A 233,673-nucleotide genomic window follows, 5' to 3' on the forward strand; every position below is an offset into this window, starting at 1 on the left:
TGTGTGTGTGTGCTTGGAAGTATGACAAAGAGAGACAAAGAGAGACTAAGGACAAAATTACTGGAGGTACCCAATCCCAGAAAGATTCCCCACCACAAAAATGCTAGAATTTTATCAAAATATACATGATGGTGTTTTTCTCCTTTACATCACATTTCCCACTGAGAAACTGTTCATACATTTACATTCTGAGGTATTTTAGCAAACTTTACAAGATTATTTCTTATATATATTTCTAGTGGCAATTAGAATATTTCAAAAGGAAAAAACCTAACATTTATGCAGTGTCTAATAGATATATCAGTCTCCAGGCTAGGCATAAACATCTGTGTTTTCTCACAGAGAATCACATCAAGCTCTGCAATAAACTTGGACAACATTTTCTAGAAGTTATTCTTTTTCCTATCATTCACTTTATTTAGAATATGAAAAACCTTGTTAGCTGGATGTCTTATAAGCTGGGCTCACATACCTGTGCAAATATTTGTTGTCTTCTTAAATTACATTTTGACCATCAGCAGTTCCTAAATCGAGCACATACACTATAAAAGGCAAACCAACAAAGAATTATGTAAAAGATCTTCATATGTCTCTTTGCACAGCTACCAGGGGAGGTGAGCTAGCTCCATGAATGTCTGCACTTTGATATAAGAGCTGTGATAATGAGGAAAAGTTAATGGATTTTTACCTATATCAACCTCATGATCATAGACCTTGTTATTTTTATTATTCTTTAAGAAGGGGATTGGTGCTGCATGAATAAGAAGGCATATATTCACAGCATTTCTTAGATTTATCAGTACAGGGGCTACAAAGCCTTCTTTCCTTTCTAGGTAGATAAATTGAGTTCCATGCAGTTTACTATGTAGGGGTCTTTCAAATGAGACCACAAAATCTTAAATCCTACTCTCCTGCGTGGACATTAAAGATGCCATAGCACTTTCCATAAGAGTGGGGGCTTGTCACCATGCCACTAGGCAGATTCCTGGGCCTTACCTTAAAGTCCAACAGTCAGCTTCTCTCCACAGGATATTAGTGTATTAGGTACCCTGGAAAAGTTCAGTATATTTATTCAATTTATTAAAAATGTTAACCTAATGGTTCTGAAAATACCTTTTTTTCTTTCTTTTTTTTCTTTTTTTAAGTAAAAAGGAACCAAAGGTCTCCTTAGGCAGAGTTACTATAATGTTTGTTGCATGAAATCAAACTTCCTTCCAAAATATTTGATTAGTCCCTTTTGAACACAAATGCCTACAGTATTAATTTTATTTAAAAACAAAAACAACTGATATATAATAAAAAAAAATCTTGTAATCCATGATCCATGCTTTCGGATACAGGTAATGTAAAACAAATGATATAATCTACAAAACCATGACAAATGAAAGACTTGGAAAAGGTTACAGTTTGACAAGGTAACATTTTTGAAATCTGGACACCAATCAAATTGATGTAACTATTGGTGATGCAACACTCTCTGACACTAACGTCTTTACCACTGTCTAAAACATAGAGAAGAGCCCATTGTGATTGCTTAACGTCAGCTTTTGTTCATAAGCTCTTTCATAAAACTGAAACAAGGAAAATGATTTAAAGCAGTTCAATTTGTCTATTTACCTTAATCTTTAACTATTCCCATATGTCTGGCTACATGATGTATGACTCTTCATAAACCAATTTTTCAAAGATATACACGACAGAAAAAAGTCAGGCTCCTAACCTTTTATGCGTTGAACTTTTATAGAGCTCTAGAAAACAAAATGCTTTTAGGTTTCAGAAAAGGAAAAAAAAGGCAAGAGGTTATTTTCTTTCTTTCTCCTCTTAGTAAATATTTGCATCAGTGAAAGTAGAGCATGCACTAATTTCTAGGTATGTGAAGAGTCCCATCCGCAAACATTGATGATAAAGGTCTTTGTTTAAAAAAGAGCTACTTAAAAAATAATAATGCATAAATTAAGATCATTAAGCTCTTACAAGTCCAGTAATTGAGGTAGGAATATTGTGCTAGGTATAATACCATTCAGCAGGGTGAGCAGAAAATACAAAATGCAGATTAGAGATTCCTTACTATAAAGAGCCTGAATCATGATCATAGAAGATTTAGCTTCAATCTTATGGAAAACAGTAATCGGAGAAATTAATCAGTATTGAAATAGAATGTGCTAATTATTTTTAAAATATCACAAGATTGGGCTTCCCTGGTGGCACAGTGGTTGGGAGTCTGCCTGCCGATGCAGGGGACACGGGTTCGTGCCCCGATCCGGGAAGATCCCACGTGCCACAGAGCAGCTGGGACCGTGAGCCATGGCCGTTGAGTCTGCACGTCCGGAGCCTGTGCTCCGCAAAGGGAGAGGCCACAACAGTGAGAGGCCCACATACCGCAAAAAAACAAAAAACAAACCAAACAAACAAACAAAAAATCACAAGATTAGTAAACCAATTTTAATTAATTTACCTGACTTTATAAAGATAGAAATAAAGAAAAATTATAGCTTTTTGTTCATTCACGTAACCAATATTTACTAAGTACCTACTGTGTGCTTGGAGCTGGATGAACAACTATAAACAGGACAAATTCACATCCCTGCCCTCCTGGAGCCTATAATTTCATTTTAAACTAGAAAAACCAGCTTCAGGATCATTATTATCAAGTTATGATTATGACTCAAGGTAAAAGTGAAGTTTTTCTGGTACTTTTAGCCCCTAACCCTCCTGCAAATTTTGTACTATAGCTTGTGTTACTTCCAGGGGACACTATAATTTCCCAGTTGGTTTGTCCAAACTACAAAAGCTAGTCTTCTCTCACAAAAAGGCACAAAACATTAGAATTCTGGTGATGAATATAGAATGCAGAACAGGGAAAGAGAACTAGTGTTTGTTACATATCTAACCATGTGTCTAGCCCAACTCCAGGCACTTGGCATATTTTTACCACATTCACATCTTTCATAAGCAGATTAAGATCAGCAAAATCATTTTATAGGATAGTCTTTTATTTTAAAATAGAAAAAAGTCAAATAGAAAAACCAATGAATCATTAAAATTAACTCTTCCTTCAGTGTGTGGAATAATCAGCTCGTATTATACCACTATTTCTCCATCTGTAATTAGATAAATAGCACTGTTTCTTACACAGATTTTGTAAAGGGGTCTTAATGAACTACTATATCAATTGATAAGCTATAAGATTTAATGCAACTTCCTAAAGAAGTAGCTTACATGTTGAAAAAGGTAAACCTGTCATTGTGGAAAAAAAGTAACATTCAAATTATTATTATCATCAAGCATTGTTGAAATCTAACATATGAAATCTGCATGACAAAAATCAGGATGCTGTCTAAAGTTTAACAAAGAATTTTATTCTCAGCAACATCACAGGATAATTCTATGATTTGTCCATGCCATTTGGCCAAATAACCATAAATGCCAAACTAAGATTTTAGTACCAGCTTCTAAAGTACATGGAATTTATGTCTCATTTATACAGTAATTATCCCCCAAGTGAAATACTGAAGTATATGTTTATCACACATTTATGTATATACAGACATCATATGCCTATATGTAATATTTACTCATACATATAGGTATACTGTAGCTCTTAAAATCCAAATGTAGCTTTTCTTTATCATTTTGAAAATGAGAAAGAAGCATACAACTTACAAAAGAGTTGCTAGGACTTATCTAATGTGATACCATTTTAATGGGCATCCTCAATTTATTAAAACTCTGAAAAGGAACTCAGTAAGTGTATGAGGATGACAGGAAATTTTTATATACCCAAATTAAGCATATTCCAAAATAATTATTTTTTTCTATTAGTAGGAATCCTAATTTCTAATCTTATTCCAATCTCAGAATTAAAAAGTTGTCATCTTAAAGCAATTTGAAGTAACTATACAAATGAAAACCCCTAGTAATTAGAGGATGGAAAGTTGGTAAGTGTTTTAATGAAAATACACTGGCAATTCTCACAATGATGGAAAAAGTAAACACACCCATATGATATTTGGTAAATGACTAGTCTGTTTTGTTAGAAATATTGCCACTTATCTTGTTCCTAATCCACTGATAAAATAAAGAAAACAATTAATAGAAATCAGGTATCACAAGGTATGTGTTATTTTTAAAACTTTAAAATATTTTATTAAATTATTTTTAAATAAAATAATTTTAGACACATTTAACCTAAAGTAAAAATGATTACATTTTGCTATTTAGCTCATTTGAACAAATACATTTTAAATCAACTATTCACAAAAACCCAACTCACTTAAAATAGGTTCTTTTAAGTTCCAGCCTTTTTTTAATGGTTCTTTTTAAAACTTCAAGTACACTTGAGAAACTTATTGTGGATCATGTATACAATGTAGGGTCAATGCTGTATTGAATTTCCAGACCATTTTCAGACTACCTTCTGGCAATGGAAGCATTTTGACCACTGACACTCCCTTTGGGTATATCTGACTATCCTGGTACAATGCACCATTCCCCATTATTGAATCTACAACAAACTGCTGTAGGTTATTCATTGATTGTTTAAGTATATTCTTTAGGAGCAAATAGAGGACTAATCTGTAAACAATCACATAAATAAAAAATCAGCAGAATTCCTGCTTCAAAGATGCTTTGAACTTAAGCACTTAATTATGTGCATTCTTTGATTATATTGTGTCACATTCAATAAAGATATATAGGAATTCTATTTCTTTATATCACTGCAGATTCTTCTCAGTGCTTCGTTGTACCATGCAAGGAAATTAAGAAAGCACATTACAAACCAACCATACCAAGTTAAAGAGCATCTGCTCCCTTTTTATACTAATATTTTTTTCCTGGATCAATCCATATTATTCACCAGAATGTTTATTTAACTAACAAAGATGCTAGCAGTGATTCTATAATTTTTTAATATGAATCATCTACATATCAGGTAAACTGTTTTCAGCTTCAAGATATACATGCATATAGGCATAGGAGTCTACATTCATCTTAACTAGACTGCATTTTAAGAATAAGCTTGAGGACTCCTTGCACAGTGTTCTTAAACAATTCAGAACCTGAGAGTGTGTGTGGTGGCATGTGTGAGAGCAGACAGCTCTGCGTTCATTCTCACAGCCCCTCTGTCAGTGCATATTTAGGACAGTTTTCTAACACGAAATCAGCTCAGCTGCAGAGTCGATTTCAGGCGCTTCTGAGAGTGAGAGACACAGAGAGAGAGACAGAGAGACAAAGAGAGAGAATATTTCATCTCCTTAAAATGTATTTGCTGTTCCTGTCCTCTCTAACCCTGAAAGTGTTTTCTTATTTCTCAGGGAAACGACATTTTGAGGATACATTTATCACATCAAACTGATTTCTTTTTGTTCGCATTAGCTTCATAGGCTTTCAATAATTTGACAAATATTTAGAAATGTTTAAGAATAGAGTAAGATATTCAAAGTTATATGCTTTCAGAAAAATATGTATAGAAATGTGTACACTTTAACACCTGGCTTTGAAAAAAAGTGGTGAGAAGATGAAGTGGAAATATTTTTTACAGTCATATATCATGCAAAGTTTTATTTTATTCTTTTGTAAAATATACTTTTGGTTGGTTGGGTTTTATGTGTTTTGTTCTGTTCTGTCTGCAGCAAAGCTTTCATTGAAGCCACCATCTGCATAACAGAGGGAAGAGATGTACAAAGTATTGATATCAATAAACAAAAAAATCACAATTTCATCTAAATTCTTTCTCTGAAATGCAATAGCAGCACTGCTTTGATGTGGATGTTTTATTTACTCAGCTATTTTTACTTTAAGGCAGCAGAGAAGGCCTGTGGAAGAAACTCTCATTTTGCTGCCTTGCTAAAATGAGTTCGGTACATTCTTGAATCTATTCCAACTAATACTATATGTGAAAGTAGCTTATTTTAATAAAACACTTTAGTAATATTGCTTTCAGGTGAGAAATAACCATGGACTAGAAAACAATTTTAAAATACAAGCAAGCAAACAACAAAGAAAGAAAATGTCAATTTCTATGGCCAATGTCACATTACTACTCACTTCCCTGTTCAAGTTTATAGAGGTCTCCAAGTGTAACAATAAACGATCCAGTTCAGTTAATCTATGTGATTATGCTGTGGGGACCTGTATATGTGAAAGAATATGGCCCATTCACAAAGGACTTTGCACAATGAAGCAAGGGCACAGAGATGGAAGTCGGTTGCTTATAAAATAGTGGAAAAAAAATATGCTGATGATATGAGAGATTAAAAAAAAAAAAGTTCTCAGGCTTGCCTGGTGGCACAGCGGTTGAGAGTCCGCCTGCCGATGCAGGGGACACTGGTTCATGCCCCGGTCCGGGAAAATCCCACATGCCGCGGAGCGGCTGGGCCCGTGAGCCGTGGCCGCTGAGCCTGTGCGTCCGGAGCCTGTGCTCCGCAGCAGGAGAGGCCACAACAGTGAGAGGCCCGCGTACCACAAAAAAAAAAAAAAAAAAAAAAGAGTTCTCTTCTCTAGAGATATTTCCCCTAAGTTATGACCAATTTCAAAAGGCTTTTTCTTTAGGTGGCGAGGAAATGCAATGCAAATATTTTTTCCAATCTTCTTAAAACATCATGTAAAGTTTTATTTTACTCTTTTGTAAATTATACTTTTGGTGGGTCCTAGGTTTTCTAATGATAATACTTCCCAGCTTGAGGTCAAGCTATTACTTTTTTGTTTTTTTTAATTAATTAATTAATTTATTATTATTATTTTTAACATCTTTATTGGAGTATAATTGCTTTACAATGGTATGTTAGTTTCTGCTTTATAAGAAAGTGAATCAGCTATACATATACATATATCCCCATATCTCTTCCCTGGTGCATCTCCCTCCCTCCCACCCTCCCTATCCCACCCCTCTAGGTGGTCACAAAGCACCGAGCTGATCTCCCTGTGCTATGCGGCTGCTTCCCACTAGCTATCGGTTTTACATTTGGTAGTGTATATATGTCCACGCCAATCTCTCACTTTGTCCCAGCTTACCCTTCCTGCTCCCCATGTCGTCAAGTCCATTCTCTAGTAGGTCTGCTTCTTTATTCCCGTCCTGCCCCTAGGTTCTTCATGACCAATTTCTTTTCTTTTTTTTTAGATTCCATATATATGTGTTAGCATACAGTATCTGTTTTTCCCTTTCTGACTTACTGCACTCTGTATGACAGACTCTAGGTCCATCCACCTCACTACAAATAACTCAATTTCGTTTCTTTTTATGGCTGAGTAATATTCCATTGTATATACGGGCCACATCTTCTTTACCCATTCATCTGTCGATGGACACTTAGGTTGCTTCCATGTCCTGGCTATTGTAAATAGTGCTGCAATGAACATTGTGGTACATGACTCTTTTTGAATTATGGTTTTCTCAGGGTATATGCCCAGTAGTGGGATTGCTGGGTTGTATGGTAGTTCTATGGTAGTTATATTTTTAGTTTTTTAAGGACACTCCATATTGTTCTCCATAGTGGCTGTATCAATTTACATTCCCACCAACAGTGCAAGAGGGTTCCCTTTTCTCCATACTCTCTCCAGTATTTATGGTTTGCAGATTTTCTGATGATGGCCATTCTGACTGGTGTGAGATGATATCTCATTGTAGTTTTGATTTGCATTTCTCTAATGATTAATGATGCTAAGAATTCTTGCATGTGTCTGTTGGCAACATGTATATCTTCTTTGGAGAAATGTCTGTTTAGGTCTTCTGCCCATTTTTGGATTGGGTTGTTTGTTTTTCTGATATTGAGCTGCATGAGCTGCTTGTAAATTTTGGAGATTAATCCTTTGTCAGTTGCTTCATTTGCAAATATTTTCTCCCATTCTGAGGGTTGTCTTTTCGTCTTGTTTATGGTTTCCTTTGCTGTGCAAAAGCTTTTAAGTTTCATTAGATCCCATCTGTTTATTTTTGTTTTTATTTCCATTTATCTAGGAGGTGGGTCAAAAAGGATCTTGTTGTGATTTATGTCATAGAGTGTTCTGCCTATGTTTTCCTCTAAGAGTTTTATAGTGTCTGGCCTTACACTTAGGTCTTTAATCCATTTTGAGTTTATTTTTGTGTATGGTGTTAGGGAGTGTTCTAATTTCATTCTTTTACAAGTAGCTGTCCAGTTTTCCCAGCACCACTTACTGAAGAGGCTGTCTTTTCTCCATTTTATATTCTTGCCTCCTTTATCAAAGATAAGGTGACCATATGTGTGTGGGTTTATCTCTGGGCTTTCTATCCTGTTCCATTGATCTATATTTCTGTTTCTGTGCGAGTACCATACTGTCTTGATTGCTGTCTTGGTAGTATAGTCTGAAGTCAGGGAGCCTGATTCTTCCAGCTCTGTTTTTCTTTCTCAAGATTGCTTTGGCTATTCAGGGTCTTTTGTGTTTCCATACAAATTGTGAGATATTTTGTTCTAGTTCTGTGAAAATGCCAGAGGTAGTTTGATAGGGATTGCATTGAATCTGTAGATTGCTTTGGGTAGTATAGTCATTTTCACAATGTTAATTCTTCCAATCCAAGAACATGGTATATCTCTCCATCTATTTGTATCATCTTTAATTTCTTTCATCAGTGTCTTACAGTTTTCTGCAAGCTATTACTTTTACATATAATACTTTTTTTTTTTTTTTGCAGTACGCGGGCCTCTCACTGTTGTGGCCTCTCCCGTTGAGGAGCACAGGCTCCGGACGCGCAGGCTTAGCGGCCACAGCTCATGGGCCCAGCCGCTCCGCGGCATGTGGGATCTTCCCGGACCGGGGCACAAACCTGTGTCCCCTGCATCGGCAGGTGGACTCTCAACCACTGCGCCACTGGGGAAGCCCATATAATACTTTTAATGTATGGAATTTATCAGCTACATATTTTATATTCTTGAAAATGCATATACTTTACCAAGATACTCAGAAGGGCATTTGGGGAACTTTTCAATAATTTTTAATAGAATCATTTTGCTCCTTCTGGGAAAATGTCTTTTTTCAATTTAAGAAAGACTCTTGCTACTGCTAAAATTGACCGACATATAAAAGCCCATATCAAACAAATAAAAAACATATTCAAGCCACCAATGAATTCCAGGTAACATCATCCTAGTGGTATTTTTTTTATTAACACTATACTTACACATTTATCACATTATCTGTCATTATCTTTTCCATATGTATATACTCTTATTAAACTATGAAGTATTTAAAGACTTGAACCATATTTCTTTCAGAGACTAATTCACGTAGCAAATTTACAATCAGTATCTGTGGTAGAAGAAAATGGAAAGGAAGGAAGGAAGGGGAAAAGGGAAGATGGACAGGCTTGAATAAGAAAGCTAAATAATAAGAAAACCCAAAAGAAAAGGAATGGTTTAAAATATCTAACAATATTAAGTTAAACAGCCTTTGCTATCAGTCAGGGAAAAGCATTAATCTCTAAGTCATACAGATATAAATATGGTTGCTGGCCTTACTATTTATTATTTCAACATGATTTTTTTATTATGTAAGCTTACCTTATTTCATTATAATTCTCCAAGGACACATCTTGTGGAGGTGAGTTTATGGCTTTCTTTTTTCAAATAAAGAGAACACATTCCACACACTGCTGCCTAGTTTCTGAACCACGTTGTCATAATAAGCTCCCCTCTGTGAAAGCCACACAAGAACACTCAAAGGTATTCGTATGAACCATCAACAAATGGTCCCCTTAGGAACCGCTGGACAACAGCAGCAGCCAACAGCACACCTGGGCTCAGAGTCCTGCTACCTAGGAAGACTCTACTAGGAAGAGTCTCAGACTGACCTCAAGTCTGAGGGAAAGTTGCAAACATGGTCAGTTTCTGGGAGCAGAGGCTACAGCACTCACCCCAAGAACAATCTTCACATGTATACAGTAAGGAAAGGATTACTTTTGGTAGTTTAAGTGAATACGGTCTTTCTTGTGCATTCATTTTTGAACTACAAAGAATGTCAGGGGCTTCCCTGGTGGCGCACTGGTTGAGAGTCCGCCTGCCGATGCAGGGGACACGGGTTCGTGCCCTGGTCCAGGAGGATCCCACATGCCGCGGAGTGGCTGGACCCGTGAGCCATAGCCGCTGAGCCTGTGTCTGGAGCCTGTGCTCCGCAACGGGAGAGGCCACAGCAGTGAGAGGCCCGTGTACCGCAAAGAAAAAAAAAAAAAAAAAGTCAGGGTGTCCCTAAAGTACTACTGAAATTTTTAAACTCAAATGTCATTGTCAGAAACTGAAATTCTATGTGCTGCTCTTTTCTGGTAACAAGCAATGCATTTCTTTCTCACAACTAATATGGATTTCAATTCTACCAACCATAAGACAAGGTTACACTATGGTCGAGAGCAATCACCTTTCATTTGGCATAGGGTCTGAATACATTCCCTAAAATTGCACGATGTATCTGTCTTGAACTTTAAAAGCTAATAAAAATAAATTCCAGGGTCCTATTAATTAGTCAGTCTATTATTACAGTAAAAAGTGAAGATGCTACAAAAATAAAAAAAATGTTAAAGATTTGGAAAACAATTTTGGAATAATCTTAGTAACTCAGGTAAGGGAAAAAAGGATCTATAACACACTTAATGCTATAAAAGAAGAGTGGAGTAGAATTTAATTGTATGTCTGAGAAGAGAACAAGGAACATATTTAATTTCTTTTCAGTCTGCTCAGTTATAGTAATTTTTTGACAGATTGGATTATTTGTAAAATGGAATAATTTCTTAAATTCTACTATTTATGTAGGTCAATTTTATGTGACGTTGAGAACTGAGTATCTTTTCTTTTTCGGTATCAGGGCCTAATGCCATGTAGACACTATATATCTTGTTGAATTTGTTGAGTTTATTTGAACTAAATGGGGTTTTGCATAGATTTCATCTAGTTCACCGATGATGATGATGTAGGCTAAAAATAGTGAACAATATTTTGAGAATTTGTTTGTGAAGAGAGAAAGAAATTGAGAGGAAATAATTAGCTGGATAAGTTTTAAGGTTAACTGAGAGAACCTCACTAAAAGATTTCATAAAGGCTTATTCAGTATTGACATATACATGTAGTTCCCCTCTCAGCTGAAATGACTCCAAAAGGGCTGTCATGGTCGGTCGAGTAAATAATACATGCTTTAAAAACAATTATAAATATGTATTCACCTGATGGACTTTGTATTCATTCCAGTCAATTGGGCATATAATACTCGTTTAAAAAATAAGTACATATAATGCATTAAAAACTGCTTAAACGCCCATTTAACCAGAGGGGCCAAAACAGCTCTAAAATGGAGCATATGATTAACACTAATGGAAGTTATGCATATGTAATGTAAAGGAGAACCCCAAACCCTTTTAAAAAGGCCTTTGGCAAGAGAATGACAGCTGGGAAACACTAAGATTTAAGGTTTTTGAAAGCTGGCTCTGCCCACAAAGCAGGCAATAACTCCCAGGGTGGTGAATCTTGGGGTCTAATACACTGATATTTAAGTTAAAATAATGCTAAAGGGAATGGTAGTAACAGCCTGATGATGAGTAATGTAGCATTGTAACTGGGTTGCAGCTCTCTACTTAAACAGCTATTCACTGATGATGGCTCGTTCCAATCTCACTTAAAGATCCTACCCAGGACTGCTTCTTTATAATGTCAAACACAAGAAAGACCTATATTTTAAATCGTTAATGAGCATAATGTGGAAACAATCTCATAATATTTTGATTCACAATGTTTTCTTTCTGAAAAGAATGTCGGACATATGCAACAGTTGGCAGAAAACCAGAAGTGATTCTGGCTTATTTCTTGTCTGGTTGGGCTTTTAAGAGAGTATTTACCAATTAGCCAGATAGATGGTGAGATTTGGGAAGCAATTAAAGTTTGTCTGTGGTTCAAACTGCTTCCCTATTAGCCCGAAAAAAAAAGTTTTAAAATGATCCACAGAGGTGCTTTGTAGCTGGGGAGTTAAGATGAGGGAAACTCCCTGTTGACATAAGAACAATACCTGGATATAATATGCATTAATCCATGAGCACTCCCCGGGCCGTAAATTAACTTCATAGATAAGTTAACCATGACCTAGGGGAAATGAGTGGTTCTGTATAGCAATGGGATACAGGAGGGAGCAGTCTGATGGGAGAAAACATATAAGGTTTGCTTAGCATACTTAGAGGGTAATAAGACAAGAGAGAAGGCTATGAGCAATCAATGAAAGCATGGATCTGTCTGAAGGAGTCCTGAAAACAGACTCAATGTTCTCATCTGTTACTTTGCTGATCACTTTCAAAGTAATATCATATTAGTAACTACTAGAATTCTACTCCAGTCTCAGCCTCTCTTCCATTTCCAGTAGTTTGAATGTTGCTAGAATGTGTGTATCTTGAGTGCAGGGATGTTTATGTGTATAGTATCTAGGTATTATTACTACTACCAAGAAGAGTGCCAAAAATAAGGAAGGCACTCAGTGAATATCTGTTGAATGAATTAACTGAATGAATGAATAAGTAAAAACAGTAATGCTTGCAGAGGCACAAAATCAGAAATTAAGTTCAGAGTCAAATGATGAGTTGGCTTCCTATTTAGTCTTCCAAGGTGTAATGAAGATAATTTCAGCTATGAATAGATGTTTTGACTAGATTAAAGCTTTGAGACAGATAAAAGGACATACAGAGTAGAAGATGCATTAAAAAACTAGCAGCAAGAGGAGAAGGGAGAAGACAAAAAAAAACAAAACAACCCTGAGGATGTTTTGGAGGGCCATTAACAGGAGAACACAAAAATGAAAATACATAAAACAAAAGTCCCTTGGAGACTCTTGAATCTCGTTCTAGTCCCTGAAAGGCTGGCATGTTATGTTTACTGTTCTTTATTCCCATGAGACAAATGCTGCCTTCCTTACTGTCAGGAATAGTCTCACAGTAAATCCCTATAACCTGAGCCTGGCAAACTTAAGGTCCCAATCCTCTGGGAGTCACAAAATACTGGGCCCCATGCAAGAGGGCACAAAGGTTTCCTTCCAAACTCTGTGTCCACTTTATCATCTAAATACAGTGCAGCCCTGAAGAGTCTCACCCCTGCTGTCTCTCTCTATAGTTGCTGAAGCCCAGTTCCAGGGATGTGAGTTGCCAGCAGGATGGAAAAGTGATTACATTTTGTTTTCCATCCTCCTCTGTCCTTCCTACATAATGCACCAAATATCGTCTCTACCAGTGAGAAGATAAATCTCCCAAATGAAAGGAAACAAAAAAACTACAGAAGTAAATCGGAAAGGGAAGTACAAAAATATAAAATAAGAATAGCCTGTCAAGATGCCATGACACTATACATAGAAAATCCTAAAGATGCCACCAGGAAACTACTAGAGCTAATCAATGAATTTAGTAAGGTCGCAGGATACAAAATTAACACATAGAAATCTCTTGCATTCCTATACACTAACAATGAAAGATCAGAAAGAGAAATTAAGGAAATAATCCCATTTACCATTGCAACAAAAAGAATAAAATACTTAGGAATAAACCTACCTAAGGAGGCAAAAGACCTGTACTCAGAAAACTATAAGATACTGATGAAAGAAATCAAAGACGACACACACAGATGGAGAGATATACCACATGCTTGGATTGGAAGAATCAATATTGTGAAAATGACTATACTACCCAAAGCAATCTACAGATTCAATGCAATCCCTATCAAACTACCAATGGCATTTTTCACAGAACTAGAACAAAAAATCTTAAAATTTGTATGGAAACAAAAAAAAACCTCGAATAGAAAAAGCAATCTTGAGGGAAAAAACAACAACACAGAGCTGGAGGAATCAGGCTCCCTGACTTCAGACTATACTACAGGGCTACAGTAATCAAGACAGTATGGTACTGGCACAAAAACAGAAATGTAGATCAATGGAACAGGACAGAAAGCCCAGAAATAAACCCACGCACATATGGTCACCTAATCTATTTACAAAGGAGGCCAGAATATACAATGGAGCGAAGACAGCCTCTTCAATAAGTGGTGCTGGGAAAACTGGACAGCTACTTGTAAAAGAATGAAATTAGAACACTCCCTAACACCATACACAAAAATAAACTCAAAATGGATTAAAGACCTAAGTGTAAGGCCAGACACTATAAAACCCTTAAAGGAAAACACAGGCAGAACACTCTTTGACATAAATTGCAGCAAGATCTTTTTTGACCCACCTCCTAGAGAAATGGAAATAAAAACAAAAATAAACAAATAGGACCTAATGAAACTTCAAAGCTTTTGCACAGCAAAGGAAACCATAAACAAGACGAAAAGACAACCCTCAGAATGGGAGAAAATATTTGCAAATGTTTAAAAAAATTAATATTTTGTAACTCACTTTCCAGAAAGTTATTTTTTCCAGTCATCTAAGAAAAGAGGTGTGGGTTGAAAGTAAAACACTGAAGATGTGAAATTAATCAAGGAAATCTACAATATTGTCCTCGTGTGAATTTTATATTCAACCTATGATTTCAAAAGAAGTAACTATAGGGCTTCCCTGGTGGCTCAGTGGTTGAGTCCGCCTGCCGATGCAGGGGACACGGGTTCATGCCCCGGTCTGGGAAGATCCTACATGCCGTGGAGCAGCTGGGCCCGTGAGCCTGCGCGTCTAGAGCCTGTGCTCCGCAACGGGAGAGGCCACAACAGTGAGAGGCCCGCATACCACAAAAAAAAAAAAAAAAAGAAGTAACTATAAAATATTCTGCTGCATAAGAATAAAATAAGCAATTTATCTCAGTATTATTTTTCATCACTTCACTTTCTGAAAGAAAAAGGCAGTTCTTCAAAGAGATACATGACTAAAACTATAAAGTAATTTTTAACCATGTTGACAGCTATTTTTAAAATGAGGATCAGGAAAGTTCTCCTGAAAATGAAAACAAAAGTCGCTATAACATCAAAATTATCTAAATGGAAAATTCCAAAGAAGAATTTTTTTCTCTGCCTAATTTAGAAAAAAAACTATTTTTAAAAGAAATTTTCCTGGGGACATTGACAAAGTAGAGTATAAAGGTATACATTTCTTAAAGTATATGGATATTGAATCCATATTCAGTACCTATAAAATACATTGGATTAATATGATTAAAAATTTTTGTTAAACTGTAAAGCCCTGAAGTGTTAATAAGTATAGGTAACATTTACTAACAGCTTTCTATATGCCACACAAAATATATCATATGTTTTAGGTACTTTGAGATAAGTACAATTATTAGTCCCATTTTACAGATGAACAAACAAAGCGTGGAGTTAAAGTTACTCATCTGAGTTCTCCAGGCTAAGGAGTGGCAAAGTCAGCCCTTGATCTCCAATCTGTGTGCCTCCCAAACATGAGCTTAACTCCAGCATGCTCTATACTGCCCCTCCTTAACTCCAGGATGCTCTGTACTGCCTATCAAGGTGACCTGATATCCTCATATTTACTTTAGATCAGTGTATCTTTTCATTGGCAATATTTAACTAATGGGGGAGTTGGCACTAAGAGGTGAACACTGGGGGCTTTCAGTGGGAATATCCACTTATCCATCTGGGCTGATCATTGAGTTTTTACCAAGTGAGTCATTTATCTATGCAGTTTTTCCATCTGCAAAATGAGAATTAGATTAGGTTATACTAGTGCACCATTTAAAGCGGTACTTCTGATATTGTTATTAGTTATTATATAAATTCATCATATAATAAATGAGGGGCCCTTCATAAAAACTCACTTTAAAATATTTCGATATAATATTCATTAATTCATCCAACATAATACTTGTTATACATTCAAAACACCTTGGTGGGTACTTTGAGGGAAAAAAAAATGTCAAAGACATTCTATGCTTTCCATGATATATCAATCTAGTTGGAAAGATACAAAACACATGTAACAAGCACACAATTACTAAGCAATATACAGACCAGTGCAAAATAATATAGTAAAAGAAATTCACCTAAATAATGAGGAGATATGGAATAAAAGCATAATCAGTGTGCACAGGTATAGCTAGAAAAGAGAGGTAAAGGATGGGTTTTGACCCAGAATATCAAGGAAGTCATGAAGATGGACACCCAAAGGGAAAAGGTAGGAAAGCATGAGAATGTATATTTGGGGCTAATAAAGTTGTAGAAGAAATAAGAGCTGGCAAGTTGAGGTAGGGCAATTGACAGCCTCAAAGATCACACAACACAGATTAAATGAGGAAAAAAAAAAACACCTTGTTTTGACTTGCTTGTTCAAATTGCTTTTGCAATTTGGAAGACAAAAATCCTAATTCTAATATACTGTTGGCCCAAAGTGTTTGCCTAAAGAATCTATTAAATCAGTGTTCCATAAGTTAGCCCATGAGTTTCACTCTAAACAAATTGAGAGGACCAAACCCAAACATTTCCAATGCAAGTTGAAAGGTGCTTCTTCTTAGCCCAAAGTTTTTGTTTAGAAAAATACATATTTATATACTTTAGATTTTCTTCCACCTTGCTTTAATGTTGTCTTAATGACAACTGTGTCTTTTGTTTTACTTTAATCTCACTTGTGTAACTTTTAATGCTTTCTGCAAAATTCAACAGTTTAATCTGGAGTTAAAGAAATAAAACCTTGATGACTCTTAAAGATTAATGCAGGAAGAAATTACCTTCGTTAGTCATGCCTATTCTAATTAACAGCCTGAAGTTTGCTTTTGCTGCAGAAGTGCTAAGAGTTTGATGTGAAGTCAAGACTTAGTGGATCATGTTGTATGGCTTGTTTTTAATCACTAAATTCAAGAAGCTAAAACTGCATTTTGAATGATTGTATGATTGTACATGCTATCAAATAGCAGCCAAACAAGATGGGACACTAATGTGCATGACAAACAGAAATAAGTATCTTCCTTCCTCTTTAGATTATATCAATAAAACAAGTGAATATTCTGTAGTTCGAAAGCAATATAAACACATTTTTAATGGAAGCCCACATATAACTGTCATGAATGCCTTTCCAAATAAGAATATTGTGGGCAGCTACTCAATGTCAAGACATGTATTACATTGGGAAACTTGTAATTCTTCTCCCAGAATATGCTATGAATGCTGCAGTGTTTAATCAATTAATCATGCAGCTACTGTTCTGCAAACTGTCTACCAGGTAAGCTGTGACTATATCTGCATAGAGTACATGAACTAAGAATATGAACACAGAAAAAAAGCTTTTTTTTTTAACCTGCTTTCCCTTGTTCAAAGTAAAAGACAACAGGGCCAGTTGAAACTCTGGACTAAGAATATTCACACATGGCCTGAGAGTGAATGTTTCCCCTAATAACTGGTATTATTTGATATTTGATAAAAATACTGCTCACATTTTTATCAACGGGTAAAAATAATACCTAATATCTATTGGAAAATAATTACATGTCAGATACCATGGCAAGTCCTTTGCATAGAACCTCATTACTCTCAATAGTACACTATTGCAGTGTTTCTCAACTGGGACCATTTTGACCCCACGGGACATTTTGCAATGCCCAGAATCATTTTTGGTTGTCAGAATACACAGCAGAGGGGTTGTGCCATTGGCATATAAGGGGCAGAGGCCAGGGACGCTAACTAAACATCCTTCAATGCACGTGACACCTTGTGCAACAAAGAATTATCCAGTCCAACATGCCAATAGTGCAGAGGCTGAAAAACCTTCCCCTACTTTTATCTTCATTTAACAGGTGAGAAAAATTAGTCTTAAAGAGGTTAAATAAACTGCTCAAGGTAACAGAACTAGTAAGTGGTTGAGGCAGGACTCAAACTCTGCATTGTTTGACTCCAAAGCCCACACCCTCTCCACTTCACATTCTAGCTGCATTGCACCTCACTGAAAAATCATTTACCTCATTGTACACAATCTTGTAATGCACCAAACCTACCACTTTGAATCAGAGGTCCTAGGATTTGGTGTAAGTAGGGCTGCTCTCTACTTGTTTGATCTTCAGGAGTCACTCCAATTCTCATCAGTAATCTGGGAGCCTAGAGCTAGAGCTTCCTTAAACGTTTCTCCTAACTTTTTATGATTCTAGCCCCAAGCCTTCTAGCAAGGTTACCTGATTGCCTCTGCATCCCTCCACTGGGTGTTAGAGTAGACCTACCTCCCTTAGGCTTTGACCTTATTCTGTTCTCTGCTTCGCAGCAAGCAGTAGAGGATTCCCTGGAGTGGCCCCCTGCTGACTTTGCCACCTTCCCCATGGAATAGGACTCTGCCTTCGGTGATGCCATGGATGACTTTTTCCACCTCTAGAGAACAACCCAAATACCACTGGGGATGTAAGGGGTATTTGGCACTGCCCTTTCCCTCCAACTATCTATGGAGTATCAGATATTCCTTAGGGAGCCCACTAAGAGTTGACTCTCTCTCACTTTGAAGAAGTAAAGATTCCTAGGGGAGGGAATCCACAGCCTGACCTCCAAACCAAATAGCCAAGAACCCAATGTAAGTTGCTCAGTTACCTGCATGCACCCCAGAGACCAATCTAAAGCAACCCAAACTAAGTTAGCAGACAGCATGAGGCTAGATTCTCCATGCCCTGGGTCACCTTATTTTTACACCCATTACAGAAGTAACACACATGCTCCCAAAATAGCAGCTTCACTAACCCACAGCATGAGGAACTGTAATTTGTTTCTAGATATAGATTTAAAATAAAAGAAACAATACTTCCTATTATGTGCCCTTTTGAAGGATAAGATTTGTTTCCACAGAAAATGGGATATGGAAGAACACACAAAAATGCACTAAGATATCAAGCAGAACTTAGCCCACTAATGTGGATTTCATTTCACAGTATTTACAGATGTCTTTGCCAGAAGTATTTCTGGTTCTTGAAACCTGTCTATGTCATACAGTGGTGATGGGTTTTTCTGCCCCAGTTAAAAAATATACAGGCCATTTCAAAGAGGGCGCATGGGGCTACGAAACCAGGAGCTCTTAACTCTACAACCAAAGCTTGAAATTCTTCACAGGATGCTACAGTCACTCAAAAGGGCTAAGTTTTTATGAGGAGATATAAGATGTAGCCACTCATAATCATGACAGTTCACTCATAATAATCCATGATTGGTAACCTGGGAAAGTAAATAAATGTCTCAAAGTTTTAAAAATATATAATTCTCACACCCAGTTGCACACAGTAATAGTAGATAGGTAGAACATGGAATAGTCATCATAACGAGATAACTGGAATTTACATTAGAACCTGAACTTCAACAAATAGTTTCTTTTTATCCTCCTAAGTCACCTCTTAGATGTGCTAACAAAGACCAAAATTATCCAATGTGGATCATATATCCTTGTTGGAGGAGGTCATAAAGAGGACATGACCACAGGGTGACCCAAGAACTGGTCTCCAGCAACTGAAGCAACAGCTCCTTACTCCCTCCCTTATCCTTGGAATGTACATTCTGCCCACCGTTCCTGCACTCAGAGCCACTTCAAGGATGCAGCCTTGGGAAAGTAAGATGTTACTGAGACCATCTACCTGACTGAACCCCATTAAGGCCTCTCTATAACCTCTTAGGACTCTGGCAGGTGGGTGCAGAGACCTACTCATCTTGCAGCCACTCAAGACAAGACTCACATTATGTAAGTTCCCTTGCTTATTGAAACTACCACCTACCAATCTGGAGTGGTCAGCCTTTTTCTTCAATGTACTAGGACCAGTTTTCAGTTTTACGCAGGGAACTCCCTAAATTGTGAATCAACATTCCCTTGTCTCCACCAAACCAGCTTCTCTCTGGCAATGGCTCTAATGATGAGTAAAGTCCAAGTAGTAGAATGAGAGAGAAACAGGAACGCTCCAATATCCAGAAACTTAAAGTTTTCTGTGAACAAGTACAAAGGATCTACAGCTTAAGTATCAGTGTCGTGAAATCCCCGTTACCCACCCCAGCCCTACCTAGCTTGGAAGAGTTTCTGCTTTAATCCTTCTGAGGGAAGCATGAGACTGCTCCGTGGAAAGGCCAGTGCAGTTCAGAAACACGGGCACATTTCCCACCAGAAAAACAATCAAGATGACAAGAACCTCATCTCTGGCCTTGGTGCTTATGGTACTCAGGGCAGTCAAGTTCCCTTAACCCCACAGACCATGTGGTCGGGGTGGTGCCCAGTGTAGTGCCACTGGTTAGATTTAAAGTGGCCTCTTCCCATTGTCTGAAAGCTAATCAAATGCCTTAGAAATAAAGCACAGTATCTTTCTACTCTTCGAGCTTCAGATACTGCAAAAATGGAATCAACTGCTTCTAGTGGAGCCCTAGGGCTAATTTGATTCTAAATAATTCACTGTTTTCTGGTCATCTTGTTATTGTGCTCCCACCCTTATCCAGTCTCCTACCTGAAAACATTCACACACACACACACACACACACACACACACACACACACACACACACACACACCCTTTTCTTTTACTCCATGTATTTCCAAATATTTAAGCAGGATGAAAGTGAGCTGGCTAAACCAGGCTTGAGCAGGACAGCTGAAGCTGTCACAGAGCTATCTCCCCTTGACATATAAGTCGGCCAAATTGCCATAGTCAAGTAGCAATCATTTGTCTTTTCCCTCATCTCCTCAGAGCAGAATCTGATGCTCAGGGTGGTTAGAATATGGACAGGGGTCTCCACAGTCAGGAAAAGACATCTGATGCCTTCCCCTCCCCTCCCCCAAACCATGTTCAGCAGTTGTGACTCCTCTAAGGCTTGCATGCGGGTCTCCAGAGGTGAAAGGAGCATAGATTAGCCCACTGTGCTGCCTTGCCCACAGCATAGTATAATATTAATTAGTCACCTTCCTTATTATTCAGTCAAAATATGCCAGACTGAAATAAATTACATTCTTAGCACATATTTCACACCCCTGGATCAAGTCTTGCAAGGGTTTTCTTTTATTATTTATAAGATCATGTGCTGTCTTCCTGCTGAAAATGAGATGGTCTGCATGAGGAAAAAGGTAAAAGAAATGCAGAGAAATGAAACAATCAGATATTCCCTAATGATATTTAAAAATAGAAGATTTGCTACTGTTACATACAGCATGTTCCATCTTTTGAGATATAATGGCTCTCTTGTGGTTTAATGGAGAATTACTTTCAGTAATTGATTATTAAAATTTAAAATTGCTAACCGTCTTCATTATTAGATGAGCGAACATGTTATCCTTGTAATTAAAAAAGCCCGAGACTCACTTTCATCCTGTTGACAGAGCAGGCAGACTGTCTCTGCACTCAGACTTGATGGTTTCAGGCTTCTTGTTTGACAAAAATAACCAGCCAGTCATTTGATGATGAAAATGCAGAACATTCACAGAGACTGAGCAGAAAATATAATGAACAAAAAATAAAATAATAAAAGCCCTACAAGCTAATTAAAGTTTTCAGTCCCAACTCATTAAATGCTCTGCATCACTTATGTGATATTTCAGTGTGCTGTGCTCAGGTAACATGGGCGCTGTCACGTTAGTCCAGCCTCCTTCAACATGCCTTCAGAGAGTATCACAACCCTTCCTCTTCCACCTGTACCAGCGCCTGCCCTTTCACATTTCACCTCGAGATGTTACCATTATAAATCGTTGGTTTGGGCAACTTATTACACAAAGGGGTATTGGAAAAATACTGTGTGATTTCCTGCCCTCTGGATGTGTTTAGGATGTGTCCAGACTGGCATGGAGAGCTCCAAGGTTTAAGCACCCTGCTGAGTCCAAACAGCGGTACCTCAAAATCCCTTGCAAAGTCCCCCATCCCAAGAGAAAAAGCATTATCAGTCATTTATCCACATACTAGGGGTGGGGAATTTGTCTTGATGGGAGCTTGCATTTCCTTCAATGTTTTCATCATATTAGGGTGTTCCTTTTGTGAAGGCAGCACTCAGTGATCTCCGAAAGGAAATTTTATAACTGTCAATGAAAAGAGCCTATCAAAGGGGACATTTTTCACAACTCAAGTATTAGACAGATGTCAGCCTTTGGGAGAGGAAAATCCAGCAGACTTGAGAAGCACAAATGTGAGTGAAGCAAAGATTTTTGTGCCTGAAGATATATTCTGAAAATCAAGGAAAGCCATCTGAATATCAGCATTCCTATAAAGTCTCAATTGTTTAGCTCATAAAATCCCCACTCAAATGCTGATTTTTAAAAATGGACTAATCAATGACTTGCCAATATTTTCTTAAGATTCAGACCCTCAAGGATGTCCTCTCTGCTTCAACCCAGCCAACCTTGATTATTCTTTAATGCAAATTACTATCCTACCCTTTATCCACAGTCAGACTATGATATCACTGGGCAATATTAAGATGGTGCTGTAAAGCTATTCTCATTTACTTGTCCTTGTATTTATCCTCCCAGTTAGATTATATAATTCTCAAGAGTAAGAGAAATTTCTTTTACTTCTTTTGCTATTTTCACTTACCTCCGTAGCCCCTTACCTGATATCAAACTCAGCCAGACATCAGGTCTACCACCCATCTTATTTGCTTTCTGGGTTAGATATGAAAGTTTGACAAGAAGCTGAGATATTCCATACTAATTAAATATAACCTTGAATTTAGGACCCATACAGACTCGCTCAGCCTTCTTCAACCACAGAACAATTTTCTCAATTCTCCCAAGGATGGTACATGGCTAGTTGCATTCTAGATGCATATGAGATAAGTAAATTCATTACATGTAATGAACATTAGAGCATAATACTTGGAACTTCTTGAGAAAGGCTGATCTAGACTGTTCCTTCAGATTACCTTCAACAATCACACAAAGTCATTAATAAATTTTCAAAAATCCTTTCCCTCTTCCATAGCCTTTCTGGCTTTGGTGATGTAACAACTTTCCTCCTGGAATATAAAGTACCAACCAATTTATAAGGCAATCTCACATACTACCCCCTCATAATCACTCTTGTCTACCCAAACACCATGACATCTTACTTGTACTAATGACACACATTTTCACCCTCTATCAGGTACCACTATTAAATCACATGCATTCTGATAGCATAATTCACATTTGAACACTTTTCTATGTCTCACAGCACCTAGCATCTAGTTTTAAATGCGTAAGAGATTACAGTACATGTTAACTGAATGAATGAATAGATAAAATCAATAGAATGGGCTAGTGCTGGCTTTTTTTCCATTTCTCAATCTCCTTTCTTAAATTTAAATTGAAGGAAAATAGCTACCCAATACAACTGTACTGATTAACTGTTTACAAAACATTTCTTTCCCGTATGGGGATGAAAAACTTATACCCACAAATTCCTGATCTTCCCATCTCAGTTGATGAAAATTTCCCAGTTTCAGTATCTCAGGCCATGACCTCTGAGTCATCTTGGCTGTGCCTCTTTCTCTTATACCCCTTATCCTATCCACCGATTTTGTCTGCTCTCTGTCAAAATAGATCCAGACCATTTCTCACCACCTCCACTACTAACAGCTTGTTCCAAAGTACCATCATCTACCCCCTAGATTATTCTAATCACCTCCTAAGGTCCCTCTCTGTTTACTGCCAGAAATATTCCATTACAGCATCTCTTGGTTCAAGTCATTCCTCTGCCCAAATCCTCCAGTGCGTCCCGAGTTCATTACAATGGCCTATCAAGTCCTACAAGATCTGCCTGCCCCTTCTCATCTTTCACATCATCCTCTGCTACCCCATCCCTCCCTCACTGTCACCAGGCATTCTGGCCTCCTTGTTCTTCCTCCAACCAGGCATTCTCCTGCCTCAGGAAATGCCTCTTGGCCTTTGCACATGCTCTCCTCTCAGCTTGGATTGCTTTTCACCAACATAGATGGGAGGAGAGGTTTCCGCCCTACTTTCTTCAGTTCACTGTTCAAATATCACCTTACTATTAAAACCTTTGGAAATGTATACATCTGTTTATTCTACAACTAGTTTAATCCAGTTAATTTATCAAGGCAGTTTTAAAATGGAGAAATCACAAAAGTTGTAAATTGTTTACAGAATGTCACCCTATTAGAGAAAAATATGAACGTTGACATAGTTTAGGTGTATAATATGGGCAGTGTAGAAGAGCTATGGCTTCCTAGGAGGAGACTGTTTAAAATGCATTTCCCACTCTAGTTTCTTTCTGTCACATTCTTTTCAACTTCCACAAATGCTGAGAATGCCTAAAAAGGGTTCTCAGAAGGCTTCTGACAACTAATTGAAATAATATCTACCACTCCAAATTACCTTTGAACATTGATTCTATTGACCCCATTTTCCTATCAGGAATAGGGCTCCGGAAGGAAGGTAGGAAGGGAAAGGAAAAATTTAAAGAAAGAAAAAATAACTTTTATTTACTACTGCTTTATAGTCAGACAAGTCAGACTGACAACAAAAATTCACTGAGCAGCAAAAGATTTCCCTCCAAGCTTTTGTTTTTGTTTGTGTTCTTATTTTATACTGGTTCTTCCCATACATAATAATATCCTGGCAGCAATTCAACTGATAATAGCCTCTTGGCATTAAAACAGTTTCTGGAAAACATTTCAGTTTTGTTAAATTTTTACAACCTATCATATTATGGGACCTGAACCAAGGCTAATTTTTGTGGTTGAAGACTTTGTAGTAGCAATTTTCCCTGATTGGCTTCATATAGTAAAACAATAACAAAAACAAAACAAACAAAACAAAATTTTTCCAAAGATCTCTGAAAATTTGATCTGGATGGAATAGTGGCTGATCCACCCCTTCATTTTAAAGATAAGGATACAAAGACTTAGTGAGATTAAATGATTTGCCCAAGGCATGAGATCCGTTACCAGAGAGCTGGGAATAAAACTCAAGCTCTTTGGCATTCACTGTTCCCTCCTCTTCACTGTGTTTGAGCTTTTTTCATCATGGTGCCATTCTGGCACTCAGAGTGAAAACCCAACTAACACTAGCCCTAATGCCTAGGAAGCTGTAATCCAAAACTTGAGACCAAATGGATAACATGAAAATCATCATAGTTGAATTTATGATGACATATACTTTTCAGTTTATAACTTATAATCTTCAATCAAATCTATCACCTCATTTTATCCTCAAAAGAATGCTCTACAAATTATATAATAGAAAACATTGCATAAATATGAATAGATAACATTTAAATACTCCAGTGTGCTCTCTGGAAGATGGTCAGGAAAGAAAAGTCACTGTGGTTTCTTACATGTATGAATAAGAAGATGCTCCTACTACATATGCTAGATGCCACTAAACTGGTTTTATGATCAACCTATACATATATATAAAGGTTAAAATTACATATATATGTATTTGTATACATATATATGTAGAGAGGTGTGTGTGTATGTATATGTTTTTTATAAATATATACATGTAATTTCTATTTTTATTTTTGTAGTCATATTTGGAATCCACTAATGCTCTTTGCTATATTCCATGTGTCAGCACAGACGAAAGCCATCTCAGGGCTCTGGAAATGGCAGAGAGTGAATAATTAAGATCAGGCATCAAGACATTGACATGTCATTCACTGGTAACACGGAGGGACGGGATGCCAATAGTACTTTCTAAATATGCCACCAAGGGAGGGATTTCCTAGATCCTTAATAAAATTGGCCCCCATACATAATGGATACTACCAGCTAGTACCTGCTTTCCACTGCCTAGCTTATGTCAAAATTATGAAGGGAAAAAAGAAGAAAAAGGTATTGCCCATTTGCTTATGGAGTATACAACTGTCTATTTTGTGAAATTTGAATGGAGTGAGGGAGGGCCTCTGGCCAAAAGTACATCTCTCAATACCTGTCATACTGCCTGAAATCCCACCATTATCAACTCAATCCTTTGTGTCTTGAATCTTTTTCAGGCCTTAAGCAAACCCATTAAAATGCATATACTTTAAAAAGTGACACAATCTTCTCACAGATTAGGCCCTTAATTAATGGGACCCAGGATAAACCAGGGATGAGGAGAATGATAGTAGAGGGGTGTTTTAAAATAATACAACACAAATATATTTCCAGATATGAAAATCTGCCTGGGGCCATTATACATATCAGAATGTTGAGTGGGACTTTTCTATTTGGGCATTAGGGTCCACAGTTGAATATAACAAACAAAAAATGCTCAAACTGTAAAGGGAATCACCAGCAATTGGGGCCAGGCAGCCTGTTCCCAGGATTGCAGGAGTTTGGTATCTTTAACAAATCACTAGCACCTGGCTTTGGGAAGGGGACCCAGAGCAGATCCCTTATAAAATTCTAAGCCTGTTTATACTTGCCGGTGGGGGGAAGGTCCTAATTATTTTTTGAATATATCTGAGTCCCTGTCTGAGACCCTGGATACCTACCTACGAGTAGAGCTGGGTACACAATGATGTAAACCCCTTATTGTTTTTCCTCATCAAAGCCAAATGTCATGATAGGCTTACCACCAAGGAAGACCTCATTCTAATGGGCCTAATATAATTAATGCTTAGATTCCTAAAATCTACAAGGTTGAACTAACATGTGAGAGATTAGATGATAGACAATTAAATCACTTTGTATGACATGAAAAAGAAAAGGCATAAAAAGTGCTATGAAAACTCCCTGAGGAGGGACTGGCAGCAATGTGATCATGAGAACATCTGAGGCCACCAGCCATCCCACACTACCCTGCATGCCAGTAGTCTACTACGCATGTCAGGACGAGCCAAGACTGAGTGTCCCTATATTTTATTGCATCTGTTCATTTGACCAGTGGTAAATAGGGAGGAAAAAGTCATCCAGATCCTCTATAGGAAACCCTACTCATGACTGGATAAAACCTTGACTGAGTTTGAGAACACCTCACAAGAGAAAGAAGGAGAGAGTAAAGAAAACCCAAAATGCAATGGAACCTAATATATACTCTTTCTGACAAAACCCCCAGACAGACCAAACTGTGACACACCCTGGGAAACAGCAGCTCGTTTGAAGAAACGATGTTCTATGACCCCCAATGAGGCAGTACTGCCATCAGGGACAGATTCTACAAACCTAGATAGACAGAGCAGGGAAAGGCTCTATTCACTCACTGGAATTTCCTGGCGCTTCCATAAGTGTCTATAAACACAAGACTAAGGGGTATATGCTGTTCCAATATATTTTGGTATAAAAGTTGTAACCAGGAGAGTCTGAAAATAAAAGTACTGGAGGGAAAGCTCGGAGTCTGTTGAAGAAGGCGAGGCCATTCTGAAAGCCAGCATTTAACTGCAGAGGGGGGCTTGAATCCCCCGAAACCATTCAAATAGTCTGTTTCACTGATACAATTATTAAATCATTGATTAGTGTGCTGAGTTGTCTTTATTACAGGTGAAATAGCCACTGCCAGCTGTTTCTGTGGTAAGTTCCTCAGCTAGAGAAAAGCTGGCATTGTGCCCAGATGTAGCCAGGGAGCCCCACTGCTTCAAAGTGGTTTTTCTTTCCTCCAGCGAGTGCTTCCCCCTGTCATTACATGGTTTCCCTGTGCTCTCATCATTACAACAATAGAATCCATAAAACCAAACACAGAAACAAAGGGATAACTTACTGGCAACTAATGAAACACAGAAAGATTGTTCAAGCGGTGTAAATGTGAAAAGGCTTTGAACCCGTTTAAACAATCTGCTTGTATTCCATTGCCCCGCAGTAAACACAGGCGTGCAGGCAAGTGTCTCAGCTTCGTAAAAATGACAAAATCTTTGCCTTAAAGGTCTGCTCACTTGTTGCTCCACTTCTCAAACTCTTTCTGGAGTGCTGGTTTGCTTTCTGACCACTTGTCCAAATTCTACCCATTTATCAAGGCTGGCTTATCTCCCAGCTTTTCTAAGAAAATTTCCCTGAACATGCAGACTCTGCTGAGCTTTCTTTTCTTTTCTTCTCTTTTCATTCTTCAGTAATTGAGGTGTGTGCCACTCATTTGGCCAGCAGGTGCCAGGGCAAGTATGGGAAATTTCGAGAATCCACGCTACATCACAAAAGACCAAGGCACTTCCCTCTGATCCCAGATGCACACTCAGAAACTTTCTCAATCAACACTCCACTTAGTCCCATCACTTGCTTAGCATGAGCAGGTGAGATGAAACCTGTTTGCCATGCCTGGTGCTGAGGAAATAGGACAAGACTTGGCATTAGACGAACCAGGATTCAAACCCTAGATCAAAAGTTTATTAGATGTGCGACCATAGAATAGAAATATCATCTTTTTTCACAGTGTGTGCCATGCCCAGTACCTGACATAGGGTGGCATTAAGCACCTAAAGTGTGAACATTACACATTACACAAAGTCCTCTCCCCCTCCCCATCCCTGCCCCCCAAGGGCACTCATTATCATGCACCACTGATCAGGTCTTCTCTCTCCAAGAAGACTGTAGGTTCCTTGAGGACAGGGCTACAGAGGTTCTCTATGCTAAGACTAAAACTGTATACATAGACTCTAAACTTTTTGGCCTTTCTCCTAAAATAGTTCATATAGACTGGAAGAAATATAGGTATTTAATGAATGAAAATAGGGGATTAATGAGCTAACACTTTCAGGTAGCTGATTTCAGCATTATGATCATTCTCTATAGATTCTATGATATGAAAACATGATGGAATAAAATGAAGTCCTGCCCATTTTTGGCCCAGATACATAACAACCTTAATAATATGCTTGCAGATTCCTGTCTGGGAGTATTCTGATACATTCTTTTAGTGTCTTCACAGGGTCTGCTCAATTTGGGAGAGGAGCATCCTGGTTTGGTCCTGCACAGTGTGACAAATGGCAAGTAAAGAACACATCTACCTCTTAGTTCGATGCATGCAGCCAAACTGTGTTTGAGAACCATTTTGAAAGAGTAGAGTTAACACAGATATCATGCTATTCTTGAGAGAAGAACTTACCTATCGTGAATTTGAAATTGCACTTTTAACCAGGACTAGCAGGATTTTTTGATGCTTCCATGCCCTACTCCCACAATGCATCACTAAATAGGCAGGTTACTATACATGGTCCAAAATATATTAGAGACCCATTTCTTTAACTCATACATCTCCATTCCTTCTCTATGTTGAAATACAGTTTGTGATGCAAATAAAAATCAAATTTTCCAAGTTAAAAGTCCCCTTTGTTTCTACATATAGTAAATGCAGAACCTCTAGTCACTGAGAAATAGATTAAGTAATCATAGAATCACAGAATTTTCAGCGCTGGAAGGGACCTTAGAGATCATCTAGTCCAACCCCCTCATTTTAACAGATGAGGAGACTGATGTCAGTAGAGGATTATAGCCTCGGGGGTAAAACAGAGTTCATTAACTCATCTTAGAAAGGACCTGTTTTTGTTGTTAGAATAAATGATTAAATGATTCCAATTTCATGCCATCTCCTTTATTCAGAAAGTTTATCATTCGCCTTCTCCTTTTGTCCGTGTAACCATGACAATTGCTGGGAATAATATAGCTATCAGTATAAAAATAGCCTCATTAGCATCAACAAGGAGCTCACCAATCAGCTTGGACCTATTAAAGGGCTGATAACCACCTTCCCTGCCTCTCACTTAGCCACACACTCTCCTCCCTTAGAACGGCTCTTTCCTCTTTTGAGACCGTCTGTCACAGTTTGACAGCTGGGATTTACAAGTGGAATCCTACCTGAGAAAGCCCTGTTCTCAAGCAGGCTCGGTTGGATCTTGTCCTGGGATTTCTGGCCTGCCTCTGCTTTCAACAATGTCTAAAGCAAAAGTGAACATTTTCCTTCTGTGATATGGCAGAGGATGGAGAAATATTAGCTATAATTTAGGAATGGACACGTTCATTAGCAGGAATCCTTTAGAAAGGGTTTGTGTTTATTTTAGGCTCTTCCTTTGATTCTTCCACTGCCATTCCCCACCCCACCATGAGCAAATTGATGATTTGTGCCAATTTCGATAGGTTTGTATGCAACAGAAAAGTCTGTCAAGGTATTTTCATCACACACACACGGCACCCACCCCACCCAAAAAAAGCACAAACCAAATAAAAATTAAAAATAGGAAACAAAACTATCAAAGGGTAGAGAGAGGCCTAAGATCCATTTTAAATCACTAGCTAAATTCACCTTGGCTAAATTTCACTGAAAGAGAATATTAAACTGAATTGTCTACTTGAGCTACAGGGAAGGAGGAGGAGACTGATGGAATGGCGCTCAGCAAACTGCTTTGAGAATTAAAAGGTTACAAAATATAACACAGCCTTAAAAATATCAATAGATGGACAGTCCAGAAATAGATGCATGCATATATATGATCAATTGATTTTTGAAAAAGGTGCAAAGGCAATCTGGTGCAGAAAGAATAGTGTTCTCAACAAAAGTACTGAGACAACTGAATATTCATATCCAAAAAGATGAGCATTGATCCAGATCTTTCACCATATAAATATTTTACTCAAAATGGATCATGGACCTAAATGTAAAACCTAAACCCAAAAATCTTCTAGAAGGAAGCATAGGAAAAATTCTGTAGCCTTGACTTGGCAAAAATCCATGAACCACGAACGATAAAACTGATAAATTGGACTTCATCAAAATTAAGACCATCCCTTCAAGACATCACCAAGAGAATAAAAAAGCAGCCACAGCAGGGAGAAAATATTTACAAATCACATTTCTGTTACAGGATTTGTATCCAAAGTATGTATGTGTGTGTGTGTGTGTGTGTGTGTGTATATATATATCTATATCTATATATATATAAAATTCTCAAAATTCAATAATAAGAAAACAATCCAATATAAGAGGGGAGCAAAACATCTGCATAGTCACTTCACCAAAGAGGATATAAGGATGTCAAAGAAGCACATGACAGTCATTAGGTAAATTAAAATCACAATAAGATGCCACTATATCACTCGTGGCTAAAATTAAAAAGGCCAAGCTTACTCGGTGTTGGTGAAGCTATGGAGCAGCTAGAATTCTCATACACCAATAGAGAGAATATGAAATGGCACAACCACTTTGGCAAACAGTTCGACAAAAGTGAAATATACACTTATTGTATGATCTAGTCATTCCACTCCTATATATTTCCCCAAGAGAAATGAAAGCTTATGTAGATACAGAGACTTGTATTGATATTTGAATATTCACAGCAAATTTATTTGTAATATCTGAAACCTGGAAACAGTCCAAATGTTTATCAACATTTATTACTGAATGGATAAATAAATCGTGAAATATCTATAGAACGAAATACTACTCAGCAAGAAAACGGAATAAATTGTTAATACACACAATAACATGGATGCTGCTTATATAGAAAAGATGCTTTCACTGAGGTCAAAATATTTACCCTGAAAATAAAATTCGAGATAATTACGCTGAGCGAAAGAAGCCAGAACAAAACGACAGCAAAAAAGAAAGAGTACATACTGTATGAATCCATTTATATAAAATTAGAAAATGCAAACTAATCTATGGTGAAAAAAAGCGTATCAGTGGTTTTCTAGGGATGGGAAGGGGGTTTGCTGCGGGTGAGGATGGGAGGATAAAAGGAGGGACTGCAAAAATGCACAAAGAAGCTTTGGGGGGTGTTTATTATCTTTATTACTTTGTGGTGAAGGTTTCATGGGTGTAAATACAGGTCAAAACTTATCCAATTTTACAGTTGTATAAGATTGTAGGAGTAATAAAAATAAATATACCATGGACTAATTTATTGATATGATTCCTTTTGATGATTATAGAATGCTACTTTTGAGGACATGGGTCAAGGAGAAATAAAGTATGAGGTAAGCATGACTAAGGAATACAGTACTTAGCAAAAGAGCCATACAACATTGCCAGCTTAGGTATCTGAGTGCCCTTATTTCAACTTAATGTGGGAATCATTTTCTAGAGTACAGCTTCTGAAAGCAGCAATATTTCCAATTGTTTCTTTTTTTAATTTATCCTCAGCACTTCAAGCACTACCCTCTACTGAGTACTTACTCTGTGCCTAGCATCTTACCAAGCACTTTACATGCATTTCCTCATTTAATTCTCCCAGTAGGTATTATTGTACCCATTTTACAGATGAGAAAAATGGGTCTCCAAGAGTTAAATAACATGCTCAAAGTTATACAACCAGTAAATGTCAGGCAGAACTCAGATTCACAAGCAAATCTGACTGTAAAACCTCATGCCCTAAACTACTGCTACTTATTCAGAAGAGAGAAAGAATATGCTGAGTGTGAAAATAACACCACGTCCTTTTGACTTAATTAATCTATCCCCTTGAAGGGACTTCCCTGCTTAAGTACATGATCTCCTTTCATGCAGTTCAACAAAATGCATCATACTCCATAATCCTGAGTAGATTTTACTCTTCAGGGTATAGGTAGACTAGGGAAAAGCCTGTATCTCTCTGATAATATAATTTAAAGACCTTGAATCATGGATGAAGGTAAGTAAATACAAATATGTAAGATACAGAGATGAGACACAGAGCCACTAAAGGATGTCATATACTTCTGTGCAATCTGTTCACTGTACAAGTGCATGTAACCGAAGGGGCAAGTGAGGCTTTGCACCCAGACTTCATCCACCAAGCCTGGGCTTGTGCCCTCACTCAGGGCTTTACTGACAAAAGAAAGGGCACTTTAAAAAAACATTTACTCAAAGCTGTGATGTGAGCTAGCAGTGGCCTTGATGAACAGATTTCCTTTGTTTGTCTTTTGTTCTTTGACTATCTTCCAAACTCATGACATTACATTAACGCTCTTGGATTTTGCATTATTCATGTCAAATAATCTGCTAAATAATATGTCCTAGAAGGCACGACCCGAGCCAAGGTAACTCACATAAAAAAGAAAAAAATAATAGCATAAATGATAAGTGAAATAAAGATTTTTAAAGAAATTTTATGGTATTTAATTAATCTACCAGTTTTACTAAGTTGCTTTCAAGTGAAATGGCTCTTTACCAGTGCCTTTTGAAAAGGTTAAAAGTGAATTCCCTGAGCTACAATCATTAGCATATAGATGTCTCTAAGTGTTAATTTCTGTTTTCACTGAATGAATGTAATTTAAAATGAGGCCCTTTCAAATCAGTTAACTTTGGTCATTTGAGAAAGATAAGAAAAATGGACTCAAGCATGAAGCCCCAGCAGAACCTGCTTCTTCAGGATAAGTACTATATGCCACAGCCATGCACCACTTTGGGAAATTACAGCCCTGTTCAGAAAGAGAAAGAGGGTTTGAGGTGAGCAGGTTAAAAGGACCCCAAACATTTGCTTTCGATTTAGCTAATCATGGAAAGGAAATTGAAAATGAATGAAGAAATCAGTTTTGAAAAATATGGCAGTCATGTCCCTAGAGAAAAACCCAGTCATATTGTTGATGAAATCCAGCAGCACCAACTTTTTCTTCCTGCACAGTGCTTGGCACATAGAGGTTACTCAACACACATCTGCTAAACTGTATTATCATAAATGGACATACATGTCTAATAGTGATTTCAAAGATCAAGTCCTTTATTTTACTCATGCTCCCTTTACAACCTCTTCTTTTTACGGCAATAACCCTTTGAAAATATAAATCAGGTTCTGTCAATCGTGTACTTACACTTCAATAACTTCCCTTTACTCTTGCTAAGACTCAAATTCAAACTCTTATGCACAGCCCATAAGACCCTACGTGATCCATCTTTGTGACCTCCTCTCACTCTCATCCCCACTAGGCTCAACTACACTGGTTTCCCTGTCTTTCATACACACAGCCCTGTCCTACCTCAGGGGTCTTACTTTTGCCCCTCTCTGAATGGAAGGCTCTTCCTCTAAGCTCTCCTATGAGCAGCTCCTGGTCATCCCCCAAGCCTCAGGTCAAATGTCACATGTTTAAGGAGGCCTCTCCTCATCAGCCTACCTAAAGTGACCCACCCCCAGTCCCCACGGTGGTTCTGCATCTCATCACTCTCCTGTCATTATACTTTCCAAATCTGACATTATAGTTCTTATTTAACATGTGTCTTTCTCGCACAAATGTAAGGGCATTGTGAGAGCAGGGAGCTAGTCTCTCTTATTCACAGCAATATCCCTGGTGCCTAGAGCACTAGGCACAGTGCCTGTTCCTCTGCTGGAGATCAAAGAATATTTTCTGACTTAATAAGGGAATGGCAGACAGATGAATTTACCAGTCCCACTCTCGAGTTTTGTAATTGCATGTAAACCTAAAGATGCATAAAGCCCATTGCATACAGAGAACAGTTTAAATTAAAAAGCCTATAGACTCACTGCCTTCAGAGTGCTATTTTAAAAATCCAAGTATTACCTATATTCCCTCACAGCCCTTAGAACACAGTAGCACAACTGTACTTAACACATGGTGCTGACCTGCCTGCCACACTCACACTAGACTTATCTATTTAGAGGAACACTCCCATACCCTAAATTGTAACATGTGACAGGAAAGAGATCACATCTAGCTCAACTTTGCATCCCGCAGAGTGCCTTGCACATAAATATACATTAGCCATTCAATTAGTCTCCACCTTCACCAGAATTCAGACATACTGCCATTTGGAGTCCTTCTCAAAATTGGCTTCAGGCACTTGCCAGAGCAAGGAGAAAAAGGCGATCGCCTAATAGATCTCTATGAGACTAGACTAGAACTAATCATTCACTCATTCTTCACTCAGCAAATGCTACTGAACACCTACCTACGCACTGTGTTCTATACAGTAAGCTAAGTGTTGGTTATACAGCGATAAACAAGGCAGATTAAGGTCCCTCTGGGAGCTTATAGTCTAACAGAGAAGAAATACCATACACAACTATAGACAAACTAACAAAAACCCATAATTCAAATTATGAAGGGTTTTATAAAGATATGAATTGGGCTAATGATACAGAATAGGCTGTAGTCAGGGTTTAAGGTGGCTGGGGAAGGCTTCTCTGAGATACCATTTAAATGGATACCTTCAAGAGAGGAGGGAACAGCTTGTGTCGCAACCTTGACTAAGAAAAGTCGGGGTGCACTGAGTAACTTAAAGAGGACCCTGGGTCTGGGAGCATACTTAGAAGCGGAGTGAATGACATGGCAAAGGGAAGCATGGTCTGGATCACAGAAGGCCTCGTGGGTCATAGCATGACTTCTAATGCATTCATAGTGCAAGAAACAATGGAAAGCCATTGAAGAGATTCAAACAGAAGCACGATAGGCTATATACCCATTTTAAAAAGATTATTCTGGGGGATATGTGGAGAATGCAGTAGTCCCCTTTAACCACAGGGGATATATTCCAAGACCCTCAGCGGATGCCTGAAACTGCGGATAATACCGAACCCTATATATACTGGGTTTTTCTCCTGTACATACATACCTATGATAAAGCTTATTGTGTAAATTAGGCACAGTAAGAGATTAACAACAATAACTAATAATAAAATAGAATTACAACAATACACTGTAATAAAAGTTATGTGAATGTGGTCTCTCTCTCAAAATATCTTATTGTACAAATGTAATGCCTTTTTTCATCTTAACAAAGCACTCACACACTGTGGCTGTAACTTTTGCAGTTTAAGGTAAACAGTAAAACTAGCATGAATTTCTTTTTCCTTCTTCATAATTTCACAGACAAAAGATTCGTTCTTACCGTAGGTCTTAGCAACCTCAGCATACAATTTTTTTCTTTCCTTATGAAGCCGAGAACTTGCTCCTTTTCACTTAAAGGAAGCACTTTACGGCTTGTCTTCGGCATATCCGAATTACCAGCGTCACTACTCTTGTGCTTTGGGGCCATGATTAGGTAAAATAAGAGTTACTTGAAGCAAGCACTGTGACACCCCCACGGTCGATATAATAACCAGCTGCCTCACTGAGGGACTGACCTGCCGGATACGCCGGACAAAAGGAAGGCTCACGTCCGGGGCGGGACCTAGCGGGAACATCGCGAGATTTCATCACGCAAGCTCCTCAGAACGCCGCTCGTCCTGGGTAACTGAAACCGCGGACAGCAAAACCACGGATAATGGGGGACTACTGTAGTTGGGTCATGGAGACTTATAAGTGCCGGACCTCATCTAATACACTCAGAAAACCCCACTGGGGGTTCCTCACTTTTCTGGGTATCTGATCACACCATGGTGTTCATCACAGCTTCAGAGTACACTGGGACACTGATGCTGAGGATACTGGTGAGTACCTTGTGCTTTGACACTGGATCCATAATGTGTTTTCTCATTAACAGCGTCATTCTTTTTAGAGAGGGTCATTCCTTTTTGGCTTGCTTTCTCACATGTTTGTTTGTTTATATAAGTTACAGTTTTATCACTGAAAGGTCATATTTTTAAAGGCAAAAACTTCAGAACTGTGACTCTTACCTCCCACCGCAGTACTAAGCCGGCTCTCCCAAACCTTATTGACAAAGGTGATGCGTGGCCACATCTCAGCACACACAGACACACATACAGTCCCACTAGGGGCGATGGATGAAGGGAAGCAAAAGTTTTGTAGTTTTGTTTTCCTTTTTTCTAGGGCAAAAGTAGAATAATACCTTGAAGGTCATGTAGCAACTCAGTGGCTCAGATCGCCCCTCTACAATAGGTCCTTCCCCCTGCTTCAGTGAGCTATTTAAAGGACTCAGTTCTCTCTAGGTCCAGCCTCCCTTCAGTTCAGAAAACATCAGTGCATTAAAAAAACATATCCATTCCCTGTGACCTAAATAATATCCTAGGTGGCCTGAGTTGATATATCAACTAAAATGACAAGTGCATTACCAGGAGGACCCTAAGCTGAAGAAAGCATAGCTAAGGGAGGGATACTTCTCTATGTTGAAGGTTAAGCTCCACAGTTCATGAAACAAGGGTGTCACTAGTCGGTAAATTCAGAATATAATCTGGTTCATTTGTGTCCCTTATAGCCCTATTTATGCAATAAATATGCATCTACAATTATGATAAACTTAGAGGCTACAAGTAATAATTTTTATAACAGCTAATATATATTGAGCAACAATGTGCTTAATGCACTTAATCCTTCTCATATAACATTATGATGAATCAACTATTATTATCCCCAATTTATAGATGATAAAAACTGAGCTCCAATACGTTAAGGAATTTACCAAGGTCACATTTTAAGTGATAAACCTGGGATCAAATCCAGGTCTGTCCAGTGCCAGGTCCAAACTCTTAATACTATAAAATGCTGCTCATTGCCTTCAAGAAGATCACAGTAGGAGAGCCAAAACAAAATCTACTAATATGTACCATGGAAGATGCTATATATAGTGGTCTCTGTGGGAGCTCAGAAAAGAGATTTCCTGGACAGGAGAAGAGTTTAAACAGTAAGTGAAGTATGAGATGAATCTGTGGTGCCAGTGTAACATACAGATTATAATATCCTGCCCTGGAGGTATATTGCCTGAGCTTTAATCTGATAATCTGACTTTGTGTTCTTGTTCAAGTTATTTAAGTTTTCAGTGTCTCAGTTTTCCCATTTGTCAAACAGGGGTGATAATATATGCTTTGTTAGGTCAATATGAGGGTTTAATGAGTAAAGTGATGTCATGTGCTTAGAACTTTGGCATATAGTAAGCATGTCATAAATGTTACTAATTCCAATTTTTTTTTACACTTTTTTTTTTTTAATTTGGCTGTGTCAGGTCTTAGTTGTGGCACTCAGGATCTTTCATTGTGGCATGCAGGCTTCTCTAGTTGCAACACGTGGGCTTCTCTCTAGTTGTGGCATGTGGGCTTGCGGCACATGGGCTTAGTTGCCCCACGGCATGTGGGCTCTTAGTTCCCCGACCAGGGATCGAACCCACATCCCCTGCATTGGAAGGTGGATTCTTAACCATTGGACCACCTAATTCCTATTTTTATCAAACTAGAAGTAGGAGGTTATCAGCATGAATTAGGTGGAGGAGGAAAAGGCATTCTAAAGTAAAGGGATATTTGCAAAAGCCTGTAAGTGAGAGAGTGCAACAGAGTCATAGCATTTTGAGGTATTCTGTAGTTTGTTGTTTAGGGCCTCCATGTGTCCAGGAAGGAGGTCTCATTCATAACAGGAGAGGGAGTCGTGCACCATGACAGTAAAATGATCTTGCCTATAATTTTTGAATTAAAGAATAACTGGTACTTGGTGTTGTTAGTAAATTGGAAGAATTTGACAAAATGGTAATGTAGCCCCTTGCAGCTCTAATAATTACCATAGTCTACAATTTTTACAATATCTATTATAAAGTTCTGGTGGAATTTATTTCTTGGGTCTTTTTAATCTAGCTAGCCACCTGGCATTCTTGTTACAGAATCCTTAATTAGCTGATGTAAATTCTTGACTTACGCTTAACGTAAATCACATTTAATATGGTCACTATGGTTTAGTAGTGACCATATCCTTGTAAATAGACAATCTTAAAATTTTGGTGACTTTTATATTTTGGTCAAATTTTTGACAGTTAAACTTTTCTCACCCAAATATTGTTAATCTCGTCATGGTATCTTTTTTTAAACCAGTCTATGAAAAAATATAAATATTCTTCAGGTATAATAATAAAGAGAAATGCTAGGGACATAAAGTACTGACAATAGTTAACATCACACAGTAATGTTTATCTAACAAATATGTGCAGTGTGCTTGACATTTCCCCTGGTATCAATTTATTTTATTTAGTTATTTTTTTTCACTAATGTTAGCACAAGTGCATTTAAGTAGTAAATTTGCTCTGTGCCTAAAATGTTCACATTCATAAAGACATATACATCTTGTTTTAATACCTTGTCAACACATTTATTAAAGATGGATCCAGAGCCCAGTATCCATTCAAAGGCCTGCTATTAGGGAAATCATTTGTTTCCAGCCAGTCCAATTGCTGCAAAAATAGGCATTGCCATTGTGCTGTAGATCACAGCATTGTTATGTATAAAGTGCTGCTGTGGAACCAGCAGTGCTATCCATCAGTATCCAATCAGCAATGAAGCTGGCAGAGGGGAGTGGGGTATACAAGAATGCATTGGCACAGACCATTTAAACTGACAGATTCTAGAGCTTGAACTTGGCAGTGGTTTTGAAACTAATTTATTTGTTATTTGCAGGAAATGGTTACCACTTTGAAACACATTCAAAAAGCTTCCAATTTCAGGACATTGAAGAATCAAACACTGCAACTAGCATTCTTGTGATACTCCCTGCCTATATCCCCTTGGCCCCATCCACATACCTGATAAGATGTCATTTCATTCCCTGCCATGGTTATATTTTTTTGCTCATTTCCTATTTCTGTTTATAAAATTGAATCATCTCCAAATTCTTTTCCATTTTTAAAAACCACCTGCTCTTCTTTCTAAAGTACCTCCAACACAGGTTCACATCTCTTGAGAGTTAGATTTGGAAGTGATATATACATGCTATTTGTGTCTTGGCATTAAAGGCTGGAGTATGTACTGACTCTTTATTTGAATATGTTAGTATTATGTAGACAAAATCAAAATTCCATGGGCATTATAAATTCAATGCAATTTCAATTAAAAGCATAATAGGATTTTTCCTAAACCTTGATAACCTGATTCATCCATATAGAGGAAAAAAGCTCTAAAGCTAGCCAAATATGTTTGGAAAAAAAAAAAACCCACAGAAAACACAGAGGTCTTGCTCCACCAGAAATAAAGATTTTTATATAAAGCCATGGTAATGAATACAATGTGGCTTTAGAGTAGAAAAAGACAGTTTAATCAGTAGAACTGAATAGGAATCCCAGAACCAGAGGTGTGTATATAGATCAACTTGTTAAATTGTAAAATGGATATTAAAAACACATGATCAAAGAATGAACTATTCCAAAAAGAGCATTTGGACATTAGCTTCACATATTAAACAATAATAATAAAAATATAATCAGACTCGTAGCCAAACAATATACACAGATATAAATTCCAAGGGTATTAAAACTTACATATAAAAAATAAAAGTAGGAAATATTTGTGGCCTTAGGATGGCAAAGAAATAAGAGTTATAAAGGAATAGATGAATTAATTTGTCCAGATCAAAATTTAAATCTCTGTGCACTAAAGATATCACAAACAAAATATAAGGACAAGCCACACACTGGAAGAAGACACTTGAAACACATATCATAAGGAAACTGAAGCAAGAAAAATTTAAAAACTCTTATATGTGATAAAAACACAACAATATAGTAAAATATGGTAAGGATTTGAACAAATACCAGAAAAGGAAACTTGAATTGTCAATTAACACAATCCTGTGGAAAGCTATTCACATACATTAATATTTTCAAAATACTATTTCACACCAATCAGACTGGCAAAAAAAATTGTAACACTAAGTGTTGATGAGGATTAGGTAGTTTTGGTTCATTGCTGGTAGGGGTATAAATCATTAGGGCCAATTATGAAAGCATTTTCGAAGTACCTTGTAATATAGAAAATGTACAAAATCTTCAATCCAGCAATTCAATCCCTAGGTATATACTCTAACAAGAACATAAACAACACAAACAAAACTCTCATAAAAAGACATAACTTAGAATGTTTTTGCAGCATTATTTGTAATGATGAAAACTTTGAAACAATCCCCCCAAAATAGCATGTACAGAAATGGATAAATTTTGGTATAATCTTAAAAAGCAGCAAAAATGAAATACACACACAAAGCTAGATAGAATGATAGAACAATAAGTACATCAATATGAATAGATCTCAAAATATAATGTTTATTTACTTTTTAAAAGCAAGTTATGGAACAGTATGTGTAGGATGATAGCATTACATAATTTTTCAAACACATGGGAAGAAAATATATCTTGTTTATGGATAGTTACCTATGTAGTAAAAGTATAAAAAATGCACATAAAATTTGTGAATGTGATTACCTTTGAGGAGAACAAAGGGGAAAACTATAATGTTTTATTTCTTTAAAGAATAGCCTAAAGCAAATATGACAAAATGGTATTTATTAACTCCAGGGGTAGGGGCGTTGTTGTCGGCCATGGAAATTAAAGCTGCAAGGAAAGGGTATGAAATATTTCTGCTTCTTACGCACTCAAGGAGTTAATGTCAGATCTCATTTCTCACAAGCTTTACCTCCCTGAACTTGAGTTATGGTTATTCTTCACATTAATACTTGAATAAATTTTACTTTAAACAACTTAAAATATCTACCATTTCAGAAGCAACTGACTCCTGAGCTTACACAGACATAAAAACTGGTGTGGAAGATTTAGGTATCCAGGAAGCACTAGCATTTTTATTAGAACCCCAGGCAGAAATAAGGAAAAGCCCTCCCTCTGAAGTATCCTCTCCTACTAGTCAGTCTTAGAGCTCTGATGTTCTACCAACAGTTATTTCCTTGGATAACAGTATTGTTACATCTGATCACCCTTGTCTTCTTTCCTACCTGCTGTCACTCACTACCTTCTTTCTTACCATAAGTAGCAATTAATATTTTCACATACATGGAATTTTTTAACCCCTTTCTAATCTAATGAAACAGCCAGCTAAGATGAAGAAACTTTTGATAGGAAGAATAAGAGTAGGAAATAACCTGTGTCAGAGCATTTATCAATTAGGTTGCGCTGGGACTAGCTTAGTAGAGAATAACTCCAAAACAACTCCAAAACTCTAATTGGTTTAACGTAAAAATGTTTCTCTCTTTGTCATGTTATATGTGCAAAGCAGATTGATGGAGAGCTCTTTTTCACCAAGGAACTCAGGTGATAGAGGCTTTACCATCTCATAACTATGGTATCTGGAAGATGTAACCTTCTCAATACCATTTGTGGTTCAAGAGCAAGGGGGAAAGGCACACAAGCTCTTCACCACCACATACTCTTTTGGCCAGAAAAAGTTACAGGGTCCACTCACCCCAGAAATTGGCCTTCCATGTGCCTGAAAGGGAGGAGTATGGAATGTTGGTGGCTGCTAGTAACGTCTACCAAAGTGCAGGCCTGGGTTGGAGGTGGGTAGCTAGAGAGGACATCAGGAGAGGAGAGTCAGTGAAAGGTTGAAAAGAAGGCTAAGAAGGTACACAAGGAGCAGACCTCCCAACCCCTGCCTAAATATAACCCTCAGATTCAAATATTTGATTGACATACAGAAATTGGGGGAAAATAGTTTTAGTCCACTGCTTTTAGCATAGAACTTCAATGTCATGGTTACAAGACCTTCTGAATCAGAAACACAGGACAGGCATTTCCAAGAATTTTTTTTCAGACAGTTCAAGCCAGATCTCTTTTATTTTGCTGAGCACTACAATTGGAAAATAGGTGCTAGGTCTTCCAGAATTTAATGAGTTTATGGGAAAACACAAAAATCAAAGAAACGTCATTCATTCTCATTCTTTCACTTCTGTTTATGAGATCCAGTACAAGAAAATGAAAATTTGTCAAAGTCCCAGAAACACTTTGTGCAGATTGTTTAAAAAATCTTTTAAGGGGATTATACATCTTCAGTGATGTTAAGGTTTGTGCAATTATGCCTAAAATTAATCTCATTTGGATGAGTCACTTTACCAGATTCGTTTATTATACAATAGCTTCTGCAATATATTTGATTCCCTTCCGGCTGTAGCTAAATTGTAATCATCTGTGCTGGCAAGTCTCTAGGTGAAGTTGCATACTAGGTATTTTTACATCCAAGGCAATTTAATGCCAAAATGCATCCGTGTTCTGTAACAAGAGATTCTAAACAAATCTAACAGAGTTTGTATGCTTCCTTTATCTTTTGTAAAAACTATTGGTAGTTGCAAAAATAACATAATCTGTTCTCAAGCATAGTATTTAATTATTGGCTCATAATTTTATTAGATTCAGTGCAGCAACTGTAATGAGTTTGTGTTCAATTCTGCATTCAGAATCAAGATCTAGGGATTAAGTAATCTTCTTATATTCCTATTCATAACTAAACTCCAAAAGCATTATATCAATTTGATAAGATGTAAAACCTCAAGGAAATTGCTGTGGTCAGCTAGATCTGTAGTCTTAATTTTGATAGCAGAGATAATATAACTTCCTCAGGAATTTATTTTCTTACAGTTCTTTTAAACCTACTGCATTTCCTTGCAGGTGTGTCTCTGACAGCAAACCGAGAAGATTTTTTCCCCTTCATTTTTCTCTTTTTGACAAAGAAAGAAAACAAAGTCAGGGAGTAATCCTTTTCCTAGAATAAGAGCAGCAGAGCCTTTTAAAGGACCTTCATTATTTTATGTGGTAAATGTTCACAGCTCTCACATTTATTGGCATAGCTGTCAACATGTATATTCAGTTTGATAATAATGTTCCAACTTAACGAGGCCTCTTGGAATTATTTATTATTAAATTTCATTACTTTCTGCAAATGTTCATGCTGATTAAGCCCACCCTTTCAGACTCTACCACACTTAGACCAGTCACAGTGTGACGTGACAAGATGGTGAAATTTAAGCTAACTTGCTTTCCACAGGAACTGTCTTGTCAAACCTTTAAATATAATTTAATGAAATGTCTGTTGACGTAACTATGGAAAGTGGAAAAACTCATTTATAAAATCAACCAACCATACCTGAAGAACATTTGCACTTTCTGACATGACAAGAATTACTTAAACATTTTGGACTGCCTTTGTGTGGGAAGAATTGCCACATGTGGCATTTGCCAAATATTCTGCCCATTATACTCTGCTATAAATATGGCACATCTTTCCTGACGAGCATTACTCCCAAGGCTCAGACCTCCATAAAAATGCCTTGAAAAGTATCAAGTGATATAGAAATATAACATGCTATTATCTTTACAGATGTTGACAGTCAGGATAGATCTTGTCTAAATTCTTGATAATTCTGTAATGTAATAAAATAGGAATATATTATATATTAACACTATTGTCATAAGAGGAAATCTAGAGAGTAATTTCATGCATAGCATGGAGAAGTCCTGTGAATGGGATAGATAGATAAATAGATTATAGACAGATAGATAATTTCCAACATGGAATATGAAAGTATTAAGGTTTTATGGAGTCAATTCAATAGGAAAAAGCACTGTGGTAATAAGAGAAAGGGTATGGGCCTACTTAATCAAAGTCGTCATGGGCAAGCTGTGGGATAAGAATATCCCAAGAATATGCCAAAAGAATGGCAGCCAAAATCAGCTTAAACTTGTCCATTTGGGGTTCTCGAATTATACTTCAGAGTTCTAGCACTGCACCAACCATATTTTTATACTGGGTTTGTCCTCATTTTTCATGAGTTCTTTGAGGCCAGGGACCTTGTTTTATTGTTTGTTTTGTTTTCTTTTATGTTTCATTTCTTTAGCACCTAGAACAGTATCTAAGACATAGGAGGTGATCAATAAATGTTAAATAGATTAATTGGAAGTAGAGAAAATAATCATAACCAAAAAAAACTTGGAAAATTTCCTTACATGCAAATGGGCTTAAAATTATTTTCATACTCCTCAAAAGGAGAAACAAAAAGAGGTACTGGTGAAGGTGGAGGCAGAAAAAGTAGCCAAACTTTTTTCTAAAATTCTGAGGAAGGACTATTTTATACCCTTTCTTTCTGATATGGTCTGGTTGGAAATGTATCTATTATTCAAATCAGCAAATATTTGGGTGCCTCCCTTTGAATGCCTAGGCAGCGTCAAGAAGATAGACTAATATATGCAGTGCATTCCCTACTCTTGAGGACCATGTAGTCAGTTTCAAACACATGCTGATTTTACAAAGCCCACTTCAACATGCCCTCAGAAATTTAAAATTTTGAGAGAACTGCGTGCTATGTTAATCTAATATTTTTCTCTTGGAAGATCTCATCAAAAGGTACATGTCAAGTTGTGCTTTGGAGTACAGCAAGATTGTGAATAAGTGAAGGAGGCCTTGAGTGAGAAAAAAAAAAAGCCGACTTTTAGGGAAGTAGATATGAAAAGAGGGCATGAGAACCTACCAAAAACAAAAGGAGTGGTGAGCAAAAGTAGAACCCAGAAAGATTTTGGAGACAACAGGCTCACATCTAAAACAATTTGGAAGGTAGGCATTGAAAGATTATGATAAAGAATGGAAATAATCAGTGGGCTTAAAAGTTATTCATACAGTAGCAGTCATTTATCCTCTTAACCAAAATTTGTTGAATAATTATTATGTTCTCATAGAAAAAGGAGAAAGGAAAGGATTTTTAAGATAGCATTTATTGAGTTATTTTGTGCCAGGCCTGAGGCCTCCTGTTTTACCTACAGTATCTCAATCCTTGTGGTGATTCCTTTTGTAAAAGGAAAGTGAAGTACGGAGAAGTTATTTGTGCCAAAGTCACAGAGCTGTTAAGTGGACTTGAACCCCCATCTTTCTGTAACAAAAACACATGTTTTGTTTTTTCCCTGTCCCTTGCCCACCATGTACATACTGCCTCCCGAAGTTGCCTCCAACCAACACATCCAGTGACGGGTCCTCTACACAAAGACCTTTTAAATAACAAAAGAGATATATATATATAACATCTTACAGAAAAACCCAATACATAGCTAGATAGCTAGATAGTGATAGAGATTTGACCATTAAATAGCAATTGAAAAGCACCACGCAAAAGCACCTGTAAAATAGTTTTATCAAAATTTTGGACAAACAAACAAACCCAGAAGTATGAAGAAATCGAAAACAAATTATACCATCAGCATCCTTAAACATACATACACGCTTCTACAAATCCAGAACCTTAGTTTCTTAATCACTGAACCTATTTTAAATCATTTTACAATTGCTATTTTATTCACCCATAATGTTTGCCCACAGATATATTTGTATCATGCTGAGTTTGGGATAATGTTAGAGCACGTAGTTCATAATAACCTAGTGAGAACTAGAGTTACAAAAGTAATCTTCAGAAAAATATCTCCATAATCAGCCTCAAACAGGTGCTGTCCAGGGTCCAACGTGAGAAGATCTGGCCAATCCCAGAGTTCAGTCCAGACTCTTGAGACGGCCTTGAGGCTACTGTTTGTATTCACCATGGTTTTTCCATCTAAATTAAGATTGAAAATCTCTTCTTCAGTTTCCTGTCTTTTACAGTAAGGCACCAAACTTAAACAGTAAATTAGTGTTCTACAATGGCTCTGACTACATAGTCTCCAAGGAGTAAGTAACTAGATTCAATCCTATGGAAGGGCACAGACAGAGCCCCCTTCAAAGGACACTGGAAGAGGGTTGGCAGACCTTTCTGTATAGGAGGATTGTACTTTGACATCATTGGCACTCACACTGCCAGCCCCTTAGTCAACCCATGGAACATATTCAGTGCCATGGCTGGGGAATACCGGGGCCTTAGGAAACATAACAACAGCATTATCTACTGAAAAGATCTTTTGAAAGAGATCTTAGGTCTTTGAGTCAGGCACTCATGATTTGAAAACAAACTCTAATACTTTACTTTTCTGTTTTCTCTTCTGTGACATCAGGATAGCACAACTTCCCATCTGGGTTTTTTTCAATGGTTAAAGGAGATAAACCATGTCAAGAGCCTATGATAGTGTCTGAAACTTAGCAGAGCTCCAAAATAATAGTTACTCCTGGTATTGTTTGATTGGCCCTATAACACAGCTAAGAAAACAGAAGTATAAAGAGTTTAAATGTCTTTTCTTCTATCACACAATGGAAAGACCTGGACTGACTCCAAATTTGTGTTCCTAGCACAGAAGAATCTGTGATCTGGAGAAAAAAGCATTTTAAAAACATATTTGGAGGTCAGAGTTGCTAGGGCAATTTCATAATTTTATAATTAACTAAAAATAGCTTTATTGTAAGCCAAGGGATCTCAACAGCAGTCCCAGTTTGATCTGGACATCTACACTTCACTGCTTATACTTCACAACAAACCTTCAAATTGGAAAATGCACTGGAATAATTAAGATTTTTAATTGGAAGAAAAAGTATACAATTTGCAAAATGTATTTAATTAGCCCTCAGACCACTCACGGATCCAACACATAATTTCCAAAGCAGTTGTACAATTCAGTATATAGTCTTTGCTAAAAAGGAAACCATATTATTAAAAAAAAAACAGCTAGATCTGACTTAGAGGGTAAATGTGTCCAGATCAAATTATATTCTTACTTCTTGGTGTTTGACCCAATTCCCTTTAATGTCTCACTTCTTTTTTAATGCTTTCAAGCTTGTTTTTTTATTAATTATACAAATCATTAGTATTAAAAGGCAATAAAATTGTTTCAAGAAGTGGCTTCACAGACTATCTGCATATTTAATCAACTGCCTCTAAATTTTTAATCATTTGAGTCCAGGTTCTTGTCTTGAAGCTTAACGTGATAACAAACCTACCAACCGGTAGAACTAATTGGTACGAAATTAGTCAATAATTTATAAGGTAAGAAAAAAAATGTTGGCTGTTACGAAGGTATAAGACTACCAGCCATAGTTATTTCTGAGAGGTAGCAGCAAAAACAGTACTTGGTTCTACAAATCTATGGCACACTGCTGACATCCACTGGCAGTTCCTTGGCATTGTTCAGATTCTTTGAATTTTTAGTGTAAGACTTGTAAAAAAAAAAAATTCAGTGGGTCTTACATATTTATGCCTTTCTTTAATGTTAACATTAGTTGGATTAACCTATACATCCATTACATTGAGTGAATCATGTGTCCAGTTTTTAAAAGCTTGAAATTCAATAATATATGGGAATCATTCTGTGTATTCTGAGTTAGAGTGATTCCAGTGAAGCTCCTGACCACTGTGAGTTTGAGAGAAGACAAACGGAAACATAGTGAGAAGAGAAAACATCTTCACTTCAGTAGTAAAAATCAATATTGTAGTGTTATACTAATGGGAATTCGGTGAAATGCCTTGCCGCTGTCATTTTGAAAACAGTGAAGTTTTTGGCAAGGACTAGCACTGGGTAGCAATGGTCAAGTGCACTAAGGTAGTGGCTCTCAAAGTTTAGTAAACATTAGAACCATGTGGATTACTTATTACAGTTGCAGATTTTGGGGCTTCATTGCAGAGCTACATCAGAATCTTTGAGAAAATATTCTAATTCATTTGGCTCACAAGCCACACTTTGAGGAATACTGACCTAAGAATAAAATTTCTTATCCTCAGTGCTCCAAACATGGAATTACATGCAGAATGCAGAACATATACTATTTTGGATGCCCTACTGGAGGCAACATGGGGGAGAGGTTCAACTTTACCAGTGGAACAACTTATTTAAATGTATTCTTTTTGTATTATATCTATCACTTTTGTATTCTATCACTTCCAGTAATTTGATCATCATATCATTCAAAAATTATTTTAAAAAATTTTTCAAATCTTCCAGGCAGTGCATATAAGACAGAAATAATTTATGATTGTTTATAAATAGAAATCAGATCCCCAGAAAGAAAATGAAATTAAATAGGTCAAGAGTAATGAGTGTGAAACACTCAAAGGCAATATGTAATTTATACTCACTATACATATCAATGTGTTAGCAGTATTGTGTTATCTGTGGGTGGTAAAATCATGGGTGTATTTTTTTTTTGCTACTTTTGTCTGATTTTGTTGCAATGAAGATGTGCTATTTATGTTATTTCTTAAAGTTTAGCTAAACATATCCTACAGGTTCTGGGGAAACCATGGATGCAGGGAGGACTCAATGGTACATTCAGCAGTCTTGATAATACTTAACCAGTCATCCTCATCATTATTATCATCATCATTCCCACATCATTCTAAATCCCACAACTGAGCCTTCAATCAACCAGAAGATTCATGGGTTCCTTTAAGAACTGAATCACTGCACAGAGAGTTTGGGTATTTACTTGGAAACTACAATATAATAACTTTAAATTAATAATTGTGACTTGGAGTGAAGAACAATTTTGAGAAGAACCAACAAGGTAGAGGACATAGGGGGAAGAAAGCACAAAGGCTAAGCTATTTTCTATGATAAACCAAGGAAAAGGTGTTCTAGAGATGGGGTTATAAAATGGTAAAGGCAGGAGGGACAGCTTCTAGAACTTAGTGGGGGAAAAACTATGTTCAATATTTTGGAGGGACTAAAAATTAAGTAGGTAGATTGCAAGTCCAAGTAGGTTATTTCTTTTTACTGTAATAAAATGTCACAGTATTACAAAGTACATTAACAAAAAAGCAATGCCCTTTCAGAGAACATGCTCACGCCACCTCCAGGCTCCCAAGGGCCTGTGTAGGGTTGTGTGTGTCTGGGATAATGTTGCTGGAAGAGGACTGAGGAGTTTGGTGGTGAAGCAACTTTATTTTTTCTAATTTTTTATACAGCAGGTTCTTATTAGTTATCTGTTTTATACATATTAGTGTATATATGTCAGTCTCAATCTCCCAATTCATCCCACCACCACCAACCCCCCTGCCACTTTGAAGCCACTTTGTAATCTTTACTAGTCTATCAGGATAAAAGCTGGAAGCTCCCTAGCCTCAGAAAACAAAAACAGGTCTCTTAATGAAAATTCTCTAGTTCCTTTGAGTTACAAAACCACAGCCTGGGGAGAGAGCCTAAATTTAGACTTTTCTTCTTTCCTTAAGGAATTGTCAAGCAGCTGCCAAGATGTCTGTTCATTGTCCATTGAGAATTAATGGGAAATAAGGAATCCACGTGTTTTGGCAGAAGAGTAACATGCTCAGATCGAAACACTAGTTCGGATGGACAAGACACCCAGTAATCCACATGCATATTTTACTAGACAAGAATGCCAGTTCACGTTAAGAAATGACAAACATTTGAGACAGGCAAACAGAAAAGTAGAGAGTATAAAATCACTTAAATACTTTTCTCCATTGTTGATTAGTCTTTTTTTTCTCTAAAATGAAAAGAGATTGATTTTTCTGATTATACAAAATATACCCATTCATCAAAAGCAATAAAGAAAAAAATATAAAGCCAAATATAAAGTCAGCCACGAATACCACTAATTTTATATCATAGGCAGAGCAGGGTCAACTAATTCTACTCTCATTTTTGTAAACATCCTTCTACCATGTGCACACACATACTCACACATACAATTTTTCTCAAAAATTGTGATTTTTTTCCCATCAATAAATTTACATATATGAGCATCCATTATGATGATTATGACCAATCCCCTAGGTATTTTCTGTTTTTTACAATTGTAAATGATGCTGCAGTAAACATCTACTCTTGCCCACTTCCAATTTATTATCCACAAAGTTTCAAGAGTGATCTTGTCCAAATATAAATCCTATTTTATCATTTTTTGTTTCTTTGTTTAAAAGCCATCAATGGCTTTCCATTACCCTTAATGGTACAGGATAGAAAGCCCAGAGATAAACCCATGCACATATGGTAACCTAATTTATGACAAAGGAGGCAAGAACATACAATGGAAAAAAAGATAGCCTCTTCAATAAGTGGTACTGAGAAAACTGGACAGCTACATGTAAAAGAATGAAATTAGAACACTACCTAACACCATATACAGAAATAAACTACAAACGGATTAAAGACCTAAATGTAAGACCAGACACTATAAAACTCTTAGAGGAAGACATAGGAGAAACACTCTTTGACATAAACCTCAGCAAGATCTTTTTTGACCCACCTCCTAGAGTAATGAAAATATAAATAAATAAATAAACAAATGGGACCTAATTAAACTTAAAACTTTTTGCACAGCAAAGGAAACCATAAACAAGATGAAAAGACAACCCTCAGAATGAGAGAAAATATTTGCAAATGAAGCAACGGACAGAGGATTAATCTACAAAATATACAAACAGCACATGGAGCTGAATATCAAAAAAACAAACAACCCAATCAAAAAATGGGCAGAAGACCTAAATAGACATTTCACCAAAGAAAACATAAAGATCACCAAGAGGCACATGAAAAGCTGCTCAACATCACTAGTTATTAGAGAAATGCAAATCAAAACTACAATGAGGTGTCACCTCATACTGGTTAGAATGGCCATTATCCAAAAATCTACAAACAGCAAATGCTGGGGAGGGTGTGGAGAAAAGGGAACCCTTTTGCACTGTTGGTGGGAATGTAACTTGATACAGCCACTATGGAGAACAGTATGGAGGTTCCTTAAAAAACTAAAAATAGGGAGATTGATTCAAGATTGTGAACTAAAAGGACGTGCATACACTCCCTCTTGCGAGAGCACCAGAATCAGAACTAACTGCTGAACAATTATGGACAGGAATACGCTGGAATTCATCAAATAAGATACCCCACATCCAAAGACAAAGGAGAAGCCTCAGTGAGTAGGAAGGGCACAATCACAGTAAAATCAAATCCCATAACTGCTAGGTAGGTGACTCACAAACTGGAGAACACTTATACCACAGAAGTCCACCCACTGGAGTGAAGGTTCTGAGCCCCATGTCAGGCTTCCCAACCTGGAGGTCCGGCAATGGGAGGAGGAATTCCCAGACAATCAGACTTTGAAGGCTAGAGGGATTTGATCACAGGACTTCAACAGGACTGGAGAAACAGAGACTCCACTCTTGGCACACACAAATGGTGTGTGCATCAGGACCCAGGGGAAGGGCAGTCACCGCATAGGAGACTGAACCAGACCTACCTGCTAGTGTTGGAGGGTCTCCCGCAGAGGCAGGGTGGGGCTGTGGCTCACTGTGAGGAAAAGGACACTGTAGAAGATCTGGGAAGTACTCCTTGGCATGAGTCCTCCCATAGTCCGCCATTAGCCCCACCAAAGAGCTGGTAGGTTCCAGTGCTGGGTCACCTCAGGCCAAACAACCAACAGGGAGGGAACCCAGCCCCACCCATCAGCAGACACGTGGATTAAAGTTTTACTGAGCTCTGCCCACCAGAGCAACACCCAGCTCTACCCACCACCGGTCCCTCCCATCAGGAAGCTTGCGCAGGCCTCTTAGATAGCTTCATCCGCCAGAGAACAGACAACAGAAGCAAGAAGAACTACAGGCCTGCAGCCTGTGTAACAAAAAGCACATTCACAGAAAGATAGACAAGATGAAAAGGCAGAGGTCTATGTACCAGATGAAGGAACAAGATAACACCCCAGAAAAACAACTAAATGTAGAGGAGCTAGAAAACCTTACAGAAAAAGAATTCAGAAGAATGATAGTGAAGATGATCCAGGACCTCAGAAAAAGAATGGAGGCAAGATTGAGAATATGCAAGAAATGTTTAACAAAGACCTAGAAGAATTAAAGAACAAACAGAGGTGAACAATGCAACAACTGAATTGAAAAATACACTAGAAGGAATCAATAGCAGAATAACTGAGGCAGAAGAACGGATAAGTGACCTGGAAGACAGAATGGTAGAAATCACTGCAACAGAACAGAATAAAGAAAAAGTAAGGAAAAGAAATGAGGACAGACTAAGAGACCTCTGGGACAACATTAAACACACCAACATTCACATGACAGGGGTCCCAGAAGGAGAAGAGAGAGGGAGAAAGGACCCAAGAAAATATTTGAAGAGATTGTAGTTGAAAACTTCCTGAACACGGGAAAGGAAATAGCTACCCAAGACCAGGAAGCACAGAGAATCCCATACAAGATAAACCCAAGGAAAAACACGCCAAGACACATAGTAATCAACTTGGCAAAAATTAAAGGCAAAGAAAAATTATTAAAAGCAACAAGGAAAAAACGACAAATAACATACAAGGGAACTCACATAAGGTTAACAGCCGATATCTCAGCAGAAACTCTACAAGCCAGAAGGGAGTGGCACAATATATTTAAAGTGATGAAAGGGAAGAACCTACAACCAAGATTACTCTAACCAGCAAGGGTCTCATTCAGATTCGATGGAGAAATCAGAACCCTTACAACCAAGCAAAAGCTAAGAGAATTCAGCACCACCAAACCAACTCTACAGCAAATGCTAAAGGAATTTCTTTAAGTGGGAAACACAAGAGAAGAAAAGGACATACAAAAACAAACCCTAAGCAATTAAGAAAATGGTCACAGGAACATATATATCAATAATTACCTTAAACATGAATGGATTAAATGCTCCAACCAAAAGACACAGGCTGGCTGAATGGATACAAAAACAAGACCCATATATATGCTGTCTACAAGAGACCCAGTTCAGACCTAGGGACACATACAGACTGAAAGTGAGGGGATGGAAAAAAATATTCCATGAAAATGGAAATCAAATGAAAGCCAGAGTAGCAATACTCAAATCAGGTAAAATAGACTTTAAAATAAAGAATGTTACAAGAGACAAGGAAGGACACTACATAATATTCAAGGGATCAATCCAAGAAGAAGATATAACATTTATAAATATATATGCACCCAAAATAGGAGCACCTCAATATATAAGGCAACTGCTAACAGCTATAAAAGAGGAAATCAAAAGAAACACAATAATAGTGGGGGACTTTAACACCTCACTTACACCAATAGACAGATCATCCAGACAGAAAATTAATAAGGAAACACAAGCTTTAAATGACACAATAGACCATATAGATTTAATTGACATTTTTAGGACATTCCATCCCAAAACAGCAGATTACACATTATTCTCCAGTGCACACAGAACATTCTCCAGGATAGATCACATCTTGGTTCACAAATCAAGCCTCAGTAAATTTAAGAAAACTGAAATCATATCAAGCATCTTTTGCAACCACAACGCTATGAGATTACAAATCAATTACAGGGGAAAAAAAGGTAAAAACCACAAAAACATAGAGGCTAAACAATACGCTGCTAAATACCCAAGAGATCACTGAAGAAATCAAAGAGGAAATCAAAAAATACCTAGAGACAAATGACAATGAAAACACGACGATCCAAAAGCTATGGGATGCAGTAAAAGCAGTTCTAAGAAGGAAGTTTATAGCAATAGAATCCTACCTCAAGAAACAAGAAAAATCTCAAATAAACAACCTAACCTTACACCTAAAGGAACTAGAGAAAGATGAACAAACAAAATCCAAAGTTAGTAGAAGGAAAGAAATCATAAAGATCAAAGCAGAAATAAATGAAATAGAAACAAAGAAAACAATAGCAAAGATCAATGAAACTAAAAGCTGGTTCTTTGAGAAGATTAACAAAACTGATAAACCTTTAGCCTGACTTAGCAAGAAAAAGAGGGAGAGGACTCAAATCAATAAAATTAGAAATAAAAAAGGAGACGTTACAACGAACACCACAGAAGTACAAAGTATCCTAAGAGACTACTACAAGCAACTCTATGCCAATAAAATGGACAACCTGGAAGAAATGGACAAATTCTTAGAAAGGTGTAACCTTCCAAGACTGAACCAGGAAGAAATAGAAAATATGAACAGACCAATCAAAAGTAATGAAATTGAAACTGTGATTAAAAGTCTTCCAACAAACAAAGTCCTGGTCCAGATGGCTTCACAGGTAAATTCTATAAAACATTTAGAGAAAAGCTAACACCCAAACTATTCCAAAAAATTGCAGAGGAAGGAACACTCTCAAACATTCTACAAGGCCACCATTACCCTGATACCAAAACCAGACAGAGATACCTCAAAAAAAGAAAATTACAGACCAATATCAGTGATGAATATAGATGCAAAAATCCTCAACAAAATCCAACAACACATTAAAAGGATCATACACCATGATCAAGTGGGATTTATCCCAGGGATTCAAGGATTCTTCAGTATACGCTTATCAATCAGTGTGATACACCACATTAACAGTTGAAGAATAAAAACCATATGATCATCTCAATAGATGCAGAAAAAGCTTTTGACAAAATTCAACACCCATTTATGATAAAAACTCTCCAGATAGTGGGCATAGAGGGAATCTATCTCAACATAATAAAGGCCGTATGCAAGAAACCCACAGCAAACAGCATTCTCAATGGTGAAAAACTGAAAGCATTTCCTCTAAGATCAGGAACAAGACAAGGTTGCTCACTCTCACCACTGTTATTCAACATAGTTTTGGAAGTCCTAGCCATGGCAGTCAGAGAAGAAAAAGAAATGAATACAAATTGGAAAAGAAGTAAAACTGTCACTGTTTGCAGATGACATGATACTATAAGTAGATAATCCTAAAGATGCCACCAGACAACTACTAGAGCTAATCAATGAATTTGGTAAAGTTGAAGGATACAAAATCAATGCACAGAAATCTCTGGCATTCCTATACACTAATAACGAAAGATCAGAAAGGGGAATTAAGGAAACAGTCCCATACACTGCTGCAACAAAAAGAATAAAATACCTAGGAATAAACCTACCTAAGGAGGTAAAAGACCTGTACTAGGAAAGTATGAGGCACTGATGAAAGAAATCAAAGATGACACAAACAGGTGGAGACATATACCATGTTCTTGTATTGGAAGAATCAATATTGTGAAAATGACTATACTACCCAAAGCAATCTACAGATTCAATGCAATCCCTATCAAATTACCAATGACATTTTTTACAGAACTAGAACAAAAAGCCTTAAAATTTGTATGGAGACACAAAAGACCCTGAATAGCCAAAGCAATCTTGAGGGAAAAAAATGGAGCTGGAGGAATCAGACTCCCTGACTTCAGACTACACTACAAAGCTACAGTAATCCAGACAATATGGTACTGGCACAAAAACAGAAATATAGATGAATGGAACAGGATAGAAAGCCCCGAGATGAACCCACACACCTATGGTCAACTAATCTATGACAGAGGAGGCAAGAATATACAATGGAGAATAGACAGTCTCTTCAATAAGTGGTGCTGGGAAAACTGGACAGGTACATGTAAAAGAATGAAATTAGAACACTCCCTAACACCATACAAAAAAAAAACCTCAAAATGGATTAAAACCTAAATATAAGACCGGACACTATAAAATTCTTAGAGGAAAACATAGGAAGAACACTCTTTGACATAAATCGCAGAAAGATCTTTTTTGACCCACCTCCTAGAGTAATGGAAATAAAAACAAAAATAAACAAATGGGACCTCATAAAACTTAAAAGCTTTTGCACAGCAAAGGAAACCACAAACAAGACGAAAAGACAACCCTCAAAATGGGAGAAAATATTTGCAAGTGAATCAACTGACAAAGGATTAATCTCCAAAATATTATTAAACAGTTCATGCAGCTCAATATCAAAAAAACAAACAACCCAATCCAAAAATGGGCAGAAGACCTAAATAGACATCTCTGCAAAGAAGACATACAGATGGCCAAGAGGCACATGAAAAGCTGCTCAACATCACTAGTTATTAGAGAAATGCAAATCAAAACTACAATGAGGTATCACCTCACACTGGTTAGAAGGGCCATCATCCAAAAATCTACAAACAACAAATGCTGGAGAGGGTGTGGAGAAAAGGGAACCCTCTTGCACTGTTGGTGGGAATGTCAATTGATACAGTCACTATGGAGAATAGTATGGAGTTTCCTTAAAAAACTAAAAATAGGGCTTCCCTGGTGGCACAGTGGTTGAGAGTCCGCCTGCCAATGCAGGGGGCACAGGTTCGTGCCCCGGTCCGGGAAGATCCCACATGCCGCGGAGCGACTGGGCCCGTGCGCCATGGCTGCTGAGCCTGCGCGTCCAGAGCCTGTGCTCTGCAACGAGAGGGGCCACAACAGTGAGAGGCCCGCGTACCGCAAAAAAAAAACCTAAAAATAAATTACCATATGACCCAGCAATCCCACTACTGGGCATATACCCAGCGAAAACCATAATTCAAAAAAATGCACCCCAATGTTCATTGCAACACTATTTACAGTAGCCAGGTCATGGAAGCAACCTAAATGCCCATCGACAGATGAATGGATAAAGAAGATGTGGTACATATGTACAATGGAATATTACTCAGCCATAAAAAGGAGCGAAATTGCGTCGTTTGTAGAGACATGGATGGACCTAGAGACTGTCATACAGAGTGAAGTCAGAAAGAGAAAAACACGTATCGTATATGAACATGTATATTTGGAACCTAGAAAAATGGTACAGATGAACTGGTTTGCAAGGCAGAAATAGAGACACAGATGTAGAGAACAAACATATGGACATCAAGGGGGGATGTGCCAGGGGGTGGTGGGATGAACTGGGGGACTGGGATTGGTATATATACACTAATATGTATAAAATAGATAACTAGTAAGAACCTGCTGTATAAAAAAATAAAACTTAAAAAAAAAAAAACTAAAAATAGAACTACCATATGACCCAGCAATTCTACCACTGGGCATATACCCTGAGAAAACCATAGATCAAAAGGACACATGTACACCAGTGTTCATTGCAGCACTATTTACAGTAGCCATGACATGGAAACAATGTAAATGTCCAACGATAGATGAATAGATAAAGAAGATGTGGTACATATATACAATGGAATATTACTCAGCCATAAAAAAGCACGCACCTGGGTCATTTGTAGAGATATGGATGGACCTAAAGTCTGTCATACAGAGTGAAGTAAGCCAGAAAGATAAAAACAAATATCATATATTAATGCATATATGTGGAATCTAGAAAGATGGTACAGATCAGCCTATTTGTCGGGTGGGAATAGAGACAGACATAGAGAACAATCATGTGGACACCGGTGGAAGGGGAGGGTGGGATGAACTGGGAGATTAGGTTTGACATAAATACACTACCATGTGTAAAATAGATAGTGGGAACCTGCTATATAGTACATGGAGGTCAGCTTGGTCCTCTGTGACAACCTAGATGGGTGGGAGGGAGGTCCAAGAAGGAGCGGATATAGGTATACATATAGCTGATTCACTTCATTGTACAGCAGAAACTAACACAACATTGTAAAGCAGTTTCACTCCAATTAAAAGAAAAAGCCATCAAAGTCTTTCCATTCCCCTTCGAATAGAATCCAAATTCCTTTCCATGGCCTAAAAGGGCCTGTATAATCTGAATGTTACCTGTCTTTACTATCATCTGTGCTACTCGCTCCTTCCACACCACGCCCAACCATTCTGTTCCTCAAGTACATAATGTTTTGTTTTACCTTGGGCTTTTGCATGGGTTCTTTTCACTGCTTGGAAAACTCTTCAACCATAGAACAAAATATATAAACATTGTTTATATATTGTAAATATATTTAATTATTTGTCTCCCCTTAAATGACACTTCCCCAAAGAGGTCTTCTCTGGCCATCTTATCTAATGTACATTACCCATTATTCTCTTATTCTTGTTAGTAGTTCCTTACATGTCATTTTAATCTATTTTTAATTTGTTTTCTCTGTTTTGTCTGTATATTTAACCAGAACATAAGCTCCACAAGATCAGTGATTGTGTCTTTTATATACATCAGTTGTTCATAGTCAAGCATACAGTGGGCACCAACAAAATATCTGTTGCGGGAATGGATAAGTGAACAAACGAATTGATGAGTACATTTAGATGCACTATTTGACCAATTTTCTCCTTAGAATAAATTTCTGGAAATAGTGTTTCTCAATAAAGTGGAATTCACATTTTCTATTTTATGTATATATTGCCAAATATTATTCAGCCACAGAATAAGGAAATCCTGCCATTTTCAACAATATGGATGGTCCTTGAGGACATTATACTAAGCAAAATAAGTCAGACAGAAAAAGACAAATACTGAATGATGGAATCTAAAAAACACTGAATTCATAGATACAGAGAACAAATTAGTGGTTGCCAGAGGTGTGGGGTGGTTGGGTGAAAGAGGTGAAGGTGTTCAAAAGGCATAAACTATCAGTTACGAGATAAATAAGTCCTGGGGATGTAATTCATAGTATGGTGACTATAGTTAACAATACTGTATTATATATTTAAAAGTTGATAAGAGAGTAGATCTTAAAAGTTCTCTTCACAAGAAAAAAAATTGTACCTCTGGGTAGTGATGGATGAGTTTATTTTGGTAATCATTTCACAATATATACATATAACAAATTGTGTACTTGAGTATACCTAAAACGAATAAAATGTTACATGTCAGTTATATCTCAGTTTTTTAAATCGCAAACAAAATATTGCCTAACTATTCTACCAAAAGTATGGAGCACTTGAAATTCCCACCAATAACATGGTGGGGATGTTTAATTTTTCCCTCCACATCCTTGACAATACTTGATGCCAGTCTATTTGGAAAAGAAATAACTGATCAAAATTTAAATTTTAGTCCCTGAATGCTAATAAGGCTGAACTTCTTTGTATATGTAAATTGGCGATCTATTTTTTTAAATTGGCTGTTACTTATTTCTTTGCCTTTTTTCTCTTAGAATTCATGTCTTGTTTATTGATACGTAAAGGCATTTTGCACAACAGCAATGTTAATCTTATTTTTTGTTAATAATGTTATGAATATTTTATCAAATTTTTATTTTGTTATTAAGCCTTATTTATGGTGGTGGTATTCCTTTTTTGTATAGATTTTAACTTTGTATGTTTCAGTGCTTCTTTTATTTCTGGCTTTAATGATCAAATACAACCACAGTTTTACAGAAATATTCCTCTATAATTTTTCCAGTTCTTTATGACTTCATATTTTATGTTTAGGTTTTTGAACTATCTGAAATTTATTATGGCATAAAGAGTAAAGTAGGGAGTTGTGAAATACTAGTTGTCCCATCAAACCTAAAAAACTCAACTGTTTCCTCATTGATTCTAATTCCATGCATATTCTTTATTCTTTCTTTGCCTTCTTTTTTCCATTTTAAAGAAATGTGAATTTGCTCAATGACACTTGAGTGAAGCAAACTTTACCTTTATAGAAATCCAAGGCACGGTCCCAGGCACCAAAGGCTGTGGCTTGATCTTCCTCTTTGGCAGTTAGCACCATTTGATCCTTTTGCTAAAATATGCTGCTGTCACATGGATCTTCTGCCATCAGGTTACCCTTGGCGCTCTGAGCAGTCTCCTGTCTCCAGGTTCTGCCACAGAAGCCCTTGTCTCTGCTCTCTGAGATAAAATACTTAGAGTCTCATCTCCCAGGCATTCTCCAATCATCTGCCCATCCACAGAGCTGTGGATAAGAGGGACACAGATTTCTGCTCCTCAAAAGTAAAACCCAAACCACCATCTGCTTCTCAATTTCAGTTAGACTGTATTTATCTCCCCTTTGGTTAGGCCGTTTCCACTTCTTGCAACATACAAAGAAATCCCTTTTCTCCTCTTTGGATAATCTAGGTTTTACTACTCTTCAGTACTTCTAAAGGACAAGGTTTTATCACCTCATTTCAAGTGTGAGGGTAGCTCAGATGTTTACAATCACAATGTTAGTCTCTGCTTTCTGAAGTAAGGATAGGAAAAAGAGTAGCTTTCTTCTCTTGTGAGTCCTCAGCAACAACAATCAAAAACAGGTTGCCCAGTTTCAATTACACAATAATCACATTAGTTGATTTATAAATTATTTTAATCACTCTTACTTTATGTATGTTTTAATATGTTATAGCAACACCCCACCGTTTTCTGAGTACTATTGGCTATTCTTATATGTCTATTTTTCTGGACAAAGTTGGAATCATTACTACACCATGGGAAAAAATCCAGTAGGATCTTGATGAGGGTTGTATTGAATTTATAGGTTTGCTGAGTACTGAGACTCCAGCAGTTTTTTTTGTTTGTTCGTTTTTTTGCGGTACGCGGGCCTCTCACTGTTGTGGCCCCTCCCGTTGCGGAGCACAGGCTCCGGACACGTAGGCTCAGCGGCCATGGCTCACGGGCCCAGCCGCTCCGCGGCATGTGGGATCTTCCCGGACCGGGGCACAAACCCGTGTCCCCTGCATCGGCAGGCGGACTCTCAACCACTGCGCCACCAGGGAAGCCCTCCAGCAGTTTTTAAAAGCAGAATAGGAGAGGTACCATGCCACCAGCCCAGAAAAACATGATGGGAATTCTGGATGTTTTCAACTGAATTCAGTGTGAAAGCAATTTTTAATGAGTATAAATTTTCAATGAAGGAGAATAAAATAAGGATGGAGGGAAACTGAAATATCATCATGATTAGGTAGATGATCACAGGGTATACCTGAATTCTGACTTTTATAATGTCTGAAACCATTTCCTCATGGATGTTCCATAGGAACTCCAGATTTAGGAGTTCACAAACTGATCTTATATTTTGTTCCTCCTCATCATTGTATTGATTCATTCAACAAATCTCTATTGAGCACTTAATACCTGCCTTAGATACTCTGCTAAATTCTGAGGCTACCACCATGAACAAAGTCCTTTCTTGCCAGGAACTTAGACTTAATAGAGAAAACAAAAATTAATGACTAATTCAATAGAGTGTGACGAGCATTGTAACAGAAAAGTGGGAGGAACATTACTGTTGGGTAACCTAACCTAATCTATAGTCAAGAAAATTTTCCTGAAGAAATAGTATGTTATGTAAGCCCCAAAAGGGGGAAAGGGTTACCTGGGTTGGAGAGAATGGTAAAGAAATGTGTTCAAGATAAAGGGGCCAGTATGTGCAAGGGCCAAAGCCAAAGAAAACATGTCAGAATAGAGTCTATTCCAGGGAATTGGCTAGCTGGAAAATAGAATGCAAGGAAGAGTGGCTAAAGATAATGCTGGAAATACAAAGGCCAAATCATGAAAGCCTCATAGCCCTTTTAAAAAGGCTTTATCCAAAGGCAATAGGAAGCCATTGAAGTTTTTAAGTAGGGGAGTGAGTAGTATGATCAAGTATTTTTGAGAGATCACTCTGTAGAGTATAGAATGAACTTGAGGAGGGAGGGTGGGTATAGAGAAAGATCAGAAAAAGAAAGACCATCCAAGAATCTGCTATAGTAGTCTAGGAAAGAAAGTGGCCCAGATTTGTGCAATGGCAATGGAAGGGGAGAGAAATACACAGATATAATTGACATTTTACAGCACTTGATACTTTCTAGGTTGCTGTTTGGAAAGCTGGTGGTAGCACGGTTACTGAGCTATGAAGCTCTGGAGGAGATCAGGTCTTGAGGGAAGATAAAGAGATCCATAGAAATGTAGAGTTTGATGTAACTATAAGATATACAAATGGAGAGGTTGAACAAGTAGCCAAATAAATGGATCTAAAGTTCAGAAAGGAGGCACAAGTTTTAAAGCCACTTAAGACGGTGTGTGAAGCCATGAGAATAAAGGAAAGATTCTACAGGGTTGGAGTAAAATAAGGAGGGAGGGAAATTAATCCTAGGACGTAGCTGAGCATAGCAAGATGTAAGGGATGAGCAAAAAGGGCAACAAGTTTGTAAAGAAGACCAAGAAGAGGCATCCTGCAGGATAGGAAGAATGTAAGGGTTTTGTTGACATGGAAAACAAAAGAAGGGAATGGTTCAAGAAGGAGAGAGTGGCTAGCAGCACCAAAGTTGCTGAAAGAGCATGTAAGAAAGGTCTGCATTTTTTCCTTTTATGTGGCCACACAGTTTCAGGGAGGTGGGGGGAATGTCAGTGATTGAGTCACAGCAAGTGAAGAAATGGTGATGTGCAAGAAGGTACATTATAAAGGGGGAGGGCAGGGAATGAGTTAGTAACGGTTGCTGTTAAGGCAAACAAAGGGTGATTTTTTTTTAACGATTACAGAAAGTGAAAATTATAGCTGAGGGCAGACTGCTTTTTGGTTTTTGTAAAACAAACTACATCTACTTGGAAGGCCAAAGCGCAACTCAAAATTTCTGACATTTGTTCCTGTTGTTTGAATTTCCTATCTCTGCTGAAATTTTATTTGCTTGCGTTCCACCTAAACCTTGATGTGGAGCATGGTCCTTTCTCTGGACTTTCTACCACAACTCTCTTCCAAGTCATTTGTATGTGTGGAGACTTCATATCAGGTTTGGGAAAATGAAAGGTTGTTAAATTGTAGAACCACACAGCAAACATCCCAAGAAATATGTCCTCAATATCCATGTTCTTAAGAGTCTTTTTTACCACCCGGTCTCAGGACTTCTCCAACAGCCATCTTTCTCCTCAGCTTCCAGCCTCCCACCATATCATTAGGCCCCTTGATTCATTCTGTTGCTGCCTCCCCAGTCCACTTCCATGCCCAAATTATCTTCCAATGCAAAATGAAGTTCTCTGTACTTAACCTGTTTTTTTCAGCATCAAGCCTTCAGGCTTACCTTCCTATATAAAGAGGTTCTAAATAAAGAGAATTATTTCTCGAAGAATTCCAGTGACATCTGTTAAAATTGGACCTTTGTTACCATCATAATTATCACAATCTTCCTAGTTTCTTTGGCCCTAAACCTACTAATAATTTTCAACTCCTCCCTTTGCTTCTCCAATGTCTGATGATAACACTGATGATTCCCCCCTCCGTAAAATCATTTTTTCATGCCTATGGGTCTAGAGCAGGCTCTCCTGATTATTGCCCAGATTATTGCAATGGCTTCTTGATGAGCTCTTTGGTTTAAAAGAGATAAAAAGACTAATAAAGCCCATTCCTGATTTCAACCAGGTAAAAATGAAATGGGGCGCCTGGCTATGGCTTTCCTTAACTAAAATGTAAACCACTTTGCCAAGCTTGCCTTTCCAGTCCTATTAGCCATGGCCTTCCCCTCTGTCACATGCCCTGTATGCTTCAGTTACAATGAAGCTATCATTTGCTGAAAAACTCTTAAATTCAATCTGTGCACTTTCCATGCTGCCTGGCATTGCCACTCCCCCTTTGACGACACTGTCGGCTCTTTCTCCGAGGTTTTGTAAATGTAAATCCTACAGGCCTTCCAGGACCCATCTCATTCTTCCCATCATTCAGCAAGTGTAACCAATGTCTCTCTCCCATTGTATTTATAACACTTATCCAGCTTGGCTTCTAGGATACATATTTGTGTATCCAATACTCTAATATTCAATTCTGCATCTCTAAAAGTGCCTTTCACATAATAGGCACTCAGTACATGCTGAAGTGAACTTAACAAGCACACAAGGTGACAGCATCGTTTTCAGCTCCTAATCAGATTGCCAACATTACAAGAGCTTCTGAGGGGAGCAGAATCCACTCTAAGTGTACAACCAGGGACACATTCATTCAGTGAAAGTTTACTAATTTCCCAGAGATGCACCATCACCTAGGAGTCCTTTTTTCTTCCTCCACTCAGCCATGTGTTAGCTCAGTTCCTGTGTTGTCTAGGTGGGGGTCTCTGGAGCAGGTTTTCAATCTTCTATACTTCCCCATCCTATCAATGTTATTTGGGGGGAGGGAGATGGAAAGTATGAGAATCTCAAATCTCACTTTATATTTATTAATCAGCAAGTGGAAGGAAGCACGGGAGTCTGTAGGATCCGGTGCAGTTAGGGACAGCTGTCCACAGAGTCCCTACAGATGGTCTGGGTACCCCCCACTGTACTATAACCGTGGCTACGTCCACAAAAGCAGTCTTATACAAAGGACTGAAACCAGGGCAGAGGCACGATGTATGACGTATATTGTGTCGTTCTTGGCAGGAAGGGCAAACAAGTGGTGGCATAGCAAAGATACTCAGTGGTGGAATGGGCAATGTCCCAGGGAGGTGGAGGACCTAAATGTACAATCACTAATATAATAAAAAATACATTGATTAAGATTCTAGACCATGTGCTAAGCACTTTACATCAATGATTTCATTTCACACACACACACCCGCCCCCCCACTGAAGAAGTGGTGGTGATGGTGATTGTAATACCCTCTACAGAAAAGAAGAAACTGTGATTTGACCAAGGCTACATAGCTACTATGTAATGGCCTGAAATCCAAATCCGCAAAGTCTAACCTCAGAGCTATAATCTTAATTCTAGCTTCTAATGCCTTGTGTATCACGTGGGGTTGAATTAGGAACTGGTGAATTTTTTATAATTACAAAGCGAACCAGCATGGTAAAGGACTAGTCACCTGATACCCCACTGTAGAAACAAGTGTTTATGCTGGTTAAAAATTCACTCAGATCCCTTTCTCAAATTGGGGGGATCTCTGCAATGACGTTTTGGGTCAGTATAGTTATGTGCTCAGCCCAAAGGCTTGCCTTTCTCTTGTTCACATCTATAATTTGTGGTCTGAGATACATGCAGTTAGAGACATTATAAGCTGAGCCCTGGTTATGAGCATGCCTAAGTGTCACACATGATAAAACTGCAGGAGCCAGCGCTGGTAGGAGGTGATAATCCCACAAGAGGCAGGTATGAAGGTTTGGTTGAGTGTTCAGTAAGTGTTACAAGAACCCTGCATCTCAAGCAAACTACTCTGTGCCCCACTGGTGTGGGTTAACACTGACTGAGAATCGGCTCCTGTATTCCCTCCCTACAGAACGTGAGACAGAAAACTAGAGGCTTTATATGGGCAACAGTCAACACAGCCAGGAGACACAGCAGGCCACGCTACAGCAGCGTTTCCACCCGGGGTCCATCTACATATACAATTGTACAGTTATGTTTCTATAATTACTGTGCTTTGAAATTCTATTTATTTTCTGCATTTAAAGACATTCTGTGAAGAGGGTCCATAAATTTCACCAGGCTGCTAGATGGATCCAAGGCACAGAAAAGCTTAAGAATGCCTGGCAATAGAGGGAAGAGCTTTCTAAATATGGAGCCAGCTTGAAACACCAAATTGTAACCATAACCAATGATAATCTTTCCTCTTCAGAGAAATCATAATCCAGGTGATAGTCTGATATCCCTACCGTAACACAACTACCATATGAAGAGTTGGCACTGTTGGTGATCAGAATCTAGAGACCCCATGGGCCTCTGATTAACTGATGCTGACCACCCTAAAATAGAGCTAAGATAAAAATTTCCAACTAATATACTCAAATCAGTCAGGTCTTTGCACCATTATACATGTGAAACAAGTAATTATTCTGAATTGAAACACTCATAATTTTTATCTTGTTTGACCTAGTTTTCCTGAATGTTTCAAAATAAATAATTCTTCCATTTAAAAAAATGAAAAAGAACAATGTGGACCAGATCTGCTGGGTTTTTTCTTTCTAGGAGAATAAAGTATACTGACTCCAACATATGAAAAGAATAAAAGAAGAAAACATAAAGCTAATCTGACCTAATCCCACTCTAAAATGGTGCAAGATAGCAAAACTTGGCTAAACCAAAATGAAAAATAATCCAAAGGTAATTCACATTTTTCTTGGAAATCCATTTTAATACTGTACTAACTCTTGATGTGTCTGACACTCTCAGATTTAATTTCATATAAGATTTACATACAAACACACGTGTTCAAAACCCTTTATCAGAAGGAATCAGGAAGGATAATGTCAGCCTTTCCTCAATAATTTTTCTTGGCTCATGCTTTAAGACCAAAATGAGCAATTACGTACAAAATCTGAGCTCCACAATAATAAATTTAGATTGTGAATGAAGTTAGAGGCACAAATAACAAAGACAAGCACAAATTGGTCAATTTATGAGCGTCTAGCATTTAAAATATTACATTTTCTGATATTGTCAATTTGACCCTGGTGCAAAATAAGAAAATGCGTATCAGTTCAAAACACAAAATATTTTTATAAATCAGAAATAAGTCAGAAATAATCAGAGATACTCTACAAGGTTGAAAGGGTCAAGTGTGTTTACCTCTTGCTCCTCTATTTAGGGGTCCTATGTGTCATTCAAGCCTTCGTAGACACCAGATCGATATTTTATAGCATCAGATTTATGTTCTAAGTTTCAGTGTTTTAAGAATTAGGTTTGCTTTGACTAAAAGCAAATTGAGTATTTTTAAAATTCTGCCAGTAATTCTTTTTCAGTAATAATTGATTTTATTAGCATGGTATGAATGTTTTCAGATGCTCTATTACCAAAAATGAATAGCTTTTATTTAAAACTACAGTATGCATTTTTGAAATATTGTTCTTAAAAAATCTTCTTAACTTTCCCAAAATGTTGTTGGGAGGATCAGAGGAGATGAACAATATTTTGTATGATTTTAACGTTTATTTAATGTTTTATTTCTCATCCTTTTTTAGAACAATGAATACCCTTCTCACAAAAAGTAGGAAAAAGAGTTATAAATCCCAACGAAAACTTTCTACGTGGTCTGAGTGAGGTGATAAGGGAAGTGGGTGCCTCACATTTCCAAAACCTTTTCCATACCGACATTGCCAAGGTAAGATGATGAAAAGGGAGTAGGCAAAGAGAATAGCATGGATTTACCTATTCGGATCTTAATAGATTTTGCATCTTTGATTTTAACATTTAGATCAGGTTAATCATCTAGTTGTATAAGGATCTAAAGAAACTTCTGAAAGTTACAGCGTGGGGCAAATGTGAAATATTAATGTGAAAAATGTTACACTGTGACAGGTTACATGCCATGAGAAAGCATGTGTAATTATATAAATCCCCTCTATATTTTAATCATTTCCTTAAAAACAAGTAGATAGTTCCAGTCAATCCTTAAGTGAATGAAAAAAATGCAGTGAATAACGTGTCACTAATAGGTACAATATCAGTGTAAATATTATAGTATAATTAATAATTTAATATGTAATAAAAGTCATCCTGAAAAAAAATCAGTATATCAATACTTCAAAATAATTTTAAGCTGCTATTTCAAAATATGATTTGATTTTAAGGTTATAATAAACTCAGAAAATATACAATTCAAAATAGTTTTTAGTTTTATTAACAGGTTGTGAGTAGCTTCTTTTAATTGTTAACTCGGGTTTTTATCACACGTCTTAAGTTACAAAAACAGTAGTTAATTGAAATTCAGTCCACAAATAATTCATTCTGAGCCCCAACTTTTTTTCATATTTTGTGGTTGAGAATTCTAATGTTGCTATAGTAAATAAGGACAGAAAGATGTTTAAAATGTGCATATTTGAAGAAAATATTATAGTAATGGAAAATCACACAAGAACACACCAGATTATTTTTTTTCGGAGGTTTAATTTTAACTAATTAATATTTAAATGATGAAGGTAATGTCAATCCAAATCTTTACTTATTTGTAATGCACAAACTATTTTTTGTAACTTGTAAGAGAAATAGATTCTTTTCACCATGGCAATGCTTTCACCCTTATTTATGGTCTTTCTTTTTCTTGAGTCCTTTTTCTTCAGCAGTTTAACAAGTCACTTCCTGTTTGGCTAAAGTGCAATCCTAGCACAATAATGTTTCAGCTTGCAAGGAAGAACGCCCTTATTGAGTTGATAGAACTCCACCAGCTGGATTAGATCCGTAAATCTTGTGTGCCCATCATCCAGGGTGTGGAACGTTTCACCATCATCTTCCACCTGCAACAGGAAAAACAACAAACTAGTAAGAAGGGCAAAATACCCAGAAAGACAATCATATTCTATTGCATACTGCATCTTTAAATGCCAAAACTGATGTGTTTATAATACTAAAGGACAGTGAAAAGAATGTTATGGCATGTCCACTTCTCCTTTGTAACTTCACTAACATTTAAAAGAAATACCATCTGATCCTAAGGTAAGCAGTGTGGCTCTACTTTCTCTGTCTCTAAATTCTCTTAACGTTCAGTAGTTAGAATAGTAGGATTATTCTGAATCAATACAGTGCACAGTGAGAAATTGGCACTATTCAGTGTAAAAGTAAACAAAAGATTTTAATACTCCCACCTACAGAAATTAATTTCCATTTCTAGTTGTTGTCTACCTAAAGCCTTACGTGATACATTAAAAATGAATATTCACCATAATTTGTATCAGTAAACTGATTCTGGAGCAATCAAATAGTGTGTTAGTGGAATGACAGCGTTTTGGGGTTTTTCTGTTTTTTGTTTTCTGCAGTGAGATCTTCAGGCATTAAGCAATTCATACGTGCCAGGGACATTGCTCACATAATCAATGAAGTAGGGAAGATACTTCACATAGACTTTGGATAGTTCCAAAAAGAGGTCATTCAAAAAAAAGAAAACACTAGCAACTTAGCAATCTGATGTAATACTTTCTTGAAAGTAGACTGAATGTCTGTTCCACACTATCTGGTTCCAATACACAGACCACATGCATACATACATGTGCACACATACATACACACACATACACACACACAAAGCAGCAGAAGCAACAAAAAAAATCCCAAAGCAAGTTGTGCCACATGAAAGCAGAATTACAGAAAAATTTTAAATGTGCTCAGAATAGTTTAAATAATGATCTCCAGTTCCACAGCACCTGTGTACCTATCCATAATGATTAAAAACAAAACTGCAAAAAACACCAGAAAAACATTTTGGGGACAAGAGAGGAGAAGGGGCTTGAAAATAACGATTTTTAAAGAACCACTAGAGGAATTCAGGAGAAGGAATTTTCAGTGGCCTTTTAACAATAGGTGGCATGGGGTCTATACAATATTACCAAATCGTATTTCATGGGAAAAGAGAAATTTAATTTTTGCAATTCCTGTATTTCTTGTATTAATTCAGGCTCATAAAACCATTTCTGCCAAACTTAACTGTAGTCAAAGCACAAGTTCCCAAATTGTATTTAATAAAAGAACCATAAAAACCTAAAGTTTCCAAAAGCTTATGCATTAAGATCATCTCTAATATATGAATATGAAATCATAAATTACTTACTGGTATAATTTGAAAGTGCTTTATTTTTTGTCCATGACTCATTGACAGTACGAAAGTTTTGGGGTTGCTCTGACTATCCCGTACCAAGAAAACTCTAAAGACAGAGAAGGATTTCAATATTTTTCTACATTTACTCATGGATTTCATAGAAATATAGCCTGTACCAAATCCAGGAAGTATATTCATAAATGTAGCCAGAATTTTTCTTTACTATGTATTCAATGATGGGATTATCCAACATGGTAAACAATATGGTATAACATAAACCTTATACTATAAAACTATCATCAGAGCTAATTTAATTTTAATAGGATAAATACACAGCCATTTATCAGATTGCTTGCTCACAATAACCAATATAATGCTATGTTGGCATCAATAATTAGTGCTACGTCCTTTTTCCACTGGGAAAGCTGGGTATTCACATGTAACTCTTTGGTACAGAGAATAAGGCATTAGCATATTGTTATTTTAACTTCTGGGTCATGTTAGGCCCTAAAAAAAGAAAATTATTTAGAGTGAAATAATTTTTAACCCCCTCTTCTACACTGGATCCTTTCTTTTGATTCTGGTTCCTACTATTACATACACAACAGAAAGTGAGAAATTAATATATTCTAAAAAATCAATCCTGAAATCATTTATTAAATGTTTGAGCAAAATATTTTAAGTAAAAGAAACACCCAAACCACATGTACTTTAACCTTGAAGAATGCAGCAGAAAAACCTCTATAACAGGCTAGAAAAACAAGACATGGCCTAATGGCCTGAGAAGAATGCTGCCAGGCGTGGATTCTTATTAACTGGCAATTCAGTGCATAACCAGCTTTATATTAATTGTTGGCAAACAGAGTGTGCAAACAGTCCCCACTGGTGACTCCAATACTAATCTCACTGTGCCTGGGCGAAGAGACAGCCAAATCTGAGCCATCACAGATGTCTGATGAGATTATCCATTTCATCTGTGCTGTGTGAGATTCCGACATTACATCTCTAGGAGATGGGACAAAAGGGAGTTTCACTGGTCAATCAAGCTTAATTCTCTCCCCATTCCTGAGTAGATCACCACTACCACCTAGTGGATTGCCTGGCATCATCACATCTTTCCAAAAGAATACCCCAAATAACCCATTTTTAAATTAAAAATTAAAAAAAAATAAAGATACTGTCATTCTTTATGCAATTATTTCATTCAATTTACAAAAAATGGGCTCAGAAATAAGGGAAATTATAATCCTCCAAAACATTTTGACAATTCTTTGTGATTTATTTCTTTTCTTGGTCTTAGATGGTAATTCTGCTGATTGCTCAGATTTATATCTGAAAAGACTGTGTTCCATGCAGAGAAGTATATTGAAATCTTTTCTTATTTAGAGTCTACTGAAATGCCGACTTGCTATTAATAATCTTCCATGTGAAGGTGCATTTTTATCCAAATGTCAGTATTAAATCACCTTGAAATTTTGCCATCATCTTAAGCCAACCCATGAAGATATAAGATCCCATTACCACTTGCTTAAATTGATGCTGGTTTTATTTCTCATCCAAACCTCAATACAAGCTCCTTAACTTGTATTGCATTTGGGAAGAGAATTCAGCTAGTATTATAGGAAGTATTGATATCTGAAATACTGAGTAATCTGAGAAAAAGAAAATTCTTTAGATCATAAATCTTGCATAATAAATTTTCTGTTTCTCCTGTCTCTTCTGTGGTATCCCACTAAAAGATAACATGAGAAGAGTCAAAAAGTAATGTTTTCATAGGTTTATATTCCTTTAAACTGTTAAAATTTAGAGAAAAGAAAATAGGGATGTAAACAGAAAGAAAAAAATAAGACAGTCTAAATATATAAGAAACAGCTTTTTACTTTAACACACCCTGCATCAAACCTAAAAAAATGTATAACACGTAAGATAGTGCCATGACACAAATCATACTTTGCAAACATATTATTTGTTCAATTCAAAATGTTGACACGCCAAAACAAGTTCAGTTTTCCCCCCATCAATTAATATCTGAGATGCACAGAATGGGTAATATTAGTGATCACTGGTTAAGAGCAGAGCATCCTGTTCAGCTATCTTCTCCTTATGCACAAATACTAAGCACACACTGTGTAACAGGTACTGTATTGGTATTGCTAGGATTCAATGACAACCATCCTTATAGAATAAAGTCACTTCTGTTTTAATAAGCTGAAGTCAAAACTCTCTGTGCGTGTTGAATAAGTCATTACTGATTATAGGAGAAATCAAAATCAGTGCTACTCAAAATCACACTTACCCATCCACTAGACCTTGCTGAATGATCAATCGCTGAGCTTCCTCTCTAGAAATTTTGTGGTGAAACCATGGTTGGGACCGGTGGATAGCTGAAGAAATAAAGTGGAGGAATACAAAGATTTGTTTGAAATGATCACAATTTAATTATGTGTACTTTCTACCCTAACCCCTCAATGACTACATCTAAATGCACATCTCACCACCCAGTTAGTCACACTGAATATGCAGAGACATACCCATGTTTGTGGCACAGCTCTGTGAAGACGCAGTGGGGCTACCATGAGTGCCCAGGCGTAAACATCCTTTTTTCTGTGCAAGGAAGTGGGAAACAAATTTTAACTTTCGGGGAGAAACAAATTCAAATCATAAATATTTTGAAGAACATGAAGCTAATTTGTACCCTCCAAGCTAGTCCTTCTTCAACTGCAACTGAAAGGGCTTCAGTGGGATTTTCTATAACTCTGCTTTTCTGGCCTGAGAAGTCCATTGCTACCAGGGAATTCTCTGATATACTTCTCTGGAAAAAAAAGCACATTTTTTACCTTGAAAACATCTTTGAAGTTACCTTTCAGTGCTTTGCTGGCAGTACGTTTCCATTTTAGGATGTGGTTCCAAAGGTGGCTAGCAGGAAATTAAAAAGTTAACAATACATATTCAACAGAAAATGGTGCTATAAAATATTTTGGTTAAATAAGTTATACAGTTATTTGTTAAGGTCATTGAATTAAGTGTTGAATAAAGAGATTAAAAGCTTTCAAGGTAAGCATGTCTTTCTTCTAAAGCAACCCTACCTCTTCATATTTAGAAAAGAATAACCTTTCCTGTGGCTAAGAAGATCCATCACTTCCAAACTCACCTCTCTATTATGCTTTGAGATTCATCAATGATCACTGAAATGTCAAATCTATCTACTTATTAAGATTCAAGGTACACTAAAGCTGTAACAGACTTGACTTACATCACTTCTTTAGAAACAAATAGTACCCATATTTTATAATAAACCAACAATATGTATTTTAAAAGTTTATCACATCAACTTTTCTCTTAGAAAATGAAATTTAGTGAAATAATTCAGATAACCCCATAATATTAAAATTTCTATGATTTAATACGTGAATGTTTTTTCATCTTGTGAGCATGAACATGGCAAAATGAGAGCTGCAAAAATAAGTCTGAATGACAAAAGAAGAACTGATATAAAAGGAAGACATCTTTAAACAAACATAATTTTAAACAAGTAATAAAGTCATCTTTTTTGCAAATTACTTTTTGTATTCATAGTTTCTGAAGGTGAAAATAAAACATCCAAAACCTGGACCTTATTTTTATTTTTTTCTTTGTTTAGGGCTCTACTTTGTAACCATCTTTTAAAAAGTGTGCCAACCCAAGTCATGCATCCTAAAAAAAAAAAAAAAACAGTTGTCAGAATCTTCAGTTAAGAGTGTCACTCAGCATGGGGAGGGGGAAGGGTAGGCTGGGACGAAGTGAGAGAGTGGCATGGACATATATACACTACCAAATGTAAAATAGATAGCTAGTGGGAAGCAGCCGCATAGCACAGGGAGATCAGCTTGGTGCTTTGTGACCACCTAGAGGGGTGGGATAGGGTAGGAGGGAGATGCAAGAGGGAGGGGATATGGGGATACATGTAAATGTATAGCTGATTCACTCTGTTATAAAGCAGAAACTAACACACCATTGTAAAGCAATTATAATCCAATAAAGATGTTTTTTTTTTAAAGTGTCACTCAATTTATAAGAATTAAAACTCTTAAAAGACAAAACATCCAAAACCAGCATGAACAATGTTTAATAGTTTTTCCCCACTCATCATTAATAGAAGAGCAACACAAAAACCGGAGTTCTCATTGTAAAGGATCAGCCGACATACACCTGGAGTCTCCTGGCTTAAGACCATTTTCTCTCTCTCCACATGGATTCAGCCATACCCTGCTTGGTCTAACAGACTCTAGTCAAATGTCTGCTTGAGGGGCTTCCCTGGTGGCGCAGTGGTTGAGAGTCCACCTGCCGATGCAGGGGACATGGGTTCGTGCCCCGGTCCGGGAAGATCCCACATGCCGCGGAGCGGCTGGGCCCGTGAGCCATGGCCGCTGAGCCTGCGCGTCCGGAGCCTGTGCTCCGCAGCGGGAGAGGCCACAACAGTGAGAGGCCCGCGTACCGGAAAAAAAAAAAAAAGTCTGCTTGAAACAAAACCTGGTCCATACAAAAATGGGAGGGGGGATCATTTATCACTGCATTACACATCCCATTTTATTAGCATTTATTATTTCCTCTTGAAACCTTGCTGTAGTGGTCCACAATCTTATTACGGTTCATCTTTATTTCTGGAGATCCGGTGTGCAATCTTTCATTTGTTATAGGGGCCTTCATAACTGACAGCTGCTCTTTCCAAACAGATGCTGTCTCTGTAATCTCTATTTGCTGTCACACCTTACTTTGCCCTTCTCACCCCGTGATCTTCTGTGCTGGGCTGTGGACCAGATGGATATACTTTTGCTTTGCTGACATTAATGAAAAGCTTCCACCTGCCCAAGCCAGAGAGTAACTAATCTCAATCATAATGATAGCTTTATCCTTATAATATCTCTGCCTTCACATGCCAAGATGGGCTCTGTAATCACAAGGTTCTGATAACATAAAAATACCGTTAGGAAACAAAAATAAACATAACCAGTTCTTATTCTTTTTTTCATTTTTCTCCTATAATATGACCAGCTGAAATGTAAAATAAGATCCCATGTTACATAATTACTTGACCTAAGTAGGGAGTCTACGATACAAATAAGTATTTTCATTTGCTACATTAACTACACTAGGGGAAAACACAGGAATATAGAAAATGTTTTCTACTGAATGGCAGGTGGTGGATGAAAAATTAATAGTTTACCTTTGGTGGACAAAGAAATGGAAGTGAAGCAAAATCTGACTTGAACCAAAAGGTCATTTTCAGCTCAATTTCTTTCACATAGAAAAGCAATGTTGATAACATTCAGAATCAGTGTAATTCTCAAATATTTGTCCCTTTTTCTACCTCTTCCTTCTGGTGGGATAAATAGGGCAAGCCCTAAAAAAGGGTCCATGATTTTGATGGTATGCCTCTCTTTTTAAGAAAGAAGAGGCTTGGGTATATCCTGGATTATCCAGACCACACCTCGAGATCAGATCCAAACACTTTTAGTGAGGTTGGAACATGAAATGTTTTTCAGGCAGCTTAGCTAAGCAGCAACTCGTAGTCACTCACTCCCTGTCACCCCATTTGAAAGAGCTACATAAACGTGTAGCACAGGCCTTAGTAAGAAGGCACAGAATTTCCTCAGACATTGTTCTCTCATCAGAGTCATACAGAGCCACAGGACATCAGAGGTGTAATCGATTCTAGAGATCATGCAACTGTTCCCCTTATTTTATACTGTAGGACGGCAGTGACTCAATCAAGGTCACGCTTATGGTAAAGATAGTAACAGGCCCTACCTAAGGTTCTTTTATGTACCACAGAATGGGAGGTACAGGGAAGAAAGTGCAGTTTGGGATGTCTAGCTCAGAGTCAAATGTGAAAAATAATAAGAACTTCCGTTGACTTGTTTTTCCCATCCCCTTGTTCTGGCCAGGACCATATTAACAGATGCTCCTTTAAATGAATCCTTTTTATTATCCTAAAAAGGACCAAATACATTTGGCTTCTTGAAATATCTGCTGATGATTCTCATTTCAAAGGCTGATGGGATGGCTATTATGTGCTATATATAGTTATGATGTTCATTATGGTATGATAACTTTTTTCTCATTTCCCTTCTCAAAATGAATCCCTGGAGAAGAAGACAATATTGTTCCTTTAAAACTATAAAGTATGTGAACTTTTCCCTGTTGTTCCTTGAACATGGGGCCTCAATGAAAACAGCAGAGGCAGGTGAGAGACACTGGCATCCAGGATATAGGTCACTGATTCTTTCATGATAATGTAGAAATTATCCTGGGATTCTGTATAGACACCAAGATAAACACAAATACCTCCCCAACCTTCTTAGTTCCCTTCATGAAAATTGAGAAGAGTAGAGATATAATTCTTGATGCTATTCTCTCTGATCATGTCAACTGTCATACAGGACAGGTCCTTGTCCTCATCACACAGAGACTTAAACCTCTTGTCCTTCTATCCCTATTTACAGCCAATTCATTCAAGGAATGTCTTCTCTTATACAAGGTGCTGAACAAGTAAAGCTACATTAACCAAAATGCCATAGACGTATTGATCACTTTCAATGGAAAGAAGCAAGAATACCATATCTGTACACTAATGACAGTGATGAGACTAGAAAGTACTTACTTATAACACTTTTTTCTATGATTAAGAGGACACTAAATAATAACTGCCTCCAAATCATGGCTGCTATTAACATGCTCATCCTAATAACTTTAAAAGAAATTTAGAAGGATTTAGGAAAGGATTAAGATAATAAAATTCATTATTCATATATACATATATGAATTAAAAGATTACGGTAGGCTGACAAATTGTAAAAATTCTCACCTTAAAGCTATTGCTTTTATAAAAATTCATTACATTCCTTAGTTTCTTATTTTAGGGCTAAAAACTAATATGATACAAAGATGAAAAGTTACTCTTCCATAACGTAAAGCAACATAACTACAGCATTGGAGTTCTTTTTCCATATTAGTCTATCAGACTTCATAATCAACATTATTTCATGCTTCATTCCTAGAGCTGAGCATTTATATGCTACGTTACATGTGGGGAAATGCCGCTTCTTTGGTCACAGCCATGAAACGCATGTTTTAACCTAAGTGGAAATGTAGCACGTTAGCTGATTGTAACATGGGCTCATACTTGTGAATTCCTAATATACTCAATATTAAGGAGCACAAGCAAAAATAGCAGAACATAAACTTGGAGTTCAGAAATAAATTTCTTGTGTTAATGCACAGGAAATTAAAATTAGGTCCCAAAGAAGGGAAAAAATGTATCTGCCTGTAAATAGCCAAGTGGCATTTAGTATAAATCTGTGAAGCGGTGCTAGTCTTAATGCAATGCACGACCTGTATTTTGGCTTGCATCTTTTGGGTTTCCTGGAGAGCAGTATGCTTTTCAAGGGCCTGGAACTTTAAAAATTTAATTGTTAGAAAGTCAGAATGCAAAAGAGCTCACAGGCTGTGATAATCCCAGAATTAATATTTAAATAAATAAATAAACCCACAATCAAATCAATAATTAAGAAAGATCTACAATCTCAAGGACCATGTTCTATAAATTATCTTATTAAAATCTAATCCTCAAATGTAATGACAAAGAATCACTCTCATAATCCTTTCAAATATTTAAAGTTTTTCTTTAACATAAAACATTATTTTCATTGTATACTTCATGTGTGCCCGATTATTGTGATTTTATCACATAGGCTGCAATCATATAAAATCCAAAAAAAATAGTTCAATATAACATGATAGTAGGATGGTGCCAAAAAGTTACTTTACTTGACCAAAAGGAAAGAATGGAAATGTACATTTATAAGGTAATGTGATTGCAAATTAATGTAAATATAAAATGTAGGTTCAAAAACTTGGTGCTTACCATGGGTGATATACTCTGAGAACTGCAGCCACTTCTACCTTGATATGGATGCATGTAATTCTGGTACAGCTGCATGCCATACTGCAGAATAAATAAATAAAAACACATTCCCACCACTTTTACTACACAGAGTTTTACTACAACTTTTGAAAATCAACACTTTCATTAATTATACATCATTAATATAAAAACTGAAAATTATAAGCTTTCCTTAAAACAAATAAGTAAAGCAGCCATACTTTTGAATGGTAAACTTTTAGTGTCCTAAATACTACAGTTTAAAAGACAGTGTTTTTTATTTGGACCCACACAAGCTCTAGCTCACAATATAAAGATCTGGAACTGACACTCCTACTCATTATTCTTAGTGTCAATAGCACCAAAACCATTTGGAGTTTAGCAATAAGAAAGCTCACTTGGGAAGGGTGCCCGACTTTATAGTACAAAGACTCTGAGGATCTGACACACATCCTAAGCAAAACTGGGTAAAATTTACCATAATTCTTCAATGACTGATTGATGAATTACATTGTCTTTTGTAATCCATAAACTTGATCCTATTTTGAAGATTCTTGGCACTGTATCACCCTCTGGTAACAGTACTCTTAGGGCATTGTTTAATTTTTGGCTTTAAATTCAGGGAAATCAAAATGGTGAGGAATCAGGCTAATTTCAGACAAAGAGTCATGGCATACAGTGTAAAGAGCAGTAGATAAGAACTACAGAGGCTTTACTTTCAAGAGGTAGCATCATAAGAACTGGACTGCTAGGCTACAACTGGAAAGTGGGTCTAGAGTATAATTGGATTGTTAGTTTGAGAAACATTAAGAACGCCAACTGCCATGGCCCTCTATAATTCTCTCCATTTCATGGAGCCATTATGAACTTAAAAGTAGGTCTGATATAGAAGAGATTTAAGAGACACCATGGAAACCAATCTTACCCTTAGGATGAATTCCATTTAAACATTCTAACAGAGCTGTTTCTCTACTAAAAACTATTTTCTTAAAAGCAATTGCAGCAAAGTGGATATATTTGGTAATTAGGCAGAAAATCAGAGGGAGGTGAGGGGAGTCACTGTTTTCAAGATTTTGCTTTTAACATGAATACAGTCATTTAAAATCCTCTGTGTTGACTTCTTTATCCAATTATTTCCCAACTTATAAAAATTATTTTTTAATTTAAGGTTTGATTGACATTAATAGGACCTAATGAAATTTATTTTAAATCAACTCTAAGCCTACAGTAACTTTAAAAAGAAGACAGAGGGGCTTAATTCCTGGTCAAGTTCATTTGGAGAATATACAATAGCTTGCAACCACACTTTCACAAGGACATGCTGCTTGGACACCTTTTCTTTACCTGCAGTGAAAAGCCTGCTACCTACTAATAAGACTGTTTCCTTCAAAGATGTATTGTCCCTGGTACCTGTGGTGTTAGGAAGTTGCTTCTGTGCTGTTGAAAGTTAACTCTGGCTAAGGGGTAGGGCATGGGTCACCTTAACATTTCCCTGTCCTATGGAGGGGCAGATAAGGGACCAAAATGTGGTAGAGAGAAACTAGCAGAGTTCTAACTGAAGGGAAGGGGAAAAGACAACATGTAACTAGGACACTGTACATGAGCAAATCTCCCCTTTTCTAAGTCTTCTGATTTTTCTGATTCTATATGTAACTGGAATTTCTCCAAAGAGAATGGGAATATCTCTATCTGATGCTACATGAAGAGTTTACATGTGTATATGAAAAAGAAAGGAAAATAAAACAAGTGGCCAAATTCTTGGGGGAGGCTATATCTATAAATAACACATAATGAAAAGAAGAAGGACACCTCTGGTCCAGCCAACATAACATAGACTAGTCTTTCCCTGATCCTCGCTACTAGGTACAATGATAAACTCTGGAAATAACACGATAGACAACCAAAGGAGATGAGCAAAAGCTAACTCTAACACCAGGAGAGCCCAGCTGCACCAGCCAGGGGGATCAAACCAGTGCCCCACTGACAACAAGCTGCCAGTCCCCTATTAGAGAGCCTCAAATGTGTCTGTGCTGGCAGGCCCAGGTTTCCTGTAACTGATTATTTTAAAGTGTAAAACAGATCATATCACTTTCCTATTTGAAACCGTGGTGGTTTCTCATTGGCTCCACGATAAAGGACCTCACTGATGCTGGCCTCTATTTCCAGCCTCATCCGGAAACACTTTGCCATAACTGAAATAAACAGGGAACACAGATGTGGTAGCAGAATAATGGTCCCCATATATGTCCACACCCTAATCCCTAGAACCCGTGAATATATTAGGCTACCTGGCAAAGGGGAAATAATGTTGCAGATACAATTAAGGGTGCTAATCAGCTGACTTTTTTTTTTTTACATTTATTTTCATTTATTTATTTTCTGGCCACGCCGCGTGGCATGAGGGACTTAGTTCCCCCACCATGGATCAAACCTGTGCCCCCTGCAGTGGAAGTGCATTCTTAACCACTGGACCACCAGGGAAGTCCCTAATCAGCTGACTTTGAAATGACGTGATTATCTTGGATTATCCTGGTAGATCCAATGTAATCACAAGGGTCCTTATCCAGAACCAGAAGAGAGAACCAGAAAAATGGCAGCATGGAAAGGACTCAGCTGGATATTGCTGGCTTTAAGGGTGGAGGAAACTGCCATGAGCAGCCTCTAAAGGCTGGAAAGGGCAAGAAAATGGATTTCCCCCTAGAGACTGCAAAAGAGAATGGAGCCCTGTTGACACCTTGCTTTTAGGCCAATAAGACCCATTTCAGACTTCTGAATGACAGAGGTGTAGGATAATAAATTTGTGTTTTAAGCCACTAGGTTGGTGGTAATGTGTTACAGCAGCTATAGAAAACTAATACAACAGAGCATCTTTAAACTGGGCATCTGTGACTTGAAAGAGCCTTTGAGAAGAGTCAAACGAGAGAAAAAAAAAGGTAAGAAGGAGACAGTCTTCCAGAAACTGAGCATTCTGGATATAGAAAGAACAAAGAAAGCTTTTAGTACACTTCATCATTTCTTAGACACACATTTGTTTTCAAACTAACAATCTGTATTATAATCTATGGCATCTTCTATTCACTGTGGATGAAGTGACTTGCCATTGCCTGAAACTGATATGGGATTAAGAAGTCATTAGCATGAAAACCTTGCAAAAGGAATGCCCGTGGCTAGAAAGACAACCCCACGGACCATGGCAGAGCACTCATCTGAGAGATGATGCCTCCCCAAAGCTCTTGAGCCACAGAGCTGGTTAATCTGTGGAAAATATGAGTATCCATGACTCTGAGATAAAAATGATTCAGAAAAGCCAGATTGCGAATATGAAGAAGTTTTAAGAATACCTCAACTAACTTATTTCATATATATGTGTATATATATATATATATATATATATATATACACACATACATATATATCTGTGTGTATATACAAAATTGATAACATCAACAAAAATGATGAAAATCAGGACTATAGGCCTAAATAAATCTAAATATTCAAATGAAAATAAAAATTATAAGTGATATGAAACATCATATCACAATTTTATTGGCATAATTCTCATCTTTCTAATTACACAAAAAATAATGGAGCATCCTAGTAAAATCAATGGCATGTCAGAGTCACTGAAAGACTGATTAAAGGAAGTGGGTTTACCACCTGCTTCTGTGTTGGGTGTTTGAATTTGAGCCCCTTAGAAGGGAGAAAGACTTGGCTAACAAGGTTGGAAAGTATCTCTTCCACCAGCCTAGCTGGACTTACAGGGTTCTGATGGAAGGGGAGAGAAAACCTGAGACCTCAAGATATTTTCTCTACCATAACTGTGATGGAGTAAAGTATACCAAAGAGTGCCAGTTTCTTTATCTATAAAAGGACAGCACTGGATGAACTCAGTGTTTCTTAATCAGGCAGACACCTGGAACTCAACTCACTAACTTGGGATCCCTCAGGATGGGGCTGGGCACATGGAGCTTCAGAAAGCACCTCAGATGATTCCAATGCATATCCCTAGTTACCTAGTTACTACTGCTTTGACTGGTTGGTTTCCAAGACCCTCTAAAGTACTCTTCTCTTCTTCATTTTGTTTGTTTGTTTTACATTTTATGACAATGAGAGCAAACAGAAGTGACTACTTAACATGAGGGTTTCAAAGAATCAAGATTTCTAAGATTTGTTGAAACCAAAATCATGACAGCCATTTTGACAGTAGACTATTTGAGAAACAAACAAATGTCTAATAAAAAGGTAACCATAGTGACTTTCTGCCATTAACAGCAAAAGGAAGAAAATTTCACAGTTAATCCAAAAGCTTCCTTTAAATTACTTTAAAAAACTTTCTTCCTACCACTTCACACCCACTAGGATGAGTATTTTTTTAAAAAGTGGAAAATAACAAGTGTTGGTGAGGATATGGAGAAACTGGAATTCTTATACATTGCTGGTGGGAATGTAAAATGGTTTAGCCTCTGTGGAAAACATTCTGGCAATTCATCAAAAAGTTAAACATAGAATTACCATATGACCAGCAATTCCATTTTTAGGCTATATCAAAAAAACTGAAAGCTGTTACTCAGACAAATACGTGTATAGACGTATTCATAGCAGCACTATTCACAATAGTAAAAAGGTAGAAACAATCCAAATACCCATCAGTGGATAAACAAAATTGTTTATTTAACATATATATATGTTAAACAACACACATACAATGGAATATTATTCAGCCATAAAAAGGAATGAAGTACTGATACATGCTGCTACAACATGGATGAACCACAAATCATTATGCTAAGTGAAGAAGCCAGACCCCAAATGTCACATATTGTATGATTCCATTTGTATGAAATATCCAAATTGGTAAATCCATAGAGATAGAACATGGCTTAGTGGTTGCCAGGGGCTGGGAGTAACTGCCTAATGGGTATGGGGTCTCCTTTTGAGGTGAAAAAGATGTTTTGGAACTAGACAGAGGTGGAAATTGCACAACATTCTGAATGTACTCAATGCCTCTGAATTGTTCACATTAAAAATAGTTAATCTGGTTAATTTTATGTTGTGTGAATTTCACCTCAATTAAAAAAAAAGTAAAAGAATAGAAAATAAAACTTTCTTGCAAACCTGGTATGACAATGAGTAATTCTGATTCTGATTATTCTGCCCTTCTTAAAAGGAAATGGTCGATAAGTTTTATAATTATAAATTTAAAGTTGTGCTAAATTTGCTAGCATACAAGTTTTGAAAATAAATGTGTTTTCTATACATCCTGGAAGAAATCAGTTCTGTGTCTCTCTCCCCTACCTACTTTTAGAACATTCTTACTCCTTGTCAAGATGCTTACCAATAAATTTTGCTTATGGAAGCGGTAATTTTTACTTAGCACAAAGGTAAATGTTTGAATAATACAGCTATAGTAAAATTTATAAAATAGTTTGCATTAAACTAGAAAGCAATTCACACAACACTTAAATAAAACATAAAACAACCGCACTAAACATATCCAGGTGGGCACATTTTAAAATATACTTCACATCGGATAGATGGCAATGTTTTTAAAATGCAGACTAAGTCATGGACAGGAGAAATTTCAATCAGTTATACTTGCTATATATGTAATACTCTTACAAAAAAATCAAAATCAGAACATTTTTTAAAATGGAATACTCCACACACACAAGATAAATGTATTAGGTTATTGCACTCTACTCTGGAAATGTGTATCTTTCAGATAAAAAATAAAATACACGCATTTGGTGGTGGTTATTTTTCTTCTTCCTCACATACCCACATGGATTCATAGTGAGTCTTCTGAGTTTTGAAATACAGGTATTTTCAAACTTTGATGGTACTCCCAATGTTTAATAGAAATTCACACCTGCAGTGAGATTACCTTAAGCAATCTAATCGCGGTCACCCAGCACGTCCTACTCTGCTCTTCTTCTGCACAGAGCATTTTCAGGTCTCGAGGCCCTCCTGCTTTGTTAGGCTAGAAGGCCACAGCACATTGTTTATCGTTAATGCATATCTTGAAGGTAACACCTGTTGAAATAAAAGCCACTAAAATTCTCCTATATATAAGAGAAAGCTGTCTCTTTTTAAAAGAAATTAAAAGAAACTCAAGCTTACCTAAAAGGCTGAGGCTTGCTTTATTCATCTAGCAAAATATTAAGCCTGTACCTTAAAGCAGAATCCATAGTTAGTCGGTGCTCCATGTTTTTTTTTGCCTGCCAGTGACACATAAATATCACTATTGCCAAATTCGCTGAAAAACTGCAAATGCCGTGGTTCCTTAAAAAAATACATATGTATGTTGAAATGGATACATATTTTTACACTACTTTTTGTAGTTCTATTATGTTACATAACTTATACCTTGGCAAAAATTATTCCAAATAATGTCACAGAAACAAAAGGAAAGGAAAACTAAGTCACTATATCCTTAAATAACCAGGAGCTGGATATGAGATTATTTAATTTGAGAAGTAGTGATTTGTTTATAATTCCAATATACAAAAAAATATATCTTCCTATTTTAAAATTACTTGCTTTAACCACCACTTCAAGGAATCTGAGGGAGAGAAGAGAGCAAAGCATGGCTTTTGAAAATGTTTTCTTATTTGGGTTTTAAATAATGGTAGTTCCACAGAGGGAAGAAGGTTGGTTTGAGCTTCTATAGCAGCTAAAGAAAAAAAAAAAACAGACGATGATTCCTGCTTCATTGAGAAATGATCGTCCCTCATGTTTGTGTACTGCCTCACGTACCACAGCAAGCAATGAAACAGGCGGCATGACCACCTTCCTTTACAAAAGGAAGGAAGCCTGTACAGATGAATTCAGGGAAATTAGCTGGCAATGGAACATGTCTGATTTTCAAGGCAAAGTGGAATCATGAAGGGCTATTTCTTCTCTGGGAAATCCATAAGATTTAGAGCTGGTCATGGGAAATCACTGGGTCATATTATTCTGTGATAAGTTAATAACTTGGAGAAATGCTTAATTCTGGGGTTGAATGTGTAATCAAAACTGACCACAACACATTGGTTCTTTAAAACCTTGCTACTAGTCGTGTGGTCCCAGACCAGCAGTGTCAGCATCACCTGGGAGCTAATTAGAAATGCAAAATCTCAGGGCCCACCCCAGATCTGCTGATTCAAAATCAAAATCTGCATTTTAACTAGAACCCAGGTGATTCATATGCACTGAAATTTGAGAAGCAGTGCTCTTAAAACAAAAAGATGAAGCAGAACATTCAGCAATTTAAGCAACCCATTCAAATCCAAATCCAAAAAAAATTCAGTCATTGGTCAGAAGGCTGGCTATTCCATCAGTGATGATTAGTAGAGCAAGAGCTTCTGTGTATGCAACTGTTTCTCTGTGTGTCACTGTTCTTTAGGCATTTTGATCTAATGGATGACTAAAGTTCCCAACTCCATGGGAGAATGAGGCAGAAAAGAAAATTGTTAAAAGAGACCCAGCCTAGGGACCTTGGAACAAGGGAGAAGGGAGAAAAGTACTCTTGTTGGCAAGGCCTTTAAAACTTTATTCCTTGATAGAAACTGATTTGCTAGTAAAAATGTCTGATTTCTATGAAGATAGAATAAAACCATCCCTGCCCACTGATACAGTAGAAGTCAATGTAGCTGAGTCATTTGGACGTGAGAAAAAGGCAGCTTAAGAAATACTGGAAGGACATAAGAGACATGATGAGTTTCTTCTCTTGACTGATTTTTGTTCCATTACTGCAGACACATCAAGGCTTATGACAGTACAAGACTAGGCTGAGCTGGCATGGTTAGCGAAAGGTAAGCATGCAAACGTGTATATAAGGGGGAAGTTGGAGAGCAGGGTACTTAGATGTTTCTCTGTAAGTCACAGCCACACCTCCAAGGCTTGCGTAAGTGTTTATCTAACTCCCATGCAGCCTACATCTTTAGAAAGTAAAATAAATCAAGACCCTTCTCATAGAAAAAGGGCAGGAAATGGTCACTTTGCCAGGTAGAGATGTCATATTAGACATTAGATAACCTACATGATTTTTATAGAGGTCATAATCCTTGAGTTTATCTAATATCTTGAATTTCGTTTTTAAGGGGGAATGTAAAATCATTTTCATATATATAGACTATGGAACGCATGCTCATTTCAGCACAGGCTGGAGAGAACACTATTATGTACGATGCACAGCAAAGTTAGACACCATGTTGAGGAGAGCTCAGGTACAACCTGAGAACAGAGGTTTGATGCCTATAATGTTGCCCAGCCAAGGGGGGGACCACTGCAGGGATAAGAGCATGGCTTCAGTAGATGGAATGGGAGCTGTCTTGTTATGTAATACGTGGGAAAGGAAAGGAGGTGGAGGGTGAAGTAAAAAGACAATGGGCTGTGGATTTTCATGCGAAACCTGTTAAAGAATTAGGAATTCAGGAATTAAGGAGATATTGTCATATCTTCCAGTGAAGAATCACTGGGAAGACAGTCAAAGAAATGTGATTACTGGATTTAGAAGCCACTTTTCTCTGATGCTAAAAGTAAAAAGATGATCTAGCACACATTTGTTTAAAACCACCTTCGTATATTACTTCATACATGAGGAAAACTGGGAAAAGAGAAACTTCATTACAAAGGTTAAGAAAAAGTCTAAAACCTTAATTACAAAATGGGTAATTATTCATCCTAACATTATCTATAATATAAAAATTTGAAAACTAGGTTTAAATCCTCAAGAAAAATTAAATGCATCTATATGATAGAACACTAGTAGTCAAACTATATATACTTAAAAATAAAAGATTTCTGTAAAGGGATGGATTACTAAATAAGTAGAGGCCTTTTCCACGAAGTATTCCACCACTTAAGCCTAACACACACACACACACACACACACACACACACACACACACTTGCACATGTGTGTGCACACACGTGTGAATAGTAGCAAAGGAAAACTGTGTATCAGGGAAGGGAGGAAACTATGTAAGAACAGTTGGGGAAAATATGGCAAGTATCACTCCTTTGCAACTCCATATCTCCATACCACTGCCCAAATATCTAGTCTCTATCATTAGCTGTGTTCTGGGCATTTCCATTTGGATACTTCACCATCAATACAATGTATCTAGAACTAAGATCAGTATCTTTCTTCTAAGATTTGATTTCTTCAAATCTCCTATTCCTGTTTATTCTATCATTTTCTATTTCTTTATTTTCCTTATGTCTTTCTCTAAGAACATTAAGTGCTTCCTCTTCTTTCATATCAACCAGTCAACAAAATCTGACCATTTGTCATTTAATCTTACATCCATCCCCTTCTTCTCTCTCCACTGCTCATCCTAGGTTAGATCCTGTCACCTCCACGCTTGATTACTGAAATGATCATATAGTTAGCACTAATTAGCAACTGTGCCTCAACTCAATCAATCAGTCTCTCTCCCTTCCTGCCCACTTGTCCCTTCCCCCTGCCTCCCCTGCTCCCTTCCCCTCTCTGTTTCTCTGTCTCTCTAGTTGTGGGATCTTCCCAGACCGGGGCACAAACCCGTGTCCCCTGCATCGGCAGGCGGACTCTCAACCACTGCGCCACCAGGGAAGCCCTCTGTCTCTCTAGTTGATTTTTTAAGCTCCCTATGGCCATACTCATCTTCTTACAACATGACCATTTCACTCTCTCACTCAAAATTAAAAGATCTGTCCATATCCTCACCTGAAGAAACTGTGAATGTGACCTGTTTTGCAAAGGGGCCTTTGCAGATGTAATTAAGCTAAGGATCTAGAGATGACATCTTCCTAGATTATCTGGGTGGGCTCTAAATCCATGGCAAGTGTCCTTATCAGAGACACACAGAGAAAGGAGAAGGCTGTGTGAAGACAGAGGCAGAGACTGGAGTTAGGCAGCCACAAGCAAAGGGACTCCTAGGGCCATCACTAGCCAAGACAGAAAATCCTACTAAAAATTTAAAGGATCAAATATTGAGAATGAGAAATAAATAATGAACATTTTCAGCATAAAAGAAAAATATGAATTTTCAGATTGAATGTGTATGTTAAGAATCAAGCAAGGTATGTATAGCAGAATATATTTGAACATACCTAGAAATATGGCAGGAAAATGACTAAATACCAATGATGATAATAAAATTTGAAAAAGAGCCAAAGAAAAATGACAGATTACCCATAAAGAAGCAACAGTGTTGTCACTGACAAAACAGATGCATGAACATAGAATTAAACTCTCATGAAAACTCTCAAAAGTAGTTTTACTTGAAGGAAATCGATGCATTGCATAAAATGTCAAGACATAAAACACAGGCATATGGCATAGTAGGCAACAACTAGACTACATAGAAACAGATTACATAGTGCTAGTGCTAAGGGAATTACATTCATAAGTGATTATGTATGAGTGTATGAACATCTGCACAGGAATGTCTATGTAACTGTATACATAGGTATACATAAGCAAGCACACACATACATCCACCCCTGATCATAACATGATAACTTTCTCTAGGAATTCATAATCTAGGTGAGGAGACAAAACTAACACACACAAAGGAATTAATAAGCAGTTACAGACTCAGCTGAGTGTTACTAACTGCATCAACAGAAGTTCAGAGGTGGGCAAGGTCAGTAGTATGACCTGGGTAAAAAGAAAAGATGTGAACTCTGTTGGGCTTCAAAATCCCAGCCTTGATAAGAAGAATGGGGGTAGATTCAGAGTGGGGGAGAAATGGGCAAGGAATGTGGTACTGAAACAAGAGCATCCAGATGGTATCAAAGGATGTATATTGAAACTAGTGGGAAATAAAGCTGAATAATTAGTTTTTAAATGGATTATGGCAAACGTTTGGAATCTAAAAAAAATTATCAACTATTGACATCATGCAATAAGATAATGAATAAAACAAAGTAAAACCCATTTTAACTTACAACTTCCATATAATTCATAGCACATAATTGATATTCCAATTTACCTTTGATGTCCCTTTAGTAGAAAAATATAAACCGGATCTTCTTAAAAGGAAGTAAATCTTTTTCCAGGACTTCTTTCCCTGTTCTTTTGCATGTAAGAAGCCATGGATTTCAGGATATGTGCTTGAACTCAGAAACATCTGGAAGAAAAGTCAGACACTCTCATACAGTTTCTGAATCAATGATATTGTAGTTTTATATTTCAAATAGAAATGTACAAAATCAAACAGCATTGATACCACTTATACACCATTACAGAAATAGGGATATATATAACGGAAAATAAATCAGTCTTGTGAAAACCTGAGGCAAGTTCCAAATGAAAATATGCTCACGAAATATATATTCTAAGTGATCAGTGCTTAGTCAAACACCAAAATTACAAGCTATTTGAATGTCCATTTGAAAAGCTGAACTTTGTCTACAGAGTTAAGTCCTGATACTTTTCATCCCTGTCTATGATTTTCCTTGAGATTATAGATTGACCTATCAACTTCAACTTCATTATGGTATATGTAAGACCATGATCCAGACTTCCATTATTCCATTATTAAAGAAATTGAGCCAAGTTCACCTCCTCGATGAAGGTCAAGTAAACAATGTCTTTGTCCTCTATGGTTCTCTGTTGTGGGTGGATATGGGCAGGTTATGTTTTCCAAAGAGAACTGAAACAATATCTTTTATTCCACATGCTCTTCTGCAAATGTGATCCTGCCACTGAACCAAGAGTGAAGTTTCTCCACCCCCTTGAATCTGGGCAAGGCTTGTGACTGCTCTGACCAATAGGATATGGCGGGAGGGACAGGCTGCCGTTCTAACTGTAGTCCCTTAACTAGCCTGATGGCTTCCACTCCTTAACTCTTGGAAGCTAACTTTCATATAAGAAACGTGACTACCCTGAGATGGCTATGTGGTGAGAAGCATAACGCAACTGGAAAAGCCTTGGAAAATGACACACCATGTGGGGAGAGAGAGAGAGAGAGAGAGGCCAAGGAGTACCAGACACATGTAGTGAAAAGCTATCTTAGAAGAAGCGGATCCACAATCCCTTTGGGAGTCAATGTGCCTCAGAGACCCATCCAGCTAAACCCTTCCCAAATACCAACCTACAAAACTGTTGACAAAATATGAGTGGGTACTTAAGCCATTAAGATTTAGAATAGTTTGTTACCCAGTGATAATTAACTGAGACAGCAGGCATGTGTTGGTCAGGAAATTGAGAATGAAAAGGAATAGCTCTGAGTGGCTGTGCTCAGCATCCTTAATAAGACAGTGGAAATGCATTAGTGTCTCACTAAAAGAAGGAAACGGAAATCCCTATGAATAAACGAATGCAAAATGTTAAAACTGAAACTAAGAGAAAATATTAGCTAAACCAATGTAACATAGTTTTAAAAGGCTATTTGGAGAAATGCTGAGAGTAGATAATGTTTTTTAAGTAAATTAATAAAAAAACTTTTAATTTAATGAGTCACAGATATTAATTAATTGACATGCAAAGCAGGCAAGTAGGTTTTCTAGTTTGAGTGCTTTCCAAGTTATTAAACCAAACCAATTAAATTTTAAAAAGGGAGTCATAGAGGTCACACTAGAAAAAGAAGGAACGTTTTAAAAAGTGGAAACATTGCCTCAGTGGAGAGAAGAGGAGGTCAGGGGCACGTGCAGGACTATCTGATTCCAAAGCTATGACTTTTCTTGTTTTTATAATTTAACATTAAAGTAATATAACTAAATTATAGGAGAATTTGGGAAAGGAGGCAGAAGAAAAACTCCAATCCACCACCCTGTCATAATCCAAAGGCAAAGTATAAAGAGGCGTGAGAGCTAGGGGTGCTGGGGCACTGCCGCTGCTGCCATTCACCCTAACATTCTACAGGGTGTCTATGACAACCTAGTAGCATATAAGTAGCTCTTAGAGAAATCCTGAGGCTAATCATATTTCTAAAATATTTTGAAGCAAAAAATGAAATAAACCTATTACAAATAAAAAGCCCATAGAAAACAAATTTGTGATACCCAATATATTTACCAGTATGTTCAAATACCAACATATTTAAAGTAATATCTATACTGGAACTATTAAAAGTTTTCTTCATTAAAGATCAGAGACTATTCAGTGGGTTTGGGGATGCCTGGTGTTTAGATCAAACAGCAACCATTATAAAGACATTGCTCACCATTAACCTGTTAACAAGTATAGTATCAAATATAAAATAACGGAAAATTTTTTATTGTAATGAAAATGTCTTAAGAAAATTACAGCCTACAGCCATTGCCAGTTTGTAAGAAATGAGCTCAATAGATGCAAAACTAAGGAAGTTTTAAATTAAATAACTAGTTTTTTTTTTTTGCGGTACGCGGGCTTCTCACTGCTATGGCCTCCCCCGTCGCGGAGCATAGGCTCCGGATGCGCAGGCTCCAGACGTGCAGGACCAGTGGCCATGGCCCAGCCGCTCCGTGGCATGTGGGATCCTTCCGGACCGGGGCACGAACCCGTGTCCCCTGCATTGGCAGGCGGACTCTTAACCACTGAGCCACCAGGGAAGCCCATAATTAGTACTCTTAATTCAGCTATTTCATGTTTCAATCAAGTGTTTCCATCATAGATAATATTTCATTTAATTGCTAAATATTTTATCACAAATAGGATTGAGAGCATTTATTATAAAAGTTAACACTAAATATATGTTGGTAAAATGTCCATAATTTACTGGAAATTTTGATTTTTTCAAAGACTAACATAATCTTTAAATACATCACAGAGCAAAACTCTGCAAGTTTCCTTTCATGATACACATTTTTTTTAAACACTTAAAATCCTTTGACAGTTGTTCAAAACTGGGGAGAATAATATAGTTAGGGGTGTTTATTGATTTACAGAATTCTTTATCTAGATTGTGCTCTTTTCTTTTCTTTCCTCTTCTTCTCTTTTCCAACTTTATCTCCAGCAAAAATTAACCACTCAAGGCATACCATCCAAAATCTGGACATGTATAAATATGGACCTCACTAAATAGACATTTCTCCAAAGAAGACATACAGATGGCACATGAAAAGATGCTCAACATCATTAATTATTAGAGAAATGAAAATCAAAGCTACAATGAGGTATCACCTCACACTGGTTAGAATGACCATCATCAAAAAGTCTACAAATAATAAATGCTGGAGAGGGTGTGGAGAAAAAGGAACCCTCCTACACTGTTGGTAGGAATGTAAATTGGTACAGCCACTATAGAGAACAGTATGGAGGTTCCTCAGAAAACTAAAAATAGAGCTACCATATGATCCTGCAATCCCATTCCTGGGCATATATCCGGAGAAAACCATAACTGGAAAAGACACATGCACCCCAGTGTTCACTGCAGCACTATTTACAATAGCCAAGACATGGAAGCAACCTAAATGTCCATTGACAGATGAATGGATAAAGAAGATGTAGTATATTTATACAATGGAATATTATTTAGCCATATAAAAAGAATGAAATAATGCCATTTTCAGCAACATGGATGGACCTAGAGATTATCCTACTAAGTGAAGTAAGCCAGACAGAGAAAGACAAATATCATATGATATCACTTATATTAGAATCTAAGGAAAAAAAAATACAAATGAACTTATATACAAAACAGAAATAGACCCACAGACATAGAAAACAAACTTATGGTTACCAAAGGGGAAGGGGGAGGATAAATTAAGAGTTTGGGATTAATATATACATACTACTATATATAAAATAGATAACCAGGGCTTCCCTGGTGGTGCAGTGGTTGAGAGTTCGCCTGCCAATGCAGGGGACACGGGTTCGTGGCCCGGTCTGGGAAGATCCCACATGCCTCGGAGCAGCTGGGCCCGTGGGCCATAGTCGCTGAGTCTGCGCGTCCGGAGCCTGTGCTCCGCAACGGGAGAGGCCGCAACAGTGAGAGGCCTGCATACCGCAAAAAAAAAAAAAAAAAAAAAAGATAACCAACAAGGACCTACTGTATAGCTAAGAGGACTATACTCAATATTTTGTAATAACCTATAAGGGAAAAGAATCTGAAAAAACAATAACTCTATATGTGTGTACAACTTTATCACTTTGCAGTACACCTGAAACTAACACAACATTGTAAATCAACTATACTTCAATTTAAAAAAAGAATATTGTCCACTCTCATGAAGTAAAAAAAAAAAAAAGGCATGGAAATGCAAGATAAATGAGTATATCTACTTATAAAATTAGAAAAATAAATAAATAAGGACCTTACAGTTTCCCTTCATTATTTAGTACTTACATATTTTAATGAAAATATATATTTTACCTGCAAAATCTGTGTGGGGGATATTTCACCATTGGTTTCAGTTGCAAAAGACACCATATGCTCTGGAAAAAAATACTGACGAAAAGATACATGTTATATTATCCCAAAGCCGTGCCAGAAAAGATTGAACTATGACCAGCACAGTAATCTAAAGCAAAAGCTCTTTAAATCAGTGTGTTGAAAATTCACCCAAAGCACTTTTAAAAATGCCAGTCCCTGACTCTACCCACAGGTATCTTAATGAGAAGGTAGGAGCAGGGCCCAAAGACTAGCCAAACACCCTCAGATGGTGCTGATACACAGAGATCCACGTACCTCCAGTTACAAACACTGCCCTCAGGCTGGCAGTGTGCAAGCTCCCATATGTCTTCCCTGAGTCCTGCAACCACTCTAGCAGGTACTGAAGGACTATCAGCTCCATTTTATAAAGTCAAGGCTCATAGAAGTAAAGGATATATATACCCAAGGTCACAGTCCATAGAGTAGAGGAACAAGGAGTTAAACTAGAGGGCCAGGAAGCTAAAATGACAGTCTTTTCTACCTACTATCTTTCCAATCCTGTTTAATCATAAAATTCACCCAGGAAAGCTGTTTAAAAATAGAAATTCCCAGGCTCTTTCCTGGAGTATCTGATTCAGTAGGTCAGGGTAGGACCTGGATCCTGTAGTTTTAACAACCACTATCCCCTTCCCCAGGGAGTTTCTATGATCAGGCAAGTTTAGGAAAATATATGCCACTATACTTCCTTTAGGACAGGGTGTTTGAAGCGTAGTTCTATTAATGTTGGTCTAATAGCGCTGTGTTGGGGGGACTGTCCTATGCATTGCAGGACATTTAGAGCATTCCTGGCCTCCACCCACTAGCAGCACCCCCATCCCCCCAGTATGACAACCAAAAATGTCTCCAGACATTACCACATCACCCCCCAGTTGATAACCACTACTCTAAGTCTACAAAATGAATCTACAGCCTTGTTTAAATTAAAAAAAAAAAAAAAACTAAAACTGAGCATTAAACCCTATGTCTTCAACTATGACTTTTAAATTCTTGCTTTTAATAAAGATTCATAATAAGAAAACAGTTTTCTTTCTAATTCTAATTCTATTTAATTTTTATTAGGACTCGTATTTTCTTTGTCAAAGATCATCCCACTATGTTTCTATTAATAAGTTCAAATAAAAGAGAGCGTAAGAGGTCTTTCAGGGTTTGAAAATATTCTATTATGGTGTGTATCATATATTTTTCATAAAGTATCATTTCAATCCAATTATCCACAACAGTGTAAAAATATGCTACAGCTGCAGAGTCAAAAACAATTTAAAATAATGAGCCCAGAGGCTATTCTGACTTCTCTAGATCACTAGTCTTCATTAGAATGTGACATACATTTACTTTCTTTTAAAAAGAACTATAATGAAAGTAGTATTTACTAGATAATGCACTGGTCTTTATCTCATTTCTACTTAGCTCAATTATTGCGCTGAAAACAAAATAGTTTGGAACAGCAAGATGCATGTCAATCTAAACTTCTGGCTAAGTTTCAACACTCCCAACAAACATCAATCTGTTTTTCCTTTAGAATTTTTCTTATTTAATTTCCTAAATTCTGTGAAAAGAGTTAAACCATAATATTTTAGAAACTGCTTGGAGATATCTAATAATTCCCCAAATCAAATGTAGTTTTTTTTCTTAAAACGCAAGAAAAGAAGCAATAGTTCCCCAAAACCATGTATATGAACTTCTGTGATGATGTTGGCTAATCATTGTTAGAGTAAGAAGAAGTGTGACTATAATTTTAAAGGGCCAGAATTCTTACCTACAGTTTATCAAATAGGGACTTGTATTTTATCCATAGTGACATTTTTCTTCACATAAAATATGATAAAATTTAACTAAACTCATTCATTTTCTATAACTATTAATGGGGATTTCACTTACCATTGGGTTTTTAAAGAATTCATATTTGGCATAATTTTTTCTAAAGTATAGCTTATTTTCTTCTTCCATTCCCCAGTTAGATAGCACTTCAATCACCAGCTCGTGGTCTTCTATTGTTCTTTCTGTAAAGAATGTTCCAGTGAGCATGTCAACGGATAGATGGATGGATGGATGGATAGAAAGATAGACAGGTAGGTAGACAAATAAACATATGGACGTATATATCCATACAAATATATAAAATATATTATGTACGTATCTTTATTAAACATAGAAAATTTCAACTCAATTCTGGAATAATCAGATTGATAAAATTTTCATTAATTTTGAATTAGTAATGTTGATTTTTATACCAAAGCAGACTGTAACCCGAAGAGAAAAATGACATAAAATATCACAATGCACTTTTTACTAATTCTCAATCTCCTTTTATTGCTATGTAAATTCTAAGTTTGATAACAAAACTGCATTAAGAATATGGGAACTATTCTTTTTCTCTGACTCATCATGGTGCCAAAATTAAAATATTTGCCTCAAGGTTGAACAATTCATCCCATTAAGAGCTGAAAAAGTTTGACAGGTTCACTATGCGTTTAAGACACATAATCTGGATAGTTGAGAAAAACTGAAATAAATGCTTTAAAAAGAAAATTTTAATGCAAGGACATACAATTTTTTAAGAAACCTGATTTCTTGTGGCACTTTTTACTTTCAAAACTAATGTTCAGGCAAATGTAGTTTGTATTACCGATGAAGATAATTAGGCAGGGTGGGAAGGCACTTAGGAGGAAAGGCACTTAAATGAAAAAAGCAATGGCAACTTTAAAGAGGTGAACATACCATGCAAATTTCCTATTTTAATAAGAAACTGTGATGTTCATAGCGGTACTATTCATAATAGCCCCAAACTGGAAACTACCCAAATGCCTATCAACGTGAGAATGAATAAATAAACTGTGTAAAGGACACAATGGAATATATACTACAATAACACACAACTGCATGGATGAATTCCACAAACATAATACTAAATGAAAGAAGTCAGACACAAAGAGTACATACTACATGATTCCACTTATATAAGTTCAACACAGATACAATAAATCTATGGTGTTAGAAATCAAGATAATAGGGATAGTGGGTGAGTGAGCAGGGGCATGAGGGAACCACTGGGGGTGAGAAATATTCTGTTTCTTAATCTGAGGGTTGGATACTCAGGTAGAAACAATATCTGAGAATTCACCAAGTTGTCCACCTTTGCTCACTTATGTTAAGGTATGTCATACTTCAATAAAAGGTTAAAGAAAAGTGACTGTGAAATTATTAATGCAAAATAAGAAATGGAGAACAGCCAAATAAGAAATATAGAAATCCCCTGCTTTTTTAGGTACTTCTAGGACCTTTTTGAAAAGTATCTATGTCTCAGAAATTAAACACTCAGGAGTAATCTGTGACCTACAGCACCCAAATCCTTGACAGTAGTGTCACACTTAAATAGAAGCTTATTCATCTGAAAGGGAGTTCTTGTAAGAGTGCTGAATAAATATATGAATAAGAATGAGTTGGAGCTAAGTGTGTATCAGCACTCCCGGGTTCTGTTCCCAATTCAGATTGCTCTTTTTTGGTCTCATTGACTAGCTCTGGTAGCTCCTTCTCCCACCTAAGATGCAGTCCTTGGCTGGACTCTTTTTTTTCTCCTCTCTCAACTAATTAACTCTCCCCTCTTCAGCCATTATGTCTGTCAAGTTCCCTGAAGTGAAATCTCCAGCTACAGTTGCTTTCACTAGCACTCCAATCCTAACTGCTAGACTTTCCACCACTTCAAACATAATCTATCTAAAACCGAAGTTCAGTACGGTGGTCCCTCCAAATATTAAACAATTCCAGCAATCCAACTTCTGAGTTCGTAACCAAAAGAAGTGAAAGCAGGGACTGGAACAGATACTTGTACAACGATGTCCATTGTAGCGTCATTCACAATAGCCAGAAAGTAAAAACATCCTAATGTCCATCAACAAATGAATGGATAAACAAAATGTAGTAAAGACATTCAGTGGAATATTTAGCCTTAAAAAGGAATGAAATGCTGACCCATGTTACAACATGGATGAACCTTAAAGATATTATACTATGTAAAATAAGACAGACACAAAAGAAAAAACATTATATGATTCCATTTACGTGAGGTACCTAGAGCAGACAAATTCATAGAGACACAAAGTAGAATGGTGGTTGTCAAGGACCGGGGTGTGGGAAGAACGAGGAGTTATTGTTTAATGGGTTCAGGGTTTCAGTATGAGAAGATAAAAATGTTCTGGCGATGGATGGGGGTGATGGTTGTACAACAATATAAATATAAATAAATGTACATAATGCCAGTGAACTTTACCCTTCAAATGAATGAAATGGTAAATTTTATGTAACAAGCATTCTACCCAAATTTGTAAAAAATGTAAAAAAAAGAAACAAAGTATCTTCCTTTTTCTCTCTCAAACTGCTTTTTCCTAAATTTTCCAATGTCCATTACAACTTTCTCTATGTCCACTCCAATGTCCTCCAGTTGTTACCCCAGATATCAGACTCTTTGTCCGAGTGCCTCTCACACAACCAACCACCCCCCACCCATTCCCACTATCACCATTCCCATTTAGACCTTCACTTTTTCCTAACTAATCTCCAAACCTCTGTTTTTCTCATTCTTCCAATCCAACCTGGACCCTGATATCACAGGAAACCTCATAAAACATTTGTATCAATGTGACCCCCGCTCAAAAACTTGTCCAATTCCTACTTGTTGTGAGATAAATCCATATAGTCTGGCAGTTTTAACTTATTCATTCATCTATCCATTCGACAAATATTTATTGAAGGCCTACCATGTGTCAGACAGTATTGTGGGGCTTGGAATTTTGTAGTGAACAAGACAGTCAGAAGTCATTGCCTCATGGAGCTTCAATTCTAATGGGAAGGCATGGACAATAAATCATGTAAATCATGTAAATCTTAAAAGGTGGCAATAAACACTATAGAGAAAAATGGATCAGGGAGGAGGGAAAAAGGAGGGCACAAAGGAAAGGAATCCATTTTGAACATAAGACTACTCTGAGCTGACTTACGTTTTCATTGGATCACACTGGATGCTGAGTGGATAACTGATTTCAAAAGGCTTAAGGGTAGAAACAGGAAGACCATCTAGCAGAATATTGCAATTAACAAGGGGAGATGATGTGGCCTGGATGAGAGTGGCAGCATGTAAGAAGTAGACAGAATCTGTGTGTATTCTGAAGATAAAGCCAACAGGATTTGTTGACAAATTGGATGTGGAGTGAAAGAGAGGGGGCAATGAAGGAAGACACCAAGATTCTTGGCTTAAGCATTTGGAAGGACTACTGCCATTAATGAGCTAAGAAGACTGTAAGAGAAGCAGTTTGCAGGGAGATCCAGCAGTCACCGAGATATCGAGTGGGAAGTTGCATCCATAACAATCTTTATTATCCTTACTTTTGTTTACTTCTCACACAACCCCAACTGATAATTTTCAATCTTATGAAGCATAGGTTCACATTATTAAATATACTATGCACTACGCACTGTATCTGTATTTATTGCAACCACAGTGGGAGAAAATTGCAAGGTATTAAGCAATATGTCTGCTTATTTGTTTTACCAACCTGTGTTTCACTGTACCCATCACCTATCTCTACCAGTAAGGAAACAGCATATGTTCTGCCCTGAAAATAAACTATACAGAGAGGAAAAAATGACAGAGATGCACTCTCTTTACTTTTGAGTTTCAAATTAGACTTTATCAATCTTTGACAAATATGATCACTTGGGGAGAATAATGGCCAGCCAATCCTCCACTGACTCATACAGGGATGAACCCTCTGTCCTCTGGGAAAGGATCTGGAATTAAGGGGTTAGTGGAGGAAAGGGTGGAGTGGAGACTGAGAGGGGGCTAGATAGTAACTGGAAGGTTTAGGTCACAGTGACCCTATATTCTACCCCTTCTGGAACTAGGACCCTTTCAGGATGAGCAGATGATGTTGATAAAATCCCAGGTAAGTTTAATGGTGGTGTGTGGTTCAAACCAAAGAGTAGCCTTAGGAGGCTGCTGCCCTCAAGTAGAAGCCCTGCATCTCATATGGCGGAAAAGCAATAGCTAAGTGCAATGCTGAGGAAGATGAGTCCATAGCATCCAAGTATGAGGAAAGAGCACTGCAGAACCAAGTCCTCCAGAAGAAGTGTGGAAGGGCTAAGAGAAGACCATGAATTTAGGGGGCTTTATGATACAGGCAATAAGCTTGAGAGAAATAAGGGTTTCTAGAACACGAAGAGAAGAGTTGGATAGAAGTTAGACACATACCCTTCCTGGGACTTAAATGCCCCACCAGAGTGTTGGAAGAGTGAAAGTAGGTCTTAACTTTCAATTGAGTGCATCTTAAACCTGTATGTAACTCATTTATATAATCTGAATTGATTATTTACCCCAACAAGACTATAACAATCCATAAAGCAAACCAGTAACAGAAGATTAAACTGTTTGCCATTAAGAGGTCAGGAGACTCAGAGTTAGAAATTAATTCAAGTTATAGAAATAAAGGAAGTTACATCTCTGCATATCTCAGTCTGAGACCTTTTTCATTACTGTATTTAATTCTTATAATATCTGCAGTAAGCTGAATATGGCCCCAAAGACATCAGGTCCTAATCTCTGGAATCTGTAAATGTTACCTTATATGGCAAAGCATTTGCAGATGTCATTAACTGAAAGATATTAAGATGAGGAGATTATCCAGGATTACAAAGGTGGGCCCTAAATCCAAACACAAGTATGCTTTTAGGAGACAGAAGGAGATCTGACAGAGAGAGAAGAGGAAAGGGCAATGTGACCGCAGAGGCAGAGACTCAAGTGATGTGACCACAAGCCAAGGAATAATGGCAGCCACCAGAAGCTGAAAGAGGAGAGGAACAGCCTCCTCATAAAGCCCCTGGAAGGAGTGTGGCCCTGCCAACACCTTGATTTCAGCCCAGTGAAGTTAATTTTTGACTTCTCACCTCCAGAACTGTTAAAAGATGACATTTCTATTGGTTTAAGCCAGCAGTAATTTGTTACAGCAGCCTTAGGAAACTAAGAGGATAACCTAAAGAGCAAATTCTATTTCCATTTTACAGATGGCAAACGTCTCAGGATTTGAATGGCTGCCACATGTCTGACCCCAAGTCTCTGCTCCTTCCTCTGCACAGCAATGCCTCTGCCTTCACTACAGTTCCCACTGGAAGGGCATCCCCTGTTTATATCCTGCTCATTCTTTCTGTATCGGCTCAAATCTCTTTCACATTCCTCAGTTCTCAAGATTTGATTGCCTCAAATTCTTTTATCGTGAAATGTGTTCGATACCTATTTGCTAATTAATTGAAAACAAACAACCACATTTTGAGTGTAAGGGGAAAGAATTTAACAGGCAATATTTCAAATTATTATCAATCTTAACCTCACATGAAAGTAACATAAATCATTTGAATCTGGATTACATCAAAAAAGAAAATAAAACAAAGAATGGAAAAACCAAGCCGCATTTGAACAGCTATGACAAATGTGTCACAAAAAAACTAGTGTAATATGTGTAGTCACCAAAAAAGCAGCAGTCTAGTTGAGGTTTTGTTGGCTACACACAAATAAAGCCCAGCATACCAATCTACAATGAAAAAATAAGGGATACAATATTTGCAGAAAATTTCATAGAACTATAACACCAAATACTTAAATAATGCAATTACTAGCATCAGGAAAATAGCCTGGTAATCTTAAGCAGAAAAATGTCTTCAAATAAAGCTGGCTAAAACTAGAGTAAGTGGGAAAGCAAAAGACATATTTCCCATTCCTTCAAAGAAGATTTCTGGCACTATTCTATTGAAAATTCAGAAAACATGTAAAAAGCAAAATCCAGAGGATCAAATGCAGCTACAGGCTTTCACCTCTTACACTCATCTCGTAATGGAGATAAAACTTACTTATTTAGAATCTGGCTTTTTAAAATATTAAATAATTTTTTTACATTTATATATCACCATCCCCATTTAGATGTTCTGTCATAAATACCATCCCCCAACCAAGTCTCATTATGTTAAAGGATTAATGCTACAATAACCCAAAGAGAGATTGGTTCAAGATGGCAGAGTAAAAGGATGTGCTCTCACTCCCTCTTGCGAGAGCACCGGAATCACAACTAACTGCTGAACAATCATTGTCAGGAAGACACTGGAACTCACCAAAAAAGATACCCCACATCCAAAGACAAAGGAGAAGCCACAATGAGATGGGAGGAGGGGCGCAATCACAATAAAATCAAATCCTATAACTGCTGGGTGGTGACTCACAAACTCGAGAGCTCTTATACCACAGAAGGCCACCCACTGGAGTGAAGGTTCTGGGCCTCATGTCAGGCTTCCCAACCTGGGGATCTGGCAACAGGAGGAGGAATTCCTAGAGAATCAGACTCTGAAGGCTAGCAGGATTTGATTGCAGGACTTCGACAGGACTGGGGGAAACAGAGATTCCACTCTTGGAGGGCACACACAAAGTAGTGTGTACATCGGGACCCAGGGGAAAGAGCAGTGACCCAATAGGAGAGTGAACCAGACCTACCTGCTAGTGTTGGAGGGTCTCCTGTAGAGGCAGGGGTGGCTGTGTCTCACCGTGAGGACAAGGACACTGGCAGCAGAAGTTCTGGGAAGTACTCCTTGGCGTGAGCCCTTCCAGAGTCCACCATTATCCCCACCAAAGAACCCAGGTAGGCTCCAGTGTTGGGTCGCCTCAGGCCAAACAAACAACAGGAAGGGAACCCAGCCCCACCCATCAGCAGACAAGCAGACTAAAATTTTAGTGAGCTCTGCCCACCAGAGCAACACCCAGCTCTACCCACTACCATCAGGAAACCGGCACAAGCCTCTTAGATAGCCTCATCCACCAGAGGGCAGATAGCAGAAGCAAGAAGAACTACAATCCTGCAGCCTGTGGAACAAAAACCACATTCACAGAAAGATAGACAAGATGAAAAGGCAGAGGGCTATGTACCAGATGAAGGAACAAGATACAACCCCAGAAAAACAACTAAATGAAGTGGAGATAGGCAATTTTCCAGAAAAAGAATTCAGAATAATGATAGTGAAGATGATCCAGGACCTTGGAAAAAGAATGGAGGCAAAGATCAAGAAGATGCAAGAAATGTTTAACAAAGACCTAGAAGAACTAAAGGACAAACAAACAGAGATGAACAATACAATAACTGAAACGAAAAATACACGAGAAGGAATCAATAGCAGAATAACTGAGGCAGAAGAATGGATAAGTGACCTGGAAGACAGAATGGTGGGATTCACTGCTGTGGAACAGAGTAAAGAAAAAAGAATGAAAAGAAATGAAGACAGCCTAAGAGACCTCTGGGGCAACATTAAACACACCAACATTCGCATGACAGGGGTCCCAGAAGGAGAAGAGAGAAAGAAAGGACCCGAGAAAATATTTGAAGAGATTATAGTCGAAAACTTCCCTAAATTGGGAAAGGAAATAGCCACCCAAGTCCAGGAAGCACAGAGACTCACAAACAGGATAAACCCAAGGAGACACATAGTAATCAAATTGCCAAAAATTAAAGACAAAGAAAAATTATTGAAAGCAGCAAGGGAAAGATGACAAATAGCATACAAGGGAACTCACATAAGGTTGCCAGCTAATTTCTCAGCAGAAACTCTGCAACCCAGAAGGGAGTGGCATGACATATTTAAAGTGATGAAAGGGAAGAACCTACAACCAAGATTACTCTACCCAGCAATGATCTCATTCATCTTGATGGAGAAATCAAGCTTTACAGACAAGCAAAAGCTAAGAGATTTCAGCACCACCAAACCAGCTCTACAACAAATGCTAAAGGAACTTCTCTAAGAGGGAAACACAAGAGAAAAAAAGAACCTACAAAAACAAACCCAAAACAATTAAGAAAATGGTCATAGGAACATACATATCGATAATTACCTTAAACGTGAATGAATTACATGCTCCAACCAAAAGACAGAGGCTTGCTGAATGGATACAAAAACAAGACCCATATATATGCTGTCTACAAGAGACCCACTTCAGATCGAGGGACACATATAGACGGAAAGTGAGGGGATGGAAAAAGATATTCCATGCAAATGGAAATCAAAAGAAAGCTGGAGTAGCAATACTCATATCAGATAAAATAGACTTTTAATATTACAGGAGACAAGGAAGGACACTACATAATGATCAAGGGATCAATCCAAGAAGAAGATATAACAATTATAAATATATAGGCACCCAACATAAGAGCACCTCAATACATAAGGCAACTGCTAACAGGTATAAAAGAGGAAATCGACAGTAACACAATAATAGTGGCGGACTTTAACACCTCACTTACACCTATGGACAGATCATCCAAACAGAAAATTACTAAGAAAACACAAGCTTTAAATGACACAATAGACCAGATAGATTTAATTGATATTTTTAGGACATTCCATCCAAAAACAGTTTACACTTTCTTCTCAAGTGTGCATGGAACATTCTCCAGTTTAAATCATATCTCGGGTCACAAATCAAGCTCAGTATATTTAAGAAAACTGAAATCATATCAAGCATCCTTTCTGACCACAACGCTATGAGATTAGAAATCAATTACAGGAAAAAAAGTAAAAAACACAAACACATGGAGGCTAAACAGTACTTTACTAAATAACCAAGAGATCACTGAAGAAATCAAAGAGGAAATCAAAAAATACCTAGAGACAAATGACAATGAAAACACGATGATCCAAAACCTATGGGGTGCAGCAAAAGCAGTTCTAAGAGGAAAGTTTATGGCAATACAAGCCTACCTCAAGAAACAAGAAAAATCTCAAACAATCTAAACTTACACCTAAAGGAACTAGAGAAAGAAGAACAAACAAAACCCAAAGTTAGTAGAAGGTAAGAAATCATAAAGATCAGAGCAGAAATAAATGAAATAAAAACAAAGAAAACAATAGCAAAGAGCAATAAAAGTAAAAGCTGGTTCTTTGAGAAGATAAGCAAAATTGATAAACCATTAGCCAGACTCATCAAGAAAAAGAGGGAGAGAACTCAAATCAATAAAATTAGAAATGAAAAAGAAGTTACAACAAACACCACAGAAATACAAAGCATTCTAAGAGACTACTACAAGCAACCCTATGCCAATAAAATGGACAGCCTGGAAGAAATGGAAAAATTCTTAGAAAGGTATAACCTTCCAAGACTGAACCAGGAAGAGAAAATATGAACAGCCAATTACAATTGATGAAATGGAAACTGTGATTAAAAATCTTCCAACAAACAAAAGTCCAGGACAGATGACTTCACAGGTGAATTCCATCAAACATTTAGAGAAGAGCTAACACCCATCCTTCTCAAACTCTTCCAAAAAATTGCAGAGGAAGGAACACTCCCAAACTCATTCTATGAGACCACCATCACCCTGATACCAAAACCAGACAAAGATACAACAAAAAAAGAAAATTATAGACCAATATCACTGATGAATATAGATGCAAAAATCCTCAACAAAATACTAGCAAACAGAATCCAACAACCCATTAAAAGGATCATCCACCATGATCAAGTGGTATTTATCCCAGGGATGCAAGGATTCTTCAGTATACGCAAATCAATCAATGTGATACACCATATTAGCAAATTGAAGAATTAAAAACCATGTGATCATCTCAATAGATGCAGAAAAAGTTTTTGACAAAATTCAACACCCATTTATGATAAAAACTCTCCAGAAAGTGGGCATAGAGGGAACCTACCTCAGCATAATAAAGGCCTTATACAACAAACCCATAGCAAAGAGCATTCTCAATGGTGAAAAACTGAAAGCATTTCCTCTAAGATCAGGAACATGACAAGGATGTCCACTCTCACCACTATTATTCAACATAGTTTTGGAAGTCCTAGCCATGGCAATCAGAGAAGAAAAAGAAATAAAAGGGATACAAATTGGAAAAGAAGAAGTAAAACTGTCACTGTTTGCAGATGACACGATACTATACATAGAGAATCCTAAAGATGCCACCAGAAAACTTACTAGAACTAATCAATGAATTTGGTAAGGTTGCAGGCTACAAAATTAATGCACAGAAATCTCTTTCATTCCTATACACTAATGATGAAAAACCTGAGAGAGAAATTAAGGAAACACGCCCATTTACCATTGCAACAAAAAGAATAAAATACCTAGGAATAAACCTACCTAGGGAAACAAAAGACCTGTATGCAGAAAACTGTAAGACACTGTTGAAAGAAGTTAAAGATGATACAATGGAGAGATATACCGTGTTCTTGGATTGGAAGAATCAATATTGTGAAAATGACTATATTACCCCAAACAATCTACAGATTCAGTGCAATCCCTAACAAATTACCAATGGCATTTTTTACAGAACTAGAACAAAAAATCTTAAAATTTGCATGGAGACACAAAAGACTCCAAATAGCCAAAGCAGTCTTGAGGAAAAAAAACGGAGCTGGAGGAATCAGACTCCCTGACTTCAGACTATACTACAAAGCTACAGTAATCAAGACACTATGGTACTGGCACAAAAATAGAAATATAGATCAACAGAACAGGATAGAAAGCCCAGAGATAAACCCACGCACCTATGGTCAACTAATCTATGACAAAGGAGGCAAGGATATACAATGGAGAAAAGACAGTCTCTTCAATAAGTGGTGCTGGGAAAACTGGACAGGTACATGTAAAAGAATGAAATTAGAACAATCCCTAACACCATACACAAAAATAAACTCAAAATGGATTAGAGACCTAAATGTAAGACCAGACACTATAAAACTCTTAGAGGAAAACATAAGAAGAACACTCTTTGACATAAATCACAGCAAGATCTGTTTTGATCCACCTCCTAGAGTAATGGAAATAAAAACAAAAATAAACAAATGGGACCTAATGAAACATCAATGCTTTTGCAAAGCAAAGGAAACTACAAACAAGACGAAAAGACAACCCTCAGAATGGGAGAAAATATTTGCAAGTGAATCGACTGACAAAGGATTAATCTCCAAAATATATAAACAGCTCATGCAGCTCAATATCAAAAAACAAACAACCCAATCCAAAAATGGGCAGAAGACCTAAACAGACATTTCTCCAAAAAAGACATACAGGTGGCCAGGAAGCACATGAAAAGCTGCTCAACATCACTAGTTATTAGAGAAATGCAAATCAAAACTACAATGAGGTATCACCTCACACCAGTTAGAATGGGTGTCATCAGAAAATCTATAAACAAAAAATGCTGGAGAGGGTGTGGAGAAAAGGGAACCTTCTTGCACTGTTGGTGGGAATGTAAATTGATACAGCCACTATGCAGAACAGTATGGAGGTTCCTTAAAAAACTAAAAACAGAATTACCATATGACCCAGCAATCCCACTACTGGGCATATACCCAGAGAAAACCATAATTCAAAAAGACACATGCACCCCAGTGTTCACTGCAGCACTATTTACAACAGCCAGGTCATGGAAGCAACCTAAATGCCTATCAACAGATGAATGGATAAAGGAGATGTGGTACATATATACAATGGAATATTACTCAGCCATAAAAAGGAACAAAATTGGGTCATTTGTAGAGACGTGGATGAATCTAGAGACTGTCATACAGAGTGAAGTAGGTCAGAAAGAGAAACACAAATATCGTATATTAACGCATATATGTGGAACCTAGAAAAATGGTACAGATGAACTGGTTTGCAGGGCAGAAATTGAGACACAGATGTAGAGAACAATATATATGGACACCAAGGGGGGAAAGTGGCAGGGGCTGGTGGTGGTTTGATGAATTGGGAGATTGGGATTGACATGTATACACTAATATGTATAAAATGGATAACTAATAAGAACCTGCTGTATAAAAAAGTAAATAAAATAAAATTTAAAAATAAATAAATAAATAACCCAAAGAACCCTAAGAGGCCTAACTGATTATCAGCTAATCACATCTTACAGAAAATCTGTGTTTTTCAAAAAATTAACTTATTTATTTATTTATTTATTTATCTATTTATGGCTGCATTGGGTCTTTGTTGCTGCTCACGGGCTTTCTCTAGTTGCGAGAGCGGGGGCTACTGTTCATTGCAGTGCACGGGCTTCTCATTGTGGTGGCTTCTCTTTGTTGTGGAGCACAGGCTCTAGGCGCACGGGCTTCAGTAATTGTGGCTCGCAGGCTCAGTAGTTGTGGCTCAAGGGCTCTAGAGCACAGGCTCTGTAGTTGTGGCGCACAGGCTTAGTTGCTCCGTGGCATGTGGGATCTTCCCAGACTAGGGCTCGAACCCGTGTCCCCTGCATTGGCAGGCAGATTCTTAACCACTGCGCCACCAAGGAAGTCCCAAAATTTGTGTTTTTTTAAAGTGCAGATATTGAACTAAATACAGACCTTAACAGGGAGGAAGTTCAACAAGAGGATATAAGATGCCTAGATAGATTACTTTGAGAGGAAAAGAAAAATGCTTAAAAGGGAGGTGAAAAGTGGCTGAAGACCAGCTTTGTTTTGCCAAGGACTAAGCATAGTATAAGACATCATCACCAACACCCAAGAAAGGAAAAACAAAACAAAACAAAACCCTTGTCTAGATGGCTTCCCATAAACTTTCTCTTGACTCTTCCTCTATAGCCCCATTCTAAAACCAAGCAGACTTTAACCAACTCAGTAATTCTACTAAGTAACTTATATTTTTTAATTATCAAAAAAATTATTAATTCTATATTTAGGGGCTCTTTGCTGTAATGTTTGAAAAAACAATATTAGGAGCTGTCACCCAGAATGAACTCAGAGACTTTTTGAGCCACCATTTGAGAAACGACCCCTGGTAAAATTCAAATAAATTCAACGTGATTTTTTTTAAAAAAACCTTACTTTTAAAACTTCATAAATTCACCTAAAATACTATATTAAGATGTATTATTAAAATTTAACAGATACAAGTCTATTTAAAAAGCTTTCTGAAGAATTTTTCAGGGATTGTAAAGTGAATTATTACAATGATCAAATAGCACTCTTACGTAGGTAGAAAAATAGGAGAGAAGCTGTCTTAAATCACTTCAAGACAGCAACCAAAAAGGAGGAAAAAAGGAAAAAAAACCTTCAAAAAGAGTGAAAAAAAAGCCTTCTTAAAACAACAAAAGCTTCATATCACTTTAAGTTTTATTTTTGTTTCTGATAGATCAGTGAAGTCTTAAGTTAATAGAATGAAATACTACCAAACAGTGATAACTACACATAATTCTGTTTTCTATTTAATTTTCAGAAACTTCTTCTTTAAAAAAAAAAAAAGAGAGAGAGAAGTTTATTCTGAAACTGTTGATTTAACTTCAAAGTCTTTTAAAAAACCTCAATCCTCCCAGAATGGAAAGTGTTCACCTGTGACCTTCTACCTGGATTTCTTCACTGAATCTACTGAAAGTACAGCGTGAGGATCAAATAGAAACCGGAGTCCCTACTCTTCTCGTCACTTGATAAGAGAAGAAACAAAAGTGGCTTTTAGCTCTAATTCACCCAGAAAACAATTCTTTGTATACCTTTGTTACAGGAAACTCCAGGAGACAAATGGTCCTTGTACTTCTCTGTGCTAGGTAGAAACTACATACATTTTGTCAATCTTATTTTCAGATAAAAATGAACAGCCTCTGACCAAGCAAAACAAAAACTGGAGAAGCAAAGAATAAAGCAAGGCTCAATTTCTAAAAGTTTCCTTAACCTAAGAAAACTACTTAATACCAGCAAGATTCCCTGGAAAATTGCCACTGCCACATTCAGCTTCCCAAGTGCAATAATAGGAAAATCTTGACACTAAAGCTGATGGGTATAAAGGCCTTGTGGATCATTCTTCAACAGAGTGAAACAGCCCTCATATTAACTCAGACTCAATGATCACAACTTGTATTCATAGAAAGCCTTATTTTTCCACAGAATGTTTGCATATATATTATCTCAAGCTGACTGTTAATACCTGAAGAGCTTAGAAACAGCTTCCATGAATTCTAAGTTATCCAATGAACCCTTTAAGGACTCAGAGTAAATTTCCATCTGGGCATGGCATGTGATTTCTTTGGCTTCTTTTTCAAGTCTCTTCCTTCTATGTACTTTGTAATCCATCCTTTGAACTACTTGATATAACAACTTACAGTTTAGTATACCGTAGTTCAAAAGCCATTTATTTGTCCTAGACCCTGGGTTACAAAGATGTACATATACAGAGAGTTCCATTGCTTATGGAATTATGGACTAGTTTTAGTAATATGATCACTATGAGACAGTTGCAGAAAATGTTATAGCAGTGTAGAAGATGGGTACTTGATCCAACTTGGGGCTTCAGGAAGTTGTCTGAACTAAGTCTTTGAAAATCTCTTAATAAGTTTTAAAAATTGTATTTATTTCTTTTTTTCCCTGATTACTAAAATAATACATTTCCATTACAGAAAATTTGAAAAACACACCCGACAATCACAATCCATCCTTAAAACTGTCAGTCAGGAATAAGCACTTAACATTACAATATTGTCTTTTTCTTTGGGACTATGTGAGTTTATGTGTATATATTTTTCACAGCATTTAGAAAACACTGTACACATATAAACATATATACAATGTTTCCTAAATGCTGTGAAAAATATATACTTTATTCAATCACTGTTACAATCTTACATTTGTCCACATCAGTCTTCAAAGGAAAAGCTCCAAAAACATGATTAAAAGCAGCATAACTTACATCCTATTAATATACTGTAATTTATAACATTCCCCTATTATAATAGCATTAGGTTTTATTTTTCTCATTAATTGATACTGTAAATAATCCTGCTTGAACAGCCTTAAATCTGTTTCTTATCCAGATTTGCTTGTTCTCCACACCCACCTATAGTGTGTACTTGTGGGAGCCTCACCTCCCAGGACACAGTTCACCTCTATCACTCCTAGTGCTTCCTGAACCACTCTTTTTTTTGGGGGGGGGTTGGGGGGAGGTTGTAATTTCCTAATGGATGTATGAGAAAAGGTAGTGCCAGCAAGTATGCCAATTGTCTCAAAAAACAACTGGCCTAGGGCTTCCCTGGTGGCTCAGTGGTTGAGAGTCCGCCTGCCGATGCGGGGGACACGGGTTCGTGCCCTGGTCTGGGAAGATCCCACATGCCGCGGAGCGGCTGGGCCCGTGAGCCATGGCCGCTGAGCCTGCGCATCCGGAGCCTGTGCTCCACAACGGGAGAGGCCACAACAGTGAGAGGCCCGCGTACCACAAAAAAAAAAACAAAAAAAACAACTAGCTTCTGAGCAGCCAAAATCTGTACCCAGGCATATGAGAGAGGCAGGTGTGTCTCCCTACCTGCTCTCAAACGGAAAGAGTGACTCTACTTCATAAGACTGAGTGTGGGATGCCTCCAACTGCTCTTCTATCTCTCCTCTCCCCAGACCGTGGCACTAGGTTAGCTGTCAGTCAGCTTGGACAGCTGAGGGGTTCCATCTTTGTTTTCATAGGAATTTTCAGGAAATGGCTAGCAGTTATTATACAGTTATACTTTATTGCTATTTTTAACTAACATTCCAAGTAAGCCTTGGAAGATGCATAGCAATTAGCCAGGTAAAGATGGGTGAGAAAGGGCTTCCTGAGAATCTTAACAGCATGAGCAAGGAACCCAAGGAGTAGAAATGCAGGCGACTACAGGCAGTTCTCTGATGTATAAACTTAGAGAAGGGAGGTACAAGACACAAGGCTTGAGGTAGGAAGGGTAGTCAGGTCACAGGTACTACACGCCCTGCAAAGGACCTTGGACCCTAAGGCAAGGTGAATCAAGGTCTGCACTCAGATGAATAACTTTGTTATGACCAAAGTCAAGAGGAAGGACCAACTGTGAGGCTAAAGGAATTCCTGAGAAGAGAGATGATGAGAGCTGAACTCAGGCTATGAGAATACTGAAAAGGAAAAATCAGCCGGACTACAAGGCAGATTTAGTTATGAGCACTCTTTGCTGGCTTCACATTTCCCACCTCCAGCCTTAGTGTGCTACCAGAGCACATGTCACCTTAACCCTCAGGTCAGGGCTACATAAGTCTCGATAGAGAAGGAAGCACACGTCCTAAGGGTTTCACAATTATTTCCGCTGGTGACGAGGGTGGTCACAACTCTGATGGCTGGTAGGTTCCAAACAGCACAGAAAGTACAACTACATATCAGTATCAGTGCCAGACAACAGAAAAAACACTTGTGTTTCTTTTGCAAAGAAGAAAAAAGTGAAGGAGCAGCTTCAAAGCAGGCGGCTGTGAAGTGTTCCCTCACCGCTGCTGTGCATTGCTTCAGTCTTAAAGAGATCATGTGTGTATGGCTGCACATATAAAAATGGTTTCATTAAGAGCCTGCAGTCATTCATTTTGCTTATTAAAGCCACTCCACAATGATACTCACAATAGAAATCTCAGCGGTCCCTAGCAATGACACTAAAATACAATTAATTCCACTTCCCGAGGAATCTATAGGTATGCGCTTGAGGTATTGTGTTAATTGCCGCTGCTTCATACCATGGCTTCAATTAGGAATCAAAATGGGAGCAAAGCAAACATGGATCCCATTAAGTTCCAGAAGACTTAAAACTGAAGTTCCCCGCCCGCCCCCCCGCCCCCACCGCCCCACCATCCTCTTACAATAATTGTAAAGGCAGGGGACTCCATCTGGGGAACTATAGTGACATCCAGTGGCTGTGAAGTAAAACACACCAGTTACAAAACGGGTTGTTATATCATTAGAGAAGGGGAAATATTTGGTGATATACTGATATTTTAAATCCAATGTCTATAAAGCTGTATGTAGTACTAGAAACTCATAATAACACGACCCAAAATCAGGCAAATCAGCAATTTGTAACAAAATCAGGCTATTTAGCTGCCTTCCATGATTTACTCTACCTATGAAAATTCTTGGTAGCATACATTAATAACTATGGACAGAGGATATGAAATATTGATATCATATTCAAAGCTCCAAATGTCATATTACCATTCACAATGTGTATAAATTCAACAACAGCCCATTTCCAAAGTGATCCTCTTCTCAGCCAAGATAAATAGCTGGCTCTGCTATAAAGTGGACCAGGCTGGCTCAGTTTGATTCCAATCATTTCAGTACTACCTAGGTTTGTCTGAAAATGTTTTTGAGGTTTCAGAATTTAAGTTTGTATTTATAGCATGCATGAGAGATGCAGATGGAGAGTGAGAGAGACAAACCAACCACAGAATCCCGAAAACACTGGCCTGACCTAGTGAGGTGAGGAAATAACAAACTTGCTTCCACAGAAAATGCATACACTTGAGAATCTGACAGGTACCTAGATTTGTGCAAGGTTGACTCTGGGCCAGGTATTTTTTTATCACCGATTCTTTGTATTCTTATGTGTAAAATGGAGATGAAATAAATGTACATTGCAGGGTTGCTATGAGGCTAAATATTGAGAGTGTCTATCAAGATGAATGTGAAACCTCTAAGTAGTGGCCCTGCACACATAAGATGCACATTAATAGTAGCTATCACACATATGCATTCATATTAAAAATACCAATAAAATTGGAGGGTTTTTTGCCACACAAAGTGTCATTCTGAAAACAGACTTTGAATTCCATAACCATATTTTGAATGTCATGTGCTCCCCCTTCTGACCTTAGTAATTTGTGGTGTGTTTTAATGGATCACACACAACAACAGTAGCACATCTATTAACCACATAGCATGTCTCTGAAACTTTCCTAAGCTTATCTGGGATATTAAAGTGAACTAGAGGCAGAAAACTCCCCACTCTCATCTATCTCCTAAGTCACAATATTCTTGCCTACAAGGCTTCAGGATCTCACAAACACTAAGCCTTGTACATGTGCAGACCATGACATGAAGATGGTACAATGTGGCATGCGCGACTGGCAGAAAGGAGAGATGGGCAAGGATCAAGCCTGGAAGCCACAGATACTTTGATGTAAAAGCAAAACGAAGTTGCTTAGCCTCCAAATGGTCAAAACTTGCGTTCGGGTCTTCTTAGTAGTAGACTTTAAAACTAAGTCAAACCATACTGCTCTCTGACGAAGAGACCTACAGTTACTTTTTCCCTCACTCAGTGTAAAAGTCCAGTCCCTTCCATGGCCTGGGAGACCCTGCATGAGCTGGCTCTGTGGTAGCTCTGTGCAGTCCCTTTCCATTACTTTCCACCTTACTGACTCCCTAAGTCCTGTTTCCTGAACACAAGCACATTGCCACGTCCAGGCCTTCCCGCTTGCTGTTCTCTCCTTCTAGAACAATCTTCTATTTAAGTGCAAGACCTGCTCCTGTCTGCTTCAGACCTCTACTCAAACATCACGCTGTCAGGGACACCTTCCCTGATCTACTTAAAGTGCATCTCCCAACCAGCCCCGGACTCCCTATCCCTTTCCCTGCCTTCCTTTTCTCCCCAGTGCTAATCACCACCTAAGAGATTGCACATTTTAGTCATGTATCTCTTGTCTTTCTCTTCCCACTAGAATGCAAACTCATGAGGGCACTGCTTTTTGTCTGTTGTGTTCATACTGTACCCCCGGGATCCACGCACAAAACAGGCTTGGTGCAAAATAGTCAACAGATATTTGTTAAACTATTGGAGGAAAGCAACAGGGAAAGGCAGGGGGAGTTAGTTCCTAGTTTTTGTGGAATCTGTAAGGTGGAAAGGAAAAAAAAAAAACTAAAAATAATCAGTATTTTTAAAAAATGCACACATATATAAAAGAAGGTAGTCTACACAAGTGAACTCATAGGCTAGAGATTATGTTAAAATAGAGAAACTAGGGGCTTCCCTGGTGGTGCAGTGGTTGAGAGTCTGCCTGCCAATGCAGGGGACACGGGTTCGAGCCCTGGTCTGGGAAGATCCCACATGCCGCGAAGCAACTAGGCCCGTGAGCCACAACTACTGAGCCTGCGCGTCTGGAGCTTGTGCTCCGCAACAAGAGAGGCCGCGATAGTGAGAGGCCCACGCACCGCGATGGAGAGTGGTCCCCGCTTGCCACAACTAGGGGAAGCCCTCGCACAGAAACGAAGACCCAACACAGCAAAAATAAATAAATTAATTAATAAACTCTTAAAAAAAATAGAGAAACTAAAGAAAGTTATCTCAGCGTTGTGAAATAATGGATAATATTGTTTAATTCCTGACATCTTTATTTCTGTTATTTACAGTGAGCTGAATTATTTTTGTATTAAATATATTTTTTTTAAATAATAGACCACCTCTTCACTTTTAGAATTCTATTTATTGAAAACTCATCATTTTAATCAAAGAGAGGTCAAGAATGTCTCCTGAACAACATGCAAAGCTCACTAGCTGGTCACCAAAGTTTTGGCAAATGATTTGTCCTTTGGTTCTTTACATCATCACCACTAAAAGAAGATTTGCAGTTGAATATGTCAGTGCTTCATTCTATTGACAAAGGGCATCAGTAGCTGCACAGCATATTTAAGGGGCAGAAACACCCCACTTTAGTTCTTTTAGTTCATTTTAATATGCAAATAGCAAAAATGTTTCTGAATACTACTCTTAGGTTGAATAGCTACTACAAGAGTATTTATAAGCTACACACACACAAATAAAATTCAAAGACACACTGGTTTTACATTTGATGCTGAGGAAGACCACAGCATCTTAAGAGTTGTTATTCTCTTATTATATTGTTAAAGAATTAGAAGAAAGAAAAAGAATAAAAACTGTTTCTCAAGAGTTTAGTTGGATATTCATTAACTCTTATTATCTAACATCTCAGTGTATCCTTACGGAAATAAAGCAGCAGATTTTTTTTTTAAAGGAACGGAAGGTGGAAAATCTAATATACATTAGTATTTGGGTAGCATTAGTGTCTGCAATTTTTCTACTGTATAAAGTTTTTATCTGAGTAAAAACAAAGAGAAAAAAAAGAACAGAGAAAAGCTCTGGAACTAAATTTCTTTCTCATAAGCTTTGGTCTAATGCATGGTTAATGAAGCCATGAGACAATATTCTCACATCTTTGATTTTATTTCAGCAGTTTCCAGAAAATACAGTAATGGAGAAATATATTTCTATTCAATGCCTAAAAGTTTATATTTAGCGTGTAGCTCAAATTAACTCTCAACGTTCCATTTTAAGCTTCTACATTAAAAGACTTGCACAAATCTTTTTATTCCTCACATGACTTGCCGCGGTCTCTGTGAAAACTGCTTCTTGATTTATAAAGTAGATTTTATTACTGAACTTCAAGCTCTTTGTTAGGGATAAATTGTAGTGACTATAACTGCAAAAGATGTTTAATGACTTTTAAACTCTCTCCAAAAGAAAAATTTAAGAGTATAAAATACTGTAATTATATATTATACTAATTGAGAGCTATATTTCTAGAAGCATAAGCAAACAAAATAGTTTGGAATTACAGCAGGTACCTGTTGAGAGTTAACACCATACTTCTGAGAGTAATGATCATGAATAGAAGTTAAATTAGTCACAAATGGCAATGAAGAAAATATATGTTGAACTTTTTCTGCCCTACGAGGGTGAGACAGCAAGTCACACGGACCAGTATAGCATACCTTCAGAATTCAAGTTTTCTTGGAAGGTACATGCTCAGCTGTGGAGATCAGCTGACATGTAGCTCATCAACTATCAAACAGGGGGTGGGAGGGTGGGTTGAGGTTCAGAATCCCTGTGGAGACTGTCAAACTATCCAAACTTCTTTTCCACAGCCTTCCCTCTGTCCTCTTCCTGAGGTCCTGACACATCCTTGGACAGCAGTCTTCAAATTGGAAGTACTATAGACACTTCCTGAATGGTTCAGGGAATGCAAGGGACTTTAAATGAACCATTTTCCAGAATCTTTTAAAAACGGATCCTCCTAAGAACATACCTTTTCTGCCAACATCATCTTTATTGCATTTCATAAGACAAAGGCAAACTTCTCATCCGAACTGAACCTTACTTTGGTACGCTGCTCTGAGGTGTAAACCCTCTATGTATCAAACGAAGGAAAATTTTTATATATTGGTAGCTAGCTATGCAAGAAAGTGAATGACTCTCATGACTAGGTATAAAATTCTCAATTCTTTAAACAAATTGAAGGGACAAATTGTCCTGTCATTGACAACTTATTTAAAATAATTTTGAATAAGTTGTTTATTACTAAAAGTTGTTTGACATACAATGCAAAGGAGTTGATGGTAGGCTAAATAATAGCCCCCTAAAGATACCATCTTAATCCCTGAAACCTGTGAATGTTACCTTACATGGTAAAAAAATGAAAACAAAACAAAACTTTGCAGGTATCATTGATTTAAGGATCTTGAAGTGAAGTGATTATCCTGGATTATTCTGGATAAAGCCTAAATGCTACTATCTTACAAGAGAGAGGTAGAGGAAGACTGCACACAGACAGAAGAGAACACAGTGTGACCATGGAGGTAGAGATTAGAGTGATGCAGCCATAGCCAAGGCATGCCAGCAGCCACAAGAAGCTAGAAGAGGCAGGAAATGGATTCTCTCCTTGAACCTCCAGAGGAAGCTCATCCCTGAAGATACCTTGATTTTAATCCATTGATACTGATTTCAGACTTCTGGCCTCCAGAAATGTAACGGAATAAACTTCGGTTGTTTCAGGCCACTGAGATTATGCTAATTTGTTACAGCAGCCAAGGGAAACTAATACAAAATTCAAAGAATCAAATGGCACTGCCATAACAAACTCCTTCCTTTCTCACCTACCTATTATGGGGACATGTTTTTTAACAGCAGTATTTGTAAAAATAAGAAAGGGGAGATAAAATTGTCACCAAATTCTGTCCCATGCTAGCAGAAGAATGAAAATTCTTTATAACTTATTAAAAGATATGAGGGGAAAAGCCTCTACAGTTCACAATACAGAGATATATTTCCAACCGCAAATAAATACGATTATGTTTTATGTTTATGACTTTAAAATGTAAAGGATTACTCATTCTTCAAGAAACATTTAGGGTGTACAGTCCCATAAAGAGAACTACCACTGTGGATATTTCCCATGTCTGCACTACAATCAATTCAAAAAGTAGTCCAAATAACAGCATATTTTATTGACCTCTCAAAAAATGTTCATTGTGCTACTAAAGATTATTATGAGATGTATCTTTCCATCAGTTTAGACTCTATGGTTTAGCTCCCAAATTTCCACACATCATTATTCAAACCAGGAAGGGTGGTAAATTTGTAATATTTCTATTCTTATTTCCATTTTGTGCTACTTTATTTTTCTCTCAACTACCAACCCAAAAATAAAAAACAAAGAAAAGGACTATTCATAATTGTCCTCTATTTTTCTACAAGTGAAGAAAACCTTTGCCATATGATCAAACTATAAGGGACAGAAAAGCAATGATATGACTATGATTTTGTATCCTTACCTAGACCTATGTGAGGCAGGTGCTCAAAAAGGGTCCAGCTGTGGTCATCAATGTAATGATTCTTCAGGATCAACAGCTGGCAAACATCTCGGGCAGTTATGTCACTGGGTACCTCTAAAGCCCTGCTGGTTTCATCTTCACTGTATACTTTAATTACCTGTGTAGGTAGAAATTTAAAAATGAGCTAAAATAGTCTATTAAAAATATCATTCTAATAAGTCATCAAACTTGTCAGTTGAGCTAATTACAAATTCCTTATACAGCTTGTTTTACATCTAATTTTCTTATACATGGAGTAAATGTTGCCCATCCAAGACTTGTTTATAATATGTGTCAAAGTCACTCTGTCTGACAACTTCCAATCTCTTCTCTTCAGTGTCTAAACTGGAGGCCACTCAATGACCATTCAATGTCATTTCCCACCACTCTGATATGTAACTAAAAAGCTACATATCTCTTAACAATATTTTAAATTTTCCACTCCATATTTAAATCTGTAAATAATCCAAGTAACATGGGTGATTTATTCCCAGATATACATGTTGTAACAGCAGTAAATAGAATATAAAGATTTCTCTATTTCAGGTTATAGAAATTTTGGCAAAGACTGGCTAGACATTCACCAAATCCTTTTTCTTTTCTCCCTTGCAATTAGTTGTGTCCATGGGATTGAGTTTTAGTCAATGAGATGTAAGCACATGCAGTGTTGCACCTCCAGACCTAATCCATAAAAATTTCCCATATACTGTCATCCATTCTCTTACGCCAGCCTCTCACTGAATGGAAATGATGACAAAGACCTAAAGAGGAGAGCAGAGCCATGGGACAGAAGGAGACTTTGTCTCTGAATGACCACATGGAAGGTACCCAACTAGGAACGCCCACATGTAACTTTGACATGAGCAAGAAATAAACTTTTAGTCTGTTAACTCACTGTGATTCTTTATTTATCTATTACAGCAGCTATTGTCACCCCAAATCATACAGAAGTAGAGAGTTTCATATACAACACTCCTATCAACATTTACCAAGTTATGCTATGTGCTAGAATTTCCACTACTAACTGTGATATGTCATATATAAATTAAATTAATTATAATAAGCTAAATACCTATGAAAATAGTATAGTAAGATCAACACACACAGAAGTAGGAAATTGTAAGAGAATTCAATATAAGAAATACACCTTATAAAAATATAGACATTTAAACATTTTCAGTAATTCAAACAAATGAAAATTAAAATGATGTATCAATTCTCTATCGATTATTTTTCTAATTATGTGTAATGACAGTGGAATGAAATAGCTGCTCTCTTACAATGACAGGAGTGATATAAATTGGTAAAACTATTTTGTACACCTGTTGGAAAGTATTTATCGAAAGCATTAAAAGGTCCATTCCTTTGACTCAGTAATTTCACTTAGGCAAACTATCTCAATAAATCTGTCATAAATGTAGAAAACAATTTTAGGCATAGACTTATCCAGAAAAGCATTATATATAATTCTATCAACCTAAATGTACAACAACAAAAGAATGGTAAACTATAGTACTTTCACAAAATGGAATATTATAAGGTGCTTAAAAATGTTATTCAAGTAAATAATATAAGAACTTTAAAAAAAATTCCTAAGTAAAATCAGATCATGACACCAAAGTATACGTTACACAGTAGAGTGCAGGCTTATCTGTTGGACTGGCTACCAGGCACCTATCCCTCTTCTAAGAGCATTCTGATTATCTTTTAGAGACCCACTCCCTCCCTCACCATTAGTCTTTGTGATTCTGGCAGCTCTACTTTCAGCTCAGTGATGGTATAGTGGAGCTGCTGGAACGGGCTTGCAAGAGGTGATTGTTAAACATTCAGGAACTCTGCAAGCCAGGCATCTTGAAATCAGCTATGGTGGGAGTACACCAAAGAAACTGGCAAATGCTACAAATAAGGCCTTTTTTTAAAAAAAATTATTTTTATAGCCAGTTTACCAGTGCATGACTGCCTCAGCTTCACATAGTTGTTATCCAAATTGATCAATCAACACCCAGAATCCCTCTGGCGACAGTAACTATTTCAGAGATGGGCACATGACCTAATCAGAGTCAGTCAGGGCCAATCTAGACATCCGTTCACATAACCATAAAGTGAGCCCTCTTTTCCACTGGGCAGGTGTAGGGTGAAGCTGCTACTGTTCATGAAGAGAAAGACTGTGGGAAAATGGGGCCCACATGGAGTAAACCATGCCAAGAGATGAAAAGGGTCCTGAGAATATCATTGGGCCCCTGGACCAAGGAATACTTGAATTGTGTTTTTTAGTCATATGTGTGCCATGAAGCTGTAAGTTTCTAGTGGTAATATCCACCTACTTATATCTCTTGTTCTAGCCAAAGACCTTCTCCAACTCTTTGTCCATACTGCTAGGGGAATAAACTTTCTAATAGCCAATCACATCAGGTCATTCTTCTAAAATTCTTCAGTGGCTCCTTGTTGTCCTAACTCAAGCAGCTCATTGTTTATTAAGACCCCATGCAAAGCATACATCCTTTGCTAAGTGTTTTAGTATAAGGCTGTCATTGGGTTTCCCTGGCAGCACAGTGGTTACGAATCCGCCTGCCAATGCAGGGGACACGGGTTTGAGCACTAGTGTGGGAAGATCCCATATGCCGCAGAGCAACTAAGCCCGTGCGCCACAACTACATAGCCTGTGCTCTAGAGCCCGCGAGTCACAACTACTGAGCCTGCATGCCACAACTACTGAAGCCCACGTGCCTAGAGCCCCTGCTCTGCAACAAGAGAAGCCGCCGCAATGAGAAGCCCGCGCACCTCAACGAAGAGTAGCCCCCGCTTGCCTCAACTAAAGAAAGCCCACTTGCAGCAACAAAGACCCAATGCAGCCAAAAATAAATAAATAAAAATAAAGTTCCCTTTAAAATATATATATATATATATATATATATATATATATAAGGCTGTCATAGAGTTGGCTGTTGCCCTCAGAGAGCTAAAGCATAGTGGGGAAAGCAGTATTAAAAACTATAGTCACAAAGTAGGACATAAAAATTCAGTATGTTACTAAATTATATAATGGGGGTTAGGAGAGACCTGAAAGGTATCCATGAAAAAGTGATATTCAGGCCAAGACCTGAAGAAGGAGTGGGCAGTAGCTAGGCAAAGAGAGGGTAAGAGCATTTCAAGCTAAGGGAACCAAAGCCATGCAAAGTCCATGGGGCAAGAAGAAACTTGCCAGATTCTAAGGATTAAGAGGAGTCAGGGGGCTTCCCTGGTGGCGCAGTGGTTGAGAGTCCACCTGCCGATGCAGGGGACGCGGGTTCGTGCCCCGGTCCGGGAAGATCCCACATGCCGCAGAGCGCCTGGGCCCGTGAGCCATGGCTGCTGAGCCTACGCATCCGGAGCCTGTGCTCCGCAACGGGAGAGGCCACAACAGTGAGAGGCCTGCGTACCGAAAAAAAAAAAAAAAAAAAAGTCATCAGGGACGGCAAGTAGGGAGCATGGCCCTGAGGGAGATGAAGTGGTAAGCTTGACCATAGTAACAGGGATGCAAGATCCTCAGCTCAGAATTGACTTAAGAATCATTGAGCTTATAGGTGGTAAACTTGTGGATATGGATATATCTGACAAGGGAGAAAAGGAAGAAGCATGAGAAAAGAAAGAATCTAGGGCTGAACCCTGAGAAATTGCAATATTTAATGGTGAGTTAGAGGCAAGAAAGTCTGAAAGATAAAGAGAGATAGAGAACCAGGGAAGTGGGACCCCATGGAATAAAGCCCAAACTCTTCAGCATGCACACAGCATGCACACTCCCCAGCAAATCAGCCTATGGAACAGGTCACTCTGACCTTAGCCAAATATGATAAACATTTGCAACCTCTTCTTTCTATTTGCTCATGAGGTATCCTCTACCTGAAATCTTTGCCCCAGCCACCAACAATATGCTTTATTTGGCAAATTCCTACTTATCATTTGGCCCCAGTTCCCACAGCACTTCCTCCAGAAAGTCTCCCCTGACTGCCCACGGCTTTATAATGTGTCCCTCTTAGAGCTCTTACTTTGTAATTTTCTACTTGAATATCTTTCTCCTCAACCGCACTAGTAAGCTCCTTTAAGGAAAATCTACATTTACTCCCCATATGACATGATATCCCAGGGACCTAGCCCAAGCCAATGTATGGCTTAATAAAGATCTTTGGAACAAATGAACTTTGTACCCCTGCAAAGCCTACCAAAATGTTTTGCACATAACAGGTACTCAATACATATTTGTAAATTTTAATTTAAAAATCTTTTCTGTCACAAAGTATATGATTGATTAAATTTTAATCCTCAGGAAATTAAAATTCTTCTTAAAGAGCAAAAGGTATACAATTTTTCTTATAAATAATCCTAGGTAAGGAATGACTTAATATTGCCATTAGCAGGCAGTTCTGAGTTTTGAAGTCATTGAGGCAGCTGTGAAGTCACATGAAAAAGGCTATGAAAATACACTGCCAAAATCAGGTGCAAGTGTCTGAACTCTCACTTCAATTCCTTCATTTTTTGGTTAACACATGTGGTTCATGAAGATCCCAAGATCTCTTTGGAATCTCAGTGCTCCCATGATTGCATCTGGGTAGGCTATTGTTTTTAAGTTTGTGCCTTCAGTGCCTTCACACAAATCTCAGTGCCAGACAATTGCTGAGATGCTAAGAAATGCCATCCACCATGCTGCTGTGGTTAACACTGACTGGGTCAGACACTGGTGGGTGCTCTTGCCAAAAGCAACATGAAGACAACCAGTCCTGAGAGGAAAAGAAGATCCGACCCTGGGGCTGCTCCTTCATGTGGAGCAATGATGAGCTGCCATTTCAGTGCCCTCAGAGGCCACTGCTCATTCCACGCCAGGAAACAGGGGGTTGGGAATGACCTGGTGGCCACGGGACAGGTTCCTGAGACTTCCTGACTACCCCATGCTTTCTTACAATAGATGCCCATCACCTGGGGTAACAGAAGCATGCCTCTTATTTTTCATGCTCTAGTTTTTATATCAGAGGAATTAACAAATGAAAATCTGGAGACATTCTGAAGTCTAAGCCAAATTCAAGAAGAGGGCAAGAATAGAGTAAGAGGTAAAGTTGGGGAAAATGAAGAAGATACCTAACCAATTAGAAATGCCATTAATCTCTTCAGTTGATTTTGCTGCAAATTGGAAAGAAATAAGCTGCCAAGAACTGAGACACATAAATTTAGAAGGACGAGGCTAACTTAAATTTCTGGAATAAGTGCATGTACTCATTTTTTAAATTAATAACACCTGTTAGGAGAAAAACAATACTTTTGTTTGAGCTCCATTTCAAACTCTTCTCTTAAAAAAAATAATCCCATTTAATGCTGACATTTGTCCAAACTACACATTCATCTATGAACGATAAAAATTTCTTTTGGTTGATCTTCCACAGCAGTAAGTCCCTGTCATCTCTCAGATTTATTCAGTACTTATGAAAAATTCCTTACACTACTGATGGGGAAGCTTTGTTTAAAAATCTCATTTTTATTTCTATTTATTTCTCCTTGAAATATATGAAAAAGGGAAAGATAATCTAAGCCTTAACTCTCTAGTAGAGTTGAACATGCCAAAAATATTACTATACTAAACCTTCCTGTTTAAGAAAAAAAGTCAAGTCATAAGTAAAGATATTGATATAAGACTAGTACGGATTAAAACTAAGGTACAAACTTTTTCTTTTTTTTTTTTTTTGCGGTACGCAGGCCTCTCTGTTGCGGCCTCTCCCATTGCGGAGCACAGGCTCCGGACGCGCAGGCTCAGCAGCCATGGCTCACGGGCCCAGCCGCTCCGCGGCATGTGGGATCCTCCCGGACCGGGGCACAAACCCGTGTCCCCTGCATCGGCAGGCGGACTCTCAACCACTGCATCACCAGGGAAGCCCATGTACAAACTTTTGTGATCATGTAAAAACCAAATGGCAGGGCTGCTCTTAAGAATCATTGGAGTAAAATAGTGGTATCCTCTTTCCTCTACATACTGAAAGGTAAAAAGACATCTGAAGGTCATATAATCATGCTATTTAATAAAGGGATATTATACATTCCCAGTTCAGTGGCCCAAATCCCCACCTTGCTATATAAAGTAAAAAATAGCGTAAGAAGAATTCATATCAATTGATCCACGAGATCATTTGCAATTGTATGCCAGCAGGAAGAAATCCTGCCTGGACCCTAAAGAAGAACAGGAACTTTCTTTGTCTCATCAATGAGCAGACACACTTGATTAGCAAGAAAGACATGCATTGATAAGATCTGTCTATAACATCCCACCAGCAGGAACAGAGAGAGCTCCCAAGGACAGCCAACAGTGTACACACAGGCTGTGTTGAGGAAGCCCTCAGTGTCACTGTAATCCTGACAATCAGAGCAACCTTGGCCTTTAGAGTGGTTTACAGCTTCAAAAACTGTGCCGGGAGCATATGGCATCTAGCAATGAAAATGTAATATAAAGACACAGTAGCCCCTGCAGAGAATATGCTGGAATGTGGGTGGAGCAGATCTCTGTTTTGGCTGACATCCTTATCAAGGCAGTTTATATACTTTATACCTCAACTCCCCTAGGCTGCCCTCCATAAAAAGTAAGTGGAGGCAAGAGATTAAAAAATTAACATAACTCATTTTGAAAGCAGTAGACACAACAATGTTGAAATACACAGAGCAAGAAATGGCTAACTTTTCAGAAAAGAAGTTTGAGGCCCCTAAAGCCAAGGGACTAAAAGAGATGAACTATTTAAAATATAAGACAAAGGCCATTTCTGAAAACACAGAGCTTGAGTTTGAAAATCAATTCAATATGTATTGCTTTCTCCCCAAAGCACACATAGTATTCATCTGCTATAATCCCCGGAAATTCTGATTCTCACAACAGATTATGTGGAAAGCTTCAGGAAAGCACTGGGCAGAGGCTAAGCGGTCAGCCTTTCTACTCCTTCCTGCAGACCCAAGAAAGTGATGGAATGGGATGCCTCATTCCTTTCCAAACTGGATTCATCCTAGAATATGTGAAAAAAAACTCGGTTGTCATCTGGTCATTTGGCAATGCCACAGAGCAGAAAGGGGCATTGGACCCACTGGTAAGTAACTAGCTACTTAGTCGCTTATCCTTTGTTTCTTCAGAGAAGAAAGGAGGCAAAATGGGATAATTATTCAGCAGGTAAAAAACGAGCACAGATTAAACATAACTATATGAGCAAGAATCCATAGGGTGAAGTGAGAGACTTTTTTTTAGAAAAAGAAGAAAGAAAGAGCAAAAGAGAAGGAAAAAGACGGTTGGGCATGGTTATCTTCAGTGTCAAAGTTTCTATTTGGGGAGAATTTAAATTTGATTTTTAGATTAACTACATTTAAATACCACATTTAATATTTAATTAACTTAATTCTTATTAATTAATATTTAATTTAAAATAATTTAAACACCATTATTTAAATACCAAGATCTTACCACAATGAAAAGTATACAACTTTTCAACAGAAAAATAAATGCATTTATTATATCTATTAATTATATATATTGCTTATATAAAATTAATAGAAAATAAGAAACAAGGCCCATAGAAATTTGATTTCAACTAGGTCCCAAAGTAAAGCTTATTTCTCCCACTCTTTAAAATTTTATCATCCAAGTACAGTAAGATTATAAAGCTATCTTTTAATGTTTCAGATTTTTTTCTCCATTATTTTTAACAGATAGGCAATGTACCTAAATCAGTGAAATATTTTTATATAGAGGTCAGGGCAGCCCTGAATTTTTATGTTCTTCTAAATAAGGAATGTAGTGTCCTAAGATAAGAGAAGACAGTCTTAGATGTTTTGAATTAAGCAACTCAATATGTTCCCTTGAAGGGAAATGGCAAATAATATATTCATTATTACTTATTTGAAACCTCTAACAAAATGTTATATTTAAAAACAAAGACTGTTCCCAAAGATCCTAACAGCTCAAGAAAAGCTGTTGCTTCCATATTGCTATCCTTCATTATTTTGCTAGCTGTCAAATATTTATTAAGAGCAAAACAGTACATAGTTTAGAGAAATCAGGTCATAGGGAATCAAATTATCTCCATTGAAAGAGATATTCAACTACATATTTTATTTGAGCATGAGCAGTACATGTTCATTAACTCAAAATAGATATTGTCACAATATCAGAATTACAGGAATTGATTGACATAAACAGGTCCATTTCATATCCATGTGGCCCCTTTCAACTTTATTCCCTATAATCCTTTCCTTATTCTCTAACTCTGACCATATATTTTCTCAGTTTCTTGAAATAGCTATGCTCCTTCCTGACACAGGGCCTTTGCACCTACTACTGCTGCCTAGAATACTGTCCACCCACCTCCTATTTCTTATCCCTCAGATAAACCATTCATTCTGTGGGGAAGTTTTCAATTCTACTCCCAGTTTAGGTCCAGGCCCTTTGTTTCACGTATGCATATGTGCAACTACATAATTATTATCCATAAACTTCTACTACTCAGCATGCTACATGACACCAGGAATAATGTCAATATGTGCTTCCCATTGTGTCCCCAGCAGTCAGCATGGGGCCTGGCACAGTGTAAATATCCCTTTAGGGATGACTGACACCGTCAAGAATGGCCCTATAGGAGACAATATTAGGGATTCCAAAACAGTAGCTTGGAAACCTCACAGGGTTTAAAAACCTCTAGGGAAGAAAGGACACACATGGGACCAAAGAGAAAACATAGGCAAGTTTTCAAGAAATCTGCAGACTGAACAAAGGTAGATAAGGTGACTTCTCGGGCCCATTTTAAGTCTGGGACTGAGAATTAAAAAATAAAATAAAAAGAACATCTGCGTGGAACAAGTATCATGAGCAAAGATACTGAGGACTGAAGAGGCAAAAAATACACATGGAACAAAAAATACACAGAGACCACTCTCCTGAGATCAGAGGGACTGAGTTATGAGGAAGAGGTGAGGAAGCACAGGTGCACAGGTGCTGGAAGGTCTGTGGAAGAAGCATCTTTGCCCAGCACTGCTAGACACTGGTTTCTATCACTGCAAACTAGCAAGGAGGTCACCCCAAGAGGGGATCCTTTTTAAGATCACAAATTATAAAGTAGCTTTTTTCAATGGTTGGAAATAAAGAATTAAATTTTAAAAAGACAGTCTTACCAGAATAAGATTATAAAATGATAAGAGAATAATGGTAAGTAACTACATGGTGAGCTAATCATTTAGGAACAAATTCGGCTCTAAGTAATAGAAAAATCTACCCAACAATGGTTTATTGATCAAATTAAAGGTCTGGGTTTTTTTCTCACATTTGAAACCAGAGGCGGATAGCTCAGGGTCTGGTGAGGCAGTTCCATCAAGTGACCATGGATCCAGGCTCTTTCCACAATCCTCAGGGTCACAAGATGAATCATCCCCACACCACCTCTGTAAAAACTCTGGACTTGTACACATTTGTACACATTTGTAGGTCATTACATTTCAGCAGGAACATTAGAGGGCATGCGGGGATAAAAGAGATTAACTAATTCAGAGTTAAAGGACCTGTGTGGCTGGGGATCCATACGGATCTTCTGCAAGTTCTGTATGAATTCAAAATGCAAAGATGAAGCTTTATGCTGTATGAATTCATTTCCCATCCAGCATCAGGCCCACGAGGCCCAGTGTGGCCTTGCTACTGGAAATGCCCCAAACTTGGCACAGCAGGGGATTTAGCACTGTCCCACCTGACTGTCTAGATCAATGACACTGCCAAATCATGCCACGTCTAGGCTTCCAACCAAGAGAAGAAAGCCTGTCTGCAGGCAAAGGGGGGGTCCAGAAAGTCTCCTTGAAGCCCCTGTGCTCTGCTCTGTTCTTGACCCTCTCTGCTCTCCTTCTCAGGCCAAGAGCCTGGAAGCCTGCGCCTTCCTTGGGCTTTCTTTCTCCCTAGGGGATAGCAAGAAAGACCCGAACTCAAGCGGGTGTTCAGTTTTATAAAGCAAGAAATCAGAAGCCCTTTCAGTGTGCTCTTACATGGTAAAAAAAAAAAAAAAAAAAAAGGCAAAAGAAACAGCTCTAACTTCATTATAAAAGAAAGCAAACATTAAAAACTAAGCCTAAAAATATCCCAAACCATGGATGCACACATATACATATGTATATATTCATGTTATTTTAGGACCTAAATCCAATACAAATAATAAAGAGGGTCAAATCACAAATCCCACTCTAACATTTCCAGTGACTTCATCAAAGGAGCGTTCTCTGAAGCCTCAGTGTTTTTAAAACTCATGTAATTCCTGTGAAGATGCCAGTGCTGACTAATTCACCTTTGAAGTTTAAAAAAAAAAACCCTTCACAAGTGCTAATGCTTATTCATATTCAAAGCAGAAAACCACTGGTCATGCTTATGTTGGACACAATGTTATTCCAGTATCTCATTTCAGTTTTTCAGCAGTCGTTTGTTCCCAGAATAACCATAAGACATGCCTAAGTGAAAAAGTTAATAACTGTTTCACACAGTGAGAAAGAAGGACAAGTTGGGGAGGGGTGAAGGGAGAAGTGTTTGGAAGAGGGGGGAAAACACGAGGAGAGGAAAGAGAATATTTATCAGAGTCCAGGACACATCACACTTTTTATTGTTAATTCTTGAGCTGTCTGGCATCAACTGAAGCACTTTTAGGAACTACCTTGTTTCACTGATTTTTAAAAGCACATCTTCTCACGTTTAACTTCTCTGTAACTTAGATGTAACTTACCATCAATGGTATGTCATAATTTAATTGGAAGCATATAAGATAAGGATGCTTCTTGTAATTTAAGGTGCCATAGAATCAATGAAATATGCTATATTCAGTCTTTCTGGTACATCTGGGGGGTATTATTTTATGAACTTACCATGCAAACTATCACTTTCTAGATCTAACATTTCCATACTGTGATAGCACTAGGAATAACTGATTTATATCTATTTTTGTAATTTTATCTTTCCCTCACTTTTCTCAATATTTATTTTATATCAGTGCAAAGCATGTGCATCAGTGTAAAACATGTATATTCCTGTAAAAGAAATGGAATCAATACTGTTAGAATCATAAAATACTAAAGGTTAGGACTCTTAGAAAACATCTCCTGAAATCTTCTCATTCTACAAGTGAAGAAGCTGAGACTGAAGAGGAGCTGACTTGCCGGGGGATCTCCAGCTGGTCACTGGCAGAACCAGCCAGGGAACCCCAATCTCTGGGCTCGTACCTCATCCTGTTTTTTCCACTCTGCTTACCTAATTTTCATGCTGCTTTAAGCTGCTGCTTCGACACAACATCTTGCATAAAAGCATTAGATAACTAAAAACCCAAATATGAGTTTGCATGTATGTCCCAAAGCACCCAGCTTTTTGAATGTCAAAAAAGGTTATTCTTTGTGTTTCACTTTTTTTAGCACAACTTGCCAGAAAAATTGCGTATATAGAAACAGCCAGCAGAGGGAGTCTTTATTTCTTGGTGCAAATAGAGAAAGAAAACAATGCTTTGAAAATTACAACTTTAACATTGTTAACCCTATAGAGGTACTGCTTAAAATAGTTGCAAGCTTCTAAAAAATTTAAATCTATTTTTAAACATTCTTAACTATTTGAATTTTTAAGATAAATTATGTCTACATCTTTAATAAGAAGGGTTGGGGATGGGTTGGAGTGGCATATATATAGTCACTTCAGGTGGTATATAATATAAAGTCCCCTTTCCTGCAACTCAAGCTGGAGATCCTCCTTGGCATTTAGAATGGTGATGTCCAAATTTTTCTTCAAATCCTGATAGAACCACCCAAACTAATTTGACTTCTGAAACTATAAAATAATATTCCTGATATTTCACAAATACAACTGAATGTATATGCCCAAATATGAAGGCCCAATTAGGAGGCTATCAAGAATATAGGACAATGCTGTTTAGCCAAAATGGTTTTTTAATTGCTCTTTTGAAACTGTCATAAGAGAAAGCATTTTTAATATCACACAAGGGTAGAAAATCTTTATCTTTCAGAGGGTTTAATACCCGAAATATCTGAAATAACCAAAAGACTTACTTCTTTTTTTTCTGCCAAAAGAGATTCTTATTTTCTAGATCTGGCTTAGGGTGCTGGGGTACCGCCAGGAGAGCCAGCCCTAAGACTGCTCCCCCCAAGCAAGAGTCTTAGACTGTTAATCAGCCCAGCTATTTTTAATCTGCCTTCATTGCCAAACGTGGACCAGACACTGTAGTTTGCAAACTAATATGAGGCATGGCCCTCATTCTCATGAAGGTTCAGTCCAGGTGCTTGTGGCAATGGTGCACTCCAGAATCTGCTCTGGGATCAGATCCTACACCATTAGCTTATCAATGATGAGTCTCAGATTCCTCATCCTGTAAAATGGGCAAAATGGTGGCAAACTGATAGCACTCAATTCATAATAGTGACTATTATTATAAATTTTTTAAAGCAAAATTAGTAAGTCCCAAGAGATTCCTACTGAGCTCCAAGGAACTCTGACATATGGTTTACTCACTATATCTTTGAGGTGAGGTAAGACTGGAGTGTACAACGAGGAAAAAATAACTAGGAGGGCAACAGACAGGTAAAAAAAAAAAGGGGGTGAGATTTGTCTGATGAGTAGACTATAGGTGAAAGGCAAGGGCACTGCAGCTGTGCAATGGAGCGCAGCTCTGCATCATATGTGTGCCCATCAATTCTGACAGGCAGCCCCTGTGTGGGGCGGGGCCCACCTGGGCTCAGTCCTGACTTGTCATTCATTAGCACTGTGCTTTGGGTAAGATACTTAACTTCTCCAGGGCTCACTTTTCTCATCCCAGCCTAGGTTTGTCCACCAATCTTGTAGGGTTCTTATGAGGATTAAAGAGAGTGTAATCAGAGCTGAACACAGTACAGCTGTTTTTATTTCTACTGGTGTGGAGGGCAGGGAGTGCTCAAAATTGCTCACAGGAACGAGTTGGGAGGGAGGGAGTGGGTGGAGACAGAGCTTATGAAAAAGCAAGGTGGACCAGCTGAGGTGGGCCCTGAGTGCACAAGGTATGCAATCCAGGAAAAAGGAAATGAATGCCACAGAGACACAAATGCAGAGATGGAAATGCCAATGACAGGTCAGTATCAAAAAAGCCCAATTTTGTTTTTTCAAAAATTGTGTTTATTCAATAATAGTAATTACATCCCAACTTTGTACATTCCCTGTGCTGGGCACTTGAGTCTAATGATGATCAAAGATGACACAGCCCCTACCATCATATAGCTCACATTCCAGTAATGTCACCTCTGTCTACTGAAACAATGTCTTAACACTAGGTACAACTGTACCTCTTTCAAATATGTAAGCCAGAAGTCCCCGCCTGATATTCCCTAGGAGATTGAAAGAAGTAATCTAACCACCTATCTTATTCTATTTAAATCTACATCCCCAGATTTTTTAAAAAAATATTTATTAGCATATAGTAGTTGGATTAACTTTTTTTAATTCAAATTAGAGTCTGTATACAGAAAGTAAGCAGAGGGAACAAGAATTTGAGAGGCATACTGTCTTTCTTTCCCTGGCTGCATTGTATCAAGGACAACTACTTTTTGTTTGATTCATTTGCTACAAGAAAACTTTTGGATAACTATCAATACTTAATAGGATAGAGCCCCCCTCAAAAAAAATAATTTAAATCATGGTAAGAGGGAGATTTTAAACCATTTATGAAACTAGTAACACATGCCATTCCCCAGATAAGGGGGAAAAAAAGAAATTCACATTTGTTGAGCTTCTACTACTACGTGTCAAGTACTTCTAAATATTTATCCTATTTAATCCTCACAACTGTTCTGTGAGGAAGCATCATTATCAGCAAAAGAGAGAAACTGAATTTTTGAAAGGTTTAAAAGAAGACACCTAAAGTCACAACACTGATCAGTGACAGAGCTGAGCTCAAACTCAGGGTTTCCTGGCTAAAACACACAAACAATCTCCACTACAGCACACTTCGTAAAAACTCACTTTTAGGGAAAGGAAACATTTTGTGAAAACACAAAATCCATTCATCTATGTGGTACCCTTCCTGGGTGAATATGCAACTATGTTACCCTGTATAAAAATTAAAAGGGCAGAAGAAAGATCAAGGTTTAGGGAGAATGAGAGCTCCAGGTAAACAGCAATAATAGTGCTCACTACCACTTCACAACCACTCTCCAAGCAAGCCAGCCATCTAAACTCAGGTCTCCATCTATGCATTCCATTACCCTCCCCTACACAGGAAATCTGCTCTCTCCCCACTTACTACACCTTCTACTAGCTCCAATCAAGTGACAGAATACATTTGTTCAAAAAGCATAACTATATTCTATACCGGGCAAGACAATAATAAAAATCCAAGGGACAAACATTTTCTGCATGCCTAATACACAGGAGTCACTGGCAGTGGAGACAGCTAGTTCCCCACCAAAAGCCATCCTCCCCATTTCCTAATTCTGATGAGAAGGGCAGTACGTGGAGGTCAAGGCCTACATTTCCTGGCTTCCCTTGGATCCAGACCATGTGACACAATGCTAGCCAGTAAGACCAGAAGCTCCTGGTTATTCCCCAGTGGCACGTTAATAACTGGCAGAACTCGCCTGTATGCCCCTGGTTCTTCCCATTTTGTATGCCAGGAATGTGAGCCGGATGACTAGTGATCTGCATTTATCTTTCCATAAAAGGAAAAGGGACCCACACTAAGGAAGATATAATAGAAAGCAAGAAGGAGCTTGGTTGCCTGAGGACACTGCTGGATGGCTGCATTAGCTTGGGACCAATTCTTCTTGTAAAGTGAAAGAAAAATAAATCTCTCCCCTGTTTAATATGCTGTCATTTGAGTTTTCCGGTTACATGAAATTAAATTCAGCCTGTAACTGACAAAGCACTTTATTTAAAGGGTCTTTCCCTTAAAAATGTAAAATCTAGTTGTAAGACAAAATACAACAAATTTTGAAAACCAAATAATGCAAGATATATAAAACATACACAAGGCCCATAGAAAAAACTAAAAGTCAAATATGAAAAGCCAGAAAGCTTAAGATACACACCTAAGGAGAGCTAATAAGACTTAAATATCATAAAAGGTAATAACAAAATTGATGTCACATGGCAGTAGTTACTGAATTGAGAAATGATAATAAAGGTGCATCCACTGACACCCTAGTCAAGACACCATTAAGACGGATGTAATAAGAAACAGTCTTAGAAAGTTTGAGGACGGTACCACAGCCTGAGCTGGGACACAGACAATAACAGGATCCTGGAGTTGTCTACAGGTCATGGAGCACAAAACTGGGTGCAGAAGTACAGTGGGACAAACAGCAAACCCTGTTTGGAGCACAAGGAGAAAAATGATGTGCTGGAGTGGAGGCTTCATATGAAGCTGAGGAAACCCCCGTGCATCCAGGCCGCAAAGCACAGTGAATGCTACATTCGCTTGGACTGATTTTGTATGTATTTAAAAGCTTCTGGGCAAAATAGTGATATAATGATGATCTATATTCTTTCATTCTTTACAAAATTGTTTTTAGAAATTCACAGCAATAATTCTAATTGTATGAGGAGGGTAATGAATATAACAAACTATTCTCTTGTATAGATGGGGAACTGGATCTTTTGATAAATGGCATTGCTCCATATTATACTCATGAATTTTGGATTTTTCAAATGATTTGATTCTTATAAAATATATATTCTAAAAAGTATTCCTTTTTTCTCTGAGATTCTGGAAGACACGTTAGAATTCTGTGTGCCTATGAAAGTCTCTCATAATTGTAGTATGGCTAAAGAATGTAGAAATGCTTGGAAACAATTTGCAGAACAATTTTAATCTGACAGAGGTAGAAATCTTCCTACCCACAGAATCAGAATACGGGCATCTGGCCTTCAGACCTTCCAACCTTTATATAAAAAGAATGTGAATTTTATATTGCACTTAGTATAAGCCTTACAATGCTTGAGTTTTTGTTAACTCTCTGGGACCTTAAAATAGTTTATTGATGTAATGAACCCAATTAGAGCACTGGGTAAAATTGTCATACTCTCTCTCTCTCTCTCTCTCACACACACACACACACACACACACACTTTGTTGCTTACAATTGCTGTCTGAATAAAATGTTTCAACACTAGAGCATATGGGAGTTGGTGGAGGTGCAGAGGAAGATGAAAAGATTTGCCTAAGCTAATTCCAGACTAGAAGTTGAATGGCAGTTATACACACCATAAGGCAATTTCATTAACATGTTAATTTCAGGAGGTAACACATATCTAATAAGAGAAACACAGTAGAAGTCACAAGACCTAGATTCTATTTCTAGCTTTGCCATTGACCTTCTGGGTGACCTTGCATAAGTCACTCAACATCCAAGAGACTCAGTCTTCTCATTTGAAAAAAAAAGGCATAACCTAGTTATCTGAGAAAAATGCTATGAGGTGCAGAACTCATTCAGAACACTTGATGAGGATGTGATCATTTCTGAGAGAGATGATGAAACTTTCTTCACTGGAACCTTGATTAACTAGCATCAAGGAAATCGGATCCTGATAGAATTAGAAAAAGTCAAAAATTTCTTTCCAATTTACTTGACAGAGAGTCCACTGAACTACTCTGCTCCTCAAAGATCAAAGTATATTTGATGTGCTACAAAAAAGACCCATACCATGTTAAGAGCCGTGTTTAAAATTCAAGTTCCCAACCAATCTCAGGAGATCTTATGCCCACTTAGATCAGATATACTTGCTGATAAGAAAATTACTCCCTAACACTATTAAGCATTTTCAGAAATGCCCTCAGCCTTTCAAATGATTAGGATTCCAGTTGACAAATTATTTTGCAAGAACCACTCATTCAGGATGAGCCAACTCTATGCCAAACCTGTGGAAAAAGCACCTACATTCTCTGGAAAGTGAGAAGCTGCCCCCAAAATACTGAGAAATGCTTGTATTAACTTGTATCATCTTAAACAATGGTGCATATAGAAAACAAGTTAATTACAAGTGTGGAATAATTTCCTATCTTAGAAAACAAAGGCATGGTATGACCAAAGCAGATGGATATTTTTTAGTCAGAAAAACACCCAGTTTCTAAAATAAGAGATACTAAGATTTTCAGAACAGTCTTATCAACAATGGGTCCTCTGGGGATTAAACTGTCGGGAGAAAGAAATAGTGTTAAGTATTTTCAGCAAATGATGTGCTAAATTATATGAACATTTAATATGTGTGCCAACTGGAAAGGAATAACATGGACTTGGGCTTAGGGAATTTTGACTTATGTTAATTATTATAATAGAAACCTGACTAGAAGCTTATTATAAAAGAACCAAGAGAAATCACAATGATGTATCCATTGGCAGCTCAGACCTAACATCAATTATAATCACAGCTTTCCACAGTAATCCTGTTTTGCTACTTACCAACCAGTGCTGGATGTTATTTTCTAGCTAAGTTTTACTCATACAAATTTACTCATACAAATTTCCCCTAGACTAACTGCTCCAAATCCTTGAAAATGAGAGCATCTTCTTCTAATGTTTTAAACTCTAATAAGAAATGGTTTAAATATTTTATTATAATTATGAAAATTCAAAATATATTATTTGAGTCACAGAATTATAGACACAAATAAGACTGAAGAGAGCATTTAATGAAAATCTCTCCACTATTATATTATAGGTGAGAAAGTAGTGACTCAGAGAGTTTAAATGACTTGCCCAAGATCACACAGCTAGGAAATGGGGAATCCAGGTGGCATGCTTTCCACCACACCAACATGTTGTGCAAAAAACCCACATGATGAAAATTTCTTGGTTAATCCAAACTGCAGTATTAACTGGATAAAGAAGTATCCAAACATAAGGATATAGCTTTGATATACGCTATTATACCTTTTCACATTGCCAGTGACTCAGGTAATCTATATGGTCATTATTAATGTACTACTAAGTCTACATCAAAATAAAGACTCCAGCTCAAAGCAAAATATTTTTAATTAAATTTGCTTAAGATGAAAGAAAGACATCAAGAAAGATAAGAACAAATGTTGGCAAAATTATCATATACTGTTTTATTGCCAAGTAAAATGTCCCTGGTGAATAAGTAGTCAACTGGATAAAAAAATAAATTAAAAACCAAAAAATTAAAAACAATAAAAAGAGACACTTCTTTTAAAAGACACCCTAATTGTAAGATCTGTCATTTTCAAATAAATTAAACCATGACCTTTGACTTAATGAAATACACTAATAGTTAACCATTAAAAGTCAGGTACGGAAATAAACATTACAGTTTCTAGTGTCACCAAAACCATTCAGAAAGCACAGTGTCAAAATGTGTTTTGGTGTTTTTTTTTTCCTATACAACAGATTTGATTCTTTAAGGACTTCAATACACGGTTCTTATTTGGTGTATTTACAAGAGAAGTTTAGTATATTCAGCTTTACTTAAATGCTACATTACATGGTGTATTTATTACCTTATAAAATACGATGGGGCAAGTAAGACAGAAATAAACTTTACAAAAAACTAATAGACAAAATATTTTCACACACAGGATCGACTGCATTAATAATTAACAGAAAGCCTTTTCACAAGGGAACTTAATGGAAAGTTTTTCTTAAGCAAGTAAGCAGAAACTCAATAGAAATGGGTAGAAAACCAGAGGAAAATAAACTGGTGCCATATGTTTTAAACAGTAAAACAATTATATAGTCCATTCAACAATGAAGATGGATGTATTATGAATTATAGTGAAACAAAGAATCTGCTCCTTAGTAAACAAATATAAAACATAATAGCTAGCAGATTGCCTATTGAACTAAAGGCAAAGAGGCCTGAAGTTACAGTAGAAGGGAAAAAAAAAGAAAGAAAAATCTTCAATACAGTCTCTATCACAATGCCCTGAAATCGAGACCAAACTACTTTCACGTGGAGCTTTTTGTACTACAGAGATGTTCTGGCCCAGCTTTTTTTTAATAGTCTAATTTCAATAATTAGTCTAATTTCAATAATCTATCCTTTAATCACCTATAGCCTCAATGAATTATAGCCTCTCTCAGGATATGTAATGAAAGTTTCCAACACATTAATAAACACAGTAACAGGAAATTAAAAAACAGCAAGAAAACGAAAAGAAAAAAAGCAGAAGTCACATACCCTTTTCTGTAGAACTATGGGCGTTATTGCAGGCAGAGTGACTCTTCTTGCACTCAAACTCATGCCTGCTCTTCTTAGAGTGATCCCCTCTCGTAGATCATGGACGAAATGAAAGAAATCTTTTACAGTTACTCCTTGGGAATCTCGGGGCTCAGTGCAAAGAAACAACTAGGAAAGTAATAAATGTCACTCTGCTTATGTGATTCCAATCTACCAAAGCCAATTAAGGATGGCTGTGGGACAGGACAAGGCAGCAACCAATCAAAGCCCAGAAAACTCCGCCTTTGTCCTTGGAAACACATTCTGATACTTTTGTTTATGATATTTAAAGAACCAGATTAACAGCCATCTAGTTCACTTAACTTTTTTTTCCAAAACAGTGCAATTCAATGCCATTCTTTGTTGACTAGGCAGTTATGTCTTTACTTTACTAAAACATTTCAACATATGGCAGATAAGAAACTGTTTACATTGGTCTATTTAAAGTGTATAAATATGCAGATGCACTAAATTTACTTATGCTACTCATAAAAGTGATAAATGGGTAGATTGAAACATATTATATGAGGCACAAAAAATAATCCTGAAGTTAGAATTGGTCCAAAAGTGTTAAACTTTACAAGTCATAATAAAAGGATTTTAATATATATTTATGTATTTCGTCTCCTAAACAGCTAAAATTTCTATATTATGGATCTTTTAGCTATCCTTGAAGCTACACACTTAACTATTCCTGTTAAATATTACCTTAACAATCAACCTAAATAATACTGTTAAATATAAATGGGGCATTAAACTACAACATATGAATTGCAAATGCTAATGTTTTTTAAAAGCACAGATCTGTGTAACTGAGCACATTTCATTCAACTCAAAGCATTTAAATAATCATGCTCAAAGCATTCTCAAAATTTTAACAACCATTTTGCCTTTTTTCTTACAATAACTAAAAATTGTATTCCAGTATTTTCGAGGGTTGGAGAAGGGTCCATTTCTGGTTAATGAGAAATTTTTCAATAATGTCTAAATAAAGAGTAAGAGAAACACAAAAATGACAAAAAGTATTGCAATAGTAAAACTAATCTGAGTTTTTATATTATAAAATCCCTTTGGACCGATTCCTTAACAAGCACCTACTCAGTGCTCTTCAACCAGGACACAGAGAATGACATGCTGCGTTCAGCTTGAGGGGAGTTCCCTGTCACTTCTAGATCACAAAGTGGTTGTCGTAGTAACAGGGCAAAATGGGAGATTCTCGGCAACTCAGATACAAACTTTCCATTTCATTATCTAGACTGCTACTGGGCAGAGTTCATTTGGGTGTGTTTTATATGCACGGTGATCTCATATTCCTCAAAAGAAAAAAAGAGACACTACAAACTCTAGGGTTCCCTACTTTGAATTTCAAAACCCACACAGCTCGCTTACAATGGCAGCTGGGGGGGAATTCACTTAATAAAAAAGTCACAGACAGATCTAATTTGTGGGCATTCATTTTATTCTTATCCTACTAGGTTTATCATGGTCTTTTAAAATAAAACTACCAATAAAAATCTACTAATCCTGGGAGGGGAGTCACCATTTGTGAAGGAAAAGATTTTGGTTTAACCTTGAGTCACTTTTTTGGCAGGCACACAATAACAAAGCCCATGGTTACTACATAATTTCAAGTTTATTATCTACAATTTTTCTTTCTTCTGCTCTCAATTTAGGCTTTGAATATTACAAAGAAGTGTTATCTCTGGTCTCAGAAAGGGTTCCACCATAATCAAAGCAATTCATTCCACTAAATCATGAGGCAAAGAACCCACTATGCGCCAGGCAGTGTGTTAGGTGATAAGTACATGCTAATGAGTAAGATATGGTCACTGCCTCATAGTGGAATAGAGATACTCATTTTTAAATTAAAAATCACATTTAGTAAAGGGCTGAGTCTCATTGTGATTAAATGCCAAGTATCAGGGGTGCACCAAGTTAGAAGAAACTACACATCAGAGGTGAGATCACGGCAGGCTTCAAGGAGGAAACGACATTTGCTTTGAAAAGTGATTAAGAGAAAAGAATACGCAGAACTTGATAACTGATGGAGATACAGAGTGAGGTTCTCAAAGCCGACTGCAAGTTTTGAAGTCTAGGCGAATGGGGAGTCAGAGATGCTGTTTTACATCACATGATAGAGCTTTTTAAACACTAAAATGAATCCTTCAAGTCAAAACAATGTCCAGGCTCTATATTCATTACAGTGCAACATAGCTGTCCTTAAAAAATATTCTACAGACAATGAACTGCTGAAGTATGATAGGTCATCTCTTTGGAACTCTGAAAGTTTAAGTTTATAAATTTTCAGTGAAAACCATGAAGAGCGAAATGTGGCATTTTGTGACTCTATGTTGCCAAAAAGGTCTTTGAAAAAAACTCACATACACTTTTCACAGTCAGCAGGCTGAAAGACTAATGAGACAACACTCACACTTAATAACAGGCAGAGTCTCATTTTTCAGCGATCTTTTCAACATGTTCCTAGTGACTGTGCTTTATCTCACTTCCTAGTTATTGTAGACACTGATTCAAAATTTAACTTTAGCCCATGCTTTTTTTTTTTTTTTTTTACCATTATTATAAATGGCTTACACCACTCACTAACCTTGTCACCTCAGCCTTAATGTCTTCAGCTGCTGCTAAATGGGGATAAAAAGCTATGGCCAACAATTTGGGGATTGCTATGAGGATCAAGGATATCAGTTTTGTGTATGGTCTGGAAGAGCCCAAGGCAGGTGATGAAAAATACTCCGTGAACTGCTCCTGCAGAGGACTGGGCCTAAGATGCATTCTCCTTAGACTGTGTCACAGATCATTATTTACAAATTAAATTTTGATATAACAGGGTTGCAAACAATATAGCAAGGTCACCAGTGAAATACTATAGAATAGCACTGTACCTTATTTTGTTCTTTGCTCAACACTTTGATAGAACAAGAGTGAATTTTGTCACTCAAAATATGCATATCAGAGTTTCAATGTGAATTAAGAATAACAAAAATAATATATAATAAGTATTATGATGATAATTAATAATATTTAAGTGAGCACCCAGTATGAGCCAGGCATTGAGCTAGTTTTCATTGAATCCTCATGACAACTCTATGAAGCAGGTACTAGCTATTCAATAGATGAGGAAACTGAGGCCAGAAGAGCAGAGGGCTAAAAATGGTCTCAGATACAAGTATATATTGCAAAAACTTATCCAAGTCCACGAAGTACATAAGTCAATCAGCCAAGGTGAAAACCACATCTGGCCCTCTCCAAGATACTCTACTATTCTACTCTACAATATTCTCTCCCACATTGTACTATATAATTTGATGTAGTATTAGCATAAAATGTCATCTTCATACCACCCTTGTTTCTGATGTTCCTAAGCATTTGTTTTACTAACTCACCTAATAAATATGCGTTGAGGGCCTTAGTACGTGTAAAGTACTATGCTATTTGCTATGGGGAATTCAAAGTTGATAACTCCTGCGTATCAGAGGAGCTGACACATGGCAACATGTCAACACTTGGTCAAAGCAGTGTACAAGGTGGAATCTGGGCAGAAGAATGCAACATAAGCACCAGCCAACGTCTAGGTTCCAAGCCTGCCTTTCAGACCTCTTCTCCCACTCAACATCAACAAAAGCTCCTTGCAGCTCCCTGAAGCACGTTCGAGTTCCACTTCTTTTTTCATTATGTTCACTCTCTAAAACCCACAAATCTTTTAAGGCCCAAGACCAGTCCCACCTCTTCTGAAAGTTTCACTGATCTCTCATCCTTCAAGCATCTCTCCTTTTTTTTCTTTCTTTCTTTTTTTTTTTTTTTTTTTTTTTTGCACATATTACTTTAGAACTGAGAGCTAGAAAAGGAGGGAGCGACAACAAACACAGAGTGCCTGTCAAGTGTTAGGCACTTTACATATGGTATTTCATTTTATTCTAACAAACCTGTAAAGCAGGCATCATTTGTTCCCATTTACAGATTCAAACCATATCTATTTTTTCCAGACTATCTCTTTACCCTTCATCATATACCAGTTTAGTCAAGCTTCAGCTACTGTTTTCTATGTGTGAGCACCTTACATCATTTAGAATGTAGGCTCCCTGAAAGTAGGGACATGTGTAATTTCCCTCTAACCAACACTCTGTCACCCCAAGTGGCTTTATACATGGGGAAAAAATGCTATAAGGCACAAAAATGCTTCTTGATTACTAATTCCTACAAATACTTCTTCAGCCAACCAATCGACCAGTCTCCTGCTTTACACAAAACACAACTTGGTTTGCCTTCCATTTTCCTCCTGTATATTGTCTCCATATTCATTAACTTCCCCAAATATACAGATCAAAATTGACCCCTCCAAGAAGTCATTCCTCCATCTAAATTATATCATTCTTTGTTTTGTACTTTTTTTTTAGGACTTAAACTTTTCCATTTCTCATACCTTTCTCTGCACACACTAATACACTGCTTTGATAACTAAGAAATCCTTTCATAGGCCCCAGTTGTTTGCCTAAGGAGACTACAATCCTTAAGTGTGGGACCCAGGATTTCAACTCCTGTGCTGCTCCCAGAATACCTAGCAGGATGCTCTCTGTACACAGTAGGCATCATGTTCACTCACAATCAATGTGGAAAGACTAGTCACTCCGGTTACATGGTGGACAAGTCCCCTTTCTCGTCTTAACAGTTGCTAGCCTTATGATTTATTCTGAACAAAAGCACACAGTCTTCTTCACAGAATCATTTGGATATTCTTTTGCTATCTGACATAGTTCTGTTAGTGGTCAGTAGTGTCGACACTAAATTTAACTGTTGTCCTAAGAACACCTGTTTTAGAAAAATCTTAAAATATTTGGTTATAGCATTTAATAGCAATAAACAGTCTAGATCTTTAGACACAAACTCAGTGCCTCTAGTTCTATCAGCTCATATTACTCAAAGACCTTTTGCTTCTCTAGGTATACAACAGGGCATCATTCTTTACACTTGATGGGCCTGATCTGATCTTCCTCTATCCTATTCTTCCCCCTCTACTCTGACAGTTCCTTCCTTCCATCAAAAATGTCTAGGGGAGGGCCTCCCTGGTGGCGCAGTGGTTGAGAGTCCGCCTGCCAATGCAGGGGACACGGGCTCGTGCCCCGGTCCGGGAGGATCCCACATGCCGCAGAGCGGCTGGGCCCATGAGCCATGGCCGCTGAGCCTGCGCGTCTGGATCCTGTGCTCCGCAATGGGAGAGGCCACAACAGTGAGAGGCCCGCATACTGCAAAAAAATTAAATAAAATAAAAATGTCTAGGATTTCTCTTTTTCATATTTATTTATTTTATTTATTTATTTGGTTGCGCTAGGTCTTAGTTGCGGCAGGTGAGCTCCTTAGCTGTGGCTCGAGGGCTCCTTAGTTGTGGCATGCAAACTTATAGTTGTGGCATGCATGTGGGATCTAGTTCCCTGACCAGGGATTGAACCCAGGCCCTCTGCATTGGGAGTGTGGAGTCTTAACCACTGGGCCACCAGGGAAGTCCCCTAGGATTTCTTACTGATTTAAACTCTGATAGAAAGTTTCTTCTTTTAAAGAAATTACTGAATGACTTATAAGCCTTAGTCATGATAAATATAACCAATCTACAGTTCAGTCAAGTATTTTAAAAGTGCCTATGTATTCTTCACCTGACACAGTTTTCTAGAAACATTATGGCTGCCTATCAAGGAGGCATAATATATTGTACTGTCTACAGGAGGGCAGATGGACACTTAAAAATAACTACAACTATATGTTAAGTTCTTTAACTGAGTATAAATAAAGTTCTGGAACCATAAAAAAGAAAGAGCTTTTTTTCACCATGAGATAGCAGACAAATTCCCTAAGTGGACAAAAGATCCAAGAATGAAGGTAATTCCAAGTAATGGAAATATATACAAAGATGAAAAACATGGAAGGAGCTTCCAGACAAGAATGGTCATTCTATGTCATGCTCAGAAATTTGACTCTCATCCTCAAGGGTAGTGATATTTGATAAGATGTGAATTTTACCTCAGTGTTAAAGACAAACTATGGAATAGTGACTAGAAGGAAGGAAAACAGAAACAGAGAAATGAGTCCTAAATGAGTCTTAGAGAGAAATGGAAATTACCAGATTAGAAGGAAGTCAAGATTTCAAAGATGACAAGGAAGTAGAAACACAGGTTCAAGTGGTCAAATACATTAACAAATATAAATAAAATTATAATTTTTCCCTGTATTTGAGCTTCCAACATAAATTATAATTAACAAAAGTATAGGCTATAAAAAGATAAATGTCTTATCTACACTCTTCAAATTTCATATACTTTAAGGTTCTCTTAATAAAAATAGTTAGATCAAGAAAGCAGACAGAAAACAAGCATCTAACTTTCTTCATGCCCCCAAGACCTTAAAATGACAAGAAGGAGAAGAAGGAGGAAGAGAAAGAAAATAAAGAGATAATTTCCTTGCTAAGAAAGAAGAAATCATTTCTTTTTTTTGCCATGCTGGGATATAAGAAAGGTACCTTCAATATACCACAAATTAAAAGAATTTCTAGAAGCTAGAAATCACTGGGATTAGACTGATAAGAGCACAAGAAGTTATAACCAGAATTTGTGTATAAGATAAAAGATGGTGAAGACAGATCCAGAGAACTTAGGTTTAGAGTATATTTAGAGGAAATATAAGGTCATCTTAAATACTATATAAATATTTAAGAGAAAAGGAATGTAGAGGATGAGGCAACCCAGAACTTCCAAACATTACTGTAATAAACAAAGCTAACAACTAATAAACAGTATAGAAGATAAAGTTGAGAAAATGTCTCTCACAATGTGAAGGGAAAAGTCAAAGAAATGAAAAGAAAAAGAAACCATGGAGGAACAATCTAAAAAGATCAACACACATAGAATATGAGTTACAGAAAGAGTAAAAAAAGAAAGCACAAGGAATAAGAAAGAAAAGACAGAAGTTCCCTGAGCTGAATAAAGTTACAAATTTTAAACTAAAAGTGCCCCCCGATGGCTAATTTGAACAAAAAAGTAGTCATGTTAGACAAATAGTGGGAAATGTGACAAATTCAAAGAGAAAAGATAAAATTCCTAAAACTTCCTGAGAGAGGAATTATCGTTTACCTGCAAGGTATGAGAATCAGACTGGCATCAAAATATTATCCAGTTTCTCAATATCCCCCATGAACATAGGCACAAAAATCCTTAAAAAATAACGGAAACAAAAGGAGGTCAGAAATCCATTTTTGCAGGAACACCATACCTCTGTAGCAGTGGGAAGTCATTATATTAAGAAAAATTTCACACCTTCCCATATCCCTTAGCTTAGGAGAATTAAAGACTGAAAAAAAAATTCAAACACAAAAAAGGAAAAGTCTTTTTAACTTAGTACTTAAACTGTGACTGTCTTCCTCATGAACCTCCCATAAATATGTTCCAAGAAAAACCCACTGCTTTGAAGATGAATAACAAAACAGAACCATCATCGAATCTGTACAAACATACTATGAATGGGAAGAAAGGAGAAAAGGCACAGGAAAAACAAATGGCAGATGAGGACTACTTGCAAGAAAAGTACTGCCAAAGAACAGATAAAATTTAAGATCATACATTAAACCAAGAACAAAAAATAATTAATGAAGCAAAATTGTATCTGTTCACACACAAAGCAGACAATTAAAAGGATAGAGAAGAAACACCAAGACAGTAAGAGGAGATGAAACATCAGCTAGCAGAGCTCCAGAGATTTAAATGCTATGTATTGAAATCTATCAAAGTCGAGGTAATAGATGACAGATACAAAAAATGCAACCAAAGAGAGAAGAAAACTGTTTTAAATTTAATAAGTATTAGAAACAGAGAACTAAAGACAAGTAAAGGAGACCTATACATGTGTAACTGGAATCTCCCCAGAAGAAAATCAAAATAATGGAAAGGAATAAATATATAAAAATAAAATATAAGAAAACTTTTTTATAATAAAATACCTACTGAAATCTGAAATAGATATATAGATATATATGTATAACTGAAATCACTTTGCTGTACACCTGAAACTTAAACAACATTGTAAATCAACTATACCTCAATTAAAAAAAAAAAAGATTAGAGGGGCACATCAGAAACTCATTCCATACAAAGTTTACTTCTAAAAGAATTTAAGTATTTTCCTCTTAATAGGCTCTGATAGCCATATATTATTTTGCTCTGAAACGGGAGTTCAACATTCCACTAAAGGCGTGTTTCATACTCTGTTGAGAGAAGGACATCTTCATACTTTCTGTGTAGATATGATTACGACTAAGATAAAATATGTCAGTATACTTTAGGGAAAAGCAATATAAGAGTTCCACTGTCTGAAAATAAGAATAGAGTTGTGCAGTGGGTTGATCTATAATCCCAACATGGAGAATTAAGCTACTTGTGTAACGTTCATTGATAATTTGTCCATAGCTTAATAGGTATTTAGCAATACACTAGGAACAACAGTAAGCATATGTGATATTTTGTAAAAATTTATTAGTGTATTTCTAGCTATAAAATACAGAATGCAGAAGTCTGTATAGAGTGGTGTGAAAGCTTCAGTTGTAGTGTAACAGTAGGGAAATTTCAAACAAGATTTTAGGAAAAGGGTGACAATTATCACTCCATTCCTTATATTTCTATTGAGGGATGCATATTTTACTTTACTCAGTTAATCTCTTCATACTCTTCCACAGTCTTTCTTTCCCCTACAGAAGAATGAGAAAGTTACAAAATAGGTAACAATGAGTTTAAAAAAAAAAAAACTGTATTAATTTAGCTCAAACAATTCGCTCCATCTTGCATATCCTGTCTGCCACACTGACCAATAAATGGACATTGAGCTCTTTACCCTCACATGGCAAACATAGTCATAACTGAACCTAGGTTATGTCTCTCAAGACAAGACTGAAATGTTATTTCCTTCTTGTAATCTTATTTTCAGACCTGACAAGGTTTGAGGCTGGCCACTGGTACCCTATCATTCCCCGAAAGATTCTGCAGACCCATTTCACTCAGATGTGGGAGTCAAGGTCTGTTTTGTATGAAAAGTGAGTGGGTAGCTGGGAAACGAATAGAAAGTTCAAGTTTTCCTTATGGTCTATATTGATTTCCCTATTCCAAATTTACTACTAATAAATCTGAAACACTATTTTAATGCTTAAAAAATAAAATAAAATACATATTGAAGGGCACACATCCCCAGAGAAACTCATTTTAATAGTCAACGGTAAAATGCCCTACTTTACTGGACTTGAAATTTACAGAATGCTTTGGACATCAAGGCAAAAAAGCCCCAGTAGCTCATAAGGGGGAAATCAATCTGTTGCAGTATTTCTCCACAATAACATTCAACAAGTTTCAGTGGACCCCACTGTCTTTTAGTTACTCCACTGGATGGAGTAATGCTCATGAAATCCTTGGGGAAAGAAAATAGAAATGAGATTTTTAAATCTAGCAAAACTCATCGACTGTAAAGGTAACAGACAATATTCAAAAGTTTTGAACATATGAAAGCACATAAAATCTTGCTCCCATGGAACCTTCTTGAGGAATTTACTAGGAGATAAATTGCAATCATCCAAGAGCCAGCTGGAAAATTCAAAGTAAAAGGACTATAATAAATACCAAAACTAATTATGGGACTAAATCCCTATGTAATTATGTTGCTATGATAAAATATAAGTAATATAAGCCTTAAAATGCAGAAATGATAAAAGAAACATGGAAAGATAAAAGTTGAAGGAGGAAAAACATGGAATGTTACTGAGATCAAAAGATATTATTTTAAAACTGATAAATCACAGGAGAATTTAACTAAATTATTTTATAATGCTAAAATCAGCTGGTAGAAAATGGAGGAGGAAGAAGAAAAATATTAATTTTATTATTGCTCCTTAGAGGGGATTAACAGATAATGTTTAAAGAAATAAGAGGTTTAAGGGTTTCCATGTAGTTATAGTCATAATGATAACAGAAATATAAACCTTTCTAATTAAAAGAACACAATGCTAAGAAGGCAGAACACCTTGTAAATTTTCTTCAAAACCTATAAATTTTAAAACATAATATAAAATAGTATAACAGCATTAACACCAAACTTTTATGTTATCTCAATAAATGTTAGAGAGCCAAACTTACCTACTGAAAGAAAACAAACTTTCCGTTTGAATCATAAAGCAGATTCCACTCTATTCGGTGGGAAAGAGACTCCTATAACCCAGTGACTGAGAAAGTTTGAAAACAAAGAATGTGGTGGGGGCAGGGGTGGGGGTGGGCGAGAAAGAAAAAAAAGAAAGGAGGGAAGGAGGGACGGAGAAAGAACAGAGGGAAGGAGGAAAGGAAAGAATACAGTGGTCAATATCATGCAAGACTGAACTCAGGACAGAAAAGCACTAAACAAGAAATGAAGAAAACTTTAATGCTAAAAGATGTGATTCACAGTAAAAAAATATATTGTTTATGAATGTCTAGGTGTCATACAATACACGTTGGTATAGGAGATATAAGGAAAATCGGATAGAGACACACTATTAATAGACTACTATCCAACCCTCTCAAACCATGATGAACAGGTGTATTAAAAAGTAGATATAAATATGAAAAATATAAATAGGCTAATATAAACAACAAAATAGATTTAACTGTTACATTTTGAATTCTAATGTTAAGTCAGAGAATATAACTTCTCTTTAAGAAAATGCTTAGGGCTTCCCTGGTGGCACAGTGGTTAAGAATCCGCCTGCCAATGCAGCGGACACAGGTTCGAGCCCTGGTCTGGGAATATCCCACATGCCGCGGAGCAACTAAGCCCGTGTGCCACAACTACTGAGTCTGCGCTCTAGAGCCCGCGAGCCACAGCTACTGAGCTCACGTGCTACAAACTACTGAAGCCCGCATGCCTAGAGCCTGTGCTCTGCACAAGAGAAGTCACTGCAATGAGAAGCCCACACACCGCAATGAAGAGTAGCCCCTGCTTGCTGCAACTAGAGAAAAGTCCGTGCGCAGCAATGAAGACCCAATGCAGCCAAAAATAAATAAATTAAATAAATAAATTTATTTTAAAAAACTAAAAGGTTAAAAAAAAAACTTGGTCACATTTTAAGTCACAGATAAAACCCCAATAAATTCTAATAGTGGAAAGAATGCAGACAATGGTTTCTGATCACAGTACAATAAAATGAAAAATTACTAATAAAATCTGGGGTTAGGAAAAATTTTAAGACTCTTTACATAACTCTCCAAAAAAAAAAATAAAAGTTGAAGTTGCAGAATATCTATATAATAATACTACTACTAATAAGAATAATGAATTTAATGAAAACACTACACATCACATCTTTTACTGCTAACAGTTCTCACACTATAATTCATAGCCTTAAACACATATCTATTAATAAACAAGAATGAAAATAAATTCATTAGTATCCAAAATTTAGAAAATATCATTAAGTTAAATCTGAAGAAAGCAGAAAGAAGAAATTTAGTAAAAATAAAAGTAGAAATTAAAACTTGGAAAAAAAAGCAAAATGTAGAACTAATAAATAAATCCCAGATCTGATCTTTGGGGGGAAAAAATAAAATAGATAAATAGTTAGTGAAACAAATCAAGGGGGAAAAAAGGGAAAGTAACAATATATAATATAAGAAATAATACTAGAGAAATGAAGAAGTAATTAAAAGAATATTAAGAAAATACTTCCCACAATTTTATGTAAATAAAATCTGGATGAAATTGATAATTCTGTAGGACAATATAATTTATACATATTGAATCCAGCAAACAGAAAATGCAAAGACATTAATTACGATAGAAGAAAGAGAGCAAGTTGTCAAAGAGCTATTCCCCATAAAGGTGGGCCAGTACAGATAGTTTGTTTTACAGAGAAATTCTACATAATCTTTAAGGAACAGATGATGTCTCTGCTTTTCAAACTGTTTCAGAGTAAAGAAAATGTGTAATTAAAGCCAAGAAAGAACAAGATCAATGAGGAATGTCTTTCTATACCTGACATACCTAACATAATATAAAACGGCAGTCATCCAATTTTTATTTTATTTTATTTTATTTATTTATTTATTTTTGCGGTACGCGGTCCTCTCACTGCTGTGGCCTCTCCCGTTGTGGAGCACAGGCTCCGGACACGCAGGCTCAGCGGCCATGGCTTACGGGCTCAGCCGCTCTGCGGCATGTGGGATCCTCCTGAACAGGGGCACGAACCCGCGTCCCCTGCATCGGCAGGCGGACTCCCAACCACTGCAGCACCAGGGAAGCCCAGTCATCCAATTTTTAAAAAGGTACCTACAGATCCATGTGTATATGCAACAGTTGGTACTGAAAATCAAGGGAGAAAGGATGAGATACTCAAAAAAAGACTGATTCTACCCATTTGAGCAAACAAAGGATATTCTTTAACCTGATACTAAAATGGACTCCAAAATTAGAAAACTAAAAAGAAATTTGAAAAATTTAACTAATTTACATACATTAGAAAAAATAACCAAAGAATTTTAATAATCTACACCTAGAAGCCATAAAAAAATTCAACAAATTAAACTTATAAATATTTTAATGTTTATAGTATGATAGATTCCATATATAAAATTCGAACACCAGGCACAGATTGAGAGAATATGTGTACAACATATTTAAGAGAGGACTAATACTTAGAATATATAAAGAGTTCCTAAAAATTAACAGAAAAAATAAATACCTCCCAAAATAAAAATGAACCAAAAGGCAGATATGAACACACAATTCACATACATATGAACAAACATATTACACCACTGAATATAAAAACTTGAAAAAAATATTCAGTCTCACTAGTAACAAAAGAAACATACATTAAAATAAGGCACTTTCACTACTGGAAAAAAATTTTAAATATTGATAATGACAAATGCTGGCACAAGTGTTAGGAAGAAGTGGTACTGTCAGACATAAAAGAAAGTAGAATAAATGGGAATAGACTTTAAGGAATGAAATCTGGCAGCATCTATAAAAACCTTGAGAAGCCATGCCTTTTGATATAACTACTCCTTTCCTGATTCTCTAGACTAACTAGCATAAACATTAGAAAGGCATCTGGAAGAATGTTCACTGTATCATTACTTACAAGAGAAAAATTTGGAAACAATTGATGTTTTGAAAATGGTTACATATTAATAAAATATATTGCATTCAGTCTATGGACTAGTAGGTAGCAACTGACAGAACTAACATACGGATTAACAAAAAAGATTGCAAAAACATAATGTTGAATTTTTTTTAACTATAGAGCAATAATTTAGTATGACCCCATTTGTGTAAAAAACAAAGAAAATACCTATAGTTTCATATATACATATGTGTCAGTAAACCCATAAGAAAAAAAAAACCTAAAAGAATCCATGTCAAATTTTTAACAATCTTGATCTCTAGGGAAGAAAGTGAGATTGAGGAGACCTGTGATCACGAAGTGGTTATTTTTAATGTATTTTTTTTTATAATATTTATAGTTCATGTACTATTCATGTAAAACTTAAAATGCAAAGAACTATAAGATTATTCAAGTTAAAGTTCAAGTACTTAGTGAAAGTAGAGTGTCATGAGCTCTGACTGCTCAAATATTGACAAGGACTCCTTAAGAATACTTACTACACTCCTTACTTCTGAGCAATTATCTCTGGTATTAGCATTTAATGCATTCTATGATATGTTACCCATTTCTTTAAAATATATTGTATTTAGGAAGTACACATTACTTATAACAATCAGTAAATATTAGAATTATCTGTGAGGTCATCTGTAACTTAGTACCCAGGAATCCTTTTTAAACGCCTCTGGTCAAATGGTCATTTAGCACACCTTGAAAACCTCTAACTGTGTATAGAAAGATAATAACTGCTGTGTGTTTACAACTTTGTACCCTTGTACCCATCAGGTTCCCAGCAGGTTCTTGTTAACTATTGGCTAAATGAAGGAGTGCTTTAGTTGCTAGGTTAGAACTTTCTTCCCTGAATTTCCTGTCTGCCTCTCCCCTCAAGCAAGTGCAACAACTCCATTTTAAAGAGAAAATATGTAATATGAGCCCCAAAATATATTTTTACAGACATACCCATGTCTTGCACATGTTCTACCTTCCTTGTTTCCAATTAAATTAGAAAATGCTCCTTTCTATCCTTGGCAGGCTGAATAACGCTACCCTCCATCAAAAAAAAAAAAGTCCACATCCGAATCCCCGGGATCTGTGGCTCTGTATATATTAGCTTACATGATAAAAAGGGCTTTGCAGATGTGATTAAGTTAAAGATCATGATAACCGAAGATTATCCTGAATTATACAGGTGGTCTCAAGATATTCACAAGCGTCCTTACAAGGCGAAGGCAGGGAGGGTCAGCGTCAGAAAAAGTGATGTGCCAACGGAAACAGAAATAAAGAGATGTAAAAATGGAAGCAGGGGTCAGTGATGTGGGACCAAGAGCCAGATGCTAGAAAAGGCAAGTAGATGGAGTCTCCAGAAGGAAAAAGGCTGACACCTTGATTTTAGCCCAATGACCTGGTTTCAGATTTCTGAAATTGTAAGATAATAAATGTGTCTTGTTTTGAGCTACTAATTTTTGCTGTAGTTTGTTACAGCAACAATAGGAAACTAATACATCCCCCTTTCTCTCCAGTTTCCTAGGAGCCTTATGTTGTGCTCTTTTCTTTCTTCTGTATATTTAATCTTTTTTCAACCAGATTTCTCTCACTGGCTTTTAAACATACTGAAGCCCCTAGATTTAAAAATAAAAGATACTAAAATTTCTCTCCAGCTAAAATATCATTTTTTCTTTTACCAACAAACTTCTCCAACTATAATCTAAGGCTTCTACTCTAAAGGACTTAATCCAACCCTCTTACCAATGATCTCCTTGAAGCTAAGTAAAATGAACATTTTCGTCCTCCTTTCTATTTGCCCTTCAGCATATGTGAACATTCTTGGCTAGCTTCTCTCTGTTGACTCTCATTTGGCCAGCTCACTCTGTCCAAAAACTTCAATTACCACCATATAAGCAGATGCCCACAAACTCACATCTCCTGGTCAGATATCTCTGTGAAGCAAAAGACTCATGCATTTAATTGGCTATATGATACCCCCATTTGGATGACTCAAATGCACCTTAAACTCAAAAAGTCCAAATCAAACTCACAATGTCACCATCTGACACCCAAATCTGGTCTTCTTCTAGTGTTTCTAGCTCAGTGAATGGCACTACCATCCATCTATTCAGCTGCAACAGCCAGAAATTTGGGCGTCATTTTGGACATGCTTCATTGTTCACACCTCATATCCATTCGATCACCAAGTCTTGCTAATTTTACTTTGCAAATATCTCCAAAATCAATCCACTTATTTTCTTCTCTTATAGTTCATGCTAGGAATTAAGCAGAAGCTTCAGATCTCCACATACCTCCTCTTCCACACTGTTATCAGAATAGCTAATAGGAGAATACAGAAATCTGTGTCCTGGTAGAAAGATTCTCCCTCCTTAGAGTTTAACCATGAGTATCTGTCTGAGAGTCCCTCAAAATAATCTCTTTATGCACTTTTCCCTGTTTACATCAGCTACTCCAAGCCCAGAACTCCTAGGTCGTCCATCCTCAGGCCCCATATTCTCTGGATCAGTACATCACCTCCTTGTCACCCCACACCTTCCCAACTGCTGAAATCCTTTTACTATGCCTCTGGATCTCACAATTAATCATGAACAAAATCCCACAAAATTTAATCTCTTCTCTCAACTTTGCCTTCATTCTAACTGAACTCTCACCATCACTGAAGATCACTGTTCCACACTTCTCATGGCCCAGAGGTAGGCAGAGGTTCTTCTTGATCCTCATTGTTATTTTTAAACATATCTTCCTTCCTCTTTTCTAAATTTGCCTAGCTTTAAATCTTCTACCATTAAACTATATCACCCATTATTCCTCCTTGTGGCAGTTGTCTTTGGTCATCTCAGATACTCTCATGAATGGATTGAGGTTATCCATCCAATCAGAGACTAGAGTGAACAGCCTCAGGAAGAAGGTGACTTCTTTAAAACTTCTTCAATTTTTGTACGCAATGTCCAACATTTGATTTAAAAAATCAACTGGCATACAAACAAAACAGGGCAGAGGGAGAGAGGAAGAAAGACCATACAAAAAGATCTAGATATTGGATCAGATATGGACTTCAAAATAATTGTAACTAATGTGTTCAAGAAAATAAATGACAAAATGGAGAATTCACAAAAGAACTCAGATCTATAAAAATAAATAAAATAGATATTCTAGAAATGAAAAGTACAATAATAAAACAAAAACCTCAAAATATGGCTTTAATAGCAGGTTGGATATAGCCAAAGAGAAGATTAGTGAACTGGAATATCACAGTAAAAACATTCAGATTGATATAAGAAGAGCAAAGAGAAAGGAAAAAAGAGCAAAAGGTATATATGAGGCAAAGAAAAAAGATCATGAGGTCAGCAGAGAAAGAACTGGGAAAAAACAATATTTAAATAACTTTCTTCATATGGTCAAGATACTCCAAAACTGAGGAACGCCATTAAGTCAAAGAATTAAGAAGCGCTACGCATGCCAAGCAGATAAATATTTTAAAATAATAACTAGGCTCACCTAAAGACAAAGGAAAATCTTAGAAGCAGCCTGAGAGAGCAAACTATCTTTGAAAAATCAGTAATAAGATTGACAGATAATGTCTTAACAGAAATGATAGAAGTCAGAATACAATGAAAAGACAACTGTAAAATGTTAATAGAAAGTAAAGCCAACCTAGCATGTTACACCCAGTGAAAATGCCCTTCAAAACAGAGACACAGAAAGAAAACCAGAGATAATCTGTCACTAGCAGAACAGCTTTAAAATAAGTATAAGAGGGAATTCTTCAGGCAAAAGAAAATTGATTCCAGATTTTTTTTTAAATGCAGAATGCAAGGAAGAGCAATGAAAAAGGTAAATATACTGGTAATTCAAAATGAATTTTGAATAAACATATTAATGCCTTATGAAGTTTAAAATATGTGTAGAATTAAAATATATGACAACATTAACATAAAGGATGGAAGGGCAATAATAGAGTCAATTGGTCTGAGTAGTGATAACAGTATCACTTCAAGGAGTCAAGGATGCATGTCACAAAGTCTAGGATAATCACAAAAGGAATAGTAAAATAGTGTAAACCTACAAGCCAATAGAGTGAAATAGTTAAGTAATTTTAAAATACTTCATTAGTCCAAAAGAAGGCAGGAAACAAAAAGTTAGAAACATAAAATAGGTGGGACAAATAGTAAAATGTAAATGTAAAAAACATTAAAATTGACAATTTCTTAATAGATTTTCTGACTGTAAACATTCTAGATAAATTCAATAAGGTGAGGCTTTTCTTATTTGAGGGAGTTTCCTTCTTCACTGGTGCTGAAAATCATACTTGTTTTGCCTCCCTGTGAATATACATGATTAGGTGACCTCATATGCACTTATGCATTATAATCAATTCTATATTAGTACCCAGAATTTGAAATGAATTACATTGAATTCAATTTATAAACTATGAAAGGTTTAACCCAATTTCAATTTCCATCATATTTTTATTTTAAATAAGAAATTTTTATTCAGCTCAATAATAAAAGAATTTTTTCTATCTATGAATTGTAACTTAGGTATGCTCTGCAATGAGATGAACTGACATTTACAAAATTATTACTAATACTAATGTTGTGATATTAGGTTTAAAGTTAATCCTAATTTTCTTAGGACACTTAAATGCACTCAAAAGCTTCCTTTAAATTTTCTTAGGGCACTAAAATGCACTCAAAAGCTTCCTTTAAAAAGTGAAACCACATATTACCACATCTCTGGGTTATACTGAGAGACTCAAAGGAAGACAACCCATTTTTGAACCCCAACTCTACCACTTCATAGTGACCTTTTTTTTTTTCTTGAAGTCACAGGTTATAATTTTTTTTTTTGTAAATTTATTTATTTATTTATTTTTGGCTGCGTTGGGTCTTCGTTGCTGCGCGTAGGCTTTCTCTAGTTGCAGTGAACAGGGGCTACTCTTTGTTGCGGTGCACGGGCTTCTCATTGCGGTGGCTTCTCTTGTCGTGGAGCACCGTCTCTAGGTGCGTGGGCTTCAGTAGTTGTGGCTCGTGGCTCTAAAGCACAGCCTCAGTAGTTGTGGTGCTCGGGCTTAGATGCTTCGCAGCACGTGGGATATTCCGACCACGGCTCAAAAACCCGTGTCCCCTGCATTGGCAGGCAGATTGTCAACCACTGTGCCACCAGGGAAACCCTGATAGTGGGATCTCGAGCAAGCTATTTCTCAGTGCCTCAGTTTCCTTATAATAAGAGTATATGAAAATATTATACATATTAGCTGCTATTATGTGTTGTTGTTAATACTGTTAGCATTAAGTTGGAAGACTTGAGTTTTGGTCCCAGGTCCTCTACCAACTCTCAGAGCATCTATCCTTCTCTGAAAAGTGAGGTAGTTGTACAAAATGGTCTTTAAGTATTTTTCCATTTACAAGGGGGAAAAAACTAACATAAACTTGAAAACACACTCATTTCCTGAAAGAAACAAAAGTATTTGTATGATATCAGAGGGATGATTAGATGTAAGTCCCTACAATTTAAAAGTTCTTTCCAGAAGACTTAAGTGTTTTCCTCTTAAGTACTGTCATCATCGCAAAACTTCAGAGGAATATGTTGACTTGCCACAAATCAAGGCCACCCTGCTGACTGAAGGCACAAAATTATAGTTGCCCTTTCCCCAAATATTATAAGTCACACATAACAAATTACCATGTAATGTCTTGCTCTACTCTGCTTCTTCACGGCCATCAAGAAACTGCTAGTGCATTTATAAAAAGTTACATACTTGGGCTTCCCTGGTGGCACAGTGGTTGAGAGTCTGCCTGCCGATGCAGGGGACACGGGTTCGTGCCCCGGTCTGGGAGGATCCCACATGCCGCGGAGCCACTGGGCCCGTGAGCCATGGCCGCTGAGCCTGCGCGTCCGGAGCCTGTGCTCCGCAACGGGAGAGGCCACAACAGTGAGAGGCCCGCGTACCGCCAAAAAAAAAAAAAAAAAAAAGTTACATACTTAGTTACAGGGAATGCTGCAACTTAACGAATAAGGTATTTCGAGGGTTTCCCTGGTGGCGCAGTGGTTGAGAGTCCGCCTGCCGATGCAGGGGACACGGGTTCGTACCCCGGTCCGGGAAGATCCCACATGCCGCGGAGCGGCTAGGCCCGTGAGCCATGGCCGCTGAGCCTGCGTGTCCGGAGCCTGTGCTCCGCAACGGGAGAGGCCACAACAGTGAGAGGCCCGCGTACCGCAAAAAAAAAAAAAAAAAAAAAAAAAAAGAATAAGGTATTTCATATCTTCAATTTCATCAGTGGAAAAGAAGTTAGAAGAGAGGATGCATTTTGAAACAGAACTCAACTCTCAGCAGATTTATTATGGTCAATCCCAAGCAACAAGTCAGTTTAGTTCCAAACTATGTCCACAGGCAAAACAAGTTAGATGGTATAAGAAATTTCATTAAAATGCACAATATTTTCAGTCACAAGCAGTACTATATCTGATTTTCATTTTTCTTCATAAAGACTCTTAAAAGGAGAAGGATTAAAAGCTGAGTAAATATTTCCCAAATATCTGACCGTATTCCTGTCTCATTAGCAAGTGCTTATAGCTATTTATAAAAATCAAGAAGTGATCATATAAATGATTTTTTTTTAATTTCTAATCAAAATAGTCAACAAGGCACAATTTTGGTCACCAGTCAGCTCCATCAAAAAACAAAACAAAACAATCTCCAAATCTATTTTCCTCCATGTAAAACATTACAATGCAGCATTATTATAATGCATCCATTCTTTTAATCATTCAACCATATTTACCAAGCACAGGTTACAAAAGAGGCATCGTTAGACCTTAGTAAATCACAGATGAATATGACGTAGCTTCTACCTAAAGTCACTTCACTGCAGTATGTTAGGTGCTATAAGAGATGTACAAATTCTGTGCTTCGGGCCATATAGAGAAAGAGTTGCAGAGATTGCCAGAGGCTTTGCAAAGGAAGAAGCTCTGGAGTTGGTCCGTAAGAGAGAAGGATTTCACTAGAATAAATAGGAGGCAGGGAGAATTCTAGGCAAAGGGAACAGCATGGGATAGATTTGGGAAACAGAATAATGTATTTTAATTAGAATGAGTATGTGGAGAATAGTAGGATATAAGATTGGAAAGTTTCACTGGAGCCAGTGTTTTGGACAACTTGAAAATTAAGTTTAAGAACTTGATGTTAACTTTGTAGGCAATGGGGATCCAATGAAGATTTTTTAAGGAGCGGTGACATGACCAGAGCTCTTCTTCTGGGAAGATTAATCTGGCAGGCATTCATCAGCTGAATCCATACGGAAATACTATATATCCCACAGCTTTCTTGTATAGACTTCTACCTTATAACAAACAGGGTCGCCTTGTTATTTAACATTCTATCTCCCATTTCAACATATACTTTGACTCTTTTCTCTGTTTTTGCCATATAACACAGCTACGGTATCCAAAGAAGCCTTCAGAAACGAGCCAGTGCTACCTTGAGGAAGACCAGAGTTATGTCCAATAACCTTCATGCTAAAAACAGCCCAGACATCACTTTAAGAGCCAAAAGTCTATATTTAGATTCAAGTGCCTCGATCAAAACGATAAGCTCAGAGGAACAAGGCATCTGCAGGGGAAAAAATAATTACCATTTTGGGTACTAGCCTCCTGGGGATTATAATTTCCACTTTATAATAATGCAATTGATGATCAAAGATGTTAGAGGTTAACTAGCTCAAAACCACAAGGCTGACATAATGCTTGGCAAAATTTGGGCCCAGAAGGGAAAAACAGAAGAGAGAAAATAATGAAACATGTAATGTTCTCTTAGCTGAAGAAAAGACTGTGAACTTGAGATTAAATGAACCTACCAAGTACAGAGCAGGAATAGTGGGGTTTTTAAGACAATTTTTAAACATATTTTAGTGAAATATCATAACCCCAACAATAAGAGAAATAGTCCATGTTTTGAATATACCACTAGTCTACCACAAAAGATTAATATATTCAAAGTTCTGAGAGTAAAACTATTTTGAACTTAGAATTCTATACCTAGCCAAATTGTTAAACAAGAGTGAGGGTCAAATGAAGACATCCTTAAAAATAGGGCCCCTTTCGCTATTAATTATAGATGAATACCCTTTCTGTTTCAGGTGTGGTGCCAGGCATTCATTATTTCAGATGAACTACTCTGCCCAAGACAGTTTTTCTACATGAAAGAGTTTTCTTACAGTTAATAAAAAATTTCAGTTTATTGGAACACCGTATTCCCCAAACAGGCTTAACTCCAATATTTCTATAAATGAGGTATTTTTTAATACTAGGATTGACACAATAATGTAATATTGTTTAAATGTACCAACTCTCATACCACAGACAGACAAATAACAAATAACTAATGACAATAAAGAAAAGGAAGGAGGGAGACCCAGGGAGTCAGTAAGTTGAAATTCCAACAAATAATTCAAGGCAAATATCTTTACTCATTTTTATTTTCTCCAATTCAGAGTCTGCTAACCTTACCGAAGAAAAACTCTATTTAGGATTATCTTCCAAAGTTTCATTCTAGATATCAGGACTGACTGTGAAGAAAACTGTACCTGACATAAAAGTTTTCTCATACAAAATGGGGGTACCATGGAATTGCTGCAGGCAAAACTAGAAGGAGGTGAGCTCACGAAGGAGCTCTTCAGAGATGGTGTTTGTCACGGCAACTTCTGATATAAACATCCAGTTCCAAAGACAGTCCGTGCATTTGTTTAGGACTTTGCTCCTACTCATTCCAACCCTTCCACATTAGAACCACAGGGGTCACCAAAATATTTCGGGAGCCAAATGAAATGGTCAACTTCTCATCAGTTGCTAACAGATAAATCTGTTTCTGATCTTCACAAACTTTCTGTAGGTAACAGGATTTAATCATAGAGCCATCTTTTAAGATATTATGCCACATGGAGAAACAATTTTATTATTTAAATGATTCATTTAACGGTTTACAAAGATAAGAGAACTAACGACAATGCCCAGCCAAGGGTAGGAAAGAAATGCAGAAACGTTGCCAATGTACCTCATCTTAACAGCAGCATCCTTATGTTCTCTCAGTAAACTCTCCTGAGCAGATTGAGTAGAACTACTGAATTAAATAAGGGCCAAAGAATTTCTCGACTCAAATCAACAGACCATCTGGTCTGCTATGCTGTTTCTGCCAGTGGTCACAGCAGAAACTTTGAGAAAGCAAATGTGGACATCATTATAGAGTTGTATGTAGGTGGAGAGAGAAAAGTATTCTTAACTTTTAAGTAATTGTGAGAGAATATGCATTTTCTTGACTGCAAGTTCAAATATTTATGAGGTGTGACTATGTGATAATGATCCTGATTTAACAAATATACACCAGAACATAGAGATGTGGCAAATGAGTGAAATCCTCACAAGTTATTCATGTAGATCTCATCACGTGGAGCTTCATTCTAAATTGTCTAAAATAAACCTATATTTTTATTTTCAGCCACCTTTATCCACGAAACAGTTTATTAAGAAGGGACCATTATTTTCTGGCATAAATGGGGAGGAGTTGTAAGCTATTTTAAGTAACATGGTTCTAAAGTCAATGCGGTAGTTTTGAATGTTCGGTTTGCTGCTGGGAAAGCTATTTTGAGAAGAAGATGGTTTCTGTTTAAGCCTCCCAGACATGTTTATTAAAATTCCCAATTCAGATAAATCATTCCAAAAAATTTTTCTGAATAGCATTCATTTAATGGTACATATTAGTTGCATGACAAAATTGATGAGGTAGAATTGCACTTCTGGTAGGTTGAATGTATACATCACAGTACATACAGGGTCTTTGCTGGAGTCAGTGTGTACATTTTATAGTCACTGTATTCCACTGCTATTTATAGTGATTTATGGTTATTGTGTTTTTGCTTTCACAATACTGTCCTACTAGGATGTATTTAGTTCAAATTACAACTATAATAATACCCTGCCCTTGGAAAAAAAAATACTATCCTAGTTAAAATATTCTACTTTGCAATTCCAAAGAAAATGCCACAGAAGAAGTTTTAGACATCCTATACCCTTATTCTAACAATGTTCTTTTCCACAAGCAATTTTTACATTCTTCCTAAGAAATACCAAGGTGTTCCGGTCAAGCAAGAAACTCAGAGCCTCATTAACTTCTTCATGTATTTCCTAGTTCGAGTGTTCACATCATTCTCCAGAATTGATTCAAAACAACTTTTTGCTAGTTCTCAAAATCAAACAGTCTAGAGGAATTAAGATCAGTCACCAGTGGGAAAGGTTAAAAGATTGTTATAAAGCTCTAAAAGCAAGTCAGTTGTTACAAACTTTTGAGCAGTAACACCATCACGAGAATCAATGTCATCTCATTCAAGATAAATCAGTGTTTATCTTGAATGAGACCACACTCATTCGGATGTATCAATTCCAGAATAAAATAAATAAATTGCATGACCTTAAGCCACACTCAAATGGAGATAAATCCAATAGTTTGGAGGCGGACAAAACAACAAAACTATTATTTAGATTATAATCTAATGCAAATTGACATTTAATTTATGCTCTATATATAGTACCTAGCACCCAGGCATTGGATGAATCCTACAAGACTATACATGTCTTTTCTAGAGTATTATTTCATCTGAACCTATGGCTGAAACTACTTTTATAGTGCTTTGTAGAAGTCGTTTCACTTTTTTTTTTAAACAAACAAGACATAATCATATTCTGCAATATATGAAAATCCAATATATTGGATTTTCCAATCCAAAATATCCAATCCATTATTTTGGTATTACAAGTGCTCTAAATGTACAACTGCACTGGTTCTATTCTAATCCATATTTGTAAAACTGCCACTTGATTTATTCTATAAACAGCTACAACATGTATGTAATAACATGACAATACTTGGCTATAATCCTATATCAATTATGCAGTTTGTTAACGCAGTACAATTATTTGGCCTAATGAATTTCTATCAGCCTTAGAAAACTGCTTTCAGTTCTAATATTAAGCTGATGAGAAATAATACATAGAGATTTCTACGTATTTGAGAGTTCCTCTAAAACCCAGCAGTTGCTGGGATAAACTGGCACTTAAAAATACACTTCCACATCAGTCTTCTGTGTAGAATGTAGACTTTCCAAGACTAGAGATGGAAAAAGAGTACAGGGGAAGATTATACTAGCATTCACTTCTATTGTCAGTATCTCACTAAGCCTTCCACTCCAGACCATAAAGTAAGCAGTTTTGACCAAAACATTGCATTGAAAGTGTCTACTGAGTGACCAAAGGTGTAGAGTGTTTCAAAAGTTAAAAAAAAAAAAAAACAACACCTTCGCTTCCTTTTCCTTTCCCCACTTACCCCCCCATCCCCACCCCACATCGCTAATACCTTCAGTAGAGGCTTAGGTCCTGAGTGCCTTAATTGTACTTACATTCTTCAATAAAAAAGGGAAAAAGAAAAGGCTATTCTGCTCAAGTCCAACTGAAATACCATGCTGTTATTTTGCTAATTTTCAGAGAATTAGAGGACAGACATAGGGAGGCCTGGTTTCCACCAGCCCTCTGGGTTGTTGGTCTGGAAACCAGAGGTTTCCAAAGGCCTTAGGGCAGGTTACACCCTATCATTCCCCACTAATCCTCAGAAACTATTTCCTGATCCCACTGCCTTCTCCAAAGCACTATCCATTGTTCTGGGCAGCTGAGCGGACACGCTTGGTAAAAGCTTGGCTCAGGGCCTCTGCTCTTCATAGGCTACTTCATAGGCCACTTCATAGCCTTCGCAGGCTACTGATCTCAGTGAGGCCTTAGGGACCCAACCCTGAACAGGCCAGCTCTGACCTGGAGGCCCTGCCTCTTGGCACCACCAGGCTGGGATCCAAGCAGGTGGCTGGCATCAGCACACTGTTCAAGCAGCCTGAGTCTTCACAGTCTGGCATTCGTGTGCATGGCAACCTGCTAACAATCTGAAAAATTAAAGGAATAGTATGACTAGCAGTTTAGTGACACTGCAGAAAGATCATCAGAAAATCTGAGGTCTCCTCTTGCCTCCACTTCACTTGATAAAGGATCATAGCCCAGTACTGGCAAGTAATTTAATTCACTTGGGTCTCAGTCGGTACATTTGTAAAATAAGAAAAATAATTATTAATAGGACCCCTCCTGCTAAAAGCTTATGACTCTAGATCAATATATAGTATTTGACTGAAAAACTTTGAAGTATGTTTAGATGCATTAATGAGGTAGAAAGAGATAAGGTACCCAAGATTTTAGCAGGAGTTATTTCTAAGCAATGGGATTGTACTTTTATTTTTGTTCAGTGGTTTTAATTTTATCTTTTGTTTGTGTAGAGGTTATAGTTTTCCACAATATTTAATAATTTAAATAAATTACTTAAATTTAAATACTTCTTTTAACTTTAAAATATAAAATAAAGTTATATTACTTCCCAACTAAAGACTGATGTTTAAGATCAGTCAGGCAGGATTTTTCCAAATCACCAAATATTTTTTGCGCTGTTTTTTCTGTTGTGTAGACCAGGAAGCTGTTTTAGTAGAGCTTTCTCGTTTACACATACATGAAGCATGATGGAACTATTTACTCAGCATTACTAACTGAATTATAACCAGCAAAGTCTTTGAGTAATTGTTTTTGTATAATGTTGATATAGATGTTCAGAAAATAAATTCCTTGAAGGCATCATCCTCATTTTGAATCACTGAATGAATATTTATTGCTGAATATACATGTATTATATAAAAGCCACAGAAATCCTTTAATGGTCTTGAGGCTATCAAAACTTTTCAAGACGTGTACAGATGTGTGTTCTCTTTTAGAAGTGCTGAGACTTTCTGATGCAAACTTTGCTATTTACTAGATATTTCAGGAAGTATATGGTAAAACTCACCATATGCTTACTTTGCTTACTTTGTATGTGTTTTGTATGTAGTTGAACACTATACTACCTAGACTAATTTTTCCATGTGCAGAAACACTCCTCAGTTTATGAAAGTCGGCCTAAATACCCACCTCTATTTTCCTCATTTCCTTTCAACACTGTGCTGCTTCTCTCGTCGCATCTCAACTCTGCCTCCATGCCCCTGCCTCTTTGATCTTTTATTCCCCAATCTTCTGCACAATCCCCAGGATAATCCTTGAATTTCATAAAAATGTGATTGCAAGTGTTTAAGAACTAATTCTAAACTCTAAATTAATACAAATCACTTTATGATATATAGTGGTTTTTACCTTTTAAAGTGTTTTCAGGTAAAGATATCCAGAGAAACTGTTAAGCCAAAAGGCAAAGTAAATAGGGTATGCCTACAAATAAATATATATTTATAGTTATTAATATTTACATAAATAAATACAGGGGATATATAAAAGATATTAATAAGAGTGAATCCCTGTAGGGCTTGGGGGAGATGTCCTAAACCAATGGATTCAAGAACAAGAGCAAGACTTCTCGATGAATAATTTTAATATATTTTTATATCATGAATTATATGTATGTTATAGCTACTCAAGAGAATAAAATTAAAAATTAAATGAATAAATGCATGAATACATTTTCAACGGATTTAAAGTTTCAAGACTGTAGTGTAATGCATTTTCTCCTCCTTTTCAAATTCCCCCAAACAAGAACAATAAACAAAAATACTCCGGCTACAAAGAGATCAAGGAGAAGATTTAACTACAAACTTTAATATATGAAAACACAAAATGGCTGAAAGAATAGTACATGACTTAGGAGAATGGAGGGAGGTCAAACCTGAGAGCAGAAGCAATGAAAAGCAATCCATTATGTCCTGCAAACCCCTGATATGTTCAGAAATTAAAAATATAAGGCGTGTACAGAAGAGGTGCTGTTATTAGACTTTTAAAAAAAGGTCATGGCCTGAAATTTTGTATAAAGTGCCTTTACACTCCTACATTCTCCCCCTGCATGCTGCAGAGTCAGGCCACTACTTCTACCAAGCCCCAAGGGAGATATAGTCTTAAGAGAAATGGAATTGGCTCCAGGGTCAGAGGAGGCTGGGGGTGAAAATCTATATCCCAAATAGTAGGACATCCACTCTCCAAGCACTCTATCCTCACCTATCTCCTACACTGCCTGCCACGCTTATATCCCCAAGCGAAAATATTGGAGAATCCCTGTCTGGATGAACTAAATGGCCTCAGATATAAGACGTACACAGTCATGTGTATTTCCCAGTAAGTTTGATTAATACTGCTCTACCATGAAAACTACTAGCCAACAAACAGAGTTTTCAATAATCATTTTATGACCTCATTTTTAAATATGAATGGGCAGCCAAAAGTCAACAGACATTTGATAAGTATCTCCAGCACAGAATAAAGGAGTACAACAAATAAACAAAGAAAAAAATCAGACACAATGACTGAGACAGAGGATAACTTCAAAGAAGCTAAGAATAATATCCAGAGATGGCAGAAATTGCATCAAGCTACTACAAAAATTAAAAAGGAATATTTAGAATAAGATAAGGGTTCTTAGACATTAAAGATATAATTACTAAAAAAAATGGTTATTTCAAAATGGAAACATAAATTGGGAAAATCACCCAGAAAGTAGAACAAAAAAGACCAAAAGAAGGATGAGAGGGAAGAAATGATTTAAAAATTAGATCACTTAAATAGGCTTTTTTTTTTTTTTAGAATATGAAGTCATTTTATGGGACATTTAAGATACAGATACACAAAAATAATCTGTTGGTAGAATTTTTTTTAACTTGAGAGATGATATTTCTAAATGCGTTCCCACTTTTAAAGGAACAATATATATTATTTCAGAAAACAGAAAATATACATGAACAAAATAAAGTGAACAAACTCAGACTTGTTTAATTCTAAAATAGAGAAAACAGGGAGTAGGAATATAACACAGTAATATTACAGAAAAAAATGCAGAACAGAAGGACTAATCTCCAGATTACAAAGTGCCCTACGCAATAATTTTTTTAAATAAATCCCACATCATGACATTTCATCATGAAATTCTAGAATATCCGTGATAAAGAGACTATCCTTAAAGCCTCCAAAGAGGAACAAACAGGTCACAAAGTACTGAAATTTTGAATGAACTGGAACTCTCAACAAAAATCTCCACCAGTGGAGAGGCATTCAAGGACTAACATAGAAGAATGTCATGTTCAGATTTAGGTTCTTAGAAAGAGTACTCTAGCATTAGCAACAAAAGAGAGAAAGGTATGGTCTGGGAGACTACTAGATGGCATTTAGGGACTATTGCAAGAGTGCAGAAAAAGGTCACGAGTTTAATTAAAATATGCTCACGGAAAATGCAGGCAAAAGCTGCATTCTATATTTGGTACCTACATATAAACTTCCAACTTGGGCACTAGTATTTGGGAATTAGTACCTGGGAACTCGTACTATAGGTATTCCACTCCAAGCACAATTACAAATAAATTTTTCCCAAACATAACTGATTCAACAGTGATAGAAGGGACACAAGAATTTTTATAAAATCTATAACAATAGTAAGTCGAGTTTTAATAAAGCAAATAGAGCTAAGTTCCTCTTTTGAAATATTGAGTGTCTAAATAATTGTGCCCTAATGGAAGTTTAAAGAATCCTGAACCCTAACATAAGAAGTAGATAATTAATACCACTCAAGTCATTAAAATGCCAGCTTTCTTTAAAAAAAAAAAAAAGAAAAAGGACTAAGAATTAACCAAGATCTTTAATAAAATGTTTCCTTACATATTATTCTAACTTTCTCTCAAAATTACTATTTAAGATTCTCTCATAGTTGTGTTTTCGATAACTTGAAGAATTATTTAAAGGACATTTGGTCTAAGAAGATAAAAAACAGCAAATAGTTTAGAATGGCTAGGGCTAAAAACTGATAAATGCCTGAAGATAACATTTTGTAGAATAATATGTTCTTCAATTTGGGGTTTCCTGGCATCTTACTTTTACACTTCAAACCAGGCTCAAGGAAACATAAAACAAAAAAAATTACCTTGAATTTTTCTGCACAATTTCTGTCTTATCCTTGAGGAAAGCTAGAATTGTCATAGTACAAATTATTCTGTTCTGAGTAAAGAACTATAGTTCACTTGTCAAAAAACCAACTGAAAAAAAAATACACGACTCCTAGTTGTAGTCTATAATGCTTGAACTAATGTATAAAACCTTCATTTATTTAATCTTACTCTAAGGAATAGAAGGATTTAATGTCAGATATTGCCCTTATTATTACTAAATTAACCACACCTCACTTATGGCTTTACATGATTCCACTGTTTGATGATATCGTAACAAGAAAGTCAAGCAGTAATAAAGGTAAAAGAGAAAACCAAAGGCAAAATTTGACTTTAAATCTTCACATACACTTGCATTAAATACGCAGGCTAGGAATGTGGGCAATATACAAGCATTCATGGGATTTTAAAATAAGTTTCAGGGCATTTCACCCTCTTTCACTGCACAGATATATAACCATAGAGAGGTCAGAACTGTGATCTTTAATCTTTATTCATTTACATGGTAAATATTGATGAGTATTTCAATATTGTGTGAAAAGGGATTACTGAGAAAAATTAGATGTAGTCCCTCCTATCAAGGGCTTATAACTTAGTAGAAACACCTATAATTTGCCTTAGTTATATAAGCAGTAAAGGTGCCACTCACCTTCCCTAAATCTAAAAATAAACTGAAGTATTTAATTAACTATATCAGATAACAATTCCCAGGGCATAAAAGAAATTAGGTTGATTTTAAGAGAAATAAGACAATGAGTGGAGAGGAAGGAAGGAAGGGAGGGAGGGAGGAGGGAGGGGAGGGAAAGAAGAGAGTGAGGAGAGAGAAGAGAAGAGGGGGGAAGGGGAGGGGAAAGGAGAAGGGAAGGGAAGGGAAGAAAAGAATAGAAAAGAAAACCACTGTCCTACCTTTAGAAATAGAAAAGTATAGAAAAATGGAAAGACTTCATCCCGTCTCTAGTGAGTTTAAGAATTGATACCTTGTTTTTTTAAATTAATTTTTATTGGAGTATAGTTGTTTTACAATGTTGTGTTAGTTTCTGCTGTACAGCAAAGTGAATCGGTTATACATATACATATATCCACTCTTTTTTAGATTCCCTTGCCATTTAGGTCAACACAGAGCACTGAGTAGAGTTCCCTGTGCTATACAGTAGGTTCTCATCAGTTATCTATTTTATACATAGTATCAGTAGTGTATATATGTTAATCCCAATCTCCCAATTTGTCCCACCCCACCTTGGTAACCAAAAGTTTGTTTTCTACATCTGTGACTCTTATTTCTGCTTTGCAAATAAGTTTATCTGTACCATTTTTCTAGATTCCACATATAAATGATATTATACTATATTTGTCTTTCTCTTTCTGACTTACTTCACTCTGTATGACAATCTCTAGGTCCATCCATGTTGCTTGCAAATGGCATTATTTTGTTTCTTTTTATGGCTGAGTAATATTCTATTGTGTGTACTATGTACCACATCTGCTGTATCCATTCCTCTGTTGATGGACATTTAGGTTGCTTCCATGTCCTGGCTATTGTAAGCAGTGCTGCAATGAACATTGGGGTGCATGCATCCTTTCAAATTATGGTTTTCTCCAGATACATGACCCGGAGGGGGATAGCTGGATCATATCCTTTTTAGTTTTTTAAGGAAACTCCATACTGTTGTCCATAGTAGCTGTACCAATTTACATTCCGACCAATAGCGTAGGAGGGTTCCCTTTTCTCCACACCCTCTCCAGCACTGGAAGCTATTGGGAATGATGGAATAGAAAGCAAGTAAATCAATCTCTAGGATTCTTAGAAGAAAGAGGGGAGGAAAAGCAGTAGGAGCTGATCTGAACTAAGAAATTTAAACAGCAAGAAGTCCTGAGCTATGCTGTTGCTCCCGTTCTCCTCCTTATCACCAAGTAGAGTACACTCTCCAACTGCATAGAGCCCCCAGAATCTTCTCTCCTTCCTCCGTAAGCATAAGAAGACGTCTGCCACCAGCTGATGCTAAGAGCAAGGTAAGGTGCTCCCTCCCACTGCTAATGGGAAGAGTAGAGCCCGGTTCCTCTGTCAAGGTCAAATAAAGGGGAGGTTGGACTTACGGGCTCACAGATACCAAGCTGGAATTTGAAAAGCATCTTCCCATAGAAAATTAATAAATACGGTGATTATTTAAGGTACTATACATTAGGCATAGTATATGTTAAATTGAAATTTGATTATCATTGTTTCCATGGAAAAATGCATTCAAAGTTTCCAAAGTTTCCAAGTTTACCAAGGAGTTTCTGGAATACAAATTGCATAAATGTTGAGATTGCTTATATAGGAAATCAGCATCCCTTATTTGCGTGCATACTTATTTTTCTAACATTACTTACTATCTTTGAATAGTAAGTGAAACATCCATTTACACTGGAATGTAACTTTTTTAATAGTAGTTAAATCATACAAAATGGCTGGCCTAGGTATTCCTGGAACAGAGACTGTTTTGGGATCCTTTTCAAGGTTGCAAAAGTTCTTTCTCTCATGTTACTATTTTTTAGGTGTCTCTAGGCTATATCCATATGTCTTTGCTTACCAGTTGTAAAGTGCAAAATTAATGATCTAGGGTCTTCCAGGAGCAAATGAAACAAAGTCAGATTAGAGTTTGACCATGACCATGACTGTCTGCATGACTTGAAAGGAACATGTCACTTCATCTCTCTGGAATGCAGTTTTTCCCTACAAAAGGGAATGGTTAGATAAGATGTTCTCCAAAGTTCCTTCCACTTACCACCATCTATTCCTCTCTCAAGAACTTTGCTTGTGTTCCTCTTGCTGCATAACAAGCTGTCCCAAGACACAGTGACTTAAAACAAGAATGCTTTTATCGTATCTCATGATTTTGTGGATCAGGATAGGACTTGGCTAAGCAATTCTTCAGTTCTATATGATGTCAATAGAGGTCACAGGTAATCAGCTGGAGGATGAGTGGGTCTGGAGGATTCAAGATTGCTTCACTCTCATGTCTAGCACCTTTGCAGGGATGCCTGAAAAGCTGGGCTCAGCTGAGACTATCAATCAGAGAAGCATGTTGGAGCCTCTCCAACATGGTGATCTCAATATAGTCAGACTGGTCTCAGATAAGAATGCTGGGGGCTCCCAACGAGAGTATTCCAAGAAACAGTAAATGGAAGCTGCCAGTCTCTCAAAGCCTTGGACCAGAAACTTTCACAGTATCACTTCCACTGTATTACATTGGCCAAATAATCAGATCCCTCAAAGATTCTAGAGGACAAGATACAGATACCACCTCTCAATGGGGGCTGTAGCAAAGAATCGATAGGCATTTTAAATCCAGCATAGCCTGTATCTAGGAATTAACACCAACAGTGACACTCATTTTTCTGTCCAATGTTTCATAGTAAACTAAAAATATAAAAAGGAACAGTCCCTGGCTTCAAAAAGGTCACAATATAACAAAAAGAATGGCAAAGGAAGCATTCCTTTTCTGCTTAGTAACCTAACTCAAGTTGAGTTATTCTATTGTTACTAATAGAACATTAATTAATAACTGATAAAAGCATGTATTAGAAAATGCCACATTAAAAAAAAAAACACCAAGTTATGAACAAAGAGTCTACATATGCACTAAGTCCGGAAGGAAAGATAAAAGTTTTAGGATATGGGATTCATTTCCAATTTTTTAATGATATAATATAGTCTGAATGATATGTGTCTTCAATTCCTAGGCAAACACTACAAAACTTTATTCAACAAATAATCTGTAGGAGGTATCTGTCAATTCTAATTTTATAATCAACTAACCATTTATCAGACTCTTAATTCTTACAACTAAAAAAAAAAAAAAAAACCCTAGCTGTAAGAGATGCTAGCAAGAACCAGTGTTCACAACATAAGTGAAAAGAAACCAGAATTACTTAAATATACAGTTAAAATGTTTCCTCAAATAAGTAACTGATAAAAATGTCTGATCACATGGTCTTTCTTTAAATAGACCATTTGTTTCAAAAATGATACTTTTCTAATGGTCGAAATGAAATGAATTAATGATGCAATCTAGAATAATTCATATTAAAATAATCCGGTCACAGGTTCTCTGGGTCATTTCAAGTATGCCCCCTCTGCTGTCTGTTTTCGGAACTAACTACAGACAAAACCATATCTCAACAGCACCCTCCTGTATGATCTATTTCAGCAACCACTTCACCAGTTACAGAGCTGTGCCAATTCCCATGGCCATAGAAGTTCTTTATTAAACCACAAATACACCTTACTTTTAAAGGTAATGTGATTTCAAATCAGCTTGGAGAGGAAGTAAAAATTTTAGACAAGTGTTATCCTCTAGAAATTATATTACAGAACCACAAATGCATCTAAAGCATGTGGATGTACACATGGAGTAACACTTCCATACTAATGGTGGATTGCCTAATTCTTCCTCTGTAAGGAAAACGCCATTCTTTCAACACTTGATTCAATCAGATGATCCCAAGGTTTCCTCAAAAGCGGTCTACAGACAACCTGCATCAGAATCATAAGAATCTCTCTAATAGGTGTTTCTTAAAAGTTCTAATACCTCAGCCCCACTCCAGACCTATGGAAATAGACTCCCCAAGGATAAGACCCAGGAATCTTCACTTATATCAGACACTCTAGGTATGTGGCATGCCTGATGAGCTTTGAGAATTGCCACCCTAATGCATTACACATATAAAACAACTTTTCTGGGATTGGAGGGTAATCATATTAATAAATGAAGGATACTAACTTCTCTTTTTAATGGAATTTAATTCAATCTCTGAACACTTATATCATTTTTGATCCCATGCTTTAAAGACCAGTATTCTCTGCACTGATATTTACAGCCCTACATTTAGTCTAATAATGGGTATTTGACTTGCTAAAGGTGACGATGTAGTGGCAGGACAGGTCCATACCAAATCTCTACTATCTCTGCAGATGACCTGGGTTCTGTCCAATGCAACAAAAAGGGTAAGAAAATACACTGTTCTCCACTTCATCTACTTCATCCAATTGTTCTCTAGGTCACAGGGCAGGATTTTTACTAACTTAAACCTCAGCTAAATCCCAGGCAAGGGCTGTCAATGAAAAATTAATTTAACACCCCAGAGCACAGCTAAGCTCTTTTAGTCAGAATACATCCTGATTTGAGAATGATCCAATTTCCCTGGTAGTTTCCAAAAACTCATCCAAAATCCTACTTTAAAAAAAAATAATAAGGACTTCTAACACTTCCTAAAACCACAATAAAAAGGATTTTTTTATATTTACTGAAAGCAATACACCAATACCATAAAAATTAAAAGCACTGGAGGTAGAAGATCAGAATATAGTAAGGTTGGGTTTCACGTGAAGTTTAAAGGACAACTCTTTATGACTGTCACAATCTATGTCGCACTACATAAACACTGGTGATATTGAAAGCACAAAGGAGGAATTTTATATGTAGTTTTCAAGTAGAATGCCACCTATCAATTTTGTGTTAGGCACTCGGGGCTGGCATTGAAATCTGAAAATATGGGTTCAAGTCCTCGCTATGCAAGATTATAGGATTTAACCCTTGATCTTTGACCCTGCTTCTTTCCATCTGTAAAACTGAGATAACACTAACTCTCCTACTGACAACATTCAGATGTTAAAAGGATAAAAATGATAACATATTTGAAAGTACCTTGGAAACTGTATCATCACTAACACAGAGACAGGAGGCTCTATGTACCCTTAGGAACCAGCAGAAGAGAAGTCACGCTGCTCTAAACTGCTTGGACCTCCACAATCTAGGAGCCAATCTTAATAGTTTTGAAAAGTCATTCTTCTCAAAGAAGCAAAAAGCATTTTAATATTTAAACTCTGTACAATTACTAAATTTCATATATCTAGAGATAAACTAATCAAGTTCAAGATAATGTTGAGTGAAAGGAACCTCTGGGTAAATCTAAAACTGGCTCTGTTCCATCAGGCACACTGGTTACACCATGTATGAGAGATGTCTCAGCAATGCCTACCTCTAGAATTCTACCTTGCAAAACTATTCATAGTAGGGGGCTGGTCTATTTAAAACATTCCTTTTTGTTTTTAAAAAAATTTTAAAGGGAAAAAAAAAAGAATGGAGGAAGGGAGGAAGAAAGGAAGGGTCATCAGGAGTCTGCAAATGTCACTAATACAGGGGAGTCTGAGTTCGGATCCTGCCCCTGTCGCTTCCCATCTGTGTAAAATTGTGATCAAACGATACAATCTTTCTTAAACATCCTTTCCTATACGATGGTTATGATGACAGCATCTACTTCACTGAGGTATTGGGAAAAGTAGATGTTATAAAACTTATCTTCTTAGCACAACACCTGGTGCATTGTAAGGACTGAATAAATATTACTGATAACAGTAATAACTGCTAAGTTATTATCTTTAAATAAGCCTCTAGACTGATAGGTCAAAGAACTATCCAGGACTAAAATATCTTAATTTCTAGAGAATAATTGAGGAATATCTCATGACACTCCTGATAAACCAAACAGGAATAAGACCAGAATGATGACACAATTATACATATACCAAACACAATGACTAGTACAAAGCAGACACAATAAATATTGGTTGAATGGATTAGCAACATGTTGAGAAAAAAAGTGTTGGCTAATCCATTAGCATCACCTTTGAAGCAGGCTAGAGTAGCAAGCTTTGTTTTTCACTCTTGAATGAAGACACTAACTAATGTCATCTATACCTATATGCATATGAAGCAAAACTGAGAGGGACAATTACTGTAAAGAAAGAATGCAATTCAATAATATCCTGACATGCTGGAAGAACAGATCAAAATTCAAATTTAAATAGGGAAAGGTAAAATCCTACAAAAAATTGTAACTAAATTATTTTCTAAAAATTATACACAATCTTGGTTTACATGCAGTTCATAAGAAAGCTTTTTTTTTTTTTTTGCGGTATGCGGGCCTCTCACTGTTGTGGCCTCTCCCGTTGCGGAGCACAGGCTCCGGACGTGCAGGCCCGTCGGCCATGGCTCACGGGCCTAGCCACTCCGCGGCATGTGGGATCTTCCCAGACCGGGGCACGAACCCATGTCCCCAGCATCGGCAGGTGGACTTTCAACCACTGCGCCACCAGGGAAGCCCAAGAAAGCATTTTTATTAGGGTTCTACTGGTCACAAGAAAATTAAGTTCATCACTGAAAATGTTTAAGGAGACTATATAGATCATCTATCAGATATTTCAAAGACAAATGCTACTTTAGGTAAAAAATGTTATCTGCACCATCTGTTCAATTCAGTAAGTATTTATAGAGGGCCTACAGTGTGCCAGGCACAATGCTAGGGTCTGGAAATGCATTGACGTCTAAGGCAAACTTGGTTCCTGCTGTCCCCAGAGAGCTTCCTGGATAGTGGAACACCGTTATGTCAACAGACTGATAATGCAACATAACTGACCTAGTAGCAGGGCACCTACCACAGATCTGGGAGAGGAAGAGAAGACTCGCTCAGCTAAGTGTTCAAAGAGAGGTATTGGACGTTAGCTTTTTAAAGATTAAGGAGAAAAGAGATGCAGGAAGATTGAACATCTTACATAAAGACCTGATCCTCACTGGGTCAGATAAGCAGAAGAATGATATACTAGAAAACTAAAAGGAGTTCAGTGTGGCTAAAGCACAGAGTATAAGGAGGAAAGGGTTGGTGACAGGATTAGAAAGGTGGTCCAGCTACGTAGTACCCCAAGAGCCCTATTAAAATCATTATTCGAAGAATGATGGGGATCTGAGGAATGGTTTAAGAGAAGAATGAAATTATCTGATTTGCCCTTTAAAACCATCACTTCACTATAAAAAAGAGAACTTGATACATGATCAAAGAAATGCTAAAATGCTTTGGGAAGTAAGAGGTGGTTAATAAATGGTATTTGTATGAGTAGATACCCATTTGGAAAAAAATTAGAATCCTATCATACATAAAAACAAGTCATGCTGTGTTAAAGACTCAAGTATGAGAAGTAAAATGTTAAAATGACTAGATGAAAATATGTTCATGACACCGAAGGAGGAAAAAATTTATTAAGTAAGATGCACACAAGTACAAAACTAGATTTAACTAAATTAAGACAAAAATATTTTATTTCACAAGACAGTGTAAACAAAGTTAAGACAAGGCACAATTACTGAGAAAAGATTACTGTAGTGTTTCTAATTACAAAAAGATTGGTATTCATACTATAGAAAGGACTCTTACAAATCAATAAGAAAGACAAACACAATAGAAAAATATAGATAATTCACAAAGAAGAAATATGAATGGCCAGAAGCAAACGAAAAGATGCTCAATCTTACAAGTAGTCAAGCTAAAGCAAATTAACACCATAATTAAATTTCATTACACTCATCACATTGGCAAAAACTTTAAAATCTGAAAATGTCAGCTGTTGATGAGAAAGTGTGGAAATGGAGACACATATAGTGCTGATGGGTACAACCACTTGGAGAACAATTTGGCAATATCTAGTAAAACTGGTCATGTACCTGCTCTAAAGGCAAATAATCCCACTTATAAATACGTATAGTAGAGAAGCCCTTACACTTTGGTGTGTTTTTTAATGATAGAAATTAAGAAGATTCTCGATTTTCTTCCATGGGGAAAGGATAAATAAATTGTAATATGTACTTACAATGAAATAAAAAAAAGCTAGATGTACATTTACTGACATGGATTAATCAAAAATGTTGAATGAAACAGCAAGTTGCAGAGATATACATTCAATATACATTTTTACATAAATCACTAAAACACAGTACGGTGCTATATATTGCAAAAGTATAAAAACATGGAAGGAAAGGATACTCACCAACCTCAGAACAGTGGTTCCCTCATAGTAGGGGGAAAGGAGAGACAAAACAAGATTGAGAACAAAGGAACAAAGAGGGGTGCTACCATGTATGAGCAACCTCCTGTTTCTTCAAAAGAAAAAATATGAAATTCTCTACATGTTTGGAATTATTTCACGGTTGAAAGCATATTACATGCTACAACATGGATGAACTTCAAAAACATGCTAAGTGAAAGAAACCAGACACAAAAGGTTATGTATTATATGATTCCATTTATATGAAATATCTAGAATTAGCTAAATGCATAGAGACAGGAAGCAAATTAATGGTTGCCAGGGGCTGGGGGGAGGCAGGGATAGGGAGTGACTAATGGATACAGGCTTTCTATTTGGGGTGATGGAATTAAATAAAGGTAACTGTTGCACAACACTGTAAAAGTAACTGTAAAAGTACTAAATGCCACTGAATTGTACGCTTTTAAATGGTTAATTTTATGTTATATGAATTTTAGCTCCTCAATTTAAAAAAAAAAATTGTTTTAAGCATGTTACACTTCTAGGAGTAGAACAAGACTAAAAACAGAGTAATCAGTGAGGAGACTCTCAAAGTAATTATGAGATGATTCAGTCTGAACTCTGACAATGGCAGAGAGGTTGTAAAAAATGGATAAATTCAACAGTTGTTTTTCCAAGAGGACTTTGTAACCAATTGAATGAGGAGACAGAGGAATAGGGAGCAGCCAAAAGAGAACCAAGATTTCTGATTTTCTAGTGTAAGTAGAGAGCATGTCATTCCCAATGAAGGGCAACACAAGAGAAGAAGTAAGTTTTAGAGGAAAAGTATTAATTCGGTTTGGAATATGCTGAGTGTGTGATGTCTATGGACTGTACAAATGAAGATATTTTGCAAGCAGCCCAGGATAACCTAGTCTAGACTTATATGTAGACTGTAATTGAGGCCATGGGAGTAGAAGAGATCACTCTGGCAGTAAAATGAAAACAAAAAGCTGTAGTATAAAACCCTAAGGAACACCAACACTAAGATCCTCCAACAGAGACCTGTAAGAAGTAGAAGCCAAGAGAATGTTTCAAGAAGGAAAGAGTAGTCAAAAATGCCCCAAACTGCTGAGATATCAAAATAAGCACTGAAGTAGGTCTTCAGGAATATGGTGGTCTTTAGAGATTTTAGTGAGAGCAATTTCCTGCCAAGCTGCAGGAAAGCCGAGTAGGAAAAACACTTCAAATGTTTAATAACCCAATATCCTCGATATTAATGATATAGGTACCAATAAAATCAGAGAAGCTTTAGCAAGAAAGAAGAACTGAGAAGGAAATGAGAGATGATAACCTATCCTCCTGAGGATTACAAAAAGCCACTTCCCACAGACCTGAAAACCACACTAGTGTTTCTCAAATTTTTCCATCAGAACTACCAAAAATGCAAAAGAAAGTCATTACACAGCCCTTGCCATCTCAGGGTAGGCAATAACTCTAAGGTATATAATTTGTCCTTAAAAATCCATGTAAATTATGCATTGTATTCATAAAAACAGGAATGTTTATTTTAATATAAAACTGTTTTCTCTTATTTTCAATTAAAATTATTGTTCTAGAAAAGTGTTCCATGTTTATTGTGCAACTTCCCATATGGACCTCCCACAATCCTCACACACCCCATATGCATATACACGCCATATACTCCCACTTTGAGAAACATGGAGGAGGCGCTTCATTCCACAAGAGTGACGTCCTCTGGAAATCTCTGCAGAAAGCATCTGCCAGAGCACAAGGCCCATGAACTGCAACATGACCTGTAAACATTTCTTCCTTTCATTTTTCTTAAAACTATCTTCTTTAACCTTCAAAGTATGTTTCAGATTTCATGGAATTGGATGGCTACATCCATGTTGAGGGGACTTTACTTATACCACCTCCTCATCTTTCTTGACTAAAGAGTCCTAATTTATCAAGTACTCTTTACATGGAGGTTGACCCAATACTTTCAAATCACTTTTCTCTAAACCTTTCCCATACATTTCCCAAGGTACAAACATGGTTTGGTAAAGGGGCCCTTATGCCTTTGAGACAAAGACAGGTTCAGCCTAAATGAGGTCATGAAAACAAAACATCAAGTTCCCAGTGCCCTAAGAGTCTAAGCCAATGACCTACAGAGTGTTCCAGCTGATCTTAATTTCCCTGGCACAGCACAGTAAGAGTACTGTAATATAATGCAAAATGTCTCTAAAGAGAAACCAGATACTGGCCCGAGTCTTGCCAATACACAGTTAAATAATATGAAAGTACCCCTTTCATCTGAACACTGGCTTCACACGCATGTGTCATCCTTCCCAAGAATGAAAGTAATCTTCCACTGTGAATGTGGGTTGATTGAAAAGCTTTTACTGGACTTAGTCCCATAAAGCATACATGCTTTTTAACAGGCACTCCTGGGCTGGTAAGACTGAAAATGCTTATAAAGAGACCAAAGAGGCAAAGAACAGTACTTATTCTAAGCAGGAGTTACCCAAAGTTAGAATGTGCTAATAGTGGTAAATCAATACTCAAATGTTTATCCTGATGAGGATCTCTTTTAACATCTAACAATATCAGACTTCTCCCAGTAACTAAACTAAATTCACATTCCTAAGTTTCCTTCCAAACTCTTTATCATTTATATTAAACTATCAGTACATTCTCAAATATTCCCTCATTCCTTCCCTTAATAACTACTTCCTCTGTTCCTTCCCCATGCATTAATTCATTCATTTATTCTTTCATTCAACAAAATTTACTGAGGGACTATTAAATGCCAGGCATTGCTCTATCTGCTGGAGATTGAGTAGTATATAAAACAAAGTCCCTGCCCTCACAGGGCTCATGTTCTAGTGGGAAAGCAACGGGAGAATAAACAGATACATGTGTGAACATGTAACATGCCAGATTACAGTAAGTGCTAGAGAGAAAAACTAAGCTGAGTAAGGGAGAAAAGAGTGCAGAGGTAGTAGAAGGCAATGTCAATCTTTGAACTCCATCTGAGCTAAAAATAGTTTTTAATGATCCATCATCCAGTAAATCAACTAAGGTTTCTTATAATGTAACTGAAAACAATGAACGTAAACCACCTGACTTGGAAAAGATTTGTTACCCAATCGTATTCATTCATTTTCTCAATTTCTGGACAATTTATCAACAAGGCTTTACCATTAACAATAGTACTCTTTCACTTAAATATACTTTGTTCAAAGTAAAACACTCAGAAAAATATGAGGGAAAAGTGTTAATTTTATCACACTTTGGCTAAACCAACATATTGATGAGGCTTTTGCATTATTTCCAATTTTCTTAATAAAATGCTTTTGTCTTATAATGTGCTTTAAATGTATTTTCATCAAAACTTTAGGGATGTATACTATCTACAGTAGCCAAGACATGGAAGCAACCAACAGATGAATGGATAAAGAAGATGTGATATGTATATAGAAATGGAAATATTACTCAGCCATAAAAAGAATGAAATAATGCCACTTGCAGCAACACGGGCGGACCTAGAGATTCACTAGGTGAATCTCTAAGTGTGAATCTCTTCACACTAAGTGAAGTAGGCCAGATATAGAAAGACAAATATCATATGATAGCACTTATATGTGGAATCTAAAATACGATACAAATGAACTTATCTACAAAACAGAAACAGACTCACAGACATAGAAACAAACTTATAGTTACCAAAGGGAAAAGGGAATAGGGGAGGGATAAATTAGGAGTTTGGGATTAGCAGGTACAAACTACTATATAATCAGTATCCTGTAATAAACCATAGTGGAAAAGAATATGAAAAAGAATATACATATATATAAAACTGAATCACTTTGCTGTACACCAGAAACTAATGCAACATTGTAAATCAACTATACTTCAATAAAAATATTTTTTAATCCTTCTAAGTTAAACATTAAAAAAAAAGTTTAGGACTGTAAATTTAGTTCAATCAGTTTAAGAAAAATGTCAACCATATAATTGGAAAAGTTAGTCCTCACTCTCAAATCAATCAGCCAAATCAGATTAATGTCCTATCAAATAGATTCCAACCTTACTTTTCAATTCAAACTGAGTTATCAATATGCATTCTGAGAAAAAATATTTTAAAGACCACTAAAAATTCATTATGGAATATATCTTTTAAAAGAAATAGCTGAAAGCTCTCAAAATTAAAATAATACAGAATTAGGAGTTCTGAGGAGTATGACAAAGTGCTAGGAAGGCCATGGAGTTCCTTTGGCAGTTGTGTGAGTGTAGATTTCTACCTTGATTATCAGCTTTTGGATGTAATTTTTAACAATTAAGTATAAAATTAGAAACAGCTTCATTAATTGTAGTATTCATCATGATAAAATTTTCTTATGGTTTTAATGAAAGCAAATGGTATATCCTTTTTTTTTTTTTTTTTTGTGGTACGCGGGCCTCTCACTGTTGCGGCCTCTCCCGTTGCGGAGCACAGGCTCCGGACGTGGACGCGCAGGCTCAGTGGCCATGGCTCACGGGCCCAGCCGCTCCGTGGCACGTGGGATCCTCCCGGACAGGGGCAGGAATCCGCATCCCCTGCATAGGCAGGCGGACTCTCAACCACTGTGCCACCAGCGAAGCCCTGGTATATACTTTTAAAAATTAGTCTAGCAGCTAGTATATTTTATTAATAGAAAGTGGAAAATATTAACATATTTTATGATAAAATAGGATGGGAACTGACTGGAATTAATATTTCATTATATGATTCGATAAAACAGGACAATATTAAGACACAAGATCTGAAAGAAATTATGTACAAATTATATCCTTGAGTTTTATCCAATTTATCTTCAAAAATTTGGTAGTCTCAAACAGGATTTCTGTTACATTTAAAATAATCCGAACTACTAACTATTGTAGATGCTGCAGCACACCGTCCAAGCCTGCTCCCTTCAGGAGTGAAGCACTAATTCTCCCAGCTGTTAGTGTGTCAGCCACTAAGACCCAACTAAGTCCTCCCCGCCTGCCATTGCTCTCAGCTGAAGAGAGCCACCATGCCCAAGATCAGGTCCTTGCAGGGCAGCCCAGCCTCTGTGCCCTAATTCTGTACAATTCTGTAAGGCCATCCCAGCTTGAGCTCCTAGGGGATCAGCTGATGCCTCTTGTGGCTGCACTGCAGCCCAACTTGTCCCTGTGTCCATCCTATAGGCATTGTTTCCAAGGGCTCTGAGCCCCAGTAAACTTCCTGCAGGCAAACCTAGGCTCCAAGTCAGCTTCCCAGAGAACTTCCCTCACCCACAGCACTAACCTATATATAACATCAGATATTTGTAGGCGCATTTTTTTTTTTCAGCTGTGGATGTGTCTCAAGTGGTGAGAATAGTGGAAAATACATCACAAAAAGCCATTTTCAGCATTCAGTATTTCCCACTGGTGTGCTACTTGCTTTGTTCTTAGGAAACTCTCCCTCAAAGGCTATATATGTTTGACAACAGTCAGTAGAGGGAAGAACTGAAGTCAGTAAGTGAAAATTGAAAAATAAAAAATGAAAATTGTCATTACTCCCATCACATCATCATATATCTGAATTTAGAATGTTTCAACACTAGCCAAAATCCTTATTTCTAACTATGTCTTCCCTTAACAGAAATATAAGGCATAAAAAGACAAGAACCCCTTCTGATTCATGGTACTTTGATTCATCATTAAAGGAAGCTTTCCCTGTGTGTGATGCCCTAGAGGTTTACATGCCCGGGGTAATGCACCAAGTGAGAATATTACTGTGAACACAGGTGGGTTTTAGGAAAAAGTACAAATGGAAGATGAGGATCTGAAAGCTGGTTATCTTAAATCTTTGAGTTTGTAAATCTCTTGGAAAGTCTTCATGTATATCCATGGTGTATGTGTCTCCCCATTTCTACAGCATGAGCAGTGGCCTAAATCATTTACCAATGACATTAACAGGTAACAATTAAAACATTTGCTAACATCTACTCCTTGCTCTAAGAGACCCGTATTATAAACCCAATTGATATTCCACTTAATTTTTTCTTAATGTGTGGATTTTTAACACTATACCCTGGAAGTATAACAATTCACCATGCACTTTTCACTTACAATTCCATTAGATAAGAATAATGATTAAAATCAGAAATATAGAGCTTCCCTGGTGGCGCAGTGGTTGAGAGTCCGCCTGCCGATGCAGGGGACACGGGTTCGTGCCCCGGTCTGGGAGGATCCCACATGCCGCGGAGTGGCTGGGCCTGTAAGCCATGGCCGCTGAGCCTGCGCGTCCGGAGCCTGTGCTCCGCAACGGGAGAGGCCCCGACAGTGAGAGGCCCGCGTACCACAAAAAAATAAAATAAATAAAATAAAATAAAATAAAATCAGAAATATATCCGTTAATGTCATTACACATGATCAAAATTTCCTATGCGTGTAACGGAAGCAAAAGACATATACTGCTAAAATCTCACTGGTCCAGGAGCCTAGTATATAACTTTGTTTTTGTTAATAGAATCTGTTAACAAAATTAGAAATACGTTTTAAAATTTGATGAAGAGAGGAAGATGATTAATCATGATTAGAATAAACATGTCAAAATATAATTTGTTAAATTGGTTTTAACTACTTATCTTCATTAATCCATTTACTCATTAATTCTTTTAAGGAAAGAACCCAAGAACAACAAAACCAAAGCATTTTATTTGGAAAGAAAAACAGTAATTAGAGCAAATAAATAAATGAGGCAATTCAGATTATGGTAAGTACAACCAAGGAAATGTACTAGGAAATGTGATAGGATGGAAAAAAAAAAAAAACTGTGTAGAGGGATACTTTAGTCAAAAAAGGCCTCCTTGATGAGATGATCTTATGCTGATATCTAAAGAATAAAGAAGAGTCAGCTTTGTAAAGAACCAGGAAAAAAGGTTCCAGATGGAGGAAGCAGCCAAGCTCAAGGCTCTGAGGTAGAAAAAAGCTTGCCAAGTTCACATTCAGGTAGGACTGTCCCTCTACTGTGGCTGGAGTATAATGAATAAAGAGTAGAATGCAAGTACAGTTTAAGACATAGACAGAAGCCAAACCACATAGAATCCTGTAGACCAAGGTAGAATTTTGAATTTTATCCTAAGCTATCAAAAAGTTTTCAACTAGGGAGTGAGATAATATGATCTACATTTCTAAAAGTGCATTTCTAGCAAGTGTATGGAAAATGGACCAAAATAAGCTAAAGTATCAATAGAAGCAAGGAGGCCATTTATAAGGTGCCTAGATGTCAGAAGACAGTAGCTCAAGTTGAGATGGTAGCAGTGGAGACGGAGAGAAGTTTATGGATTCAAGTATATTGTGATGAAAGATGTAGCAGTACTTAACAGAAGGCCAGAAAGAGGACTCCTTGGGTTTTGGCTTGAGTGATCAAGTGGATGACTTGAGCAAGAGTTTTTTAGAGAAGGACTTAGAAGTTATAACTACATCAAACCCTGTAAGCCAAGCACAACCAGGTGCATACTGAACCTATGCCAGCCTCCAATGTTCATATCTAATCTCATACCCTTATTTCTAAGTTTAAATACAGTTTCACCACCCAATCTGGCACCTCCCAGATACAATACTTTTTCTGACTCTCTATTATTTGGACCTAGACTTTGATGCACAATTTCGAGTTTAACTAGCTCCTTCCTGCCCACATCATCTCCATAAAGGTGGCTCCTGTGCACCTTGCCCCATGGCACCCAAATGTTCTCTTCATCAATGGAGGTGTGGTAACCACGTGAAAAGATCTGAACAAAGACTGAGAGGGAACTGCTGGGGCCAATGGGATCAAAAAAGCCTCCCGTCTACTATGGAATCATTAGTACTTCAAGAGCCATTAGAATCACTTGCTTTAGGAATAGAATAAAATTGTAGCACTCTCAGGCCCAGAAAGTGTGGTTAATAGGCTCATATCACATCACTCAGCAGCAGCAGGACCATATTAAAAACTAAGTTTGTGGATTCCTAGTCCAATATCTTTCAATTACATCATATGGCCCCACATCTTTCCATAGAAACTGTATTAAAAACTGGCACACAGGATGTTGTAAATCTACCATCTGGGGGAGCTATTGTGGGTTAAAAAAACTTTTACTGCCTGCCCTAACAACCTAACCACCACATCTAACATTACATCTATGGAAAAATACATGTGAATCAACAGCCAACTTAAAAAGGATCTTTTGGAATAGACAGAGCATTTGTAAACTAGTTAAGAATGTTAATCCTCCTATTTGTGTTTATTTTCTCTGTGGCTTTGAAAACTACTCAAAGAGTGGAAGCAAAGGGGAGGACAAGAAGTAAAAGATGCTCTCCCTATGTCAGCTCACCCATTTGTCTTCTAAACAGACTCTGGAAGCTTCCCTTCTGCTCCCTTTCATTGGCAAAGACATGTGGCCATTTCCTAGGTTCTCCATTGACCCCCATCCCTTACCTAGAGTACTAAAAGGACAATTTCCAAGTCTGCTTATCCTCACTAAAATCAGTGTATACTTATACAATGGAGTTTATTACTATGCCATATAAGCTGACATGATTCAAAGCAACAACCATAAAACTGCAGAAAGCTTTTTTATACTAAGATCCACATTTATATTGAACCATGAATGACTCCAATTTTCCTTCTCCTGGTAGAACATAATATATGCCCCTAGGGAAAAACAAATCAGAAGCTGAGCTTTCAAAGAAGTAAAAAATAAAAGTCATGTTGCAGATAAAGGTTGGACTGCAAGTGTATCCTGCAAATTAACTAAAAATTAGAGGCAACCTTCAAACTGGAAATAAAACCTTGATGAGCAAAAGATCTGCTAGGCGATTTAAGTTTTAAAATAGGAAGAGACAGCTGTCTTCTGTTACAGACAAAGGTAACTAGCATGAAGTAGGGAGGATCCTGAGTTGATAGTTCCTGTCATCAGAAGCCAAGGGACCTCAATAAGATGCAGGCTCAGGACAAGGACCAAGGAAGATGACCATGACTGAAGGGTGGCATCAACTGAAACCACTGTCAAATAAATGCCCTTCACGTGAATTAAATGATTTGAGGCAAAGGTGTTGGATACTGTGAACTGTGGAGGCTAAGTCAGCCAAGTTAATCAATGGGTTACCGTGTATCATTCATATATTATAAGAATTTGTGTGTCAACTGTTTTTTGCTTGAGCTTTTCTTCCCTAGGGTACTAGTTGTCCATTGTTTCCTCCCCACCTCCATACATCATACCTACTGGACTTGCACTTCCTACTCACAGAATCTGTTCCATAACCCTTGCTGAGTGAGCAACGGTCCAGGTCCCTGTTTCCCCTTGGCCAAAGCTGACTGAATAAGAGCGGAACACACTGGGTTGACAGCTCTCTCCAAAGATAGATTCCAGTCATTTACCACATGCTAAACCAGTAATAGGAGGAAATATTTATTCCAACAGGGGTAGTCACTGGGGGCCACATGCAGTGACATGCAATCAAGACAAGCAAGACTGTAGAGAAATGTCAGAGGATGAAATGGATTTAGAAAAAGAAGCAGAGGCTATGTGCTGTTTTTATGGGAAAACAAAAGAGAGAGAATGGAGAAAGTGTCTGTTATATTTTCTGCAAATATATGAAATTTACGTTTCATTTTACATTATATAGGATTTTGTAAAATGGCCGAGGGGACTTAAATACAATTAATAGGCTGTTTATATAAATTTAAATTGCCAAACACATAATTTAAAGATTTTGAAACATAACCAGCTTGTAATTTGAGGATTTCATGTATCATTCCAACTAAGACAATTTGATTATGAATGATTTTAAATGATACCAAGGAATTTTTATTTTTGTTAGGGAATAATGGCATGTTGGTTAAATGAAAAAATGTACTTTTCAGCAATGCATACAAAACTAGGTAGGGATTCAGTGACAGGATGTCCAGGTTTTACTTTTTTTTAAGTAATTTATTTATTGTACTTCAACAAATACAATAAAAATTTCAAAAAGGAATAGATGAAGTAAATGAGACAAAATCTTGATAAATGCTGAATCTGGAAAACGAGAATATGAGGGCATAGTTCATTGCTTTCTACTTCTGTGTATATTGGAGAAATGAATATTTGAGTTTGGATAATGCAGCAGCCACACAAGAACCACACATACAAGTTCCCCACCTTACAAATTAAGATCGTTACTGACATCATGAAGGAATGACATCAGAGGCCATTTAATTTGGGGACAGAGATGAACTTATTTTTTGATAGTACCTGACATGTGAGATGAAAACGCAATCAAAGGCAGAGCATGTGGAAAATAATTTCTTAATTATTTGGAAGATGGTTTTTATTTTCCTGAGATAAAAAAAAGGTTTAACTCAATACGGAATAAACCAAAAACAGTGTGGTGAGGGGCAAACACATTCAGAAATGACATTCTTTTTTATCTCCCTTTATCTAAACTGTGGAAGCATGGGCAAATCACTTCCTGTTTATGTACTTTAAAAAAAAATTTTAAATGTGGATGACAGACCCACTTCCTGGCTTTAGTGTGACTGTGGACTGTAAACTACACACAAAATCTGGTTATTAATAAAACTAATAAACCTTACTTGTTCATAGATCAATTATTTGATAGATTTTTCATATCAATTTTAGGAAGAAGATAGAAAAAAGCTACAGGAAAAAAAACACAAAGAGACAGTTATATTTGTGGAAGGAAAAAAAAAAAAGGAATCCAGGTCCTTAGGTGAAAATTATCAAATGGCATTTGTTGCCTCTGCTTTTGTATTATGGGCAGAGTTGTAACCAACAACAATTGATATAGGTTTATTACCGTGCTACTCTTATGGTTCTCAATTTCTGTGGAAATTGTACCTTCCTAAGAAAGGGCTGTCAAAGCCTCAAAAAATCCAATTTTCATACCTCAACATAATAAAGGCCATATATGACAAACCCACAGCCAACATCATTTTCAATGGTGAAAAACTGAAACCATTTCCTCTAAGATAAGGTACATGACAAGGTTGTGCACTCTCACCACTATTATTCAACATAGTTTTAGAAGTTTTAGCCACAGCAATCAAAGAAGAAAAAGAAATAAAAGGAATCCAAATCGGAAAAGAAGTAAAGTTGTCACTGTTTGCAGATGACATGATACTATACATAGAGAATCCTAAAGATGCTACCAGAAAACTACTAGAGCTAATCAATGAATTTGGTAAAGTAGCAGGATACAAAATTAATGCACAGAAATCTCTTGCATTCCTATACACTAATGATGAAAACTCTGAAAGAGAAATTAAGGAAACACTCCCATTTACCACTGCAACAAAAAGAATAAAATACCTAGGAATAAACCTACCTAAGGAGACAAAAGACCTGTATGCGGAAAACTATAAGACACTGATGAAAGAAATTAAAGATGATACAAACAGATGGAAAGATACACCATGTTCTCGGATTGGAAGAATCAACATTGTGAAAGTGACTATACTACCCAAAGCAATCTACAGATTCAATGAAATCGCTATCAAACAACCAATGGCATTTTTCACAGAATTAGAACAAAAAATTTCACAATTTGTATGGAAACACAAAAGACCCCAAATAGCCAATGCAATCTTGAGAAAGAAAAATGGAGCTGGAGGAATCAGGCTCCTGGACTTCAGACTATACTACAAAGCTACAGTAATCAAGACAGTATGGTACTGGCACAAAAACAGACATATTGATCAATGGAACAGGATAGAAAGCCCAGAGGTAAAACCACGCACATATGGTCACCTTATTTTTGATAAAGGAGGCAAGATTACACAATGGAGAAAAGACAGCCTCTTCAATAAGTGGTGCTGGGAAAACTGGACAGCTACATGGAAAAGAATGAAATTAGAACACTCCCTAACACCATACACAAAAATAAACTCAAAATGGATTAAAGACCTAAATGTAAGACCAGACACTATCAACTCTGAGAGGAAAACACAGGCAGAACACTCTATGACATAAATACAGCAAGATCCTTTTTGACCCACCTCCTAGAGAAATGGAAATAAAACAAAAATAAACAAATGGGACGTAATGAAACTTAAAAGCTTTTGAACAGCAAAGGAAACCATAAACAGACGAAAAGACAACCTTCAGAAGGGGAGAAAATATTTGCAAATGAAGAAACTGACAAAGGATTAATCTCCAAAATTTACAGGCAGCTCATGCAGCTTGTAATCAAAAAAACAAACAACCCAATCCAAAAATGGGCAGAAGACCTAAACAGACATTTCTCCAAAGAAGATATACAGATTGCCAACAAACACATGAAAGGATGCTCAACATCACTAATCATTAGAGAAATGCAAATCAAAACTACAATGAGGGGGCTTCTCTGGTGGCGCAGTGGTTGAGAGTCCGCCTGCCGATGCAGGGGACGCGGGTTCGTGCCCCGGTCCGGGAGGATCCCACATGCCGCGGAGCAGCTGGGCCCGTGAGCCATGGCCGCTGAGGCTGCGTGTCCAGACCCTGTGCTCCGCAGCAGGACAGGCCACAGCAGTGAGAGGTCCGCGTACAGCAAAAAAAAAAAAAAAAAAAACTACAATGAGGTATCACCTCACGCCAGTCAGAATGGTCATCATCAAAAAATCTACAAACAATAAATGCTGGAGAGGGTGTGGAGAAAAGGGAACCCTCTTGCACTGTTGGTGGGAACGTAAATTGATACAGCCACTATGGAGAACAGTATGGAGGTTCCTTAACAAGCTAAAACTAGAAATACCATACAACCCAGCAATCCCACTACTGGGCATATACCCTGAGAAAACCATAATTCAAGAAGAGTCAAGTACCACAATGTTCATTGCAGCTCTGTTTACAATAGCCAGGACATGGAAGCAACCTAAGTGTCCATCGACAGATGAATGGATAAAGAAGATGTGGCACATATATACAATGGAATATTACTCAGCCATAAAAAGAAATGAAACTGAGTTATTTGTAGTGAGGTGGATGGACCTAGAGCCTGTTGTACAGAGTAAGTAAGTCAGAAAGAGAAAAACAAATACCGTATGCTAACACATATATATGGAATCTAAAAAAAAAAAAAAAAAAAATGGTTTTGAAGAACCTAGGGGCAGGACAGGAATAAAGACGCAGATGTAGAGAATGGACTTGAGGACATGGGGAGGAAGAAGCAGAAGCTGGAACAAAGTGAGAGAGAGGCATGGACATATATACACTACCAAATGTAAAATAGATAGCTAGTGGGAAGCAGCCGCATAGCACAGGGAGATCAGCTCGGTGCTTTGTGACCACCTAGAGGGGTGGGATAGGGAGGGTAGGAGGGAGACGCAAGAGGGAGGAGATATGGGGATATATGTATACATATAGCTGATTCACTTTGTTATACAGCAGAAACTAACACAACATTGTAAAGCAATTATACTCCAGTAAAGATGTTAAAAATAAATAAGTCATGGGGATGTAATGCACAGCATGGTGACTATAGTTAATAATACTGTATTGTATATTTGAAAGTTGCTAAAAGAGTAGATCTTAAAAGTTCTCATCACCAGAAAAAAAAATCTGTAACTATGTATGGATAGATGTTAACTATACTTATTGTGATCATTTCAGAATATATACAAATATCAAATCAGTATCTTGTACACCTGAAATTAATATAATGTTATATCTCACTTTATATATCTCAATTTAAAAATAATTTTTAATAAAAATTTTTTAAATTAAAAAAAAAAAGAAATCCGATTTTCAGGTCCTAGCTGTGACACCGTCAGCCACATACCATTTCTTAGCCTCAACTTACTCATCTGTAAAAGAAGAGTGCTTCACCTAGATGATCTCAAAGATCTCTTCCAGCTTGAACATTCCATGACACACTGTTTTTCACAGGTGATTTTTTATCTTTAAAGTCTTCAGTAGCTTTATTTTGAATTAGTTATCCTACTTAAATCCTGGAAAGCAATTAAGCAGAGCTACTACACAAACTGAGTCCAAGCACAAAAATAACCTGGGGGGAGACAAACTCGAGAAAAGAACTGATTCTTTTGAAAGGGCTAAATATATCTTATTCTTTCCCCTTCTTCAAATAATAAGTGCTAAAGCATGATTTCCCGGTAAATTTCAATCAGAAATAGAAAAAAAAGTAAGACACCTAAATTCATAGGTTAAGTCACTTTTCATATAAAATTTAAATTGCAGGTAACTTTTCTGAACCATGTATATGGAACATACACTTTAAATCTGCTTCATTGATAAGCACAAAGAAATATGCTTAAAAAATATATCTGGCCAGTACTATTAAAAAAAAAGTGGGGAGAGGGAATAAAGAATCCAGATTTTATCTCAATCTACTTCTTATTTTAAAATAAAAATACTGCAAGCATACAGTATTGTATACTTTGAGACATTTTATTTGCAAAAAGAGATAAAGCATATCCTATTTGCAGCTTCAATGCATTTTACCACTCATGCATTATGGAGACATCCCAAATTGTAAAACAAGAAAAATATTTATGGCCTGTAAAATGATTTTTGACTGTGGTTTTGAAAGGCCACATGAAATTTAACATTTCCAGTCTGGATTCTTTCAAACTTTCTGGTCATTTATTTATAAGTAACAAGTACAATTCTTCACTTTTTCTATGGGGAGAAAAGAATTGCTAAAATGACTGGAATGGTTAAACAAAACAAATGAAAGAGAGACTATAAAGAAATGAGACATCATCTCCTATAATGTTTCAGTCATAAATAATAGCCAATAAAAACCTAGCACATATAGTCATTTACCTCATCTCAACCAAAGGTCAGAGATAATTGGGCCTGAAATATCATCTTGTAAAAGGGTAATCTGTGTCACAAAGACACTGAGCTTGGGAGAATTACTGACAGAGTCATCTGTTCCCAAAACCTCCCTCATTCCAAAGAACTGAGCATATACAAAGGAATAAAAACAAAGGATCAGTTCTAAATGCAAAGTCCAGGTGGGGAAAAGGGAACATAAAAGAATGTGAAAAGGAACCTTCCTCTTCCCCAACTCTGGGATAAACTTCTCTTCATGGGGACCCCCAACCTTTGGGCCAAGGAAGACAGAGGGAGCAGGAAAGGCACTTCTCAGGTGGAAACACCCCTTTGGGACTGGTCTCCAGGAGTCAGGCCAGAACTCTGCTCCTGCAACAGCACAGCTGTCTGTGTGGGCGAAATGCTCTCTGAAAAGGTCATCGTGGAAACAGGACACAAGGCCGAAGCAGGAAACCGGTCAGTCAAGGGTAGCATAGCACCCTTTTCCCATGTTGCCGATTTGCTAAACCTGACCTGAAGAAATGTTATTCCCCAAGATCAGACGTCTTACTCTAGGCTGATGACTACTCATACTTAGGCCACAACCTTTACTTGACCCTGACACTCACACCCACTCTCTTTCTCATTTTTCTCCCTCTATTAACTTAAGCATAAAACATTCTTTCCCTATTCAAAACAAACGCTGCCCCTTGGACACATCTGGTAGATGAGGCATTCTCCCAGTGCTCATTCACAAAATTAAAGTCGGAGTAGACCCCGTCCTCTCTCCTTCCTCTGTTCAACTCCTAAGTCTTAACCCAACCCCGAATCAAAGCCCCACCTTGATAAACACCCTTCGAATGGCATTTTTGCCCAGCTCAGTGCCTCAGTGCCTCAGTGCCTAGGATGGTGCAAGGAACATAGCAGGCCCTCCATAAATAGGGAAACAATGTATTAAATTCCCCAAATGCCTATTACGCCATCATTAGATATTTCCTTTTCCCATTCTGGATCATAGGGACAGTCCAAAATCGATTTTTTCCACCACCATGACGCACAGACAAATCTATCATCTACATTCCCATCTTATATCTTAACCCCAAAGCCAAGCTCTTAAAAGGCCCAGACATTTCAGCAGGGCTGTTTTTTCCTTGGGCTCTGTCTTTACAGCTCTTGAAAGAGTCTCCTCCTTGATCATCTCCCCATCCAAAGTCTCAGTCCCACATACTGAAGGACTTGCCTCCCCCATCAAAGACTCTAATTCAGAATATACCTCTGCTCCGGGAATATTTACTCCCACTTTCTCCAATCCTTATCCAAAAAGCACATGTACCAATTAAACTGCAACCCCCTCCCTCCCCCCCAAAAACAAATATATAAGCCTTATTATACCAGACATCCATCAAAATATAACATCCCATGGAATGCTTCTCTACTGTCTCTATTATTACTGTATGTTATCAAGAATTCATCTATTTCCTGGGGCACTTCCTTCATTCCTAAAACTATAAACACACATTACTGAACCCATCACAGGTAGTAAAAGTCCTGAAAAAATGAAAGAGAACAACAGATGGGGGAAAATAATTGACTGTCTTCTCCTCTCTGTTCATTATCCCTCTCCTTGCTGCAAGCATCTGACTATTTAAATTTATTGCTTCTACCCTTGCAAGAACAAGGTACATTTTGCATAGTGAAGCTTCTCTTTGTCTTGTTGATTCAAAATTGGGAGAAAGCATATTCAAAAGAGGTGGGATTATCCTAGGATACACTAATTTTTTTTTCAAAAAATGTATAATTGTTTTGGATCTCCCCATAGTTGCTTGGTCCTTGATGTCTAATTTGCTCAAGTCAGTCCCAAAATAGAAACTTGAAAAGAAAGAAAATCACAAAAATTAAGTTCATAAGCTAATCATCACTTACAAGTCACCTGCCTTCTGCAGCCAGTAGCCTCCAAACTGAGGAATTCGCTGAAATGAAAGAAAACCTGCGGAGTCCAAAACTCCTATTGCCTTTCACCACAGTTCACCGTTATCACTTTCCTTTAGTAAATAACATTGGCTTGGGTTGAAAACGTGAAAGATTAAAGAAGGTATTAAAAGAACCAGTCAATCCCCTTCTCACCCCAACACCACTGCCAGCCCTTCCAATTTCTGACTTAAAATCATTCAGCTGTTATCATATATAACTCTCCCACCTACAATGTGAATAATAATAGCTCCCAGGCTCTGTACTTTACATATATTCTTTCATTTAACGCATCCCAAAAGCCTGACATGTAAGTTTTAAAGTTCCCATAATACAGATGTGAAAACTGAGACCCTGAAGGAAACTAATGGCTACGAACTATATCAGTCAATAGAGTTATTTAAAATAGGCCATGCTAATACTTTGTTAATAGTGTAAGAGTATCTTAAAGATTAAATGGATGTAGAACTCCTAAGATTTTTTAATTAGAACACTTTTAAATGCATACCTGTTTTTTCCTTGAATTTGCTTTGGGAAACAGGCTTGCTGACAACACAGATGTAAATGGAGAGCAGCATAGCTCAGGAAAAGGGTTTGGAATAGATGGCATTTCCAGAACATCAAGATCTTTCTTTTTTCTCCTACACCAAGAGAACATAGAATGTAATTTACATAAAACAGAATGTAAAATATAATTGCTGTCAGAATTAAAAAGTTAAGGCCAGCATGCACCACTGTGACAACACTAATATTATATAAAGTATATGGCAAAGGTCTGTGGTGTACTTTCTATGGGTCAAAATAAGTTAATTGATATAAATCAATCTTCTTTTGTATTCCTTTTTTGGGGGCCTTTAAAAAAAAATCACCAGGCCTGGAAACCCCATTTCCAGCACTTCTGATAATTTTCCTGAAGCTGAAATACAGACTACAGAATTATTGATGCAAAAATCATCCTGAGGAGCTAGATACTGTTTTGCATCCGCTAAATTGACAAAGTCTATAAACATTTACTGAATTCATCCCTATGCTATTTTACTAATCACTTTTGGAAGTTATGTTTATTAATTATAGCTGTGGTTCATCGCACTTCAAATTTCATTCACAATGTTGCCCACACACAGTCTGTTGATTTTTCAAGTGCTTATAGATACTAAACTGCAAGGCAGTGTTTTTTGAGAAGGTTAAGTGACTAGAACTTGCTAGTGTTAATGTACTCTAGTCCACTGCGGAGTAATTTTAACTTCAGTGAAGTTGAAGCACTTTGAAAATCTGAAGAAGAAAAAAAAAACACCACTTAAATGTATGAATATAAAGGACTACAGATTTTTGTATTGTTGCATCCTTTTTCTTTCCTGAAGTATGTGCGAAATTGTGAACTCTACAGGCACTTAGTGCTGAATGCTATGGAGACTGGGAAACCTTTTAAAGCCTCTATTCTTTCCTGCTGAACAGCAAGACTGCTCAAATGTCAATCCGTGCTTTGCCTCTCCAGGGTCGCTGTAAGACTCTATGTGGGAGGTGAACTCATTTATTCTATGATTTTTTAAATATATGAAAGAAAATGATTTTTTTTTAATGCAGGACCACGAAGCAAGAAGGAAGGGGGCTGGCCAGCCTGGAGCTCGGCCTCCCAGTTCACACCGACGGGCAGAGGCGAGAGAGATCCGAAGCTCTCAATGAAACGGTGATGCTATTTATAAGGCGCCGAGAGATCGCAATGTCCTGCTGATCCGGTAGGAGCCAGCTCAAAGGCAATTGTCTTCAGAGAGTTTCACAAACTTGGCCCCGCTCTGGGCACATGGCTCGCCCCCTAGGACCGCCTCCTCACCCCTTCGCCGGCTGCCAACCCAGGACACTCCCCCGCGCCCTCCGAGGGCTGCCTACCTGTCTGCAGCACAGCCGCGGGTCCCGTCCGGAGGGGGCAGGAGCGCCCGCGCGTGCAGCCAGGGTGCCGGCACCAGGTCGCGGGCGTCGCCCCTCCCCTGGGCAGCGCCGCACACCTGGGCGGCCAGCGGCGAGTCTCGGGCAGCCGCCCGACCCGCGGCGCTCTGCCCATCTTGCAGGGAAGTGGTCATTGTCGCCGGCCGGGGAGCTCGGGCGTCATGGGAGACCCGGCGCGTGGGGAGAAGGAGGTCGGGCGGCGGGAGGCGAGGTGCCGGCTCGGCAGCCAGAGCACGCTGCAGGTGCGGTGGCCTCGCCGCCTGCGCTCCGGGCCGGGGCGGCTCAGACGCTCGGCCGGGCGGTAGGCGAGGCGGCGGGGGAGGGGAGGGGGCGGAGGAGGAGGGTGGGGAGAGGGGAGGAGCGGCCGGTGGGTGGGGGCCGCGGGCGGCGGGGCGAGGCGCAGTGGGGGCGGGGAGGGCGCCGGGCGGGCCCCGCTCGGGGTCTGGGGCGCTGGGGGGCGCTGGCTTGGAGCCCGCGCCACCGGCGCGGGGCCCTGGCTACCGGCGCCCGAGGTCCGGGCCGCCGCCTCCCCAGGTGGGCGCCCGAGCGCGAGGCTGAGCCCGAGGTCGGGGCGGGCCCGCGCCGTGGGAGGTGGGACCCGTGTGAGCCGGCGCTCGCGCAGGGCTAGCCTGGCCGACCGCGGGCGGGGCAGGGGTCTGGGCAGCCCTGACCCCCAGACCCTTTCATTCTTCCTGCTCTGCTGTCTGAGATCACCTAAGCTGTCGCCGGGCCGCCATGACAGGCCCCACCGTGCCTGGAGGCCAGGGGACCAGGGGGCCAGGTTTGTCCCAGTCTTTCCCCCACGTGCCTCTTCTTCCTTCCACTCCGCAGCTAAACACACGGGCGTGGGGAAGGGGTGGACGGGGACCAGGGAGTACAATCAGTGTAGAAAACTACTGAGATGTTTGAGGATTCTTAGTAAGGTATGAGTAAACCTGACGTTATCTTGGGAATTAGAAAAATTATTAATTTTCTTCTGATAAGAGTAGCTCTCATTTGCTGAGTCCCCACTCTGCCTAGTACTGCTCCACCTCACAACAGCCTCATAAATTAGATGTTTACCCCATTTTACAGTCAAGGAAATTGGGGCTCAGTGTCATGGAGTACCTGGTACAACATAGGGCTAGTAATAGTGCAGTCAGGCTTCCAATCCAGAAGATTCCATCTTCACCATCCAGACTGTTTGAAGTGGTAATTACATTAAGCTCACCCTCTGAGATAAGGCAACCCTACTCTGAATTCTTGGGTAGTAATTCTGTTTCTGCTCTTCCTGGGAGTGCCCTCATACCACTGCACTGTTTGGGATTTTCACGTTTCACACACTCTTTGTTCTTTGACCAAATTAGGTAACATCTGTCCCTGGCATCTGTTACACCAGGTTTTCTTAACCTTCACAACCTCTGCCCAGGGAAAGGCAAACACTGCCTCCTGAAGAAACTGGCAAAATCCCCTCCTCCATATCTGTGTGTTCACACACACACACACACACACACACACACACACACACACACACACCCCTTGGCACCAACCACTGCTGACACCCAGGGTTTGCTCACCCCCAGCCTGTGAGAAACCTGGAGTACTCCACTGAGGCAGGAAATCTTTGAGTCAAAGAGCTTACAGAATCCAAATTCTTCATTTTTCTGACGTCAAAATTAAGACCCAATAAAGAGCAGTACTGGCCTGGGTCACCCATTGGGTGTGGTCTGCAGGACACTTTATACAATGCAATGGCTAAGCCCAGTAGTTCCCCTGAGGGATAAAATCAGTACTACTAATCATGATTATAGCTAACATATTGATGCTGTGTGCCAGGCAAAGCCCTCATTCACATCCCATTCCCTGAAGTATGGTCTGGATTCCGTATGTGGGTTTTAAGAGAGTTTAATGTAAAAGCATACAGATATGTTGAGGTCATTCCAGCAAAATAAAAAAGTCATGTATTTGCAGATAACTTGAGCTAAAGACATAAAGAAGTATACTTTCATCATCATGATCATCATCAATCATTCCTATTTTCATCCAAAAGTCCTGCAGGCAACCATTGCTCCTTTCTAAAAATGATATAGTTTGAGCATTCTAACAGGAAAGTGAATCAGTGGCTGATGTTTATCCCCTCTCTCTTCTCAACAACTCTTTCTCCTTCTGTCTCTCATACACACACACACACACACAGAGAGAGAGAGCGATAGAGAGAGAGAGCAGATTGTCTTTTTTGCCAGAGAAAAGGGTAGGTGGAAACTGTATCTTTGGAATCACTGGAAATACTATTGCCCAGTAGTATTCCACTTCCCAGCATAAATTTTTAACCTCAAGAAAGAGTATTCATTGGTTAGAATGAAATCTCAATTGTGTCTCCCCTCTCTGGGCATTTTCTCACTTAGTGGAAATCCAGGGAGTATCCACTTGCAGGCTTTATGCTCCTTCTCTAACTTCCATGGGTAAAAATTGTTATACCTGTGGTAATTGGGGACAAAAAGAAAAAGAACAAATCTCTGAAGAATGAGAACCTAAATAGTTTTGTCTTGTAGATTGACGTTAATATTGAGTTTACTCCCAGACACCTTGAAGATCTATACCAAGAATGATAGAATTCCCTCATTCACATTTTTGAAGCAAGCTAACAAAAAAAACTAGCTTTTGTATCCAGGAGGTTTACAAAAAAATGATTCTAAATAAAGAATTATGCAATATAAAAGGCGCAAAATACTACCACACCTAGTACAGCCTAAGAGAATACAGAGACATTTTTCTGTCAAAAGGGAAGTTAAAAAGAGATTTTCCTTCCCATAACTAATGAAGATATCTGAAACAATAAGGCAGATATCTTGGCACCAATGAGCGAGTCCTCCCCTAGTGGCCCTTGTCCCTTTTGATTTGAGCCTGTAAAATGGCAAAGGAAGCAGTTTGATACAAAAATATCATCATAAAAAGATAAATTTGGCTATATTAAGAACTTCTGTTTATCAAAAGATACCATTAAGAGGTCTAAGATGTAAGACATAGAATGGGAGAATAGATTTACAAGACATAACATAAGGTAGGGCCTTCCTACCCCTAAGAAAAATATGTCCTCCTTGCTTTATTCTCTCCCTTTCTCATCAAATCAAATGTCTTAACCCTTTATACTGGGAAAGATAACACATGTACAGAAAAGAAGTTCACAAACAAAATTGTGTGATGAATTATCACAAGGCGAACACCGATGTCAGCTCATGAAATGCATTATTGTCAGTCCTCCAAAAGTCCCGCCCTCCAATCCAGATTTTCAGAGTAATCAACTCATAGTTTAACCGTAAGTATCCATCCGTACTCACAATAGAGTAGGTTGTCTGGTTTGGAACTTTAAATGGATTCATGCAGTATGATCCTTTCGTGCTTGACTTGGTTCCCTTTACACGTTATTTACCATATTTTTCCATGTTTTTACAAGTATCTGTAGTTTTTCTAACTCTTCTATTGTATGTAAATACCACAATTCATGTATCCATTCTACTACTGATAAACATCTGAGCTATTTCCAGATTTGGACTGTTATTAGTACTGTTGCAGTGAACATTTTGCACCCTTCTCTTGGTGCACATATGCATGCATTTCTGCATGGCATGTATGCAGGAGTGGCACTGTGAGGTCATGGTGTGTCTATGCTCATCTCCTATAGATTCTGCCAGTTTCTAGATTAATTGTACCAATTTTCACGACCACCAGCAATGCATACCTTTCCCCAGTTCTTCACATCCTTGACAATTGGAATATTATTAGAATTTTTACAATAGATATTCTGGTGCACGTACAGAGATACCTCATGGTGGAATTTGACTTTTCTTGATGACTCATGAGGTTGAGCACTTTTTCACGTGATTATTTGCCATTTGGACATTCTCTTTTGCTAAGTACCAATTCTCCTGCCCATTTTATGATGAGCTGTCTGTCTTTTTTCTTATTTGTTTTATGTTCTAGTTACCAGCTATTTTTTAGTTATGTCTTGTAAATCTATTTTCCCATTCTATGTCTTACATCTTAGACCTCTTAATGGTATCTTTTGATAAACAGAAGTTCTTAATATAATATAGCCAAATTTATCTTTTTATGATGATATTTTTGTATACTGCTTAGAAATTTTCCCTATATATTGCAGAAATTTATTGTTTTGCTTTTCACATTTAAATCTGTGATCCACCTGATTTTTTTTTCTAATGCTTTGAAAGTGTGAAAATATAGAGATTGTTTTATTTTTGTCCCCATAAATAGGTAATTGTCACAGGCTCATTCATTGAAAGGATTATTCTTTCCTCACAACTTTACAGTGCCTCTTTTGTCTAATTCACTTGTTCATCTATCCATGGGTCTTTTCTGGGCTCTTTCTTCTATTCCATTGGTTTATTTATCAATATTTATGCCTTGATTACTATGACTTAGAAAGTTCTTAATATTCAGTAAAACAAGGCTTTTCATTTTATTCTTCTTCAATCTATTAATTTTAGAATTAGATTCACAAGTTCTGCAAAGACCTGCAGGGATTTTGACTGGATTATATTAAATCTATAAATCAGTCTGGGGAGAAATAATATTTTTAAAAAGGCACAATCCATGAAATTGCTATGTCTTTTCAGTTGATTATATCTTTAATTTGTTGCAATAAAGCTTCATGGTTTTTTTCATAGATACCTTACACATATATTGTGAAACATGTTCTTAGATATCTGATATTTTTACACTATTTTGGATACCTTTTTAAAATTTGATTTTCTATCATTTGTCGTTGATGAGAAAAACAACTGATTTCTGTGTATGGATCTTTTTTTTACCACATAATTACTTTCACACATTAATTCTAGAAATTTTACTGAAAACATTCTTAGGTTTTCAATATACATGACCATATTATCTATGAATAATGACAGTTTTAATCATTGTCCTAATTTTTATATCTTTTATGTCTTTTTTTTTAGTTTTACTACACTGCTTAGGAATTTGAGAACAATGTTGAATATGAGTGTTGGTAGCACAGATTCTAGTCTTATTCCCCATCTCAAATGGATAGATACTAAATATAATATTGTCATACACTTATCATAAGGAAGGAGGGTTCCCTCATATTCCTTGTTTATAAGAATTTTTATCATGAGTGGATATTGAATACTATTAAACAGCATTTCTGCAACTACTGAGTTGATTATATGGTTTTCCTCCTTCATTCTATTGAAGTAATGAGTTATGTTGATTTTTTTAATGGTAAACTAAACTTGCATTCATAGAATAAACCCTACTCATTCTTTCTTACATTTTTTTAATGTTTGCTGATACTTGTTTATAATTTTTGTATCTATGTTCATGAATGAGATTGGTCTGTAATTTTTCTTTCTAATAGTATTCTTATGAAGTGTTGGTATAAGGTTATGATGGCCTTATTATAGATGAGGAGTGTCCCTCTTTTTATCTTGCCTTAAAGAATGTATATATAACATTGGTGTTCTTTGTTTCTTAATAGTTAATACAATTTACTTATAAAGTAATTTGGCCCTGTGGTTTTCTTTGTGGGAAAGTTTTTAATAAATGACTTAATATTTTTAATAGCTATAGGACTACTCTGATATTCTTATTTCTTCTAGTGTCGATTTGACAAGTAGCATTTATAGGAATTCATCTAAATTTTCAAATGTTTTAGAAAATTATTCATACTTTCTTCTTAACTTTTTAATACCTAAAGGATCTATTGTGTTGGCCTATTCCTTATTCCTAACATTGGATATTTGTGCCTTCTCTTTTTTTTCTTGATTATATTCACCAGAATTTATGAATTTTAAAGCTTTTCAGGAATGACCTTATTGTCTGATTGTGTTTGGTCTTGTTTATTTCTATTCTTGTCTTTTCTATTTCCCTCCTTGCACTTTCTTTGGGTTTGTTTGCTATTCTTTTTTTTTCCCCTAAATTTTTCATGTGGATGCTTACAGCTCATTGATATTTAGCTTTTCATATTTTCTAATATTCACATTTAAAGACATCTATTTCCTGTCAGGTATGACCACAGCTGTATCTCTCAAGCTTTAATGAGCTGTATTTTGATTATTATTCAGTTCAATGTATTTTCCATTATGATAGAGTTTTTTCTAGCTGTATTTCTGTTTTGGCCTTTTTTTTTTTTTTTTTTTTTTTTTTTTTTGCGGTATGCGGGCCTCTCACTGCTGTGGCCTCTCCCGTTACGGAGCACAGGCTCCGGATGCGCAGGCTCAGCGGCCATGGCTCATGGGCCCAGCCGCTCCGCGGCATGTGGGATCCTCCCGGACCGGAGCACGACCCCACGTCCCCTGCATCGGCAGGCAGACTCTCAACCACTGCGCCACCAGGGAAGCCCTCTTTTTTTAATATATAGTTTAATTTCCTTGTTGTCACAGAATATATATGATTTCAGTCCTTTGAAATTTGTTGAAACTTGCTTTTTGGCCCAGCATATGATCAACATTTATAATAGTATGTGTGTGCTTGAAATGAAGGTATTTTCTGTGGTTGTTGGATTTATTGTTCTATATATATATATAAAACATGTCAATTAGGTCAAATGTGTCAACCATGTTGTTTAAATTCTCTGTATTCATAATGATTTTTTATTTGTTTATTCTACCATATTCTAAGAGATGTTATATTAAAATCCCCCAGTATGATTGTGGATTTTTTTTTTTTTACTGTATACGTTCTATTTTGCTTTATACGTGTTAAAGCTATATTTTTAGAAGTTAATTTTAGTATATTATTTTACAAATTTAGAACTAGTAGGTCTTCTTGGTAAATTGAAGCAGTGAACATTTTGAGGTGTTCGCCTTTATCTCTAGTAACTTTTCTGCCTTCACGTTTTTGTCTGATATTAATACAGTTTGGCTGATGTTTTATGGTACATCTTTTTTCCATACTTTCTGTCAACATTTTTTTTATCTCCATTTTTAGAAGTGTCTTTTGTAAATGACATATGATTAAGTCTCTTTGCTCATTTGGTTTTTATCCAAGTAGATGATCATTGCTTTTAATTGAAGAACATTTTGGGTTAAATCTCTATCCCAAGAAGTGCTATCTCCTTATCTAACCATTTCTGTGTTCCTTTTCCCCTTCTTTCTTATCTTCTCTTGGATTATTTTGTATTGTTTCATGTTTTCCCCTCTGCTTATTCATTTGTCCCATCTGACTCATTCATTTTCCATCCTTTTCCACCTTGCCCTGGGCCCCAGGAAGGTTAACTTTATGGATGACATCAAAGAGCTTCCTTGCTTTCTGATTTCTGGTTGGTTTTGTTCAATGGAAGACACCAGTAAGAGATTGAAAAGTGGGAAGAATATGAAGTTGGGATATTTATTCTCTTTTTCCCCTGTCAGGTGGCATGGTTCCTCTCCTGCAATGCAATCTACTACATGTGTAAGTGTTACCTGACCTCTTTATGTAACCCTATGGGAATTTCAGGCTCAGAGAACTGCACAAATGCTGATACTCTGGCTACTGCTATTACTGTGAATGACAAACTGTCCTTTGTCTCTGACCCAGGAGTTTTGTGTCTTTTGCCAGCATCCTTGAAACTACAGCAGGATAATTTGTCAGCTTGCAAGCTGAGCAAAATCTCAGACAATTCTTGACACAATGGAGTTCTGCACTATCTTCTTTTGTTATATTTTATTTTGTTTTCTTTAAACTTGGTCACATCTTTATAAAGAGCTCCTTTATTAAGCTCTCTTCAAATTACCCAGCTTGAATGTGCCATCTGTTTCCTTCATTATTAACTTGGGACTAACGCACATTTTTACTATTCTTTTAGTGATTATATCAGTGATCACAGCATATATTCTTGACTTATCAAATTATATTTATTTAATTTTACCATCTTTCCAGATAATGCAAGGGTATTAGAGCACTTTTGTATGAAATGTCCAGAATAAGCAAATCTATAGAGACAGAAAGTAGATTATTGGTTACCTAGGGCTGCATGGGTTGGGGTAAAATGGAGAGTGATTGCTAATGGGTATGAGTTTCTTTTGGGGGCAATGAAAATGTTCTAAAATTAATTGTAATATTGGTTGTACAAATCTGTGCATATATTAATAGCTATTGGATTGTACATTTTAAGTGGTGAATTATATGTTATGTGAACATCTCAACATAGTTGGATGCTCCCTGGTGAGAGCTTCATTCACCTAGCATAAGTTTTCAAGGTTCATACATGTTGTAGCACGTGTAAGTACTTCATTCCTTTTTTACTGAGGAAAAATGGTCTATCGTATGTGTATACATTTTGTTTATCCATTCATCATTTGATGGATATTTGGATTTTTTCCACTTTTTGGCTATTGTGTATAGTGCCACAATGAACATTTGCATACAAGGTTTTGTGCAGACATATGTTTTCACTTCTATTTGGAATTGCAGAGCTATATGGTAGCTCTATGTTTAATCATTTAAGGAACTTCCAGAATATCTTCCAAGGTGTCTGCATCACTTTGTTTTCCAACCAGCAGTATAAAAGTGTTCCAATTTCTCCACATTTTGACTAACACTTATTATCTCTCTTTTGAATACAGCCATTCCAGTAGGTGCCAAGTGGTTTCTCGTTATGGTTTTGATTTGCATTTCCCAAATGGCTAACAATGTTGACTCTAGCTTCTTTCAACAACGTTTTCTAGTTGTTGGATTATAAATGTTGTACTACTTTTAAAAAATTTATTACTAAGTACTTTATCTTTTTGATGCTAATGTAAATGGAATTGTTTTCTTAATTTCATTTTTGGATTATTCATTTCTACTTTATATAAATCAAATTGATTTTTCTATATTGATCCTGTATCCAGCAACCTTGCCAAACTCACTTACTAGTTCTAATAGGTTTTTGGGTGTTTTTGTGTGTGTGTGTGTGATTTCTTAGGATTTTTCACATACAAGATCAGGTCATTTGCAAATAGAGACTATTTTAGTTCTTCATTTCCAGTCTGGATACCTTTTATTTTGCTTTTCTTTTTTTATTCTTTTTTTTTCTTTTTGCCTAACTGCCCTGACTAGAACCTCTGGTTCAATGTTGAATAGAAGTAGTGAGAACAGATATCCTTGTCTTGATTCTTATCATAGGGGGGAAAATTCAATCTTTTAGCATTAAGTATGGTGTTAGCTGTGTGTTTTCATAGACTTGACTTTTATCAAGTTGAAAAAGTTAACTTCTATTCCTAGTTTTGAGTGTTTTTATTATGAAGACATATAGGATTTTGTTAAATGTTCTTTTCTACTCAGCTTCATATTTAAAGGATCTTTTGCTACCTATAGAATTCTTGGTTGGCACTACTTTCTTTCAACACTTTGAATATATTCTTCCATTGCTCTGGCTTACTTGTTTATATTGAGAAATCAACTCAGTCTAATTGTCATTTATTTTGAAAGTAATTTGAGTCCTACTTACCTCCCCTTACTCTAAGGTTTCCTTTTACTTTGATTTTCAGCAATTGTTTTGTGTTGTACCTAGGTGAGGATTTCTTTTTATTTATTCTTCTTGCAGTCTGTAAGTGCTCTTGAATCTGTGACATAACATTTTTTGTCAACTTGGAAATGTTTTTAGCCATTAGCTCTTCAGATAGTGCTCTTTCCCCTTTCTCTCTTTTCTCCCTTTCTGGGATTCTAATTATATATATCTTAGACCTTATCACTGCGCCTTCCTTGTCTTTTATGGTTTCTCATGTATTACCAAATTTTTTTTTCAAACTTTATTCTAGACATTTTTTCCTGACATATCTTTCTTTAGCTGTGTCCAAGATATTAATAGATCCATTCATTCATACATAAATTCATGCAAAATTATCCTATTTTTAGTATCTAAATACCTGTTAAAACTCACAGTCTTGTTTCTTATCTCCTTGAAAGTAATGTGTTATTTAGAAGATGTGTCTGATAATGCTAATCTTTGAACCCCCCATGTGTCTATTATCTGCTATTCTTGTTATATTTGATTCATGTCTTATTGTCTCTTTAAACTCCTGGTTATTTATTTATTTTTTTTTACCTGACATTGATTTGCAAAATAACTTTTAGAAATAATTGGAGGCCTAGGACGATGCTAGCTTCCTTTCGAAAAGATGGTAATTGCTTCCTCCTGCTTCCAGGAAGCACTAGCACTCTGGAGTTATCTTATCTGCTGATGACTCAAAGCTGAGCTCTAGGTCCTCTAAAGACTTACTACTTCTGATTCACCATTACTGCTAGAGTTCATCCTTTTGATGACCCATCCCAAATCAAGGGGTGTTAGTTAACCAGGATTCCTTTCTCTACCTTGATAGTGCTCTATTGTCATAGCTCTCACAAGAGTATAAAAAATTGCTCAGCCTTTCACCTATCCTCTAGAACTGACAAACGAAGTTTCATCATCAAATCTTAGCCTATTCTATATTTTATTCCTTTAAAATAGGACTTTTATAGCCCCTCTCCCCCCGCACTGCTTACAGCTAGCTGTGCTAGCAAAGCAATTAGTAATTGTGGGAAAAACTTAAGCATCTTCTCTCTGATCTAGGAGCCATACATTTTTTTCAGTGACTTTTAGAAGAAAAAGTCTACCCCTGAGTAATATAAAGCACAGGAGAATAATAGTAACAATTTAAGTTCTTCTAAGATAGGAGGGTGGCACCATGGCCAGACAGTGCAGGAACCTATTTTACAGGAGCACAGTCTACTGGAGATCCCATTATCTTCTGTTAAGTGGCCCTCTGCCATGAATGGCCATTTTGAATAATCTTTGTGCCTAATTAAAAATGAAACTTCTAGGAGCAATAATTGACTTAATATGCAAAGCTACCTGCACTTCTTATGAAAGTATTCATTTATCTCTTACCAGAGCCTTCAAATGCTCAACCTGATTCATGTAAAATTTTTGGCATGCTTATAAGTTCCTATAATGCCCCAGTTAAGTCCCATTACTAAAAATGTTTCAGCAAATTTGTAATATTCCTGCCTGTGTTGCTCTTGCTTTACAGGAAGAAAGTTGGGCCTGCAAAACTACCAGTCTGACACTTTTATGAGCTACAGTCCATATAATATCATTTTTTAAATTTTTATTTATTTTATTATTTATTTGGTTGAGCTGGGTCTTAGTTGCAGCAAGCCAGCTCCTTAGTTGCAGCACATGGGCTCCTTAGTTGTGGCATGCAAACTGTTAGTTGCGGCATGCATGTGGGATCTAGTTCCCTGACCAGGAATCAAACCCGGGCCCCCTGCATTGGGAGCGTGGAGTCTTAACCACTGCACCACAAGGGAAGTCCCACAATATCATTTTTTTAAGTGGAAAAGAAAACCACAACAATACTCCAGGGAGCATACTTTTTTCTCCAGTTCTGGAAGCATGACGTTTAATGAGTGCCTACCAGCACACCTGTGCGTGCCTGCCTTCATTAGATCAAAAATATGCATGCTTTCAAACTCCTGAGCTCCAGATGGCTCACAGAGATTCTGCCAACTTTTTCTATGAGCGTATAAAATATTTTATATTTCAATTTTCATTACTTTCAGTGGCTCAATATAGTTTGCTTCTCATTAATTTTTAAAAAAATATAAACAAATTAGGTATCTCTTATTTAAATATCAATGCCAGCAAAGTGAAAGACTAGCCTTGAATGAATGTCTTAAGCAAATACCAAGATTAGATTTTTAAAGGAGGGAAGGAAGGAAGGAAGGAGGGAGGGAAGGAGGGAGGGAAGGAGGGAGGGAAGGAGGGAGGGAGAAGGGAAGGAGGGAAAGAAGGAAGAAAGGGCAAAAAGATTGAGATAGTGGCAAGATAAAGTAGAAATGAAAATTCACTTAAGGAGCATTCTACAGGAATTGAAATCTCACGCAGTGGTTTTTAAACCAGCAGTGCACTGTGGGTTTAGACCTAAGGAAATCTGACAGTATACCCTGAAGAAAGGCTAATATACTCTTCCTTCCCTAAAGATTCTTTTTGCTCATGTTCTAAAGAACTTGGATTTTCCAAGAAAATCAGAATATACCTGTGAAGTTCAAATGCTTGTGTAAGAAAGCTCAGTGTCACTATTATAGTCCATTTATAGCAGGTATACAGATCCCAAAAGCCTGCATTCTCTGTATGAGCATGGTTGTAGCTTATTTTCCTTTCCTTATGTTCAGCATTGACTTTGACTTCCTTCTGTATATTTTGGTTATTGCTGTTATATTTATTGTTATCTTGCTGTGTGTGTGCTAGCCACCTCAAATATCAGTAGTTTTTGGAATGAACCTGGTGATGGGTAGATAGATAAATAATAATAATAATAATTAACAGCTTATTATGATTACTATGCACTCCACAGTTTTGTGAGGGGCTAAAAGGCCTGCAGAATGGGTATAGACAAACCTCAGAAAAATGTTTTTTTGTTAAGGCTGTTTTGACTCTATATTTTCCATTTTATCATGCCCAGCCAATATGTCTTGGGGATCTCTCTTTTAACGGACACTCAAATATCAAAGGGATGCAGGGAAGCTAGAGATAAGATTTCAACCTCCCTTCTGGTGCCAACCTAGTACTACTTAAGTCTCATGCCATCTAAAGCCTACTTCAATGTCCTCTTCCAATCACCAAAGATCTCTCTCATGAGCGGGTTTACCCAATGTGCAGATGATGCCTAGATAATATGTATGCCCTTTGTTTAAGGATAAGATGGGTCATTCATTCCTTTCTTAAGTATTGATGCAGAGCATATTATCTATTGGGTATGGTGTTCTAATAGAAAGCCAAACCAGGCCTTGTATCAGCCTTCAAGAAACTGAGATAATATATTACCAAACACATAATTTTATAGGAGTACAATAATGACATTTTTTTTTTTCCCGTACACGGGCCTCTCACTGCCGTGGCCTCTCCCATTGCGGAGCACAGGCTCCGGACGCGCAGGCTCAGCAGCCATGGCTCACGGGCCCAGCTACTCCGCGGCACATGGGATCCCCCCGGACCGGGGCACCAACCCATGTCCCCTGCATCGGCAGGCGGACTCTCAACCACTGCGCCACCAGGGAAGCCCCAATAATGACATTTTTTTGGCTTGAGATTGAAATCTAATCTTTGACCCTGAGCTGCTATTTTGCCTAATGGCAGATACTCAGTTGAGTTCATCCTTTTTTATCCAGTGATTTCTCTTTGCCTTGTCCTCACATTCATAAGTTCTGCTCAGAATTTAGTTCAGAGTTCTATCTACTTCTCTCAGCACAACCTCCAGCCTCACCATAAGATAATACTTTTTGCAGAGATCTATGGCGAGCATTTTCATCCCTACCTTTAAGATCCATAGGTATATTTGGGAAACTTTTCTGCAAATTCTTTAGGGAATGAGGAAGGTAGGAGAGGTGTATTGTTTTGTAGTCTCTCTTGGACTTGATATGCCAGGTGTCATCTCTTAATACACATGTATTAAGAAAGAAAGTCCATCTTCCTGTTTTAGAGATTGGCCTATCTGGCCATCAGAACCCAAGTCCATGAAATATTTGAATCTTTTCCCCTTCTCGTTCTGATTCCATAGCTAACTGGTTAGACCACGTTGAGGGGTCAGTTTGTTTGACAGTTACATTTTCAGTATAAATAAGAAATTGTTCATTCTTGTTTCACATATCAGTGTTAAGCAAGTATCATATGCATTAATCTAATCAATTCCAGGTCATTTCTGAGTCTGAAAAGTAGATGACTAGAATCTGGGCTGAGGTGAATTCAGACTATTAGCTCTGTGAAGGCAGAGACTGTGTTTATCTTCATCATCACCCTTTATTTTAAAGTGCCTAGTCCTTAGTTGGTATTTGATATATCTTTTTATACATATATTAATTTATTTATTTTTGGCTGTGTTGGGTCTTTGTTGCTGCGTGTGGGCTTTCTCTAGTTGCTGCGAGCCGGGGCTACTCTTCGTTGCGGTGCGTGTGCTTCTCATTGCAGTGGCTTCTCTTGTTGCAGAGCACGGGCTCTAAGCGCGTGGGCTTCAGTAGTTGTGGCTCGTGGGCTCTAGAGCACAGGCTCAGTAGTTGTGGTGCACAGACTTAGTTGCTCCGCGGCATGTGGGATCTTCCCGGACCAGGGCTCGAACCCGTTCCCCTGCATTGACAGGCGTATTCTTAACCACGGAGCCACCAGGGAAATCCCAAGTATTTGATATATCTTAATGAAGAAAAATTTTACCTTCTTAGGCTTACTGGCAGCTAGCTACTCAACTGGACTCCTGGTGACATCAATCATACCACACAGGATTTCTTTTGAACTTCTTGCTAAGTTGTATTATTCTCATTTTATATATATGTTAAAACCAAGACTTAGTTAGATGACTTTCCTGTTGTCACAAAGCTAATGACTTTGGAACCTAGATGTAGAGAATTCCAAAGCCCATACCCTTTCCATTGCATCATGGTGCCTGTAGGAACAAATCAACAGAGATCCCAGCTAGCTAGAGTTATCAGGTAAAGCATCTTGGAAAATATTTAATTTGAACTATGTTTTGAAGGTTGTGCAGCAGCACAACATCAGCCAAGGTGAAGGGGCAAGATATTGCATGTTATATTGGGGAAATATTAAGTAATAAAGTTCAACTTAAGTGCATAAGCTATAAGTTATATGATGATGGACAATAAATCTAGAAAGGTAGAACAGATCATTAAATTCTTGAATGGCAGACTGAGGAATTTGAACGTTCTTTTATAAGTAAATAGGAAGCAAACACAGTTTTTTAAAGAAGACATGAAACACAAACACAATCATCAATTAGAATGATGATTCAAGTTGACATGTTCCTCAGAATTAAGGAGACTAGTTAAGATGTTATTGAAAATAGTGCAAGTAATGATAGTAAGGATGGAACAGTAAGGGAGAAGGCAAATAATTTAAAGAGCTCCGAGTCTCAAAGCAACATAGGTAGGGGAATGAAGCACTAACAGAAACAGAGGGGTTAAATTGATGATGTAGGAAGATCATGCTTTTAGTTTTGTAGACATTAAGTTTGTACTGCTTGTAGTATATCCAAATGTAGATGACCAGCAGGAAGTTGGGATATGAGACTATAGCTTGAAAAATTTCTGCTGGGGTCACCTTTTTGGGATTCTTCTGCCGGGAGGCAATAATTGAAATCATAGGGTAAATGATATTATCAAAGGCAAGGGTCTGAAAAGCAAAAAGTAAAAACTTGAACAAACCTCGGGCAGGAACATTTAGGGGACAGAAGGAGGAAGAAGAAGCCTCAAAGTAGACAGAGAAGGTGCGGTCAAAGAGGTAGGTAGTTATTACTTCCCTCAGGAGGTTATTTCTGCTAGTTTCAAGACTGAGAACTACTGTCTTAGTTTAATGATAGAAAATGATGGAAATAGCTAGGAGGAAGTAAGTTGGTAAATATGGATTAGACCAAGGCAAATTTGATGAGCTGAATAGAATTTTTTTTTGCGGCCATTTACTTTTAAAGTTTTTTCTTTACAATACTACTTCAAAACTGGCTTATTTTCCCAGGCATTCCCTCCCCACCACCACCATTTTGAATAAAAGTAATAGGCAATACTAATGGATAAAGGATTCCTGGTAAATTCTTAAAACATTCAGGAATATTCTCCTAAGCCGAGTTTTCGACTTGATTCAAATATGAATTGAATTACTAGCTATTGATGTTATAGTCGGCTTTGAATTGAAAATAGTCAATTAATTGAATGACTTTATCCCAGCTATTAATGTACTCTTTTCTATTTCTAATATTTTGTCTCTGAAATACTAATCCCTGTTTGCCCTCTGGTTTCCAATCTTTGGTAAGTTAGATAATGTCATTTTACTTTTTTAAAAATTCCAACTTGACATAAGTAGCATTTGCTTCTCTAACCTTTAATAATGCTAAAGCCACAGAAATACTGTTCTATATTTGGATTTTTTGGGGGGTTGATAAACACACAGCATATTTCTATTGTATAAGTATGTGATACTCATACAAAAAGCAGACAAAAAGTGAAAAAATAACTTTATTGCTCAAGATCAAAATTTGTTTGCTCAGTTTTTTTTTGAAGTATACTTGATTTACAATATTACACTAGTTTCATGTGTACAACAGTGACTCTATATTTTTATAGATTATATACCATACAAAGTTATTATAAAGTATTGATTATAGTCTCTGTGTTTGCTCAGTCATAATAAGAATATGCATATTTCATAGCTTTCTGAATATTTTTTGCTGATGTAAGCTTGTTCTTTTTGAATAATGAACAAAGGCTTTGGAAAATTGTTTTTTAATCGGAGAAAGGAGTTTTTTCTTCAATTAATCTCTATCATTAATTTCAGCTGATATGAGAAACCCCAAAAAGAATCCTAGTAAATGCACAGACTGTTTAGAAAGTGTCAGTAATCTCTATATTTATTTGTTATTGTTACTTTTAAAGAACATTTTGATTGGCAAAAATTACAAAAAGGAACTGATGTCATAGTAAATATGTTAGGAGAAGACAACTAGAATAAAAAATTTTTAAAAGATGAGAAACACCCAATGGCAATTTTACAGAATGTTCTTCAAAGACAAATAATCCATTATAGTGCAAGATGAAAACATCAAATATATTTATTTCTTGCCTAAAAAAAGTAGAAAAGAAATTCAGCTGTACTAGCCATTAATATAGATATTGACACAGGCACCTCACTTGCTGTGTGTATCAGGAGGTCATGGATCATACAATGAGTGCAAGGTACATGGAAAGCACACTGTGACAGCCAGCACTGCTCCACCACTCTTGGGTTCCCTTTCAGCATTTTCCCATGTATTGCAATTTCCTTGTCCCACCAAGTGAATTTGAAAATGTATTATTTTAAATATTACAACCTTTAAATACTTTGTAATGAGAAAGACAGTGACCACAAAATTGTGTCCTACAAAGACATTCACTAGTTATCTTGTTGAAGTACTTGAAGTGGTGGTTGAAATAAAAATTGAGTCATACATTTTTCTTTTACAAATTAGATAAGTGCTTCAAAGTTGCTGTACTTTTCTGCACTGATAGGTGGGTCTCAACAGCATGCTACCTTGTAGATATTTTTTTGAAAAAAGACATGTTTTCATCCAGCGCATCAAAATAAAGTGGATGTTTTAACAATGAATGATTAGTAATTGTTTTTGAAACTCATTGATATAGAGAAAGTATTTTTGAAAATATATGATTTTGCTGTATTTTAACAGCAGATGTAAATATGACAACTATAAATACTCTCATGACTGCTCTTTATTTTAAAAAATAACTAACATTTTACCATCTGTTTAACAATCTTCTGAAGATTTCAGTGGATCTTGCTAAAAGTGTAACAATGCAACAACTTCTGATTAGGTGTCAAAAACAAGTGACTTTTACTCAAGAAGACACCAAGTTGCTGAATTTCAAAAAATGTTTGTGTAATTGGTAGATGGAATTGAAAAACGGGTATCATGATTTCCTAAGTATTTCCCTTGATGTACTCATTTCGTTGGAATATAACATTTTTTGTAAATATCTACTTCAGTTATGTTAACCTTTAAAACCAAGTTTAAAAAGTTGAACCTTTAACTTGACTTTCATATTACTAAATGTTAAAATAAAACTTTCATAGAATTTCAGCATGTTCAATTATATGGTTTTCACTAAAAATAATTATCAATAACTTTAAGAGCAAAGATTTTATGTATCATTAGTAACATGAAAATTATTTAAACATTATTTCACCTTTAATCTAGACTTTAAAATCTTCTATTTATATACTTATAACTATATGTTATATTTCATACAATATAACAGTATGGTAGTAGATAATATATATATTATAAATAAATGTACATCTATGGGTTACACAAAATTTTTTCACTGTTATGGGTTTACTATTCAAAGAGTTTAGAGTCTATTAAATCATTAAACTAGAATGAACAAAATAAAATGTTTTTCTATTCAAACAATAATTGTATTGAAGACTAAACAGTACCTTAGTACTTATTATCACATAAGCACCAACAAGGGCTGCATTATGATTTTCATGCACCCTAGACACTTTGCCTTCATGGGCCTCTTCTTCCATAAAAATATTTTAAATTATATTTTATGACTGCATTGGCATAAAAATAAATATATTAATATTACTTGTATTCTCTAACCTAAAAGTTCATTTTTTTCTTCTGATTTTTAAAATAAATTGAAACATTTTAATGTTTTAAATAGAGTATTGTGGGCCTTAGGCACTGTGCCACATGGATAAGTTGGCCCTGGCACCAACACCATAAGACATGAAATGCAGCTTCTCACATTCAGATTTTAGTGCCATAACTAGTACACCATTTGTTGCAGAATAACCACACATGAGGACCAAGTATACTTTGTAAGGAAAGACTCAAGCAAAACACAGGGTATGTGTTTTCTCCAAATAATCAGTCAAAGACGTTAGGTCTTTCTGTTTTTCTGAAAGATGATGGAGTCCTTGGAACAGCAGCTAGGACAAGAGAAAGGAGAGAACACGGACCTGAAACTACAACCTAGGAGCAGGTGGAATATGTTCAGGTACTACCAGCATCAGTAAAACAGTAGTGAGGGGTCCGATCTTTAATTAAACTAAAGCCCAACTCTTCCCCATGGCCTACAGGTCTGACCCATCCGCTTCATTCCTGTGTCCTTCACCAGGCTCCTACCACACTGGCCTGCCTGCTGTTCCACAGACACAAACATACTAAGCTCAGTGCAGCCTAAAGGGCTTTGCTGGGACACTCTTCCCCCACATTAGGGCAGCGCAGCTCCCCTGTGTCATTTAGGCCTCTGCTTACATGTCACCTCTCCAGACAGTCTTTCTTCGTCAACCCTTCCCTCCCTCTATTACAACACCCTGTTTTATTTTCATCATAGCATCAATCACTGTCTGAATCTGTCTTTATCATTAATTCATTTACTGATTGTCTATCACCCCAAATGGAACATAAGCACCATGGTTACAGAGGGGGTCTGTCTTGTTCACCTGTAGCTCCTCAGTGTGTGGAACAGTACCTGGCATATAAGAGATACTTTTCAAATGAATAAACTGAGGTCAATGTAACAGCTACTTCAATCCTTCCTTCCTCTGCTTCTACTCAGGCCCCTCAGTTCATGGCTCTATCTACCATGTGGCCTTTCCTTTTTAGGAATGGGAAATCTAGCTCAACACCTGGTTTAACATAATATACCTTAAAACTACTTTCATAACAGGATACAGGATAGTACAGTATAACTAGGCAGCTGAGAAAAACCTGCCCAAACATCTTAAATATTTATTAGTATTTATTGGTGCTAATACACTTCACATAAGTATGTATCACAACATTATTATCTAACTGACACTCCATTGTTACATAAAACATCTTTGTGCTGTATCCATAACTTAGATGACAGTTTGGGTAAAATGACATAGCACATACAGTATACCCACTGATCATGTATCTGCTTCCCAAAAGTGGAGATGACAGCAGAGAATACAATGTCTAATGTTTAACATGGGAACAGTATCATTTTTAGGGACTCTTTCTCTAGCCACCAGAGCTATTCCCAAGCAGGAAAGTTTTTGAAGTGCTTTATCGCCTGCTTTCATTCTCTGTGAGGCAGTTATCCTACTGCCCACTGTCCAGTGGTCACTAATAGTTAATACTCAGCTTTAAACAACTGCGGAGGATGATGTTCAAGCCCTCCACACACCCCTAGACACTACTGACTTCTGTCACAAGTCCTTCTGTTGGAACCTCTTCAATTTTCCATTATTCTTCCTCAAACTGCATTACCCAACCATCACCACACTCACTTACAAACCAATCAACCAAGAAGTATTTATTTACTGCTGATGGTGTGCTCAGTACTGTGCCAGAGCTTTGAGGAGATGGAGGTGAACTGTAAAAAACCATTCCTGTTCTTGAGAACCCATAGTTTGGATAAGAGACAAAATTACTAGCTGTACAAAGTATTGATGAATGTTAACTTATGGTGGTGATCATTTTGCAAGATGTACATATATTGTGTTGTACACCTGACACTAATATAATGTTATATTTCAATTATATCTCAATTTTTTAAAGGTAAAATAAAAGCAAATCAATAAATTTTTTAAAAGCATTGAATCTTAGAGGACAGAATACAATTACAGGAAGCGGACCTAGAGCCCATTCTCCAAGTAAGAGAAAAGAGCATTTCAGGCAAATGGATAAAGGCATAAAGAAAGCATGAATATGGCTTGTTTGTGGACTCTGAGGAGACGATGAAAATGGAGTCTATGTTGGAAAAAAAAAGTGGGAAATGCGGTTAGTTAGCAAATGAGAACATATCATCAAGACGTTGAATGCTAGGCAGAAGCATTTAGATTTGTTTGAGTGGAAAACTTGGAATTATATTTACTCTCATCTTTCTCCCCATGTCCCAGATTTGTAGAGAAAATAAAAGACTTCTTTTTGTTGAATAATGCCTTCCTGGAAGTCTTCTATTTGTAGTAATGACAGTCAAACCCTCTGAAGGTATGTTAAGAATAGTTGCCGAAACCTCAAGCTGGGATTTTTAGCATTTATATGTTTTTTCATAAGGTTCTTTTGCTATTTTTAACCTTAAATAATTTGGTTTGGAAGAATGAAAGAAATGATCTTTAATGAGAGGTGACTTTTTTCTGACAGCGAATGGATTTTTCATTTCAGCTGGTCTTAGGGCATAGTGACTTTCTCAACTATCATAAGCTGCTTTTGGTTTGTCTCAGAACCTGGAATAAGAATATATTACGTGCAGCTGGGAAATTCATGCCCTAAATTTTATTTTTTTTTAATTTAAAGCTTATTTCTATCACCCTGTGCCCTATATTATTGTCAAAGGAGAGAAGAAAATTTGTGGAGCATGTATTATGGACCAGTGTATTAGTCAGGATAGACTAAGATCCAGGACAGGTAAAAGAACCAGATTCTGGTGGACATTAGTAAGGTCTGCCAGGACCAGGCATCAGGCCAGTGTGCTTCATAAGTTTTATTTAATCTTCACAAAAGCTTTAAGGAGTAATATTATCCTCATTTCTGCACATGAAAAAACCAAAGTGGTGTGGTGATGTAGAAAGACGTTTGGGTAAGAGATCCTGGGTTGGGATCTCAGTTCTGTTGCATACTTAGTTGTGAGACAAATCAGCTGATATGTCACTCCTATACAATTAAATTGTGCACATCATAACTGGATGATTTTCCTGATCTCTCATTGGTATTAGGTGCCCTTCCTCTGTCTTCCCATAGCAATCTGTGCTACTTTCCCATCATCGCCATTATTGTATTATAACTAATGTTATAATGGTAAGTTTCTTAAGGAAAGAGCTGTTCTTATTCATAATTTTATCCCTTGTACCTAGTCCAATATCTGGTACCTGGTAAGCGTTTAATATTTACTGAGGGAATAAATTCAAATACTTAACTTTCTAGTCATCTATTTGGCTGAAACATCAGATGAAAATAGAGACGTTGATAATGGTATGAAATAACTTGCCATATTCCAGAAAAGCATAGCCAAAAATATGTATTTTTACAAGTTCCTAGGGTTTTGTATCTGTAAGAAAATCACTTGATATTACAGAGTGGCAAACTATATATAAAACTCACAGGTGCGTTTATTTACTATAGTATTAGGTTCCTAGGGCTGTCGTACCAAAGCAACACAAATTATGTGGCTTAAAACAACAGAAATTTACTATCTCTTCCTTCTGGAGGCTAGAAGTCAACAAGATTGGTTCCTCTGAGGGCTGTGAGGGAAAATCTGTCCCATGCCTCCCATCCTGGCTTCTGGTGACAGCCAGCAATCCTTGCTTTTCCGTAGTTTGTAGATGCATCATTACAATAACTGCCTTCTTCATATGGCCTTTTCCCTGTGTATTTCTCCCGTCTCTTCTTCTTTTTTTTTCTTTTTTTCATTGAGGTATAGTTGTTTTACAATGTTGTGTTAGTTTCTACTGTACAGCGAAGTGGAGTTCCCTGTGCTATACAGCAGGTTCTCATTAGTTATCTATTTTATACATATTAGTGTATATATGTCAATCCCAATCTCCCAATTCATCCCACCACCACCACCCACCCCCCCACTGCTTTCCCACTTGGTGTCCATATGTTTGTTCTCTACATCTGTGTCTCTATTTCTGTCTTGCAAACCGGTTCATCTGTACCATTTTTCTAGGTTGCACATATATGCGTTAATATATGATATTTGTTTTTCTCTTTCTGACTTACTCTCTATGACAGTCTCTAGGTCCATCCACATCTCTGCAAATGACCAAATTTTGTTCCTTTTTATGGCTGAGTAATATTCCATTGTATATATGTACCACATCTTCTTTATCTATTCGTTTGTCAGTGGGCATTTAGGTTGCTTCCATGACCTGGCTATTGTAAATAGTGCTGCAATGAACATTGGGGTGCATGTATCTTTTTGAATTATGGTTTTCTCTGGGTATATGCCCAGTAGTGGGATTGCTGGGTCATATGGTAATTCTATTTCTGCTTTTTAAGGAAACTCCATAGTGGCTGTATCAGTTTATATTCCCACCACAGTGCAAGAGAGTTCCCTTTTCTCCACACCATCTCCAGCATTTGTTGTTTGTAGATTTTCTGATGATGGCCATTCTAACCGGTGTGAGGTGATACCTCATTGTAGTTTTGATTTGCATTTCTCTAATAATTAGTGATATTGAACACCTTTTCATGTGCCTCTTGGCCATCTGTATGTCTTCTTTGGAAAAATGTCTGTTTAGGTCTTCTGCCCATTTTTTGATTGGGTTGTTTGTTTTTTTGATATTGAGCTGCATGAGCAGCTCATATATTTATGAGCAGTTTATATATTTTGGAGATTACTCCTTTGTCAGTCGATTCTTTTGCAAATATTTTCTCCCATTCTGAGGGTTGTCTTTTCGTCTTGTTTATGGTTTCCTTTGCTGTGCAAAAGCTTTTAAGTTTCATGAGGTCCAATTTGTTTATTTTTGTTTTTATCTCCATTACTCTAGGAGGTGGGTCAAAAAAGATCTTGCTGTGATTTATGTCACAGTGTTCTTCCTATATTTTCCTCTAAGAGTTTTATAGTGTCCAGTCTTACATTTAGGTCTTTAATCCATTTTGATTTTATTTTTGTGTATGGTGTTAGGGAGTGTTCTAATTTCATTCTTTTACATGTAGCTGTCCAGTTTTCCCAGCACTGCTTATTGAGGAGACTGTCTTTTCTCCATTGTATATCCTTGCCTCCTTTGTCATAGATTAGTTGACCATAGGTGCATGGGTTTATCTCTGGGCTTTCTATCCTGTTCCATTGATCTATATATCTGTTTTTGTGCCAGTACCATATTATCTTGATTACTGTAGCTTTGTAGTATAGTCTGAAGTTAGGGAGTCTGATTCCTCCAGCTCTGTTTTTTTTCCCTCAAAACTGCTTTGGCTATTTGGGGTCTTTTGTGTCTCCATACAAATTTTAAGATTTTTTGTTCTAGTTCTGTAAAAAATGCCATTGGTAATTTGATAGGGTTTGCATTGAATCTGTAGATTGCTTTGGGTAGTATAGTCGTTTTCACAATATTGATTCTTCCAATCCAAGAACATGGTATATCTCTCCATCTGTTTGTGTCATCTTTGATTTCTTTCATCGGTGTCTCATAATTTTCTGAGTACAGGTCTTTTACCTCCTTAGGTAGGTTTATTCCTAAGTATTTTATTCTTTTTGTTGCAATGGTTAGTGGGATTGTTTCCTTAACTTCTCTCTCTGATCTTTTGTTGTTAGTGTATAGGAATGCAAAAGATTTCTGTGCATTAATTTTGTATCCCTCAACTTTACCAAATTCATTCATTAGCTCTAGTAGTTTTCTGGTGGCATCTTTAGGATTATCTGTGTATAGTATCATGTCTTCTGCAAACAGTGACAGTTTTACTTCTTCTTTTCCAATTTGGATTCCTTTTATTTCCTTTTCTTCTCTGATTGCCATGGCCAGGACTTCCAAAACTATGTTGAATGACAGTGGCGAGAGTGGACATCCTTTTCTTGTTCCTGATCTTAGAGGACATGCTTTCAGTTTTTCACTGTTGAGAATGATGTTTGCTGTGGGTTTGTTGTAAATGGCCTTTATTATGTTGAGGTAGGTTCCCTCTATGCCCACTTTCTGGAGAGTTTTTATCATAAATGGGTGTTGAATTTTGTCAAAAGCTTTTTCTGCATCTATTGAGATGATCATATGGTTTTTATTCTTCAGTTTGTTAATATGGTGTATCACACTGATTGGTTTGTATATACTGAAGAATCCTTGCATCCCTGAGATAAATCCCACTGATCATGGTGTATGATCCTTCTAATGTGTTGTTGGATTCTGTTTGCTAGTATTTTGTTGAGGATTTTTACCTCTGTGTTCATCAGTGTTATTGGTCTGTAATTTTCTTTTTTTGTAGTATCTTTGTCTGGTTTTGGTATCAGGGTGATGGTGGCCTCATAGAATGAGTTTGGGAGTGCTCCTTCCTCTGCAATATTTTGGAAGAGTTTGAGAAGGATGGGTGTTAGCTCTTCTTATTAAAGCACAGTTACACTCTCAGAGGGAAAGAGGGCTGTTTCTGCGAAGTGAAACCAGCCCTGGTTCTAGACTTTTGTTTGTTGGAAGATTTTTAATCACAGTTTCAACTTCATTACTTGTGATTCATCTGTTCATATTTTCTATTTCTTCCTGGTTCAGTCTTGGAAGGTTATACCTTTCTAAGAATTTGTTCATTTCTTCCAGGTTGTCCATTTTATTGGCATAGAGTTGCTTGTAGTAGTCTCTTAGGATGCTTTGTATTTCTGCAGTGTCCATTGTAACTTCTCTGTTTTCATTTCTAATTTTATTGACTTGAGTTCTCTCCCTCTTTTTCTTGATGAGTCTAGCTAAAGGTTTATCAATTTTGTTTATCTTCTCAAAGAACCAGCTTTTAGTTTTATTGATCTTTGTATTGTTTTCTTGTTTCTTTTTCATATATTTTTGCCCTCATCTTTATGATTTCTTTCCTTCTACTAACTTTGAGTTTTGTTCGTTCTTCTTTCTCTAGTTTCTTTAAGTGTAAGGTTAGATTGTTTATTTGAGATTTTTCTTGTTTCTTAAGGTAGGATTGTATTGCTATAAGCTTTCCTCTTAGAACTGCTTTTGCTGCATCCCATAGGTTTTGGATCATCATGTTTTCGTTGTCATTTGTCTCTAGGTATTTTTTGATTTCCTCTTTGATTTCTTCAGTGATCTCTTGGGTATTTAGTAGCGTATTGTTTAGCCTCCATGTGTTTGTGTTTTTTCTGTTTTTTTCCCCTGTAATTTATTTCTTATCTCATAACATTGTGGTCAGAAAAGATCCCTGATATGATTTCAATTTTCTTAAATTTACCAAGGCTTGATTTGTGACTAAAGATGTGGTCTCTCCTGCAGAATGTTCCGTATGCACTTGAGAAGAAAGTGTAATCTGCTGTTTTTGGATGGAATGTCTTATAAATATTAATTAAATCTATCTGGTCTACTGTGTCATTTAAAGCTTGTGTTTCCTTATTAATTTTCTGTCTGGATGATCTGTCCATTGGTGTAAGTAAGGTGTTAAAGTACCCCACTATTATTGTGTTACTGTCGATTTCCTCTTTTATAGCTGTTAACATTTGCCTTATGTATTGAGGTGCTCCTATGTTTGGTGCATATATATTTGTAAATGTTATATCTTCTTCTTGGATTGATCCCTTGATCATTATGTAGTGTCCTTCCTTGTCTCTTTTAACATTCTTTATTTTAAAGTCTCTTTTATGTGATATAGATATTGCTACTCCAGCTTTCTTTTGATTTCCATTTGCATGGAATATCTTTTTCCATCCCTTCACTTTCAGTCTCTATGTATCCCTAGGTCTGAAGTGGGTCTCTTGGAGACAGCATGTATATGGCTCTTGTTTTTGTATCCATTCAGCAAGCCTGTGTCTTTTGGTTGGAGCATTTAATCCATTCACATTTAAGGTAATTATTGATATGTATGTTCCTATTACCATTTTCTTAATTGTTTTGTGTTTGTTTTTGTAGGTCCTTTTCTTCTCTTGTGTTTCCCACTTAGAGAATTTCCTTTAGCATTTGTTGTAGAGCTGGTTTAGTGGTGCTGAATTCTCTTAGCTCTTGCTTGTCTGTAAAGCTTTTGATTTCTCCGTCAAATCTGAATGAGATCCTTGCCAGGTAGAGTAATCTTGGTTGTATGTTCTTTCCTTTCAGCACTTTAAACATGTCGTGCTACTCTCTTCTGGCTTGCAGAATTTCTGCTGAGAAATCAGCTGTTAACCTTATGTGAGTTCCCTTGTATGTTATTTGTTGTTTTTCCCTTGCTGCTTTTCATAATTTTTCTTTGTCTTTAATTTTTGTCAATTTGATTACTATGTGTCTTGGATTGTTTCTCCTTGGGTTTATCCTGCCTGGGACTCTCTGCACTTCCTGGACTTGGGTGGCTATTTCCTTTCCCATGTTAAGGAATTTTTCAACTATAATCTCTTCAAATATTTTCTCGGGTCCTTCCTCTCTCTCTTCTCCTTCTGAGACCCCTATAATGTGAATGTTGGTGCATTTAATGTTGTCCTAGAGGTCTCTTAGGCTGTCTTCATTTCTTTTCATTCTTTTTTCTTTACTCTGTTCAGCAGCAGTGAATCCCACCATTCTGTCTTCCAGGTCACTTATCCGTTCTTCTGCCTCAGTTATTGTGCTATTGATTCCTTCTAGTGTATTTTTCATTTCAGTAATTGTATTGTTCATCTCTGTTTGTTTGTTCTTTAATTCTTCTAGGTCTTTCTTAAACATTTCTTGCATCTTCTCGATCCTTGCCTCCATTCTTTTTCCGAGGTCCTGGTTCATCTTCACTATCATTATTCTCAATTCTTTTTCTGGAAGGCTGTCTATCTCCAGTTCATTTAGTTGTTTTTCTGGGGTTTTATCTTGTTCCTTCATCTGGGGTTTTATCTTGTTCCTTCCTACATAGTCCTCTGCCTTTTCATTTTGTCTATCTTTCTGTGAATGTGGTTTTCATTCCATAGGCTGCAGGATTGAGTTCTTCTTCTCCCCCTTCTCTTCTTATAAGGACACCAGTCATACAGTATTAGGGTTCACCCTAATGACCTCATCTTAACTGATTACATCTTCATAGACCCTATTTTGAAATATGGTCACATCCACAGGCACTGGAGTGAAGAATTCAACATATCTTTTTAGTTGACAGATCAAACCATAACAACTATGAATAGTATTTTTTAAAATATTTGAGCCAACATCAATAAGGTCTGTAGACTTCAAATAAAAATCTAGATTTCTCCTTCTCTTGAAAATTTTAAAGATCTTGAAAGAGAAAACTAGGTTTTGAAGGTTGTGCAGCAACACAATATCAGCAAAGGTGAAGGGGCAAGATATTTCATGATATACTGGGGAAATATTAAGTAATAAATTTCAACTTTAGTATATAAGCTATAAGTTATAGGACTGCCAAAGAGAATTTACTCAGGACAGATTATTTCAGAATGACTTATTTTAAAAGTCTGAAGTAGGGCTTCCCTGGTGGTGCAGTGGTTGAGAGTCCGCCTGCCGATGCAGGGGACACGGGTTCGTGCCCCGGTCTGGGAAGATCCCACATGCCGCGGAGTGGTTGGGCCCGTGAGCCATGGCCGTTGAGCCTGCGCGTCCGGAGCCTGTGCTCCGCAACGGGAGAGGCCACAACAGTGAGAGGCCCACATACCGCAAAAAAAAAAAAAAAAAAAAAAAAAAGTCTGAAGTATAATCAGATAAAGCCCATGAGAAATAAAAAGGTAGTGTCAAAGGAGAAAATAAAGTCAATAATCACTTTTCCACAAAAACAGCTGAAACGATGCAGCAACAATTAAGAGGAAGAGACACAGACAATGAATTGTATTATATGACCCACCCATGGGCAAGATAAAAAATGTTGTATTCAGAAAAAAAAATTAATACTATTAAAATCATAATAGTCAACTTCTAAGGATACACAAAGAGAATTTATAAGTGAGAAAAGAAAATCCCTAAAGGGACTGCTGAGATGAGTGTGCAATGTTAATTCGTTCTCAAAGATGTTTTATTTATTGCTAAATAGAAAGTAGTAACTCTGTGCATCATTCAAGGACAATGGATTTAAGAAAAGGGAGCAACAGTGGATCTTTACACCTGAATGGACATGAATTTCTGTCTCCCAATCATTAAATTTTATGTGTTCAAAACTCACTTCATCTTCACTTTTCACTTCCCCCACCAAATCCAAACCTGCTTCTTCTGTTGAATTCCTGAGTTAAAAATTAACCCTGTTTTTCACTCACCTGAGATGCAAACATCCCTGCATGCCTCATCCTTTACCCTCAACCACATTCAATCAGAAATCTGGTCCTGTTATTTTTTACCTCATAAATATATTGGGAGAAATCTGTTTCATTTTCATCCTCACTATCCCCACCTTCATGAGGCCCTCTTCACCACAGCCCATTTGCAAAACTGAGCTATGAATAATCAGATGAAAGAATTAAGGTAATTTAGGTCCTCATCATCCCCCACGTGGACTATTGCACTTCCTGGAAATTGGTCTCCCTGCCACATGCCTCCACCAATTTGCTATCTTTTCTTCCACACCCACATCATAGCCATTCACGCTTCTGTGTCCTTTATAAAATATTCCCTCTACTCATATGCATATAATACCTCCCTTTTCAGTGGAGCCTTCCTGGTTGAGTTAGTTTCCTTTCTTTTGTGCTCCTTTAGCATCTCTCTGTTTATATCCCAATGAACTTGTTCCTCAAACTGTGGTCCATTGGTCCACAGTCTCTATGCCTGGGAACCTGTGAAAAATATAGAATCTCAGGCTCTACCCCAGACCTACTGAATCACAATCTGCATTTTAAGGAAATCCACTGGTGATTCTTATGCACATAAATGTTTGGGATGTGTGACTAGAGGTGATATTATCAGAGATCTGGATCTCTGTCTTTTACACTGAACTCTGAGCTACTCTAGATGAGAACCATGTATTTTATTTCTGAATCCCCTAACAAAGTGTCAGTATATGCTGAGCGCTTACAGTATGTAAATGAGTGAAAGAGAAAATGAAAACAGATGGTTCAGTGGTCACCCGAGTATTAGTGGCAAAACCAGGACTCCCCAGGCATGTACCTATCAGAGACTTTCTACCACCCATGCTGTGCCACTTACAACATGTCTTTCTTTTCCATATCCGGACCTCAGAGATGTTGAATGACACACAGTCACAAGGCTACTTTAAGTGGCAAAGAGGGCACTAGAATACAAGTTTTTCGCTTGACACTTAGTTGAGGATCTTTCCACTGTGTTACTTGGCCTCTTTGTGTCAGAAGAGCAAGTGAAAAACACATTAATTGAACTTCTGTTCTCACAATTCAAGTTGCAAAGAGCATCTGCCATGATGAATAAAACTATATTTGAATTTCCCCAGTGTGCTTCAACTCAGTCAGTCCTGGGTTACAGTCCAGTAAGCCAAGCTCAGTGAACATGTTTATCTCAAAGTTAAAGGAGAAACCCTAACTGAAAAAAAAAAAAAGTAAGAAATAATTACAAATAGAAACATAATTTGCCAATTTGATTTTTTCTATCTGGTTCAATAATTTACAGCTTGTAACGTTAAGTGTATTTTTACAGTACATTTTTAAAGTGCTTGATATATAATGATTACAAACTTTCACTTAAGACATATTTATATTCCAAATGCCACATTTACTTATGTATTTCTAGTGTGCTTGAATATTTTGGGAAGGAAACAAATAGGACTTTTATATAATTGCCACCAATATGCTTTGCTTTGTTTCACTTTTCAAGTAACAACTGTATTATGCCATCCTATTCACTTATGAAGGCAGCAAATATTTATTATATGTGCATTATGTGCCAGGCACTGTCATAGGCACTGCCCTCAGAAAATTCTGCCTCCAAGAATCTTATGGATAAATGGGGAGAAAGCCAAAGAAGCAAGCAGTTACAGTGAATTTTTAGGAAGGCAGGTGAAAACACAGGTACACAGGGCATCTAGGCAGAAAGAGCAGCTGGCCCAGGCATGGGAGACCAGAAAAGTCTTTGCAAAGATGACCATGAAGCTATGTCCTAAAAAAGAATAGAATTTAATTAAGCAAATTCCACGAGATGGGACTTTCCAGATAGAGCAGCTACATGTGCAAAGACCCTAATCCAAGAGAAAGAATGGAAGGCTCAAAATAGCTGCAAGTAGTTCAGTATAGCTCAAGCAGAGCTTAGCTGGTGCAAAGGAGGGAATGGTATGGAGAGTGAAGAGGGTTAATGCTGGACAGGAAAGCAAGGGCAAGATCGTGAGGGGTGCTGAATGCCCTATAAAGGAACTTGGATGCCATTCTCAATAATCAAAGTAACACGTAATGCATTTCTGCAAGTTTCAATTACAGAAATGTGGGCTCCTCCTTGTTCTAAACTTATCTCACTTTGTCTTTGGAACTGGTATATGCTCTAGGTACTGTTACTACTCCTCATTTTATATTGACAGATAATGAAAGTGTGGCATGGAGACGTAAAAGTACATTAGCAAAGTTGTGCAGCTGGGTGTTAATTGGAGCTGGGCTTTTAAAAGTGATGGGAAGGGGCATGAGGTAATTTTTGTTTTGTAAAGATCATTCTGGCTCCAGAGTGAAGAGAGAATTAGTGAAGACATTTCAGTAATCCAAGTGAAATAAGACAAAGACCTGAACTAAGTTGAGGCAACGGGGAGGAAAGAAATAGATGCATAGAGAGATGTTTAAGGGGCTAGGACAGGACTTAGTGTTGGGTTGTTAAGGTGCGAGGCCAAGTATGTGACCAGATGGACTTCTCCAAACAGGCGTGAGTACCAGATTTTAGGACGTACACAATCAAATATGCTTTTTCCATGACCATATTTTTCATTAAAATGACTAAAATAAACATCAACTAATCTCTAATTGATGACACATAATTGGAATAGTGACATACTTTAAATGAATAAATTGAAAGACTTAGGTTTCACTTTATAAAAAGTATGTAATCTAACTATGGTGTCACTTCATTCTTATCTTATGTTGTTTTTAGTACAGCTCTCTCTCTCTCTCTCTTTTTTTCCTGCCATTCTAATTCCTCTGCAGGAGAACCTCATCGTGACTATTCTTCCAATGCTGGTAGGAACTCAAAATTCAGGTTGTTCCCTGCAAGTTTCAATCTATCTCTGATAGATGACTCAGATTCCAGGTTGTGAATATCTTCCTTGATCCCATTCCTCTTTCTACCTTGTCTCTAGTTTTCCTACTTCATGTGCCAGTTTCTACACTTGGGCTTTTCACTGTGCAATGCCTGCCATTCACATACATTTGAACCTTGGCCACTCTAGCTAAGGATCCATATTACTAGCTGCCAAACCAATGTTATCAGCTCATCAGCTTGTTCATACTTAGTGATCTTTTCTCTTCTGCTCTGAGGGGTTTTTTTTTTTTTTGTAATATTGATAATGTTATGAGAAGACAAACATTTTTCAGACACTATGTTGTTTATGAATCTTACCCATAATCTGTATTAAAATGTCAACTAATTCGTATTCTTTAGTTTTGACCAGTGGCCTAGTCCATTTCTAAAAAGACACCTTTGAACTTTTAGAACTTTTGTCACATATTCTCGTGATGTGCCTGTCCTTTTTCCTTGGATGTATGGCCAACTTTGAACTCTCCTTCAATATCATATCTTCACCTCCTTATCATTAAAACAATTATCCTTGTGTGTTTCTATTTCAGGTCTTCACCCAGCTTTTAATCCTGCCTGTACTTTTGGTTCTGGTCTTCCATATTCTGACCAGCTCCACAAGGGCCAGTGTTCAGGGCCAATGTTATTAATAGACATTAATCCCCGTTTTAGATTACATCATTATTAGAATAGCCAAAATTATCATAGTACATCAGCATATTTTAAACATAATCTATCAGTAAAGAGAAATGTGAGGGAAGAAAATTTTATATTAATAAGAAGACAGAGGAATACTTATTGCATTTATGAAAACCTAAAAACATATAAAATGACAACTTTCATCAGGACAAGGATAAAGAAGAAGCTAATATATTCTTTGTTATTAATTATCTCAATAATTGTTATCAATTATTATAAATTATAAGAATACAGCAAATCAGTGCACGTTTTGAAGAATACAGGATCAAGGGTAAAATGGTTGACCGATAGTAAAAAGAAAAGATAGTGGATTTAGAAAACACTGTAAATTCAGAAGGGGTAACAAAGAAGATGAAAATTCCTAGTGGAGATTAAAAGCAAAAGCAAATATACTAATTAAAATGCCACTATCTTTGTATCTTTATCATTAACGTTTTTTTTTTTTTAATTTTTAGCTGTGTTGGGTTTTTGTTGCTGCACACGGGCTTTCTCTAGTTGCAGCGAGTGGGGGCTACTCTTTGTTGCGGTGCGTGGGCTTCTTATTGCAGTGGCTTCTCTTGTTGCAGAGCACAGGTTCTAGGTGCATGGGCTCAGTAGTTGTGGCACGCAGGCTCTAGGGCACAGGCTCAGTAGTTGTGACGCATGGGCTTAGTTGCTCCACGGCATGTGGGATCTTCCCAGACCAGGGATCGAACCTGTGTACCCTACATTGGTAGTCAGATTCTTATGCACTGCACCACCAGGGAACCCCTTTATCATTAACATTTAAAAAGTCATTTCATTGGGAGATTTTTGTTATTCACCTACGTCTGATTTCACTGTTTATTGCAGGGGTTAGCAAACTACAGCCGGAGGGCCCACAAGCTAAGAATGCTTTTCACATTTTTAAATGGTTGAAGAAAATCAAAAGAAGAATAATATTTTGTGATACATAAAAATTAAATTCAAAATTCAGTGTCCATAAAGTTTTATGGGAACACAGTCGCACTATTTGTATGCTTTTGCATTACAATGGCAGAGTTGAGGAGTTGCAGCAGAGACCATATGGCCAGGAAAGCCTAAAATATTTACTATCTGACCCTTTACAGAAAAGTTTGCCAACCCCTGATTTTGCAACTAAAATAAGTTTCATCTTACTTGACAAGACCTTTTAACTAACATTATTTTGTAAGTATTCATTCCCCAAAGCACTGGATGCCTGTATAATGGTATAATATATAAATATGTAAGTGAATAAAACAACTCACTTCCTACACAGATTATCAGGTCAATTACCAGTCTATATAAAAACAGTGACTTTTTTGGCATATGTGACAGTTGAACAGTCTGTAAAACTTATCTAAAATATTCTATTGCTTGCTTATTAATTCCTGGATGCTTCTCTGGGAAGATCTTTTTAAGGGACACAATAAAGTTGGTTTGGACATACAACAGGAAATAAAAATCCTCAGAAATCCTAAAAAGAAACAGAGAATAGTGGCAAATGAATAAAGGGGTCTACATAAAAAGACTGTCATTTTTATAGCACATAAGAATGTCATTTCAGCAATAAATGTGGCACCTAAAAATGACATGTATTTTTGGAACAGGTTTACCATGTTTGGTTGAACTTGACGGCAGTATGTAAAGGCCACTGAAACAGTCCCTTCAGCAAATCTATTGTATTTACATAGGTCATCAATGTGCTCTGTCACTTCATTTAACCTTTTAAAAAATACAAGAGGGCTTCCCTGGTGGCGCAGTGGTTGAGAGCTCGCCTGCCGATGCAGGGGACACGGGTTCGTGCCCCGGTCCGGGAGGATCCCACATGCCGCGGAGAGGCTGGGCCCGTGAGCCATGGCCGCTGAGCCTGCGCGTCCGGAGCCTGTGCTCCGCAACGGGAGAGGACACAACAGTGAGAGGCCCGCATAACGCAAAAAAAAAAAAAAAAAAAAAAAAACAGATTTTGTTTTTGTTTACATATACTTAAACTTGGGAATTGACAACTATACAGTATATACATCAAAGGTCAACACAGTTTCATGTATAAAAAGTTAATACAAAGCAAGCTATGTCTATATTAACCAACAGACTTTATTAAAGTTTAGGAAGAATATTTTTGCTAAACTGAATTCGAGACACTAATAAAATAAATTAACAAAATTATAGGAATATAATAGGAATGAAGAGGAGATTTAAAAACTCATAATCCAAGAAGGAGTTATGTATTCTATAATTTCTGTGCTTAGTGTATTTATTTATTTAAAAAATATATCTATTCAGCCTGCATCCATCACAAGCAGAGTAGTGTGGCTAAGCCCATGGGCTGTGGTAAGAAAAGACCTGAGTTCAAACATCAGCCCATCTCTAATTAACAGGATGTACTTAGGCAATGTAACTTCTTTTTGTACCTCAATTTTTCTCCCTAAAAATAGATGTAATAATATGTCCATGTCATAAAGTTAACTAACACAAATGTTAGTTCACTGTTATGATCATTTTATGCCAGGCCCTGTGTGAAGAATTTTAACACAGTACAAGTGTGAACATTTACTCTCTTCTTGATTTTTCTCTCTATCAGCTCATGAAGTAGATCATTATTACTGGTCCCTTCAGCTGTGATTTTTTTTTTTTTTTTTGTAATGTTGGTGAGAAAATGAAAATGTTCCAAACAACACTGTGTCACTTGTGAAATTTACCCATCATCTGTTCGTATTAAATCTTCAACTAACCAGTAATCTTTGGTTATGTCTATGTGATAAAATATAACAGCCATTGTCTGCCATAATATGGCGATTTAATATAGCTGGTTGGAAGGCAACTTCTGAACGCATATTCCTGCTGTGCGAGCTTCCCTGTAGCCATGGAGCCAGCCCCACAGCAAGATTGAGGGAGCCAGTCTGACTGTAAGCTTCACTGAATGAGATCCTGTTTTGACCTGGTGCTGGCTTGAGGAGACTGGAGCACACCCAGTGGTCACATCCAGGACCTCACTAGGAATTTCCCTTACACAGACATGACTCAAGTCAGGTAAATAAAACCAAAAGTCCCCAAGTATGGGAACTTCATGTTGCTAGATGAGCAGCTATTTCTGAATGCCTATGCCAATTGTCTGATTTTTCTGTCATATCCCTGTTTGGAAATTTGGATCCATCCTATGGTATAGCAAACTGTGCAGAATTTTGGCCAGTCATATTTTTGTCCAAAGTGCAAACATGCTTCTCTGAATTTACAAAACATTGGTCTGTTGTGAGGGATGGACCGTGGGAGCCACCACGAGTTAAGTCTTCGAAGATTTGGTCTTGGTTCAGTACAGGCTGCCAAAAGATGGATGAAGGGGGATTCCCTATAAGCCTGAGAGATTCCCTAATAGAATCACTGTGAAAGGGGAAGCCAGACAGTCTGGAGTGTCATCATCTTTTCCTCCGAAGCACATTTGTGATCTTTCCCAAGGAGGATAGAAAAGATTCCGTGTTGTCTTGAAAAGGTTGAATCATCCTCAGAGGTGACATCTAGGCCACTGAAGGATGATTCAGATGAGAGAATTAAATGGAAAGTACCCAAATTTCCTCATGGAGAACCTTGGAACCAAGTCTCTCATGAAAAGATTTCTATACCAAGAACCCACACTCTTTTGGGAAGGGTGTTTCTTGAATTTGCTGTTTTCCAGGCTATAGCCTATCTCCAGACGATGAAACTGTGTTGGGGTTCAGAAAACAAAATGAGACCATGTAAAAAAAAACTTTTTTAATCCCCAAATTTCTGCACACACAATGGAAAATTGGATGCATAACAATTAAATTTCACCAAGCTTTGTTCAATAATCTTTCATTATATACACACATTAAAACAATCCATTTGTAACTTCAAAAAAATTAGCCAACTTGGTTTACTAAGAGTTTTTTTAATATTATAAAGCTAGTGCAGTGGGTACTGCCAAGTCCTAGGCATATGGCTCCACCATGTGGATGAGCCTCTGCAAATAACACTGACAATAATTTTTAAAAAGAAGTTAGTTCTAATGAAAATCAGAGATCAGAGGCCAAACCCTCTTATTATATATGAGAAAAAAGAACTCGAGAGAGGTTAAATGATTTACCCAGTCACACAGCAACATTAAGGCTAGAAGCTTGGGGCTCTTTTTATTAAAGTAGTTGCTTGAACTAATTAAGTCTTACTGTTAATTCACCCATTCATTCATTTTAATTATTAAATAATTATTATTATTAAATAATCAGATTAAGCATGTTCAATAGGTATATGCTTTATTTTTGCCTGCCCATAACCTAAGCCCCATTTTTATTTGGTAGGCATCCTGTTGTGTAAATGTGGTGAGGCAGAGTACCACTTCCCTCTGGGGAACTAGAAGAAGCATTCATCCCCTCTTCTCACCCCAAGAGCTAAGAAGCAGACATGTCATTAAGTTTGGCCAGCAGGAAGCTCTATATGGGAATGTTGGATCTGTAGAAAGTGACAAAATCAGGGGTAGTTAGGGATTGTTCTGGAGGTGACTGAACAGTTACGTCCGTCACAGCGGTGGTAGGTCTTCATGTTAGCAGCAGCAGCCAGGATCCAGTGGGGGCACTGTTAGTGGAGATGTTCTCTCCAGGCTGATCCTGAGATATGAGCTTAGCTACATTCTCTGCTTCCCAGTCTCTAATTCAGGGCCCTTTTCTGAGCTGGGACTGTCTGAGTCAACCTTTTTTCTTCCAGTGAAGTCCTTTTGTGCTTAGTAGGATCAGAGTCAGTTTCTGCTGTGCAACCAAGACCCCGATTTAAACAGAAATTGTTACCAGTAGTGAGTTGCAGCACAGAATCTTGGTGAAATTGGCAGGATCCAGGGCTTTTATCTGGCTTTGTTGAGGGTGAAGGAATTTAAAATTCTAGTCATTTTGGAGATAGAATTTAGATCTGCCTTATTCTACTATGAAAAAGTGAAACAGCTAATTAACTTATTTCCTGTGGTCACTGGGAATGAAATACTATCACCCTGTGGCTGTCATGCTATGTGGTTGCCAAGAGAGGCCACATGTAATTACTTCAGTCACCAGTCCTCGTCCTTGAGTCAGCCCAGTCTAGGTACCAGATATGTGAGTGAAGGAGCTTTCAGATGGTTCCAGCCCATAGTCATTGAGTCATCCCCAGACTCAAGACTTCCTACCTGAGGCAGCAGACATCATAGAGCAAGGGAAAGCCATCCCCAGTGTTCCACCTGAATTCCTTACCTACAGAATCCATGATCATAACAGAATGATTGTTTTAAGCCACTAAATTGTAGGTTAATTTTATATGCAATAAAGATAATCAGAACAAGAACCTATACCAACTCAGTGGCTAATGAACTAGCTGGATGGCCAGACAGTTGGGAAGAGCAGGGTTGGAGATTATGGAAGGAGTTTGGGGAAAGGGTATGTTGAACAGATAAGGTGACCCACTCAGTAAATGTAGGTTAACCTCCTTTCTCAGCAGTGCCAGTGGATTCATGAACCAAATGTTTATCATAGAGGGAATGAAGATTATCCGTGGTTTCAACAACATGGAGTTCTCATCAGTGGCCATCCGGCTACAGTGAACACTCCATTTTCTAGTATCAGTAACTGATCATGGGCTTCTAAAAAGCATTATACCTAGAGAGACCAAAGAACAATTTGATATCAAGTTGTCTATAGGGAATACCTATCATCTTTATGGGATGGGGAGCAGTGAGCAGCAGTTTTTCCTTATTGCAGTAGATATTTATTCTGAATTTGTTTTTGCTTTCCCTGATCATTCTTCTCTGTCATTACACCATCTGTAGGTTAATTGGTTGCCTTATGCAAGGCAATGGTACCCCACATTAAATAGATTCAACTTAAAGAAACTCATTTATTTTAAAGAAACAAGGAAGGCAATGGGTTAATATTCAAGGGATTCATTGATACTATTTCATACCCCATTACTAGAAGGAACTGGTCACTGAGTCAAATAAGCTTAACCGAGAGTCAACAGCGTGGGGGGTTGATGTGTTTTCTTGCAGGATATGGTTTACATTTTGAACAAACAATTGCCACATGGAGTTCTTTCTCCACTTGGTCAGAATATCCAAGTCTAGAATTGTAGGGTTTAAAATTGGAATGGAGGTTCTCAGGATTATATTTACTAACTCACTTGCCAATTGTTTGTTTTCTATCCTTTTGATAGAAACATGAGGATTGGAATTCCATTGAATTGGAAGCTAAGGCTGCACCTAATCAGTTTGGGTTCTTCATGCCCTATGGAAGCAGGCAAAAACAAAAAACTAGAGAGAAAAGATTATTACTGTTGTTGCTGTTACTATGTTTTGTCAGTTCCGCTTAAGGGAAAGTAGACTTACTGCCACAGTTGTGGGTGGAAGAAAATGTCAGTATACTGCAACCTGATTTAAGCAAGGCTACCATAGGCTCAGATCCCTCACCATATTGGGTAAAGAATCATGACCCATTGAGATTCAGACTGAAGGCAAGGAAAGTGTAGTGGAGGAAGGGAGTCACAAAATCCAGTTAAGGCCTCAACTGAAGAACCCATGATTACCTTTGCTGTATCATGTTGCTTTGGTGCTGCTGTTTGTTTGTTTGCACCCAAGAATTCTGATTGGTACAGTCTCCAGATTTGCTGTTGACTCATTTTTCTGGAAAATGATAGAAAAATCATAGCCCAATTTAAGTTTATGACTATTAGAATAATATAAACTTACATCAATTTTAATTAAATTATATTACTTTAATTATAGTTCTAGGAAGAATTATTATATTTCAAGTAAACAGGTGTATAAAAATTTCAAAATAGAATTTATTTGATTTAAACATTTATTTGATTTAAACATTTCATCAGGTAATGAATGGTAGTGACATGGGGAATTATTAATTTTTAGTATCATAGTATTTTTATGATTAAAAATATTTATTATAGGGAGGGTGGGAGGGAGGGAGACGCAAGAGGGAAGGGATGTGGGAACAGATGTATATGTATGACTGATTCACTTTGTTATAAAGCAGAAACTAATAAAAAAATAAAAATAAAATAAAAAAATATATTTATTTCTCAGCTTCATATAAAATCTTTTCTGTATTAACTATAGTAATGACATTTCAACGAGTCTCCTCCATGAAAATGAACTCCTTTCTTAAATATTCTTTTTTTTTAATATTTTTTTAATTAATTAATTTATTTTTGGCTTCGTTGGGTCTTCATTACTGCACGTGGGCTTTTTCTAGTTGTGGCGAGCAGGGGCTGCTCTTCATTGAGGTTCACAGGCCTCTCATTGCAGTGGCTTCTCTTGTTACAGAGCACAGGCCCTAGGTGTGTGGGTTTCAGTATTTTTGGCATGCGGGCTCAGTAGTTGTGGCTCGCAGGCTCTAGAGTGCAGGCTCAGTAGTTGTGGCACACGGGCTTAGTTGCTCTGCGGCATGTAGGATCTTCCTGGACCAGGGCTCGAACTCGTGTCCCCTGCATTGGCAGGCGGATTCTTAACCATTGCGCCACAGGGAAGTCCCTTAAATATTCTTAATAATAAAGTAATTGAGTATGAAATAGAGTATCACTACTTTAGTATATTAAATTAAGTAGCTTATTATTGGGGAAAAGAGTGTCAAATTTTTAATTCTAAGCATTTTTCATTACTGAAGAGACTATAGCTCACCATGATCTTTAGTATATTAAAATAACATAGATATTTTGAGTTTTAAAAAATGATAACCAAGCTATGGGATGGAAATAAGCATTTCATGAATGCTAAAATTATTTGCTACCAGAAAGGAAAATAAATTCCTGAAGGATACAAGCTTAGGATCATACAAAGAAAATAATCATTTGGGGTTGTTGGAGTCTTTCAAAATAAATTGGTAGTTATGTAAGAATATTATTTCAGTGTTTACAGGGTAATTTATCACAGAAAAATGTTCAATTAAGATCCCAAAATGATTTACCACAGACATTTTAGGCATATCCAAACATTTCCACATAAATTAAACATGATGTAATTGAGTGTTACATTAGCAATTCACCAGTGTTGATTCATGTGGAAATACCAGACGTTTCACTGATTACTATCCTTTCACTGTGTATTAATGTAGATGTCATAGGTATTTTCATGAGGATCATGTGGTAAATCAACTTTAATGTACTATTTTAAAGATTGAAGCAGTTTTCAAGATGTCATAGTCTATTTATGCAGATTTATATACTGTTTAGAATTTAATTTACAAATAAGTACTATTAGGATTACTTCAAGTAAAACCACGTATTTAAATAAGTCATTTACCCATGCTAACTCTTTGTGTTTACTAACACGTGACTTATTGTCTGTTAAAAAGTGATGCTTTTTTATGGTTATTCATTTTGGATATTTTAGCATAAACATAACTAAAGCAATAGGCTATTGCGTAATTCTGGTCTTTTGGGTTTCCTAATGATCACACAAATTATTTAGCCCCTCTTTATTTATTTATATCTAGATATTCACCCAAAACCATTTAGGGTAGATTATTGAGAGTTTTTTTCACATGCAAAATTTTTTTAACTTTTTAATTAATATGTGTTTTTAAACAAAGTAAATGAAAAATAAGAATGGAAAAGTTAGATGGAGCCAGGAGTGAGGTTAATATCTAAAAAGCAGGCCCTTGCTAGTGATGAACAGCAAATTTGGCTCCAAGCTCTCTAGCAGCCAGATGTTCCTTAAATAGCTTGGGGCCGTCTTTACACAGAAGCCAAAACCAGTCTGAATGACCTTGAGGCTGCTCAGCCTAGCTTAGTATGGTATAAGAAGA

The 233,673-nt window shown here is 37.2% G+C and overlaps 1 protein-coding gene across 2 annotated transcripts; it reads right to left on the minus strand.

Moving 5' to 3' along the window:
* Nucleotides 1–67,699: 67,699 nt before the first annotated feature.
* On the minus strand, nt 67,700–193,130 carry GRB14 (growth factor receptor bound protein 14; the record flags this gene model as incomplete). 2 transcript variants are annotated; one of them, XM_079709783.1, is made up of 14 exons in its annotated part: nt 67,700–68,044; nt 69,352–69,445; nt 71,636–71,723; nt 71,871–71,943; nt 72,035–72,151; nt 77,243–77,323; nt 83,145–83,240; nt 83,432–83,542; nt 88,222–88,359; nt 92,527–92,601; nt 94,465–94,586; nt 116,982–117,138; nt 191,561–191,693; nt 192,940–193,130. In XM_079709783.1, the coding sequence occupies 14 exons, from the start codon at nt 193,128–193,130 to the stop codon at nt 67,898–67,900; spliced, it is 1,623 nt and encodes a 540-aa protein (XP_079565909.1). In that variant the 3' UTR covers nt 67,700–67,897. The 2 variants fall into 2 exon arrangements, with proteins under 2 accessions (XP_079565909.1, XP_079565910.1); XM_079709784.1 differs by lacking the exons at nt 191,561–191,693; nt 192,940–193,130 and adding an exon at nt 136,198–136,260.
* Nucleotides 193,131–233,673: the final 40,543 nt, after the last annotated feature.

Source organism: Hyperoodon ampullatus (assembly GCF_949752795.1).
Source record: "Hyperoodon ampullatus genome assembly, chromosome: 8".
Classification (NCBI taxonomy): Eukaryota; Metazoa; Chordata; class Mammalia; order Artiodactyla; family Ziphiidae; genus Hyperoodon; species Hyperoodon ampullatus.